At 41.4% G+C, this 288,358-nt stretch overlaps 6 protein-coding genes and 2 long non-coding RNA genes across 12 annotated transcripts; 5 read left to right on the forward strand and 3 right to left on the reverse strand.

Moving 5' to 3' along the window:
• The first annotated feature begins 19,309 nt into the window (after positions 1 to 19,309).
• nucks1a (nuclear casein kinase and cyclin-dependent kinase substrate 1a) lies at positions 19,310 to 44,352 on the forward strand. The gene is made up of 8 exons (XM_085455675.1): positions 19,310 to 19,635; positions 31,339 to 31,388; positions 32,854 to 32,938; positions 34,092 to 34,138; positions 34,236 to 34,385; positions 38,330 to 38,479; positions 39,748 to 39,897; positions 41,681 to 44,352. Exons 1-8 carry the CDS (start codon positions 19,619 to 19,621, stop codon positions 41,932 to 41,934), a joined length of 903 nt encoding a protein of 300 aa, XP_085311801.1. The 5' UTR covers positions 19,310 to 19,618; the 3' UTR covers positions 41,935 to 44,352.
• Positions 44,353 to 58,935: 14,583 nt separating this feature from the next.
• slc45a3 (solute carrier family 45 member 3) lies at positions 58,936 to 70,898 on the forward strand. Of its 2 annotated transcripts, XM_085455676.1 has the most exons (7): positions 58,936 to 59,449; positions 60,222 to 60,463; positions 63,220 to 63,332; positions 63,765 to 64,234; positions 64,313 to 64,578; positions 65,846 to 66,115; positions 69,140 to 70,898. In XM_085455676.1, the coding sequence occupies exons 1-7, from the start codon at positions 59,290 to 59,292 to the stop codon at positions 69,281 to 69,283; spliced, it is 1,665 nt and encodes a 554-aa protein (XP_085311802.1). In that variant the 5' UTR covers positions 58,936 to 59,289; the 3' UTR covers positions 69,284 to 70,898. The 2 variants fall into 2 exon arrangements, with proteins under 2 accessions (XP_085311802.1, XP_085311804.1); XM_085455678.1 differs by lacking the exons at positions 58,936 to 59,449; positions 60,222 to 60,463 and adding an exon at positions 61,884 to 62,242.
• Positions 70,899 to 74,358: 3,460 nt separating this feature from the next.
• Positions 74,359 to 82,863, forward strand: LOC146708833 (uncharacterized). The gene is made up of 3 exons (XM_085455679.1): positions 74,359 to 74,522; positions 77,059 to 78,235; positions 80,430 to 82,863. The coding sequence occupies exons 1-3, from the start codon at positions 74,384 to 74,386 to the stop codon at positions 80,596 to 80,598; spliced, it is 1,485 nt and encodes a 494-aa protein (XP_085311805.1). The 5' UTR covers positions 74,359 to 74,383; the 3' UTR covers positions 80,599 to 82,863.
• Positions 82,864 to 92,102: 9,239 nt separating this feature from the next.
• Positions 92,103 to 118,635, forward strand: elk4 (ETS transcription factor ELK4). 2 transcript variants are annotated; one of them, XR_014920379.1, is made up of 7 exons: positions 92,103 to 92,313; positions 106,140 to 106,354; positions 110,514 to 111,287; positions 113,229 to 113,471; positions 114,981 to 115,100; positions 115,181 to 115,461; positions 117,262 to 118,635. XR_014920379.1 is itself a non-coding variant. In XM_085455680.1 (6 exons), the coding sequence occupies exons 2-6, from the start codon at positions 106,148 to 106,150 to the stop codon at positions 115,277 to 115,279; spliced, it is 1,443 nt and encodes a 480-aa protein (XP_085311806.1). In that variant the 5' UTR covers positions 92,103 to 92,313; positions 106,140 to 106,147; the 3' UTR covers positions 115,280 to 118,635. The 2 variants fall into 2 exon arrangements, 1 of the variants encoding a protein (XP_085311806.1); XM_085455680.1 differs by having other exon boundaries at positions 115,181 to 118,635.
• Positions 118,636 to 119,732: 1,097 nt separating this feature from the next.
• Positions 119,733 to 134,635, reverse strand: slc60a1a (solute carrier family 60 member 1a). The gene is made up of 10 exons (XM_085455681.1): positions 134,204 to 134,635; positions 130,036 to 130,234; positions 128,556 to 128,810; positions 125,190 to 125,313; positions 124,992 to 125,107; positions 124,248 to 124,421; positions 123,218 to 123,365; positions 121,737 to 121,807; positions 121,292 to 121,412; positions 119,733 to 120,960 (listed from the first exon to the last, which is right to left on the reverse strand). Exons 1-10 carry the CDS (start codon positions 134,431 to 134,433, stop codon positions 120,908 to 120,910), a joined length of 1,491 nt encoding a protein of 496 aa, XP_085311807.1. The 5' UTR covers positions 134,434 to 134,635; the 3' UTR covers positions 119,733 to 120,907.
• A 2,208-nt stretch (positions 134,636 to 136,843) lies between these two features.
• cdk18 (cyclin dependent kinase 18) lies at positions 136,844 to 206,110 on the reverse strand. 3 transcript variants are annotated; one of them, XM_085455684.1, is made up of 17 exons: positions 205,953 to 206,110; positions 205,715 to 205,866; positions 177,322 to 177,457; positions 165,121 to 165,257; positions 159,908 to 160,039; positions 159,757 to 159,813; positions 155,518 to 155,632; positions 154,442 to 154,536; positions 154,286 to 154,348; positions 152,916 to 153,039; positions 152,408 to 152,528; positions 151,617 to 151,714; positions 147,567 to 147,672; positions 147,088 to 147,130; positions 146,911 to 147,001; positions 143,698 to 143,775; positions 136,844 to 142,233 (listed from the first exon to the last, which is right to left on the reverse strand). In XM_085455684.1, the coding sequence occupies exons 3-17, from the start codon at positions 177,437 to 177,439 to the stop codon at positions 142,199 to 142,201; spliced, it is 1,413 nt and encodes a 470-aa protein (XP_085311810.1). In that variant the 5' UTR covers positions 177,440 to 177,457; positions 205,715 to 205,866; positions 205,953 to 206,110; the 3' UTR covers positions 136,844 to 142,198. The 3 variants fall into 3 exon arrangements, with proteins under 3 accessions (XP_085311810.1, XP_085311809.1, XP_085311808.1); XM_085455683.1 differs by having other exon boundaries at positions 205,715 to 206,110; XM_085455682.1 differs by lacking the exons at positions 205,715 to 205,866; positions 205,953 to 206,110 and adding an exon at positions 177,659 to 177,992.
• LOC146708837 (uncharacterized) lies at positions 177,066 to 179,001 on the forward strand. Its single transcript, XR_014920380.1, has 4 exons — positions 177,066 to 177,182; positions 178,400 to 178,574; positions 178,650 to 178,795; positions 178,879 to 179,001. It is a non-coding gene; the product is annotated as an uncharacterized LOC146708837 (long non-coding RNA).
• Positions 206,111 to 225,997: 19,887 nt separating the features above from the next.
• On the reverse strand, positions 225,998 to 227,185 carry LOC146708838 (uncharacterized). The gene is made up of 2 exons (XR_014920630.1): positions 226,890 to 227,185; positions 225,998 to 226,780 (listed from the first exon to the last, which is right to left on the reverse strand). It is a non-coding gene; the product is annotated as an uncharacterized LOC146708838 (long non-coding RNA).
• Between the last annotated feature and the right edge of the window lie 61,173 nt (positions 227,186 to 288,358).

Consider the following 288,358-nt stretch of genomic DNA (forward strand, 5'->3'; position numbering starts at 1 on the left):
GGGGCGTCTGACACGTTGCTACTGTTCATCCGGTCACTGTATAACTGTTGCAGGAGCTTGGGCCACATTCCCAGTAATAGGTCAGACTCGTTCCTAGTGCGAGTTGGATTCTGGTAGGGTTTCCATTTGTTACCAATTCTGTTTAGAGTTTTAAGGACGTCCCTAACTACATCCCTAACCTCACCTATGGTCACAAGTTCTGTGTAGTGACTAAAAGAATAAGATTGCAGAAACCAACAGCAGAAATGAGCTTTCTCCAAAAGTTGACTGACTTCTCCCTTAGAGATAGGGTAAGGAGTTCAGTGATCTGAGAGTGGCTCAGAGTAGAGCTGCTACTCCCCAACATGAAAAGAAGTCAGTTGAGGTGGTTTGCCTCCCAAGGAGGTGTTTCAAACATGTCCCACCAGAAGGGGGCCCTGAGGCAGACATACCCCTGGAGAGATTACATCTCTCAGCTGGCCTGAGAACGCCTCTGTGTTCCCCCTAGATAAGCCAGAGGAGGTGGCTGGGGCAAGGGGGGTTGGGGCATCTTTGCTTATGCTGCTGCACCCTCAAGCCAGCCGTAGGTAAGTAGAAGAAAATGTATGGATGGATGGGATGAATAAAAATAACCACCCCAAAAAACCACCAAAAAGATACTAGATACACCAGGTTATACACATGATGGCCCTCCTTCCTTTACAGGCCAAAATACAGGCCATTTGTGTAGGCCTGCTGTGTTTTCCCCCTGTTTGGTCCCCCTGTGTTACGTTGCAGGTTAGTAGTAGGTGGAGTTAATCAGTGCTGCTGATGGTGGTCCATGCCTGCAGCATTTAAGAGCTGTCTATCTCAGCTTTCTCTTTCTTTCTATCTCCGTCTCCCTCTCTTACCAGACATCCAACCCACCCAGCACTATGTTTCTTGTTCGGTTGACTTTGGCATTGCTCCTGTACAGCACCACCACTTAACAGACAAACACTCATTCAACTGCTGTCATGCCAGGAACCTTTTAACACATTTCATAACATCAATTATGGTTTCTGGCTTTTCTTTTCTTTTTTTACAACTGACATGTAATTTTTCATGAACAGCTGGACATTTTGCAGTCTGAGCCCTCACAGTTGTGTAGTGGAGGGATCTGCCTTATTATATGTTCTTGTTAAACAGAGAATGTGAAGATGTAGAGCAGCGGTCCCCAACCTTTTTAATGTCAGACAATATTTTCATGGATCAGCCTTTAAGGTGTCGGGGATAAATACAACCAAATAAAATGATACGATCAAAACAAAAACTGTGGTATTTTGTAAATATAATGAAAATAAACGCGAACTGTGTAATTGTGTAACTTTATTAGCAGCGTCCTCCTGAAAATGCACCAACAACATTAGGAGTAAAATCATCCTCTCTGCCCTTTAATGCTCTCTGGTCACTATATGAGTGACCAGCGTAAATATTTCTTTTGAAATAAGACACACAACTACAACACGGGAAAAGACCCAGGGAAACCAAGTTAATGATAAAAACCCTGAAAGCCATAAATTTCACACCTGAGCCTCAACTCTTGCGGCCCAGTACCAAACGACTCACGGACCGGTACCGGTCTATGGCCCAGGGGTTGGGGACTGCTGATGTAGTTGTTGTTGTTGTTGTTAATTTATTTCAAACATGTAAACAATATACAGGTACATTTAGTAAAGAAAATAAGAGAGAGAGAAAAAAATACTATACAAAAGTCAATACATTTCAACATAGCTACCGTCCTGATTCATTTACATGTTGAAAGGGAGTGGGAAGAATTACACACTTATTTAATCCCACCCCTTTGCCAGAAGTTATCAGTTAATGTTTAGTCAGCTTCATTACTGATATAATCTGTAATAAAAATAGTGAACAGATTTCTGATATAATATATACTATATACTATGAAATCACATCATGAAATCTTTTAAATAGAGACATTCACTTAACTTCAATATTTTCCCTTTCTTTATAGTTCGAGAAGATCATATTTTTTAACTCTTTTTGAACTGTTTTATGTTTGGAAGTTGCTTTAATTCCGTATTCAAACTGTTCCACAGTTTCACTCCATGCACAGAAACACAAAAGCTTTTTCTTGTAGTTCGTACCTTATAACTTCCTTCTTGCAAGAAAAACATACTCTGAATATTACCTGGCAGTTTTGCTTTGAATAGAATTTGTGCTGTTTGGAATTTCACTAGTTCGGCACTTTTCAATATTTCAGACTGCAAAAATAGTGAGTTTGTATGTTCCTGTAACCTGCATTGTGGATGATTCGAACTGCTTTTTTTTTTTTTTTTTTGAAGAGTAAAAAGTGAATGTAGTGTCGTTTTATAGTTATTGCCCCAGACCTCTGCACAATAGCTTAAGTATGGTGAAACCAGTGAACAGTAGAGAATATGAAGTGATGTTCTGTCGAATACCTGTTTTGCCTTGTTTAGTTTGCAATGCTACGTGATACTTTGGAATGAACATATCTTACGTGAGCTCTCCAGTTAAGTTTTTCATCTGTTATTACCCCCAGAAATTTATTTTCACTGCCTCTTTCAATATCAACACCATTTATTTTTATCTTAGCATTTGTATTTAAACTACTACGTAGAGGACAGTTAGCTACTTGACTTTTAAAGTTTAGCAACATTTTGAGTGCTGTTATTCCCTCATTTTTTTTTTTTTTTTTTTTTTTTTTTGGGGGGGGGCTAAAAATGTTTAATGTTTTGATAGACACACACCTAACCTGATCTAACCTCTGTTTCAGTGTCTAACTGCTGGTCACTCATTTGCACCACCCGCTACATCAGTCACTGGCTTTAACACAGACATCCAGGCCTGACTGGCATGTCGTCAAAACTGACACAGTGAGCATCTTATCAGACACAAATATTGTGCTGTCGGCTGGTATTAGTTTATTTTCTCAGTCTGAAAAGTCACTTCTTTCTGTCATGTGAACTTTTTAAATAAGGTTATGAATAACCTTATTTATAAGAAAAAACAGCCAAAAAAAAGCCCAGCCATGACTCATCTGTGACACACAGCAAGCATAGATGGTTTGTGTTTCCAAGACTTTGCTTTTTAAATAGCAGTCGCTGCTGGTGTGTGTGTTCTTTTTTTCTTACAGTGTAATTAGGTGACTGAGTTCTCAGCAACACTCACATTCACCTTATCTTCTCCAGCTAAGTTAGCGCATCATGTTGGACGGGTCTTAAAGTGGTCTGAAAAAAAACGTTCTTGAAATGAATACGGTGTGTATAAATAAATAAATATATATATATATACATATATATATATATATATATATATATATATATATATATATATATATTTGCATTATTTTAAGATGAAAGTGAGAAAAGGATTAGTTGTTTCCACTGAATTCCAGCTTGATGTTTTACTGTGCAGAAGTGGGCATCTAAGATCATTTCCCGCTCATGCCTGTGCTTTACATAAATCAGCCAGTTAAGAATTAAGTTAAGCAGCACAGGCTCCTCTCCATCTATCTCTCTCACGCTCTCTGTATTTCTTTTTCCACTTATCCACAGCTTTGCCTGCAGCTACTCATCTGAGAACAGAGCAGAGAAAATGAGGGAATCAACTCCAAAGTGGTGCAGGATGATATGTAAGAACAATCATTGTGCCAGGAGGCACGATAAGCCTTTGAAAAGGAGGCTCATTTATGGAAGTTCTTTACCCTGTTGCTTTTTCTGTTTCCCTCTCAGAGCATCAGTGGGTTGTTTGCAGACTGTCAGACAATGAGTTCATCAACTGAGGGTGTCACAGTCAGGTCAAGAGACATTTTAATCAGACGTTCACACACACACAGGCAGAGGTATTAAGTCAAACATTTGGCCAGCAGGCATCCACCAGTAGTGGCTGACTTGAATTTGTAATATGTTCCCTGTGCCGACGGGCTGTAATCCAGCCCAACTACAGTCCTGCACTGCCCTCTTTAGGTCAACATGGGAAGTGACGAGGACAGAGGCAAAAATGTAAAAAGGTCATTTTGGTCCCGTATTCAATAAATGTCCAAATTGTCAGGAGTAAGACTATTTAGTTCAAGCATGAATTTAGCGCTAACCTTATTTACATATAACCTCTGAAATTTAAAGTGCAGTGAGAGCTGTTATTGTAAAGTCTAGATGAGTTATGTTATGTTGAATATTGACACCAAAGCTGTAATGGTGGAAAGTAACTGAACGACTTAAACTAAACTAGCAAAACTTGAATTCAGTTGAACTTTTTGTCAATTTTACTGTACGTATTTAATTTCATTTATTGCTTTAAAAATGATTGAAGTCTTCTTAAATCATTTCAATTGAAGATTAATCTTCTGCCTGTACCTCAAACATTTTTACACCACACTCTCGCTGAACTCAATCCTCCTGTGCAAGTGTGCTGCAGCTGTTCATTACACTGAATTATATTACATACTCATTTTTAATATCAATTGTGAATATGCCCCATGAAAAGCAGTCAGAAACACTGAATAACTCTGTGTTATGCAGTAGCTCCACGTTTTTGAAGCTTATATGATGATGACTTTATAGATGGGCTATTTAACAATGAGCTGCTAACATATTTATAGTTTGAGTTGGACAACTAAAGTCTTAAATGCATTTTTTTTATAAGAAGCAAATCTTGCTGTTGATGCAGAGTAGGTGACAAACCACTGTGCCGTGCTCACCAGACACCAGATTACCGGGAAAGAAAATCATATCTGGAGATTTTTTTTCTTCTGATAACAGACAGGCAGCCATGCATGATGTCTCTATGGACAGATGAGGTGTACAGGTTCTAAACCATGCTTTCTGGTGTTTCATGTGACAGTAGCGGATATTTTCTAAATCATTTGCCTATTTTCTAAAGATTTATTCACTATAAACAGGGAACAATTGGTAAAATACATAGCTATAGGTGCATGTGAAATCGTGTCATGCTCTGCCACTTTGAATTGTCCAGTTGTTCACTCACTCATTCACTGTATAATATTTGCTAGAAGGTACAGTAATAGGGAACAAGTGCAGACAGGTACTAATACATTTCAGACACCACATGGATGTTGTGCTACTATGCCGTGATATCCCTGATTATTTTTTATTTTAAAATGGTATCAGAATATCTGGGGCCATGGACAAGTCAGGAGTTCTGTTTTTGACTGCAAACACTTGCATTTCACATTTTAATTAGTCCGGCCACAGAACATTTTCTACTTTGCCTCAGACCATTAGAAATTAGCTTTAGCCCCCAGAACAAGGTGGTGGTCTGGATCATGTTCATTTATGGGGTTTTTTGCATGATAGAGCTTTAACCTGCATTTGTTGATGACACTGTGAACTGTGTTCAGAGGCAATGATTTCTGGAAGCTTTCACGAGCCCACACAGTGATTTCCATGACAAAATCGTGCCTTTTTTAAATATATTGCCACCAGAGGGCACGAAGATCAAAGGAATGCAGCGTTTTGGGTTTTTTGTCCTTGTCGCTTGTACACAGAAATGTCACAATTTTTTTTGATATTATGTATTGTAGATGTCATGTTTCGGCTGTGTGCAGGCAGGAATTGGACCCAAACACAAACTCACTAGAAACGGGATCGAACTCAAAATGGCAGCTTTTATTGCTGAACAAAGAACTCTACAAATCCTAAACTGAAAAGAATCTAACTCTCACTCTCTCTCTCACACACACACACACACACACACACACACACACACACACACACACACACACACACACACACACACACACACACACACACACACACACACACACACAAGGAGAAACACATAGCATGAGGGCAATCACAACACTGACACAGAAACACAGGGCTTAAATACACTGGGAAATAACGAGGGGAATGAGACACAGAAGGAGAGCACAGCTGGGAGAAATCGGACATAACGACACCCAAGGGAAGCGAAACTCAATACATTCACGTAGGACACAGACCTTCAAAGTAAAACAGGAAATGTAACATAGACGCAGACTTGACTAGGGGAGACAGAACAACTAAGAAACACAGAGAACAATAACAAGGAGACAGAGGGCAGCTAAATACTCAGAAAACTAAAGAGAATACAAGAAAGCCAAACTAAGACACTAGACTAAAGAATAAACTGGGGCAACAAAGAGAACTAAGATCATAATACAAAAACTCAGAGACACAAGAAACTCAAAACACTGGGTCACCGACCCAGGACCGTGACAGTAGAAGATGAAATATTTACAGTCTTCACAATTTTATGTTGAAGGAGATCATTCTGAAATTGTTCCCCAACTTGTTGATGCAGATTTTTGCATATTGGTTAACCTCTACCCGTCTTTACCTAAAAATCCATCCTCTCAGCGTCAGCAACATCCAACCTTTAGGAGTGGTCAAATCAACAACCTGGTTCATTTTTAAAACGAACGAATCCTCGGGGCACACACACAAATATAAACACAGTGGTATGAAAAAGTGTTTGCCATCCTGTTTGCCACACTTAAATCTTTCAGATCATCAAACAAAATTTAATATTTGACAAAGATAACACAAGCAAACACAAAATGCAGTTTTCAAATGAAGGTGTTTATTATTTAGCGGAAAAAATCCAAACCTATGTGACCCTGTGTGAACGAGTGATGGCCCCCCTTTGTTTTAACATAAATTAGCTGTGGTGTATCACATCTTTGGAAAGTTGAGTTCAGTTTCTCAGCCTGATTATTATTATAAGACCTGCCTGACAAAGTGGAGTAGACCAACTGATCCTCAAAAGCCAAATATCATGCCCTGATCCCCAAAAAATCAGTAAGATCCAAAGAACTGTAGGCCTCACTTGCCTGAGTTAATGTCAGAGTTCATGACTCCACCATAAGAAAGAGATTGGACAGAAATGAGTTCCAAAGACAAAACCACTGCTCAGCAAATGGAACATAAAGGCTCGTCTCAGTTATGCTAGAAAACATCTTGATAATCCCCATGACCTTTGGGAAAACACTTTCTGGACTGACAAGACTAAAGTTTAAATTTTTGGAAGGTGTGTGTCTCATAACATCTGCGTAAAAGTAACACAGAATTTCAGAAAAGGAACAACATACCAACAGTAAAATATGGTGGTGCTAGTACAGTTCCAATCAAAAGTTTAAGACTGTTGAATACAACCATGCAAAAAAGTCATGTTTTGCAGGTTCCAAGTAGAGCTTCAACGTGCAACAAGAAGAAATTGGAGTGAGACAAAACATTTTTTGAGCATCCAATTTATTGAAAACAACGATTAAACTGAAACAGGCTGTTTTACAGCTGATCGATAGTTCAGGACAACTGTGTTTTCTACATGCCACACAGGAGGGGCGCCGAAATGGTCTGGGGTGCTTTTTCCTTCAGTGGAACAATGGAGCTTCAGGAGGTGCATCAGGGTGTCAAACAGCCGCTGGCTATGTCCAGATGTTGCAGAGAGCATCCCTCATGAGGGCCCTTGTTCTCAAGGTTCTTTATTATTTGTCACATGCATAGTTATACAAGTATAACACACAGTGAAATGTAGCCGAAATGTAGGGGGGGGGTGTAGAGGAAGAACATTATATATATATATATATATATATATATATATATATATATATATATATATATATATACACACACATATAGTATGTACACTGGGTGAATGTGCAGTAGTGGCAGCAAGCAGGTGAATTCTGTACATTAATATGAATAGACATCTGACTATTTTACAGGATAGACAATATAAATATATTTAAAATTAAAGGAATTGAAATGTACATTGTGCCTTGGTTTAGTGTCTGGAAGAGTCCTGTCTCAGTCAATTATAGATGATGTGAGAGGGCGGGTGTGTGTGTTTAGGGCACGGATGGCTTGGGGATAGAAGCTCCTCTTGAGTCTCTCTGTCCTTGCCCGGAAGATGCGGAACCTTCTACCAGATTGCAGAAGTTGGAACAGTTTGTTGCCAGGATGGGATGGGTCCTTCAGTATCTGCGCTGCTCTAGTCCGGCATCTCCTGGTGTAGGTGTCCTGAAGCGAGGGGAGAGCAATCCTGCAGCAGCGTTCTGCTGTACGGATCACTCTCTGGAGAGCTTTTTGGTCCTTCACACAGCTGTTCCCAAACCACGATGTCATGTTCTGTGTGAGGATGCTCTCCACAGCGCCTGTATAGAAAATCCTGAGGATCTTTGGAGAGACCCTGAACTTCCTCAGTTGTCGTAGGTGATACAGGCGCTGCCTAGCCTTTTTGGTCTGGATCTGAATGTGGGCAGCCCATGTCCGGTCTGAGGAGATGTGGACACCAAGATACTTGAAGGACTGCACCCTCTCCACTGGAGCTCCATTGATGATAATGGGCTTGTAGTCTCTGTGCTGACCCCTTCTGAAGTCCACCACCAGCTCCTTGGTCTTGCTGACGTTCAGCTGGAGGTGGTTGTCCTGGCACCACGATGCCAGATTCTTCACTTCATCCATGTAGGCCGCCTCATCGTTGTTGGAGATGGCACCCAACACCACTGTGTCGTCAGCAAACTTCACAATGGTGTTGGAGCCATGGGTGGCCACACAGTCTGAAGTGTAGAGGGAGTAGAGCAGTGGCGAGAGGACACATCCCTGAGGTGCTCCTGTGTTGATGGTGATGCTGTTGGAGAAGCACCTGCCCACCCTCACCACCTGAGTTCTGCCAGTGAGGAAGTCCAACACCCATGCACACAGACGGCTGTTAAGTCCCAGATCCCTCAGCTTTGTGAACAGTCTGCAGGGCACTATTGTGTTAAACGCTGAACTGTAATCAACAAACAGCATTCGCACATAGTTACCCTGTTTCTTGTCCACGTGGCTGAGAGTGGTGTGTAGGACGTGGGCGATGGCATCCTCTGTGGATCTGTTGCATCTGTAGGCGAACTGCAGCGGATCTGTGGTGTCTGGGATGGCGGAGGAGATGATGTTCTTCAGCAGCCTCTCAAACACCTTCATTACTACCGAGGTCAGTGCAACTGGCCGGTAATCGTTCAGGGATGAGGGTTTGCTGTTCTTGGGCACAGGGATGATGGTGGATCTTTTGAAGCATGTGGGGACCACAGACTTCGCCAGGGACTCGTTGAAGATGTAAGTGAACACACCTGCTAGCTGGTCAGCACAGCAGCGCAGCAGACGGCCGGTGATGCCGTCTGGCCCCGCCGCTTTCCTTGTGTTCACTCTCCTCAGTGCCGCTCGGACGTCATGCTCCGCGATGCTGGTCACCGGTCTCTCGCTGATGACGTCACTGTCCTCGGTAGTCAGGCGGTAGATAGCATTAGCCGCCTGGCTAACCTCGAAACGGGCGTAGAACCGATTCAGCTCGTTGGTGAATGCAGAGTCGGCGTTGATCGGCGCAGTGTCCCTGGCTTTGTAGTCCGTAATGGTGCGTAGTCCGTGCCACATACTCCGTGTGTCGCCCTGGTGGAAGCGGCACTCCACACGTTCCCGGTACCTGCGTTTGGCATCTCTCACCGCGCGCCGCACGCCATATGAGGCCGCTTTGTAGGCGCTCATATCGCCAGTGGCGAGACCCGCGTTGTAGGAGGCGGTCCTGGCGTTTACTGCAGTGCGGATCGATCTGTCCATCCACGGTTTCTGGTTTCGGAATGTGGTGACTCTCGCAGTGGGGATAATCTCCTCCGCTAGCATACTGACGAAGCATACTGCTACTTCCGTAAACTCGTTGATGTCGACTGCGCATGCTCTGAACATGTCCCAGTCTACGTCGTTGAGTGCGTCCTGTAGCGTAGCTTCTGATTGGGCAGTCCACCGTTTTACTTCCTTCGTGGTCACGTCTTCCCTCCGTATGCTTTGTTTATACTGGGGAATGAGGAAGATGGCGTTGTGGTCAGACTTCCCAAAAGCCGGGTGTGAGACAGCTTTGTAGCCCTGCTTGTATGGCGTGTAGCAGTGATCCAAAATCCGATCACCTCTCGTTGGACACGAGACATGCTGGTAAAAGTTTGGCATGACTTGTCTGAGGTTCGCTTTGTTAAAGTCTCCTGCTACAATGAGGGCTGCGCCCGGGTCCTTGTTTTGAAGCGAGCTCAGCACATCATGTAATTCGGACAAAGCCATACCTGTGTCCGCTTGGGGTGGGATGTAGACAACCGTGGCAATGACTGAGGTGAACTCACGGGGCAGATAGAAAGGGCGGCACTTAATGCTCAGGAACTCCAGATGTGGCGAGCAGCCGCTGGAGAGAGTAGAAATGCTCCTGGCATCACACCACTTTCTGTTTACCATGAAACACACTCCTCCACCTTTGGTTTTGTTCGACTCTGCCGTTCTGTCCGCGCGGAGCACAAAGAATGAATCCGACGGAGTTACGGCCTGGTCCGGCACGGTGGGGGTCAGCCATGTCTCCGTGAAGCACAGAATGTTGCAGTCCCTCATGTCACGTTGGAAGGTGACCCTTGCTCTTAGGTCATCGAGCTTGTTCTCCATGGATTGTACATTGGCCAGTAGGATACTGGGCAGTGGTGCGCGATGCACCTGCTGTCTCAGTCTGTTCCTAATACCAGCGCGTTTTCCCCGGCGCTTCTTTGTTCTGCGCCTCGGATGAGCGGCCCGTCCTTTGTTGTTCTCCGCGCCGCGTAGAATCTCTGGCGGCCAGGAAGGGTCAGGTTTAAAAGTGTCCAAGATTAGATGTGCAACCTTGGCACCGATGTTTACAAGTGATCCGCTGTCGTATACTATAAGACTAGAGGATTTTGGGATGTAAACCAGAGCAAAAAATAAGTAAAAAACAAGAAAAGTGGATAGTCGGAGCGGAGCGGTCAGGAAGGCGTCTGGACGTGGCCGCGCCATCTTGGATATCTTGTCTGTGTGGTAACGACTGGGTTTTTCAACAGGACAACGCTACAGCACACAATCCCCGCAGGACAAAGGACTCCTTCCAGGAGAATAACATCACTCTTTTGGACCATCCTGCATGTTCCCCTCGTCTAAATCCAATTGAGAACCTTTGGGGATGGATGGCAAGGGAAGTTTACAAAAATGGACAAACAGTTCCAGACAGTAGATGCCCTTCGTGCGGCCGTCTTCACCACTTGGAGAAATGTTCCCACTCACCTCATGGAAACACTTGCATCAAGCATGCCGCAACAAATTTTTTGGAACTTTGACTTCTGTTTTGACACTTTGACACTTCACCTGTTGCCTACTGGTGGTGGTCAGGGGGCCCGGTGGCGCCAGTGTCCGGCAGCCTTGCCTCTGTCAGTGCGCCCCAGGGCAGCTGTGGCTACAATGTAGCTTGCCATCACCAGTGTGTGAATGTGTGTGTGAATGGGTGGATGACTGAATGTAGTGTAAAGCGCTTTGGGGTCCTTAGGGACTGAGTAAAGTGTTATACAAATACAGGACATTTACCATTTGAGGGGCTTACGGGGGTTTTTGGAGGTGAGCTGAGCTTTTCATCAGCTGCAAAACAGCCTGTTTCATTTTAAGCACTGTTTTCAATAAATTGCATGCTCAAAAAATGTTTTGTCTCACTCCTATTTCTTCTTGTTGCATGTTGAAGCTCTACTTGGAACCTTGTTAAGATGCAAAATACGATTATTATTTTTTTTGCCAAGTGGTCTTAAACTTTTGATCGGGACTGTATGATGGTCTGGGGCTGTTTTGCTGCCTATCCTGGAAGACTTGCTGTAGTAAATGGAACCAAATTCTGCTGTCTACCAAAACATCCTGAAGGAGAATGTCAGGCCGTATGTTCTTGACCTGAAGCTGATGTGCACTTGGGTTCTGCAACAGGACAATAATCCAAAACACCAGTCAGTCTGGTGTGCTTTGCTGGTGTGTTTACTTGGTGCTAATTCTGTGTAAATGAGAGGGAGACAGATGTAAGAGATTGAAGACACAAGGTGGAGAGTTAGTGAAAATGAGTGAGTCTAAATACCTGGGGTCAACTATCCAAAGCAACAGACAGAGCACAAGAGAGGTGAAGCCTCTAGCTTGCCTAAGAGAACTCAAGCTGTTTTGCAGTTTTGTGGATTAGAGAAAATTAAAATAAATTCAAACTTGTGCGCCTAATCCTTTTTCTTGTTAAGTCATTAAGATGTCTGCTGTACAATCACTCCATCCAAAGAATAGTTCAAAGAAATCATTAAAATCTCAAAATTTCTCTGACATTCATTCATCCATTCTCCCTCACTATCATCAAAACACCACATGATATGTTTCATCAACCTGACTGTTTCAAACACAGTAAGAACCCCTGAAAGGTTTCCTATCTTTAAATATTACCTCTCAAAAACTGGGTGGTAGTATTTGAGGTATTTGAACCTCTGACAGGGTCCTTGATGACCAGGGGGAATCTGGTTGTATTTACAGGTTGTGTTTTTGCTGCATTGCAGTTGGCTAAACGGGCCACCTGGTGTCAGTGTTACACAGATGAGGACACAGAATAACAAGCTCCCAACTCCTTGTTTCTGACTTGCACTTAACATTTTAGTGTGATTGGCGCTTAAACATAGAGCACTAGATGGTTTAATCCACAAACACTGTTTGGAATTTTTAGCTGGAGGTCAGTGCTGTTATGATGCACAAATGACGTTCATCATCAAACTTTGAAGAGGTTTATTACCAAGGCTGAAAGGTTCAAAGGCTTCTGCTGTAGTTCCATAGTGATGGTTACAGCGCTCAGACTTGAGCATGAGCCACTGGCCAATGTGAAGCCACCAAAAGAGAGGGAGATGGAGGTATAGAGAGAGCGAGAGGGGGGCTGGAGTTTCTTCCCTGGTTGCTATGGAAACATACCTGCTCCTCACTCACAGCATCATCCCTGAACACAGAGACAGAAGTCTGTCTGATGTGCAAGAAACAGAAGACACAAGGCATGCATTCTAACAGTGTTTCATCACGATACACAAAACTCCTAAAACACTGATCAGAATTCAACAGCCTGTCTCCTAAAATCCAGGGTAGCATCATCACCGACACACACGCACACACAGTATAATGGGAATAACTCACATTCCAAACAAACCCTCAACACAGCCTACAATTTGACAGAACCTACTCAAACTCACTGCACGCGTGGGTGGACCTGAAATTCAATGAGCCTAGAAAACAAATGTTACTTCCATTCAGTGTCAGAAAACTCAACTGCAATTCTTAACAAAAGACTATATTTCTGTGACAGTCTTAATTTTATATACTCTCAGTAACTGATTAGTTAGTGTGTAAATACCGAACAATTAAACTGCTGTACCTGACAGTTTACCTCTCACATGGCCCGATCAGGTCCAGCCCTTATCCTTTGGACACCAAAGCATAAGGGCTCAAGTTCAGACTGTTTCATAAAAGACCACAAAAAACTCACCATTAAAACTCTGGTTTAAATGGAAAAAGACTATCTCTGAACTGAGGAAATGGAGCCTTAGAGTACATCTTTCAGCATCTTACCATGCTAGGATTGCAACCTTTCCTTGACTCTGTGAATAATACTCATTTCAAAGAACAGAAATGACACTGATCAATGGCAGTGACAGTCTGCATACTAACAATGAGGTCATGGCCCATGATTGGTCAGTGCTTCTAGTTTTCAGTCATTATGCATCTTTGCTATTTATAAGGTTGTGGATACCTGCAACCACCTGAGACTGAAGAAGTCCCTTGGATGAGTGACAATACGTTTCTCCTGCTGAAAATGCTGTGTCCACATGAATAGAATTAGCTTTCTGGGAGTTCCTTACCTGGAAGATTGAGCGTTCATGATGTATCAACCATGCATCCATTTACTTTTGCCCCATTTCACCCACCACTTCCCTACTGTTTTTGTGATTTTGTGGGAAATCACATTGCTTTTAATTTGAAGGTAACTGCTATTTTATCTATTTTTTGGTTTCGTTATGTATCTGCAGGTTTGGAAGCAAATACAGCTTTATTTCAAATATGCTGGAACAGACTTTGCTACTGAGTTTGCTTCTCCTAAAGATGTTAGCTCACATAAACTGTAGAGGCTTTTTTGGTTTCCTACGTATTTGTTTACTAAAACCAGAGGTAACGCCATGTGTATTGTTGTGTTCAGCTGAAAAAGCACAGAAGACTGGACAGGAGCTGTGATATCTGGGACAAGGCCCAGCTACTCATCTTTGTACCTGGAATGATGAAAGAGTTTTAAATGACAGTAGAGCTAGGAGCAATGCACTCAATGAAAAGGACTTACAGGGAGTGAATTGTTCATGGAGGTAACTGATAGGCTTGGGCAGAAACAGGACAAACTGGCAGGTGTTACAACCAATGACTGTTCAAATAAGGACAGTGGATGCAAGGATGTGGGATCTGAGAGCAGAAATTCAAGAATGAGAAGAGAGGTAAGGATATTTCAGAGCTCTCAGATGCAGAGGCATTTCTTGCTTTTGCTGAATTATGTGATTTCACGAATTACTTAACTAAATAATTAACTAAATACCAAACTGCAAGGCCTATTTGCATGCAAAATATACAGTCTGGTTTTCATGAGAAAGTTACCATTTCTTTTAAGCCAGGTTGAAAGCATCATTCTTACTGGCATACCAATGGAGAAGATGTTGGTTCTCATCTGCCTTCATACGCAAACAAACATTCTTAGTGATGATATTTAACAACTCTAAATTATTTCAGTTACAATCGGCTTGTAGATCCACTGCCCTTCGCATTTCCAATTTAGAAACTGAATGTGAGTTTAATTCACTTGTTCAGCAGAAAAATTAAACTCACTGAACAAGATTAAACAGCTAAAAAAATTTGCAAAAGAGCAATTAAACTTTGTATAATTAAGAGACTGAAAGTTCACAAAAACATGTACATTTTGTTTGTGACTGCTTTTTGGGAATGTTGAAAAAAATGGTGAATAATTAAAATTTTATTATGCCTCTCACATTTTTCTAATGGTAATATCTAGTCTTACTAATAGCAGTTTATAAATAGACAAATTTAATATTGCACAAAATTGAGTTCGGCTTATTGGTGCAGCCCACCACAACAGTGTCAATTTCTCATAAAAAATAATTGCCCACTCCTGGTTTGAAAAAATACAACATAGACCTCTGGGGGCTTAAACCACATCATAAACTGGTTTATATAATTACATAATTGCTCATAGATAAATATAGCCACAATTACAAAATTGCATAAAATACATTTTTCAGGTAGAAAAGTTAAGTTAAGAGAGATGCTTTCGTAAATACACCTTGAGACGTTGCCACAGATGTGTATGTGTCACTGTCCTGTGAGTGCAGACTTTCTGCATTACATTTGTTCTGTAATTTTCAACAGAAAGCATCCTTTAAAGCTAGCTTCACAAGCTGATGAATGTATTTTGTTTCAAAGAGACATTTTTCAGAGTCTTGCTGGACTGACTGACTGCAGCTCAGGAGGTATTGGGTCATCTATTAATTGGAAGGTTGGTGGTTCAATCTCTGGCTGTAAGAGTCTGCAAGCAAAGTATCCTTGGGCAAAATACTAAACCGCAAGTTGTTCTCTGATGTGTCAGTGTTACACAGAAAGCATTTAGGTGTTTGTCTGAATGAGGCACAATGTGTAAAAGTGCATTTAGTCCTACAGTAGTAGTGACAAAAGTCAATTATGAGTTATGAATTTCTATTTAAAATGGACTGTAGACAGATGAAACTGTTTCCAAGTGAACCCTGTAGCAAAGATATTTGTTATAGATCATCTCAGTCAAGACTGTTATCTGCAGATGTCAGGTGAGCCACAATCATACACTAAAACGTTAAGTAAAAACCCAGCCACAGGCCAGTGTATTCCTAGTGCCAGTCCCAAGCCCGGGTGAATGGGGAGAACTGCTTCATGAATAGTGTCCAACGTATAATCCAAATCAAATCAAATCAAATCACTTTTATTGTCACATCACATGTGCAGGTACATTGGTACAGCACATGTGAGTGAAATTCTTGTGTGCGAGCTTCACAAGCAACAGAGTTGTGCAAAATACAATAATGTAAACAAGCAAAATACAAGAATGGCTACATCTGAAACTAATAAATATATGTACAATATATAATAGTATATGCATATTTTACAAATTAAATAGAGTAAACAATGAATAGAATATATAAAACAAATAAAATAACATATACAGAGTGAGACATGTGCAAAACAGTGGCATTACTGTACAGTAATCCTGGCCAAATCAAACATGCAGATCATAAAGAATGAGATTTCTATATTGGATTGGTCAGGGCCTGGGTTAACAACAACTGTCTCGGCTGTTTGTTAGACAACAGAGACAAATGAAGATGAATGAGGGAAGGCATGTTGAGAGGTAGTGAGAGAGAAACAAAAGCTGGAGTATGGAGATGAGAGTAGCGACTCTAAATGTTGGTACTATGACTGGCAAAGGGAGAGAGCTAGCTGATATGATGGAGAGAAAGAAGGTAGATAAACTATATTGCCTGAAGTATTCACTCACATATCCAAATCACTGAATTCAGGTGCTTCTCCATCTGGCAAGCCAACGGACAAGTCTGGGTTTGGCAGCTGCCAGGAGAACAGTACTTATCTGACTCCATTATGGCAAGTATAAGGTTTGGTGAAGGGAGGATAATGATGTAGGGTTGTTCTTCAGGAGTTGGGCTCAGCCCCTTAGTTTCAGTGAAAGGAACTCTTTCACTATAGACAATTTCATGCTCCAAACTTTGTAGCAGCTTGGGGATGGCCCCTTCCTGTCCAACATCCCTGCCCACCAGTGCACAAAGTAAGGTCCATGTATCATGTCTTTAGTCTGGAAGAACTTGACAACTAAAGGGAACACCTTTGGAATGAATTACAGTTAGAGCGCAAGACAGGCCTTCCTATTCCTACTAACACGCTCCTAAACCTTGTGGAAAGCCTTACCAGAAGAGCTGAAGACATTATAGCTGTAAAGGGTGGGGAGACATCATATTAAACGGTATTGATGAAAAATGGGATGTCACTCAAGTTAATATGCAGACAAGCAAATACTTTTTGCAATATAGTGTCTCAGCTGTTTCTGGATGATTGCATTTGCCAGTTTAGCACAGTTAGCAGAGCTTTTAAAAATCATGACTACGACCAGTATGTTGATGCAACCTAAAATGTGACTTTGTTACCTTTCAGTGTCTTCACGTACCTATATGGCTCAAGTACATTGGGTATATTCAGAGAAAGTACCTGAATTTTTAGATCACTCAGATCAATGAAAAAGAGAAAGTGTGGTTCATTTGGCAATATTACATTGTTGTAATCATTCAATTACATATTCTGTCAATAGAGTTGGTCATTAGAGGTTTGCTTACTCTGCCTGACCAAAATGTGTGTTTAATAGCAATAAGCAGATCCACCATCACTTAAGGAACTACATTGAATTTGATATCTATATTTTATAGACTTTTTACATCAACAACTGACTAATTCTGGTAATTTGACCCATGAATAAGAGAATGTAAAGATCAGCAAATATCTGAAAAAAAAACAAAACATTACAATACAGACAAGAAAACAGAAACAGAAATTCATCATAGCTTTTGTATGTACATGGGCTGTCACTGTATTGCATGTGTGCCCTTCATTCAAATGTGTGTTAATGAAGAGGACAATCCCTAATTAGATAACACTAGTTGGCTTCTGATTTTATTTCAAATCATATACATGGTGGGTATTTCAGGTTGTTAAAAGCCTTTTTTGGTTCTGTTTTGTTGTTTTGTAGATTTGATACCAGTGAAGAATATCAATGAGAACTAGAAGGGACATTCTGAATTATGTGCCCCTCCACTGTCCCCCAGACTCTAGGACAGGGGTGTCCAACTCCAGGCCTCGAGGGCCGGTGTCCTGCAGGTTTTAGATGTGTCCTTGAACCAAGACAGCTGATTTAAATGGCTAAATTACCTCCTCTACATGTCCTGAAGTTTTCCAGAGGCCTGGTAATGAACTAATCATGTGATTCAGGTGTGTTGACCCAGGGTGATATCTAAAACCTGCAGGACACCGGCCCTCGAGGCCTGGAGTTAGAAACCCCTGCTCTAGGATGTTGATTTCCAAATGAAATGCAGCATTTACTTTCATCTGAAAAAAAGGACTTTGGACCACTAAGCAACAGGCAAGATACCTTTAAAGTCTCTGGTTCAGGAGCAGCTTGATGTTACGAATGCTTCCTGAAGATGTCTGTGTACGGTGGATCTCAGTCCACTCCTTGTGATGTTCCCCCAACTTTTTGAATATATTTTTCTTGTCAGAGCTCTCAAGGCTCCGGTCATCTGTCTTGTTTTTGTATCACACGTTTCCCTTCCAGACAACTTTCCATTAATGTACTTGGATACAGCACATTGTGAACAGCAATGCTTTTCAGCAAAGATCCGTAAAATAACCGATTGTATTCTGGACAACTTGGTCAAGGCATCAGTCTTCCCCATGACTGTGGTTGTATGTACATAACTAGACCGAGAGATACACACTATTTTAACTTTTTGAACAGTAATTTAGTCAAATCAAATGAAATATTCTAATAGTTTGAGGTAATTTCAATTTTGTTTGTTTGTTTGTTGTTGTTGTTTTGGGGGGGGGGGGGGTGTTAACTGGTGAGGCTAAACAAGAATAGAATAACATTACTTTTGGTTTTTGAATAGCAGGAAAAAAAAATATTTCTAATCATAATTTTAACCAAAATGGAGCAGTCAGCAACAAGTATAAACCCAGGTCAGAAACACGGCTATTAAACGTAGCCTGAACAGCCCAGTCCAGTCACAAGAACCTAAAAGAAAGGCTTATCAGGGCTCAGTCTGCATTATAAAAGTGGATTTTATTTAGTAGTTTGGAGAAGAAATCTGTTTTCACATCCAGGAGGCTACTAGATTCTCACAGCAGTCTTGAGAATGAAACATATGCACAGCAGTATAAATTCTTTTACTGAGACAGGGATAACATGTTAACTGACATGTGGGCTAAAAATGTATAAATGCAACCGCTACCTGCGCTTCATGCTGCAGCGGTCTGCCAGGTGAAACAGAGGAGAGAAAGGCTTGTCTTAGTAACAGCCACATCAAAGAGATTAGTGAAATACGATATATGTTCATATGAACATACATGCACATTATAACCTATTGATGCAACGTTGCTTTATGGTCTTGTGGGACCCACACTGAATTGAATGTATGTATCCAACCTGAGGGCCTCTTTTTGTTTTCTTAACAGTGTCATTTCAACCGAGCCTGTTAACGGAGGCGGGGAACTATATGCTAAAAATGCTCTGATGAGCAGCTAAAATGTCCAAGAAGAAGAAAAGTCGTCGTTTAAATCAGCCAATGGCAGCAGCGGAGCACCGCGCTGCGCCTCTCATGGTTCATTGGGGGGCGGGCCTTGCCGGGGAGGCCCCACCCCTCAAGGCCGCGTAGTTTGGTTGAGCACAGGCTGCAGTTTCAGTTTGTTTTATTCACCATTTTGAAGGTAGCTGGAGGTAAAAAAAATATATATATAAGAATTTTTGCGTTAGGAGGACTACTGGCTGCCGTACTTTTATTTTCACGCGCTAGCTCGGACGGTGGAGTTGTGCGTCAACCTCACTCCCCTCGGTGTTTTGCAGAGCGGGAATCTATATTCCTTCCCCCCCCTGTGCTTTTTCTTCTCCCCCTTTCTCACATCCTTAACCTCCACAGTATTCCTGCAAAATGTCAAGACCAGTGAGGTAGGTGTGCTAAATATGTCTTCTGCTCTCTCCGAGTTAATAACGACCCCGTGCTGGCGCCTGGCGTAGCCGATAACGTGCACGTCTCCACCATGTTGTGTTTTATGAACTGGGAATTTGTTTATTTCATGAAAAAATAATGGGAATGTGTGCATGCGTGTGTGTATGTGCGCTTCTCTTCTCGCGTGTGCACCCTCATTTTTTCTAATATGGATCCCAGCGCTGTGGACTGTTCGCCATGTCTTGTGTGGAGATACCCGCCGCCGTGTCGTGTCTATCATGCTTTTAAACGGATCCATGATGTGCATTGTTGGCTGCTATGTAGGCCAAGCGGAAAATTAGTCGGTGTGATTTAACCAGCTACGTTTTACGGCTTACTTAAGCCAGGCCAGATAACGTTTTCCCCATTTTGTTTGAGAATGAGAATATGGCTACCCATTCATCCAGGGTAGGCTCCAGAAACGCCAATACACCCCCACACGAAAAAAAAAAAATCTCCGGAGGAGGTGGTGGTCGGCCTCGGGATTTGATCTTGTTACCGCGCAGACTGTGCGTGTCGTGTTGTAGTCGCCATTACATCGCATTTCGGGGGGGGGGTTCGTACTTTGAGAACATTTTTAAAAATGGTGTCAGCCAACGAAAATGTCGTTGTTGTTGGGGGAGGAGGAAAAAAGAGCACTGAGAGCGGGTCTACATTTACAGAGCTGGCAGTAAATTAACACTGCTGGCTGATGTCAGAGGAAGGCGGAGAACTACAAGAAGTCACCACACCCCCTCCAACCCCCATCCCCATTGCAAGATCCCCGCTGTGATTATAACGCACGAGGTGCATTCAGACCTTTTATTCAGATTAAAATGCATTTTTACTGTAAATCACATTAATGCTAATCTAATGTAAATTCAGTTCTCGAAATTTTGTGGCGACAACATGGAATCTTTTACTGGGTCATTCTCGCAGAGACAATTGGGTGAATATTTAGGGACTGTATGAAAATTACTCATTATTTAAAAAAAAAAAGCTGTGAAGTTAAAAGAAATCCGACATTAACTAATGTTCTTCTTAATCTTATATTCGGGTTGAGAAAACAGGGTTTCTGCCTTTCAGAGTTTATAAGCTTTTAAAGGCATTGCATTAAAATAAATTGTAAAAATAAGGGCTTAGTTGGATTTAAAATGTCTTGAGGTATTTTTTTTGTTGCGTTCAAGACACGCCTAGACTAAGAACGTAACAATGTTAAAATATGCTTTGTAGGATTTTAATATTTACTTTTTCTTTTTTTACATGCTAAACACAAAGTCTGTACGTGAGCCCTCAACAGGTATAAAACAAAACTAAACATGTCGATTAAGACAGGTGAAGTCAATGAACTTTGGACAAAATAACACTGCCTTACTCTTTTTGTCAACACTCAGAGCACAGCAATCACATTTGAATAAACTTTATTGGAATTGTTACTTAACAAAGCTTGAACATGTGCGCCATCCAAATGTTGCATGCCATATAGTCATTGTCTGGCAGTAAGTGATGGATTGCAGGGCTGCCTCATATAACTGAATCAGAATCAGAAAGGGGTTTATTGCCAAATGTTGAGCAGGTTTACAACATTAGGAAATTGCTGCGGTGCTACAGTGCAAACATACTGTCATAAATTGCGATTAAATAGACATGAAAAAATAAAAGTAGGAATAAGAATTAAAAAGTGCTACGTAGAAAGATATGTGCATGAGATATACATGAGATATATACATGAGATAAGAATTAAGAGTGCTGCACTGTGAAAGATTTGGGACAATGTGCGCCAACATAAAACCTGAAAAGGATGAAAGACTAGTGCTCTCAAAACGATTAAAAAAAGCAAAACTCAAAAATGTTTAAGCATTGAGTTATAATTTTAAAGTCACGAGGACGACCAGTAGAACAGGACAAAATGTCTTTAGGAACATAAATACTTTCATGCTGAAAAAAAGCAAAACAAATAATTAGCATGCGTTACATAGAAAGGGCATTTGATACCTTGGGCAAGCTCTGCTGGGAATAGCATATTTTTTCTGTTTGTTTGTTTTTTTTCTACACATAAAATAAAAAAAAAAAATAAAATCAACTCGATTAGACACTTCCACAGATCCATTGATGAAGTCATTGCAGTTAAGATTTTTGCATTTTGTTCTTTATTGAGGTTGCCAGAAAGTCAATACTAAAAATGACTGTTGGACTAGATACTCATTTACAAAAGTGTTGTCCCTCAACCGAGACAGCTTCACACAGCACTGTTGCAGATACTCAGGCACACAGCCCCTCCCCTCACTAGCAGCTAAACACATGAACAATAGTTGACATTTAAAAAAACTTTGAGGAATTTTGTAAAGCTCCATTTTCACCAACATTGACGCATTACAGAGTTATAATAAATGCTAACCTGCCACTGTACATTTTAATGTTAGCTATTAGCCGCCATCCAATAGCTACATTAGCTGCCTGTTAAATCCTCATTAACGTGGTGGCTAGCGACAGTGGCTAATAGGGCTGCAACGATTAGTCGACTAGTCACGATTACGTCGACTATCAAAATCGTCGACAACTGATTTAATAGTCGACGCATCGTTTGAAGCTTTGTAAGATCCCAAAAGACGCAGGAATAAGTAGTAGGATTTAAGAGTGTAATAACGGACTGAAACAGAAGATGGCAGCACTGCATGTACAAGGATGCCAGCTGCCGTTAAACCCCGAAGAAGAAGCAGCTGTGTCCCAGAATTCATAGCGCGGCCCAGCTCAGTTTCCAACGATGGCGGCAGCTAGTTAGTTTTAATGTTACTCTTATTATTCTTTCTGGGTCACAAAAAAAAACGTTTAACATATGTTCAGGCGAGAATGTAGCTGTGTAAACCTCAAATATCTGCTCAGTTTATCAAGACGCCACATATTTTCAAAAGCGCTCCGACGTTTTCGGAGACGTCTGTTACCCACTAGCTCGATAGCTAGCTGGGGGCTAGGCTCACTAGAGCTGTGAGAACACCGGACTCCCGGCAAATCGTTTTCAAACCCACCGCCGTCTTTCGCTACTCAGGTTAAACATGATATATAAGTCACTTAGATAACTTAAAAATGTTATTGTTTGGCTTTTTTCAGTGTTTTATTTGTTCCTGAGTAAATCGGTTTGGCTGAGATTAAAGTTATAGTTTTTACACAGCTGAATAAACGTCAAGCAGACAGCTGATTATCAGAAGTGTGAGATGCTCGAGAATATACTCCAGTGTCCTGTTATATTTTAGATAGCAAGGAGTTTATTAAACTTCACCGAAACAAACTATCATCTTGTCTTTATTTTTAGTTAGCACCTTAAACACTTACAGCTGTAAGCTAATGATAGTCATATAAGAGCAGATGCTGCTGGTGCAATAAGCTGTACGTTTTACGTCCAATGGATGATGATCTGATTAGTCGACTAATCGCAAAAATAATCGGTGACTAGTCGACTATCAAAATAATCGTTTGTGGCAGCCCTAGTGGCTAATAGTAAAATAATACATTAATATGGGAGCTATGCTGCAGGCGCTGTCAGTTCTGCCCATCTGTAACATTCATAGACAGTGTTACTTTAACATAATGCAATTATTTGTGCCTATAGTGTGTTACATTACATTACATTACAGTCTGCCAGAAATGATAGCAGCCTACTTTACCAACTCTGTTTGAATAGAAATGAAATTAGAAGCCATGTCAGCAGAAGCACAGCTATACCTCAGACACCTTAAAAATATTCTTTTTGTTGCGTAGCACCACCCAAAAAAAATCTTGAACACATTCTTTACAGGTATGTTGCTTGTGTTACTCATGCTATTGTTTTTAATGCTCAAATCTCCTGATCAATAATTTACTAGTAGTTTAAACTAGTAGTAACAAGGAATAATTGCATGAGACTATAACATTCCTTGATAATCAAATGTTTTAAATATTAGTGAGAAGCGTGGTACCTTGCGCTGTGTCTACAACTGCAGTATATGGTGATGCATTGCTTTGGTAGCGAGGCTTTATCAGTTAACTCTAATATAGCCAACTTCATGTATCTTTTTTTTGGAGGGGAGGCAAGAGCTCCACCTAGACCTCGGCAGCATAGCTTTACATTTTCACGACCTACTGGGCTACAGAATTTAACCATAGAAAATGGTTCGATTGGAAATACACTACACTTTGACCTACGCCGTAACCTGAACTGGAATATCATTAAAATGGTGTTTTTACAAGAAAAAAAAAAAGATGCAATTGTACACTTGTGTGTTCAACCCAGCTGTGACGACAATGGCACAATGTGCCAGATTCTAAAAATTAAGAGGCGCACAGCAAGTCAGATGGCCACAAAAGCAGTGGTGCATGCTACATGATGTGACGTCAGAAGTCGTCCCGGGCCACCCACGGTGGGTCACGTGGCGAGAATAAAAACACCATAAGAAAACGAAAGCTGTCAGTAAAGTCAGGAGAGCTATTCTGTGTAATTAAGAGCTGTTTACAACTGTTAATTTGGTTGTTTAATAAACAAAATCTAACGTTGTGCATAACATTGCGCACACAGTGTCAGATTAATTTGGAAATATTGCTAATGTCAGCATTGCTAGCACCAGCAGCCAGGGTTGTCAGCCTGTGTACAGGGTGTTTGACTGTTATTATTATCGTGATTTGTCCCCCCCGAGCCTGATTCTACTGGAGGTTTCTTCCTGTTACAAGGGAGTTTTTCTTTCTTACTATCACCAAGTGCTTGCTTACAGGAGTAGTCTATTTTAGGGTCTTTACCTTTACGATATAAAACACTTCAAGATGAATGTTGTTGTCATTTGGCGTCATATGAATTGAATTAAATATGCCAATTCAGTCAGATCAAATGACCAGTTCTGTAGCAGCTTTGTCAAATTACTTAGCCTAATAAACTGTGTGGTTATCTATATCTTAACACTGCTTGTTTATGAGCACATTATTTTATCACTGAAATTATAATTGGTTCTGTTGTAGATTAGTGGAGGTAGCAATTATTCTTTGTCTACCATCTGTGCTTGTATGCTAACATGAGATTGAGTCTGATATTCATTATACTTATGCCACATTATGCTACACTGGAGCTCAGTTTGCCTTAATTCTTGTATGAACTGCTAGCTGCACTCCTTTTTTTATTTTTTTATTTTTTTTAATGCAGCTGGTAGTTTTACTCATAGGCAGTATAAAAGCTGCATTCTTTTAAATGGCCACCGGGGGAGATACAGTTGCTGCAAAAAGACTGCCAACCCTTTATAGTAAGCATGTGTTGATCTTTTTGATGTTACATCACGTTGCGTGCACCACTGTATTTGAGGTGCTTCAGTCAGTCGTGCCCCGCTTCATTTTTGTAACCTGGCGTATTGTACCACGACCGTCACAGCTGGATTGAAGACAGTACGATTGTGTCAGTGTTCATCATGTTAATGATGGTCCAGTACAGAAGCTCAGTGATACAGGTGACTGTGTGATGATGACGTGGCAGCGAGCTAAGTGACCAATGCACAGGGTATACTGGCGCCCTGTCTGTTTGAAAACGGCTTTCTGATTTGACTTCTATAAGTAGTTTCCTGTTAAGTTTGTGGTCTGTTACTATTTTCAGGCTGTGTTGAATAAAATATCAAGCCCGCTTTGTAATACTTAGTCATACCGTGTTTCAGGGTAATACTGTGTATCAACGGTATACTCATTAGTTAGAAACTTCTGATTGACAAGGCACTGGCCAATTATCATTCACATCTGGTTTCAAAACACCAAGATGGCATTGTTAAAATCTTCAGAGAGTTCAAAACAAGATTTCTAATATCAGTTGGTGACATTGTTTTGCTGTATCCATATTTTGTACCGTTTTAGGTTTCACCAAAGTAACATTACCGGTTTAATAAAAGGCAAAATCCCACTGCTGATCTTATTCAGGACAGACCTGCTGTTTTGCTCTGGGAAAGTTGCCGTAGTCAACTCCGTCCGTTTCAGGTCCCAAAGTCAAACGAACACTACGGTATCACTGAGAGTTAAAAACTGTCTAATTTCTTTCATCTGTAATAAAATGATCAGCGTTGCTGCTTTACCAGGTGTAACAATTAAGTTTAACATCCAGGCATCCATGAAAACAGAATTTATTAAATTCAGTTAGAAGTTAGCGGGAAGTTAGCTCGCTAGCTTCCACCTAAACATGATATAGCATGTTCTGACTGAGTGATTTCTGAAACAAATTAAAACGTACAGCTCTGCTGTCACTTCAAACATAAATGAAGACAGAAAACTAAACAGCAGTGACATTTGTAGGGTTACTGAAGTTGGGCTAGCTGCAGAGGTGGGACCAAGTCATTGTTTTGCAAGTCTCAAGTAAGTCTCAAGTCTTTATCCTCAAGTCACAAGTCAAGTCTCAAGTAATGTCAGGCAAGTCAGAGTCGAGTTTCAAGTCACTGGTGTAAAAGTCCGAGTAAAGTCACAAGTCTGAAATTTTGAATTTCAAGTCCTTTCGAGTCTTTAAAAAAAAAAAAACGAAAAAAGAATGTTGCAGTTATGCTAAATGTAAATATTAGACCATGTAATTTTTAAATCTGTGTTTTTCTCAACACATGACAAAATAGTGAACTTAGAAAATATACACAAATTGTGAAATTGCACCTCTTTAAAATGCAGCTCAATTAAACCTAGCTCCAAGAATAATTTTCACCGACAGTTCTGAGATAAGCTGCATGTTATTCTTGGATGCGGTTGTAGGACCAGCTTTAAAATCGCATGACAAAAATATCATACACATTAAAAAAAACTGTATCACCAACGTAGCCTGGACAACATTTGCTAGTTAGATGAAGTCATGATCTCATCGTAGCATATTTATATGCATATTTATAATCATACGGTTCTTGGAGTGAGTGCACACACTCATGAAGTTTAGTAACTTCAGGTCACTGCAACAAGTCCAGGTACAGTTTACCGACGAATGGGTGCAGGACCTTGAAATGCACCGTGTAGAACGAAAGACCATCGTACGTATCATAAGTTTACCAGTCTCACAAATCGTCTTCATAAATACACATTCCTTAACCGTTTATTAATAGGACCTTTGAGCTCAACGGTAATTAATTAGCAGTGGAAATAATTTCTGGTAGCATCACAGAAATGTAGCAGTGACAATAATATTGTATGCTGTAATCGTACTGGGCAATTAGTGATACAAAAAACCTGTTTTATCCTGTGAATAAAAGTATATGTTTTTGTCAATGTACCATAATAACAGAAGCGAAACGCAATATTGTGTCAGGACAATTCACTATTTATGCACAATAAACAAAGGAGCATAGCGCGACAATTTCTGTTCAGCGCCAGACTTGCTTGTAACCTATATCACCAATTATGTTAAGAAAAATGACGCATTAACTACTAAAAAACACTGACCTTCGTGTAAATGCTTGGAGCAGACTAACCTGTGAGCTGGAGTGTTCTGGGACGTTATATTTGATCTTTGAATGGCTGCAATCCAGTCGCCTCTTTGTTACTTCGGAAACATGGCTCGAACAATTTCTCTTCAACGACGTAATCCGATAACAACCGATCTCTTTACCCGTCGGCTTCCCGTGGCTGTCATGCGACCGGCTATTGCAGTTAATAATACAACAGCTTCTTGACATTTTTGTGTTTCTTTTTATCGCTGTGTGACTGATTTCAATTGAAAGCCTGCGTGGGCTAGTACCTCTTGCCACGAGTTCCCAGAATCCTTTGCGGTTCTACCCGTGAATGACGTCACATTTTCAATCTCTATATAATATGCGTGTTAAATTTTATATTTGGGGTAAAATATCAAGTCTTTTCAAGTAAACCGGTTCAAGTCCAATTCAAGTCCCAAGTCATTGGTGTAAAAGTCCAAGTCAAGTCACAAGTCTTAGAACATTTTTTCAAGTCAAGTCTAAAGTCATAAAATTAATGACTCGAGTCTGACTCGAGTCCAAGTCATGTGACTCGAGTCCACACCTCTGGCTAGCTGGTATATAATGATGTGCTACGTGATTGCTAGCGACACAGCAATGTTAGCATAATATAAACACAGTGAAGCTGGAGGATGAACGCTAACTTTTTTCCACTCGATAAAAGTTAAGTGAGGGTTTCTGGTGGTTAGGGACAAATGCAATTGCATGGCAGGATGCTATAAACGGATCAAACTTCAGTCAGGAGAACAACTGAAATAATCCATCCACAATACGAGGTTAGTCATTAATATACTGCAACAACATGGGAATAGAGCAGCTGCCAGAGAATTCAACATTAATGAATCAATGATAGGGAAGTGGAGGGAGCGCAGGTTTCCTCATATTCCAAAATTGCTTCGTCTCTTTGCTTTTACTGTTGCCCGGCATAATTAGCAGATGATGTTGTTTGCAGCCGCTGCAATGCTTTTGACCAAAACAGGCACAGCTTGATGACCCCATCAACATGCGCTATCGCGGTAGAGCGGTATAGTCAAAATCTCTACCGTTGGCCAGATTTATATCGTTTCTACCGTATACCGTTTATACTGCCCCCTAGGGCTGGGCTATATCATACCGTTCAGGGTAATACCGGTGTAATTTTGGGTAACAATAGGAAAATAAAATATTGCGATAGAATATGGGTAAAACGCGCATGCGCAGTGCCTATGTTTACATACGCACATGGCGGCGACGTAGAATGAGAAGAGCGAAAGCGGATTGTTAAATGAAACGGATGAACCAGAATTGGTTTGTAAAAATGCTGCAACTTCAGTGGTGTGGAACTGGTTTAGCTTTCGTCCGTCAGATACACAACAAAGCACTGTTTTTGGTAGAGCTTGCTAGCGGGCCGTCGTTATTACCATGTTGTTTGGAAAATACGGCACACTTAAAATCAACCCTTTGATTTTTCTGAAAATTGACAGAGCCCCTTATAATCCCGTGTGCCTTATGTATGAATTCTGGTTGTGTTTACTGACCTCGAAACAATTTTCTGTGGTACACGGCGCTCGAAAATCTGTCAAATGTTTTAGTACGACTTTGCTAAGCTACGAACCCGCACCGCTTGATGGATTGTCGGAGCATTACGGCTATCGTAGGCAGGCGCCTCGCGGAGTGATACGTACTGTGCTTCAACATAATATTACCGTATTGTGTGTGTATAACCTCTTTTTAAGTTTTGTGGATATTATACATGTTTATGCTGAGGATATGTCAGCCAGTTTCCACTGGAAATGCCTTTTGGTTAAACTGTCAGCAAGGAATTTGCACTGTTACGTTTTTATATAACTTTAATGCACATAAAAAACAGCTGCTTGTTTAAGTGAAAATACATTGATGGTTTTTTTGCACTAATAAAGTTGTGGAGTTGTAAAGTATTTTGTCTAGTGTCAGTTATATCGTTATCGCAAATTTTCAAATGTATATCGTGATAAATATTTTTGGTCATATCGCCCTGCTCTACTGCCCACCCCTAATTCAGGGGTAAATTTTTTCCCAATGATTTTAACCTGAACTGTCTGTTTGTCTTGGTCAGTGCTGCTCTTCAGTTTTCCAAAGGGCGTGTTACCTGAAGTGCAGTCAAATACTGTCACTGAGACTTCCCCCATACACTTGGCCCAATTAGCCTTTGTAACTGTAGAAGGTAGACCAGTGTCCAGTTCAGGGCCCCCTGGCTGGAAGGCGTTTTATGTCTCGTACCAAATAATACGATCGAGACATTCATACACAGCCAGCACGTTGCCACTTGCACCACCTGAACTGCTGGACATTACATATGATAGCTTTGTTGCACTCTAGTCTACACTGTCTAATATCGGGTTATGGCAGTTAGGGCTGCCACGATTAGTCGACTAGTCAGAATCAGAATCAGAATACTTTATTGATCCCTGGGGGAAATTATTTTTTGTTACAGTGCTCCATTTTACACCAACATTAAGACAAGACAGACAATACACTAACTAAGAATAGTACAATATATACATATATATACATACATACATACATAAGTCACTTATAAATAAATATTTGGAAAAGAAACGTGTAGTTGTAGCAGCAAACAGTGTGTTAAGTGGATGCGTTGTACAGGGAGATGGCCACAGGCAGGAATGATTTCCTGTGTCGTTCAGTGGTGCTTTTCGGTAATCTCAGTCTCTCACTGAACGAGCTCCTGTGACTGACCAACATGTCATGGAGTGGGTGGGAGGTGTTATCCAACATTGTCTTTATCTTGGACAGCATCCGCCTCTCCGACACCACCTTGAGGGAGTCCAGCTCCATCCCCACAACATTGCTGGCCTTACGGATCAGTTTATTAAGTCTGTTGGCATCTGCGACCCTCAGCCTGCTCCCCCAGCATGCAACAGCATAGAGGATCGCACTGGCCACCACAGACTCATAGAAAATCCTCAGCATTTTCTGGCAGATGTTGAAGGACCTCAGTCGCCTCAAAAAATAGAGACGACTCTGGCCCTTCCTGTAAAGTGCTGTGGTGTTTTTAGCCCAGTCCAGTTTATTGTCAATGTGTACTCCAAGGTATTTATAGTCCTCCACAATGTCAACACTGACCCCCTGGATTGAAACAGGGGTCAAGTGTTTCCTGGTCTTCCTGAAGTCCACGATCAGTTCCTTGGTCTTTGCCACGTTGAGCTGCAGATGATTCTGCTCACACCACGTGACAAAGGAGTCACGATTATGTCGACTATTAAAATCGTCGACGACTAATTTAATAGTCGACGCATCGTTTGAAGCTTTGTAAGATCACAAAGGACGCAGGAATGAGTACCGGTAGTAGGATTTAAGAGTGTAATAACGGACTGAAACAGAAGATGGCAGCACTGCATGTACAAGGATGCCAGCTGCCGTTAAACCCCGAAGAAGAAGAAGCTGTGTCCCAGAATTCATAGCGCAGCTGTCAACAATGGCGGCAGCTAGTTAGTTTTAACTTTACTCTTATTATTCTTTCTGGGTCACAAAATAAACGTTTAACATATTTTCAGGCTTGAATGTAGCTGTGTAAACCTCAAATATCTGCTCAGTTTATCAAGACACCACGTATTTTCAAAAGCGCTCCGACGTTTTCGGAGACGTCTGTTACCCACTAGCTCGTTAGCTAGGCGGGGGCAAGGCTAACTAGAGCCGTGAGAACACCGGACTCCCGGCAAATCGTTTTCAAACCCACCGCCGTCTTTCGCTAGTCAGGTTAAACATATATATAAGTCACTTAGATAACTTAAAAATGTTATTGTTTGGCTTTCTTTAGTATTTTATTTGTTCCTGAGTAAATCGGTTTGGCTGAGATTAAAGTTATAGTTTTTGCACAGCTAAAACTGTCAAGCAGACAGCTGATTATCAGAAGTGTGAGACGCTGGAGAATATACTCCGGTGTCCTGTTATATTTTAGAAAGCAAGGAGTTTATTAAACTTCACCGAAACAATCTGCAAATTTCATTAAAAATTAATAAACTACCATCTTGTCTTTATTTTTAGTTAGCACCTTAAACACTTACAGCTGTAAGCTAATGATAGTTATATAAGACCAGATGCTGCTGGTGCAATAAGCTGTACGCTGTACGTCCAATGGATGATGATCTGATTAGTCGACTAATCGCAAAAATAATCGGTGACTAGTCGACTATCAAAATAATCGTTTGTGGCAGCCCTAATGGCAGTAACTTAATGTAATCTAATGCAGTGTGTTCTTCTTCACAGGAACAGGAAGGTGGTGAACTACTCACAATTCAACGAGTCTGATGACGCAGGTAAGTGAGGCTTCAGATGTGTTTCATTACAAATGGAGTGACACAAGGGCAATGTACAGATTAGTCTCTGCTATAGATATTTAGCATCAGTGCACAGTAATGACACAATTTAAGGTAAAAAGTATGAGGTAAAAAAAAAAAAACCTGTCCTGTGAGGCGATACTGTGTTTTGGTACATTTATATGCGCACAGTTTCTCTTTACTTTGTGTCGACCAGTAAATAAATACCTCTGCAGAACAAATGTTTGACAAATCTGTTCCAGTTTTGTGTCTGAAAGTAAACAGAATTTTAGCTGAGATATCAGATTTTAAATCCCCAAATATCAACGTTGGTTTTTAAAATGCTTCATCAGTTGGAATCTAAAAGATATTCAGTCTCCTGAGAAAATCATGGTCCAAGTTTCCAAGTTGAGGCAAAGTGTAACTTCAGGTGCTGGTTTGGCTCATGGGGCGAGAAGGTGGCTGGGTACGGCTGCCTTCCTGACCAATCGTTACTGCGATATCCAGCCAAAGCAACAAGGATGAACAAAGTTCATTTGCCCATTTTTGTCCATCCTATAAGTACAAAACTAATGGTCTTCTGTTAGTTTTAAGTATAAGCAAGCTAGCAATAACTGAGCCTAACAGCTGGTTTTATTCTGGTAGTGTTTTTCTTTTAATACAAAGAAGCAGTTTGTTGCTGCAACATTTTTGCCTCTTCTGGATTATGGAGATATTCTATATATGAATGCTTCTGCTCAGTGTCTCTGGATGGTTGATACTGTGTCTCATGCTTCTCTGAGGTTCAGCACGAACCGTAAATTTCAGACTCACCACCGTGAGTTATACCCTCTGGTATGATGGCCTGCTTTGGCCAGTCAGTCTCATTTATACGGTTTTATATATTAGGCAATACTCGGATTGCTGCCTTCCTATATACGTTCCCTGGTTGCAGTGAAACATGCTGGTCATTATTCTCTTCGTCCGCATGGTTACTTGTTGCTTTTGTTCCATTTGCCTGAACTGAACTTGGCAAAAGAGCTTTAGTCCATTTAGCAACTCTCTGTTTGGAACGAGCTGCAGAACAACGAAAAAAATAACAGAATTCATTTATTAAGTGATTTTAAATCAGAACTAAGAATCTTTGAGGCCAGTTCCATAACATGCAACTGTTTCAATTAGATTGCTCGTCATTTTAATTGAATTTTATTTTATTTATTAACCACCCCCCCCCCAAAGAATATTTTACATTTATTTGTGTGTGTGTGTGTTGTTGCCTTTGTTTAATTGTGTAATTTGTGTAAAATCTCAGTGGGATCTTCCTGGTTAAATAAAATAAAAAAAATGAAGTCATTGAGAGTAATTTAGGGTGGTGACTTTAGCATTTAACTCAAAGCACTGTGATGTCTTAACTGGTATCTTGTAGAGCTGCTAGCATGATATTGAGTTGTGTGTCTTAAAGGTTAAAAGTGCGCTTTCTCCTTAGATGAGGAGTATGGTGACGACAAGCCGAAGAAGGTGCGACCAGCCCCTCGTGAGCACAAGCGCTCAAAGAACTCGCAAGATGACAGGTGAGCCCTAAGTGGAGATTTGGTAGGATTGTTGTGTCTGGTTACAGTTTCTAATGCAGCGTCAGACACTGTGATCAATTTTACACTTTATCACTTGGATGTAGGGCTGGGCCATATTATACCGTTCACGGTAATACCGGTATAATGTTAGGCAACGATAGGAAAATGAAATATCGCGATAGAATGGGAGTAAAACGCGCATGCGCAGTTCCTTTGTTTTCAAATAAATTGTTGATTTAATATATGTTTGAAAAGGAGAGATCCAGGTGACAGTTATCAGTTTTTCATACAGGGCTGGAAGAAGGGAGGACAAAGTACATCACATGTTGTGTGTATCATGTAGTTGACACATAGGAAAAATCAGGATATCAGAATATGCATATTTTTGTTAGTGAAAGAGCTCAGTGGCAGGATATTAACTGTGCCAGAGACAAACACTGGCACCGTTTATGAATTTGTTTAATAGTTCTTGGATATCAAAGCAAGTGCCAGTTATAGTGCTGATTGCTCAGTCTCTTACTGCTGCTGCCACCTGTGGCCCAGCCCACCACAGGTGGCCTTTATTCTCTCTATCATGTGTGATTATCGCGCTGTTTAATCGGCATGTTGGTGTGTTATTTGGCAGATAAAATCACAGTTATGTGAATAAATTAGTCAAGTCTGAGAGACTGAATAGAGGAGAAAATGGTTGTTTTGTATTTTTACATTTTTTACTCAGTAATGCAACAGTAGGCAAAATGAAACATGCTTCCCACTGAATGAATAATGTTGAATCAGTGAGAGTAACACTGGCTGGAGCTCATCAGGACATCTTTCAGACCAGTCCTCAGCACATTACGTCCATATTATTTCATCCATGCCAGTCCATTGCAGTCTGTCTTGTTGAAGAGTTAAATGGTAAATGGTAAATGGCCTGTATTTATATAGCGCTTTTCTAGTCCCTAAGGACCCCAAAGCGCTTTACATATCCAGTCATCCACCCATTCACACACTGGTGATGGTAAGCTACATTGTAGCCACAGCCACCCTGGGGCGCACTGTCAGAGGCGAGGCTGCCGGACACTGGCGCCACCAGGCCCTCTGACCATTCCTGGCTGCCTTTCCTCGACTTACTGAAGACACTGTTTTGTTTATTTCTTGTTCTGCTCCCCAGTGAGGACTCTGATGACAAGCTCTCCAAACCCAAAAATGATTCAGCAGGTAAGTCAGTCTGAGCTACATGAAAAAGGTTGACTCTCTCTGAAAACAGCTGGAGTTTGATTAACGCTCACTGACTTCCTCTGTGTCGATACTAAAGATGACTTTGGCAGCGATGATGAAGACAATGACTTTGGAGAGGAGGATGAAGATGGAGGAAGTGACTATGAAGAAAAAAGAGGGAAAAAGGGAAAGAAAGCCAAGGTGGAGAAGCCCAGCAAGCGGGGGCCGAAGAGAAAACGGGCTGCAGGTAACGCAAGTTTGTTTGAAGGCTACTTCTAATTCTCTGCTACAACTCTGGCAGCATGAAACACTGAAGACGTATGCAGCTTTTAATGTTGATCAGCTTTGTTTGTTGTATATGGAATTTTACTTTGGACAGTGTTATCCACACACACGGTCAGATTGACTAAGAGGGGCAAATGATGATGCGCTCGCAATCTCAGGAATGCGGTGATGGAGAATGGGAAGATCTGGGAATGCTCTCAGGGCTTCAACTGGCATTATGCTAATTTATAAACAAAAGAATGCAACAAATCAAATAATGACCAGCAAACCTTTGCAAGAGTGGTCGGAAAACAAGCAATCAATCATATCAAAAAATCATACGGTAAATGTGTAGGTTTTCCTCATTTTCTGCATAAAATTCAGATCACTTAATGACAGCTGAGGAAGAAACAACGTTCTGATGTGAATGTGTTTGTGGTCTAACTGATCCAACAAGCTCTGATCCAGACTGTGGCATCGAGGTAGGTCTGGATCAGAGTTTAGGTGGAGATATTGAGGTGTTATTTATCTGTTAAATGCCAGGTCTCTCTTGGAAATGAGACTTTTACCTGGATAAATAAAGGACTAATAAAAAAAAGTTTGAGTGATCGAGCACATGATTTTGATTTGCTCAGCTCTCGTCGACCCTCTGAGTAAAAAAGGTTCAACCTCTGAGAGCGGCACATGTGTTTAACATTTCCACAAAGTGTTTTCTTGAGAAAACAAAACCACTCAAGGAATAAGTCATAGTTTTGAGATTGATATTAGTCATGGACTGTTTACTGGTCGCCTGGTAACTGGTCTAAAGGAAAAACTAACCAAGAGCCTCATTCTTGGTAAAAAGCTCTACCTTTATGTAGAGCTGGGCGATATGAGATTTTTTTCATATCACGATATGTTTTTTTCATTTCAGGCGATAACGATATCTATCACGATATAAGCCAAATAACTATATTTGTAAGATTTAAATGTGCCGTTGCTCACAAGTAAAATGTGAAATAATCAGCAGCTTGTTTTTATTTAAATATTTATTTCCCATAATAAGTTCAACAGGGTAGATGTACTTAAGGAACATGAGACTTTTTCAGATAAATAAAGGCAAATATTGCAAACTACACAAAAGGCAGCCGCTAAAGCGTTTAAGTTTCAAAATAGAACAAATGAAACAGACTAAATTGTCAATTCCACTTAGAAATAAAGTATTAATTCTAAAAATAAATCTTAGTTTGTTTTACAGAAGAACAGACAAAACTGACTAACTTTTGTCAGTATCAAATAAACTGAGAACTAAAAGGAAATTCTCAATCTCTCCTTGTTGTATAGCTTAGCTTTTCAAACAGTTTTAACAGTTACTTTAGTCTGACAAAAGCCGAATGACGAATTAGCGCTTCCAGTCAGAGACTGAGGCTACGTCCACACGTACACGGGTATTTTTGAAAACGGAGATTTTCCGTTTTCGTTTTAAAAATAATCCCGTCCACACATAAAGGCAGAAATGAAGGAAAACGCTGCTATGAACATGCCAAAGCAGCAGGTGGCGCTAGATTCCTAACCATGCAGAAATGTTGGCCAATCAGAAGTCTAGAAGCCTCGGTGGGAAAAAGTAAACAAAGCTGGGGCATAGAAGCAGAACCGAGTCATATGTGTGGAGGGACAGTAACTGTGTGTATATGTAAGCATTTAAACACTGCAGAGAGTAGAATTAACAGTATTGTAGAAATTCATTTCACCGAAACAATAACGTGGCGCACAGTGACGCATGCACCAGTTTATTGTATTTCCAGACTTGCTTTCGGCACATTTACAGTGCGCGCTACTCTGTTTTTTGTCAGACTTGAAATAGCCGAAATACCTTCACACTACGGAACTTCTATGGCTCTTCCGTTCGACAATCTCTCCGGCGTTGGAACCGTCATCTGTTTTCTCTTCGGTCACGCTCGGTTGATTTTTCTAGTCGGCACACTCATTTCCTCCATTACGCGCTGGCTCCATTACCCGCTGGCTGCTTCCCAAACAAACACACGTGCGGCTTGGCACTTGTGCTGTACGTAACAAGTCACGCGACGTGACGCTGCGGCTGTGATTGGTTCGGCTCTGCGCTACTGAATTTGGATTGGCTGACTTTTTTTTTTTATTTTTTAAGAGGACAAGAGCGGCGAGGTCTATCGCGATAGCTTAATTTCTCTATCGAGTAAAAGTTATATCGCGATACATATCGTTATCGTTCTATCGCCCAGCTCTACCTTTATGTTTAGTTTTTTAAACTCTCAGAAACGGGCTGTAGTCTGAGCTTCAGATGTGGCGCTATACATTTTAGCCGCATCAAAGAAACAAAGGAGTTGGCAGCTAAAATGTCAAAACTGTCTAAAGTTTGATCGGTTGTGCTCTGTCTGTATTCTTAGATGTGACCAAACGAGGCGGATGTCAGTTTATCAGCTTTGTTCTGTGTAGCCATGGCGGTGTGTTATAGCTTCAGGAGACTCCACAATGTTATCCTCGTGGTTTTATCTTAAACGATAAAGAGATCATTGACATCGATCGCTTGACATTACACATCCAGCTGGAGGATATCTCACTCAGCCCACCACAGCTCGAGAGCACTGGATGTGCTCTCCTGGACATTTATTCCTCCCACAATTTCAACTGATTGAAGCGTTTGCTGTCCTACAACGGTCCCCGACACTGTGATTTATTATTACTGTGAATGGAAGCTACGGTGGACGAGGCTGATCAGTCACTGTCATCTGCTGAGCTGCGATTATAAATACTGACAACATATCGGTATTTGTAATTAATATATTAATTAATTAATTGATGGTCCGGACAATATCCTGTTCGTATCTGCTGCCCACTTTTTAGTTATAGCGGAGCAACTTTATGCTGCTGATTTAAATCAGCCTTTATATTTCTGCCTCATCAACAAACAAGTGAGTAGTTACACACAGAGAGCTCTGTGTGTGTGCGTGTGCAGTGGAGCCAGCAATGTGGGCCTTCAGATGTCCTACATGGCATAAATGGCTTACCTGCAATGCTCCACTGTGACTTTTCATTACACATCAGGGTTGTACATGTTGTGTTTGTGTTGTATTGCTTTGCTGCTAAGCTGTTTAGGCAGTATCCCCTCACGTATGTTCATTAGTTACAGTATGGATGTGAACCGTGCGCTCATGCTGGTAGCCTGCGTTTGTGGTATTCATACTGGAAGTGACTCCTCAACAGCAGCAGTAATAAGTTTTCTGTGTTTGGGGCACTCGGTATACATCATGGAGGGTGGATGGCACCGCCTAAAGGCCACGATATACCTGCTGTAATGGTCGTTTAACTCACCGCAGCAACCACAGGAAGCCTCTGCAGTAATTACCTGGACAATAGGTGTCGCCAATCAGACAGTCAATACCAAAGCTAAGACTTTGGAGAGGGGGCACAAACGCTGAAGTTTTCAAACTGTTCCAAGCGGTCTCTGAGCTCCTGAGCTGGAATATCATTAAAATGGCGGGAATAGCCGGCATGATTATGCACTCGTGTCCTCAACCCGGCGGCGGCGGCCACAGCGCAATGAGCCCAATTGCAAGAATCTGAGCACGCGACAAGTCGAGCACAATGGCAGTGTTAATGGGTGCATGCTAACCACCAGCCTGCACTGGCATGGCTGCAGCTGTTTTGGTTTTTGCTGATCTCGCAGAGGAATGATGGGATGGGGCAGTAGAACTGTCCTTTTTTTGTTTTTTACGACCAGTTGATGTGGAGGATTTGTTGTGGAATTAGTGGAAAGATCTACGTCTGAATAGAAATAAAGTTGCATGATACCGGAGATCAAATAAAAGCACTATACAGAGCAGCATTAAGGCACTGTTTCCGTTTGTCTTGTTTGTTTTACCCATCATCCTCTGAGTCGTTGTGTAACTGTCTGTGTGTGTTCTTGTGTAGATGACAGCGATGACGACAGGGAAGTGAGTCGAAAGCGTACAGTGCGTCAGGCGGCCTCAAAGGCCGTGTCCAAACAGAGAGAGATCCTGCTGGGAGATGGAGGCAGCGAGGATGAGGAACATGAAGATCAAGAGGAGCCCTACATGGACCGTATGTAGAACACAGCACACTTTGATACAGCAGCTCATGTCTTCACTAAAAACAATGTACCTGTATCTTCATTTGCTAGGACACAGGCAACAGTGAGCTGTTTTTGTAGTATGAATTTTTATCACAGCTTAAATGGTATTTTAACTAGTAATTGTTTTCAGACTTTAGGTCTGGTTTTTAGTTTGATCTATAGCCTCCATTCTTCGTGGCAATAGTACTCATACTGTGAGCATGCATGCACCTTTTCTGGCCTCTTTAAACCATAGATAAACCATCGTGTTAGTGATGCTTTTGTTTGAAGCCTGGAACGATTTGGTTCTTTTGAAACTGTACAGGAAGCCATGCAGTTCAAAAGCTTGACAAAAACAAGACACCATTCATCTAGCTGTTCATCCAGCACATAAGCCACTGTACATACCTCACTCTATCCAGGTATTCACACTGGAAATAGCCGGGTGTTTACTTTAATTCACTGTGTTCTCCACAACATATACACATGATGGGAAAATGGAGGCATTAGAAAACACCCAGATACAATATTTGGTCCCTTTCTGCTAACATAAACAGTGCATTTGATTATAACTCCTGTGTCCTGGAGGTTAATGTTCAACAGCGTGTTTATCTCCACAATTTACAAACTGAACTTCAAGTTGTTTTCACTCACCAGAGTTTGTCAGCTAAGCTAAGCTCAGTAAGCTTTTTTCTCATAACTTAATTGGTTCTATTACTAGTTTTAGTAGTCTTTAGTCTTGTGTTTTTGCTCCCTGTATGTTTCTAGTAGAACGATAAAGCAGGTTGAGTTTGGGGGCAGAGCTACATTGGGATCGACAAGTCTTTAGATCATGAACATGCAGACCTACCCCTCAGTTTCAAAATGCCTGGTTTGCTTCTTGGTGGGACGCTGCTAATCAATAGGTGACGCTGAGGTCACTACTCCCATCTTTTATGTATAGTCTGTGGTATCACTTGTCTGTGATATCAGTAGACTCCCAAGTCTTGCAAATTGGATGTGACCCAGAGAGCCACAACAGTCAAACTGGAAATGGAATCATCCTCTAAAGCCGCAGTGCTATCATGGTATTAACTGGAACTGGAAATGGATGAAAACATTAAAGTACCTCAGTGTTTGAAATGGTTTTTGTTTTAAACTGAAGCTGGGGAGGCTTTAATATTCCAGGCATGCTGTGTATGTATGTAAACAGTGACTCTTGTTCAGTTGGATACCCTCTGTGCTCGCTCTCTGAGATTCTTCTGTGTCCTGTTTGCAGCTGACGAGTCTGGCAGCGATGAGGACTTCATGGTGGAGGATGACGATGACAGCGACTACGGTCACTCCAAGAAGAGAGGCAAGAAGGTGATTCGACGGCGACGGACAGACAAGGAGAAGAAAAGCCCCAAGCCACGGCTAAAGGCCACAGGTGAGGCAGCCAATCAGAATACAGGTGCAGGAAGATGGGTCCCAGTATGCCTGTGACGTGGCTTCCTTGCTCACCGTAACTTCATTGTGCAGTCACAGGAGGTCACTGCAGTATTCTCCTGAACGATAGGTGCCGCCATTCAGACAGTACAACCACAAAAATGCTGATGTAGGAAGAGAAGTAGTCAAAACCGGAAACAACGACTTTCCAAGTGTTTTTTTTCCCCCCACAAAGTTTTCAAACAGCTGCAACATTTCCCTCTGTATATCTGTGTATCTCTGAGCACACAAAACCTTCAGTTTTTACACCCAAGTTGTTTATTTTAGAAACTGTCAGAATATTAAATGAATATGTTAAGTAAGTTGACATGCTGGCTGTGAATCCTGTTCAAAAGTTACAATCTTAAATGCTTATACGAGGCTGGGTTGCAGGCAGAGAAGCCCAAGCCTTCCCCTCAGTCATGTCCAGCTTATCTGGGGAAACACGGAGGCATCCCCGGGCCAGCCAAGCAATATAATCCTTTCATTGAGTCCTGGGTGAGGTGTTCTAGGCATGTCCCATTAGGATTTGACCCAGGGGGTGACCATCTCCAAGTAGCAGTGCTATTTTGAACCCCTCTTGAATGACTCAACTCAGAACCCTATCGGTGAGAGAGAGGACAGTCACCCTTCTAAGAAACCTAATTTCCACTGTTTGTGTCTTATTTTTTGCCTTCAAAATAATGAACGATAATAAGCTGCAGCTCCATCTGGTGGCAGATGGCTACATAACATTTAGGACGCGGCGATTTGTAGCATTTTCAATGGAAATGTTAACAAATAGATTAAATAACGAGTGCGTCGAGTACTAGTGACAATAGCGGCGATCAGTCGACTAGTCATTACCCTGCCCTCCCTTCTCTCACCCCAACCGGTCGCAGCAGATGGCCCCGCCCCTCCCTGAGTCTGGTTCTGCCGGAGGTTTCTTCCTGTTAAAAGGGAGTTTTTCCTTCCCACTGTCGCCAAAGTGCTTGCTCATAGGGAGTCATATGATTGCTAAGTTTTTCTCTGTATGTATTATTGTAGGGTTTACAATATAAAGTGCCTTGAGGCGACTGTTGTTGTGATTTGGCGCTGTATAAATAAAATTGAATTGAATAGTCGTGCACATCGTGTTTTGTGTGCTCTAAAACGAGAGCTGAACAAAATTTTCCTGACAAATGCAGGAGAAAAAAAAACACACTCCGTTCCTCATACTGTCAGAAAAACTTTCCTGTCAGGATCAAGTTTGTGCAACCCGGCACATTCAGAATAATCCACCTTGATGAAACTACAGCACATCACCACTTTACTGCTCACTCAGTGAGCATCACATCCCTCTGTGTTTATCTGAATCTTTGTCTTGTGAAAGGGAAAAAGTGCTCATTTCTTCCAAAAGTACAAATATGAATGTGGATAATGACATTAAGTCATAAATAAAAGTAAGTCGCTGCTTGCTGACAGAAATACTGCAGCAGGCTATTACAGGACTACACATATGCAATGTACATTAACAAGTACTTGTTAAGGTTGATGGTGCAAAAATGTGTCACTGAGTGGATCCTGATCAGAAATGGAAACAGAAAATATGAATTGGTTTGCCTTTGCTTTGCACCTTTGCTTCAGGTGTGTGCCAGTGCAGAGCAGTGGGTACCGACCAGTGTTAAATATATTCCTCATTGTGAGTCAGAGTTACATGGCAGCCCGCCTGTGTGCATTTACCTGTGCGATTAGTCACTGACTGATTTGTGTCCTTCTCTCTGAAGTGACCCCCAGCCCAATGAAAGGAAAGGGGAAGGGGCGCCCCAGCACCAAGGCGATGGAGAAGAGCTCACCCAAAGAGGAAGAAGAGGAGGAGGACCCAGAGAGTCCCCTGGAGGAGGAAGAGGAGGAGCCCGAGAAGAAGGAGAGTTCCCCAGCTCCCAAGAAGACAAAGGAGGCCGCAGGAGGAGAAGAGGAAGAGGAGGACGAGGAGGAGGAGGATGGCTCAGAAGAGGAGGCACCCTCTGGAGAAGACTAGAAGATGGTACCCATTTGAAGCCCATCCTCCACATCTCTCTCTGTCTGTTCTCAGTGGGTTTTTTCTGTTCTTCTTTTTGTTGTTTTGTTTTTTTTTCTTTTTGTTTTGCTCTGCGTTTAGACTTTTTGTTTTTTTTTTTGGTTCTTTTGGTTTGTGCCGGTGGCCTGGCTCAGTGGTTTGGACTTGGTGTGCTTCTTTAACCTCCCCCCTCCTTCTCGCTGCCTCCAGCTTGGACATAGTGCTCCTGTGGCTGTACAGCATATGTAAGGACTTAGCATTTTCTCTTCATCCTTTCTGGATTTTCGTGTGAAAACTGTCAGCGCTAGCAGGCATCCGTCCCGAGTGTGAACACACCCCTTCACTGCTGTGTATCTTTGTTTCCTCCTCGCGGTTATCAGGCATGACTGGCCACACTCTTTACTATTTTTTTTTTTTTTTTTTTTTTTTACTGATATGTGTCGGTAAGTTGAGCACTGTATTTGCAACATGACGTTGAGTGAGCACGTGCAGGCAGCGGTCAAGCCTTCACCCTCTCTGGTTTGCTTTTTTGGCACCAGGTGGTTGTTTTAGACGGTTCTTTGAGTTTGAGCAGCGTCTTTTAAATTCTTTTTAAAGCTAGCTCCGCTTCCTTCAGACACTTTGATCTACATAGTTTGCGGCTGCTGTGTTCGCTACATGTCAGACTGCCACCGTTGCACATTTCAAGAAGACGCGCGTGTGTGTGCCTTTGCATACACGCTTAAATTTTCATTGGGGTACTTTTTGTATTTTTCCTCTAAGCCCATCAGCTGCCTTTGTGAAATGGTTTCTGTTGTTGTACATCAGGCTTTCTAATAACCTCCTTTTAAAAAACTCACGCAATTTCTATTCCCTGCATGGCTACAGCATCTTCTGAACACTCAAGCCCTTGTGCCAGGCATCCTGAAACCGTTTTATTTTAAGAAAGAGGTGTTTTTGTTTTCTTTTCTTTTGTCTTTATGTTTTCTTTTCAGAGTTAAAAAATGAATGTTTTTCTCCTGTTGGTTATTGTTCTAATTCTCTATTCAGATTTTTTTTGTAATGTTTGTTTTTTAAGAAAAAGAAATAAAATGTATCTTGATTTTAAAGAAAAAAATGTCGACCCTATCCAATCTGTTCTTGCCTGATGGTTTGATCAGCCATCCCTTCTTTGACTTATTCTGTCCTTTTCATCCCCCTCCCACCCCCAAACACATCAGCTTTAGCGAGGTCCATGTTTCCTGGAGGCTTTTTTTTTTTTTTTTTTTTTTGCCCACATTACTGTTTCCACAAGTGGACACCTTTTTGACTCCAGATTTCCACAGTCCTGCGACTCGGGAGTAGATTAAAAGCGGGCAGCTCGGTATATATCCGGCATTTGTTTCTCTGTCAATGCCTTAATTTTCATTGAGTTTCGGTCGTGGCTCTGATTATATCGTCACTGGAGGCCCGAGAATGTAATCTGTCCTCAAGTTTTAGGTCTTTGCTACAAACGGCAAATTAGGCTTAAAACGAGTCAACAATCTGTACGATCAGCAATCCAAAGCCATAAAACGATCTCAAAACTAGTGACTCGGAGATCAGGTGCAGCACTTGTGAGATTAAACGTTTTTTGTTGTTTCTTTTTTTTTTTTTTTTGCAACAAATAGTGTTTGATGTCAAAGCGAAAAAACAAAGAAAAAAAGCAAAACAAAAAAAACAAAAAAAAAAAACAAGTGTATTGCGGTCTTGGGAGTGTGTTTTCACATCAAGTCTGAGGCTGCAGTAAACGTCAGTCCTGGATGTGTACAGGACCCACTCGAACCTAGTCCCTGGTTCAGAAGCACATTCGATTGTTTTCCGACTGTCCTCATTCGCAGGTTAAAGTGTTCTTTCTACGTTCAGGTCCTGAATTGGCACCCATCTGTAGCTACTGTCATTTTCTGATTGGAACTTAAAAAAAAACAAACCTCTCTTTATATCAACCTAACGCTGTTAGCGGTAGGGTCAGATAGCGGCTCGTAGTTCACAGCACTGAGGGCTTGAATGACGTTCCTATCATCTTCCCGCAGGAGCCACATGGCATAAGGCTATGAATTTCTCCTCACTCATTCATTCTACAACTTCTGTTCTCTTTCTGATGTCTTTTTTTTTTGTTTGTTTTTCTTTCAATCTACCTTCAGTTGTACTGGCAATGTAAATGTAAGCCAAGTTGTGATTCCTACAGGAGACCAAGTGGAGAAGATTTTGTCAGTAGTATGGAAAAGGAACACTGAACTCTTGAATCTTTTTGCATGTTGTGGAAAAGTGCGAAGCGGTGATGATGATGATGGTGGTAATGGCAATATTGTGGTCTTACAAAAAAAAAAAGTATTAACAACGATGTTGATAATGTTTTTGGTTTCCCAGCTTCTAATAAAGGCAACCTACTTTTTATACAGATTAACTACTTGTTTTGTGCCGTTGAGCTCTGTGTGGGTGGTGACTGGAGAGATGAGCAAGAAGGGTTTGATGGGTAATAAACTGCAGTGCTCCCTGACTACCACTCGGGGGCGGCGTGTTCAACAGCACCACTATGTTTTCAGATGTTGATCAGGTCTGGTCACCAGATGCTATATTTAGATGGGCTTAGTGACAGTGCTGCTGAGGCACTCCTAACCCAGAGGGGGTAGGAAGAACATTTGATGTGTGTGTGTGTGTGTGTGTGTGTGTGTGTGTGTGCGCATATATTCCCTCAATTTTACACTAAATGTGGGACCTTTCTATCTAAATAGATTTTACACAAAACACAGTACAGTTTATTTTTTTTAGCTGGTCCACAATAAATTATAATTGCCCCAGCCACAAACCATCAGTCTAATGCCACCTGAGCTCTTTAGAGCTTTACACAACAAAAACTTTAGTAAGGCCTCGAAAGCCAATAAAACAGGATATAATAAAAGTGAACACTGATAATATAAAGTGAAAGGTCAGAGGCTGACTAAAACTACAGCGATTGGAAATAAGGATTAAAATAAAGTGCAGAGGTAGTTTGGTGTAAATCAGGGGTCCCCAATCCCAGTCCACAAGGGCCGGTGTCCCTGCAGGTTTTAGATCTCACCCTGGGTCAACACACCTGAATCACATGATTAGTTCATTACCAGGCCTCTGGAGCACTTCAAGACATGTTGAGAAGGTAATTTATCCATTTAAATCAGCTGTGATAGATCAAGGACACATCTAAAACCTGCAGGGACACCGGCCCTCGTGAACTGGGATTGGGGACCCCTGGTGTAAGTGTTGCACCTTGTTGCAATCAGTGTTATAGTTGAGAAAAACTGAACCATATCTAGATGTGGTAAAATGTTTAGTAACTGAAATACAAACCAAAATGGAAGTAATGTTGTGTACTCGAGTACACTTCAAAAAATGGGGAAAAAAGGAACACTTTTTAATCAGTGTGGCATAAAGTCATTAAACGTTTTGTGATATTGATCTGGTCAGTGAAGTAGCTGAGGGGTGTTAATGAGATTAACAGATGGTGCACAAGAGAGGCAGCAATGAGACAACCCACAAAACAGGAATGGGTTTAAAGGTGGAGGCCAAGAAACATTTTTTCTCATCTTTTCTGGCTGTTGTCTAGTTTTCCAGTCGGCAAGGGTCAGTGTCACTACTGGCAGCATGAGGCGGTATCTGAACCCTGCAGAGGTCGCGTACGTCCAACTCCTCCAGGATGGCACATCAATACACGCCATTGGCAGAAGGTTTGCTGTGTCTCACTGTGCATTCTCAAGGAGATTCCAGGAGACAGATAGTCATTCTAAAAGAGCTGGACGGGGCCGGAGAGCGTCCTTAACCCATCAGCCGGACCAGTATCTACACCCTAGTGCGAGGGGGAACAGGATGAGCACTGCCAGAGCTATGAAATTACCTTGAGGAGGACACTGATGGGAATGTTTCTGACCAAACAGTCAGAAAACAGCTTCATGAGGGTGGGCTCACAGTCAGGCACTCTGGAGCCCAAATGATATTTGCCATAGAATATCAGAATTAACAGGTCCATTGCTGGCCCCCTGTTCTTTTCACAGATGAGAGCAGGTTCATTCTTAGCATATCTGACAGACTTGAAAGGGTCAGGAGAAGCCGTGGAGAACATTATGCTGACTGTAACATGGTTCAGCATGACCAATTTGGTACTGGCTCAGTGATGGTCTCGTGATGCGTATCCACAGAAGGACTCTTTGAGTTCAGCTGTCTTAAGGTTAATCGTTTTCATTTCTCTAAAATGATGTGGCATCGTTTCATTCCTAACACATTACCCAGACCTTAATGTGTTTTCTTTGTGTTGCTTTAAATTTTTTAAATAGTATATAAATGACATTTCTTTAGTTATTGTCAGTGACTTTATCTGAGACTCACTGAATTTTGGTATAGTTCTGCAAAATGATGCCCCTGTTGAACAATTTGTGAAATTTAGCTTCTCCTAGATATTCCACTATCATGTGTGAGTGATATTGGAAAGTGGAGGAATCACAGCAACCTAACCACCGTAAAGAACGTAGGTACAAACAGGGGTCGTTGAAGTCCATAGTGCATCTCCAAAGCTCCCCTGGCATTAACATCAGCACAAAAACTGTGCTGGGAGCTTCATGGCGTGGGACCTTACGATTTCCTTTCTTCATGTATGGACAAAAGTGTGTCCTGCTCTCCAAAATCATAGAAAGCCTTCCCAGAAAAGTGGAAGCTGTAATATCTACAAAGGAATAGGAGCAATCCAACGGATGTAGAATGAGATGTCATAAAAGCTGCTGGAGCTGAAATGTGTAGATGGCCCAATACTTGTCTATGTAGTCTTGTCTATGTGTTCTTTCTTTTAACTCTCTGGTATGTCATTTATGGAATCACCAGCAATCAGCTGCGTTGATTGTATAACAGCATGTCTCAAATTAAAGCTCATCTTCAATATTTTTTAATACAGACAGTGGAACAAGCAGCTGTAGTGTCGGTGCCCCATATTGTTGTCTGCACTGCAGAGCTAACCTCGCCTTTGTGGCAGGTTTTTAAAACTTTTCAAGAGTTGTGTTTTGGTTTACATATTTAGTTGAAGCAGGTTTTTGTCCAGAAATGTCTAAAGGAGTGTAGAGAAATCAAAAACCCCAAAATGTCACGTGTCTACAAAAACAACTCAAAGAGGAAGGCTATCCTGCTTGGTGTCTGTTTGATGCTTAATAGTTAGTTACATTAGTAACATATTAGCCATCAACTTTAGAGAAGATATTTGGTTAATGTAATGTATCTCTTCCATACAACCACAAAATATTTTAATGTAATTTTTTGAAGGTAGTAGTCTAAAGTAATCAATAAAAAATTACTTATCCTAAATTTTCATTTCTGTTTGATCACGCTTGGCATGTTTTAAATGTTTCTGGTAGAATTTGTTCATTATCTACAAAGAAGATGAAACTTTAAGGAAGAAATGGTGAAGTGTCAGGGTATCAACTAATGCTTGCAAGCTTGGCTCGCAAGCTGCATCCATAAACTGCAAAAATCCAACACACAGCCATGTGTAGCATCCAATTAGAGCCAATTAGTAGAATAGTGAGGTAACAGAATTTGACTGTTCACTGTAACTGAAATACAAATTCGGATGAATGGCAGGCTATATTGTTTGTGAGAAAATGTCATTAAAATGCTAGAAAAGACACCAACTGCATAAACACAGTGAAGAGGTTCAACTATCAAGGCCTTCCAGACAGCTATCAGCAATACTGTCCATGGTCCTAATTCCTAACAGCCACCTCATAGTTGGGTGAAAGGGTGAAACTGTCCAAAGAGACCAAAACAATGGTCTCTACCAGGCTGTAAACATGCTTTTTAATGCTGTAAAGTTGGTCAATTCAACATGGGAGCCAATAGGGATTTACTCTGTTTGGAACTAGCCTCAAGGTCCCATTAGTAAGAGTGCAGTTTTTACCATGCCCTGGCTTCATTTTTATGCTGTGTGGCTCGCCTCTCTTGGCCTGTTAAGTGGCAATGCAAACACACATGTATGTATCAATAAAGACAAATTCTTTGGTCATCTTTCTGCTGATTCCTGATGAAAATGTTTATATACCTGTGCTATTGCGCAGGTCAACTTACCGTTACTATTAACAGCAATTCATCTGGCAATGCAGCCTGACTGTATCTATGATTCTGACAGCATCTATGCATGTATAGCTATGAGTTCTCAACCTTGCAACACTAAATCTCCCCATGTTTGCTCTGACACAACAGTGGCACCAATACCCTCTCTACTATCTGTGGTTGTGATTCTTTGTGTGAAGGCGTAAGCACATGTTCTCTCTCAGCTTCCCTTTTTACAACTTGTGTACATCTCGGCTCCTCAGCACTTTTTAGTGCTGCATTGTTAACACTATGAGTTGAACACACAAAACACACAAACCAAGTCGTATTTAAGGTCACAGCGGTAGAAGCCAGTGACTGCTAACCAGATGGCAACATGCTCGTTTTACTTGGAATAACAAAGTGAGTAATATTGATTTTATTCTTACTGTCTGCTGTTTTATTGTCTCCAACGCACCAACACTGTGTTTCTTACACAGCTTTCTTTCCCTCTATTGTCACTTCAGAAAGCAGCATGCTCTGTAGCTTTGGGGCTCTAGGACTTCTTTTCTAATGTGTAGAATAAAAAGTAAATAGACTACAGAGCTTGAAAAGCTTCTTCAGAACTGTAGAAGCTTCTCAGATGAGAGGTGAAAATCTTCAATAAACTTAAAGAAGTCCAGTCGCTTTTCTTTCCAAGCTCCTTAGATGACCTGGATGACAGAACCGACACAGACAGTACACAATAGAGTTTTTTACTTCCACATATCCATGCTGTTACACTGGTATAAAGTTCAAACAGATATAAAGGTCATAAAGCTATCATTAAAAATGGCAGTTAAAGAAAACAGCATTTTATTCACTCCTGAAAACTGAAGTTCTGCCTATCAACGTCAGGAAAAAACAAAAAAATAAGTAGTCAACTGGTTTTTCAGTTTTTTGCTAAGCTGTAATAAGCTGACACCTCTGCTGCAGTCACTGACTTTAAATGCTAAAAACGTGGGGAATTATCAAAAAGGTTTAAAAGCTGCATTGACCAGCGAATCAAAAGCTTATGAATTTTACATTTGTAATTGTGTACAGTTGTGTTTATTACAGGGTTTATGTGTGGGATAGGGAGAGTTTTTAGTAACTGTCAGCCAAGCGGAAATCTGAAGAATGAAGCCGACATTAAAAACACAAAAACAGAAAACCAACAGTTAGAGTTCCTCTAATGCCCACTTGAGGCTGACTACAAAAGTGAGTCAATTCCCTTAAACTTGGACCTGACCTCCCCACTGCGTTTGGGGTGTTGCTGCTTTATGGCTGAAGCTTGCTAGCATTAGTAGATATCATAAGCCCCTCCTGCACATTTTGGGGGTTTTTTTTCAATTACAATTCAGTACTACCTAATGTGCGTCATTGTCGTCATAGCAACCCATCTGTGGGTCCCGCAACGTAATTAATATGGCACACGAACGCTACAACGCTACAACAAAGATGGACGTCGAAGCAGAAATGTACCTGCTGCTCGGTCTGTGGCTTTTCGTCAGACTCTAGGACCATGATATCGTTTTTTGCAGCCATTGCTGGATTTCAAAAGTGACAGGTTTGAGTTTTGTGAATGAGAGGCTCTTGTGACTCATCGAGTGATGCTACTGACCAGCCAACCTGTGGCATGCAGTCTGCCAATGTCACATTTTAGTACCTGCTTGAATCACTTGGGACCCTGGCCGAGCAGGTACTAGAAAAGTACCTGGTACCAGGTACTATGACCTAATGGAAAACCCTTAAAACCGTAGCGACCCGTGCCGAATCGATCTGAGTAGGTACTAATGGAAAAGGGGCTTTAGTGTTTGGAAACAGGAATGTGGCAGGCAGAGGGTGGATCAAAACTGACTCGAGGCTAACGGGAGGTGACTGTACATTAATTTCAGTTCGGTTTCTACCTACCCTTTATTTGCAGTTGGCCATATTTTGATTGGGCATTCAAGTGCAGCACTGGGAAATCATGGGACAAAGTCCAGATGTTGTGCAGCAATAAGGTGACCATTTTTCCAGAATCTCTCTTGTATCTGCACAACCACAGTGTTACCTGTCTCCTTCATTAAAGCAGCAGCATTGTTTTTGTCATTTAGACACGATGCTCTTCCTCTTCCATGCTACTGTGTCTTCTCTTTCCCCTTCTTTCTCTCAGTTGTCTTCTGTTGTTGAAGTAGTACTGCACTGCACAGATGATGGTCTGCATCAGCTTGTAGAAAAACTTCAAAAACTGTAGAAACACGTCCTCCTCCAGATGTAAAGACATGTCATAGACTTCACTGTCCCATCCTGGATCAGTCTCCTTCCTTTTATGTCTGAGTAATGAGCGAATTTGAAAGTCAAGTCAGAGTCTTCCTGAGCATACAAGCTGCCGCATGAGGTTTAAGCAGTGCCGATCACAATGAACAAATTGTGTATTGTATCATCCGCTTGAATGGCAACGAAAGGGGCTGGTAATACCTGTTTGGCAACCTCCTCTCGATACGTTGAACATGTTCTCCAAATGTTTATTTTGAATTGTTTCGAAGCCTTTGAAATAGGGCTGTGAGGCCCTCTGAGCCCACGATCATCTGCATATATTGTTCCAAAAAATTATCTTATAAATGTACGGGTTTAATAAAGCTGCGGATTCATCGTGGTCAATTTCACATTTCCCACAAAGTTTTAGCTGCATGTGTCCCAATCCAGTGAACTTGAACTTTGTGTCAAAGATTCAAGTTGCTGTTATTTATATTTCCTATCACCTTAAATTATCACTCAAAGACAAGCATCTATGACAGTGTATATATAGATGTATCATATATAAGAGACAAATATTGTTTGTTTAATTTGTTGGCATTATTTAATTTGGCTCAATGCTTACATATATGTGTAAAAAGAAAACGTACGAGCTGTGATAACTGTGTCTGATAGAATGAAGAGTAGACCGATATATGAAATATTCCTTTATTGGGTGAGAAAATCAGACCATGTCATAACTGCTTTAAGTCATACAGAATAGATATCAGAGCCTTAAACAGGCTGACTTCTGCTAAATGGGTCAAACTGGGCAGAAAGTCTACAAACACATAACATCCTTATAGAATATGATGTTACACTATTGATCAACTTACCTCAGAATATATAAAGCATATAAACAATTACAGCAATATGATGCAACAAACACAGCAGTGCTACTAATCCAAAATACTCAAAGCTTCATAGAACTGGAACAAACATTTATTTTTAGCTCCATTCTGCTGCTGATACATACTTTAGGTTTCTGAACATTAAACTTGTTTCTGCCTTTCATAGTGTGTAACTTGAAGGCCCTGAGTACTTTCTCCCACACTGAAAACACTGGGATGATAAAATTATTTAAACATTACCTAATAAGACTGATTCAGCTGATGTGCAGCAGTGGGTCCCTCAGTCTGTCCTCACTCTGGACACTTGCAGTTGTCACACATGGAAATCAAATGTGTAATAAGCTGCAGGATTCAAACACAAGTGTAACTTATAAACACATGTTCATACTTTTATTACACAATCAGAGAGAAAGAAACAGAGAGTGCAGGACAGACAGACAGGTGACAGTCTCAGGTGTAGACACTTCTACAAAACAGCTCAAGAGAAGGAGGATTTAGTGTTTGTGTTATTACGAGTGCTAAACAAGAAGAGTTCCCAGATGGTGCAGTGGACACATGTGTGACTCCTGTGATTAAAGCATCTTTCTTTCAGCTTAACGAGTGAACCGTCAGCTCGTTCAAACACACGTTAAAGTCCGTTTGGCTCGACACCACCGAACAGAGGCAGCAATGTAACATAGCTAACATTAACAGTGCAGTGAATCCTGCTTGTGCCGCGATATTCAGGACTGCAAACCGAGCAGCATCACTGACTTTCAGCTTGTTGTGTTTGTGGATATATGACTGACTTTAATTATCCATAGAATCATCACATTCTCTGTAAGATTAAGGTCGACTATCGAACGGCGTATATTTTAAAGTGAAGGCTTTAAAACCAAGTTAGTTCAAATATCACTAATGTCACATAACTTTGCCGACATGTGGCCAACAGTCATGTTTTAATGTTGTTCATTATTAAACATTTGCACATAAATAAGTGACATAATATTCAGTACTTACTTTTAAAAGTTTACTCTTTGGCCGCTCCGCTTCAACCGTTTGCCGTATTTTTTGGCAAAATTATCCACACCCACCGCCGCGCTATGAATTGTGGGATATATGGGACCACGAAGTGTACACCGGACCACACTTCAAATTTAGGGAAATCGATTTGGAAACCCGGACTGACCCCCCGGCTGCCAAGACTGGCAATAGGGACATGGAATGTCACCTCTCTGGTGGGGAAGGAGCCTGAGTTAGTGCGTGAGGTTGAGAGGTACCGGCTAGATATAGTCGGGCTCACCTCTACACATAGCTTGGGCTCTGGAACCAGTCTCCTGGAGAGGACTCTGTCTCAGTCTGGAGTTGCCCCTGTTAAGAGGCGGCGGGCTGGGGAGGGTATTCTAATATCCCCTCGGCTTGCTGCCGGTACGTTGGGGTTTTTCCCGGTGGATGAGAGGGTTTGTTCCCTGCGCCTTAGGGTTGGGGAACGGGTCCTGACTGTCATCTGCGCTTATGCCCCGAGTGGCAGTTCGGAGTACCCAGCCTTCTTAGAGTCCCTGGGGGGGGGGGGGGGGGTGCTGGAAGGTGCTCCACCTGGAGACTCTGTTGTCCTGCTGGGAGACTTCAATGCTCACGTGGGTAATGACAGCGAGACCTGGAGGGGCATGATTGGGAGAAACGGCCTCCCTGATCTGAACCCGAGCGGTGCTTTGTTATTGGACTTCTGTGCTAATCACAGTTTGGCCATAACGAACACCCTGTTCGAACATAAGTGTCCATAAGTGCACGTGGCACCAGGACGCTCTAGGCCGTAGGTCGATGATCGATTTTGTAATCGTATCACCAGACCTGCGACCATATGTTCTGGACACTCGGGTAAAGAGAGGGGCTGAGCTGTCAACTGATCACCACCTGGTGGTGAGTTGGATCAGGTGGCGGGGGAGGACGCTGGACAGACCTGGAGCACCTAAACGCGTAGTGAGGGTGTGCTGGGAACGTCTAGCAGACGCCCCAGTCCGCGAGATCTTCAACGCATTCCGAGGGAGACTGGGGACATTGAGTCCGAATGGACCATGTTCAGCGTCTCCATTGCCGAAGCTGCTGCATTGAGCTGCGGCCGCAAGGTGGTTGGTGCCTGCCGTGGTGGTAATCCCCGAACCAAATGGTGGACACCAGAGGTGAAGGGAGCCACCAGGCTGAAGAAGGAGTCCTATTGGGCTTGGTTAGCCCGTGGGACTCCGGAGGCAGCCGACAGGTATCGACAGGCCAAGCGGAATGCGGCTCGGGCAGTGGCTGAAGCAAAAACTCGGGTGTGGGAGGAGTTCGGAGAGGCCATGGAAAAAGACTTTCGGACTGCCTCGAAGAGATTCTGGCAAACCGTCAGGTGTCTCGGGAGGGGAAAGCGGTGCTCTACCTGCACTGTGTATAGTGCTGGCGGAGCGCTGCTGACGTCGACTGAGAAAATTGTCAGGCGGTGGAAGGAATACTTCGAGGACCTCCTTAATCCCACTGACACGTCTTCCGAGGAGGAAGCAGAGTCTGGGGATGAGGGGAATGACCCGCCAATTTCCGGGGGCGAGGTCACTGAGGCAGTTAAACAACTCCTTGGTGGCAGAGCCCCTGGTGTTGATGAGGTCCGCCCCGAGTTCCTGAAGGCTCTGGACGTTGTAGGGCTGTCCTGGTTGACACGCCTCTGCAATGTTGCGTGGAGATCAGGGGCAGTACCCGTGGACTGGCAGACCGGGGTGGTGGTCCCCATCTTTAAGAAGGGGGACCGGAGGGTGTGTTCCAACTACAGGGGGATCACACTCCTCAGCCTCCCTGGGAAAGTCTATGCCAGGGTGCTGAAAAGGAGAGTTCGTCCGCTAGTCGAACCTCGGATACAGGAGGAACAATGTTGTTTTCGTCCTGGTCGCGCAACACTGGACCAGCTCTTTATCCTCTCGAGGATATTTGAGGGTGCATGGGAGTTTGCCCAACCAGTCTACATGTGTTTTGTGGACTTGGAGAAGGCATTCGACCGTGTCCCTCGGGGTGTCCTGTGGGAGGTGTTGCGGGAGTATGGGGTGTCTGGCCCATTGCTACGGGCCATTCGATCCCTATACAACCATTGCAAGAGCTTGGTTCGCATTGCCGGCAATAAGTCGGACTCGTTCCCGGTGGGTGATGGGCTCCGCCAGGGCTGCCCTTTGTCTCCGGTTCTGTTCATAATTTTTATGGACAGGATTTCTAGGCGCAGCCAAGTGGCGGAGGGCTTTCGCTTTGGTGGCCTCAGAATCTCATCTCTGATTTTTGCAGATGATGTGGTTCTGTTGGCTTCATCGGGTGAGGGCCTCCAGCTCGCACTGGAACGGTTCGCAGCCGAGTGTGAAGCAGCGGGAATGAGGATCAGCACCTCCAAATCTGAGGCCATGGTTCTCAGCCGGAAAAGGGTGGAGTGCCCCCTCCGGGTCGGGGATGAGTTCCTGCCCCAAGTGGAGGAGTTCAAGTATCTCGGGGTCTTGTTCGCGAGTGATGGGAGAAGGGAGCCGGAGATCGACAGACGGATTGGGGCTGCAGCTGCAGTAATGCGGACGCTGCACCGGTCCGTCGTGGTGAAGAGGGAGCTGAGTGTAAAAGCGAAGCTCTCAATTTACCGGTCGATCTACGTCCCTACCCTCACCTATGGCCACGAGCTGTGGGTAGTGACCGAAAGAACGAGATCGCGGATACAAGTGGCAGAAATGAGCTTCCTCCGAAGAGTGGCTGGCCTCTCCCTTAGAGATAGGGTGAGAAGTTTGGCCATCCGGGAGGGACTCAGAGTAGAGCCGCTGCTGCTCCACATCAAAAGGAGCCAGCTGAGGTGGTTCGGGCATCTGACAAGGGTGCCCCCTGGGCTCCTCCTGGGTGAGGTGTTCCAGGCATGTCCCACTGGGAGGAGGCCTTGGGGCAGACCCAGGACACGCTGGAGAGATTATATCTCTCGGCTGGCCTGGGAACGCCTTGGTGTTCCCCGGGATAAGCTGGAGGAGGTGGCTGGGGAGAGGGAGGTCTGGGCCTCTTTGCTTAGGCTGCTGCCCGCGCGAGCTGGCCTCGGATAAAGCGGATGAAGATGGATGGATGGATGGATTTGGAGACCGCATTTGGAGACCGCATTTGGAGACCGCATTTGGAGACCGCATTTGGAGTACACTTCAGATTGGGACAGATCGTTGCGTCGCTGTGACGTAATAGGTCTCAAAATGCGTACTCTGAAGCGTGCGTTCACTGAATTGAACCACAGTTTCCTTTTTTTCTTTCCCTCATTTCAACTTCAACTTTATTTGAATAGTGTGGCGACCCACTAGAGGGCTCCACTCACACCCAAGCTGGGAGGAAGGGTTCTGCTGTGTTTGGGCGCAATATGCTCAGTTCATGTTTGGAGGTGAATAAAGTTGGAGTGTAAAACTAGAGCCCCTTATTTCATGTGTCACATGCCTCCATAATAGCACATTTAAAAACTATAAATGACCAAAGTGCTTTACAGGCTCAGCTAGCAAAAACAATAATAAGGGACACTAGAAATAATAGAGTAATCTAAAATAAAATAAATTTTTTTTTACTAAGCACATTACTCCTCCTCCTCACTGAGTCTCGTCTTGTTGTGCCGGTTCTCCTATGTTGTGCCGTGGGTTTGTGGAGTGACTGTTTCCTATGTATAGGTTCGAGCATTTCTCAGTGCACAAATGGATCCTGTCAGTGCTCAAAGGGTGGGTGCGCAGTGGCCCTTCGATCATTCCATCCACTCCATAGTACGTCGACCCACTGGGAAAATCCCCCACATGCCGCATAACCAGTCCAGGCCTGTCCTCTTGTAATAGCAACAAGACACTAATGTGACAAGTTAGCCATAGTTATTTCAGACTAAAATAATCCATCCATCCATCCATTCGCGTCCGCTTATCCTTTTTAGGGTCGCGGGGGGCGCTGGAGCCTATCCCAGCTGTCATAGGGCGAGAGGCGGGGTACACCCTGGACAGGTCGCCAGTCTGTCGCAGGGTGTACCCCGCTAAAATAATATTTTGTTATATTGAACAAGTATAGCACAATTACCTCCAACATTTCCACCTCTGCAGTATACCAATGGCACTTCTGTAGAGCAGCCATTATTAGCATTTTCCTGTTCAGCTGTATGACATCATTTCACGACTAGCATGAAGAACTGTTGCTAGCCCAAAGGTACTGCTCATTTTCCTAAGAATCAAGAAACTGTTGCTAAGGTGTGTACCAACGTAAAGAAGGGCTATGCCATTTACGCAAAAATAATTACTACTACTAATAATAATACATTCTATTTATAGGCACCTTTAAAGAACTTCACGGTCAACTTACATTAGTACAACAAAATAAAAACATAAGATAAGCAAATAAAAAACAACTATAAAAGTTAATCGAGGTAAAAAACACAATAAGACCAAGTCATAATAAAGGGTATGCAATTCTGAATAGATCGGTTTTAAGATGTAATTTTAAACCAGAGAGTTTGTAGTTGGCAGATCTGGTGGAAGTGCATTCCAAGGACTCGACGCTCAAGCTAAAGGCTCTGAGCCCCATGGTAGTGAGGCAAGCAGTTGTAACAGACAGAAGGGAAGCTGAAGAAGAGCAGGGAGGGTACGCATGGAGAAGATCAGATAAATATGGAGGAGCGAGGTTATGAAGCACTTTGAAAGTAAGAAGTAGGAAATTCACTCTTAGGTGAGCTGGAAGCCGATGGAGCTGTTTAAGAGCAGGTGTTATTTGTTCAGTGGATCCAATTCTGGATATAATATCAATATTTTGAACTAACTGCAGTTTATGGATGATTTACCATAGAGAAGAGAATTACAGCAATCCAAAACAAGATGTGACAAGAGCAGCGACAGGTATGGTGGTACTGTTTGGAGTGAGTGAAGGGCGAAGGCGGTTAAAATTACTAAGATTAAAATAAGAAGACCCTGTGATATTATTTCTGTGTGCCTTTAAGGAGAGAGTGCTGTCGAGGATGAAACCGAAACTCTTAACCCAAGAGGAAGATGTGATGACAGAGAAATAAATACAAAAAGAAAAGACATAAAAATAAGGAGTTTGGATTGATTGGCTAGCACGAAAAACAATGACCGTTTTATTTATTCATATTTACTGTTGAACCAGTCAGAGCATAATGCAATAATTTGCATCGGGCTTACGCTACAGTTACAGGAAGTGACAAAAGAAAATGCACTATAGATTACTGAGTGCTGAGTTTCAAAGTAAGTTAGTAATAGTTTAAAAAATAATTCAATGAACACATTTTTCAGTTGTTCCAAATGTAGCCCCAACAAGTGTCAGCCTTTACAAATCAACAGTAGCTGAGCAAATCATATGAACACATATGTAAAAACAAACCCAACATAGGAATGTCAGCACTACCTGTAATCCCGCCCACATCCTTAACAGAAAGCGTGACGTGAGTAATAATCTCACCTTTGTTGTCATTTGCGGCACATACACAGCTGTATACACCACAGGCTACTGAACTTTAAAGGAAGAAAACCAGTAGCCACTGCTGACTTTTCAAACAACTTTTGCTGCTCGAAGAGAGATCAAAGGACTTTGATGAGGCAAGTGGAAATAAAAATGCTAGTGGTTTATTGCTTAATGTTTTAGAGTGTGTCTCAGAGAAAGAGGAGCTTCTGGTTTAACAAGTGAGTGAATAACACACATGCACGCACACAGTGTGCCAGATGAAATCATTAGGAAATGAATGAATTATGTGCAATAGCTTACAGTAAGCAGGAGGCATACATACCACAAAGAAACAGACTGTTACATATTAACAAATTATGCAGTTTTCTTTGTCGTTCATTCTCAGGATTTTTAACATTGTGAGAATTCAAAGAGCCATAAGGTGTACTTATAGCAACACTTAAAACCATAATAATCATCTATATCCCTGACACACCTTACATTCTATACCTCTCTACGTCTAACGCCTAAAGGTACTATTCATTTTCCTAAGAAACAACAAAGCGCTTCTAAGGTGTGTGGGAAGGGACATGTCACTTATGGATAGGACGAGCTCAGACTATAGCCTCAAAAGTCCTCAAAACCAGATGATTTTACAGTCATGTTTACACCTTCACTGAAATCTATAGACAATAGTGTAAATGACACTAGACAGCAAGAAACACACTGAAACCACATTTATGGCAATGTTTATAGATTTCTAAGCAGTGATGATACTTCCTAAAAAATGAAAGGAAGTCAGAAAGATCTATCAGGAATAAATACTGAACCAGTTAAAATGATTTTAATTGCCACTAAGCACAAGATTTCTCATTAAAATGACAAATATCCTTTATTAATGTGCGTGACAGAAAAAAACAAGTTGTATTACATTTTTTAACATACAGATACATACAGGTAGTAAAACTAAGCATGTCACCTCCATGTTTTTATTTTACTCCGTTTTCGAAATTCACGAAATTGTTCCTATTAGTTTTTAGAGTTAGAGGTTTTTTTAAGTCTATTTTTTTTATTTTAGTTAACTAAAAAGTTTTTCACGTGTAGTTTTAGTTTTTAGTTATCTATAAATACCTTGATGCACAGTATTGTTTCAGTCAGTTTCCATCTTGTTCAAAAGTCTAGTTTTTATGTACTTTTTCTTCAGTGTTTCTTTAATTCTAAGTTTAGTTTTAGTTCACAGTGATGGTCTGCCCAACAGAAAATGACTCAGTAGATTGATGTGAGTTGGTGAATGGCTAAAATGGGAGTTGAGGTTTTGCTAATAGATTGAACAAAATGACTTTTCCCCATTTCACATTTAGATATAGAAGGTAATCTTTTTCCAGATTTTACAACGATTTTTTCAGGCTTTGCTGTGCTTTCTTTGAATTATGCAGGAAGACACCACACTGGCAGGTGAAGATGCCGGCCTCTGCTGGGGCGCTAATGGAACCTCAAATAAAAAGGAAACTTAAGAAAGTTGTCTTTGCTGTTCTCTGATGACCGCTTCATTCACAAAGCACATCATGACAAGGAAGCTGTCCAAAACTGATGACCAGCCAAAACCCCTCTGGGAAACCCTTTTGTTTAATAGTTGTCTTTACATTAACTTAATATTTCATATCAGGACTAAAGACATTTGTACATTCAAATAAGTCTCTAAATAAAAAATTGAAGAGCCAAGATGGTTGTGAAAAAGTGGTTTCAGTGTCAGATGTGGAAGTTGTTGCTGGTGAACACTTTATCATGTGGCCTGGAGGTGTGCATGGCTGCCGGGACTGTCTACATCCCACCTCTACTGCTACAGGCTGGCATGGAGGAACGCTACATGACTATGATGCTTGGTAAGTGGAGGGGAAAAAAAATCACATGAGCATTACAATTTTATAGATGTTCCGTTTGTGTGTTTGAAACATCTGTTTGTAGTTTGAAGCACCAGTGCTGACAGTGCATGTCTACAACTACTAACTAGGAAATGTATTCAAATAGCTTCATTTAGATTTGTCATTATATAATGATTTTTCATTATCAATAGTTTTCATATGTTTTTAAAACTAGCGGATCTTAGGTAGCTTAGTTTCAATAACGACTTTGATCCATGGACAGAATCAAAGATGGGCGTAGCAACTGTGACATCACTTGTTGCTTTGTCAAGTCTTGTTTTTAAGCCTTACATTGAGGTTTTTCACAGCTGCCATATTGGTTGCCTGATAATAATGGTCGTCTCTGGTTTTAAAACTGACAGAATGCAGTTTGATCAAAAACAAGAAAAGCAATAACACTGGAGAACCCCGAGTACTGTGGCTATTCATTAGCAAGATAGCAGAAAGCTAATATTTATTAAGCTAACAAATGGATACACCTAAGTCCTAAGTTAAGCGGAAAAATGTAAATAATGTCTTTCTTGCTAGCTAACTGTCACTGGGTGGGCTGTAAACCTTTCCCAGACTGTTGGTAACTGTAATGTCGTCAGTGCAGATAAAGTACGACTACAACAGAAGTTTAAGTGCATTATACCATAAAAAATAATGACTAGATCCCATCTGATACTTCCCTGGTAAATGATTGAGCTTTAAAGACCACTAAGAAGGTTAACAGGGTCTTTCTTTTTACCAGCTGTGACTCCAGTTTTGGGCTTGATCTTTATACCCATGATCGGCTCAGCTAGTGATTCTTGGAGAGGGCGCTTCGGTCGACGCACGCCCTTTATCTGGATCCTGAGCCTGGGAGTTTTGCTAGGCCTGCAAATAATTCCCCAAGCCAGGCGGCTGACTCTACTGATTTCACCACAGCACCCTCACTGGGTGCAAGCCGGCATGCAGGCTGCAGCTGTGTGCCTTGTCGAGTTCTGCGCACAGGTGAGTAAACTTTACAAGTAAAGTTGTACAAAAATAAAAATTATATACTCAGTTATACTATTAATTCTTATTCTCGTGCTTCTTGGGAACTAGATGAGGGATTAACAGGGATCTCTTCCAGGGGTCCAGTGGTAACCAACATGGATAGAGCACAGTCTCGTGTCCTTTTTTTAAAAATCCTTGACATCAGTTCTTTGCTTTGATGCTTCGTGGATCTGGAGTCTGTTTACACACTCACCCCACGAAGAGCAAAGAGGTGGAGCCATTAGCAAGTCAGTGAGCTAAGGGGTAGAGAAAGAAAATGTTTTTATATTGTTTAAAGCAGCAGTGCTTGTTCCTGTAATCACCATTAAAACCTTTACTGGGAAAAAGCTAGCGGCAGTCCTTCAGAACCTGTTTAACAAGCACTGACGTGAAGAAAAGTAAACTTTGTAGCTGCTCAATCCACCGCTGTTTGTTTTACACTGAAAAGGGAAGCTACAGCTGTTGTAATAAAATATGTAGATGGACTGTTAACCTCTTAAGCCCCAAGCCTACCTGATCTCCTGCCTTTTGCCTCAGTATCAGGGGGCGTTGGGGCTTAAGAGGTTAACTTAAACCATGTTTAAATCAGGCAGCATGCTGAAGGTTGGCAGCAGCCATCCTTTGATACCTGCAGCAAGCAGGGGCGAATCTAAAGTGGGGCATGGGTACTAGATCATACACTATTTCAGTGCGCCCCAGGGTGGCTGTGGCTACAATGTAGCTTGCCATCACCAGTGCGTGAATGGGTGGATGGATGACTGGATATGTAAAGCGCTTTGGGGTCCTTAGGGACTAGTAAAGCGCTATATAAATACAGGCCATTTACCATTTACCATTTATTTCAACACTTTCATAACATTGTTTTTCAGATTTAAAGTGAAATAACATGAAATATATTCATAAAATTATATTAGTATTTTTTAAAAAAAGAAAATACTAGCTTTTTCCCACAGGCCAATAAAAATGCTCATGGAGCAGTAAAACTCTGAGCCACTAACCTGGGGCTGTTAGGCTGGACATTATTAATATCTGCACCCTGAGGCTACGTCCACACGTACACGGGTATTTTTGAAAACGGAGATTTTCTGTTTTCGTTTTAAAAAATAATCCTGTCCACACGTAAACATAGAAATGAAGGAAAACGCTGCTATGCCAAAGCAGCAGGTGGCGCTAGATTCCTAACCGTGCACAGTGTTGGGGAGTAACGGAATACATGTACCGCCGTTACGTATTTAAAATACAAAACATGAGTAACTGTATTCCGTTACAGTTACCGTTTAAAAAGGTGGTATTCAGAATACAGTTACTTTGTTGAAATAAATGGATTGCACTGCGGTACTTTCCTGTTTCACTTTGTCGCGGGTCAGGACTGTTTGGGTTTTGTTTGACAGCTACGTTCTGTTGTTCCAGGCGCCAGCGTTACGGTTGCCATGGTTACAAGGCGACGCTCTCTCTCTCTCTCTGCGACTGTGTGTTTCCTGGGTGAGAGAGCGCCTTTTCGTTGTTGTTGTTGTTGTGCTAAGCTAACAGGCAGAATGCTACAAGCATAGCTCTAAAGAATGTAGCATCATGGGCAGTGTAGTCCGTGCTGCAGGGAGAATGGACTGCCATACACGTTATGTGTCTGTGAGCGCGAGGAGGGAGAAAAAGGGGAGTGGAAAGGTACGAGTTGTCATCGAGGAGAAACGGGAGCTGGAAGCATGTAAATATAATAATAACCACTGCAGCCAAGAAGAGTGCCTGATGAGCCCAGTTGTAAGTAAGCTATTAAGACTTGACTGTATGCTGTGTTCCTGTTTTCCTCCGAAATTAACAAGTTCCGTTGGAGCAGTCTTTCAACGCCTCTCTCTGTCTCTGGCAAGCAGAGTTGACCCACACAACAAAGTAAAGCTATTTTTCGGCTACGAGCCGACAGGGACCCCGCCGTATTAGTCAGAGGTCCCTTTACTACAGTTCGGAGTCGCGGACCTTCAGTAATAGTAATAAATCACACAGCAATAGCACATTCACGTTGTTGTAAAAAGCATGATAATATATTAAGTAATCCAAAGTATGCAGAATACGTTACTGTCATTGAGTAACGTAACGGAATACGTTACAGAATACATTTTGGGGCATGTATTCTGTATTCTGTAATGGAATACATTTTAAAAGTAACCTTCCCAACACTGACCGTGCAGAAATGTTGGCCAATCAGAAGTCTAGAAGCCTCGGTGGGAAATAGTAAACAAGGCTGGGGCATAGAAGCAGAACCGAGTCTTATGTGTGGAGGGACAGTAACTGTGTGTATATGTAAGCATTTAAACACTGCAGAGAGTACAGTTAACAGTAACAGTATTGTAGAAATTCATTTCACCGAAACAATAACGTGGCGCACAGTGTGACGTCAAAAAAGGCGCACACCTTTGACGCTGCGTTTTCTCCGTTTTTCTCGTCCACACGTAAATGCAAAAACGGAGTTTTCAGAAATATCCACCCTGGCCGGAGTTTTTAAAAATCTCCGTTTTCAGTGACCGAAAACGCCGTTTACGTGTGGACGGAAGGTGCAAACGCATAGAAAAATTGCGTTTTCAAAGTTTTTGTACCCCTAAAATCAAATCTAGACCTTCCTGGTTCACTTAATAACTTTGGCAATTAAACACTTGTATTATTATTTTTTATTTCTGAAAGAATAAGTCTTTGGTTGAGTATCATAATTACATGTATCAGCTAACTCTCAGGTTTCTCCTCAGGCCTGTCTCACCCTACTGCTTGCCCTGCTGTCAGATCTGTTTCCCGGGGAGGAAGAAAACCGAAAAGCATTCTCAGTTAATTCCCTGATGACAAGCCTGGGGGGATGCTTGGGGTAAGCCACTTATTATCTTTTCTTCCTAACTGGTTGTGTCTCATACTTCATTTCAGTTCAGTTATATTTATACAGTGCCAAGTTACCTCAAGGTGCTTTATATTGTAAGGTAAGACCCTACCATAATACAGAGAAAACCCTAAAATTCAGATGAACCCGATAAGTGAGCACTTTGGCGAGAAAGTGGAAAGGAAAAACTCCCTTTTAACAGGAAGAAACCTCCAGCAGAAGCAGATTCAGGGACGGGCAGCCATCTGGACAAAGACAGGACAAAGACACATCATTATATTAGCTGTTGTACCTATGGTACAGCTGTATTAATAGTAAGATTTAAAAAAATTCTCCAACAGGCACAATACAGTCACAGCATCCAAGTAAGTGAACAGGCCTAAAAGACCTAATATTTCAACATTTAAAATGTATTTTTTCCAGGTTTTTGCTTCCTTCCGTGGACTGGAGCCAGGTGCCCATAGCACTATATTTGGGAGGGCAAGAGGCCTTTGTTTACACCCTGCTCACCCTCCTATTTTTTGGCTGCCTCCTCTCCACAACCTGCATCAAGGAGGAAGCAGGAGTCAGAGGAGAGAGGAAGATTCTTGTTCATCCCCCTTTAAAAAGTTTGGGGAGCAGATGCTGCCCGTTCCCCTTCCTACTTCGGCCTCGTTGTTTACGTGATGTGCTGTGTCGACGTGCATCAGAGGGTCTTTCAATGCTGCATCATTTGTATGCGGTGTGCACACATGTGCCACAGGTCATATGGAGACTTTTTGTGGCAGAGGTGTGTAGTTGGATGGCACTGATGAGTGTCATGCTCTTCTTCGCTGACTTTATGGGGGAGGGATTGTACCAGGGAGTGCCGGGTGCAGATCCAGAATCACAGGAAAGGAAACACTATGATGAAGGTAGGGTAAGTTCTTCCAACCGTTGAAGTCAGTCAGTGAGATTATGTTTTGCATTAAAACCACTTGATTCTTGTCCAGGTGTGCGCATGGCCAGTCTGGCTCTCTTCCTGCAGTGTGCAGTGTCGGTGCTGTGCTCTACGCTAATGGACCGCTGGGTGGCTCTGCTGGGAGCCAAAGTGGTATACACTAGTGGGGTGGCTCTTCTGCTGTTGGCCACCACCGTCATGAGTGTCACAGACAGTGTGATGATGGTCACTGTCATGGCTGCTGTGACGGGGTACACGCTCTGTGTCCTGCAGGTGCTGCCATACACACTGCTGTGTCTCTATCACTCAGACAGAAAGGTTAGTTCTTACTTACACAGTGTGCAGCCTTGTGTTTGATATAGTGGGAAATCTGCAAGAATGAAGAATGAATATTCAGGAAGTCCAGTGTTTGTGAGGAAAAGGATACAAAAAATCTATTAATATTTATCTGTTGGAAATAAGAAGCAACAAAATCAAAAGAAAGAATATGAATATCTGCTCTCAGTCAGGTTGTTCTTTTTAACATCAGCACTGATCCAGAATTTTACATTCGGTGCTTGGCTGCCATTTATAATTAAAGCTTACATTTAGCTCGTAACAGCTCTGTTAAATTTACCATTGCATGCATTTTCCTTTGAGAATTAAACCACTTACAGTCATGGTGAAAAGAAAATGCATCCTTTTAAATCTTAAACGGTAGAACTGACAGAGGGTGTATTGTCTTTTTACTGTATAGCATGGCATCACAGGAACTTGTTGTGGATGCTGCTTCAGCACTTGATGGGTGTATATGCCTGACCTTTTTGGGGTCAGGCATCTTTGGGGCATAATTACCATTGTTACAACAACTAAGAAACCACAAGGCAAGTCAAGTTAGCAGCTAACAGTTAGCATGAGACAAGCTACCTGCCTGCTGTTAACGATTCCTCACCACCAACTTTCTGTTACTACTGGATGTAAATCACAACTGGCTAATCACCATAATTTATATTATTTATTTAATTGCAATTAATATACAATTATAAATAATTGTTTTCCAAATTATTACAAAGGAAGAGACACATCAAAAACTATTTTAAAGCATTTTCTTTTTTATAGCTTCAAATTGGAGCCAGCAATCGGTCCTCAGCAACCCACCTTCAGCTGTTGATTGGTTTTCGCAGCCTTTAATCACACTGTTCAGTCTGGTCAATTATTCAGTCATTAAATCTAGCAGGCTGGACATTGCTAGAATGGTAAATGGACTAGTATTTATATAGTGGTTTTCTACTCAAAGTGCTGTCTTACTACTAGCCCCATTCACCCATTTTCACATGCATTCATACAAGCACCATTTCCTGTGCCTAAGTGCTGGTAATCTAACGGTCACACACACACTACTCTGATGGATGCATCAGGGGCAACCCAGGCTTTAGTATCTTGCTCAAGTTTACTTTGATATTCAGACTATTAAATGACTTATGCTCTGATTAGTAGACACATACATATACCAAGTAAAATCACGAAACATAGCAAGTCCCCCTTACATCAGATGATATTGTTTAGTGATGACAGTGAATGTAATTGGTAACTTTTTCTCTTTAAGATTTTCTTCAAGTCATCCAGACCCAGACCTCTTGAGCGGACTGAAAGTAATGACCCAACACTTGCTAAGCCTGTTCCCTCATGTGGTCCACCTGCTAAGCACCAAGCTGTGGGGCTGATACCTCCTGTGGCAGAGCCCTCTGTTGAGTCGCCACATCTATCACTTTTGGTGGCTGGAGGTGATAGAGCTGAAGCAGACTCCACACAAGTCTCAAACAGAGGGATGGGCTTTGACATGGCAATACTGGAAGGCGCGTACCTTCTCTCCCAGGTATGGGTGGGCAATTGGAGCCGAATTAATTGGTGGTGTACCTGATCTCATTTCATGTGATATAAAGTATATTCAGATCTTCTTTGAACAGCTAATTGCATTTATTGATCAGTTAAGTTAATCAGTTGGAGTTAATCAAGTTAAATTATACCAAATCTCGCCGCTTGGTTGGCTTCTTGAAATACTCCTGGTGTCACTGCCGGACAGTGTTGGGCAAGTTACTTTGAAAAAGTAATTAATTATAGTTACTAGTTATTTCTTCAAAAAAGTAACTGAGCTAGTAACTGAGTTACAAGATTCTAAAAGTAATTAATTACTTGAAAAGTAACTATTGTGTTTCTTAAAAAAATGTTTAACCCTCTGGGGTCCAGGGTATAATTGGCCATTTTTAACTACTTTTGATGTTTCCTCTACATTTCACCTTTAAAAACTCTTTACTTTGCTTGTTTGGTATCATTGTTTTCAGCACAACCTCACGTGTGTGAATTTACAGTTATGTTTTCATTTTGACTGTATTACCACAATTGATCTAAAATCAGACAAAAAACATAAAGTCAGAGTAGAAAAAGTGATTTTTTTACTGTTACAACCACAAACATGTTTATTGAATCATATTTCATAACTTTAAATGCAAATATAAATTGTCAATTTTAAAATCATATGCACAAGTTTTGTAAACAACAAAGTTATTTGAAGCCTTTTACCCTTTTTTAATAACCATTTCAAACTATTTACAGAACAATCAGCTGTTCTGCATTCAATAAGATGCCACACAAATTATTTGTGCCACTCCAAATATTTCTGTCCACTATAAAGGAGAACATCACAGCCTGATACCTGCAGGCCTGACAGCAGGTGCTCCTCTCACTCCTCCTGTTTTTCACCTGGAGACAGCAGTCGCCTCATTGTTCTGACACACAACACAAAACTATCCACAACACTCACACACTAACTACACAAGACAACACATTAACTACACACTCCAAACACGTTAAACGTCACAAATCCCTCACATCTTAAAACTCGCTCTCTCTCTTTTTCTGCTGTCTCTCTCTCTCTCTCCATCACTCTTAAAACTTCCCCCTCTTCCTAAACATCCAAATGTCATGTTGCCATATTATTTTTTGATTGGTCAACATGGTGCATTTTTCCACCAACACGAACGGGCTGTTTTTTGTTTTGTTTTTTTATTTTTTGCTCATAAGCAGAGAGTGCTCGCTGCGCTGTCCTTAGAAAGTAAACGTGACGAAACTATTGAGGAAAAAATGCAGTGTATATATTGTTTATCATGTCTCTGGTTTTACGTGGCCTATCAACACAATTTAAAAACTGGTATATATCACCTTGTTGCTTTGTCATCTTGAAGTGGTCATGTGATTGGCTTACCACGACTACTTTATTCTTCCTCAGTCAAACAGCAGCACTCATGCAATTGTTTTGCCCCCTTTGCTTCTGGTGTTGTGCCAAAAAGTGATCGTCTACAAGAAAGTGATTGCCGTCCACGGTAGCGCGCAGATTGCTTACATAGACAAAAAGAAACGCCGTTAGTAACGCCGCTACTTGTAACGCTGTTATTCTCATCACTGCTGCCGGATGGCTGGTGTGTTTGAGGAGTGGACCCGAAAGTAGATACACAAGGGACAGGACTAAAGTTTAACAAAAAGCGAGCCGTTCATTTAGGCTGATAACTACCACAAAACAAAAGCGCAGGGGTGAGAAACTAAATGATAAACTGAGAAAACTGGGAAAAACTAACGCAGGACATGGAATTCTAACGATAATCATAAATCTAACATGAACATGACCAGAACCTGAGATAACTAAGACTAGAGAAACATCCATGTAGCATGAGGTTAGATGAACAGACAACCCAGCAATGAACAAAGGGAGACAGAGGACTCAAATACACAGAAGCATAATGAGGGAAGTGGAAACGCCTGGGGAACACAGCTGACACAAATGAATACGACGCCACAGGGGAAGCAAAACCAAACACACTGAACACGGAACAAGAGACTGTCAAAATAAAACAGGAAGCATGATGAGACGTAGACTGTGACAACACGAGCTTGACAATAGGACATGGAACATGCAGACATGAAACACAAGGGCATACGAGGGCACGGACATAACTAAAAGTTTTACAATGGGGGTGTCCAAATTCATGGGCTGCATCCTCCTGAGGCCGCATTTGTAGGCTGATTACGTCACAGCGATGCGATGAAGGCTGTCCAAATTCGCAGACTCCTCCGAATGCAGCCGACAAATGCGTCCTCCTTTTTCCCGAATTTGAAGGATGGGTCGGGTGTGTCCTTCGTGGCCCAACCTATCCCAGGATTCATTGCGCAGCCCAGCCAGCCCCCGCAGTCTTTCCATAGTTTATTAAACTCCACCGAGACAGCGGTGACGCAAAACTGAAGGCTAGACCGTCCAATTTCACTACCGGTCTACCCGCCCTTCATAGGAAGGAACAGGAAATGACACCTAAAAAAGGAAGCATGGGTGATAACATTAACTAGACTAAAACCTAACTACTTTATAAACACTAGAACTTAACATTTCTCTAATACCTCATAAGAAGTCAAAAATACAAAACAAACTCAAAATGCTGGATCACAGAGCCCTGACACCTGGGCACTTATTTTGGAAGTCATGCTGAAAGATTATCTTAACTTTCATTTCAATGCTTCAATGCTCCACGGGACGTAAAACCTGATTTTAAAAAGTGAAAAGGTTTTTGTTTTTTTTTTAACTTTCTTTCCCCCTGGAAGTTAAACTTTTACCATCATCTTTGCTGCTGCAGAATCCTCCCATAGATTTGAATTCAGGATTCTCTGAATACCGTACCTCTCTTTGATAATGTCTCTGCAAATACTTTTAGACAGTTTAATCAGGTCAAGCAATTAAGACAATTTTGCGGTTAACAGAGAGATGAAGATGGGCTATTTTACAACTCAAGAGGACTGCTTTTTAAATTGTGGTCATGCATTTAAAATGCTGCTCTTATCATCTGCTTACCTGCAGTTGCTGCCAGCCATGTGTCTCGGTTCCATAGTGCAGCTGACTAACAGCGTGAGGGCGTACATGGCCTGCGCCTGCTGCTTCAGCCTGCTGGCTTTGCTCTTTGCCAGAAGAGTTGTCTACAGCCACGCTGACCTCCAGTGTTGATCGAGTCTCCATCAGGAACATCAGCCGACGCAAGAGTCATGTGCTGGAAACAGTGGATCCTGAGTGTTCTCGTGTGGGGGAACACAGAGCATTCTTTAGGTTTTTATAGATATTCAAGGATATAAAGCAGTCACAGAAGAATCATGCTGCCACTTTAAGATCATACCACATGCCAAATGTAGTGTCTTTTTAATACAATAAGGTCCATGAATGCTGTGTTTCCGTCACTCTTATTGTGAGTGAAATGACACAGCACACAGAATAGACTGTATCAAATAACTTTGTTTTTTGTATTCTTGGATAAGGAACGACAGGGAATGATATCCTGCCGTGTGCTGTTGCTAAGAAACAACACTGGAGCCTTGACACTCCTTGTGTGGTGCATTCTGCTGCAGTCTCCTCATCCATATGCTCAGCTTGGCTGCTATGGAGATTCATTTACAGCTAGCATGTAACCTAATTACCCAGTGATTAGAAAGCATGTTTAAAATACCTTCCTTCTGAGCCGTGTGTTCCAGCCGTTTGCGGCCGTAGTGGTTGTAGTCTTACGCATGATGGGCTGAGATATTATGGTAAAATGAACTCTCCACTCCCTGTCCTTCTGTTGTAGAAGAGGGTGTGGACAGATCAATATTGACTTGAGCTTGAGTTTACAATACATCTGTGCAGTCTTATCTACTCTGAGTCCACGTGTGCATCCAGTATAACCAGGGAGGCTGAAATATTGCACTGATGTCATCTTTCTCATCAAAGTTGTCTGGAAATTGTGCAGCTGAAGGATTCCTTTAAAAGGGACAATGAGCCAGTACCTTGTATTTATTCATGTCATTATCTTGTATTCAGCCATAAGGCCCTAATTTATTGAAGTAGACATGACATGTAATTTGTTGTCAATTAATCAGGAGGCAGCCCAGATTCCCCAGTTCACCACGTGTTTGACTGGCGTGCTGGAAAAGCTGTACTAATCACCATATATATATATAAATTCTTCACCATTGGAGGTTATAGTTTTGAAAATGACACAACTGCGTGTAAAAATGCTCAGCTGGAAATGTTATTGACGCAAAACATGTTTTGTATGTGTCATACTTCTGGGATATATTTAGAGATGGGGTCTTCTGACTGAGATTTTTCTTTTCTTTTTATATTTACATGTGTTTGAGTTGTTTGAGATACTTAATTGCACTAAGTTTATAGGTTATTTGGGAATTCGCTTGGGGGATTTTGTTTTTAAGTTGTCCTAATTGTTTTCTGAATCTTATAGGTTTAAAGAATGGTAGAAGGTTTAAAAAGTCTTACTTTGAAATGTAGCCATGACATGTGAATAAATGTGTTGTTTTACTGGCTTTAATATTTTCCCATTTTAGTCACGTTTAGTGGAAAGATTCATCTTCTGTCTGAGTTCCGTAGCCCTTCCAAACCACCAGAGGGCCCCTTTGCACAACAGAAAAGCTGCACAGCATGAAGTGTAAATGCATGAAGGTATTCTTGCAGGTCAACTTTTATATGTTCATTCTTCTAACAGTGTACATGCATTAACAAATGTGATCTTGATATGTTGAGAGTTTTTTTTAAATAAAAGTTTTATGTCCTCAAAATAATGTGGAATATTACAGCTTTCATGTTGTATTCTAATTTTTGCCTCATAACTTTTGCACTGTCCACTTCCTGCTGTGACAAAACAAATTTCCCACGTGTGGGACTAATAAAGGTTATCTTATCTTATCTTATCTTATCTTTCATGTTGATGGAGTATAAATCAAGGTGTGAAGTTTGGTTTTGCCTAGCAGTGAGAAGGATGCGTTTCATCAGTTCCTCCAAACCATGAAGATCATTCTCAGCACGTCAACACTTTGTGCCGAGATTCTCTCACATCTCCACAAGGAGATGCTTGAACTGCTCAAACACATTTGACTTTAAAATTCTTTTAAAACGTGAACTATGATGTTATTATTAATCTCTTCCTCCCCTCACTCCCAACCAGTCGCAGTAGACGACTGACTCTGGTTCTGCTGGAGGTTTCTTGCTGTTAAAAAGGAGATTTTCCTTCCCACCGTTGCCAAGTGCTTGTTCAAAGGGGGCCATCTGATTGTTGTGCTTTTCTGTGTTATTGTAGGGTCTTTACCTTACAATATAAAGCACCTTGAGCTGTGATTTGGCTCCATATAAATAAAATTGAATTGATAATGTTTATTGTATTATATATTACTAATAACTGTCAGTGTTTCAAAATGCGTATGTGTATTTGGTCTTCAGATTATTTTCTGATAATTAAAGACTTCATCAATGAATAATTTTGTTAAAGAAAACAGAAAATAGTATCTTATGATATATTTATCTTTAAAGTGTTGATTGCAGTCTTACAGCAGACAAATGAACTCAATATAAAAGAAAACTAAGGCCACTTGGGAAGTGATCCAGATCCTCATTATAACTGGAGAAGTTCCACCAAGTTTCATGAAACTGTAGGTCTTGTAGTTTTTGCATGATGGCCATAAGACACACAAACTTAAATACTGAAAACATACCAGAATATAAATCTATGTTTGACACACAGTCCCAGTTCAACACAGGCCTGTCATAGTGTACTTCTGCTGTGAATATTTTAACAGACTTGAATATTAAGAAGTAATGGGTCACCTGAGTGATCAGTGGACACTGGTAGTGGATGGAAATCCCTCTTCTCTAATATCCTTTATATCAACACCCCAGTAATGAAACTGTTTTTGAGCCACAGAAAGTGATGTAGTGCTGCTGAGCCAAAAATGCAAGTCAGTTTTTGGTGTCTGGAAGAGGCCTGAGCAAGGTTGCAAAATGAAAACGCATTCCTCTTTCGCTGCATCATTACTGACCTCTGGCAAGCCATTGCTTTTCTGCAGCCACATGAGCTCAGCCACAGCTTTCCCGTCTATGAAATCTTCTGACTTCTCACACTGGAAATGTGTTCTGGAAAACCTGTGTTTGTACCAGCAGAGTTAATCTGACTAACAGCTCGGCCCTTACTTCTCTAATGATGCTTATTGGACAGACTTAGTCATTCAGAGTGCTGTGATCATTATTGGCAAGTTAACGAGACCTGGACTAAGAATGGTCCCAGAAAACAACAGCAACAGAAATTAATTTTAAAAATCAGGGAAGTTCTCCACAGAAAAAGTTTGCATTCTAGAAGAAGGGTTAATCCACATCTGTGTCAGTTTCTTCCTCTTCTGATGCTTTTAATTAACCAGATTCATGGATGACACAAAACTAACTACTCAGGTACATCTTCATCAGCAGCACTGTTGTAATCAAAAGTCTCCGGTATCAGACAAAATGCTGTTGAGAACTAATCCTGTAAGCACACTTCTGTATCGTTGTGTATTTCTTCAGCAGCATAACAGCGCCCCGGTGTGGTCGGCGTGACAATTACAACTTTGCCCTCTCGAATTTTCAATGCACAACACGAAAACATTAATTCATTAACCAGATACATGCTTTGGATCACTAGAGATCCTGCATATAACAACATTGTTTTTTAAATCACCTGTAATCATAAATAATCTATTGTGTAATGAGTTAATTGCTTATTCCTTAATGAAACAATAACTAATCTATGTAAATTTGAGGAAAAAAATAGATAAGGTGGTAATAAAATGTTATTTCCGTGTAAACGAAGGTGCAGTAACTTCTGCCAAAGCAGAATTTCTGAAAACTGAAGTCCAAGTTTAGCCAGTTTCATGTCTGCACTCGTAGCTTCATGGCAAATTCGACTGAGTTCAAAAAAACATCCTGACAGGGGAAAAATAAATGTGCAGACTTTGTGTTAGACTTAAAAAACATGGAGAATGAAAATGAAAAGGATGCGACTGTGAAGGCGTGAATGATGGATAATGGAAGTCCTACCTCAGGAGATTTAGATCATCAGGGGCTTCATTTCCTACATTGTGAATTTTTGTGCAGCACTTTGAACCTTTTGCATATCTGTTTATGCCAAATGCCTCTGGCCAGCAGACCTTCTGTGGGGATTTTAAGTTCTTATTCTTTCGCATTTAAGATGATAACTTGCTGAGCCAACGGCGCACATAGGCACAATTTACTCTTCTGTCCTCTTTTGAATGAGACAGTGTGACAGTTCTGCCTGATTTCAGGTAAATTTGGAGCTGCTCGAATGTGCACATATGTCACACGTATCCTGTCATTACATTCATGATGAATTCGTGCACTTTTTACTCATAAACACCTGGACTTCAAGAGCTCAGATGTGAAAGCATCACACATGTCTGTGATTTTAAGGAATCATAGCGAGTTGCTATTAGCGACTATGTTATTCAGGTTGGCTGGAAATCAGAAGCACAGGCAACATTTCCACTGGATTAGTTACCAAACTGGTAACAACCCTTCTAAATCTTCTAAATAGTGTTTTATTTTTAACACTGAAAAATTAAAAAGAAACTTCTAATATCGGGCTCTTTCTTCCTTTTGCTCTGGACCAACGTGTGTGAAGGGGATAGTCAAGTTTACCTAAAAAGATTCATAGGTGGAGTAAATCACGGTCACGTGATTCAGAGCACTGTTGCCCCACAACTGGAAGATTTGAATCTTCTGGTAGGCTGGAGCCTCTGAGTGTTGAGTCTGCAGGTTCTTCTGGTTCCTGCACAGGTTTCATCCAGCTGTCCACATGCATGTTTGTTCCATCCATCTATCCATGTTATGGGTGGATGTTGTGCTATTTGATATAAACAGATGCTCTGTGTGCCTCCCTGATTTTCTCGCTTCACGGAACTTAGACAACTGGGTAGCAGTGCTTCCACGGCAGCTTTATCTCTAGCAGTAACTGCAGGTTGTTCTGATGGCCCAGGTTAATCTTGACCTCTTATCAGTGTGTCCGTCACCCCCACTTCCACCTCCTTCCCCGCACATCTGCTGGCTACGGTGCATCCTGTTAAAACAGCATAGCTTCCCCTCTAACAACACATGGTAGTCAGAATTTATTGAGCGGCAGCCAATCAGCGCGTTCCTTTTTGGGCGAGCCTCCGCGGCGCTGGTCCAATCAAAGGCGCGGAAAGGGACCCGTGCCTCCGAGTTGTGCAGCGATGCCGTCACGTGACGCTGGGAAAAGAAATGCCAACATGGACCCGTGGCAAAGACGGGACGCGAGTGCGCGACGACAATAACACGACGGAGACGAGAAATAAAGGCGAAACACGGAGAGTCGTGGACTGCGCCACCTCCGCGAACACTCTCCCCGCTCTGAAGCACGGTAGGTCGAAGCAGCCGCCGGGATCGCGCCGCTCGACTCCTCCGGAAAGACCGAGGAGTATAAATAGAGCAGTTTTTATGACCCAGGCGAACTTGAGGCTCGTGGATGTCTGAGTGGGCACAGTTGTACTGCCATGCTGTCGGAGGAGCGCTCGCTCGTTTCTCAGGCAGTCGCGCCGTGGATTTTCCATCTTTTCTCTCTCGGTGATCCGACGCTCGCGCTCTCTGGCGTGTTTGTGGGCGCGTCTGTGCGGCCCTTGTTTACCCTGCGCAAGCGGCCGTGCTCTGCGCGAGCAGCGAGGCCCTGCTGCCACATGTGCCCTCTGACAGCACCCACAAACAGCCTTTACATAAGCACACGGGGTTATTGTGATCAGGACGCTGGCTTTAAACATAAGGGCTGCGGACATGTGAGGGGATGTAAACGCACTCCCGGGGACCCTCCATCGGATTAAATCTGAGTCCCGATGCGTTTTGGGGTCCCAGCACTTGTTGCATAACTCTAGACAGGGTTGCTGTTTCTTACACTGTTTAGCGTTCACATCAGGCTTTTTCTGTGTTTCAGCACCAACACTGCGATGGACGTGAGAGGTCAAATGCACTGCAGCTTAGGAAATGACTTTAAAAAATAAAAGCTGCAAAAGCACACAAAATAAAAGCCAGCCTGTGGTTACAGGGCACCTGTGGTGTAGCGTTAAAGAAGAGGCCTCAGTCCATGTGAACCCTGGTTTGACAGCAGACACACTGCCAGAATTCTTTCATAGGGGTCACCATAAAAATATTGGGGTGGCACACCAAAAATATGATTTCCAATTTTATTATGCTGTTGTCAAACATAGGTTACTTGAAAAATATGGGGAAAAAAGAGAAGAATTCTATGCCTAGTTAGAAAATAGGTACATATGAAAATCAAATAAGAGGGTGGCGTCCTCTCTCTTGTGCTCACGTTTATTAGAATTACCAACATAGGACAGTCTTGTAATGGGAAGCCACTACCAGCAAAATTTGAGGGGGTGGCCAGTGCCCCCCCAGCACCCCCATTGGTGGCACCCCTGGTAGCCCGCCCTTTTGCTTCTAGCTGTTGGATCTCCAGACATGTGCATCTCCAAGGCGACAGAGTGGAGCCACAGGTTTATTGTGGTTTATTATTGGCATGCTTGTAAACAAATAAATATAACTAAAATGCAACATGTAGCCTTACATGGATTATTCTAAGCAGTATAAACAGACATGTTTGTTAGTCACTAAAATAACTGGGCAGGAAATAGCCCGGTGACAATAAAAATGTTTTAGTTGTATCATAAGCTGCTGTGGTTAGATGAGTTATCCTCACACAGGAACAGGATTTCCAGTGTGTGGCATTCATTGAGTAAATAAAACGCTTTTATGAGCAATCAACTGTCTGAAAATTTGGTATTGATACTTAGTAATACTGTAAATGTACAGCAGCGCCTCTATTTAAAGGGCCGCCTCAACCCAAATGACTAACACCCCCCACCCCCACCCCTCACCCCCTGGGGTTCCCACGTTCTCACTCGAGTGGATAGTTGAAAGGTGGTAACCTTGCTGAAGTACAATGACAGTCAGATTTGTTGTGCCCTGATGCTGTAGCAGCGTGCTGCACGGGCCCTTTGTCAGAGTCCACGTTTAGTACCTGACTTGTTTAACGTTATATTAGAGCTCAAAGTATTTATTTATCCAAGTGAGGACCAGAGACTTACACTAACTGGGAGTAGACTCTGCATTGCACCACCAAGGAATTCTCACACTCCTGCTCATACATTCTTACTTTTCTCTTCACAGAAGCAGGAAATAAACTGCCCAGAAAGTATGCATTTACCAGCGGGAGAGCACCCAATCATGTTTAACCTTGTTTGCGTGCAGCAGCAAATCATTCAGCTCATCCCCAGGACATTTGTTAAAAAAGTATAAAGTCATAAAATATCACCACAGAGATTTTTCAAGACTCTTATATGTTTAAAAACTGCTAATAAGATAGATCGGTAAACTCCAACAGTGTATTGGTTCGGGGGGGGGGCTTAGACCCAGCTGTCCGCAGGGGTCCTAATATGCTGCTATGCATGAAAAGTTTTGCAACAGTGTGACTGAGAGGATGCCATGCACTCATCTGCCAAAACTTGTTATATGTATGGACATCCAGTATTAAAAGAGAAATTTTAAATGATGCCATTACCCCAACTACCCTGCATATGTTTTTCTAGATATTATCGATATTGGACCACCTGGTACGTTTATACAGATATGTGTGTGATTCAGCGCATCATTAGAGTATTTGCTCATTTCTTTTTCTCTGTTCCAGTATTAGTTTTAACCCTCTGACATAATCAGAGTTTACAATATAACTTTGACTTGAATCATTAAGGAGAAAAACTGAAGGAGAAAAATGTTTTTTGTTGCCAAATGCATCGACTATATTTATTTTGAAGTCAATAATCGAGTCATTGAGGTCCTCAGGCCCTCCTGCCTTTTTACTTTCTGCTGGGTAATAAAATCTGGTCTCACTGCTGCCTTTGCAGGTCTTTGTGTCTCCTCTTCTGGATCGAGTTTCCTCTACATCCCCTACATCTGCAGCGTTCGGACAGGATCAATGGTGTCTCTCAGCAGCAGAATGCTGAGTTTGGAAAATGACCTGTTCAGGGACAGCAGCAGCCTCTTCTCCCTTGACCTCGGGGACGGAGACCGCAGCCAGGGGGGCAGTTCGGCCTCCTGCAACAGCCCAGAAGCCAGGGAAGTGGAGGTTCTGCACAGCTCCAGCCCAGGAGAGGATGAGGAAGATGAAGAAGAGGAGGAGGAGGAGGATGGAGAAAAGCGTCTCCATATTTTCTTGGGAGAATTGGGAGAAGGGGAAGCTGCCAGTCAGGAGCCTAAGCTGCCTGAATTCTCGTTCCACCCCTGTTCCCCGTTTTCCCCAACCTTGGAGGACATCGAAGAGTTTTTGAGGGAAAAGATGGAAATAGTCAAAGATGGGATGGTTGTTCCAAAGGAGGAGTCCTCCCCTCAACCATGCAGCTCCGCTGACCCTCCACCTGCCTCTGCTCTCCCGGTTGCTTCCTCAGAGACTATCAATGATCCAAAGACTGATGCCTCCCAATGCACGTCTAGCTCAGATGCCACTCAAGGCGGGAAAAATAGCCCCATTCCAGCTGACCCTTCTTCTTGTGCCCAAGTTAACCCCTCACCACCCACCTTGTCCCCACCGGTGCTCCTGGGTGCTCCTTTGGTGCTCCAACTCCAGCCTCTTCCGTTGGCCCAGGCCCAGAATCCAGCAGGCTCTCCTGCAGGGGCCCAAAGTGGGATTTTGCTCACCCATGTGGTCATGGGGCTTCAAGGTGCTACAGGACAAAATGTAACCCTGCTGGCTCCCCAGGTGCCCTCCACCCACACCACTCTGTTATCACTAAACAGTGGTGATAACAAGCCAACTGACCAGAAGTATGTAAAGATCGCCCCTCTGCCAATCACTATGAGGACTCTGGAGATCACAGGCTTGACTGGGGTCGGGGGCCATGGAGGCGGTGTGCTAAAAGCAATGGCTCCTCGGATGACGAGGGTGCCACCTACTGAAAGGGTCCACAAGTGCTCCCACCCAGGCTGTGGGAAGATGTACACCAAAAGCAGCCACCTGAAAGCTCACTTCCGCCGTCACACAGGAGAGAAACCCTACACGTGTAGCTGGCCCGAGTGTGGGTGGAGGTATGGAACATGATGCAGACTGTAGCAGGTTTAACAGTTAAGATGAGGTTTTAGGGGTTTTTCCCCATGATTGATTGTTGGCACTGATTAAGCAGATGGCCTGATCCAGCAAGACTAGTTAGAGCAACAGACCTTGCACAAACACGCCACGGTACGTTTATTACAATATGAGGAAACGGAAGAAGAATAAACAATTTCAGCTGCTCCTTTATTCACAAGGGTTTGTTATGCATCCACAGAATACTTTCATAGCAACAAAGAATTTCAGTTTCCATCTCGGTTATACTTTACGAGTTTAACAAAGCATCTTCCTGGTTAACAGCCCATTAAGCTTTGTGTCTAGAAGTGCTTTTTGTCTAGTGTTTTTTTCCCTTTGGCTCCAAAGGTTTGATGGTAATCAGCAGTCAATTGTCAAAGCTATTTTGTCAATTGACAATATTATGCACATAAATTAGCATAACTTTATATGAATACCTTCATGTAAAAACAGTTTACTTAAAAGATGTGTGAAGCTTCCAGTTCTGGGAAGTGAAGCCAGTATAGAGGTGGCTAAAACCTGCATTCCTTCTAACAGTCAGTAGGGGGCAGCACCTCTGGCTGCAAAATGAAGTCCGATTATATCGAAGCCCACAGTAAAATGACTCTTGATCTGTGGCCTTAGTAAATGTTTAGCTCATGAGTTTATGAGATTCAAGTATTCTTCAAAACAGCATGATGTTAGATTCTTTATATTATGTTCATCTTGACGTCTTGACGAAAAAATCTAAAAGGCTAGCAAAGACCTGCATGTAGTTTAGTAAAAATATAACAAATTTACTATGAACAATGAAACTATTTGAAATTTGGAATGCATCAAAATAATATGAATAACATAAATAATCAAATAGATATTGAGTATTTAATACCCAGCAGGTTGCTTCAGAAAGTGTCTCATGATATGATTATGCTCACCCAGCCTTCGGGATCTTATCTTCATGCTGATGTCGCCTGCTCTGCTGCACTTTTAAGCAGTTTTACACTGGCTTATTTTGTCGAAGATAAAAACCGTTAACAAATATAGAACATCAACAAAATAGATGAACGTACCAAATGTGCATGAAACGTCAACAAGCATGCGCATGGTGAACGCAGGTGTAAGGTCACCATTCGGCGTTCAGTTAACTGTAAGATAGGGATCATACATACATTATTATGATATTGTGTGTTTTAGGGCAGGGCAAAGGTGGTTGAAAAGTACCTGTGAGGTGAGCTGAGATGTGATGGTGATCACCGATGAGACTGAGATGGTAGTTATTAAACATGAAACGTTGGTCTCCCCGGGTGGTCTCACTGATATGAAGAGAGAGGGGTGTTTGAGCCTGTGCTACAGTGTCTGCACAAGGCCTTCCTCAGCTGCTGAAGTGGTGCCTTAAATGATTGTTGAGGTAAAAAAATCTGATTTTTCCAGGGCTGTTAACGCACTGGAGTGCTTCATATTAATAAAGAATCATTTGTAACTGAGCGTGCGGAAACTGTTTCATATGATCATTTTCTCATTTTTATCTGCTAAATATTGATTTCAGCCTCTCAGTCTCCTGTTACCCATTGCCAGCTTATTCAGTCTTAATAAGGAACGGTGATTACGTTTGTGTCATTAAAGACTTTTAATGCCTTTTAGCTTTGAGGATTGATGTCAGGGACTTCCAAAGGGACTGAGACTTGTTTTAACTCCTTATCTAAGTTTGAAGCTCAGTGAAGATAATAGTCACTTCTTAGCTGTTCTACTCTCTCTGTTACAGGACTAAATGACAGACTGTGAGCAATTACAAGATAAATCCTTCTCTTTATGCCACAGTTCCCACTTTTATTCTGTGAATGCTAAACATGACCTGCAGGTTTTTTTTTAAAAAAACTTACAAAAGCACAAAAACATTTGACCAATCAGCACGCTCGGCCCCAGAAGTTCCTGAACCTTTACTGTACCTCCCACACAGGAGATCTGCTGGCAGAAGTTCTACAAATATTTCATCTTTAACTGCAAAACATGAGAATGGATTTGATTCATATAATAAATCCAATATTAATTTGTGTAATCTTATCCATCATTGGGAGGAAGGGATTTGGTATGTCCCGATTAATGGATATGTTAGCTGGTGTGTCTCTAAACCTCCTTCAAGCTGTGGATAACACCACCCCTCTGTTCTTGTGTCTCCAGGTTCTCCCGCTCCGACGAACTGTCTCGTCACCGCCGCTCTCACTCGGGCGTCAAGCCTTACGAGTGCTCACTGTGTGAGAAGAAGTTTGCCCGCAGCGACCACCTCTCCAAACACACAAAGGTCCACCGCAGCTCCAGGCCCAGCAGGATTATCAGAGCCACCGTGTGATACCCTCAGCTGACCTGACCCCTGCCCAGCATCCACCCACCCACACCTGCCGTGCCTCCCTTGCCCAGCTTCGATTTGGGCAGCGCGGTGAGGGTCCGGGCCTCCTCAGGACTTTTGGTGCTTTACGAGCTGGACTTTCAGAAGAATCTCGGGAGTTGGCTGCCGTTTCACTTCAAAGTTTCTGTCCCGTCTCTTCCTCCCCTCTGTTTTACCTTCAGTGCTCCTTGTGAGCTGCTCATATTGTACCGAGCTAGCAGCCACCTCAGGAAAAAGTCAGCTCAAAGTGGATTTCCTGGCCTTTGCGCACTCATGCGTGGCAGAATGCAGAGCAGCAGACATTCTTATAAGGGCTCCTCTTGTAACCGCTGCGTGCCCCACTGCTCCAGTTACCAAGCTGCCAGGTGCTGTGGGAAGTAGAGTGCTAACCAGTAATGGGAACATCTGTAATTATAGAATTTTTTTTTTCTACTTTTGCAATCGATTTGCTTCCTCAAAGGTAAACTTCAGGGTTCAAATGGTTCAGATGAAGCTTCCGTTGTTGCACTTATGTGTTCTAATCGTTAACGCGATACGCGCGAGAGAGTTCGGAAACCCGCTCCCAATTTCTGAATTCTTCTGAAAGTACTTTCAGAGGGATGCCGAGGCTCCTCACAGCAGAGATAGTTTAGTCGTATTGAACTGCTGGTGTCCCTGATAATTTGGCCAAGTTGAGCAAAACTCACTGTTTTCTGGACCACACCTCTGGCCTTGATCGCATTCATCCAGTCGTGATCCAAAATGCTTTGGACCTGTATGCCTTTTCTCAGTCCCAGTATGTCCTAATCTCTTTATCGATGCCTTTGTCCATTTCACAAAACCTCTGTTGAGCCTGCTGTTATCATATGACTGCTCTTATTTAACTGTGACTCTGAACACGGGGTTGCCAAACCTGAAATCCCTGTTCTGGCCCTCTGTGGGAGGATGAAAAGGACACCTTCGTTTATACGGTTTATAAGCTCTTTGTTCTCTGGAAATCATTGTGCAGCCCATTGATGTGGCTTAAAAAACATACACGCGCACACACACACACACACACACACACACACACACACACACACACACACACACACACACACACAAAGTAGTTATGGGCCTATAAGGTGCAACAGTGATGTGAAACTTTGCTCTTTTTTTAAATTTACAGTAGCACTTACTGTAAACGTTTATTTTTTTGGTTATAGCAGCAAGAAAAGCTAATAGTATGAATAGCTGGAAAGGCAGCTAACATCTATCCAATCATTTGTATTAGCATATTCAATATAATGTGTACTGAATATTAAGGACACAGATGACGTGTACAGCTTGTAGCCTTTATATAGATGTTTGTTTGTTTTGAAATCCAAGGATTTTCAATCAGCGCATTAAGCTATTCAGTGGTGTTCCTGGAGAGGTTTTCAGTCTGTTATGTGAGTTTGATTGTAGCGCGATCAGTCTGTGGAATGTCGGACTGATTATGCTCTGGGATTTGGAGTCCCGCTCTACCCGTTCACATAAACCATTAAGCTGAGTCTGCTGGTCTCAAGTGCACTTGTGCTAGTGAAAAGTGAGAAACAGTCAGAAAACACTCCTGCTCTTATGGCAGTTCCATAAAATGCTCTGGAACAGCAAAATGCGAAAAAAAAATAGTGAAGCAATTTTTGTAAGGAAGGTTCAACTGCCCGTGGCGGTCGGTATTACCGTGTGTTATTAGATCTCAACATTGTGGTGCTTGTTAACCTACCGGTGCTTCACAAAATAGGCTGTAATTACAAGCGTAACACCTCACATAGCTGGATTATCTCTGTTGAACAGGCACTTATAACTACCGGCAGTCTTAACTTTAGCTGGAGCAACACTGGTGCTTATGGATAAGCGCAAAAATAGAGCACTTATTTACACAGCAATCGTTCTTATATCTGTGATTCTTAGCATTCTGGAAACCCTAGGTTTCATTCTTTCCAAGCAGCCATGCTCTGTAGCGTAGAAACAGACGGGCAGACGTGTTTATCTGTCTGAACCAGTGCTGTCTTTGTGTCTGAGCCTCCCCAGGCTGCTTCTACTGACCTACATCCAGACCTGTATTCCCTAATCATCATCATCCAATTCTCTCTCTCTCTGTGATGCCTGAGCACAGGCGATATTTTCTTTTTGTTTTGTTTTTGTTTGTTTGTTTTTTTTGAATACCAGAAATGCTATTTTCCTATTTGCAGAAATAAAATTAAAAAAAAGAAAAAAGAAAAACACTAATCCTTTTGCTATGTTGTTATTCTAGTAATGCTTGTTAGGCAGACATACAGTTGTGGTCAAAAGTTTACATACACTTGTAAAGAATATAATATAATGGCTCTACCGAGTGTCCCGTTATTTCTAAAACTCTGATTTTTCTCTGATAGAGTGATTGGAACAGATACTTCTTTGTCACAAAAAACATTCATGAAGTTTGGTTCTTTAATGACTTTATTATGGGTTAACAGAAAAAAGTGATCACATTTACTGGGTCAAAAATATACATACAGCAACATGAATTAGCAATTTTGGTGACTTACAAAGTTGTCAGTGAACTGAGCTTCATAGCATGGCCTCTTAACTTGTGAGTGATTATGAGTGACTACAGCTGCTGACTTCTCTTAGACAGGTTAAATAGGGCTCATTGGATACAAACGCCCACAAACGCTACAATGGGAAAGTCAAAGGAGCTCAGCATGGATCTGAAAAAGCAAATTATTAACTTGAACAAGTCAGGAAAGTCACTTGGGGCCATTTCAAAGCAGCTGCATGTCCCAAGAGCAACAGTGCAAACAATTGTTTGTAAGTATAAAGTGCATGGCACTGTTTCGTCACTGCCAAGATCAGGAAGAAAACACAAGCTATCACCTGCTGCTGAGAGAAAATTGGTCAGGAGGGTGAAGAGTCAACCAAGAATCACCAAAAAGCAGATCTGCCAAGAATTAGAAGCTGCTGGAACACAGGTGTCATTGTCCACAGTTAAACGTGTTTTGCATCTCCATGGACTGAGAGGCTGCCGTGCAAGAAGGAAGCCCTTGCTCCAAAAGCAGCACCTTAAGGTTCGACTGAAGTTTGCTGCTGATCACATGGACAAAGATAAGACCTTCTGGTGGAAAGTTCTGTGGTCAGACAAAACAAAAATTGAGCTTTTTGGTCACAATGCCCAGCGATATGTTTGGAGGAGAAAAGGTGAGGCCTTTGACCCCAAGAACACCATGCCTACAGCCAAGCATGGTGGTGGGAGTATTATGCTGTGGGGCTGTTTTGCTGCCAATGGAACTGGTGATTTACAGAGAGTAAATGGGATAATGAAGAAGGAGGATTACCTTCACATTCTTCAACATAACCTAAAATCATCAGCACGAAGGTTGGGTCTTGGGCACAGTTGGGTGTTCCAACAGGACAATGATCCCAAACACACATCAAAAGTGGTAAAGGAATGGCTAAGTCAGGCTAGAATAAGGGTTTTAGAATGGCCTTCCCAAAGTCCTGACTTAAACCCCATTGAAAACATGTGGACAATGCTGTTCTTCAGCATTGTCCACATGTTTTCAAGTCCATGTCAGAAAGCTATCAAATTTAACTGAACTGCACCAATTCTGTGAAGAGGAGTGGTCAAAGATTCAACCAGAAGCTTGTGGATGGCTACCAAAAGCGCCTAATTGAAGTGAAAATGGCTAAGGGACATGTAACCAAATATTAGCACTGCTGTATGTATATTTTTGACCCAGCAGATGTGATCACTTTTTTCTGTTAACCCATAATAAAGTCATAAAAGAACCAAACTTCATGAATGTTTTTTGTGACAAAGAAGTATCTGTTCCAATCACTCTATCAGAGGAAAATCAGAGTTTTAGAAATAACGGGACACTCGGTAGAGCCATTATATTATATTCTTTACAAGTGTATGTAAACTTTTGACCACAACTGTAGATCAACATTTGCTACGAGGTTTACAGTGACAATGTACCAGCATGTGAGAAAATAACAAGTATAGAAATGGTGTGAAAGTATTTTTATTCACACTCAGTCTTTTTATAACAAGCTTATAGTGTGAAATATCTGTGTACAGTGTACAGTACAGAAACCAGAAATCTTGAGTACTGTTCTTAGTGATAGTTTCGAATGCACTGTGGGAAACAAAGGTATCTTAAAAAAGCTAAGGGGCTATTTGGAGCTGTCTTCTTGGGGTTTTTGTTTTTGGGTCCCAGCTTACATGAATAGTCTGATATATCTATTTACTGGCACTAAATGAGACTTTTTATGTTCTTGTTGAAGACAAATAAGTAAATAGGAAACAAGTTTGACTTTAATTCACCATTTGGCCAGAATCACATGTCAAATTGAATGCTAATTTCCCTTTGTGTCCGGTGTCCATGCAAAGGTCTGTTATGAGTAGACTCCATTTGACTCGTCTAACATTCATTGATTCACATCAAAAGAAACAACAAGAAACACAGCAAAAAATTGTCAAGTCCAAGGAAACATTAGCATCGATATAAAAATACACATGCAGAAACAGTGATTGAAAAAGGATAGTAACAGATGCACAACATTCCCCAACAAATCTTGGAAGAAAGAAACATGAATCTTCAAATATCGACAGTTTTGCGGTACTGGCAGGCAAATTTACCAGCTTCTCTCCTTTCATTTCTCTGTAGTCACCTGCTCTCTGATAATACCAGAGATTGTCTCATAGAAGTGACACCAATCTGAATTTCCTGCAGTGCTAAATGACAGCAGGGATTACAGCACAGCAAATCTGGCTTTAAAAAAAAGCAGCAGGCAGGTTTCAATCCTGTAATTACTTTCCAGTACTCTGAATCCTGCTGCATGCTGCACCACCTCTCACTTCGGTAATCTACAAAGCTAAGAGGAAGCTACAGCTCTCTACACATATCATGTTTTGGCTGTCAGTGTTTTCTAGCTGTGCTTGACTGCATGGGGAATGGGAGGGGAACACCTGGAAGGAACTGGGACCAGCTTCAAAGCAAAAAAACAGTTTCCTCCTTTCCTGCTCTGCTCTTGGACACTTTTGCTAATGTGGCCTGAATACGCAGTCATAAAAATGCTGATCGTCTGAGTCCTGTTTTGATTCCTAAACTGTAGGCAGGCATCTGGCAAGAACGTAGGGCTGAAGAGGAGGAGAGAAGCAAGGAGGGAGTTTCCTGTTAGAAATGAAATGTGCCCACAAGCTGTAATGTAATAAGAGTAGTCGACAACAGTCATGACCAGAGGTTACTGTAGGACAAAGCGCTGCGCTGCTCTTTAAAACAGAACAGTTTGGCCTTTAAAAAGCTATAGATTTATTATGATCAGTAAATGGGACCAGAACATGAAGCTGAAGAACACAGAAGAAGGCTTTCTGTTTATCTCAATAGATGCCTGCAGCAATTCTTTGTGACTGTTAACAAGAAACTTTGTTGAAGACTACTCCTTTTATTCCTTCTTACCTTCTTTCATTCATCACCCAGCCTAGGTGGAAACTAAATAGAATCCATGCTGGGATAAAAACACAGCTTAAGGAAAGATTAGTGTTTAACAACTGTGTAATTTAAGAGGATGTGTGAAAAATAGACAACACAAGTGAAAGTCAGTGATCTGAATACTACAAACAATATGCAGCTAACTAATCAAACCTAGATAATAAGGATAATTTCAACTGTGATATTAATAATACGTTTTGCAGATTCTGAAATCATACAGAGGCGTTACATACAGAGGACGTCATGCGCACGTCACTCAAGACCTGTCTGCCATGTTGGACGTAATCATCACTAATCCGTTGTTTACGTAGAAATTATCACTACTTTTCCCTCACAACGCCTACATGCTGCGGGGTTAGGTGCAGTAATCATCAAGGACAATCAAGGACAGAGGGAAAATCTTTTTCTAATCGTGTTTTTTAGATAGAAGAATACGAGAAAAAAAAATTAATGAATAAAGGCATCAGATAAATAGTATAACAGTATAACAATTATGGGTTAGTTGAATTTTTTAAATAACCAGTATCTGTTTCAAACAATATGTACCATTTAAAATTTTTACGTTGATATTTTCATTATTTCTTCTTCGTCTGCCTCCTCCAGCACAATTCTCGCCTTCTCATCTCCATTTCATCCTCTTCCTCCTAAACTAACGTTAGGGTTCTAACATAAGAAGTCTCATATGAACATAATTATTTAATCTTGATATTACTGCAATGAGTTATTGTCAGCAGATGTGACCCTCCCGTCTCTGGACAGGTAACAAGAGATGGCTAAGCGACAACGTAACAAGCTAACCATGCAAGCTAGTCATGCAAGCTAACATTAGCCTCTAGCATCCTAAAACTTAATTTCCCTCTGATTAACAGTTTGATTTCACTTTCACATCACAAGAGTTTATTTGCTAAGTACGAGTCTGCCAACGTCAAATCCATTTCAAAAAAAGTTTCAGTAACAGCCGTGAATACCGGTGAACAGGAGCTAACAGCAGAACACACTGATGGAAAATTATGGCTATCCATATGCCTTGCCGAGTTTTTCCAAATAACAAGCAAGATGCTTGTCAAGAAAATGTACTTCCTCCAAGAGAGTATATGTTTACTATGTTTAGTAAACCGTATTTCAGGATTATTACACATCCAAAATGGACCAAACGGCACCTTATTTTTATGAATCACACATCTGGTGCACATCCTCACATCTGGTGTGCATGATGGGCCATCACTGATGGCTGTGACTGGACACAAGCACGCCCCGGCTAAAACGGGAACCCTTGTCATGTGGTAAGCGGTCATGTTTCTGCAAAAACCCTATAGCCTCCCAGTTTGGGTGATGAAATGTTCTTTACAGTGACACATTTCTCATCATTGTATCCCTTGAGCTCTGCAGCTTGTTTTAGTGTCTTTAAGCACATTGTTTTTTATTTTACAGCCTGCTTTTCAGCATTGCTGTTTTGATTCTCTAACAGCTCATATCTACTTACTTTTAGCAGCAGGCAGCTGCTCTGAACATATACAAATACTCACCAGCACCCCATCTAGGGGCTTGTGATTGGACTATTCCAACACAGTGGTGTGCAATTACTTTTATTACAGTGAGATAAACAGAGATGACAGACCACCTGACTGTGGCTCAGGTGGTAGAGCGGGTTGTCTGCCAAGTTCGGTGGTTCAATCCCTGGCTCCCCAAGTCTACATTTCAAAGTATCTTTGGACAAGATTCTGAAAAATAAGTGCCCCCCCCCCTTCTCCCATGTATTCATTGAAATGTAACTGTTTGTGTGAACAGTATGTCTTTTGTCCTGAGCCTGGTTCTGCCAGAGGTTTCTTCCTGTTAAAAGGGAGATTTTCCTTCCCACTGTCGCCAGGTGAATTCTCATAGGGGTCATCTGATTATTGGGGTATTATTGCAGGGTTTTTACCTTACAATATAAAGCACCTTGAGGTAACTGTTCTTGTAATTTGTAAATATATAAATTAAACTGAATTAGATCAAAGTGCTTAAAAGCACGAAGGTGTGTGATTGGGTGAATGAAGCTTGTAGCAAAAAGTTCTGAGTGTTCAGTTGGGGGTAGAAAAGCACAAGACCATTTACCACAACTGTAGACCTTTGCCTTTTCCACTGCCCTCTAGTGACAAAAATATATTTAATAATAAAAGCTGGGTTTGCTTCAGTGCCAAATGTTAAAAGAATGTAAGGCTTCTGTGGAATTCAGCAGTCTTACTCCTGAAATCTAGATGTTCACACTGACTAATGTGACAGGGACCAAAAATAAAACACAAAACTCATTACAACTGATTTTGTCATGCCTTCAAAGCCCTTAGACTCTCACTGACAGACAAGCCTTTTTCTGGCATCCAGAAATATGAGGTTATTGAAATCCTACACAAGATATTAATTAGGGCAATTCATATAGAGCAGATTTCTACTTCAACTGCGAATGAGTCACTCATCCGCCAAGTCAATCCAGCTCCACCACTCTATAAATAATCACCCTCTGGTCTTCGACTGCTTTGCATTTATGTCTGAATAATGCTGGTATTTGTTTTAGCTAAATGTGCCAGTCGGGTCTGATTCTGTACTCTCACTCTCCAGCCTGAGGTGTATACAACAGCTCAGACTTTTTTTTCGTGTAGTAACATAATGCTGTTTTGTTTTTTAAATTGTTATTAATTTATTTTTTTTAAATAATACATAACCTAACCTGTTTTTTCTCAGTTTTTTTTAATGCAGTTAGGCTACATTTAGCAGTATGTTTGCTTTCTGACAACATCAGATAATAACAGATGAATGTCCACAATAACAAGACTAGAATCTGCACAGGGCTCACTGATGCTACTGTGACTGTTAGCATACGCTGCCACTTGGTGGTTAATCTGACAACATGCAGCTTCTGGACGTGGAGGTTAGATTGTTTTTTGTTGCTAATGATGTTCTGTGTTGATGGAAAATCCAAAATGACGTTTAACATGGTTCTTTTTTACAAATTGCTTTTTGTATAATTTGTATACACACAAAATATATTTCAATTGTAATATTGTGAATCAATCAACTCTTTTTTTGGTACACCTTGCTAGAACTGGGCTGGATCTGCTTATACCTATAATTGGCTTAGTTCTTCATGGCACAGTTTCAATAAGAGGTTGAAAGTTTTCCTCAGAGATTTTGGTGCATAATAATCACACGTGTGCTATTGCTCACATGTGTGATTCTCACATGTCCTCACATCCCAAAGGGCTATTTGAGTACATTAAATTCAGTGTTATGTTCAAGAAACCAGTTTAAGATAATCTAAGGTTTGTGACATGATGTCTGCATCCACCCTGCAGCCACCAAAAGATTGATACACTGTGGTCATAAATGGATGGCCAGCAACAATACTCAGGTAGGCTGTGGTACTTAAATGATGCTCAGTTGGTACTAAGAGGCCCAGAGTGTGTCATGAAAATATCCTGCACATCATTACACCACCAGCTGCCTGAATTGTTGATACAAGGCTGGATGAATTGAGTACTTTATGTTGTGTCTGCCAAAATCAAGATTCTTTAGCCCTGGCTGCAATTTAATGTTGATTGAGAGTTCGTATGAATTACTGTCTCAGTTTCTAGATCTTAGCTGACAGGAGTGACAGTGGCCTGGTGTTCTTCACTGTGGCCTATCTTCTTCAAGATTGCAGATGTCGTGGGTTCAGAGATGTTTTGCATATCTTGGTTGTAATGAGGATTTATTTCACTTCCTGTCGGCTGAAAATAAGCCATTCTCTTCTGACCTCAATGGATAATTTCTCTTTTTCAGACCACTCTTAAAGAGATGGCTGGAGTAGATCAGCAGGACTTATGTTCAGACTGCCATGGATATTTATTTGAGTGTTAAAAACAGGAAAAACTGCCCACAGCAGCAACGTTTTGTGCTTCTTTTTTTTAATCTTTTCTATTATATAATCTATTTTTCAACTTCCTCTTCTTGGTAAATTCTGCTGTCACTTCCTTTGCTGCTCATGTCCACTTTTCAGCTGATCAGTATTCTTTCTGTTGCCTAACATCATATGCATGTGGCTCAGTTGAAGGCCCGCACACATGGACTGTGAATAGCCAGTCCATGTGTCAAATACATGCAGTGCTGCGAAAAAGTATTTGCCCCCTCGTACCAGGGTGAACAGCCTCTAGCGGGGTCGACTTCCCGTTGCCTCCGGTCCTCTGGGACTCTTTGGCACTGGGCACCCCATCTAGGGCCTCCCTCCTTCTGCTGTTGTCCTGGTTCCTGTTTGCATCTCTGTATATATAACGACACACACTCTCTCTCTCTCTCTCTCTGAAGATTTCATAGACCACGGAATATAGGCCATTAAAATTTCCCAACACCAGTGTCTGGATGTCACTGTAAAGTTCTTCCTCCCCACTGTTGCCAAGTACTCGCTCTCTCTTATATTGTAGTCTTTAATTGAAATTCCATTTGAATAAAGAGACCATTTAAATGGTACACTTTATTACGCAATATGTGTTAAACAGATGATAAAGTACCCACTCCACAAATAAGAATTTATTTGTTTTTTTAAAACAGTCCCACAAACATAAATCAGAGACACATTGTAACTATTCTGAGAGTTTTCATTTTGAATTTGAATGCAATTACAGTTGTGACAGACTCAAGCAGATTATTCCAGTGGCACAGGGTTTTTAAATCTTTGAAGTTATTCTCAGCTTGTGAAATAAATAATATTTTTATATAGATTTTAGTGAAAAGTCCTTAACTTATATCTTTGTAAAATAGCTTGAAATTAAGATTAGAGCCTCAAATAGCTTAAATGTCCCCAAATGGGATTATTTATTTTGTAGTAGCACAAAACAAACAAATGACCAAGTATTAAACAGAAAGTATGTAAGAGAGAGAGTGAAAAAACCCACTTTGGTACCCTGCAGGTAATAAGGGGAACACTGCGTAGGGGTTAAGTCTGCAGTTGTGAACAGTATGACTCTGCTTCCACATTCTCACTTTTTTTTGCTATTAGATTTAATTACTTGGCAGTGCATTAGCTAAAGGAACTACAATGTAAAGCAGTACAATTCCATAAGAAACTAGGGAATATACAGTGATATGAAAAAGTGTTTGCTCCTGTCTGGATTTCTGATTTCTTTTTTTTTTTTTTTTTTATGTCTGTCACACATAAATGTTTCAGATCACCAAACAAATGTAAATATTAGACAAAGATAAGACAAGATAACACTTCTACATGAAGCTGTTTATTAAGAGGAAAAAATCCAAACCTACATGGCGCTGTGTGAAAAAAGTCTGTATTACAGACTCAATGTTACGAGACTTTTGTTTTCATTTCTTATCAAATTTGATTTGGACTTATGTTATTATCTGTAAGAGCAATACTACACAGAAGAAGCCCACTGCTATTTGGAACTTTTAGGTAAAACAATAACGTGACACCAACGGTCAAAACGAGCTGGTGAAGGCTACAAGTATGTGTAAAAACTGAGTGGACACAATCCCTTTTTTCATGTAATTGCCTTGCGATTTCTGCTGTGGGGATACCAGTAGTACTGCGAACTGTGAGTAGAAACGTGTCATTTCCACTGCTGAAGTTGTTTAAATCACAAGTAAAGTACTATTGTTGTTTAGCTACAGAATATATAAATTAACTACAATGACTTTGACACACCTGCAATAAACAAATAACGACAAAGGAAGTGAGCTCAGCGTGAGTTTAATGACGCATTAACGTGCTTTTGGTAGAGCAGGATTTTTTGCAACCAAAAGCAGGTGCAAACACTGAAGATTGCACGGTATAACTTTTAAGCCGATTTAATAATAACACTGCTAACATTAAACGCATATCCAGCAAGAAAAGCGACTATTCTTACACTAGTTTCGTAACTCGAATGCGTTTGATGTTCAGGTTTTACCAATAAAAAAAAAATCTAGTGCCGCCAGCACACTGAAGCAGTTGAAGGCGGATAATTCACTGAACTGGAAGTGTACGAGGAACGTTGAACGCGACATTATTTCCTGTTCAGAGGATATCTCGTCAGTGGGAGCCAAATACAGTTTAATGTGTTTGATGTTCAGGCATTTGCTTGACGTTCTGTTTGAAACTTGTTTCCTGAGCTATGGTCGCATAGAAAGCCCTCCGGAAATGTTTGGGGAATATTTCGATGCGGCTCGACGACTCGGAAATTCAGCGGGCTCCGCGAGCGAGGTAATGTTAGCAGGCAAAGCTAACGCCAGGTTAGCTAAGTGCTAACTTAGAGTTAGCAAAATAACAGACTGCTTTGATTTGTTGGTGTACGCGGATGTTTGCGCTCGCGCTAAACGTAGCTTCGAAGCTATAGCTCAAGACTTGCAAGTCTCGAGGGGGAAAAGACGTCCAGCCTGTGTTGACGGTGACGAAACTAGCAAACGTTACCTATCAACAAGTGGTCTTTTATTTTGAACTGTGTGGGTGCTTTGCTGTGACAGGGGAGAAAACCAGCAACTCTGGTCCTAGCGTTCGCACCACACGAATAACACACCTCATTTGACTGATTTGACCTAGCTGACGTTATCTGCATAGATAACATTTGCAGCTAATGTCAGGAGTTGCATAACATTCAGTGGTAATCTTCTTCCCTGGCACCAGTTTTGACACTGTCCTATTTTTGCCCTGATATCACCGGTTTAACACGACAGTTTGGGACAGATTGTGTGAGTGTGTGGGTTTGGGTATCTCCATCCCAGCAGGTTTCGATGAGTCAGGACAGATTTATTATTCCCTGGCCCATAAGAAGCTTATATGCACACATGTTGACAGATACTGACGAGAGCATAAGTCATATTGAACCTGTTACTTGGACAAAATAACAAGAATCGCAGATGAAAAAGCCAGCAACACACAGCAGCAGCAGCGATCACCTCAGTAATAAGTTGTTGTGCGCAAGAGGAGTGGAGCTGTGACTTACAGGTACATAAAACCTGCAATAGGAGATGTTATTAAAACTGAAGAGTAAGCATGAGGAAAAAACGAGCTTCTTACAAAATAAGGCAGCCACGACCTTTTCCAAAACTACATCACTTGTAGATTACTGAGACTGGGCTCCAAGCATGATCCATTAGACTTTTTAAATAAAGCTATCATGCGCATATATATATATATATATATATATATATATATATATATATATATATATATATATATATATATATCATCTGAACACAGCACTCCAAAATATAGACGGGGGTGATGTTGGGTGGCTTTTATCAATGCTTTTATTACTTTCATTTGATAAATGCGTAAAAAAATCTTTCTCACATACACACATTCGATTCTATGTACTAATGTCCTAATTAGGGCTGCCACAAACGATTATTTTGATTGTTGACTAGTCACCGATTATTTTTGCGATTAGTCGACTAATCAGATCATGTAAAACGTACGGCTTATTGCACCAGCATGTGTCTGCTCTTATATAACTATCATTAGCTTACAGCTTGATGTGTTTAAGGTATGTCCTAACTAAAAGTAAAGACAAGATGATAGTTTATTAAACTTTTGGTGAAATTTGCAGATTGTCTCAGTGGAGTTTAATAAACTCAGCTCCTTGCTATCTAAAATATAACAGGACACTGGAGTAAATTCTCGACCATCTCACACTTCTGTTTAATCAGTTCTTTTTGACATTTATTCAGCTGTGTAAAAACTATAACTTTAATCTCAGCCAAACCGATTTTCCGAGGAACAAATAAAATACTGAAAAAAGCCAAACAACAACATTTTTAAGTTATCTAAGTGACTTATATATATGAGTAGCAAAAGTCCGCGGGGGGTTTGAAAATTATGTGCTGAGAGTTCGATGTTCTGGCCGCTCTAGTGAGCCTTGAACTGAAAAACGAGCTATTGAGCTGGTGGGTAACAGACGTCTCCAAAAACGTCGGAGCACTTTTGCAAATATGTGATGTCTTGATAAACCAAGCAGATATTTGAAGTTTACACAGCTACATTCTCGCCTGAAAATATGCTAAAAGTTTATTTTGTGACCCAGAAATAGTAATAAGAGTAATATTAAAACTAGAGCTGGGCGATATGAGATTTTTTCATATCACGATATGTTTTTTTTATTTCAGGCGATAACGATATCTATCAAGATATAAGCCAAATAACTATATTTGTAAGATTTAAATGTGCCGTTGCTCACAAGTAAAATGTGAAATAATCAGCAGCTTGTTTTTATTTAAATATTTATTTCCCATAATAAGTTCAACAGGGTAGATGTACTTAAGGAACATGAGACTTTTTCAGATAAATAAAGGCAAATATTGCAAACTACACAAAAGGCAGCCGCTAAAGCGTTTAAGTTTCAAAACAGAACAAATGAAACAGACTAAATTGTCAATTCCACTTAGAAATAAAGTATTAATTCTAAAAATAAATCTTAGTTTGTTTTACAGAAGAACAGACAAAACTGACTAACTTTTGTCAATATCAAATAAACTGAGAACTAAAAGGAAATTCTCAATCTCTCCTTGTTGTATAGCTGAGCTTTTCAAACAGTTTTAACAGTTACTTTAGTCTGACAAAAGCCGAATGACGAATTAGCGCTTCCAGTCAGAGACTGAGGCTACGTCCACACGTACACGGGTATTTTTGAAAACGGAGATTTTCCGTTTTCGTTTTAAAAAATAATCCCGTCCACACATAAAGGGAGAAATGAAAGAAAACGCTGCTATGAACATGCCAAAGCAGGAGGTGGCGATAGATTCCTAACCGTGCAGAAATATTGGCCAATCAGAAGTCTAGAAGCCTCGGTGGGAAAAAGTAAACAAAGCTGGGGCATAGAAGCAGAACAGAGTCGTAAGTGTGGAGGGACAGTAACTGTGTGTATATGTAAGCATTTAAACACTGCAGAGAGTAGAATTAACAGTATTGTAGAAATTCATTTCACCGAAACAATAATGTGGCGCACAGTGTGACGCATGCACCAGTTTATTGTATTTCCAGACTTGCTTTCGGCACAATTTACAGTGCATGCTACTCTGTTTTTTGTCAGACTTGAAATAGCCGAAATACCTTCACACTACGGAACTTCTATGGCTCTTCCGTTCGACAATCTCTCCGGCATTGGAACCATCATCTGTTTTCTCTTCGGTCACGCTCGGTTGATTTTTCTAGTCGGCACACTCATTTCCTCCATTACGCGCTGGCTCCATTACGCGCTGGCTGCTTCCCAAACAAACACATGTGCGGCTTGGCACTTGTGCTGTACGTAACAAGTCACGCGACGTGACGCTGCGGCTGTGATTGGTTCGGCTCTGCGCTACTGAATTTGGATCGGCTGACCTTTTTTTTTTTTTTTTAAAAGAGGACAAGAGCGGCGAGGTCTATCGCGATAGCTTAATTTCTCTATCGAGTAAAAGTTATATCGCGATACATATCGTTATCGTTCTATCGCCCAGCTCTAATTAAAACTAAGTAGCTGCCGCCATTGTTGGAAACAGGAATTGGCTGGGCCGCACTATGAATCCTGGGATAGGTTGGGCCACGAAGGATACACCCGACCCATCCTTCACATCTGGGGAAATGAAGGACTCATTTTTCGGCCGTGTTTGGGGGAGTCTTCAAATTTGGACAGGCTTCGCCGTGTCGCTGTAATGTAATTGGCCTACAAATGCGGCCACCGAAATGTGGATACAGCTACAATACCAGGCACTGCTTCTTCTTCTTTGGGGTTTAACGGCAGCTGGACTCCTTGTACATTCCGTGCTGCCATCTTCTGTTTCAGTCAGTTATTGCACTCTTAAATCCTACTGCTTATTCCTGCGTCTTTCAAGATCTTAAAAGGCTTTAAACAACTCGTCGCCTATTAAATTAGTCATCGACGATCTTGAAAGTCGACGTAATCGTGACTAGTCGACTAATTGTGGCAGCCCTAGTCCTAATGAGGGAAAATGGTCAATAGATAAGTTTTTTTTGTTGTTTTAAAAAAAATTTTAAAGAACAGCCCTTCTTCCATTTATATCAGTGTGCATTGATATATTAGTCAACAAAACACAAACCTTCTAAGCAAAGTATTAAAAATTATTCCTATTCAACAATGATTAAGTCTCTCTAGTCTCTCATCACAAGTTCTCGGTAGCAGGGTTTTCCCTGGCTCGAAACTGGCCTTTATAGAGTTCGGAAAAAGTGTCAGCTATGTACCATCAGTGTATCAGCTAAGAAGAAACTTTACTCACATTTATAATGTTGTTTTGGCAGCATTGCTGTTGGAAATAAGTTAAGCACAGGGTTCTCAGTTCCTCACATATATGGACCTGTGCTGGTGCTGAATGATGGGGCTTGACTCAAAATGCTGGGAATTCTATGATATACTACCATTAAAGCCAGTAGGAGAGTGTGTGTGGCACAGTATTTGGACAATGAACTGTACAAAAATGGAACCCAGTCAAAACCAAAACATTGCAGCTTAGCTAGTCGATCCAGTGCCTTTTGGAAAATACAGCCAGTATGGATGGAGACAAAGATGTTGTATTTATGTGCTGTTTGTGCATTTGATTCATTGCATTCACAGAGCGCATGCATTGCATTCAGTCTTGAGAAAACTCAAGAACTCAAGACAACTGAAAGACGTTGATGACCACCACAATAGCAACCTAACCAACCAGTGCATAGCTAGCTGATTAGCATTGACTTAATTTTCAAAGAAGGGTGAGTAAATTGTGAAAAGTAAAGCAATTGTGTTCTGTGAATGAAATAATTAAATTAACGCTGGCATACAGTCAGCATAGAGCTGTAGACTGATACCATTAGTACTAGGGCTGGGCGATATGAGGAAAATCTAATCACAACATGTTTTGGCTAGAGATGGACCGATCCGATATTACGTATCGGTATCGGTCCGATACTGACCTAAATTACTGGATCGGATATCGGAGAAAAATAAAAAATGTAATCCGATCCATTAAATATCACGAAAGCACCTCACAAAACTTGCAACACCCCGTAACTCACCTCAGAACGTTAGCACGTTGGAGCAGTATGCATCACGTGATAGAGCGGCTGTGGCATGCGGGACCTGTCGGTGGTCTGGATAGCATGTGGAGCTTCGCTAGCAACCCGGCATTTCATCTCCGATAAAGTTATCCCGAGAGAAGTAAAGCAAGTGTGTAAGTCCATCTCTGAATGTTTGTAAAGCATTCCTGCGTTAAGCTTAACAAACGACTGCCTCTTCTTGCTGCTACTTCAATCATGAAACTGCTTAACGATCAGCTGATCGGCTTTTCTGTCGCGAGTCCGTGACTCTAGTTTGCTTTTGGCCCACTTTGCACCAGAAAGAGGAAACCAGCGGCTGAACAACAGCAGCACGTTTAAGCTTGATCAGCTATTGTTAGAATGTATTTAATATTACTTTCTACTCCAGGATCTTTTTCTACGTAGCTGACGCTGGTAACTGTGCAGGGGCGGATCTAGCAAAGTTTAGCCAGGGGGGCCGATAGGGCATGAACAGGGAAAAGGGGGCACAAAGACATACTTTTCTTTCTTATTCTCATTTAAAATGTCTAGCTTTTAATAAATAATTATCTGACACCCAAAGTTTTAATTTGATGTAAAATGAATAGAAGTCAATTACTGTATATAGTAACTATTAAGTCTAATATATATACCCTAGTAAGCTATAGTACTTTTTCCTTTGGGAAGGTACCATCTGTGCAGTCTGCAATTTTGTTGAAGAAAGATGTTGAATCTATTTAATATTTCTTGAAAAATAATTTATTTCTGTGCATTTTTTTCACACTGCATCAAATTAAGGTTGATTACGTCGATTAAGCATCATGAGGTGGAGCGTGAGGGGTGGTTCCCTATTTTTTATTTATTTATTTTTGTTGTTGCTGGGAGTTGGAACCCTATTAGTTAGGTTGCTTAATATTTACGCTAAGTACTCTTTAAAATACCAGAATAGGGAGGATGGTGTAGGTTTAAGTTTATTAGATTGATCAGTATTGCTGAACTATGAAATATTTTTTTTTGCATACAGGTATAACAGAATAGCTTTAGTGTAGTTGTTGTTTTAAACTTGAGTATGAACTTATACAAAATGCAGCAAGATATTTAAAAAACAGTTTTGTTGATTAAAAAACACTATATCGGATTCATATCGGTATCGGCAGATATCCAAATTTATGATATCGGTATCGGTATCGGACATAAAAAAGTGGTATCGTGCCATCTCTAGTTTTGGCTATATCATGATACACTGTATACTAATGTTGTTTTTAACTACATAGTGCCGTAGAATTCAGGAGACAAAATAAAACAATTGAAATTAAAAAGGTGTTCTTTTTGCTTATATAAAAATTGTAAAATAAAAAATGTGATGACCTCAAATTACAGATCTATACAGTGAGTGACTATAAAAACACCTGACCAAGAACAGTCACAAGTATCACAGCTGATTTATTTAACATTTTCTTTGGCGTGTAGGGAGACGTTGACATGCCGAGTTTAAAACAGTCTTCATTTTGCAGTGGATGACTTTTCAGCTGGTGGAATAAATTCGTGGTACAGCTACCTTTTGCAGCAATAGTTTTATGGAAAGCTTTGCAAATGATTGCATTTTGTTTGGCATACTCCGTATGAAATCCGAACGACAGCGAGTATTCCCTCGCATGTCTGAAACTCCCGCAGTCTCCATATTTTTCCCTATCTGGTAGTATATAAGCACGCATGCTCAGCGTAGTGTGCTAGGTAGAAAATGTCCTGGTTCGGAGGGGGAATTAATGATGCATTCACAGCATGTGGTAGAAAAAACCCCAAAGCTGATACACTGCAGACAGCTTAATATTTCCAATTTATACGTGATGATTACAATAAAGCCATTTTAACCATTGTACGTGGAAAAACTTGCAAATATGCATGAAGTATATTCAGTATATTGCCCACCCATAATTAGTACTACATGATTAATACCAGCTTACTGTTGGAAACCAACAAGCAAAAGATCCTGTTAGGGTTAGGCGCTAGAGCTGGGCGATATATCGAGTTTTTAAAAAATATCGATATATTTTTATACGAGATATAAGATGTGACAATATCTTTTATATCGATATAGTCTATGTTACGTTATAATTATACTTGTGGAGCCGCAAGTTTGCCTCTCTTTCATCCACTTTCGTCTTTACGCAACGTTACTCGGCCTCACCTCTCCTTCACTGAACACAACTCCCCTTCCTCCCCCATCGCTTCACCTGCAGGAAGAGACAAGATGGACACGGCAAATCTCCGTTAACGAGTTACTGCGCATCGCCCCGTGCGTGGGGCTGGACGGCGTCAACGTGTTAGCTAGCTAACCATGCTAACGAGCTAACCACGCTAACGCCATGCAGCCCAGAGGTGCTGCACGGACTAAAATCCTTTCATTTTCTCAAAAGTTGACAGCGCGCCTTATGTATGAATTCTGGTTGTGCTTGATGGCCGCAAACCGATTTTATGTGGAACACGGCGCTCAGCAATCTGTCAAAAATGTTTTAGTACGACTTTGGTAAGCTACGGAGCTGCACCGCTTGATGGATTGTCGGAGCATTATGGCTGAGCCTCGCGGAGTGATACGTACTGTGCTTCAACGTAATATTACCCTACTGTGTATAAGGACCATAAATGGCACCTGTTAAGAGACGTGGTTGCGAAGCGGATTTCAAACTCCAGGCTGTCAGTCACGCAGTACAAGTTGGGAACAGAGCAGCTGTGAAATCTGTCTTTGTTATTGTGCTCAGCGTCTTTTAGTTTACATTTTGACTGCACAATTGTGAGCTTTTTGTTATGCACAAAAACAACATTGTTTTCTTTTATTTATGGAGCATGATTATTTAATAAATGCTCATAATTTATTTTTGAGTAAATTTTATGTACATCTGCTCTATGTTAATAAAAGTGCCTGTGTGACATCTGGGACACAGCTTTGACTAAGAACTCTCTTTTTGTTCTTACTTTATGGCTTTAAAAAAATATATCGAGATATATAGCTTATATCGCCATCCAGCTAAAAAATATCGAGATATGAATTTTGGGTCATATCGCCCAGCCCTATTAGGCGCTTTTGCTTGTTGCTCCACTGCCTTAAATTTGATGTCATTGTTTTGGAATGAGAAACTGTCGCACGCATTCCAGTGGTGATTAAAATAATTGATAAGGCTGCAGGCATTTAATAATTCTATTTTTTTTATTCTATTGGAAACAGTTGTCCATTCCCCTTGCTTGTCACCAGACAATCGCAAATTACTGTTGAACCTTTCTTTTAACAGTAAACTAATACCAGAAAACCAAAATATACTGAACATGTTACAAGGAAGCTCATCATTCTATTGCCCTATCTTTGATAAATGCTGCGATTAGCCTGACCCAGGCTGCAAATGTGCTGTAAAACCGTGCATTCTAACATGGGTGTCTATGGAGATTGGCTACGTTTTGGAGCAGGAGGGCCACATTTAATGTGCCTGATGGTCTTAGTTGTGCAGCTCTGTTGTTAACGAATCTTGCTACAATTAGATACAAGTTGTAGAGCAGCTTGCTTGCTTATCACATACATTTTCCGCCCTCCATTTCAGATTTGTTTAGCTACATTTACTCTACACTTGCACGGTCTTTTGCTCTTAATATGCAGTGAAAAAATTGAAAGCATTTAGCTTTAGACTGTTGCTTTCCACAGCACAGCAACTGCACGAAAATTGTTGTCATAGCATTAAAGTGTGAGAAAGGACCAGAGATTCCAGGTTATTGTTTTCATAATTCTAAACAGGTTGAAAAAAGGTTACATGAAAAGTAGGATGTTGTTATAATGAAACGGTCACCTGCCCCCAGCTAAATAGAAAGAGATTGTCCACTCTTTTTTTTTTTATGTCCAAAAACTGCACGAGTCCAGAGAGTTGGCAGGATAAGGAGCACCGGAGACAAAGGGCAGCTATACTCTTGTGTACTTTTAGGGTTATGTGTAGTATCCGCTCACTCAGTATACATTTGTTCCTCTCCTGTCTTCACTATAGGACTTGCAGCAGTGTCACTCACAACATGAACTCAGCTGATTTTTTTTTCTAATTCCATAGAAGCCTTTTCCCTGCTGAGAAAAGGAAGTTCTCATTTTTCTTTTTGAAACCATATAATTAGGTGACCCTTGAGAGATGCACCCAGCTGAGGTAACAAGCAGGAAGAACTATAGTTAGGCTGTCTTGGCTGGTTTGAAGTAAGATGTACCAGTTGCCTGTGCTCTTGATTTCAAGACCACAAAGCATGGAACAAAAAGAAAATAAAAGTTGGTGCTTACAAATATGTGAGTTGCAATGTGGAGAGAGATGGCAGTCAACAACATTCTGTACACTCCTACATAGTCCTAATTAGTTATAGTGAGGACACCTGTGTTTGTGGGCTGGAATCAGAGCGCACTGTCATATCAGTAAAGTCAATCACAAGTATGAAAGAAAATCACACCGAGGACATGATCTGAAAATTACAAAACAATACAGGAAACCAAAGTGTTATCAAAAGTCAGCCTTTTGATTGTTACTCAGTTGTTTGCAGTGTTGTTGAAACCGCGATTTATCTGCAAATAACAGGACTCTTTTCTGCTAAATTAGCATAATAAGCATATTCACTTGGTGTTTTTTCCCACCATGACTCAAAGACAGTCAGAAACACATGGGCCTCAGCAGGCCTGCATATATCTAATATGTAAATGTGGCAAAAATGGAGTTTGTGCAATTCTACTGAGCTTGAAAGTCAATATTTGGTATGACAAAATCAGATTGCTCTTTTCTGTGTTCATTATTCCTTCATCTTTGACAAGATCCCCAAATGCAGTTCCAAACCATGACAGAGGCTCCACCATGTTGTACAGATGCCTGGAAACACACACTGTTGTACCTGTCTCATGACCTCTGGGTATTTGGTGATGATTTAAACCTAAGATTTGAATCCATCACTTCAAAGGTCCAGCTGCTTTTCAGTCCAGTTCCTGTGTCATTTGGCATACCTCATTCTTTTCTCCCCGTTTCTCTTCCTTAAGCATGTCTTCTTAAAAAGGACACGCTACGCACCAAAAGATCATATAAGTTATCAGTTTTTGGCTAATAACGCTTTTACTAATTGGTGCAACAGTACTATTTTGTGTTTGTCAGTGATGGCAAATTCTGTGTGTCTGAAGATAGAATTATATATTGGTTCTTTGCTAAATTCTCTTACGCTGGTTCAACCTTTGAGTTAGGTGCCTTTTGTACTTGAATGATTCATAAGTCATAATAATAAATCCTAACCCATTCCTCTGAAAATGGTCAGGTAGAAGGACTGGACTGAAAACAAGTGAGTGAAGTAAAAATTTGAAAGACATTCAGAAATCCTGGAGAACTATTGCTCAAGATTACTGGCTTTTTGGAGGCCAAATCTAAAGAAATGAGAGCTGGCTTGAGGCTTTTGAACAGTACTGTACGCCACGGTATGAGGCTATAGTGAAACTGATCGCTTCATCACACAGCCGGTAAGGATTGGACAGAGTCAAATCGTTAAGGCTGCATGGTTACACTTTTACGGGTGGCAGTCGTATTAATGCTGCTACCACTGTCATTGCTACAGTTATTGTGTTATTTGGGGGATGCACACTTCTTATGGTGACCACCTCAGACATTACCCTTCTTTAAAATTGCTGTCTACTTAAAAACCGGAGTGCAGTTATTTGTGGCTGATTTGTGAAGTGATGTAACCACCGTTCCTATGATGGCAGTTCTACATATAACACTTATATGTAACTGAGTAGACAGTTCTTAAAGTCATTTGACTGTGCCAGGGCCTCTGACTCACCGTCTTTATCAGACAGTCCATGTATGTTCTGGTAACAAAATAATGATCAAATTCACTGTTGTTCCAAGGCAGCTGGCAACTGTTAAGGTGGAATGTTTTCCTACATATAATTTAGTGCATGAGTTGGCAGCTTGAGTTGTTCTGGCTGTTTGAATGCTCAAACATCTTTGTCTTTTAGCTTTAAAAAAAGATACACACTTAAAAAACAAAACAGGGAATCAATGAAAAATAACGACAGTAAGAAGAAAATGAGACAAGAAGAGAACTATCACTGTTGCCTCATAAATGGACACTGGTCAAAATGGTCAAAAATGAAAGGGTGCCAGATCTTTTCTCATTCCTTCTGTTTCATTTTAAGAAAAAATCCACTTGCTCCAAGTCTTAGCTCAACTAGCCAACAGTGACCATTAGGGATGGGTACCGGTGTCCGGTGCCATGATGGCACCGGTTCTGACATAAACGGTAGTAACCAGACCGAAAAGCAGCGCACATTTCGGTGCTTTATTACGGTGCTTTTTTTTCCTGAGCTGTGATACACTTCTAGCCAATCATTTTACGTTTCCGAGGATAGTAGGCGGGGCCTGGTACGTACGTTCTGTTAGAGCAGAGCTACAGATTAAAAATGCCCAAGGCGAAGCGGTTAAAAGTCTGGCTGTACTTCACAGCAAAATATGCAAACTCAGCAGCCTGCAACAAGTGCTTTAAGCTGATACTGTGATACTGTCAAAGGAGGTAACACCTCAAATCCGATGAAACACCTGGCGACGCATAGCGTTTTTTTTAAAAGCCGAGAAATGCGCCGTATTTGATAGCTTGCTGCGAGACCTCACACCGAGCACATCTACTGCGGGTGGGTTGCCTGTTATGCAACATCCCCCAAAAACACGAAGAGGAGAGTCCTGGCCCCTAGCCCTGCCAGTGTAGCCGAAATGATGAGGATGATGATGGCAGCAGCAGCCGTTCTTCTCTGCGTGAGTAGCTAATTTACGTTGAGTAGGCTAACCACGTTATTAATTTATTGCATGTAAGGTGAACTAGCAAACATCATCATAGCTACATGCGGCTGTCTTCTTGTTTGATGGCAGATACTCCCTTCACCCTGGCCAAAAAGGCTAAAATGACCAAAGAAAAAGAGGGAAACGGCTAAACATGAGAGGTTTTTGGACAAAGTTTGTGTTTTTTCCATTGTTTAAGCACTGCTTCCAGCCATGAGTGATACCATATATGCTCTATAGCTGCAGAAAAGGCTAACATTGTTATCTTTTTACAAAAAAAACAGCTGAACATGAGAGGTTTTTGGACCAATTTTGTGTTCTCCATTCTTTAAGCACCGGTTTGAGCACCGTTTGAGCACCGGCACCGTTTCAAAAGTACCGATTTGGCACCGGTATCGGATAAAACCTAAACGATACCCATCCCTAGTGACCATTTATTTTGGTTTTGTCGGCCCTCTCTCAACATACTCTTGAGTGGTGATTGCATCTTCTAGCATTTGAAAAGATGTGCATTAATTAACCAAGCTGTAAATATTCTTATAGCAATCTTTGTCCGAGTTCTGTCACAGTTATCCAGAATTGCACATCAATGATTCTCATCCTCAGCTCCTCCCCTCGTGTCTTAATCACTCCCACTAGAAATGTGAGCAGAGGAGGCAAGAAAACAGCCTTCTAACTTCTAACAAAAACGAGTCACCTTTGACTTGGATCCATCACTTTAAAGCAGTGCCAATTAAATGTGACCTTTGACATACTGTTCTGTTATAGTGTAACTACTGTTGTGCCTGTGATAACGAGGTGTGTTATTTTTGGTTCAGAATAACTGGTATTTAGTTTCAAAGTGTAAATGCGCCTGGAAGAACTTGTTACTTTTACATGATTTGTGTGTGTGATTCTGTCTTTGCCTTCCAGGCACTCGAGCAGCTGTTTGGTGTATGGCAGAATGAGTCTGTTAGATAAAGAGACAATTTTAGCCACATGAAATCAAATGTAATTGATTACTGTGTGGGTAAATGTGTGTTGAATCTGTTATGAATAAGGGTGCTAATTTTAGTGTGAAGTGGAGGCAGTCACTTATCACTTATACTTATTATACTTAGGACTCACCCGTTTTTATTCTTTGTACTTTTTGAGGGTGTTCAGGCGACTGTATCCCCAGAGAATGGAAAACAGTCTCAAGTTTCTGGGAAAGACCAAGAATGGAATTGTGTGTGGGATCCTTTTTTTTTTAAATTTTAGATCCTTTTAGGTATTTTTTTTTTATTTATTTTTTTTATTAAATTGTTTAATGTAAATCCAGTATTTGTGTTAGTGACCGTTTCTATTGTAGTTTATAATACGGAAAATTGTTTTGCTTGTCGTAATTGCCTTTTGTAAAATTTGGAAACAGCCCTGTCTAGCAAAGCGTGGGCCATTAGCAGCAGGGTAGAAATAGCTGCCTGCTACCCAGTCGGGGGTTGCTGCTTGTGGATGTCACAAGTGCTTCATAGTCCCGCAATGTTGAACACTACATTAAAGGCATGGTACATTAAAAATAACAAACGCTGGTCTGCACCAAGTTCTTCCTCTCTGGTCAGTGATCGAAGCTTAGCTGCTGTCAATTCAATTCACAACACGGTGCAGTGCAACAACATATCAGACACTTTTTTTAAATCACACACAGAGAAACAGTGAAAGGCATGAAGTTTGATCATCTTTATAAAAAAACAAACCCATAAAAGTTCTTTTAAAGAGTCCTGGGGTGAGAGAAGGAAGACAGGACAAAAGACATGCTGTGGAAGAGAGACAGAGGTTAATAACAGATGATTCAATGCAGAGAGGTCTATTAACTCATATACAATATATACATAAACACCTCTGCAGATGACACACCTGTGCATATCTTGGGCCCCTTCAGCAAGTGATTTTCCATTTAGTATGAGTGTGTCATGGTCGTAAACAACCGCAGTCGTTCAGAATGCTCCTGCTCACCAAGATATGAAGACGAACCAAAGTGACTGTGTTCTCTGCGTATTAGAAATTTCCATCGAAGATTTTTGACTCAGTCCAGCTGGTAAAGAAACAAGTCTTCCGTTTATTCAGCAGAGTGTGTGGCTGCATTATTATCTAGCAATTCAGTTCAATTTTAGTTATACAGCGCCAAATCACATGATTTAATACTGACCCAAAGCATCATTTTTTTATTTATTTATTTGTCCCTGCCTTGTTTTTTTTTTTCAGTGACAGACATGGACAACTCCGTCACCCTGTGGCAGTTCCTGCTTCAGCTTCTGTTGGATTCCAACAATGAGCAGCTCATCTGCTGGACCAATGACGAAGGGGAGTTCAAACTGCTGCAGGCTGAGGAGGTGGCCCGGCTGTGGGGAGCCCGCAAGAACAAGCCCAATATGAACTATGACAAACTGAGCAGGGCACTCAGATACTACTATGACAAGGTAAGCACGTCTATAGTCTTCTATCAGGTGAGATACATCGCAGCTGAAAGCTCAGGGTTTTTTTGTTCTTCAAGTAACAGTTATTACACTTTCAGTTCATTAAGACTGAACATAAACCATTCATTGTTCTTCAGTATTCTTAAACATTCAACCAATTGCAGGCTGGTGTTCATGTAGGCCAGATGATGTCAGGATATGTTTTTTCCTGTGGCTGATAGGGTGGGTACTGTGTGGTTGGTGGGCTACCAGCTGCTGTGAGCCTTAACTGCCTTGAAAAGTTGTTCTTTTGTTTTGTTTTATTATTATTTGGGTGTTTTAAAAATCCCCCTCACCCAGCTGAACATGGCTATTTTAAAGAAGCTAGCAGAGGCAAAAGGGCTAAAGCTACTCATAGCCAGTCACAAGCTAGCAGGCTAAGTACAGGCAAAGGATCAAAGTGGTTATGAGGAGAATTATAGAGACAGGTGAAAAAGAGAGTAGCGTAAAAGTCTCTTTATCGAAGGAGTTTATAAACATACTGCAACGTGATACGAGTTACTGCCATTTGTTTTGCTGTACGAAACTGTTGCACCTGCTTCTGTGTTGTAAGCTAAAATATGTCAGGTCACTTGTTTTCAGAGTTTGTACCTCTTACAGCAGGAGAGCAGTTTATTTTCAGTTGTTTAAGTGAGAACTTGTGAAAACTGTAAAGTTGAATCATTTCTGTTATTGTGAAAATAAAACTTTTTATTGAAGAAAAGTTGTTTTTTATTTTATTATAGGTTTTAGAAAGAAAATCGGGTATAAAAAGAAGATCTGTATCGGCGGGATGCAGTTACAACAAATCAGAATCAGCCAAGAAAGTTGCAGTGATTGCAACTGTAATAATCTGAATCTGAGACTGGTCTGTTACTGGTAACTAGAGCTGGGCGATAGAACGATAACGATATGTATCGCGATATAACTTTTTCTCGATAGAAAAATTAAACTATCGCGATAGACCTCGCCGCTCTTGTCCTCTTTAAAAAAAAAAAAAAAAAAAAAAAAAAAAAAAGAACAGCCAATCCAAATTACGTAGCGCAGAGCTGAACCAATCACAGCCGCAGCGTCACGTCACGTGACTTGTTACGTACAGCACAAGTGCCAAGTCGCACATGTGTATTTGTTTGGGAAGCAGCCAGCCACCGTACCGCCCGGGTAATGGAGGAAATGAGTGTGCCGACTAGAAAAATCAACCGAGCGTGACCGAAGAGAAAACAGATGATGGTTCCAATGCCGGAGAGATTGTCGAACGGAAGAGCCATAGAAGTTCCGTAGTGTGAAGGTATTTCGGCTATTTCAAGTCTGACAAAAAACAGAGTAGCGTGCACTATAAATTGTGCCGAAAGCAAGTCTGGAAATACAATGAACTGGTGCATGCGCTACGTCCACACGTACCCGGGTATTTTTGAAAACGCAGATTTTTCTATGCGTTTGCACCTTTTGTCCACACGTAAACGGCGTTTTTGGTCACTGAAAACGAAGATTTTTGAAAACTCAGTTTTTGCATTTACGTGTGGACTAGAAAAACGGAGAAAACGCAGCGTCAAAGGTGTGCGCATTTTTTGACGTCACACTGTGCGCCACGTTATTGTTTCGGTGAAATGAATTTCTACAATACTGTTAATTCTACTCTCTGCAGTGTTTAAATGCTTACACACAGTTACTGTCCCTCCACACATACGACTCGGTTCTGCTTCTATGCCCCAGCTTTGTTTACTTTTTCCCACCGAGGCTTCTAGACTTCTGATTGGACAACATTTCTGCACGGTTAGGAATCTAGCTCCACCTGCTGCTTTGGCATGTTCATAGCAGCGTTTTCCTTCATTTCTGCCTTTATGTGTGGACGGGATTATTTTTTAAAACGAAAACGGAAAATCTCCGTTTTCAAAAATACCCGTGTACGTGTGGACGTCGCCTCAGTCTCTGACTGGAAGCGCTAATTCGTCATTCGGCTTTTGTCAGACTAAAGTAACTGTTAAAACTGTTTGAAAAGCTCAGCTATACAACAAGGAGAGATTGAGAATTTCCTTTTAGTTCTCAGTTTATTTGATATTGACAAAAGTTAGTCAGTTTTGTCTGTTCTTCTGTAAAACAAACTAAGATTTATTTTTAGAATTAATATTTTATTTCTAAGTGGAATTGACAATTTAGTCTGTTTCATTTGTTCTATTTTGAAACTTAAACGCTTTAGCGGCTGCCTTTTGTGTAGTTTGCAATATTTGCCTTTATTTATCTGAAAAAGTCTCATGTTCCTTAAGTACATCTACCCTGTTGAACTTATTATGGGAAATAAATATTTAAATAAAAACAAGCTGCTGATTATTTCACATTTTACTTGTGAGCAACGGCACATTTAAATCTTACAAATATAGTTATTTGGCTGATATCGTGATAGATATCGTTATCGCCTGAAATGAAAAAAACATATCGTGATATGAAAAAATCTTATATCGCCCAGCTCTACTGGTAACACCACTTAAGTAACACAAAGAGTGACTAGTGAAACAGACTTAGCTTTCAAAGGTAACGGAGGCAGAGGGTAAAGAGCCAAAAGCACACAGTTGTGACAATTTCTCAATTTTTTTTCCTTAGTCTGAAAAGATATATACCCTCTATGGTTTTTGGACTCCTCATTTTGAAACGTGCACTTTGGAGCCAAAGCTGACCATATTTATAAACTGTACAATGCAGAGAACTACAGCGGTAAGTAACAGACTAATAAAATGACTGAATTTCACTGAAATTGAAGCACAGACTTATTGAATGGGTTTTGTCTCCCAGCGGGACGTTATTTATCAAATTAGGCCATTAACATACTCAAACCCTCAAATGTGGTCAAGCGATCGAGTTCTTTGACTCCAATTAGCAGAGCTAAGGCCTAACCATAACCGCATCTGTCAATCCAAGCTGACATGCTCCTTACTGTAAACCTCAGTAAAATCCAAACAGGAGAAGTAAAAACAAAAACCCCTCAGCTACCATGCATTTGTTGTGAAGGAGTAAAATAGCCATTAGTTGGAAAACCATTTTTAAACTGGGATGTAAATATGCTTTTTCACGATGTCAAGTTAAGGCTTTTAAACTGGGAGTCTGTGGTGATCACTTTGCTTTTGCAGCCAGGTTCAAGTGACCTTTAGAGGACCTGCAGTTTACTCATGGTAGCGTCATTCAGCTTCAGAGATGGCACCTTGGGCTGAGGGCCATACAGGTTCAGATCATCTCTGATTTCTCTAGTAGAGATCAGCAATAGTTTTCCCACTAAATGTGCAGCACAGTCTCCTGGCCTTGTTTTCTAGATACTGATGATTGTTTTCAAAATAAGATAACGCTGGAGTATATGACATTAGCACAGTTAATCTATGATGAATCACTTGTTCTATTCTTGTCCTATTTCTCGAATTTCAAAAAGCCCCTGAGGTCAGATGAAGCAGAAGGGAATTTTAAATTTGAATATTTAAAAATGCTCCCCGGCATGTTGTCCGGGAGGCAGAATGTTAACTACATAAAGACTCACATTCCAAAACGTGTACTGTAAGTTTGATCACATTCTGATGTGTGTGAAATCAGGTGTGCAGCTGTTGTGTGTTTTGAAGCAGCAGCTGGAGACTCGGAGGTCGTTTCTTCCAGGCAGCTGCATCAAAGAGCAACCATTCCAGAGTATATACAGACGTATAGAAAAACAGTTTTCAGTAGTAATCTGTGACACATGTGGCACCATGATTGGCTTCAAAGCAGTAGTAATGTCACCGAATCATTCCCACTTCCTCTTTAAGTACCACACTTGGTTGTCTACAATAAGAGTCAAATGCATTTTTGAGTGTGGGGAGGGGCCTTTCAAACCTACTGCTCTGTGACATGTTGAAGAGAAGGAGAGAGCTGTCTGTCTCCCACTCTGCTCGCGGTTTGGCTGAGTCTCAGGCTGACCCTGTGGGCGTGCAGGGCAGGGCTGGTCTGGTATGTTTGGCTGCAGCATTCGTGGTTTAGTAGATTCGTACAGACAGGAAAGACGGATCTGTCCCACGCACAAAGCCTTTCTGTGGTTTGACTCTATATTTTTTCTTAGAAACATACTACCACAGTCTCACACTGCACTAGCTGTGTGCGTGCATAATTATCACGCTGTGTTTCTGTTTTGTAGAACATCATAAAGAAGGTGAACGGTCAGAAGTTTGTCTATCGCTTCGTGTCCTATCCTGACATCCTCAAAGGAGACGTCGCTCGAGCAGAGGGCGTGGATGCGGGCGCAGGGGGTACCACTCCACTATCGAAGAGGGCAGACGACATTGTGCAGGAGGCCGAGTCTGGCGACAGAGCCAGGGTGGGAGTTAGCGCAGCATCTCTGGCCTCCAGCACCAAGCAGTCGAACCGCAATGACTACATTCACTCTGGCATGTACACGTCCTTCACGCTCAACTCGCTGCAAAATGGGCGGCAGCTCTTCAAGTCCATCAAAATAGAGAATCCAGCAGAGAAGATGGCTGAGAAGAGGGCTGTCACTGCCGCTTCACAGGGCCAGGAGACGCTGCCTCAAACGCAGCAACCCACTGCTTTGCCCTCGGTCATCAAGTTCGGAAACACCCCTCAAAAACCAGCACCAGCACTGCCTCCTCAGGTTGCTATAGAGCCCGGCCTCATGCCCAGCCCCTTGGATTCTCTTCAAACTCCTCCCCGCAGGGCTGAAGACATCAGCACACACTCCTCCCTGCCACCACAGACCATTTACTCATTCGATAACATCCGCCCATCAGAACCAACGTTCAGCCTCCCAGATCTGACCTCAACCAGCCCCTCGCCCAATCTAGTGCCAGACTCTTCCCAGGAGCTGGTGATTGACAGCGACATTGAGTCTGGATCTTCTCAACCCACAGACGCTCAGGCACCGGAGCCCACAAATTCTCAGGCACAGGAGAAGGCAAGTATACATTCAAACGCAGAGAGACAGTCACTCTGCTCAGTGGAACAATCACACATCATCATAGTACAGTACTGTGCAAGAGCCTTGAATCATGCCTCAATTTTAGTTATAATTAAAACTGAAATTATTAAAATTTTTCTTGGAGGTGCAACGATTTATTGAAACATGTGCAAACAGACGTGGAAATACAGTACACATGAGATTGTACAATTTTAAAGAGCTTGAAACTCCATATTTGGTATGACCACCTTTATTCGTCAGCGGTACTTTAAGTAGTCTTTAGGAAAAGTTCTCCAGACTTCTTGAAGGACATTGAAAGCCCTTGTTTGGATGTTGACTACATTTTGTTCTGTTTCTGTTAAAATGTTCCCACGCTGCTTCAGTGCTGGCTCTGGGTGGGTCACTGACTGATAGTAGGGCTGTGCGATATGACCAAAATCTCATATCCCGATATATCGTCCCGACAACGCTATAAATCACAGAAATGTAACATTTTCTGTAAATTCTGTGAATCTCGGGCAGCTCGACCTGCGTGAAGTGTTCTCAGCTGCGCGTCATGTAGCTGGAGTCGAGTGTTTTAACTGATGCATGAAACGATACATTTTTAGACATAGTTTTGGGTGCCTTGAAAAGCGCTATATAAATCCAATCCATTATTATTATTATAGTTGTAACGGCCGCCGTTTTCTTTGTATTTATTACACGGCGTGCTGCGGGGAAAAGCCTGTTCTAACGTTTGAGTCTAAGGTTTATTTTGAGCACCTGACGGCTCTTTTTTACTTCTCATCCATAAACTGTCTCCATACTCTTGCATAGGTGGTAGAGGTTTGCCGGGTTTCAGTCTGAGGTGGGAACCGGTTTCCTGTATAATTTGCATAGTACAGTTTTCTGGTCCATGGCAGACTTTTCATAACCAAACCATGTACATGCTACAGAGGGACACGACCTCTGCTGTGTTTAACAGACTTTGGATGCTCACTGTTGGCAGTTTTGCCAGCCTTTCCTTCCCAGAACATGACCTTTAGATACTGTTCATCTGCTATAAGTAATTTTTTTGCCCCTTCTTTTTGATATGCCAAGTTTGCAGCTAATAGCTCTTTCTGAGTCACCTTGCAAAAAGTGCAAAAAGAAATAGGATTGCCAAGTTTTCTGTTACATGTATATACAACACTGTTTATTTATGTGCCTTTCTTTTTTGCTTGAATGATTCATAGGTCAGTGTTAAGCGACTAAAGAAACAAAACCAAAAAAAGGACTTGGGGAAAAGGCAGCCAATGTCTGCAGAAAAATCTTTGACAGGCCTTCAGAAAGTCTGGAGAACTCTTGTTCAAGATTACAGAAAACCACACAAGTCTGGAGTTTTACACAGTACTGGATATCATACATATTTTGAGTTTTCAAGCAGTTCATTTTCTTTAAAAATGGTAGAACTTTTTTAATAATACAGGATATTTGATTTAGTTTATTATGTGTGTTTTTATATTGATAGTAATAAAAAGAACGTCAAAGTGTATTTTAGAATTCTGCAGCTGCTTTTTTGTGATGCCTTAAATACTGGTGATAAAACAACTGACTGGATTACTCCATAAATTTTACAGTCCTGTCAACGTTTGACTTTAATCTCCTCTCAGCGCTACACTCGATGCACCTTTACCAAGGTTATTATAGTTAAGTAGAACTCAGCTAAAACTTTGACTTGTCTGTTAGAATATATCTTTTTGACGTGGTACACCTGACAAATACCCCTCCATATAATGAAAAGTAGAACTAATTGAAAACAATAAACACCAATTTAAACTAGATATTTTATAAATAAAGTTAAATGGAATGAGCATGCCCACTAAAGTCACTATGGACTCCTGTTCTAGTTCTCTTTGGCGGGGTTGTGTTGTAGTTTGAATATGTCAGAGAAAAAACAGAGAACCTGTCTTTGAGCAGCAGATGGAGAGCAGCGTTGTCCTGTCTGGAGATGAGACCAGCATGTTGGACACTGAAACCAGTTCCTCCTCAGTGAGCAGCAGCACCACAGTCAGCACCCAGAGCTCAGGAAAGGCACGCAAGCCCCCCAAAATCCTGCACCTCAGCCCACCAGCTCTGCTCGTCACTGCCTCTGACTTCTCCCCCATGAATCTCTGCAGCCCCTCACTGCCTACTGCCTCGCTCACACCAGCAATGCTTCAGGTGAGTTCACAGAAACGGCTCAAACAGGTAGTGATCATGTCCAGCAGGGGGCAGCAGTGCTTCAGGATTAACTGATGCTCCCTTGCTTTGTTGTGTGTTTGAGTCTTCCTGGTCATGCTATTTACAGATCACATGCCTGCGTGCGCTGCTGTATAAAATGTCACAGTCTGTTAGATGTAATTGTGTTGTTGATTCACTATTTGTCCCCCAGCAGGCCAGCCAGGTCTGATCATGAGATCCAGCTCAGACTGAGTTCATGTTTTCTCTGTTCGCAGCCTGTGATGGAGTCAGAGCTGCACTGGTGGCATCAGAGGTTTTAGCTGTAGTTTATTTTTAATGCATGGTGATCCATCCTGTTATTTCCTGTCTTTCTATAAAACTAGATCAAAATCCTATCCAGATATTTTTAGACTGAATGGGGATCTTTTCAACTAAAGCAATGTGTGAGAGGTCTCGATCACTTTTAATAACAATGAAAGAGTAATTTCCAAGGTGTCATGTAAAAGCAGTTTGCTTCTGTTTGAATGTCTCTTTATGTTTTCAGGAAACTATTGTTCTTTTTTCTGATGTCTAACATAATGTCTGTGTTGTTGGGTAAAGAAGTTTTGCCACTGGGGAAAAAGTCTCCTACGTCACACAGCCTGGGACTTGTTTGTCTCAATTTGGTCACTTGGTATTTATTATTCTGTGTATTGTCTTTGAATGTGTCAGTGTGTGTCCTGCCTTAGACATCGTCATTATATGCCACATATAGTGTAATAACTGAAATAACACAAATAGAAATGAGTAATGTTAAAAGAGTCATGTGAGCAAGACGAGCCTGTAGAGATTCTCTAGAGCTGTTCTTGCAAAAGCAAAGTGTGTTTGGCACCACAAAGGATTCAGATCACAATTCTGATTGCAAAAACTGCCAGACAATAAACAAAAAAGAAAACCAAGTGAAAGTGCTTTGGCACTAACTCGGTGGTAGTTGTTCCTTTGGTTTGTGATTCTCTCTCCGTGCCATATCAGATCATATATCACATGCATATTTATTCATTCAAGTAGCTGTGGATGTGCAGATTCTCTATGATCCCCTTGGGTATCCTGCAGCATCCTAAGCATCCTACTTCCCGGACCTTGATAAGGTCTATTAGTGCGTTGTAATTGCATTCTCAGGGTTCCTCCGAGAAATACATGCTGCTGCTGCTAATGGGCAACACTGGAGTCGAACAAAAGCATCGTGATCCTAACAGTTAGACTAGAAATAAACTCCAAAAATGCAACGTGACACCTCTGTGCAGCACAATGACTAGAAAGTCATGACTCTGTGTTTTTGCATATTTGGATAGTGAAACAGTGAAGATGGAGAGGGAAGACATGCAGCAGGCCGCTGCTCTCTCACTGAGCCAAACTGACACCCAATGTGTATTTATTTATTTTAAAAAATCTGCTATAAAAACATCTTTATCATTTATGCACATTAATCTCAGTCTAGTTTAAGTGTGGGCCTTGTTTTGTCCTCCTTAGACTCCAACGCTTCTGCTGACTCCAAGCCCGCTTCTCTCCAACATCCACTTCTGGAGCACGCTCAGTCCGGTCGCTCCACTCAGCCCAGCCACGCGACGCCAGGGAGGCCACCTGTTCCAAGTCAGTGCCGCTCTCTGCTCTCAGTCAGTCTTTCTGTATCTATCGGTGCATCTAACTCACCCCTTGATAATCTCTTTCAGTTTCCATCAGTCGTCACCCCCCAGTTCCAGATCCCAGTGCACAGCATGGACGGGACCAACACACCTGGCCCCATTTCACCGGACCCTCAGAAAACATAGGAGTAGCCCGTCTCCTTCTCCCCTCAGTACCAACACATTTGGACCCAGAAAGCCAGACACCTACTCTTCTCCCGCTCCTACTCCACCTTCTCCACCCACATCCAGGACGATGAGCTGAGTGTTTATTTCACATCACTCTGGTGCTTTGAAGTTCTCTGCCACAGGATTCACACTACGCTCAGGTGTGTGGAGAAGTGTCGGCAGGCCTGCTGTGTGACTGCTTTGCTGTGCTCGTTTATTTTCATCTTCACTATTATCTTAATAATATCAACACACTTAAACAGAGTCTGGCTTTTTTGGGGCTCCTTGTGTCACAAAAGTTGAAAGAAAGTTGTTTTTTGAAACCCCTTTTTTATGGAAGCAGATGTGCATGTGGACTGAACCCTCAGCAGCTGCAGTCTTCATACCTGGACACACGGAGCAGCTGAATCTTTCCTTTTATAGACTCAGACCTTCTTTTCTCGTGCTAAAGTGTTCTTGCCAAACACGACACCGGGCCTGCTCACGGTGATTCTGTTTGGTTTTGTGCTCAGTCCTTAACTTTTCCTCTAGTTTAAAGGATTTATTTCAACCTGCATGTTTACCTGCAGCTCCTCTATCTTTCAGCCAGGTCTCAACACAAATTTAAATGTTAAGCCTAGCCTCAGCTGCTCTGTCTTATCGTAACATGTGGCCATAATCCAAGCTGAACCATGAACCTTGCCTCGGTGTATCAGCTCTAGTGAATTGTGCGTCTCTAGTAGAATAGGGCTGAAATCCAGCATGAGCTGGTCTGCCTCCGGTTGGTAAAGCTTTCACGTGGGAATGAAAGAAAGCGAAGCCATAACTCTTTCTCCAAGCAACGACAAATCCTTCATTTGTAATTCAGGCATCATGTTAACGGCTCTTACCATAAGTGTCTCAAACAAACCATGTAAGAGAAAAGCCGAGAGAAAATAGCATAGCAGCCACTCTACTGCCACTCCAGCAGAAGCCGCTAAAGCTCAGTGATTAATATGCATAACATTAGTTCAGTATGGATGAAAGCTCACCTGTGCCAACACCAGTTTATCATTATCTGATGTAGTTATGCAAAAGACAGGTGATGTGGAGAAGTCTCCAGTACAGCATTAAAATGTATGTTTACAGCCTCTTGTTTCCTAACACTGAGGCTTCAAAATGTTTAAACCAAAACCAATTGGCAATGTCGTGGAGACTGTGTCCATCTTCTCTGTACAATTTGTTTAACATGCAGTAAAAATGGCAGACATCATATATACTGGGTTATTCTGTCAGCTGAGCTGGTGTTTTTAAAGACGTAATATCTTTGAGCTGATGTATTAGTTGATCTTTGGTGGGAGCTGAAACCAGAAGGATTCTTCTCCCAGGAAACATTCCCAGCATCTTTTACAGCCTCACTGATATCTGACGTGTTGCTTGGCGTGTCAGTGCTGTTGTTGGTTCCCAGCACTGGCTGTTAGTCATCTGAACATGCAGTGACGAGCCAAAGCATTTATGGTCACCTCTCATCATATGCTAATGAACCTTCATGTGCCACAGTGCACACCTGCTGTGTTGGGGATTATATCAGACAGTTGAAGGTGGTTTGTTGGTTACTACCCCACACGCCAGCCTTGGTGTTCCATATGTGTTGTCGCTGGCCATTGTAAGAGCTATCTGCTTGCTTCTCCGAGATTTACTAGTTCGCAGTTCGCTCACAGTACCTTTAAACACACCCCAGATTATTCTCTCTTCATGAGAGCAGCCATCATGTTGTGGCTCATCTGCAGAAAAGCTCCTTCCCCCTTAGGACCCTCTATTCGCTGATCAGCCATGAGAGGTTTGCACCTTCTTTGCCACTGATTTTAAAGCCATACGTCTGAGTGACAGACTGAAATCCCAAAGGTGGTAAATCCCACCTTTCTATGCTAAACATGCAAATTGTACATGACATGTTTACACAATACTTGGATAAAACACACTGAATTTTGTGTGTTTACCAGACTTTGCACCCCAGGGATGGATGTTGGGGAGTGGGGGAACTTACTGCTCATTTCTGCTCAACTAACTGACCCCACTGTCCATCAGAGTGATATATGGTGCCTTACCACAGCCGCGCCCACGTCTCTCCCGATACTGGATGGAGGTAAAGCGATGGAACAGTATACCACAGCTCTCCTCTTCGCTTTTATGCCATATCTTAGACCAAACCCCGGAAGTTTGGAGTAAAACTTCACCAGGGATGTTTTGTGCACAAGCACACTGCAGCTCAAATGTGCCGCAGTGACCTTCTGGATGCTTTACTGTACATACGGACAGCAACATGCACAGCATGTAAAATGTAATCAGGCAGTGTATTAAAGTTGGCAGCCATGTCTGTTTCCAGCCTGCTTCTCAATGTTCTACTCAGAAAGTATATGAATATATATAGAAGACCTGTTTAAGCTTTTGTTTGTGTGTAATCTTCTTTATTTTCCTGTAACACAAATAGAATTTTAAGATTAATTTCTATTTTTGTAATGGCCAAGTAGTTAGATGTCTCCTATGTTGGGTTTTCTGATTTAATGTTCTCTCTGTGCATGTGTTTCCTCTTGTGGATTTAGGAGGAGGTGGCAACGACGGCCCCGTGGCGATGTTGGCCATTTTTGTTTTGTTTTGTAGGGAATCAAAGCCTTATGGGATAAATCTAAATCTGCATTTTCTATGTTATGTGTTTTGATAATAGTGCTGATATTGTAAATGCAGATGTTGTGATGAAACGTTTGCACTTAAATCTTCGGGGTTCCTGTAGTATTGGATTCTGTCACTTTTCTATGCCTCAGAGTTGCTCTTTGAAATGTTGTTTGCTTACTGAGAAATGTCTATTTTCCCAAAGGGAGGAAACAATTATGCACTTGGTATTTTATATGGCAAACAAGAGTTTAATCTTTTACCGTGTATCAAATAAATTTACAATAATTTGTAATCAGGCACTGCCACTTAATATTTATTTGTATGACTTTATACCCAATAGAATTGGTAAGCTATATTGCATATTTTTGCAGTAACTTTAATGAAAAAAAACTATGAAATAGCTGGAATGTGACCTCAACCTCAACTCCATTTAAAATTTCCTCTTGGCCTTTTATTCATCGACATATTTGTTTTTGTATTCTGATTTTATTTTATTTTTTCCCCCCTTGACTTTTCCTTCAAATGTAAAATCTTGTTTTGGACAAATTGAGCCCCTTCTTGCTTTGTATTGTCCAGTTCTCCAACTGTTTGATGCTTTTTTCAAATGTTTACAAGCTGCTTGTCTTAAGTGGCGTATTGATGTGCGAGGAAGTGTTTATATCAAAAGAGTTAGGTGAGACCAATAATAAAAGATCTCTAACTGACTGCTTCTTTAATGTCCGCCAGGAAACAAACACGCGCATACACTCACACAAATCAGTTTCACTTTTAAATGAATTTCACTTTCTAAACGTATTCAGACTCAGAAAAAGTGAATTTAATTTTATTGACTGTAAATGATCAGGAATAGCCTCTAAATACATCGATTCTCTGTTGTAATTCCAGTAGTGCTGTAGTCCAGCAGCATCAGCATCAAGCTTGAAAACATTGCTACATTGTCTACATCACCACTTTGAATACAAGTTGTTCCAGACTAGGTTATGTGCTTAAGTTACCACATTGATCTGTCCAGTTCAAACAGTGAAAGCGTCTTGACTGAAAACTCTTGAAAGACTTTAAGAATGAACCTTAATAAACTCTCACATATTAAGAATTTAATGTGCCCAAAGGTGTTTTGGCATGCAGACTGAAACAGCCAGGGATCAAACCACCAACCTTCTAATTAACAGATGACCTGCGCTGTCTCCTGAGCTACAGCCACCTCAGGTCGCTCCTGAATGAAGTGTGAGAAGCTTCTGAGCTGTGCTAAGGACGCAACAAACTGGACTTTTGTTCTGTGATCCGGTCCTCTTTTCAGATTAAAGCAAATTTTGTACTTCATTCGAAAATCCTGGAGGAAGAGTGGAGAGGCAGTAAGTCCAAGGTGTTTGAAGTCTAGTGTAAAGCCTGTGATGACTCTTGCACCATGTCCTTTGCTGGTATTTGTGGTGGTCGGTCCACTATTATAAAGTCAAAAGCCAAACTTTGCCATGTCATTTCAGAACACTTCATGCTTTAATCTGTTGACAAGCTATATGGAGATGGACTTTAGCTTTTCAGAAGAACTTTACCAAATGGTTTTCTGGCCATCTTCCCACTGGCCAGCCAACTCGCTCACACATGAACTCCACATGTTGAAAAAAAAGACAAGAACCACCCAACCTCAAACTACAGATGAGCTGAAGACCGCTATCAAAGCAACCTAGGCTTTAATAACACCTCAGCAGTCCCACAAGCTAATGAACTCCATCAATACAGTCAGTATTTAAATGAGCATACTTTTCAGATATTTCTGTAAATACTTTTCTGCTTGACCAATAATCTGAGATAATGGATTACCGATTTTTATGAGCCGCACGCTATGAAAGAGGTGTAACTATGGAAGGTGTTGGGATACTGAGTCGTTTTACCACAGGTAACCATTTTAATATAAATGGTATGTTGAACATGGTACACTTGAGCTCCCCAGCCTCCCTCAGGATTCTTTTGAAGGCCTACCAGACGTGGGAATCGTCTTTACAGCACCACTTAGTACCCTTTCAAATGACATATGGCAAAACCAAATTTAAACTTTAGAATAAAAGAACCGTTAAGTCGAATATGCATAACATATAGTCTATATAAGACACTTGAATTGAAAGATAAGATCTTTTGGTATCTGACACTTTGCTTGTTGTCTGGTGTGGCTGTAGCTCAAGAGGTCATCTACTAAACAGAAGCTTGCATCAATCAGTGTGTAAATGTTGGATATACTACTTATAAGTACTTAAGCATAGGGAAGAAAAGCACTTAGGTGAATGAGACATGATGTATAAAGTGCTTGGATTGTTCAGGTAGAATAGCAAAGCACTATATAAGAACTTGATTACCATCTATTTTATTGTAGGATCTTTACCTTATGAAGTGCTTGAGGTGACTGTTGTTGTGATTTGATTCTATATAAGTGAAAGTGAATTGAAACTCTTTGCTCGTAACATCTACCAGTTCAAAAGTGAAACACTTCAGAGAAAGGCCTGCAGTCTGGCCCCATCCAAAACCACTTTTGATGACTGATAATCTCCATTAGTGACTCACTTTACATGCACACACAGGATTGACTGTATTGCGTATTGATGTGTGAGGAAGAGTTGATATAAGAAGAATTGCAGTAGGAGAAACCAATAATAAAAGATCTCTAACCGACCGCATCTTATCTTTATTTTCCACCACCGAACGAGTCCTATTATAAGAGTCCATTCACATTCATACTGAAGAGGTCGAATTTAATCAACGCACAGTTTAATGTGCTCAAAGAGATGATTGTGTACACTCTAATCATCCATTGAGCCGTTTGTTGATCATCAGGCTGTGAAAGTAGGGTGCAAATAATTATTCAGCATGTGATTTCCATGACGCAGGAGTGTGATTGTGAACCCTCCACCCCGGGGGAAGAAGTGTCAGCTTCTCCTGAAGTATTTCTCCCTTTGCTGTATCCTCTGTTCTCTGGGTTCCAGTGTGTCACGAGTCTCCGGTCTTTGGCTTCTCTTTCATGTCTGTGCATTGAGACAAATCTGAGAGGTAAAAGAGTTGGTTACTAAAGGAAAACAGGAGAAAAAAAAAAGACATCCACAGGCTGACACGTCACATCGGATGCGATATTGTCAAGGTGAAAAAAATCTATGAAAAAGGAGGTTTGATTGTTGGTTTGCTACCTGTGAGCGCAGATAGAACCAGAATGAAACGTCAGAATTAGTCCAAACAAGTCCAGGCAGCAACCTCCAGGGCAGAAAATGTGACTGAAGCACAAGTGCCAAAATTGCAGTTCCTCTAATGGCCACATGAGGCTGCCTTTTGCATCACCAGTGTTTTGGCAAATCATTTAGTCTTTCTGCATGTATTTACCTGTGTGCTGGCTTCTGTGGATATTCTGGATATAGAGGAGCAGCAGGAACAGGCAGAAGCCGATAAAGGATGCTACTGTACCGCACAGCAGGAAGGAGTAGCTGCCCTGACTGTGGATCACCTGCAGGACACATAAACACACATTGAGTTCCAAATCGCAAAGATCTCAGTGGTCAACCCTGGGAAGCCACTAAGCAACGTTATTGAGGCACTTTAGCCTAATTCATGCAGACACAGCAGGCTACAGTCACTGCACAAATGCTCAGTAGTGACCTGAAAGCCTGTTCCCCAGTGAGGGGACATGCACTATTATATTACACTTATTTAAATGTTTCAGAAAGAAACGAGAAATTCATATAAAACACTGAATGTAAAAGCATTTTGTGAAAGCGAATGCTTTATAAAAATGTTCAGGAAGACAGAAGAGTCTCGAATCCTTTCTTACCGATCCAACAAGCAGCTGAAGCAGCATCTCCCCCGTGCTGGCACTCGTTACCAGCACTGTTGTGGCACAGCCTGTAACACACAATAAGCACACAGGAATAATCTACAGCTATGGGACAAAAGTTGCACGCTGTAAAAGTGTACATGAGGCAATTAATTAACAAAAAAAAATCAATGCTTATTATTAAGTTATAATAATTAATAATCAAACAAATGAACAAATGTGTTAGATTATGATCATATGTGTGTGTTACATGGAGAGCAGGGTTTCTGTTTATATTAAACACTTGATGTAAAATATATCGAGAAATTTTAATTAATTTGAATATTATAATAAAAACTGGATGACATAAAAATTGTAAAAACTAATGAAAGTATAAATTAATCAGTAAGGTCTGATCATTAAGAACTAATAATAAATCATACTTGAAGACAAACATGTATATTTAAACAATCTTTGTCTGTTTTGGGGGAAATTATTACACTCAAGTGCAGGAATGTGGGGAAAAACCCTCAACAGAACTGTAGAAACACAGTTATTTATGATGCGAATTATAAACAGAACATCAATATTTTATTTTTACATGTAAAAATGCTACATTTTTATGTGATAGTTTTAATTTCATGTATTATAAATCTCTCCTTCTGCTGCCTTTGTGGCATGAAATTCAAAGTGAGCACATATTTCCATGCCCACAGTTTGATCTGCTCTTCATCCAATATTGTATTTATATGTTTTGCAAACAAGTTATTCTGTTTTACACTTTCACTGTTAACTTTTCTGTAACTGAGTGTCATCAGGAATGATTTTACTCATTTCCTACTGGTTTACAATATATAAGGTTACTTATGCAGCAAATGCAGTATGCACGCTGGTGCAGTGAAAAAGTATTTGTCCTCTTTCTGACCGTTGTTTTCTTTTTCTACAAATCCTAACAAAGACAGAAATATTACAAATGAAAATACTTCAGTGAGCAAACTGTATGAACGCTGACCTTAACTGTTCTTTACGTGTTTGTCTGCGTTCCTTTGTGACCTGAATAAGCCACGAGTGCGCTCTTATTTTGATAGGAGTTATTTTTTCCTCCTGTGAAGGTTCACCACTGTTCAACATTATATCCATTTTTGGAAATTAGCTCTCTCAAAGTCATAGAAAAGACCTTTCTAGACTGATTTTGTTTCTCTTCTTGAGATTCTTTACATTTTGGCATGAAGTGTTGCTCTATGAGAACTTCACTTGGTCAGATTCTATTTTTTGATTCAACAGGTCTGGCAGTAATCAGGCCAGACTATGGCAAAACAAACTGAATTTAATTTCATAAGCCACTCTCTGTTGGGGAGGTTACTTTTTTATACCGGGCCAGGTAGGGTTGGGAAGCCTTTTCCCTTTAATAAATGAAATCGTCGGGTTATCTTAGCCTAATATTAACAATGACTGTTTGATGGCTGTACTCCTGTGAGGCACTGACGATGCGTGTGTACCTTTGTATTCTAATATGTCCTCTGTGAAGGCTAACACAGAGGGGAACACACTGCTGATGCACAGGCCCAACACACAGGTGCCAAAGAACAGAAACACAGAGCTGGTGTAGAAGATTAACAGCAGGCACTGAACCAGTATGACTCCCACCTGAGAAACACACACCCACACACACACACACACACACACACACATGCACACACACACACTAAATATAAAATATACATAAACAGAAAGAACAACAGAGAGGTGATGCACAGACGTTGATGGAAATGTACACATACTGTTGTAAAGTGGAAATAACAGATGACTGGATTTGAAAGCTTAGACTAACACTGGAAAGTCCTGCTAAAGGTTAAAAGGGAACTAAGTGCTGCCAAAACCCAGCAAAGAACCAAAGTCGGCTTCAGTCTAACACTTGACCAGCTGAGATATTCAACACATAACAGAGAGCCTGTTGTGACGAACAAAACTAGAAACCATTACAGGTTAAAACCTGTAAACACGATCATTTAAAATCACATCGGGCTCCAGGAAACTGTAGAAAATTTGTTTTTTTGCATTTCATACAATTTTGTTGTTGTTAAACAAAATTAATAAAGACAAAAAAACACCAGTAACACTGTTTGCATGAGAAAGGCAAACTTTATGTTCAGGCTAACACTGCAGAAAACTGATAATAACAATCCTTACTTATGAGAGCAAGCAGGAAGGCATTTATACGTTTGTAATGGACTGCTTGTCCACAGAGACACTACAATGCCGAAACTGAGTGGAATGAATGAGACTGATGTGGTAAAGTGAGACTGAACCAGGTTAGCTCAGACACACTGTGTGTACCCACTCAGACAACAATCCTCTTCTCGGTGGCTGCATTCCCACCCTGTTCAAATATTTGGTTTGAACTGTCGTAAGACAAACGTCTTATAGCTTTAAGAGGAATAAAGCCTGACCCCTGATGGTCACTTCTGCTTTTCCTGCCCTGTGATATCTCTGTTCATGCAGGTTTGTCCTTCAGACACGTGTCCATACCAGACTGACGGTGAGCAGCTTGGGTGCCGTGTATCTGTAGGACAAGTACATTGAAGCCAGTCTTCCCACGGTGATCGCGGCCCAGAATATGCTGTCCAGACAGCCTGCCATCTTATGGCCCATCAGCAGAGGAGGGGAGACGGCGTAGGTGTAGACGAAGCCAGCATAAGAGCCCTGCAGGACAAGAAACCCGGCCGGAGGTCAGTTAGATCAGGCCCAGGAACAAACTTTGTCGCTCACTTTTTTCCCTGTTCTCATTGGTAACATATAATCAGATCAAATAAGGCACCATAATATCTGAGCCTTGTTCTTAAAGCTTTATATTGCCTGTTTACACTGGATTCACAGACAGCCTTCAGCCGGTCACTCTAATAATGACGTGTAAAGGTGCTCTTTTTGTATGATTTCTTACCACATTTATAGAAGCAATATCCCTTCCCAGGATATTGCTTCTATAAATATAACACGGGTGCAATATAATATATAACACAGTGTAATAAACAGTCATGATGTCACAAGTGCAAACTTTCTATTTTAACGGTGACGGCACATCGATGTACTGCTCTGTGTTGCTCCTAAGCAGAGTCTTAGTCGATTAGATGATGTTTTAATACAGCAAAGCCAAAAGCACTGAAGCTCTCACATATCACGATCCTGTTTTGTGTGTAAAAGGTTATTCTTGGATTGTTCCCATTTTACTTGGGTTCATGTGTAATTGTGTGTGGTGTTAGCTGGAAGCCTTACTATAATCCCATCTGTGATAAAGAGGATAGCTCCTCCTAGAGCGTGGATGATGAAGAAAGTAGCAGAGCGATCCCGGAGTTTGGCAGGGTTACAGCAGCTAAAAACACTCCCATGTCCTGGGGAGACAGTCACACTCAGAGGTCTGCACTTTCATCTCAGCAAAGTTGTCACACAGACACACAAACACGTGTGCACTACCTTGGTCCGTGTCCCCCGTGGGGCTCCTGTTGGAGTCTGCATCAAGCAGACGTGGACTGCTTCTGGAGCAAGGCAGCAATCGCTCATGGGACATCAATGCGAGCACTGCCGCTGGGACAGGGAGCTGTCAAAACACACACAAACACACAGACACACAATGAGAACGTTGTTCACCAAATGAAGAGATAACACTTCCTGTTTGTATGTTTGTGAGAAGAGGTTCTCACAAACATACAATCTTCTTTTCTTGTCGTCAGCTTGAAACTGATCCAGCACACTCTGAAAATGCTGCACGCAGTGATGGGGAAGTCTGTTTACTTCATCTGAACTTCTGTTACTTCTAACCCAGATAAACTGTAAACAAGAGGTTTAGGCAACTCTGAGGAGCAGCAGTGCTATCTGGAAATGTCATTATATCATTAACTTCCATTTGAGCCATTTTCATGTGAAATTGTTCAGCACTACTCGGGAAATCTAGTCATGGGATACATCAGTGATTTCATTATGGGGAAGAAAACTACGCTAAAAATCCGTGCAGATTGTTTTGTTTCTTCGCCGCCAGCACCCCGAGCTAATTACTCGACCAAGCTAAACATTTAACTTAGGTACAAACTTACACACAAATTCAGTGTTTAAGAGAAAGCTGATTATATTTCTTACACTGTTCTAGTAGCATGTTTGACTACTCTACTAACAATGAGGCAAACATGTCAAACAGGGGCTCTTTGTTCATTCAGAACCACACCTGACCAGTGTTCTATTCATAAGAGGATCCTATTCACAACACACAACAGACAGCTTAGGTTAACTTTCAAGATCATGTATTATGTAACTATGTGTTTGCATTATTCACATCATGTCCTGTACCATGGGAAAGTATGTGCCGCTTCATGACTTTTTTTTTTGCATATTCATCACATGTACACTAGTCTGGACACGCCTTCTCATTTAATGGTTATTCTTTATTTTTACTACTTTCTACATTGTGATACAAAATGAAGACATCAAATATATGAAGCAAGATACATGGAATTATCTAGCAAAGAAAAAAACTGATCAGTAACACTATGTATTATGGTTTAAGATTGTTGAAGATTGCTTTGTTGACAGTGCTCCAAACCGATGGCCTTCTCTCAGTGACATCATGATATAGTCACCTGAAATGGTTATCACGACAGGTGTGCCTTGTCACGGTTCATTTCTGGAATTTCAAGCTTTCTTAATGGGGTTGGGAGCATCAGTTCTATTATCTAGAAGTCAGGTTGGTACACAGCTGACAGCTCTATTTGACAACTGTTATCAATCAATCAAAGCTTTATTCGTCACATGCAGGTTGCCCTGCAGTGAAATGGGACCCCCCCCCCCGACCTTAGAATTCATATTATGGCAAGAACCAATCAGCTACCGTGGCTCAAGGGGCGACCGTGGCTCAGGGGGTTGGGAAGCGTATCTGTAACCGGAAGGTCGCCGGTTCGATCCCCGGGCTCTCTGTCCTGGTCGTTGTGTCCTTGGGCAAGACACTTTACCCTACTGGTGTTGGCCAGAGGGGCCGATGGCGCGATATGGCAGCCTGGCTTCTGTCAGTCTGCCCCAGGGCAGCTGTGGCTACAACCGTAGCTGCCTCCACCAGTGTGTGAATGCGAGAGTGAATGAATAGTGGCATTGTAAAGCGCTTTGGGTGCCTTGAAAAGCGCTATATAAATCCAATCCATTATTATTATTACTGTCAGGTCAGTCTGGAAATGTTCTAAAACTGAATGCGTCCCCAAGTGCAGTCGCAAAAACCATCAAGTGCTACGAGGAAACTGGCTCACATGAGGACCGCCCCAGGAAAGGAAGACCAAGAGTCAGCTCTGCTGCTGGATAAATTCATCCAAGTCACCAGCCTCAAAAAGTTCAGAGGAGACTGTGAATCAGACCTTTATGGTCAAATAGCTGCTAAGAAACCACTACTAAGGAAAAGCAACAAGCAGAAGAGATTTGTTTGGGCCAAGAAACACAAAGAGTGGACATTAGACCAGTGGAAATCTGTGCTTTGGTCTGATGAGTCCAAATTTGAGATCTTTGGTTCCACCTGCCGTGTCTTTGTGCGACGCAGAAAAGGTAAACGGATGGTCTCCACGTGCATGGATCCCACGGTGAAGCATGGTGAAGGAGGTGTGATGGTGTGGGGTGCTTCACTGGTGACACTGTTGGGGATTTATTCAAAACTGAAGGCACACTGAACCAGCATGGCTACCACAGCATCCTGCAGCGACATGCCATTCTATCCAGTTTGCATTTAGTTGGACCATCATTTATTTTTCAACAGGACAATGATCCCAGATCAGACCAGATGGCCTGGCCTCCACAGTCACCTGACCTAAACCCAATTGAGATGGTTTGGGATGAGATGGACCACAGAGTGAAGGCAAACAGGCCAACAAGTGCTCAGCATCTCTGGGAACTCCTTCAAGACTGTTGGAAAATCATTTCAGGCAGTGGCGGTCCTAGCCTGTTTGGCGCCCTGGGCGAACACTCCCTCTGGCGCCCCCCCCCCCCAATCATCAAATTTTAAATTGTTATTGATCCCTTTATCCTTAATCCTAAAGTGTATATTTATTTTCTTACTCTTCTTATATACATTGTTTACTTGCACTGCTGTAACTGGAGCCTCGCCGTCTCGTCTCTCTATATACTGGACTGTAGCGGAGATGACAATAAAGTTTACTTTGACTTCAGCAGCGAGCAGGCGCACCGAGGGCTCTCGCGCTCACTTTTCGTTTACAGAATTTCGAAAAAACATCGGTGCAAATTATAAGTCTGTATTATAATGTCTGGTGTTTTCGTGTTTGTTAGTTTGTTTTTATTTTGTTTTATTTTGCGAGTTGGTTATTAGATGCCGCTCCAGCCGGTCAGAGACTCCCTCGCCGCCCCGCCCTCTCCTCTCTGTGCCGTTAAGCAGCAGGCGCACCTCGCAAACGAAGGGCAGAATTCATGGTTCCACCAATTACAGCAAGTCATCCATGTTCTGAAGCAGCAAAGCAGGCCTAGACCAGCACCATGTTTGACTGCTGGTATGATGTTCTTTTTATGAAATGCTGTGTTAGTTTTAGGGACTCAAAGCTTCCAGAAAGTTCAGCTTTTATCTCATCAGTCCAGAGGGGGATTTTTTTGATTCAGTGGGTCTGGAAGTAATTAAGCCTGGTTACTGTAAGAGAAATTGACCTTCTTTCCAAAAAATGTATTTAATCATCACTTAAAAACTCTGTTGTATTTTCTCGGGTTATCATTGCCTAATATTTACATTGGTTTGATAATCTGAAACATTTAAGTGTGAAAAATATACAAAAATTAAGAAATCAAGGATCATCACATTGAACTCACATTGATAAGAGCCATGATCCAGAAAGCATACGACACCCTGGTGACGACAACCCCGTCAGTATACAGACGAAAGTGAGAGATGGTGTGCAGTGCTGCTCCATGGCCAGCGAGGGTGCTGCGGAGATGCTGTAGGTTCCTGGGAGAGGATGAGTTGGTGGTCAAGTTAGCTCCCAGCACACAGCTGTCCTCAGCCAGGAAGGGATCGGCCACCAGGGGACTGACCAGTGCCCCAAGGCCTGTGAAGAAATGCAAGGCCTAGCAAGAGACACGAACAGCAGCCTCCGTTATTCAAATTAAGAGGATCTAGCAGTCTAGGAGTCAGAACTTTCAAGATTAAAAAAAAGTTTTGTTTTTACTTTTTAAAATATTGCACCCTCCTCCAGCCCTGCATGTACTTATTCATTTATTTTAGCTGGCATTGTACTAAACTGCATTTCGTTGCCCTGTACCTGTGCATGTGCAATCACAATAAAGTTGAATTCTATTCTATCAGCCAGATCTGTACAATTAATACAATTTTAAACTCAATCACAATTTTGGTTTCCAACAATCATATGAGCACGATCAAGCGATATTTAAAAAGCATGCTCTGTTGACCAAATCAGCCGCTGACCAATTATCACAGCTGTTCCCTGAACCACACAGCTTGAAGTTTCTTGGAATAGTCTGAACAAATACACGGCATCAGAGACAGGATGGAATTACAGACTTTATATTATTTGTCTGCAAAGACTAATTTATTAGCATAATGTAGCACAACGTAAAGGTGAAATGAAGTGAAAGTGTCCTTCTGAATTAATTTTGTGCTACATTTTGGTGTGTTCTGTTTTTCTTACATGTATTTTCTACTTTTATTCTAAGAGATGCTCAGCTCAATAATGAAGAGATGTTATATTTGTGCTAAGATTTATACAGACGTTGAGATGTGAAAGCAGTATTCAATTTATATGACAGTGCAATAAAAAGACACTTTGTCTCTAAAGACTGTTAATAATCACTACAAATAAAAGTAATTTCAAGACTGAACAAAATAATTGTGATAATCATTCTTGCCATAATCGTGCAGGCTTAGTGTGGTGTGTCAAGGGCAGCGTGATAAGGGGTCATTTGCAATGACAAGCAAACAGGATTTTCACCTGACTGTGCAGGCGCCTGGTTTCTGTTGGCACGATGAATGTAAGTCACACATTCACTCTCCTTTTAACCTAGTTTGGCCTCCTAATGAGCCCAATGAAAGGAATCCAAACAGTAAACAAATGAGTAACCTATAAAATCCACGAAAATCCAGACACAAAACCATGTGACTGTTTGACTAAATAAAAATGCTCATTAAGGCACCATTATTCTCAGTTACTCCCCTTACTTTTTTCAACAAGGCTATGTCAAAGAGTGATTTTCTTTTTTTTTTCCCCAAATTGACCGACAGCAGCTTTTTAACTGCACCGACACAAACACACAGACACATCAACATCTTAGTGACCTGCAGGAAGATGGCAGAGTCCTTCTGGTACAGCTTCACTAGCTGCAGGTTGGCGATGGTGTCGATCACGCCCATGGCTTTGCCAGCCAGCGCCATGGCGATGGACAGCAGTATGACGTGGTGACATAGTGGTATGACGGCAAACACCAGCGAGATGATGAGGGTGCAGATGAAGAGGGCTAAGAGCGAGGACTTAAGGCTAAAAAAAAAAAAAAAGAGGATAGAATACACATCCTGTGTGCACATGATAGAGTTTTGTTTGAATAAATAAACTTCCTATGCTCTACTAACCTAAAACTAAAGGAAAATACCAACAATAATCCTCCGCCTACATTCACACCTACTTACTGCTGCAGTAAAGTCACCTTGATGGTCTGTCGCTTAAAACTTATTTACCTAGCCAAAATTATCACAGCCACCCCCCCCCCCCCCAAACACACACACACACACACACACACACACACACACACACACACTCAGCAAACCTACATCTTATCTTCACCTTACATTCCCCTTCTTCTCTTTCAGCTTGTCCCAGATAATCCTCTGTTAGCTACAGGGACATTCACAAAAACCACCGGAGGGTGAAAAGCCAGCAGCAAAAATAATGAATCACACCTGCTGAGTTTGTAAAGGCTTCCACTTTAAATGATATAAATGTACTGTTTAAGGCTTCCAAAGTGCACACAAACACATCCAGGATTAGCTTTTGGGAAATGAATTCACCTACGCAGGTGTGCAAGGTGAGCAGCAGACACGATAAAGATAAAGGAGCTTTCTCAACAGTGATAATGAAAAAACAGTGTAGGTGCACTAAAAGATAATGGTTAAAAAAACAAATGTCCAAGAAACATGGTTGGCTGTTTAACCTCTTAACAGCCACTTGACTTTGCTTTAGCCACATGCCAAACAGGCCCGTTTTCAGAAGCTGAAGCTGGATCACAGCTGAACATTTCAAACTCACTGTTCCTGAATCATTTTGTCTTTGTGGCAGGGTGCATTATTCTGCTGAAAGAGGCCACAGCCATCAGGGAAAACCCCATGAATACACCCATGAATCGTGGTGGGCGTGGTCCTCGACAATGCTTAGCTAGGTGGTACAAGTAAACTCCACATGGATGGCAGGACCCAAGGTTTCCCAGCAGAACATTGACATTACCTTTTTAGCGGCTTGACTTCTTTCTACAGTGCATCCTGGTGCCTGGGTTAGGGTTATGTAAGCATTCGGCAGTGGACAGGGATCAGCGCTTCTCTTGTATCTGACCACATAGGCCAACCACTAACATGCATCACTGAGACTTGGCCAACCATGACTCAGTCTCTGGTTCACCACTGTTCCTTCCGTGGACTCCCTTTCATAGAGACTGGGAAAACCCCACAAGAGTTACAGTTTTGGAGATGCTCTGACCCAGTCATTTAGGCATAACAATTTGACCTTATGCGTGCCTATTTTTCCAACTGCTTTTTGCAATGTGCCAAAATTCTTATGGATTATTTAAACATACAGTACTGTAGGTCATTAACTAAGCACCAAAGCTTTTGTAAAGTGCTTCAAGTTTGTTAAATCTATAAGTGAACTATACACTTCAAACTGATGAAAGTTCAACACCTAACAGCATATTGGCAAGTAACAGTAACAGGGGAGAACACAGCAATGTACATAATGACCAAAGTCACTTATTAATTATGTTGTTTGTTTGTATGAATGCGGCAGCATTATGTCCTCTCTGTTCGTAATGGACGGTCCAGCGTGTCTTTGGTAAAGGAGTGAAGAAAAAAAAGCACCTTTCCTCAGTATTTAGAGAATTCCACATGCCCATATGATAGGTACCAGGCTGAAACTGCGCTGTGAAAAAGTATTTACCCACTTCCTAGTTTCTGTTTTTCCTCTTTTTCCTCACACGTTTCAGATCACGAAACAAATTTAATTATCTTAAAAATAACCCAAGTAAATAGAAAATCAGTTTTTTAAATGATGATTTATTTTAGTAAATATTATTTTATATTAATAGTTCCCTCCTTATTCAATCATAAATTAACTGTGATTAACTACATTTTTTGGAAAGCTAATCTCTGGTTCAACAGCCACACAATCCTGAGTACTGCCAGACCTGCTCACTGAAGTAGAAAATGTATGCATGTATTAAGTGAAGTAAGCTGAAAGATCTCTAAAAGCAACACATCATTGCACAAAGAAACATCAAGAACAACTCAGCCAGGATGTCTCAAAAGTCTCACTTGTCTCAGTTAAGGTCAGTTTTGATGATTTAACAATAAGAAAGAGACTGGGCTTCCATGGGAACGTTCCAAGGTTCCAAAGGCTTTTCCCCATTAACCAAAAAACCCAACATTCAGTGAAAGGAACTCCTAATGCTTCAGCATACCAAGACATTTTGGACAATTTTTGGACAATTATATACTCCCAAGTTTGTGGGAACGGTTTGGAGATGGCTCCTCCCTGTTCAAACATGACTGTGCACCACTGCACAAAGCAAGGTCCATAAAGACACGGACGAGTTAGTTTGATGTGGAAGAACTTAACTGGCCTCAAATCAACCTGACAGAACACGTTTGGGATGAGTTAGAGAATCAGTGTCTGGCCCCACAAGTGTGATTCTGGAAAAATGGTCAGAAATTCCCGCAAAAACTAAACCTTGGTGAAGCTGTTATAGCTGCAAACAGCGGCCGACATCATATTAAGCTCTATGGATTAAGAATGGGATGTCACAGACGAGTGAATGTGTTTGGCATCATACTGTATGTTCATTGTGTCCCAACACATGTAGATTTCCATTTCACACAATCTGTCATTCCTGCTCAGTGGCTGGAAATTTCAAACAGAGATGTGAACCAAAACTCTGTCATTTGCATGCCACAGATCTGCCAGTCAAATACAATATTCAGTCCAACTGTCACAGGTGAAAGTCTAGCTGCAAAATTATTTCAACACTATTGTTAATCAGGAACAAAACATTTCATACTGAGCCGTCCATCAAGACCACAATATTTTGCAAACTCTCAACTTCAGTCACTAAAAAGAAAAAAAGAAAAGAAAAAAAAATCCCATTTGGTGTAATAATTCATCTGCTCAGTTATTTTATCTGTGCATTCATAAACCTGAACTCTCGTTTGAATGTGTTTATTTACAATGTAACTTTATTCTGTTTTAGGGCCAAAAAGCAAGCTTTAAAGGTAGCAGAGATATCAGCAAAGGCACGTCTTTGTTACCCACAGGGTTAGTTACTGTATTTGGCTCTGTACTCTGTGAAACTAAACCACTGTCCTGCTCAAATGTGAGAACCAGTTATTCTGCCAGAACAAGAACGCTGATATCACTGCAGGTAAGTCCTGTAATTAGAAGACGCAGGTGAATTAGAGGACATAAGTGACATAACTGACTTAAACTTAACAGGTAAACTCGTCCTCTTTTCCTTATTTAAAAAGTTTTAACTTTTTTTTAGCTGCTTTCATGGTTAAGTGGCTCCCTAAAACTTAACAAGCTGAAGATCCAAACATGCCACGCCACCCACTGTGGCACCCCCTTGTGAATAAGTGTATTTTCAACATGTAACAGAAGGCTAATAAGACATATTAACTAGTTTAACAATTGTGGTTTTGGTATCTAGAAAGGCTCCTGCAGGCAGTTGTGCTTGTAGTCACAGAAACCCTGATAACAGACCCACCTGAGAGAGTAGCCTCTCCTATAACCACTGACGTCAGTGGCTTCAGCTTTGCAGCCAGCAGTTTATTCATATCATGCTTTTAGTACAAACCAGGTTCTTTTAGGAAATGTGTGGAACAGATTGAAAACAGTTCATAGTAACTCCCTTTGCCGCACAGCTGGGACCTGTAAAGGTGAAGTATATGATCCTTTGTTTATTATAAAGTTCATCACTGACATGTAAACTATGTTATCCTACACACTCCTTGGGTGTGGGTTCACATGGACCCTGTTAGAAACCGTCCCAGTGGGCTTGTGTCTAACCCATCACACATGCAGAGTGAGAGAGGATTCACAGCTTTCACAGCTGAGCTCTGATAACAAACACAAGTCAAAGCATCGATGACTGGCAGAGGACGCACTGGATGAAACACAGTGAGCGGTGAGGTGTTTTACATGTGAAGCTAGACCTCGTGAAAACACCCTGTGTTCACTAACCAGACTCACGTTTTCTTAAACAGTCCTCCCACGCTGCTGCCCACCAGCAGAAAGAACTGCTGAGAGACAAACACCCAGGTGATCTGCTGCAGGGTCGACTGGGTCTGACACCTCAGGTCCAGGATAGTGGGTCCCAGGAAGGCGATGCACAGGCCGAAGCTGAAGAACACGCTCCAGTAGGTGAGAGTCTGTGGCCAGTGGCGCTTAAACAGCAACCAGATCCGCTCGTCCAGCAGCATCGTTAACACGTCTGAGCAGACGGAAGTCCTGAGAGGCCTCACAGCTGCCAGCTGCTCATATCTACAGAGCCGGCCCCTTCACACTGAACTGAACACACTGCCAGCCGACAAAGTAAACAGAGTGCGAGCACTCAGCCGAGGCGTCCTCCACTGCTGTGCCAGCGAGCTTGTAGTGAAAATCACGTTGATTGGCTGTCGAAAGCACCGCCCTCATGATAATCACAGATCTGATCCGTTTTCTGTGAGGACAGAAACGTCTAAAAGTTGTTGTGGTTCTTCCTGGAGGGTCGACGGAATTCTCATGTGACTGTCGTTACAGGAGGCTGTGCAGGCATGCCTGTAGGATTCAAAGCAACATTCCTCAAAAACAACCCATACATGATGCAGATGATGACATTAAATGGCGTATAGAACTGGAAGAAGAAACAAATCATAGTTAATCCATTTGAGCCCAGATGCTTTTTATTAAGAATTAAGAACTAATTACAGGTTTAACATAGTTATTTTTTATTAAAGTAAGTTACAGCTGCTGCGGCGTGTTCTCGCCTCTACAACACAGATACGATATCCGATGTATGATCAATTTCAGAGTTGTGCAGGTCGTCCAATATCTTGTCTCAACTGTTTAGTTGTATCTTCCTTCTCTTCTGTAGTCCTACACAGACTACATAATGTCAAATATGACTTAAAAGGTTAAGCTAGAGCTTTCTCTAGTGCTGTGGTGTCAAACAGTCCGCAAAGACTCCAATCTGGCCCGCTGGATGACTTTGGAAAATCTGAAGGAGAACAGTAATTGGTGAAATATAATTATAATATTTTTGTTTATTTATTATTATATGTGGACTTCTTACACTCATATTTCTTCCAACAAAAAATCTGAGCCATAGGTCCCCAGAGTGAAACAGTTCCCTCAGTTTCCGGTGGAAATGCATTGTTTCCTTTACTGAGAGACATGCGTAGCAGTAACATGTTCAGGGTTAGCTTTAGGGTTTGTGAGTGGGAGGGTGTAACTATAAAAGATGTGTCTTTCAAATGAAGCATCATACGTTCATTTTGGCCTCGAAGGTTTACCATTTTTCAAACGGGTGAAGATTTTGTAAAAAGAGGGGATATTAACCTCCCCTAAACCCTAACCCTGATTCTTCAAGGGTTGCCACTGACCTTGTGGACGCTGAAAGGTAAACTGTTAAACTCCTTAAATAATAGCTCATTTACGATGCTTTCCATGGCATACAGGGCACAGTCGGATGTTTCTACATTAAGAAACACATTCATTCTCCCCGCTCTCTTCAGTCTCTCTCTGCTTTCCCCTCGCTGAGCAGGAAGAAGCTTCTGCCTGAGGCTTCTTCCTGCTAAAAGAGAGTTTTTCCTTCCCACTGTTGCCAAGTAATTGCTCATAGGGAGTTATCTGATTATCTCTATCATTTTAGGCTTTTACCTTACAATATAATGTCTCTGTTGGTGTGAATTGGTGATATATAGATAAAGTTGAATTGAATTGCAGGACTGGTTTGTACTGCATGGAGGACAAAAAGGAGCAGAGATCTTCATAACTCTATACATGTAAATGCATATAAATTGTTATTTCATACAAACAGTAATGATGATCTTGACTCTGCTAACAGATGAATCTCATGGCAAACAAAAGTGAAACAACTCTATCGCACAGGCTGTCGATACAATGATGCCATTAAATCTGTGACTACTGACAGAACTAAACATCTGCTTTAGAAAAGCTTTCTTCCCGGGGCGTTTCTTTATTGTTGTTACAACACCCCTGACTGATTTAACCATTCTAACACTTCCTGTTTTATACTGGAATAAAAACTGTGGTTGGTGGGTGTTTTCAGATCATCGTCTGGCTGTGGGATAAAAGTGAGAATTAAGGAATTACTTTCTGTCTGCACACTTCTGCATGCGTCTCTCTGCTGCCACCATCTGTGCCAGTTACAGAAGCTGCAAACATATCCAGAGCGTCATATGACTTCTATGTTTCACTGACACTCTGGAATGACTTGGATTGTGGCCACATCCTGCGTCTCTGCACAACATCTGTCTGGTCTTTGTTTCTTTTAAATCAACTCTTTGAATTCCTGCCGCAGTTTACAGGTCTACAAACTCATTATGCCTGTGACACTGACACTCTCTGGACCTGTTTATCTGTCACAGTCAGTTCTCTGGTCCTCCAATATTTACCTTAACTGATAATAACAACTGAGTTTAATTGTTGTTAACTGAAATTACTGGAGCTGTCACTGTCCTTGTATTCTCTTCATTCATCCAGCAAAAACAGCCTGTAGTTGTCCAGTAGCACCACCTTGTGTTCATCTGAGTTACTACTTCTTCTCCTTGGTATCGTGTCCACCAAGAGCAGCATTATGGTAAACGTACACAAAAAGACTGGAACCAGTTTTCTCCACAATTTCGGCAGTTTATTGATTCATTAAGTGAGCAATTATTCAATCAGTTTTATGCCTATGGCGGTCACAGTACATTCAATTTCTCGTTGTATAACAGTGTAGACAAATCCCACAAAATATCACATCTTATACAAAATCTAAACTCATCGTTTATAAAACATTTAGACGTCATCTACAGTTTTTTTCTTTATTTTTATTTTAAGAGCTCCGCTTTTTTTAACATCATAAAACTCACTGAGAAAAATGAGAACATCTGTTAAAATACATATATTATTTATTTTTTCTTTATTACAATATTTAAAATAGCTTCATTTACCACAACTAAACACACAGTAATACTTCTGCCATTGAGGGAGGAGGAGGGGAAGGTTGGAAGTGTAACGTCTACAGCGATACATCCATCTGAAGTCCCTGCAGGTGGGCCCTGAATTCCTCTCCTCGGTGTCTATCTTTGCTCTAACACGCTGACAGGTGAACAGAGGTTGGGATGGTTGTACCATTATTCTATTCACCCACTTGTAGAGGTAGAAAAAAATTTGAATGGCGTCTGTCTCTTCACTCATATACAAGCGTAACCCCATTGACGGTGCTCAGCAAGCACCTGCTTGACTTAAGGACACTTGGACCCAGCTCTCTGCTTCTCTACTGCTGTCCTCTATGAGCACTTTAAAGTGACATTTGTTTGTTTGCACTTGGATAGAGAGCACACATAGCCAGTAAATCTGTGGATTGACTTATCTATTCAAGCTAAGTAAAATACAACTGGAGTGGCAGTAGATTTCATTAGGACATATCTACACTCACCCAAAAAGGCTTTTACAGCCTCTTGGAATTGCCATCCCCACTCAACGCCTCATTTGGCATGTTAAAACTACTGCAGCCTGTGAGACTGTTCACATTAGATGTGCAGCAATACCCAATACTGCAACATAAAAATCAAGGGTTGGTCTTTTTTAGCAGCCAGGATGACCTCAAACTGTCCTTGACATCAATAAAACAGCACACAGCCATCCACCATTAGCAACCTATACCACATGGTGTGACATCAGTTACTCTGCATTAAAATTATATTAAAACTAGACTCACATGTACACCAGAATGCCAGTGACATAGTAGCCCATCCACTTCACAGTCCATCATAATCCTCAGGTTATTGTAATGCGTGAAGCTTATACAATAGCAACACATCAGTCACAGCCTTACAGCATTCCCAGCTTTGCTCTTCCTTTTCACTTTAGCAGGGACCATCATTTAGAACATGAACTAGCATAGGCTGATGGGGACAGTGTTTACTGAGATCACAGGCTTAAACAACAGACTTCTACTGGACTTCTTTTTGCAACTAGAGGACTTGCTCACAGCTGGCCTTAGGAAAGAATGCAAGTTTAAAGCACGACCACATGGGTTGTCTGGAATACACAGCAGTGATTTAGAGCCATTCTGCTCAAAATGCAATGACTGGTCTCCCAACCAAAAGCCTTACAAAGGCTGCTGGGTTGCCTTCCTGTATCTATTTACTGTATGGAGAGCGCTTACCAATTTTTTAGACCACCTTTCATAAAAACTAGAAAACAGATATTTTAGATATCTGTTAAAAACACGTTTAAAACTAAAAATGTGATTGTTATTTATTACTGAATTCATGTTTTTATACTCAAATTTGAGCCGACACTGGACTTTAATCAGACATCAATCAGGTGTAGCATTCAACCACCAAAACTAATTTTGTACTTGAATATCAGCAAAAAATTATAACAATTTAGTTTATTTATCTTAATACAAAAATAATAATGATGTGCTTTTTATTTTATTTTTTTGGATTTATGTATAATAGTAAATTTGAAAGTTCATAGATAATGACAATTACTACACTGTAGTATTAAAAATATGATTTTGATTAAATATGTTGCACAAACTGGTGGATTAAGCATTAAAGAAACAACTGTAATTATTGATACTGTTAGCAAGCTGTGACATAAACCTTACATTGGGTTTGGATCAGTCTTTGTCTAATATTAAAATATTATATTAATATTTTAATATTAAAACTTGTTTGGTGATCTGAAACCTGTAAGTGTGACAGATATGCAAAAGGATTAAAAAAAACAGGAAGGAGGGACTTTTTCATGTCTCTCTCATACATACAGAGCTGAATTCTTACAAAGGCAGCCGGGCTGGTAACTACAGACAAAACAAACTAATATATCTGCAAGGTTCAGCGGTGTAAGCACCACCCTGAAAGTTTCAAAACCAGTGCTTACTCAGTACCGCTTTAGCTCAGAGGTGACCACATACCGCGAGGCAGGAGAGCAGTGGTCCCAGTACAGTGGTCTTTGAGATTTTCACATATTTTATGGACCTTTTTACTACAGATCACATACTTAGACTTTGAACGTGTCACAAAATAATGCCTATCTTCTTTTTCAATGGAGAGACCCGAAACCCCCCATGACCTCAGGTTACATCACTGATGATGTGTCCAAGGGCACCAAACGGTGTATCTAAAACTATTAATAATACCTCAGTTGCCTCAACACCTCAGAGGTGTTAATGAGGATACCTCAGCAGCACTGAACAAGAAGGAAGAGGACAGGCAAGATGTTAGAGCAAATTAAGGACAGAGGAGAGTATCAATATCCAAAAGCCATTATCACTTTTGTCTCCAGATAATATTCATTGAACAGGACATACACATAAGCTCTTGGCTCAAATGATCACATGGGAACTATTAAAAACACAGTTGTGAAATTCTCACCTGTCTATTAACAGATGAGTGTACTTCTCACTGTATGTGCTTTTGTTTAGTGAATCTACTGTGAAAAGCTGCTCTCTAACAACAGGCTGTGCAAATTATTTAGGGTAGTGGTGACCCCTATTAAACTGATACTAGAAAGTACCTACAGGGCATATTTTCTCCATTCACTGGTTTAGGAATGGGGGGTTTGGTAAAATATGGGGTCATACTTTGGAACCGTGTAAGGAAAGACACAAAGGGAGGGGAACAGGCTTCAGAGGACACTTCCGGCTTGTGCAAATAGGAAACTACAAAAATACATACACCCATAGTGAGTTATTTACATACACAAAATAAATGCCTCCTAGCACATTGGATACACTGAAGCAAATATAATTTCTTCACAAGCTAAAATATCATGCACAGTTTACTAAGGCAACTTCAACAAACTGGTGTGAAAGTCAGCTGTTAACACTGTAAGGAATGTTACCCCCACAACGAGGAGACACGGGCACTGTAGCGAGGCGAGTCTATCCAGTTTCCAGGTTTATATTCACAACGGAGTCAGATTTTATGGTAGCTTCAGTGGTTGTTACGTGACGGCAGAGGTACTGCAAATGAGCAGTGTGACGCTATGCCTACAACTTCAAGACTGTTATATGATAACAGTAACCCATAGCTGCCACACTGGGGCCTAAGAAAGTCGGAGGTAATATCACAATACATCCGATTCCATTCTGTTCAATAACAACAGTTGAGATAAGGTATATACATGTAGATGCTGCAATGCTTGGTTCATTGGACCATTGTGTCAACACGGTTGCCATATTGTTCATGAAGAACTGAACCTCCAGTTGTAACTATGGGACAGAGGCTCATACTCAATTAAAAATGACCATGAGTGAATTTTAAAATGATTTTGGATCTGTGGGTTTCCCTATAAGAATATTTTAATAACAAAATATCTTAAGTTGTTGTTAGCAACCCTAATACTTCGATAATATAACACTTAAAGTTAACTTTCCAATTCTACAGGTGCTTTTCATAAACTTGAGCGGTAAAAATCCACCGTCAAATGCAACTCACACCATTTAAACCCATTTACTGTGCTGTCAAAGTGTAAGTAAATTGCGACTGCATTTCAGATTAGTGCCGTGCTGAATCCTTGGTCAGGTGAGCAGGTGCAGAGAAGCACCTCACAAGACTGAAAGCAGCACCTACAAGTATATATTCATTACAAAGCCAAGAGAGCATCAACGCCTTCTGCAACACACAGTAAACACAGAAACTGAACATGGTTTGACCACTACATGCTAAAACTTCCATGCAACCCTGCACTGTTAAACAGACTGATTATTGAGCAATAATATTATATCAGTCTTCAAATATCTAATTTAATATCTGTGTGCCTATAACGTGCCATTTTAAAAGATGCCCTTCCAGAATAAACTTTTAGCTATTAGCATAATTTCAAATGTCAGTGGGATTTGGAATAAGTTTTTAGCTAGCTGGGATAGCTAACCGTCACTAGTGAATGCACATTATGCATAGCTTGTCACATTATGCAAAGTAATGAATGACCATGAAGCCTTACTGAGTGTTTTTCTGTCAGCCACATAATGTTTTTGCCTCATCAGTTCGCCAAAACACTTTGCAAATGCATACGATTCCGTTATTGAGCAAGTGCCTAGCAGCACCCAGAGTTTTATCTAACATTACAGTTTTTTAAATTTCAGATTAGCAAAGCAAAGGGGCTTAAAAACATGATATGAACATCTTGTGTGACAATAAAATATTAACTATATATTTACACAATGTTTAAACAAATTACATCACAAAATCGATAATCCAAGTAACAGAAAAAAATGTGACTATTCTCTTTGGTTTCTGGTCAGCCTTTTCTGTGGGTAGTGGTGGTGTATAAGTTTTAACCCTGTCCTCAAACTACAAATCCCTGGTGAATCACTGTTGAGCTGAGAGAAGAATTAGGATTCATAAGGGTCCTTGGTTGCCAAACTGTGTCTTTAAGCTACATATCAGTGTTAGACCATAAGTTTTGTAAGATAAAACCAGAAAATAATTTAGAAACCAACTGACCTGGAACAAACTCAACACATAATGCAATACTTGCATTTCTGTTAGGGCAAAGACACGCACACCTGCAACTGTATCCATTGTTCCAGTTGTGATAGCAGCTACTTTGAATGGCTAGAACCCTGGGTGTGCTCTGAACACTATGTAAAGCAGGCCTGTGTAAGTATAGCATAGCAGAGCGTTTCATTTAGTGCTCCGTTTCTTCTTAGGCTGAAATGCATGTGCGTGTCGGGAGGATGAATCTCTCGTGTGTCCAGTTACATCACGGCAGCATGTTCAGTGTAGCTGATTGTGCAAATGTGTGCAAATATGTATGAATAGAGAAGGTATTTCAAGTGCAATACAAGTTTGTCTCCAGAAACTCTGTGTGCCTCCACGGTCAGCTGCCATGGAAATGAGTGCGTGTTTGTCCGTGCAGGTGAACATGCTGTGAATGTGCTGAGCTGCGATGGCCTTGGTGTTGTGATCTGAAAAGGCAGTTCCTCGCCGTCTTCTCTCTTCATCCTCTCCACGACCTCTAGAAGATGCTTTGTCTTCGGTTCTTTCCTCGACCTGTAATTGAAGTTGACACTTGTAGTTGGCATTGACTAATAGGGCTGTGCAATATGACCAAAATCTCATATCCCGATATAAGACATCTATCGTCCGATAACGATATAAATCACAAAAATGTAACATTTTCTGTAAATTCTGTGAATCTCGGGCAGCTCAACTTGCGTGAAGTGTTTCCAGCTGCGCGTCATGTAGCTGGAGTCGAGTGTTTTAACCGATGCATGAAACGATACATTTTTAGAGATAAGTTGTAACGGCCGCCGTTTTCATTGTGAGTATTTATTACACGGCGTGCTGCGGGGAAAAAGCCTGTTCTAAGGTTTGAGTCTAAGGTTTATTTTTTAGCACCTGTCGGCTCTTTTTTGCTTCTCATCCGTAAATAATCTGCTCTTTCACGTGATTCAGTTTATTTTGAAAAGTCTCAACAGGATCTTGAGCTTTATTGTGAAAGGTCTATGTGGAACATACAAGCGGACTCGCGATGGTGTTACCGTTGCTGTTGCTAACGACAACGCATAAAAACAGGCGCTTGTCCGTCTGTAGTGTGGTTATATTAAATATAAGAGAAAGAGAGAACTTTAAGAAATTAATTTAGCCACTACAGTGACCATCAAAACGATGAAAAAAATATTGCTGTAAACAGTTTCGACACCACGAAACAAACGATAGCGTAAAATCAAAGGAGCTTGCAAAGAAAAGCGTCTGGACTTCTTTAAGTTGCTTGAAGACGTTTCACCTCTCATCCGAGAAGCTTCTTCAGTTCTAAGGTCAAATGGTGGAGAGTCCCAGATATAAACCTAGTGGGAGTGACCCCCCACAGAGGGACAAAAGGGACAACTTAAAGAAGTCCAGACGCTTTTCTTTGCAAGCTCCTTTGACTACGATGACCTGGATGACTGAGAACCTTCACAGACAGATAACGTAAAATGAAATGATAGATGTTTTTATATTGTCATCCGACATATATCGTTATATCGAACAGCCCTATTGACTAATTCAAACAAATTAAAGCAATTTTTAAAAGAAAGAATGACTCATGTTTTTTTCCTCAAAGGAATCTCTCAACCTAACATTAATTAGTTTGATTAAAGAGTAGTAGAAATCTCACAATAGCTGAGCCTACTTTCCAATAAAAGAAAAGGAAATGAAAAAGTAGAGAGGGCTTTATTACTTTTACTTGTCTTTCAGTTCCCCTGAGAGTTTTTGGAGTGGCAATTTTACTGCATTAGAATAAACAAACAAGGCACGCTGGCCTCTCAGAGTGCTTTGCTAATTGACAAAGTACATGTGCAGACACCTCAGCATTTCAAGAACAAAGTTGTTTTTTTAGAATCAGATAAATTAACAATGAAGGAAATTTTTCTCTTGTGACCAATATGAAGAAAACACAAAGACTGAATGTTATAAATGTTACTTATGTGAACAACAAGTGGCCAGATTTTGCACTGAGGTCAGATCCCTTACCTAAAGGCTGGAATACTGAGCTGCGGTGTCCTGGGTCCTTCTGGAGCTGCACCTCTCTGAGAGAAAACACTGAAGCAGCTGTAACGCAGGTGGAGAACAAACGTAGCAAAGCAAGTAAGGACACTTTTGTTTGGTCAGTTATTCCTTTGCTCTATAGTAATAGTTCTTCACAATAAATCGTAAACAACTGGAGAGACTTTGTTGCCCTTGAAATGGTGCCACATTTGTAAGGAGTGAGTAGAGCACTGAATGTGGGCTGCTCCCATGAAAACCTTGCTAAAGCTTCTCTGTCAGTACCAAACAGTTATTCTGCTGTTGAGTGCTGTTTGTTGGTGTTTACTGTATTGACAATTTAATGTATTCATTTAACAATAAAGGCCTTCAGTAGCATGTGGAGGAACCATACACAGCTGACACAGCCTGCAACCTCCTCATGCTGATCACCAGCTTGGTCACACATTTTTGTGGGACGGCGTCCCATTTTCATCCAGTATTTGTCACATGTCACACCTAAACTGTCCAGATCACACACCAACTGACCTCGAAGCACTCAGCAAGAGGCAAAGTACAAAGGAAAGAGTATCAGTGGAAAAAGAAAAACATCCTGACTTTGAGATGTTGAATTTGTGGAATGTGTTGAGGACGACTCAGACGACAGACTTGTCTGAGCACCATACATGCATCTTGTAAATTCTGTGAATACGAAATGCTATAAGAAACAACAACAACAGAACAAATAAACATGTGTAGTGTGTGGAAAGAAGAAAGTCATTAAACAAAATTCCTAAGGAAACTGAGCAAATTCTGGGTATGTATATGCACATGGGATAAGTACAGCTGCCCAGTGTACGAGTCTGTTGGGAGATGAAGGCAAAGCGCTTTGCTGTTTGTGAAGTGATGTGTTGAGACAGATTCCTGAAAGTCCTGATGCTGATTCACTTAAAAAACATTTAACATGCCAGCAAAGCTTCAACAATGGATTTTCAAGATGCGGAGACGTACAGGACAAAGTATTTGTGTTTTTTTACATTGATTTGTTGTTACAAGGGGCAGAAAATCCAGAACAAATACAGGGAGTGCAGAATTATTAGGCAAATGAGTATTTTGTCCACATCATCCTCTTCGTGCATGTTGTCTTACTCCAAGCTGTATAGGCTCGAAAGCCTACTACCAATTAAGCATATTAGGTGATGTGCATCTCTGTAATGAGAAGGGGTGTGGTCTAATGACATCAACACCCTATATCAGGTGTGCATAATTATTAGGCAACGTCCTTTCCTTTGGCAAAACGGGTCAAAAGAAGGACTTGACAGACTCAGAAAAGTCAAAAATAGTGAGATATCTTGCAGAGGGATGCAGCAGTCTCAAAATTGCAAAGCTTCTGAAGCGTGATCATCGAACAATCAAGCGTTTCATTCAAAATAGTCAACAGGGTCGCAAGAAGCGTGTGGAAAAACCAAGGCGCAAAATAACGGCCCACGAACTGAGAAAAGTCAAGCGTGCAGCTGCCAAGATGCCACTTGCCACCAGTTTGGCCATATTTCAGAGCTGCAACATCACTGGAGTGCCCAAAAGCACAAGGTGTGCAATACTCAGAGACATGGCCAAGGTAAGAAAGGCTGAAAGACGACCACCACTGAACAAGACACACTGTGGTTGCTGCTGCACGCAATGTTGATGGTGAACAGATCAAAACACTGACAGAATCCATGGATGGCAGGCTTTTGAGTGTCCTTGCAAAGAAAGGTGGCTATATTGGTCGCTGATTTGTTTTTGTTTTGTTTTTGAATGTCAGAAATGTATATTTGTGAATGTGGAGATGTTATATTGGTTTCACTGGTAAAAATAAATAATTGAAATGGGTATATATTTGTTTTTTGTTAAGTTGCCTAATAATTATGCACAGTAATAGTCACCTGCACACACAGATATCCCCCTAAAATAGCTACAACTAAAAACAAACTAAAAACTACTTCCAAAAACATTCAGCTTTGATATTAATGAGTTTTATGGGTTCATTGAGAACATGGTTGCAGTTCAATAATAAAATTATTCTTCAAAAATACAACTTGCCTAATAATTCTGCACTCCCTGTAAATCTGGAGATGCTGTGTAAAAATGGCCTCAGCTCTTCCAGCAGGAAAAATAAAATCACAAGGTTTTTGCAGAAAACTACTTTCTTCCCTTTTACACGTGGAACACTCGAAAAAAAGAGGAATCCAAAACATAACATGAAAAGTTTGAATGAGCAGAGTAAAAGACTGCAACACAATGGATGAGAAAGATTTGAAGAAAAAGGGAAGAGGCTCTTTAGACATCAGAGAAAAGCAGGACGACATCATTGTGAGATGGTATGACAAAGCTGTGAACCTGCACTCTTCTTGTGTTTAAGGAAGGAGTTCACCTTCTTCATATACTACCTGCACTTTCAGGTTCAGATCCCAGCGATGGTACATGCATATCTGGTGGCACACCGTTACAGTGGCAATAATCTCTACAGAAGACCAGAAGAAATTAAAGCCCAGCCAGAAACCCACGCCCCTGTGAAGGTTTCAGGCTGCAGCTGGCACCTCTCTCAGCCCAGCAAAGGGCAAAGTCACTTATCCTCTTGAGTAACAGGAGAATTTATTTTTAGGTCCTCCCTTGTCACAAAGGGGTTGCCAGTGCGGGCAGCTTCACATGCTTCATTTGGAGGAGTTTCATACTGGATACTTCTGATTCTGATTCGACCCCAAAGGGGATTTCTGTCTCTGGCTGGAACTGAACAACTGACCTTTTGCTTGACAAGGAAATGTTAATCACTATGCTATAAGACAAAGTTGGTCCAAATATATACAAATCTGTTCTCTGTCAAGATGACCCCACACTGCTTCAACAATGTTGAAGAGCAGGCTGTGGAGAGGTTCATCTACGGGTGTCCCCCCAATTGGAACAGGGTCATAATTAACTAAATTAGCTACACACTGGTCATACGCTGCTATGAAAAGACAAACTGACATGCAGGAAAAGACATTTGTTTCTGAAGAGTGATAATACAGCAGCAGGAAAATACTATCCACACACAGAGTAAAAACATTCCTGCCTACAGTAATTAGAACAAATATTGAGTTTAGTACTTTAACTTAGTACAAAGCACCATCAGCATTCATGCTTTGTTAGATATTGATATACTCTGTGTGTGTGTGTGTGTATGTGTGTGTGTGTGTGTCTTACTGTCTGCCAAATTATGAATGTTGTCTCCCAAACTCAGGAAGTAGGGGTGACGTAGAGCGGTTTCAGAGGAGAGTCTGCTCCGGGTGTCATACTGCAATCATGAGATAAAAACAGCTCATCGGTGAGTCTGAATATTTAGGTCCTCATAACCAGGAGTGTGGATGTGTGGTCCGTTACCAGCAACAGAGCAGACAGCAGGTCAATCCCTTCTGGGTCCAACCTTAGGGACACAAAGCAACAGTTCAGACTGTATAATGAGTTTAGCTGCAAGAAATAGTTTCTGTAAAGGACACTAATTGTGCCTTTAAATACATATTACTACTATAAACAATGAATAACATTTTTATACTGTATTGTATTTTGTGTTTAGAATTGACATAATTAACTTTGAGTTCAGTTAACTATGTAAGACCTGAAACATGACAACAACATGAGCATATTGGGGACAAATAAAGTTACCATTATCAATGTGATGGCTCAAAAACTAGTTACTTTCTTCAAAAATGTTTTGCATCCTTTAAAAAACAACAACAAAAAACAAGCAAGCAAACTGATACCAGCATCAGCAATTATTCTGCATGTGATGCTAATCAGCAAATGTTAGCTTGTTTTTTGTGCCAGTGAATAGGCAGTGAAGAGAAGATTGTGAGTTTTACCGGGGCACATGGTTGATGAGAGCTTGAGGTCTGTACTGAGGAAAGAGGTAGGACATAAATTCCTCATTACTGCTGATACCAGGCCAGGTCTCCTCTGCCGGAGTGCCTGTTGGGCAAAGAAACAAAAGAAATACTTGATCAGAGGACACTGCCACCTAACATTTTCATACAAATGTTGAGCTGATCTATATCTAAATCAGGAGCAAGACAAGCATTAAGCTCACTGAATCGTTACTGAATAGACACCAATAAAATAATGGTGCAATGCAAACTACAGTAGAAGATGGAAGGGAATTAAAGGGCACACTTTTGGGGTTCAAGCACAGTTGGGCAAGAAAAAAAATTTATTAAAAATTTGCAGGAACTAACAAATGGATCAACAATCTCTGGAAACAAGGCTAAATATTATTGCTAATGATGGCTTGCTCAAAGAAATTGTCAGGCGCTGGGTCTGTGACCGAGCGTTTTGAGTTTATTTTGCATTTTTGATTCCTCGTGTTATATTAGAAATATGTTTAGTTCTTTGGTTGTTATTATTAGTTAGAATTTAATTGAGTTTCATTCTAGTTTTTGTTTCATCTATAACTCCTGAAGTCTTTTGTTGTCCTCTTTGTAGTCTGTCTTGTCCTCAGTGTTTTTACTTTTCAGTTATGCCTGTGTGTCCGTCTCTCAGCGTGTTCCATGTTCTAATTGTCAGGCTTGTGTTGTCATGTCTACGTCTCTCCATGGTTCCTGTTTTATTTTGAAGAGTTTAGTGTTTTCTTGTTTAATGTGTTTAGTTTTACTTTGCCCTGTGGCGTCATGTTTATTTGTGTCTCCCCAGGTCTTTGAGGATTGAATGTTACTTATGGAATCATTATTATGGAAAGAATTGTCTTCTCTGTGAGACTTCAGGAGAGTAAATTTGAGAAAATGTAAATTTGAAAGTTATTATTCAATTTTTACATTTTTTTCTCGATTACCTTTGATGGGAATAACGGTGTTACAAGTAACGGCGTTACTTTTTTAAGTAACGAGTAATCTAACTAATTACTATTCCTACTAATTACTATTCCTATCATTACAACGCCGTTACAGTTACTAATAAGAAAATGCGGTCCGTTACTATTTTTCAACAAACAGACGGTTGAAGCTGTGTTCATCTTACCGCATCTTATATCAGCTGCACGGAAGCAGCTGTAAGTAATCTGGGCATTACAGCTTTAAGCAGCTGCGCGCTCCCGCGGACGGTAATCATGATCACTGCACAACACCTGGAGCTCAGGGAGCAAAACAATCACATGAGTGCTGCTGTTTGACTGAGGAAGTCGTGGTAAGCCAATCACATGACCACTTAAAGACAAAGCAACAATGTGATATATACCAGTTTATAAATTGTGTTGATAGTCCACGTAAAACCAGAGTCATGATAAATAATATACACGTGTGTTTTTTCCTCAATAGTTTCGTCACATTTACTGTCTAATGACAGCACAGCGAGCACTCTCTGCTTATGAGCAAAAAAAAAACAAAAAATGGGAAGTTTTAGGAGTGACGGCGAGAGAGAGAGCAGAAAAAGAGAGAGAAAGAGTGAGTTTTGAGATGTGAGGGATTTGTGACGTTTAGCATGTTTGTAGTTTGTAGTTAATGTGTTGTCTTGTGTAGTTAGTGTGTAGTGTTGTGGATAGTTTTGTGTTGTGTGTCAGAACAATGAGGCGACTGCTGTCTCCAGGTAGAAACAGGAGTGACACACCTGCTGCTGTCAGGCCTGCAGGTATCAGGCTGTGATGTTCTCCTTTATAGTGGACAGAAATATTTGGAGTGGCACAAATAGGATTTTAAAATTGACAATTTATATTTGCATTTAAAGTTATGAAATATGATTCAATAAACATGTTTGTGGTTGTTACAGTAAAAATATAACTCTTTCTACTCTGATTTTATGTTTTTTGTCTGATTTTAGATCAATTGTGGTAATACAGTCAAAATGAAAACATAACTGTAAATTCAGACACGTGAGGTTGTGCTGAAAACAATGAGACCAAACAAGCAAATAAATAGTTTTTAAAGGTGAAATGTGGAGGAAACATCAAAAGTAGTTAAAAATGGCCAATTATACCCTGGAGCCCAGAGGGTTAAACATTTTTTTTAAGTAATGCAATAGTTACTTTTCAAGTAATTAATTACTTTTAGAATATTGTAACACAGTTACTAACTCAGTTACTTTTTTGAAGAAGTAACTAGTAACTATAATTAAGTAACTTGCCCAACACTGCCTTTGGTGGGGTTTTTGTGTGTTTTCACAGGTGGTTCTTTTCTGCACTCATGTTAACATCAGCTCTTCTTCTCAGTTACGTTGAACTTGAAACAAAGTGGATGGAAACCTTTGCTGCCTATGAACACGATAAACTAGAAAAAAGCATGGAGCTGCATTTTATTATTTCATTAGAGCATTTTAAAAGGTTACATTTATGTGTGAACATGTATCTTTGTATTACATAAGTGTGCCTGTCCATATTGTTACATGTGCTTTGTACAAAGGCCTCTCCTAAAAATGAGCTCATGATCTCAAGGATTAAATAAATGTTTTTAAAATAACAACATGCACAAATGATATTCAGGTCTATACTAACTTACTCTTGGGAGATGTGCTTGTACCCGGCCTTATAAAATGTTGGTTGGCAGCTTTGTGTATGGCACACACAGTACTGTGCAAAAGTTTTAGGCAGGTGTGAAAAAATGGTGTAAACAAAGAATGCTTTCAGAAATATAAATGATTGTTTATTGGCCCCAAATGTATTCTGCAGCAGGACGATGACCGCAAACACACAGCAAAGTCATTAAGAACTATCTTCAGTGTAAAGAAGAACTGGAAGTACTGGAAGTGATGGTACGGCAACAATCATCGAGTGTGTCTGAGATTACACGAAGAGACAGAAGGATGTGAGGAAGCTTACATCCACAGAAGATCTGTGCTTAGTTCTCCAAGATGTTTGGAATAACCTACCACCAGAGTTCCTTCAAAAACTGTGCAAGTGCACCTAGAAGAAGGCAAAGGGAGGTCACACCAAATCCTGATTGGATTTAGATGTCTCTTTTGTTCATTCACTGCATTTTTTTGATTGATGAAAATAAATGATTAACACTTCGATTTGTGAAAGAATTCCTTCTTTACAGCATTTTTTCTCACCTGCCTGAAACCTTTGCACAGTACTGTATAAAGACGCAGCAGTTTGTATATGCATAAGGAAGTCAATTTATTTATTAAGTTCAACTTTACGAATCGGATGATTTTGTATTTGTGGATCTGGGTGGTTTTGTGGAATTTGTGGCCTCAAAACCCCACGTCGGCACGTGATGCGACCTGTAAATATCAGGCGATTGGTGCACAAGCATGCAAAGTTTTGTGAGCGGGAGAGAGGTTAGACGTAGTCTTAGACAAAGCTTTAAAAAGCTCTTTGAAAGAGAAATTTATCCAATTCATGAAACTGAACTTGTGTGTAAATTGTGCATAAATAATGACTATTTATTCAGGTTTGGATGTAAAATAGTTTCATGTGTGCTTCACATTTGTGTGGACTGAATCACACTGGGTAAATTCCCAGATGATTAAATATGCAACTATTTTGCTGGTAATAACTGAAACGAGTAAAGAAAATCAACAGCCTATTTATGCAAGATAATCCATAATTTTATTGGGTGGGGGGGGTGGGATTGCCTGGGTCTGATTATTGGGGGGGTCATAACCCCCCCAACCCCCCTGGAAATTACGCCCTTGGTGGATCATACCGTACGCATTTGGAACCCTTTTGAGGCAAATTTCTCTCCATAAAAATGCTTCAGAATAACAATTCAGAGCAGAATATGCTGAATGTAGAACATACATGAGCTGCATCAAACTCTGAATATGCAATATTTGGAATAGAAATGAAATATTAAATGTAGTGGCCAAGTCCTCTAAGACTTTTAAACTTGGTCGAGGATAAAGACGATTTAAAGCTTTACTTATTGTCTCTCGCTGCTGTAATATACTTTAGTATGGCCTTTACATTTGAATAATGTTTTTCTTACCCATGAGCCTAAAAATTAGATGTAGCTCTTCCTTCACAGTGGCACCAGGAAACATAGGACGACCTGTTGCCATCTCATACAGGATGCAGCCTACGCCCCTGTGAGAAGGAGGCGGAGATAAGGAGGCACAGAGGAGGACGAGCTGTTAGGTATAAAAATTCTGAGTGAGGTTGAGTTCAACACACACACACACACACACACACACACACACACACACACACACACACACACACTTCAAAGACTGTTAATTGTAAGTGCAAACTAGTATGCAGTGAGTGGGCACAGTCCAGCCTTTTGTTCCACACAGGATGGCGTGGTGAAGAGGCATCCTGCAGTCTGATGAGAGTGTATGTAGCTCTATGTGCTCATAAAAGGCTGCTGTGTTGCTAGAGAGCCACATTTATATTTCTGATTTAGCAGAGCTGTGGGGGTGTTCTCACCACAGCAAACCGTGTGCAAAAACACGTAAGGAAAGTGAATGCACGCCCCCTTTGTATGACTAGTGACTCACCTCACTGCTAACAACCTGTGACATTTTAATAGACAGAACTGAGTCATGGAAATCCTGGATGGCCCTCGAGAATATTTGAGTGTTTCACCAAGTAACAGGATTTTACTGTAACCAGGGTCGGCACCAATTCCTTTCCTGACCAGCTCAGTGGTTTAAAGTACACTTCTAGCTGTGTTTCAAGCATTTAGTTTCCAGCCAAGCAGGTCAGTGTGCACCGTGACTGATGTGGAAAAATGTAAGGACGGCCCTTCAACAGAAACGTCTATTGTCCCCTGCTTACCACATGTCGATGGGTGTGGAATATTCTGTAGAGCCTAGCAGCACGTCAGGAGGTCGATACCAAAGCGTTACCACCTCATTGGAATAGGTCTTAGTGGGGACGGACTTGGCCCTGGCCAGACCTGGACATTACACAAGTCACAGGACCTCAGTAACAGCACAGTGAAATATCATAAGTCCATCATCTACACACTGTGAGCAGGTAAAGAGAAGCTTCCGCTATCCGCACATTACCCGTGTTTATTTAAAACTTTTGAAAAGCAGTCAGAAAGTACTGGTGGATTTAATTCCCATTTCCAGCAGAAAACTGTGAAAACTCAGAGTGAGGGGCACAGTTGCTAGGATACAGGAAGTAAAGGTGCTAAAGTAATTAGGACAGGCGATCTCTTGAGTGGCAGTAAAATAGAACTGGGGAGTGATCATGCCCAGAAACGTGTCGTTTCCTTCACAAAAGTTCACTTGTTAATGTGTGCATGTTGTTGTGTGTTTGTTATTGTTCTCCTTCCTACCAAAATCAGCTAATTTCAATTCGCCCTTATCATTGATAAGCAGGTTCTGAGGCTTTAGGTCTCTGTGGAGGATTTTTCTCTTGTGACAATAGGACAGACCACGCAGCAGCTGGAACATGAAGATCTGCAGACAGAAACATGAAAGGAGGATGTAATTACCAGAACAACAATACAGGACCAATCTGAGGAGAAAAAGAGTTGCAGTAGTTGTGTAATAGTTAAGATTTAAAACAAAAGAAAAGATAAAAACAAAACAATCTTTAATAAAAATGACACTAAGGGACGCTTCCACAAATCACCCTCTGTGAACACAGTTCACCGTGCCGTTCACAAAGCAAGGTCAAAGGTCTGTGAACATGTGCACAGCATCTAGAAACAGCATCCTCTTCTCTCCGTTATGCTAATTTAAACTGGACTGTGGTGAAGTGTCAAACTGTCCTGTAGTCAGATGAATCGAAATTTGAAGTTCTTTTTAGAAAACATGGATGCGCATCTGCACTCTGCATTTCTGAGAGTGTGGGAATGGATCTGGAAAGGCAGCATTAATTCTGAGAGGCAAGTACAGACCTTATTTACATCTTAAAATGGTACATTCCCTTAATTTAAACATTTGATATGTTTTCTATGTTCAGTGTATTGCATAACTATCATCTATTATCAGAGTCCTTAAACAATGTAGTTGTCATGCTGGAGGGAATATATCTCTCAGCTGGGCTGGGAATGCTTTGGTTTTTCCATGGACACACTAGAGGAGGTGGCTGGGGAGAGGGTGGTCAACTTAGGCTGCTGCCGTGACTAGGGCCCAAATAAGCAGAAAAAAATTGATCAACGTTTAAGGAAACTCGTATAGTAACTCTAAAATAAAATTAAAAAACTGTTTACGTTTAACTAAATCAAAACATACATCATACAAGATGGACAAAGCACATTTCTGTCAATCATTTAAATACTCTCCTTCCAAAGTTTTTCAAGCTTAAAGGGAAGCTCCCATAAATACATATGCAGTAAGGCCAGCTTTCCACTGCACAATTTACACTGGACCTAGTTATGAATATGGAGAGCAACTCTTAGTATCAAAAAACTAAACAGTTTTGTCCTGATACAGACCGTAGATCTGCCCAAAGGTTTTCAGATTTGCAAACAAATAGTTCGTTTTGGCTGCTCTCTTATTCACGTGGGTCACTGTAGCAGGTGGCTCCACAGTGGCAGAATTTTTTGTTGGTTCCCCCTGATTGTAATTTGGTTTGGTGAGGTTCGGTGACCTCCCGACCTTTGTTAAAGAAATGTTGAACGCATTTTTCAGGAAACTTACTTAGTGCAACTCTCTACAATGTGCAGTATGTAGATGATGATTCATGCATATGACTCACCTTGACATTATGCATGCTCATGAGGTTCCCACAGTTGTCCAAGTACTGTTTAAGATCACTGTCCTGAAACACACAGTCAAATTGATCCATTTTGCTTTTTGGTATTTGAGATCAACATCTTCAGAAAACCTAATAAAGATGAAGTGATATACTCACAAGATACTCAAACACCAGAGTAAGGCAGCGGTCGGTGTGGATGATGTCATGCAGGGTGACAATGTTAGCGTGCTTCAGGTTCTTTAGCAGAGACACTGGTTGGGCAAGGGAAGGAGACATGAAGTGAGCTATTTTATTCAACAAAACCTGACAACACTACACCCGAGGTGTGAAACTAAATGCTCTGGCTTCACTTATTTGTCCACCTTTATATACAGTCTGTGGTCTAAAGCTAGCAGCTGTGTGTTGCTTTAAAGTTTGCATAGCCACTGTACAACAAAAAGAGAGCTCTTTGATCCTTCTCATCAAATTTAACACACATGCATGTACTGATTTTTTTTCATGCTACTTTATACTCCTACTTCACTGTTTCCACACAAAGATTTTGTGTTTTGAGTTTCTGATATATTATGTTCATTTAAGTTTCACTCACTGTTACTATTTAATGAGTTCCCTTTTACTTATTTTCTTTGGCTTGCATTCCCTTTGGATTCTTTGGACATTGTAAATTGTTCAGATTAAATTTGCACTTAATGTCTGTTTTGAGTTTGATTTTGCATCTTCTGCGTCTTGCATTTGGGTCTGCAAGATCTTTCCACATCTCAGCCTAAGAGACAGAATAAAATAACTAGAACAACTAGACTAGAATAAGAACAAAAATAAAAAATTAATGATGATCAAAATTCCATAACACTGTAAAATCCTGAGACCGTGACATGACTCACATGAGGAACATTTAAATGACCATTTAAGATAATTCAGCTTCTAAAAAGGATCATACATAAGCAAATTCTTTAGCAACATCGACCTGATATATTGAACTGTATCAACAGTTCTGTAGTATTAATTCAAGTTGCTCTGTTACTAATGCTGCAGGTGAATGAAAGGACACGGTGTTATTATTAGACCTACCTGTTCGGTGTGATTACCAAAACTGCAAGTAGAAGTGCTACACAAACACAGCAGCACTGGACTGTAAAGTGTGTGTGTGTGTGTGTGTGTGTGTGTGTGTGTGTGTGTGTGTGTGTGTGTGTGTGTGTGTGTGTGTGTGTGTGTGTGTGTGCGTGTGTACATACCTTCTCTGATAGCAGTGCAAGGTGCCCCCTCATCGTGCTCCAGCCGGATCTCCTTCAGTGCAACCAGGTTCTCAGTGAGTTTGCTCCGCCCTTTAAAGACTGTAGCGTATGTCCCCTGCACAGAGAAACACCCCGAAGAGCTTACTGATATTCTGATGTTGCTGTACTACAACAAAATATACTAATAAAAAGTACATGTTCACATAGAGACTATGGGTGTGGCACCATCCACACACACATCCACATCACTTATGCACAAATAACCCTTTAATATATTTTCAATCGTTAGCTGTATCCTTGGCTCTTATTGGTATTCCATCAAAAGGAAAGAGCTGAAGTGGTTCAAACATCTGCATGCTAATGGAGTCATAACGGGAATACTGGGAAGTGCAGTGGAACCATCCATAGCAGGATGAAACAATGAAGTCTATAGTTTATGAAAATCCATAACAACAATAACAATTTTTCTTTTAAAGGAACAATTTGATGTCACAATAGGTTATAATGTTATATTAATATCATTTGTTAAAAGATTCCCAATAAAACTTTTCCGTTCTTTTACAAACTGAATTAAGATTTCACATATCGTGTGTGAAAGCATCAACTTCACATCTCGAACAGCCTTTGTCACATTCAATAATTAAATATATATATATATATATATATATATATATGTAAATATTGTTTTAGGATCTGATTATTAAAGTTTGATGATTTGTCATCTAGAATAACCTTCCACTGCTGGTTTTGTGTAAAGCTAACCATGCTTTTGTGGACCTCCTATCACTATAATTGACAATAAAAGCAGCTCTTCTTGATCTCCTGCCACCCCTGTTATCAGCTGCTGAGCCTTGTGACTCAGATTGATGCAGGCTGCTTCTGCCACTAAACATTCCTCAGCCCTTAAGGCAATAAATGTTCTCACATGAATAGCATGGTATTTAGGTGCTTTCAGCCCATGAGCCCTCTTCATCTTAGGCAAGTCCATGAAATGTAATCCACTTAGCAATTTGTCATGAAGCCATGCCAGAAATCTGGACACATGGGTACACTAGTTTGGCTTGGTATATAAGCAAAGAAGGCACATACTGCATGTGGTACTCATTTTGATACGATGAGCATGGCTGATCACCAGTGTTGGTCAAGTTACTTGAAAAAAGTAATCAGTAACTAATTACTGATTACTCCCCCCAAAAAGTAATCCCGTTACTTTACTGATTACTTATTTTCAAAAGTAATTAATTACTTAGTTACTTAGTTACTTAGTTACTTTTTAAAAACACGATTTACAACCTGAAGAGGTGATAAAGTGATAGATCTTTCAGCCCAATTCTACTTTTTCTACATAATCCATCATACAAAATGTAATCAAATGGAAAAGTCTCTTTTTTTTAACTTGTTTTATCAGTTTTAATCTTTTAACTTTATGCATCAAGCAAAACATTTAATTATATGCAACATTTTCTACACATTCCAGCACATAAAATAAAATATTTTTTGTGTTTTCACTCACTCTTTCAAACAGATGCAAGTAAAACACAGCAGAAAATAAATAAAGTCAAAGACTCAGCGGTCCTTTTGCTCTATTTTCACCTGTAAAGCAGGAGCAGGGTAGGCGGAGGGTTACCCTGGTGTAGGTGTGCTGCGGTCAGTTGAAGAATCCGCGCGAGTGTCTCTGTGAGTTTCCCATCACGTCGTAGCTACTCGGTGCTTGCTCGGAAATTTAGGGGTTTTTTTCGCTGTAAAAATAAGTTTTCTTCCCACGCACGATGGACGCTAATGTTTTTGTCAGTTTTTATGGAATCAAACTCAAAGTAAGGTCAGTACTTCCACACTTTAAACGCTGCACGCTCATACTCTCTCCCGCACTCGATATATTATCCATTGTTGATCTGCACACAGCTGCTGTCACCAACGTCGCACTTGCTTGTCATGAGACATTCTCGCAAAAGAAATCACGGTTTTAGTAACGCAGTAACGCAGCGTTCCTACGGGAAAGTAACGGTAATCTAATTACCGATTTTGCAATAGTAATCCCTTACTTTACTCGTTACTTGAAAAAAGTAATCAGATTACAGTAACGCGTTACAAGTAACGCGTTACTGCCCATCTCTGCTGATCACAGACAACGTTATCCTCTGGAGACGTTTATCTGTGGACTTGTTGTGTACACTCATATCTCACTGGACTATGATGTGGGTGAAAATCTATTTCTTGCAAAGCAGCAGTTATAGTGACTGAGGAGAACAGAACCACTGTGTATCTGACTGCTCTGACACGTGATAATGTGACAGCAGTATGTTGCTGATGTCAGTCTGCTGAGTTGATATCATGTCCCAGAGATGGACTACAAAACTCACATCTTTTATACTTTGCCCTGTGCATTGTTTCTGTGTTTTATGAATGGCTGTGTCAACGTGGACAAACCAGTAGCAAAAATCACTTCATTACAAGATTAATTCCCAACCTCTGTAAAGTCTAGTGTGCATTCACAGGAAACATGAAGTGTCATGACACTATGTTAGGTTAACTGAGATTACGTCACTCCAGGCAAAACTGAATAGAGAGTAATCTGTGTTAGAATATTCAAGCTTTGCAAAAACACGTCAGTTCAGATTCTTGTGTTTCTAGAAATGGACGAGAGGCAAATTAACACCATGTGAAATGGAAAAAAGCAGAGTGCTTGGAGCGAGGTTTTTACAGTTAACTTAAACTAAAAACGTAGTTAACTAAAATGAAAATAAAAATGAGACTTTAAAAATATGAAAACCTATTGAAATCATTCTGCGAACTTGGCAAACTAATTAAAATACAACTATGTCCAAAATGATGAAGACTACAAACTCCACTTCATCATTTTAATACAGCTCAAAATCATGGCAAGAAACTTCCTGATTTACATTTCCTGGTTGACTGGGGCCTTTCCTGCATGGTCTCTCTATAATCCAGTTACTTTACTCATTACTTGAAAAAAGTAAGGGATTACTATTGCAAAAAGGTAATTAAATACAGTTACTTTCCCGTAAGCACGCTGCGTTACTAAACCGTGATTTTGTTTGTGAGTGTCTCATTAATGACGTACGAGCATGCGACATCCATGGTAACAGACATGTGCAGATCAACAATGGATAATATGGAGTGCAGGAGAGAACACGACCATGCAGCGTTTAAAGTGTGGAAGTACTCATATCACTTTGAGTTTTAGTCCGTAAAAAGTGACAAAAACATTAGCGTTTAAAATTATTTAATTTTATATGCAGGAATATGCAGAAAATAGGTTTCAATGTTAAACAGATTTCTTCAAGTCAAACAGTGTTGCATATAACTGCATTTAACGCAATGAATTTTTGCTTGATGCAATGTGCATAACGTTAAAAGATGAAAAGTAATAAAACAAGTTTTAAAAAGATACTTTTTTTCATTTGATTCAGTTTCATATGATGGATTATACAGAAAAAAATGGCTGAAAGGTCTGTTGCTTTATTACATATTCAGGTTGTGTATCGTGCTTTTAAAAAGTAACAAAGTAACAAAGTAAATAATTACTTTTGAAAATAAGTAATCAGTAAAGTAACGGGATTACTTTCTTTGAGAAGTGATCAGTAATTAGGAACTAATTACTATATTCAAGTAACTTGACCAACCGTGAGTACTCTGACCCCTACTCGGAGACATGCATATTAGGTTAACTGGTGATTCCACACTGGTCATGGATGTGAGGTAGATAAAGTGGAGTGGACAGAAGTGCATGAACGTGGCATAACCTTTCTGATTGGTCAGTAAGGTTGAAAAGCACTATACAAATTCCAAAGTACTTGAAACAACAACTACGTAACACGACGGCAAAGTGTTTAAAGTTCACCGGTGGGTTTAACAAATTGTACAGAGTACAAAACGTGTATTAACATCACATTGTAACCTGTAAGATAAGAAACGGAGCAGCAGCTTACATGATAACCTTCTGTTGATGGTTTGTTTTTGTAGTGTGTCACTATGAAATATTGGACGGCACTATCTCCTTTCCTTTCACAAAGGGTTGCCCTCTGATAAAGGAGGTAATACAGGAAGCAATGATGCCATTTCAGGTGTTTAGAGAATTCACCCAGCTCTTATTATGGCTGCTATGCAGATGTGTCCACGTCATTTCACTCGTTTCAAAGCCTTTATAAGCAAAACTGAGTGTTTAACCTATGTGTATGTTCTTAATGAAACATGAAAACTGTTACTGTTACAACTTACCTCACCCAGTTTGCCAAGCTTAACGTATGTTTCCAGTTTCCCAAATCCTATGTCAGACTAGGAGCAAGAAGAAAAGCCAATAAAGTCACTAAAATGAGAAAGTTCTATTAAAAAGGCAGACAAACATGGCAAAAACAGACACATCACTAACCAGTGAGGCGCGTCGAGACATGCGACTGAGAGGTTTGCAGAGCGGTGAGTTTTCATTCTCCATCTGCAACTTCTTCAGAAACTCTGGAGGCAGGCGGATGTCCATTGGCAGGGACATGCGCTTACTAACGTCCTGCAAGAATAAAAGTGATTCATAAAAACTGTACGTTCTCATTTCCAAGTGCTTCGAGGGACTGATCCTGGCACAAAAACCGTTCATGCAACAACACCATCATACAATTTGCAGTTGACACAACAGTCATCGGTTTAATCGCCAGCAATGAGGAGACTGCATACAGGGAGGAACTGCTAACCCTGTCAGCTTGGTGCTCCACCAGCAGTCTCATCCTCAACACACGGGTCCATCTAACAAGAGAACTGACCTGACCTCAATAAGTAGGCTGGATATTTCTTGGAGTGAATATCCTTTAGGCCTTCTCTTGGTCTCCACACACCTCAGCTGTCATCTGTAATCCACAATAATGGCTTTACTGTTCCCGAAGGCTGCGGAGAATCTGTACTTTTTGAGCCATTGTCATTAATACTGTTAATTCTTTTACCATTTATAACTATTATTATTTTTAAATTACGTCATTGCTTAACACTTTTTGTCTGTTTATTTTCACTCAGTCCAATTCACTTGTTAGTCATGTCTGCCTTCAAAATACAAAGTCCACACAATGCTACACAACCGACATCACACAACCTTATTAAATCATGCCAAAGTCAGACTGGGTAAAAATAGTGGTTGGAAACTGCGGCACTACCACAATTATTTTGACCGTGTGCAAAGAACATGCAGTCTTGTTGCCTTTCAAATGGCTGCTTCAAAGATGGGGACCAGATCTGCGATGACTCTCCAGTCAGTTGCCACCTTCCGAGTGTCTTTAGAGCATCAGGACTGTGATGAAGCAGCAATAAGACAATCAGTCTGCTATCATTCTGTGACAGAATGGGATCAAACTGGCAATGTGTTTGTGATAATACAGGGATTGAGTCTAGTTACTTGGCATGTAGTTGTCTACATTCATAGAAATTCATATTAAACAGAAATTAATTACTTGCAGCCAAAACCTCAAAGATCTAGTAAAAGATGGAAATCTCCCCACAAATAGGCAAAGCGGAGCTATGGGGAAAAACTAGAGTCACAGCTACGACAGTGTGACTCTAGTCGGACTATAAACGGACTATAAACGACCGGTTGATCTGATATCCTCGTGTTGGTGTTGTTCCCAGATCATCATACTAAATGTTGTTCCAGGATCAACATTGCAAGTGACCAATCAGAATGTTGTGACGTCATACTTTTGCGACTTCGGGAAAAACTGGCGTAAAACAAAAAACTGTACTAAAGCTGCGCGAATCGTGGACCTCACTACAAAGCAGGCGAGGAATTACAAACCCCTCATCATCAGTGGCACGCCAGTTGAGAGAGTGGACAGTTTCCGATACCTGGGTGTCCACATCACTCAGGACCTGTCATGGTCCTGCCACATCAACTCCCTGGTTAAGAAAGCCCGTCAGCGTCTCTTCTTCCTCAGAAGACTTAGAGACTTCCATCTGCCACTGAAGGTGCTCAAGAACTTTTACTCCTGCACCATCGAGAGCATCCTGACGGCAAACATCTGCACCTGGTTTGGGAACAGCACCAAGCAGGACAGACGAGATCTGCAAAGAGTGGTGCGCTCAGCCGAACGCATCATTCAATCAGAGCTCCCTGACATGCTGTCCATCTACACCAAGCGGTGCAAGTCCAAAGCTAGGAAGATTATGATGGACCTCTCCCATCCCAACAATGGACTCTTCTCACTGTTGAGGTCTGGGAAGCGCTTCCACTCCCTTAAGGCCAAAACAGAAAGAATGAGGAGGAGCTTCTTCCCCCAGGCTATTCGGGCCCTGAACCAGGTGTAGGACTGGACTCTCCCACACACATCACTATAAGACTGGACTCTCACACACATCACCACACGCACCACCACACATTTCCTATAATCCTATAATTCCTATAATTTATAATCCTTATCTTTATAATCTTTTCTGCTATTTGCACATTCTTTAGTGTAAATTCCTAAGTTAATTTGTAAATTTTGTAGTAAACTGTAAATTGTAAATATTGTAAAACTTTTCTTCTGTCATGTAATGGTCGGGCATTGTACAGCTACATGCATTTCACCCCCATGTCATACTGTGTATGGTTGTGTGTGTGTGTGACAAATAAAATTTGAATTTGAATTTGAAATAGTTATATAGTTACTACAGGATGATTTCAATTCAATTCAAGTCAGTGTTGTATAAAGCACCAATTCACAACAGTCATCTTAAAGCACTTTACTGTACGGTAAAAACCTAAACATTAGAAAGAAACCCTAACAATCAAACAACCCCCGTATAAGCTCCTCCCTCCAGGCTCAGGGAGGAGCTTAAGTGAGACGTTGGGGAGCGGGGGGTTAAAATACATATCAGATTTAATATGTCCTACATACACACTTAAATAAGGCAGTGCGCATTTATTATAGGTTAAATTCCATTTTGCTCTTTTGCATGTTAAAATGAAAGAAATGACACTTTAATGAAAGCATAAAGTGAAGTAACTGCGCTGCTATTAAACAGTCATTAATGACTGCCCTTGAGCAATTTACTCAGTCGTTTTTAGTAACTGCAACATGACGTGTAATTAAAGAGTGTGTGGTCAAAAAGTGTTACTTGATAAGACAGCACCCACACAGGGGCTATTTGGATTTACTGCAACTCTGCTCAGACTGAAGGTGAGCAGAGGAGTGCCGAATCCATGAAACGATCTCTTATTAAAGCACATTAATTAGTTACAGTATTTAAAGCCTTTTATTAGAAAGAGCTGCACACAAAAGCTGTCCAAGTCTGTGTAAGCTCGCAGGCTGCAACCTATTTCTGTCTTCTCACTGAGCACTCATTTCTCTCGTGGCTTCGCTCGACTGTCTGTGCTGTGTGGCGTGAACGACTTTTGCTCCACGGGGACTTTTTCTGCAAAGGTAGAACTGTGAACTCTCACATTTTCAATAAAAATGTCTGCTGCAGCGCGCAGGGTTAAAAGCTTCTGACTCATCTCACTGAGCCCACGAAGGTGGAAATGGAGAAATAACTCGTGGGGAGGAGGACATCTCCTCGTGTAACTGGTGATATCTGCGTCTGGCTGATGTTTCATGTTTTTAATATGCACTCCAACCTAGACAGTTTCCTTTCAGTCAGTTGGCAAAACACAAATTAGTGTGAAAGCAGCGTGTGAGATGGAAGGCATTACAGGAATCCAAACCCTACCATCTATTATATTACAGTTTTTCTGTAGTGCTGTGACACGACATGTTTTAGCGCCTCACCTCTGAAAATGGTTTTCACGAAAGAACTCATACACACAGCAAAGTATTGATTTTACATCAAAATCAAATCGTTGCATGAATAATTCACTGCCATCAAAATGTCGTCTTCCTTTGAGATTCTTTAAACCAGGTATTTCAGTGACACTGAATACTCTACAACAGCGGTCCCCAACCCCTGGGCCTCGGACCGGTACTGGTCCGTGAGTCGTTTGGTACCGGGCCACGAGAGTTGAGGCTCAGGTGTGAAATGTATGGTTTTCAGGGTTTTTAATTGGTTTTCAGCGTTATTTTGTTATCGTTTTTATCGTTACCTCGGTTTTCCTGGGTTTTTCACGTGTGTTATGAATAAATCTTATTTTTTTCGGTACCAGTACTAGTTTTATTTTGTTGTATTTATCCGCGACACCTTAAAGGCCGGCCCGTGAAAATAATGTCCGCATAAACTGGTCCGTGGCGCAAAAAAGGTTGGAGACCGCTGCTCTACAACACTTAGATATCCTCAAATACTCTAAGTATTAAGAGTTTTCTCAGTTTCTTTTGTTCAGTTCTCAAATGACAGATGAAGGTTTTAAAAGAAGCTGTAAAATCCTTCAGAACAATTCATTACCTCTGCACATAAGAAGGAACATTTGCCATTCTGTTATCATCCAGATTTCTTTTTCTAGACATGATGGATTTCAGTTCACATGAGTTTCTTTGTTATTCTAGCGATCAGTTTCCATTCGTCCCTTGTCTGGGTTAAGTTCGTGGAGGCAACAGTCTGAGCAGAGAAGCCCAGACTTCCAACATCCCGGCCACCTTAACCAGCTCATAGTGTCGACAGATACGATCTCTCCAGCTTGTAATGGGTCTTCCCTGGGGCTTCCTCCTGGTTGTTGTCAGATACCCAAACTACCTCTGCTGGGTCCTTCTGATGACGAAGTTATCAGTTTTAATCTTTATAGTTTCACCTTTCAGTAAAACTTCCTGATGGAATTAATGTGATTCACTCCATGGTCCCTGCTTTGACTGCATTGTTATTAGTGCTTCCCTTTCATCTCCTTCCGTCTTGTCTCTCCTTCAGTGCCTTCGTCCTTTCTGTCTCTTTGTCTGACATCTTTTTTAGTGTCAGTCTTCACATCTCATCTTCATGTTGCTGTGTTTTGGACCTTTGATAATTTTACTTTCTGTTTTTGTCTCCTTCTGTTGTGATTGTCTGCCCTGCTCTCATCTCCTTTTCTATGACTTCCTCTTCTTCCTGTCTTCTGTGACTCAATGTATATATTGTCTCTGCCAGATCATCTGGTTGTCCACTCTACAGTCACGTGGCAGCACATTTTTCCAGCTAATGTCCAAGCACTGTGTGGTTTATGATTGATTAACAGTTTCTTGTAACCCTGGTCGAGTTTTTATTGGACGTTTAATCATTTACAAACATGCTGTAAGTGATGATTTCTAGATTACTATTTATGCATCATTGCTAAACCACAATAATTCACAGAACAGACACAGTGTAACACGTTTAAGCAACAAATTCATAGAAAATTAAACCAATCTGTTTTTGCATGTTAATCCACAGGCTTTGAAGTTTTATGATTCATTAAAAAAATTAAAAATTCAATTTTGGACTGTAGCATGGTTTTTGCATGCTGTGACACATATAGGCAAATGGTACAATGATTTGTATCAGTGTAGTAAGGAGAAAACAACAGATAATACAAACATGCAGGAGATTGATGTGGCGCGCGCACACACACACACACACACACACACACACACACACACACACACACACACACACACACACGCACGCACGTCTTATAATTCCACTGCACTGGTTTATTTACTGTACTGTAATACTGCAATTTGAGTTTTTACTTACCTCCATGGAGAAGCGTCTGTGCTGGGCCTTGCTGTGGAAGTGGAGGTGGGATGGAGACTGAGCTCCTGGAGTGGTTGGTTCAGGGCTCACTGGGCTGACATCATGAGATGGAGGACCCAGTCTGTCTGGAGTCAGGCCTGACAGAGGGGAAATATAATCAACGGTGGTGGGCCACCGAAAACTCTGAGAACAGCTTAAGATCTCAGTGGGATACGTTGACAGAACAGTCAGCGACTGGCACCTTAGCTCCTGTAAAGCGTCGGCATTCATTGAGTTTAAGCAGTAATTCAGTTTGGGTTTCTCTGCAGTCGTGGTCCTTTAATCACACAACTACAGCTGACTTTCAATATCAAGGGAAAACATCCATCCCCAACCCATGTAATTAAGTCCCACTTCAAAGCTGTACATCTGACCCTGATATCCATGTGTGCACAAATCTGTGTTTTTCCCAAGAAAACTGCCTTCTCCTTTTATGTTTAAAACTCTGCTTATGTACTTTAAATGCATAAGCATTTAAACTTTAAATGAAATAAGGACTTTTTTTTAAATGCCCAACTAAACGGCATGTTTACAGGATGGAACAAAAGAGTATTCGATTTTATGGATATTTCGTCTTCCATTTGTGTGTGTGACTTTATTTTTAAGATAAGATAAGATAAGATAAGATAAGATAGAACTTTATTAATCCCTCGGGTGGGTTCCTCTGGGAAATTCGATTTCCAAAAAAAGCACAGCACCGACAGAAGTTACAGAGTTATACACACACACATATATATAAATACAGAGACAATATAAATAAAATATACGAAGGGGATAAATAGAATAAATAGGAATAAAAATAAAAATACAAGTGAATTGCACATTTAAAGTATTGAGTCTATTGCACCGTTGACTATTTACAAAAGTATTGCACAAAAGGTATTGCACAGTGAGGTGAAGAGGCACTACAGCTTAGTTGTTCCCTCCTCCTTTGTCCTCCTGTTTCCCCTCCCTCTCCCCTCCAGAGAGGAGTTAAACAGTCTGATGGCGTGTGGGACAAAGGAGTTTTTAAGTCTGTTAGTTCTTGTCTTTTTTACAACCATTTTGATGAGACTTAAAGTTTGAATGTTGACCTGATTTGACTGACAGCTGTGCCAGCACAGGGGTAGTAGCTCCTCACTGTCCATAAGCTTCATCTCATCTGCAGCCTCCAGGCATGTGTATGTGCATTAAAATACAAAGCGCCCCTGTTTCCATGGGGATACTGCTTAACAAGGGAAGCAGGTCTCGTGTTAAGGAGGAGGTCTCAGACAGTAGGTTTCTTCCTAGCTTCCGCACAGCACACACTCACATTTATATGCATACATGCTAAACATTTACTGTGTAACTATGGCCTTTCTCAACCTGCCTACACACACCCAGCTCATTCATATATGCATACACATATAAAAAGATAACGCAAAACTAGAGGCAGGTGCTCAGATTTGAGCATGCCTGGTTGGGTTTGATGCAACGTTTTAACAGCACCGCAGAGAGGCTTTTAACAAGCCATGCTATGCGTTGTATTCAGTGACTGTCTAAATGGGCCGGGGGGATGAAATGACAACCTGTTTGCTGGTCATTTGAATATCACAGCTACAGCACTCCTTTGATCTCTTGATGCTAATTAGGGTCGGTGAAGGTGACACTGATATGAACACGCGCTAACAAAGTGTCACATTGCTGTGAAATATGGATGGATGCCTGCTAGAAATCTTGTTAGAAAAAGGACAATCCAATATGGTACGCAGCATGATGTTTTTGTAGCATTTCCATCTCAAACTGTGCTCATAGTGAGAGGCTGAAATAGGAACAAATGAGCGGGGAAAGAAATACCTTCAGTACTGACTTGGACATGTTAGATTATTTGCTTTTCATCAGTGTTGCACGTCGTCTGCACAGACAATTGACTGAGATGAATTTCTGATCTGGTATAGCTCCTTAAGGGAAAACACTTGACATTTAAATATCACACTTATACAAAAGCATATTCAGCAAAGCGGCTTTAAATTATCCATTAAAACAAAATCACTCTCACGTAGTTTCATGCAAACAAAAAAATATTCCTGCAATGTAATATAATAATTTTATAATGACAGAAAACAGCACTGAAAGTGTGTGTTTTTGTTCATGTGTGCATGAATCTATAGGTTACGCTGATGAGCTGATTGTACTCCGTGATCAGGGATTGTAATCGTCTCTGTTTGATGCTGCAATGTTTTTTTAAAAAAAAAACATGTAATAGAAACCAATGATTTGACAGGATACACTACATTAAAACTATTATAGTATGGATAGTGGGATCTTATAAGTTGAGCCTTTATTGACATCTTTATGACAAAGTACCATCGTATTACTACAATGATAGAGACAATTTACCAAAACAACATATATTATGCAACATATACTACACTGTCCTGCACTATTGTGTTTCACTATTACAGCGCTGTAGTATAGGTCTATATGTATAAGTAATTTTTCATCAGGTGTTTTCAGTCCTGTTGCCACACGTCTGTAAAATCATTCAGTTATTCATGTAATTGATTGTATTTTAAAAATAGACACGCCAGCTCATGTTTGCATGAATTATTTGACCACTTATACACTGCCAGTCAAAAGTTTGGACACACCTTTTCATTTAATGGGTTTTCTTTATAGATACAGTCATCAAATATATGAAGCAAGATATATGTGGCAAAGAAAAAAATGATCAATAACTCTAAATATGTATTATATTTTAGATTCCTGAAAGTAGCCACCCTTTGCTTCGTTGACAGTGCTCCAAACCGTTGGCCTTCTCTCGATGAGCTTCATGATGTAGTCACCTGAAATGGTTCTCCCTTCACAGGTGTGCATTGTCAACTGTTACAATTTATATTATGGAAAGAACCAATCAGAGAAATGAATAAAGAGAAATGACAGTCCGTCATTACTGCCAGGTCAGTCTGGAAATTTTCTAAAACTTTGAATGCGTCCCCAAGTGCTACGAGGAAACGGGGTCACATGAGGACCGCCCCAGGAAAGGAAGACCAAGAGTCAGCTCTGCTGCTGAGGATAAATTCATCCAAGTCACCAGCCTCAAAAAGTTAACACAAGTTAACAGCAGCTCAGGTTAGAGCCCAGAAAAATGCCACACCGATTTCCAGTAGCAGACACATCTCTACATCAACTGTTCAAAAGGAGACTGTGAATCAGGCCTTTATAGTCAAATAGCTGCTAAGAAACCACTACTAAGGAAAAGCAACAAGGAGAAGAGATTTGTTTGGGCCAAGAAACACAAGGAGTGGGCATTAGACCAGTGGAAATCTGTGCTTTGGTCTGAAGAATGCATGTGTGTGGCGCTGTCACTTGGTGTTTGCTCGCTCTGCGGTAGAGTATCACTTCCTGTTCCTGCTCAAACACAGTGGTGTTTCTGAGTAGCTTATTTGCTTAGCAATTTAATTAACAACTTTTAAATACATTCTTTTTCATAGTATAATCTTCACGTGCTTCATCCGAAGCACACTTTCTGTGTACTCACTACCTACAGTGGGGCAAAAAAGTATTTAGTCAGCCATCGATTGTGCAAGTTCCCCCACCTAAAATGATGACAGAGGTCAGTAATTTGCACCAGAGGTACACTTCAACTGTGAGAGACAGAATGTGGAAAAAAAATCCATGAATCCACATGGTAGGATTTGTAAAGAATTTATTCATAAATTAGGGTGGAAAATAAGTATTTGGTCAATAACAAAAATACAACTCAATACTTTGTAACATAACCTTTGTTGGCAATAACAGAGGTCAAACGTTTACTATAGGTCTTTACCAGGTTTGCACACACAGTAGCTGGTATTTTGGCCCATTCCTTCATGCAGATCTTCTCGAGAGCAGTGATGTTTTGGGGCTGTCGCCGAGCAACACGGACTTTCAACTCCCGCCACAGATTTTCTATGGGGTTGAGGTCTGGAGACTGGCTAGGCCACTCCAGGACTTTCAAATGCTTCTTACGGAGCCACTCCTTTGTTGCCCGGGCGGTGTGTTTTGGATCATTGTCATGTTGGAAGACCCAGCCTCGTTTCATCTTCAAAGTTCTCACTGATGGAAGGAGGTTTTGGCTCAAAATCTCACGATACATGGCCCCATTCATTCTGTCCTTAACACGGATCAGTCGTCCTGTCCCCTTGGCAGAAAAACAGCCCCATAGCATGATGTTTCCACCCCCATGCTTCACAGTAGGTATGGTGTTCTTGGGATGCAACTCAGTATTCTTCTTCCTCCAAACACGACGAGTTGAGTTTATACCAAAAAGTTCTACTTTGGTTTCATCTGACCACATGACATTCTCCCAATCCTCTGCTGTATCATCCATGTGCTCTCTGGCAAACTTCAGACGGGCCTGGACATGCACTGGCTTCAGCAGCGGAACAGTTCTGGCACTGCGGGATTTGATTCCCTGCCGTTGTAGTGTGTTACTGATGGTGACCTTTGTTACTTTGGTCCCAGCTCTCTGCAGGTCATTCACCAGGTCCCCCCGTGTGGTTCTGGGATCTTTGCTCACCGTTCTCATGATCATTTTGACCCCACGGGATGAGATCTTGCGTGGAGCCCCAGATCGAGGGAGATTATCAGTGGTCTTGTATGTCTTCCATTTTCTGATGATTGCTCCCACAGTTGATTTTTTCACACCAAGCTGCTTGCCCATTGTAGATTCATTCTTCCCAGTCTGGTACACGTCTACAATACTTTTCCTGGTGTCCTTCGAAAGCTCTTTGGTCTTGGCCATGGCGGAGTTTGGAGTCTGACTGTTTGAGGCTGTGGACAGGTGTCTTTTATACAGATGATGAGTTCAAACAGGTGCCATTCATACAGGTAACGAGTGGGGGACAGAAAAGCTTCTTACAGAAGACGTTACAGGTCTGTGAGAGCCAGAGATTTTCCTTGTTTGAGGTGACCAAATACTTATTTTCCACCCTGATTTACGAATAAATTCTTTACAAATCCTACCATGTGAATTCATGGATTTTTTTTTCACATTCTGTCTCTCACAGTTGAAGTGTACCTCTGGTGCAAATTACTGACCTCTGTCATCATTTTAAGTGGGGGAACTTGCACAATCGGTGGCTGACTAAATACTTTTTTGCCCCACTGTAAGTTATAGCCAAAGTATTCACTCACTGTCTCTGTACTGTTTCGCTAGCTTAGCTTAGCTCGTAGCCGACTCGTTAGCACCATGGCTACTTCACCTGTCCATCCTGCACTTTCTTGCTCATTGTGTCAGATGTTTAGTTACTCCTCGGCCTCCTTTAGCAGTAATGATATCTGTAACAAATGTAGCATATTTGCAGCTCTGGAGGCCAGGATTACTGAATTGGAGACTCGGCTTCGCACCCTTCATTCACCCATAGCTAGCCAGCCCCCTGTAGCTGGTGCAGCCGAAGATAGCGTAGGCCCCGCTAGCTGTTCCCCGGCAGACCCCAAGCAGCTGGGGAAAGAGGGCGGCTGGGTCACGGTGAGGAGGAAGCATAGTCCTAAACAGAAGCCCCAGGTACACCACCAACCCGTTCATGTGTCTAACCGTTTTTCCCCACTCGGCGACACACCCGCCAGGGGTCAAACTCTGGTAATTGGTGATTCTGTTCTCAGACATGTGAAGCTAGAGACACCGGCAACCATAGTCAATTGTCTTCCAGGGGCCAGAGCAGGCGACATTGAAGGAAATTTAAAACTGCTGGCTAAGGGTAAACGTAAATTCAGTAAAATCATAATTCTCGTCGGCAGTAATGACACCCGGTTACGCCGATCGGAGGTCACTAAAATCAATATTGAATCGGTGTGCAACTTTGCCAAAACAATGTCGGACTCTGTAGTTTTCTCTGGTCCCCTCCCCAATCAGACCAGGAGTGACATGTTTAGCCGCATGTTCTCCTTAAATTGCTGGCTGTCTGAGTGGTGTCCCAGAAACGATGTGGGCTTCATAGATAATTGGCAAACCTTCTGGAGGAAACCTGGTCTTGTTAGGAGAGACGGCATCCATCCCACTTTGGATGGAGCAGCTCTCATTTCTAGAAATATGGACAAATTTATTAAACCCCCCAAAATATGACTATCCAGAGTTGGGACCAGGAAGCAGAGTTGCAGTCTTACACGCCTCTCTGCAGCTTCTCTCCTCCTGCTACCCCCCAAAAACCCATCTCCACAGAGACTGTGTCAACTCCCAAACAGACAAAAAACAAACTAAAAACCAGCAACAAACAACTTAAACATAAACAATTACAAAGAAAGAACAATAAAGTATCCACATCTGAACCAAAGAGTAAAACAGTGAAATGTGGATTATTAAATATTAGGTCTCTCTCCTCCAAGTCTCTGTTAGTACATGACTTAATAATTGATCAACAAATTGATTTACTCTGCCTTACAGAAACCTGGTTGCAGCAGGATGATTATGTTAGTTTAAATGAATCAACACCCCCGAGTCATTCTAACTACCAGACATCTCGAAGCACAGGCCGAGGGGGAGGTGTGGCAGCAATTTTTCACACCAGCCTATTAATTAATGAAAGACCAAGACAGACTTTTAATTCATTTGAAAGCCTGATGCTTAACATTGTCCACCCCAGCTGTAAAACTCAGAAACCAGTCTTACTTGTTATCATCTATCGTCCACCCGGGCCTTACACAGAGTTTCTCTCTGATTTCTCAGACTTTTTATCTAATTTAGTTCTGAGCTCAGATAAAATAATTATTGTGGGTGATTTTAACATCCATGTAGATGCTAAAAATGACAGCCTCAACATGGCATTTAATCTGTTATTAGACTCAATTGGTTTCTCTCAAAATGTAAAAGAACCCACCCACCACTTTAATCACACTCTAGATCTTGTTTTAACATATGGCATAGAAACTGAACATTTAACAGTGTTTCCTGAAAACCCTCTCCTGTCTGATCATTTCCTGATAACATTTACAATAATTGATTACACAGCGGTGGAGAGTAGACTTTATCACAGTAGATGTCTTTCTGAAAGCGCTGTAACTAAGTTTAAGAATATAATCCACCCACTGTTATCATCTTCAATGCTCCGTACCAACATAGAGCAGAGCAGCTATCTGAACGCTACCCCAACAGAGGTCGATTATCTTGTTAATAATTTCACCTCCTCACTACGTACGACTCTGGATACTGTAGCTCCTGTGAAAACTAAGGTCTCTAATCAGAAATACCTGACTCCGTGGTATAATTCTCAAACGCGTACCCTAAAGCAGATGACTCGTAATCTGGAGAGGAAATGGCGTGTCACAAATTTAGAGGATCATCATTTAGCCTGGAGAAATAGTTTGCTGCTTTATAAGAAAGCCCTCCGCAAAGCAAGAACATCTTACTATTCATCACTGATTGAAGAAAATAAGAACAACCCCAGGTTTCTCTTCAGCACTGTAGCCAGGCTGACAAACAGTCAGAGCTCTTTTGAGCCAACCATCCCTTTAACGTTAACTAGTAATGACTTCATGAACTTCTTCCTTCACAAATAAAATTTTTATCATTAGAGAAAAAATTACCAGTAATCATCCCACAGATGTAATATTATCTACAGCTACTCTTAGTACCATTGATGTTAGACTCTTTTTCTCTAATTGATCTTGCTGAGTTAACTTCAATAATTACTTCCTCCAAGCCATCAACGTGTCTTTTAGACCCCATTCCTACAAAACTGCTCAAAGAAGTCCTGCCATTAATTAATTCTTCGATCTTAAATATGATCAACCTATCTCTAATGATCGGCTATGTACCACAGGCCTTCAAGCTAGCTGTAGTTAAACCTTTACTCAAAAAGCCATCTCTAGACCCAGCAGTCTTAGCTAATTATAGGCCAATCTCCAACCTTCCTTTCATATCAAAAATCCTTGAAAGAGTAGTTGTCAAACAGCTAACAGATCATCTGCAGAGGAATGGTTTATTTGAAGAGTTTCAGTCAGGTTTCAGAGCTCAGCACAGCACAGAAACAGCTTTAGTGAAGGTTACAAATGATCTTCTTATGGCCTCTGACAGTGGACTCATCTCTGTGCTTGTCCTGCTAGACCTTAATGCAGCATTCGATACTGTCGACCATAATATCCTATTAGAGCGATTAGAACATGCTGTAGGTGTTACAGGTACTGCACTGCAGTGGTTTGTATCATATCTATCTAATAGACTCCAATTTGTTCATGTAAATGGAGAGTCTTCTTCACACACTGAGGTTAATTATGGAGTTCCACAGGGTTCAGTGCTAGGACCAATTCTGTTTACATTATACATGCTTCCCTTAGGCAGCATCATTAGAAGACATAGCATACATTTTCACTGCTATGCCGATGACACCCAGCTCTATCTGTCCATGAAGCCAGATAACACACACCAATTAGTTAAACTGCAGGAATGTCTTAAAGACATAAAGACCTGGATGGCCGCTAACTTTCTGCTTCTTAATTCAGATAAAACTGAGGTTATTGTACTCGGCCCTGGAAAGCTTAGAAATATGGTATCTAACCAGATTCTTACTCTGGATGGCATTACCTTGGCCTCCAGTAACACTGTGAGGAACCTTGGAGTCATTTTTGACCAGGACATGTCCTTCAATGCACATATTAAACAAATATGTAAGACTGCGTTCTTCCATTTGCGCAACATCTCTAAAGTTAGAAATATCCTGTCTCAGAGTGACGCTGAAAAACTAGTTCATGCATTTATTACTTCCAGGCTGGACTACTGTAATTCATTATTATCAGGATGTCCAAAAAACTCACTGAAAAGCCTTCAGCTAATCCAAAATGCTGCAGCAAGAGTCCTGACAGGGACTAGAAAGAGAGAGCGTATTTCTCCTGTTTTGGCTTCCCTTCATTGGCTTCCTGTTAAGTCCAGAATTGAATTCAAAATCCTGCTCCTCACATACAAGGTCTTAAATAATCAGGTCCCATCTTATCTTAATGAGCTTGTAGTACCATATCACCCTATTAGAGCACTTCGCTCTCGCTCTGCAGGCCTACTTGTTGTTCCTAGAGTATTTAAAAGTAGAATGGGAGGCAGAGCCTTCAGTTTTCAGGCCCCTCTTCTGTGGAACCAGCTTCCAGTTTGGATTCTGGAGACAGACACTATCTCTACTTTCAAGATTAGGCTTAAAACTTTCCTTTTTGCTAAAGCATATAGTTAGGGCTGGATCAGGTGACCCTGAATCCTCCCTTAGTTATGCTGCAATAGACATAGGCTGCCGGGGGATTCCCATGATGCATTGAGTTTTTCCTTTCCAGTCACCTTTCTCACTCACTATGTATTAACAGACCTCTCTGCATTGAAGCATATCTGTTATTAACCTCTGTCTCTCTTCCACAGCACGTCTTTTATCCTGTCTTCCTTCTCTCACCCCAACCGGTCGCAGCAGATGGCCCCGCCCCTCCCTGAGCCTGGTTCTGCCGGAGGTTTCTTCCTGTTAAAAGGGAGTTTTTCCTTCCCACTCTTGTCAAAGTGCTTGCTCATAGGGGGTCATATGATTGTTGGGTTTTTCTCTGTATCTATGAAGCGCCTTGAGGCGACTTATGTTGTGATTTGGCGCTATATAAATAAAATTGAATTGAATTGAATTGAATGAGTCCAAAGTTGAGATCTTTGTTTCCACCCACTGTGTCTTTGTGCGACGCAGAATAGGTGAACGGATGGTCTCCACATGCATGGATCCCAGAAGCATGGTGGAGGAGGTGTGATGGTGTGGAGTGCTTTGCTGCTGACACTGTTGGGGATTTATTCAAAACTGAAGGCACACTGAATGGAAGACTAAGAAGGAGAGCGATGGAGTGCTGCACCAGATGGCCTGTCCTCCACAGTCACCTGACATATGGAGGCTGACCTCCAATCAAGATGGTTTGGGATGAGATGGACCACAGAGTGAAGGCTAAAGGACCAACAAGTGCTCAGCATCTCTGGGAACTCCTTCAAGACTGTTGGAAACCATTTCAGGTGACGACCTCATGAAGTTCATCGAGAGAATGCCGAGAGTGTCCAAAGCAGGAATCAAAGCTAAGGGTGGCTGTTTTAAAGAATCTAAAATCTAAAACATGTTTTGAGTTATTTCACACTTTGTTTACTACATAATTCTGTATCTTTTCATTCATAGTTTCACTTCAGTGAGAATCTACAATGTAAATAGTAATGAAAATAAAGAAGAAACAGAAGAAAAATGTGAAGGTGTGTCCAAACCTTTGACGTAGTATGGTAGTCTACTTATTTTGCTGCACGAGAAACAATTCTGGGTTGAATTTAAAAAACCCCAAAAACCATGTTTGCTGATGCCGACCAAACTTTTTCCATCACCACACAAATTATGAAGTTGGCATACAGCAACAATAAAATGTTAAGGCATCACATGATTTTTCCATGTGATGCTTATATCCGAGATGTTTTTTATTCAAGTCTGCTACACTATGGGACATGATAAAATCCTACATGCTTCAGATGGAACAGAGCAAAACAAAAAAGAGAAATGATCAGTAAGAGCTACGAGTGGACTGTAAATATCAGGAGGTAGCTGGGTTTGTCTGCTTACCTCTCTCCTGACCTTCAGTAGCAGACAGTAATGCAGACTGATGGACTCTGGGGGGGTAAGACTACATAGCCAGCTGCTACTCCGTTAGACAGCTGAATAACATCCTCATTCAAATGTAATATTTTCATAGGAAGCAAGCACTTTAGATGCCTCATTTTGATTACTTATGTGGTAGTACACACAGACGCCTAAGGTATCTTATAATAACACGTCATAATAATACTGAATCGTCAAAATAGCACCGTAGCAGTAGGTGCTGTGCAAATAAAATTGAATTGAACCCGGGAACAAATGGTTGGAAATTGTGATGAAAGTTTAAATCAGATGCATTTTATAGACTCTGCACTGTTATTCCATCTCTCAGTATCAGACGTGGTTTACATAATCAAGCACAGGCACTCAAGGATCTACTTGTGAGTGTATTCAGCTTCCTGGTATTATCTACCCCAATTTATCCCACTATAACCCTTATTCCCCTTTGAAGCCTGCTGATCCTCTGGCTCCAACTTGGTGGTGGTACCAGTCATAGCCGGAAAACCCCCAGTTAATCTGTGAGGGTCTGCTACAGACACGGAAGGAAGGAAGGCTTTTGTATTAAAACCCAGAGCGGTGTTGCAGTTTGTGCTCTATTATTAGACACAAGCCATTCATGCTCACATGGAGACCAAAGATGCAAAGAGGTAGAAGAGCTCATGGGTTGGGAATGTGAATGGATTTGAATGCTTTTAATTACCCAGTGCTTTATTGTTTTTAAAAGCTCGTTCGGCCTCTGAATACTCTGAGAAATCAAACATTCAACAGTTAAAGAACAACATCTTCCATTTAAAGCTCGTGCTCACCTTACAACCTTAAGTCAGATATGCACTATTTTTTCTTTAAATCTAGAACGGCAGAAATATCTGGCTTTTCAAGCTCCTAAATGTTCCACCAGCTACCTGTTCTAACAGTAAAGTGATCAATTCCACCAACTCTGCTCTGGTCTTCTCTCTAGCTGCAGATGCTAAATGCTCCACTGCATTCAGCACCTAGTTGTTGACGTGTGGATTTTTGTTTGTTGTTTTGGTGCCAAAGGTTGTTGACGAGAGTGGACATCTTTGAATTGGCTGTTAAATCGAAAAAATGCATAGAAAGTTGTTTAGTGAAGCAACTAAATGATGTTTGTATATTTAAGTTTACTTCCCTTGTCTTTTTCTTAATTATTGGTTATTTGCATCTGTGTTTCGTCACTCTCCCTGATTGCCTACTGTATATTTATACCCTCGGTCTCCCCTCAGTTCTCTGTTGATTATCAGTCCTTCCTCTCTTGGTTTGGACTTACGGACTTTGCTTATCAGTTGCCATTTGGACTTCTCTGGTACACCTGAATAAATGTTTGTCTTTTTCTTTATGAACTCTGTCCCACAACTCGTCCTTTGGGTGCTCAATTCCACATCATATGACACTATGTGGCTTAGCAGTGGATGTTACGACAAATCGACCATCGTAGTGAGTTTTGAAGAGTTATTTGCTGTTAAAATGTTTGCAACCGCAATGGTTTTCATAATCTGTGAAATTTCAAAATTGAACAGATAATTGTAGTAATCTCAGACAATGCTGGTGATTTGAGGGGGAAAGGTGTTCTTACCCTGAGTGTGCCGTATGTTGAGCTGGTTGATCTGCTCAGTGAACTCATTTTCTTCAATCGTCTCAGTCCGAGGAACCGACAAAGAGAAACGTCTCTTAAAGTTCTTCATCTTGTTCATGATGCTGAGTAGTTGACTCTAGGAGAAGACAAGCAGAGAGAGATTTCACAAAAACTTTCAAGGTGTAATAAAGCCATGCACACTACACTCGGTAGTCAGTCATTTTGAATGCAAACTATTTAGAATGAGTGCACTGGGTGAGATTTTTTCCTTTGTTCTTTTTGTGTTAGGGGGCTTTTGCATGACCTTGCTAACTAAAAATTGGCAGTAAACACATACCTCCATCCAGGCAAAGAGAATGATCGATGTAAAGAGGACAGCATCAATACAAGTAACTAAGTGTTAATCCTCCTTGGTACACCGTCTACATGGCACAGGCTGCAGGGCATGTTGTACAGCTCTGATCTTCATGTGCAGCTTGACCAAATAAAGTCATGTGTGTTGTCTGATAATGAGGCAGAAAGCAGCGGGAAAGCAGCTGATCAATATACTCCCTCTCTCAGTAGGTTACACAGCCAAATCCTGCCCTAGCAGTTAGTTTTTACTTTGTTGGTCTTGTTTTTTTGATCCTCCTCCTTTCCTGTGGTCTGTGTGTTGCACAGACTGGTATCGTAGGGTCGCCACCATTTCTTTACTATCTAAGATTTCCACATATAGCATATGTGTATATGTGTTTTTGCTCATTACTGCAAAAAGCTAAGAGATGTGTGTGGTGGGTTCAAATACAACCAGTACTGAGCCTTCGCTCATAAGAGTATTGCTATCTCAGAGAAATCTTCGTAGGTACTAAGAGAACGTGCGTCTGTACACAGTGCAGGTCAGACGGCCGCCTAGCCCAGTCAGGAAAATGTGAAAAAATGTATGAATGCACCAAGTAAAATACTGTGCTTGTCCATTATATATCCCTGTAAGGCATATATAATGTAAGGGATAATGTAAAGGAAGTTGTCATCTGTGATTACGTTAACCGTGTGTGAATATATAACTGAAACATTTCAAAAACTATTTACATTTTCCTAGAAAATGTCATGGTCCGTGGTCCTGTGTCTGTGGAATGCGTGATGCTCGGGTAGCCACACCCCCGGGCTGGGCCATCACCAGCACACCTGCTCTCCATCACGGTGACTACACGGAGATCTGCTTAACCCGGCGCTGACGGATGCTCCACGCCAGTCCGTTAGTCACCCCCACAGTGGTAACCAGACTTCCACGAAAAGCGTGCATTCTCTTCTGGATTGGAACTGTGTTTAACCTGCCTACTTTTGTCCAGGTTTCTACTCGGCATCTGCTACCTGCCTGTCCTCCGGCTCAACTGGATCTCGCGGTGCTCACCTGGCCCATTCGCCATTCCCACGGACTTCCTGCCCCCACGGACTGCCACACTTCCCTCCCGAGCTCCCACGGTCCCGTTCTATCGTAAGCCCCCTACTCTAACTCAGTCCAGATGTGTTTTCCCCACTTCCCGGCTCCCTAGTAATCATCTCCCCTTTCTATTGCAGCCTCCCACCGTCCCGATCCCGGCTTCCTCGTGTCATTGTTTCCCCGGGTTTTTAGTTTCTTGTTTTGCTCCCTAGTTTCCCCGGGTCGCCTTTCGTTGTTACAATAAAGTGTTTTTTCTGTTAGCGCGGAGTCTGCGCCTGGATCTTTTCGTGCCCGCGCACCACGGCCCATGACAGAAAAGGGTCAAGGTTAGGGTTTGGAGCCAGGTTTGAGGTTGTTGGTGATGCAGAAGTCTTAAGAGGGTTAGGAGACAGTATATGGGCTCAAAATGTGGTCATAAATATTTTGTACTTGTAAATCGGTTTTGTACTTGTAAAAAAGATTTGTGCGTGCGTAAAAAAGATTTGTGTGTGTGTGTGTAAAAAAGATTTGTGTGTGTGTAAAAAAGATTTGTGTGTGGACTTAGCCAAAAAAACCCTGCAAGTTACAACTACGAATTTTGACCCTATTTTTCTTCCTTTCATCTGATTGGTCAATGTCATGTCAATCACAAATGTAACAATCCAACCAGAGAACAGATGGGTTTGGCTGTCGGAGGGGCGCTTTTTTTGAACTGCAGGTCTTTGAAGGGAATAAATGCCCTTTTACATGCCAACCCAGCGTTTTCCTTCATCACCACGAAGGAAAACAGTCTGTGGTCGTCCGAGTTTGGTGATTTTTGTGTCACAGGACTACGTGTTTAATACAGGGACTTCCACAGCCTTTTCAACAGCGCTGTGGACGTGGGGGGGGGGGCAGTGTTTTGGAAATGACAGTCTTCATTACAAAGCTTTCTTCGTTATGAACTAGCATACATGTTTTTATTGAACATTTGAAGAACTAGCAAGAGAACCCACAAACTCTTGTAGTTCACATAAAGTCAGAGATAAAAACGACAAGGAGCAGGTGCATCTAGTACAGGTAGAGCTGCTGCAAAAACCCACAGAGCCCAGCAGCCAGCAACAAATTCTGGATCCTTTGCTTTTAGTTAGCAATTAGCATTAGCAGCACATCCTGCGTCCGATGTGAAAGGACTTTTATGCTGCGCACTGTGACTCACAGCAATGGTCCTGGGTCAGCCCTGACTTTGTGTTACACTAATCCTAAAGTAATAATGGTATTTCTAACCACTGACATACCACAACTTTATCCTTTCAACAGCTACTGAAAGTTAGGGGACCTAGCTGCTATCGGATATTTATATAGAGATTACCCTTCAAGGACCTGCAGTTCAAAAAAGCGCCCCTCCGACAGCCAAACCCATCTGTTCTCTGATTGGATTGTTACATTTGTGATTGACATGACATCGACCAATCAGATGAAAGGAAGAAAAATAGGGTCAAAATTCTTAGTTGTAACTTGCAGGGGTTTTTGGCTAAGTCCACACACAAATTTTTTTACACACACACAAATCTTTTTTACACATACAAATCTTTTTTACAAGTACAAAACCGATTTACAAGTACAAAATATTTATGACCACATTTTGAGCCCATAACAGTATTCTCTATTTTTAAGAACTCTGCCAGTAGCAAGTGCAATCTTCCAGCCCACTACCAAATATTTGAATATACGGATTTTAATGTACAGTGCAACCTGTTCTCACTCCTGAGTCTTAACCCCCGAGGTTTATGTCATCATCTTTGACAGCTCTGTCCCCCTTAGTGAATCAGAATATGTCCCTTTTTGCTTTTATTCAATTGCTCTACAAGTCTCTGGTAATTAAGGAACATATTAAACGATCACACTATCTAAAAGAAAAGAAAAATATTCCCAAAAACTTAGTTTTGCCTCAGATGGTTAGCACAATGATGTGGTCAGGATCCATCCCTGGCACAATATAGCCTGCTGTACATGTTTTTAGCATCATTTCTCAGTGCACAGTATTGTATTGCTCTACAATACAATCCTGTAATCACTTTTATTTACAGAGTAGCGTTAGTGTATAGACATAACCGTTATACCCGGGCCCAACAACACATCCAGGGAAAAGGTGCAGAACAAAAGTAAAAGGAAAGCCTACTGCACTCAAAATCCTTCATTTGAAGGTTTTGCGATGGAGTCATCGCCACTTCATCTGCATCTGGTGACTTTTGCAGTGGCAACGTACAAACATTTTGACAAACTCTGGAAAAAGTTGAAGTAGAAGATTAACTTGCATTGAAAAAGTGCAGGTTGTAAAAAGCACATTGTTGGAGGAAACTGTACAACATATATTAATATATAACAAAATAAATCACTTTGTACAGGGGAGTACAAACTTTATTTCAAGTTAAATTCAAATTCTTCTGAATGTGCTCAATTTGAACATCTATTTAGTAGAAGAAAAGCAGGAAACAGGGAATTAAAACATCCAGCTGTATTTAGAATAGAATAGCCTTTATTGTCATTGTACAGAGTACAACGAAATTGGAGTGCCACTCCCTTGGTAAAAGTTTCAATAATAAATATAAATGTAAAATATAAAAAGTACAAAAAAAAAACAATCGTAAGTACTCAAACAATAGTATGTACAATATATACAGGATAGCAGCATTAATATAATGACAGTATGAATAGCAGCATAATATAATGACAGTGACGGTATGGAATAGGTTCAATTGTTTTTGTGCTTATTTACTACGGTGATAGCTCTGGGAAAGAAGCTATCCCTGAATCTGTTTGTCCTGGTTTTATGTGACCTGTACCGTCAGCCTGACGGTAATAGTTCAAACACTTGGTTGCTGGGGTGAGAGTGGTCCTTGATGATATTGCCAGCTCTGCTGAGGTACCGAGAGTTTGCAGTGACCTCCAGGCTGGGCAGAGAGCAGCCAGTGATCTTCTGGGCTGTGTTGATGACCCTCTGCAGTACTTTCCTGTCTGCAGCTGAGCACCCTGCATACCATGTTGTTATGCCGTACATTAGGATGCTCTCTATGGTGGCTCTGTAAAATGTCACCAGCAGCCTTTCCTCCAGGTTGTTCCTCCTGAGCACTCTCAGAAAGTGGAGACGCTGCTGGGCCTTTTTAACCACCGCTGTAGTATTTGCAGTCCAGGAGAGGTCATCAGATATCTGCACGCCCAGAAACCTCATGGAGTGTACCCTCTCCACACAGCTCCCGTGAATGTAAAGTGGGGCCGGGTCTGCTCTGCCCTTCCTGAAGTCCAAGATAAGTTCTTTAGTTTTCGTGGTGTTCAGTTGGAGGTTGTTAACTGAACACCACTCAGTCAGTCTGTTGACCTCATCTCTGTAGTCCGACTCATCCCCCCTTGAGATGAGTCCAACCACTGTGGTGTCATCCGCGAACTTTATGATGGTGTTTGAGAGATGGGTAGGGGAGCAGTCGGATGTGTAGAGCGTAAACAGGAGGGGACTCAAAACACATCCTTGTGGAGACCCGGTGCTGAGTGTGATGGTGCTGGACCGGTGGGGGCCAAGTCTGACAGACTGTGGTCTATTTGTCAGGAAGTCCTTGATCCAGAGGCAGATGGGGGTGGAGAGTCCCAGGTGAGACAGTTTCTGGACCAGGATCTCCGGGATGATATGATTGAATGCTGAGCTGAAGTCCAGAAAGAGCATTCTCACATAGCTTCCTCGGTGCTCCAGGTGACTCAGCGCAGTGTGGAGCGCTATGGTGATAGCGTCCTCGGTGGAACGATTTGTCCTGTAGGCAAATTGGTGGGGGTCCAGAGTGGGAGGCAGACCGGCCCTGATGTGCTGACAGACCAGTCTCTCAAAGCACTTCATCACTACAGGCGTAAGTGCAACAGGCCTGTAGTCATTTGGGCTGGCCACAGCTGTCTTCTTGGCGATGGGGATGATGGTGGAGGTTTTGAGGCAGGGCGGGACGGTGTTTGATGACAAGGAAAGGTTGAAGATTTTAGTGAAGACTCCGGTCAGTTCGTCAGCACATGCTCTGAGAACCTTTCCATGTATTCCATCAGGACCTGCCGCCTTCCTGGGATTCACTGACCTTAGAACACACCTCACTTGGTGCTCCCTAAGTGTTAGTGTGCCAGTGCTGGGGGCGGGTGGAAGTGGTGTGGCAGCTGAGGGCTTGGTCGTCTCAAAGCGGGCGAAGAAACGGTTTAGATCCTCAGCCAGTGAGGCATCAGTCCTAGATGTTGCCTGGTTATTGCTTCTGTAGTTGGTAATGTGATTGATCCCCTGCCACATTTTTCTGGGGTTGTTGTCAGCAAAGTGATCTTCAATCCTCCTCCTATAGGCAGCCTTAGCTTTCCTGATGCCTCTACTCAGGTCTGCCCTGGCCGCCCTATACGCAGCCCTGTCCCCTGACTTGAAGGCAGTGTTGCGGCTTTTTAGGAGGGATTGCACTTCGCTATTCATCCAGGGTTTTTGATTTGGAAACACCCTGACCCTTTTGTTGACGGTGACATTGTCAACACAGTTCCTGATGTACGAGAGTACAGTGTCCGTGTACTCCTGGAGGTTGAAATTTGCCGTTTCTTACATTGTAGATGGTTGTCTTTACCCCCTCACCTTAACAGAAAAAGTGAAGTCCAGTTGAGTCCCTTAAAAATAGGCTAAGATTTATGTGTATAGACTGGGATGAGAAGTTGTGATCTCTTATCTGAGATTCACTGCTCTTTATGGATTTAGCCAAAAGAATTTAACAAGATATACACAGATGTTGTTGCATCTGCGATGATTGATTTTCAACCTCTAGACAATATAAACCCAGTATAAAGCTCAATGAGTTCTGCAGATCGACAACAGCTTAAATTCAGCTTGATTTGATTAACATGAAACTGCTTAATATTTTCATTCTCAAGTTAGTATACTTCTTGGTTTTTTTTTACAATTTGTTTTGGAAGATATTTTAAAAAGAAAAAAGAAAGAAAAAACATATCAGCACCAAATCATCTGGCTCTGTTAAACTCTAACAAAGGACATCACATGTAGGCTTTAAATGTCCAGTTTATCAAATGTCATGGAGCAGTCCTTACATTCAAAAATAATTCCTGCATTCATGACATCTTTCTCCATCATAAAATGATCAAATATTTTTCTCTCTCTCTGGGAAATACAGCAGCTGCACCTTTACCTCACTAAACATCTGCACCAAAAATGCAGGATGAATATCCGGAGTTATTTTGGTGCCAAGCAGCACAATTCACATGTAATCAGTGGGAAATTGTTTAATTTTCCAGGAAGCGAACATTTTAGGTATTCATGATTAGTGAGCCTGGTTTCACAAAGGTCTTTTGTAACTGCAGAAAATGTCAAACTCCTGATATGAATCTGTTACCCAGAATTTTCCCTCCTTAACAATCACTAAAGTTTTTTAATAGATAAAAGCATGATTGAGAAACCTAATCAAACTACTCATCTCCCTTTACCCTGACATTAGATATAGATCAGGAGGGAGGTATAATGAACAAAGGTCTGACGCAGGACCACAAACATATGCAATTCCAGGAAAAGCAAAAAGACTAGAAAAAGCACGGGGATGTGTTTGTGGAGGGAGAACTGTTCATCTGCAAACTGGAGGTTGGATGGTTCAAGATACTGAGCTTTTAATTTCCAGTGTGGGCAAAACAGAAAAAGTATTTGAAAATAATGTTTTATAAATGTGGCTCATGGTCATAACAGCTAGAAAAGTGCTATGTAAAGACCAGTCTATTTGCCATATACAGTGAAAACACCAAGGCTGGAGACACAGGAAGAGACAGAACAAAGGAACAGGAAAGACAAGGTGGCAGAGAAAGAAAGACTCAAAGCAAAAACAACAAAGACGCACACAGAAAATAGCAGCAATCTAAAAGTCATGACACACTCCAGCAGCACTCTGTCTGGGAAGATTTATTTTATGTTATCTTGTTTTATTCTTCCAAAAAACTAGAAAATCTGATATTTTGAGTCATGATATCTTATGTTTAGCATTTTGCTATTAATGACATTGTTGAGCAGATTTCACTCTTTGGTAAGATTGAATATTTTTAGTTAGTCTCTGGTTAAGGTGGGTAACATTTTAGGTTTAAATTAAAGCATGCCCATACAGTGTCTTTCAATAGCTGACAATCAGGAGGCAGTGTACAAACTGCATTCAGATCCCTCTAACGTGAGAGCACTTTCAGTTAAAACTTCTGCAGCTTTCAGAAAGGAGGTCTTTTCTGAAAAGGACAAGAACATGATGGTAAAGTACAGACTGTGCCCGATCCTACACAACAGCTCACTGCTGCAAACGGACATCAAATCACTCTTAGCATTTCCAACATGTTAACACAAAGCTGGCCCCAAAACCTTGAGGAGAAAAATCTAGACTTGTATGTGGAGATCTGGGAATGGAATTAAAATTTTGAAATTTTCACTCACAGAAATGATTCATACACAAATTTCCTGTAAGTGAATTTAGATGAATTATTCACAAATATGCACACAGAGCTAAAAACAACATTTTTAATTTCAGTTATTTTCTCGATCCTTTCCCAGTAAAGGTAAAGACAGTAGTACGACAATGGTCATTTCCAGAATTTTCCACAACATTCCAAGGAATTCTAAAGCAGGCAGGCACCGGAGCAGTCAGTATGACAAAGTCTGTGCACCTTCTGAGTTCTAAATGGTCTCTGAGGGAAGCGTGTCATTGCTGGACTCGGTGATGTCGCCACTACAAACCACCTCCCCCTTCCAAACTGGTCAATCCAGGGGAAACACTGAAGGTGGTGAATAACCTTTAAAATCCAGCTTCAAGGTAAGACAACACAGGCTGCTTAGTCAATATTGGAACTGATACTTTTGATAACAGTGGGACTGCAGACTAATGAGATTAGCATGAATAATGTTAGCCTTGTGATGACTCAGAGAAACATCATTAGAAACAGGTGTGCACACACTCGTTCATAATCTTGGTTTTTGTAGCTGATTAAATATTATTAAATGGAAAAGTTTGATATGAGACTAATTTCAACATTAATAGCATTAATCTAATATTAGATTTTGTGTATGTGGCAGATATCCATAATCTCTTAAAACTTAAAGTTAAGTGGAAGAAGTTTAATTCATGCTGAAAGTATCAATGTAACTGTCAAACAAATTTTGATACATACATAAAAGTTTTGTAGCGTACTCATGATAACCCAAAGCACACAGGGCTATTAAGAATGTGACGGATATTTGGTGATTTAAAAGTCTGACACTGCAATACAGAAGCCAATAGTTTTTTCTTCTTTTAAACAGGAAATATAAGCAGATTTATAAGTGCAATGGCTGAGGTCTGATTCTCATTTTAGTAACAGGAATCTGGATCTTCATACAAAAGGAGACTGGAGAAAATCAAAAACTGATTTATTAAAGTTTGCTTTAACTGTTTTGGTTTGATTATTTAAGATTCCTTTGATGGCTTTGGCCAGACAGCAATAGTTATGAGACAGTATCCTCAGCCCTGCCAGTAAGCTTGTGTTCAGCTGATTGTCATTTCAACAACCAGGGAACAGTTACCACATACTGTGTATATGTGTATGTATTTAGTTATTTTTCAGCTCTACAGATGACAGTGCATAACTAGTTTGGTGCTTTAATCTGCTAAAAAAATCATTTAAAGGTGTGAAAAATGAATACAGACCGGGGGGTTGGGGGAAGATAATGAATGCATTCTCAGAACCAAAGACGTGTAGGTGGCAGCCATAAATTGAACAGTGAATGAGAGGAGAGGAAGCCGCTCACAAGAAGATGGTGGAAGCAAATAATCCCCAGATCAGTGCAGAGAAAGAGAGGATTTCTCATTTTCTAAAAGGGGAAGCCTTTAGAAATCAAATTCAGCTCACGTGAAGCCTCGTTGTGGAGGGAATCTCACTCTCGGAGGCATAAATCACAACAGCACTGTCATAGCAGAGCTACAAGAACTAAAGATCACCTTTTTTTAAAGACCTGATAGTATCAAGTCAAATGAGCAGCTGACATTTCACATTTTATATATGCATTAGATTAAGTTAAATGTATCAGCAAAATTGCAGTTGTTCTCACTACCAGTAAATATCTTTGCTGCAGTTATTTAAAGCAATGTCCATAATATGCCAATAATAATCCCATAAGCCCAGAGACTAGAATAAACAATGAACCCTGACGACTGAGGCATTTATTGTGAATTGTTGGAATGCACAATAGTTCTAAATTTGGGAAGCTGGAATAGTAAAAGCCATCAGATAGAAAGCAGATTAACGAGTTGAGAATGGAGGCGGAAAGAGGCTTACTGAGAAGACAGAAATCAATACCAGCAGGCTGACTGAAGTGTTGCTTTGTTTGCAGTTGTGGCAAATGTTTTTCCCCATGAGGATTTGTGGGGCTGCCTGTGTGAAGGCTGAATTCCCCAGTGTATCAGCAGGGTATGGAAGCCTGCTGCACAGACAAGGAGTACCGCCGATGCACTTTACCAGGAGCTGAGATACACAAAGGAACATTGTAGCTCAGTCTGTGGTCTAAAACTGAAGTCAAGGAAATTGATCTAAAACAAAGCAAAAAAAACAGCAATACAAACACTTCCTCGTGTTACATCAGCACTGGCCTACTGGCTGAGCTATTCTTTCTAAGGAGATTGAGGAGGTGGTTTTTTTTTTAATCTTTATCAGCATCATTGAAGAAAATAGTTTCCAGTTTTTATTTTTAGATAAACCTCCTAACCCCTAACTCTGCCCCCGACACTGGGCCTTAAACCCTAAGTAAATATTGTTTTTACATACCAGTCTTTGCAGATTATTTCAGTGTGTCGAGACAACCAGATGCCGTACAGCACAGCTGTCAAACTCCAGTCCTCGAGGGACGGTGTCCCTGCTGCAACACACCTGAATAAAATTAGTAGGTCATTAGCAAGACTATAGAACTTGACTGCATGCTGAGGTGGGGACTCTAACCCTACTCAAGTAAATCTAAGTAAATTTAAGTGAAAATGTAGTTCTAAATTGCACCTCATTGCACCATGTTCATTCACTCATGAGCTGCTGTTACATGAATGAAGTGGCTGAATTGTCACCTCAGCATTCAGTCTGGTTCTATAGAGTCTCGCTAATGACTGTATTCAGGTGTGTTGCAGCAGGGACACACGGAAAAGTTTCAGGACACCGGCCCTCGAGGACTCGAGTTTGACACCTGGGCCATAGGGCAAGGTACAGCCTGGATAGTTTGCCAGTCCATCACAGGGGCAGGATTATGACTTAGACCCAAAGGGTTCAAATCCACCAGATCAGCCAGTGAACTACTTAGAACTGGGGTTAGAGTTGCATTTCAGCAACACACTAAACAAGCTTAGTTTCAGAAGCTTCTAACCCTTCAAACTAATTCTCTGACATGTGTTTTGGCATTACTTCATTCACTTCATGCTATAGAGGGAAAATTCAATATTTAGGGTTAAATGTACAGATGTAGAAAGTCATGTACAAAGTTTCCATTAAAAACATTCCTTTTCCACTGAAATAATAAAAACTAAGTTTTGGAAGTGATTGTTTCCTCCATAGCAGAAACAAACCAGGTGCTGCTCCTTCACGGAGTGAGGTTAGTAAGTATGCATTAGGGTTGGAGGACTTTAAAATCCACTTAACACTACTTGATTTGACACAGCACTTAATATGCTGGGCACTCCGAGCTAATGTACACATAGCGTGTGCAGGTCAGAGAGACAGACAACCACACACTGACACTCACAAAAACCACAAAAATACAGGGAAAACATGCAAACCCCACACAGAAAGGCCCCAGATGACCAAGAAGTGTGAATCCAGAACCCTGCAGATTCAACACTGCCCAGAGTATTAAAATGACATTTGTAAACTTTATTGCTCTTCAGTGATTTCTCCAAATTAATTTGTCTAAATTTCATTAAGATCTAATGGCAACTTTAGGCCAGCACAATTGAAACCCCATGTACAGTATTATGCATATGTGAAATGACTTAATTTCCAAAGTTTAGACAGAGAGCAAAGTGGAAATAGTTTCTGAAACCTCAGATTTTAACCACAGATCTGTTCATCTGTAGTTCCCCTCCAACTCTATTCACACAGAGTGCCAATCAGCCACATGTTTTCTGTTTGCAGTGTCCACACAAAGATAATATCAGTTGATCTTGCCCCTTTGCTCTCCAAAAGAAAATCAAAAGTTTCATTTTCCACACAGGACTTTGAAAAACATCTGATTGAAAGCTTCTATTCTCTTTGCTCCCTCATTTGCCCTCTTGAACAACGTAATTGCATAGGTCGTGACGGAGAAAGTTCCTGATTGCAGTGGACAGTGTTTGTGTGTTTTTCTGTGAGACCAGCGGTGTGTTGTATTTATCTTCCAGACAACAGACTCCTCTGTTTGGAGAAGAGTGCAGATTTAGGTCCTGGATGGTTGCATCCAATCAGCAGAATCTGGCATCACACTCAGAGTTACTCCATCAAAGGGAGGAAGCTGGTCTTTGTGGTTGTAGTTGTGTGATACTGTCTGACCACACACTAACACACACAGACACAGACACACACACACAGACACACACACACACACACACGCTTGATCTCATAAGTGCATCTGCTCAAAGCAAGGTGCCAGCATATCTCAGTTTTCCCCTCACTGTGATCCTGCCTGGACACTTCACGTTGCTACAGCACCCACTCTCCTCTTTGATCTCTCTTTGTCTTCCTCCATCAACCCTCCCACCTCTCATGCATCTGGATGAGGGCTTCTTTCACACACGTCACTCACGTAACCTTAATTTGTTCTATCAGAAATGTTGTAAATCAGCATTGCACCCTCGGTTCCACTGCAGACAGAAACATGCCAGTGACTTTATTTTTAACCTCTAAACACTAACAACAGTTAAGGTTAGGCTACTAGATTCTATTTTTTATTGTATTTTTTAATGAAAAATCTGGCACACCCGAGTTGTGCTCGTTCAGCACAACAAAATCCAAATCTTCACCCTGAATAAACTACCAGAGATCTGGTAGTTTAAAAAATAAACATTGTCACTGTAAATACATACGATGAACTTAAGATGATATTCTATAGCACAACATTAAAAACAGGATCTTGACTAAAACATTGGATGATAGGTAAGAGAACAGAATCAAGAAAAAAAATGAAGGTATAAAAGGATAAGCAGAAGGGAATGGATGGAAACCTGTATGAACATCATGTTCTTCCATAAGGAAGTCTAGCTGATTATAGTCTGCTTATGTGTGAACGTAGACAAAGCCCTAACCCATAGAGCTTATAGAGCCACTGCACCTGCTGCACCACCAGCTTTTCTTTAAAACATGCTGTTTTTACTGTGAATAATTTAGATTTGAGCTGGTTAACAGAATGATACATATGTAAAAGAAATTAAAATACTAAATGATTGTAACTGTCAGAGGCAGACTGGTCACTATTCCAGGGGACACTGGATATTTCCTGGTGGATCCTGCTATACATATTCATGTGTGTTGTCTTAGTGTTATTATCAATTAGTTTTCAGCTCTGAAAATTCAGAATTTCTTTTCATGCATAAATAATGTGTTTTTCTCTTTTTAGATGTTTTTATGGATTTGAGTTATATTAAAATACATTTCTGTTAGCATTAGGAATCCCACAACACCATGAGCCACCTTACTGCGATTCCACTTGATCAGCAAACAGTTTATGTGCCAGGTGCCAGAGTCTCAGCCACAGACTGCATGCTCTCTAATGGCTAATTACACACGTAAATGGACACAGGGAGCCAATGTTAGACACATCAATCAGGAAAAAGGAAAGAAAGCAAAGTAGAGAGGAAGAGAATAAAGAAGAGATGCAGCTGTGAAACCTGTGAGTCTGGAACCAAGTCAATGTAAACAATCACTAATGATCAGTTTTTAGTCAATGTGTGTTTATGTTTGGGTTTTTTTTTTTTTTTTTTTTATCCTTTTGCTTATTAAGCTTCAGATTAAAATCATTGGGCAGTTTGAGCTTACTATGACTCAGTGTCTGTTTAAAAAAAATCTAGTTTAATTATTTTGCCTGACCTTCTACATCCAGGCAAACCACAGCTTTGAAAACTTTGAAAATTACATTTTGATATCATGTTGTTAACAAACATATTATGCGAATAACAGCCAATCAGAAAGCGCTTGGACACATATGGCTCTACTCTCTACACCAGTATTTATTTGGCAATTAAAAATGAATTGGGCATTAGTACATTAATGTTATTTTATTAACAGGATGGAATATTGTTTATTCTTCAAAATATCTCTAGGTATTAGGATAACATTAGAGTAAATTATTATGATGATTTGGCCATGGATACAGAGAATTTTATATTGTGATTGCAAAATAAGCAGTGTGATGACTTACATACACAGAGTGACCTGGGAATATGTCCCAGCCGACCTCTGATTAAGTCGTTACAGTTAGAGGAGACTGGAAGAGTTGCAACATTCCAAAACAAGTTAAAGTAATGTCACCAGTACCGCCAAAATGGTTACTCTTCTAACTGATAAACTAAATAATTGGGGGAAACAAAATTTGAAAAATATTGATGTATGCCACCCCCCTTTGTTTTGCCAAAATATATGATTAGGGGTTGGCACTTATGGTGAATTGGACTGCAGAGGGTTAGTTACACTATCACCACAACCAAGCAGATAGAAGACACTTGTCACTGATGCCTGTCCTTTTCTGTGCTGGGGGGTCTTGCTGCTGCTCTCCCTGCCTCTGGCTTTCCACGTATGCACATGAAAGGACGGGGAGGTCCAGTGCAGGCTTAGCTAAATATAAAGTACTGTGGGTGGAAATAACAATCTGCTTTTCACTATTGTGGTTTAGATCATCGCAAAAGCTGACAGTAGCCCTGTTAGTTACGTACTTATAAATGCATCAAGTAACTTGGCTCAGCTGCTGAGTGCTAACAAAATATTGCACTTTTGGGTTAGAATCAGATCTACTGGAGTAGTTCAGTGGATGTTGTGTTTGATTCAGCAAAAAGCCATATACCCATGGCCCAGTGAACCGTGGCGTACACAACTCCCCTTGTGTGCGCTTGTTTAGAATGGGGCCAGCTGATGGGTTGTTTAGATGGGCTTCATGGTCAGTAAGCACAGACCTCAGAAAATATGACACATTTAACAGAACAGGCATGACTATATACCACTGTGACTCAAACCACAGTTCACATGTGCACTCATTCAGATATAGAGCCTTGGGCAAACATATATTTTTATCTCTCCATTCAGTTTGTTGAAAGTGAGTGAATGAATGACCCTGAGAGGCTGGTAAAAAGCAGCTCTGGCGTAGCGTCAGAGCAGGCCATAAGCCTGCTATCACTCAGACTGCTGCATCATCTGACTGCTGTGTTTGTCCAGTGAAACCTGGCATGGCCGTTTCTTGTTTCTGACAGCACAAGCTGTGATCTGATCCACACTAGGATCTACAAAAAAGGTTTGAAAGACTTTTTCCTTTAGAAATAAATCACTTTAATTCTCAAAGTTTCACAATATTAAAGCTGTATTAATAACTCACTGTGTGATCAAAGGCTCACATTACATCATAGATACTAAGACAAAAAAAATAAAAAGTACCCTTATGTAAATCTTTACTTTGGTAACGAATAAGAGAGTCTACCACAAATCTAAATCTCTGCCATGCACCGATGTCAGTGGAACAGCTAATATATTTCAGCTGCTAATTAGCTCTCGAGGGGCAGAGGTAACCACCATTTTTTGAAGTCTCCCACAGATTTCTGTTCAGGATTCTTTGAGTATCATGACTCCTCCTGCAAGAACGTCTCCAGCTGCACACCAACAGCACATGTGGCGGAAAGGTAAACAGTTTGTTGTACTGTATATGTGCACAAGGTTGGTCTTGTTATCACACACCACTTTTTTATTTTCTATGTAGTTCATGCCATGTTCTCGCATGTTGTTCATGTGTGAAAATCATCGTCATACATGCTTTTCTCTGCTTTATGTTCAACGTGTGTGAGAAACAGAGGGAGTAGAGTTCAGCACGTGAACATGTCTGTCAGTGTCTTCTGTGTATTCGTTTGATGGCTCATGCGCTCTTGACTGACCTTGAGCCTGGGGTTAAATTACTGTGTGCTCCACTGCTTCATATAGACTGAAAAAAAACCCTTTGCTTGCACAACACCCACCATCACACGTGCACAAATGCACGCGCATTTTCCCTAAAAGAAGATGAATGGGAGTGACAGTGCTGCTCACAGAGTGGTGAAAGACAATCACTATGAAATAGCTGCTGTACAGTCTGTAATGCAGCCAATCAAGTTTTAGCTGCCATTATCCAGCCATACTGCAACAATACACATATATAATCAAATACACGTCTCTGTATGAGCAAAGTGTTATATAATCTAAGACATTACATAAATAAACCCTGAATATAGAACGATCACAATGGCAATGAACTCCTTATATGAATATTATTAAAATTAATCAAATGAGCACTTTATTTAGATGTACGTGAGCTGTCTTCTTTCTACTGTAGCCCAGAACAGTCATCAAAAGCTAGTTGGAGTTGAAAACTGGTAATTCTCTAATACAGAGTAAATTTCATCCACCCTGGAACCAACGCCATCACCCTATGAATGAATTCTTCCTGTGCACAGTCCCACTGAGTTCTTTGAGAGCACAAAAACCGTGCTATGATCCACTAGGCACCCCCCACCCACCCATCAATCAACTCAACTTGGTTCCATTACAATCAAGTAGCACCTAATGTGCGTAGGGTTGCTATAGCAACGTGCCTGAAAGTCCTTTGATGTCATTTATATGCAACACAAACAACACAATGGGGGACGTCGAGGTGATGATATACCTGCTGCTCTGAGAAATGGCGGTTTTGATTTTAGAAGAAGACTCATGATTCATCCTGTGACGCCACTGACCAGCCAATTGCTTGAAACCCTGCGAAGTAGGAACTAAAGGGCAGGTACTACCACCTAATCAAAAAGCCTAAAAACCAAGTCGAGTCATGCTGAGCTGACCCAAGCAGGCACTAGTGGAAAGAGTCTATAGCAGTTATTTCACCCGTTTTTGCTGCAAGTTGCCGAATTTCTTTGGCAATTCATGATCGCTGGTCTCCATGTTGCTGCTAGTCTCTTCTGTCCGGTGTGGACTAAAGTTAAGGTGTGATAGAAGGGTACGCACTGATTTCAGTCTTCAACTTCTCACCACAAGAAGACTAAATGCTAAATACTGGTCATTTAAATGTTAAAACAGGTCAAGTCTTGAACTTGACCCATCCAGAATATAGAAGATAGAATAACCAAGAGGAACCAAAGCAATTTGCTAAAGCTGCTAAAAGCTCTTTGGAGCAGAGCAAAGCTGAGGGATTGTAACACGGTTAATGTTGTCACCACCAGAAGTGCGATTACATGTAGTCATTTGTTATCTGATGCTTTAAAAACATTTATAATTTGAGCTTTAAAAGCAAGCTGTAACTTTTGTGCCTTTTTAAAAATTAGACCTTGAGGCCTGAGCTTTCTGTGTTTAGTCCATGACAGTGTGAGCTTCCTGTAGCTGGCTGACATAACAATACAAATAACAATCGTACATCTCAGAAACTTCAAACCAAACTTAAAGAAGAGCTCTCAGCAGTCTAACATGTCCTTTAACATATTTAACTAAATCTGAAGTTACTGTGGACAAAGCAGCACCGTGAATGCTTACTCTTTACTTTTCACAGGCTTCAGCACAGTTTTAAGAAGAGTTTAGAGTTAAAGCACACTTGATAGGGACTTGACTTAAGTTGTGTCAGGAACAAGTGGGATTAGCTTAAGAGGTAGCAACCCAGACATTCCCCCTGCCTCCATGTCCCACAGTGATAATCAATTCTGCCAGACGTCTCTGTGCAGTGTTGTGTTAAGCAAAGTCGAGCCTGAATGACTTGACACAGGCTTGTTTATGAGTCGGTGTCCCCCTTTTATCAATGATGAAAAATCAAGCATTGTTGTGCTTAACATTTGTGTGACATATTACACAATACTTGTAATTAGAAATATGATGTCACATTCTCGCCGCCTCTTTGTCTCCAGGCTGAAGCCTTAATAAAGATGGCATTTTGTTTGCTTCCATCCCATCTATTCTTGTTTTTTCAATCAAGGCTGACTAGACTACAGTCGCAGCCTTCTGTTCTCTGCTACACATTTCCATCACTTTGTTCATCTCCCATCGCTCTTAAATTCTCAGTTCACATCTTCGATGATGAAGATAAATGCTAATAAATGAGATAAAACTGACAAGACGTGTGACAGAAACAATAAATCTCTTTGTACTCTGCTGTTTTCTGTTACATGTCACCCCATGTCCCCGTGTCAACAGTAGCCCCACTGTATTCATGAGTGAATAGCAAAAGTACTGAGGTCAAACAGGTCAGACTGGCCTATTGTAACCCAGGCCGACATGGTTTGTGCTGCACGTGTTAAATGTCATAGAGGTTGTTCTGTTTCCTTGTTTATCATATCCTCTAATTCATTTAGAGTTTTGCTTATTTTTTAATCAGTCAGAAGTTTTAATAAAACAGCAAATGTGTTTGTAAGAGCTTTAGTATTTATTTTAAAATTAATTCTTCTCTAGGCAGTCAGCTGATGGACATTCCCAGAACCTGCATCTGACTTCCTAACAGATGAATGTGCTTGGAAAACCTTAACAACCGAGCACATGAATTGCTTTGGCCTCTTTGGCTAGTTTCCCCTTTCATAATAACTCTATAGTGGGGAAAGTTTGTAAAACTTTATAATAGTTAATAATAAATATAATAAGATAAGATAAGATGACCTTTATACGGAGCCCCGCAGGGGACATGGGAGAAAAAAAAAATTAAGACGGACTTTTGCGAGATCTCGCAAAACTAACTCGGGATCTCGCAAAAGTTTTGCGAGATGTCGCAAAACTTTTAGCCGCATTCTTCGGATGCTGGCTCGAAGCCGACCGGGAGGTTGAGGCACGATGTGCCGGGAAAGTGGTGTTCCTCCCGGCTGTAGTAGGTCTCGACCTCCCGTTAGCTCCGAGCTAACGGGAGGTCGGCTAAAACTTTTGCGAGATCTCGCAAAAGTTTTGCGAGATCCCGAGTTTGTTTTGCGAGATCCCGAGTTTGTTTTGTGAGATCTCGCAAAAGTTTTGCGAGATCCCGAGATAGTTTTGCGAGATCTCGCAAAAGTCCGTCTTAATTTTTTTTTCTCCCATTTCCCCTGCTGGGCTCCGTACCTTTATTAGTCCCACAGGTGGGAAATTTGTCTTGTTACAGCAAAAGTGCAAAGTTATGTAGCAGAAATTAGAAAACACTGGAATGCAATAAAATAAAATACTATATACAATAGAATAAAATAGAATAGAATAATATATACAATAGAATAAAATAGAAATACAAATGCTATATACAACTGAGTAAGAAATATTGGTGAGACTTACAGTGAGGGGCATGACTACTCTGACTTATGTGGAAACAAGGAGCTGTAGCCACTTGCTTCAAGGCTTAATTCAAGTATCACTTGGACTGTCCAACTGTGTTTGTGGTCCTTTCTGATTAGTAGCTACAGCCACCCCACAGAAAACTCCTGATTATGATTATGTAACGGACTAAAAAAAATACCAGTCACCAAAACTAAGGCCTTACCACAGGTGACAACATTTGTCACACAGTTCGATTAAAAAGACAAACTTGGTGGTACTGTCAAGGACCCTGGGTCTGTGGACCCAGGGTTCATGAGTAGCTTGTGGAATTGTGTATATTTGCTGGTCCGTGGTGCTTGTGTCCCTCGTTTCCGGGTTTGTGTGTATAGGTGTTTGTGTGTGGGTGTGTGCGTGTTCCGGAGGACCGGTTTACAGTAACCGCCAGGCCTGTCAACCCTGTGTCCCGGGTGTGTCCCATTGGGAGGCTGGCCACACCTGACGAGGATGATCTCACACACCTGCAGCTCATCAGGATCTTCGGGGGAGCTACTTAGCAGTGTGGCTGCGTTTCTCAGCAACTGTTTGTAGTGAGTGTGAGTCTGCCGCATTGTTAAGGTACTTATGCATTCATTCATTCCTCTACAAATGAGGGTAAAAATTTAGCATCAGCAACCTAAAATGAATGAAGGGATTTCCTTTTTGCTGCATCTATTTAGACTGTCTACACCTGTATAGCGGCTAACAGGGCACGCAACATGTTAAGTTAATATCCTTACAACAGAGGTGTGGACTCGAGTCACATGACTTGGACTCGAGTCAGACTCGAGTCATTAATTTTATGACTTTAGACTTGACTTGAAAAAATGTTGTAAGACTTGTGACTTGACTTGGACTTTTACACCAATGACTTGGGACTTGAATTGGACTTGAACCGGTTTACTTGAAAAGACTTGATATTTTACCCCAAATATAAAATTTAACATGCATATTATATGGAGATTGAAAATGTGACGTCATTCACGGGTAGAACCGCAAAGGATTCTGGGAACTCGTGGCAAGAGGTACTAGCGCACGCAGGCTTTCAATTAAAATCAGTCACACAGCGATAAAAAGAAACACAAAAATGTCAAGAAGCTGTTGTATTATTAACTGCAATAGCCGGTCGCATGACAGCCACGGGAAGCCGACGGGTAAAGAGATCGGTTGTTATCGGATTACGTCGTTGAAGAGAAATTGTTCGAGCCATGTTTCCGAAGTAACAAAGAGGCGACTGGATTGCAGCCATTCAAAGATCAAATATAACGTCCCAGAACCCTCCAGCTCACAGGTTAGTCTGCTCCAAGCATTTACACAAAGGTCAGTCTGCTGTTGTAGTTAATGCGTCATTTTTCTTAACATAATTAGTGATATAGGTTACAAGCAAGTCTGTCGCTGAACAGAAATTGTCGCGCTATGCTCCTTTATTTATTGTGCATAAATAGTGAATTGTCCTGACACAATATTGCGTTTCGCTTCTGTTATTATGGTACATTGACAAAAACATATGCTTTTATTCACAGGGTAAAACAGGTTTTTTGTATCACTAATTGCCCAGTACGATTACAGCATACAATATTATTGTCACTGCTACATTTCTGTGATGCTACCAGAAATTATTTCCACTACTAATTAATTACCATTGAGCTCAAAGGTCCTATTAATAAACGGTTAACGAATGTGTATTTATGACGACAATTTGTGAGACCGGTAAACTTATGATACGTACGATGGTCTTTCGTTCTACACGGTGCATTTCAAGGTCCTGCACCCATCCGTCGGTAAACTGTACCTGGGCTTGTTGCAGTGACCGGAAGTTACTAAACTTCATGAGTGTGTGCACTCACTCCAAGAACCGTATAATTATAAATATGCATATAAATATGCTACAATGAGATAGCTGACTTCATCTAACTAGCAAATGTTGTCCAGGCTACGTTGGTGATACAGTTTTTTTTAATGTGTATGATATTTTTTTCATGCGATTTTAAAGCTGGTCCTACAACCGCATCCAAGAATAACATGCAGCTTATCTCAGAACTGTCGGTGAAAATTATTCTTGGAGCTAGGTTTAATTGAGCTGCATTTTAAAGAGGTGCAATTTCACAATTTGTGTATATTTTCTAAGTTCACTATTTTGTCATGTGTTGAGAAAAACACAGATTTTAAAATTACATGGTCTAATATTTACATTTAGCATAACTGCAACATTATTTTTTCGTTTGTTTTTTTTAAAGACTCGAAAGGACTTGAAATTCAAAGTTTCAGACTTGTGACTTGACTCGGACTTTTACACCAGTGACTTGAGACTCGACTCTGACTTGCCTGACATTACTTGAGACTTGACTTGAGACTTGAGGATAAAGACTTGAGACTTACTTGAGACTTGCAAAACAATGACTTGGTCCCACCTCTGCCTTACAAAGAACAGGGAACGAGTGTCTGCACTCCACCACGAACAACAATAAAGACATAGATCCAACATAAACCATCCTGCTAGCTCAGGTTTGCTGTTAACTTAAAGATATGGAGATTTCACATTGACTCAGGATTCAGACTGAAATGTGGTATCATGTGATGCAAAGTGCAGCATAAATAAAATGTCTCTCCAAATAATTTAGCTGCCAAACAGAAAAACAAAGGGTATAAGAACAAAGAAGAAAAACTAATCCCAGACTATAAAGAATAAAGGAGCAGCGTCACTGAAAGGCTATCATGCTCAAACAAGCTCAGCTCAGCCTAATGGACATTTGTTGTGACTGAAAGCATGAGAGATATTAACTTTCAGATTAGAGCTGCTGGATGTGATTTTTAGCTTTATGGATCTTCTGTTTCTTTCAGTTTGTATAAGCGGAAAAACAAACTTTGGTTGTGAAATTAACACATTTTAAAGGCAGAAACAGGGATCGTGTTTCAGACATTCACACCTGTCAGACCGCCTCACATCACCTGGTGTGTGTGATTATTCTGGTGTTTTTGAGACTCTTCCCTCAGGTTTTAGCTTCTGGTCAGGTTTCTGACAGGAGCAGCTTGGTGACTCACAGCTTACTTTACACCACAGAGGTGTCTTCTACATGTCTGTGTGTGAGCGGGCACCTAATAAGCCAACGCAGCTGCAGCACTGTAGCAACTTCTGAGAAAAAGCCCTGCAATTATCCAGAGTGTTCAAATACAAAACTGAGCTCACAGTTTAAAGTGTTTATCCTCCTGAACAGAGAAGGAAGCAGATCCTGGATGTCCGTTTTCCCATGCCATCACCGAACCCCCCCCCTCGAGAAGGAGCCTGTCACAACAATTGCTTTTGTCCAACATTCCTGAAAACAACAATTATTCTTTAAAAAGCACTGGCTGCCTGAGATAGGATGGATCATTTAAATGAGCTGGACTGCTAGGCTGCGAAAGCGCTGCCCACACACCTGTGACAACTATTTGAAGCGTGATGGGTGTGAGTGAGGTAAGAATGCCCAGCAACACTTTACGTCCTTTAGGGCTTTAAAAAGAAAAAATTAGTGTGACCTTGGCAGCAGCAGCAGCAGCCAGAGCTGCACATGCTGCAGTACGTGGTTACTGCCTGTGCACATGACAGAATCTGACTGTCTGCGAATGCTAGTGAAATTTGACCATTTCATATATTGACTGTGTGTTATAATGCTCACAAATGCAGTCATGCAGTGCTTTTATCTAACATCCACACTCTCTCTCTCTCTCACACACACACACACACACACACTGATAGATGCATCAGGGGCAACTTGGGGGTCCAGTATCTTGCCTAAGGTTACTTTGACACATGGACTATAAAAGCCAGGGTTTGATTCACCGACCTGATTGACTTGACCGTGCACTCTACCACCTAAGCAGTATTGAAAATGGCTGCTTCACCAATAGAACAAAACAAAACCAATCATCGTGTATTGTGCACCTTGAAGTTTCCTGTACTAGTCTGGAAGAGTAACACTATGTTAAACAAAAATCAAACGGCAGACGGTGAAGAGTTTGTCCCTCGAAGAGGACCATCATCTGTTGTTTGGAAATAATTTGGACTGAGCACAAGTGATCAAGAACAAATCATATGCAGAGCGGTCTAGAGCAACACAACTGATTTATTCAGCTGCCTGGAAAGCCACCACAGGCTGCAGTATAATTACTGCATGAAAGCAAAGAAAAACAATGTAAGGTAACTAATGTGAATGTTACAACATCAGCTCAGGCTTATATAAAGATGAGCCTGTGCAGCTGGTTTTACAATCCATCCAGCTCACTAAGACACAATGAAATCACCAAGCAGTCAGATTTGTTTTGGCCAAAGACATCTGTCCATTAAACACAGTGAGGAACACGCTTCAGGAAAATGGTCAACGTACAGCAGTCATACAGCTGTTGAGTGCTTTGATATGGGTTTTAGTCACATCCATAATGCAGGCACAGTCAACAGAGTGAAAGACTTTACATTGAGCTTCTAATAGATGCACGTAGGTCAGGTGAAGACATACCTTGTTTGCCTACATAGATGTTTAAAATAATTCAATGTGGTGCCATTTCACAACAACATTTGCGTCGAGGCAGCTTTTACTGAAAGGCAAAGGGCCAACAATAATATAGAGAACGCTCCAACCATCAGATGGCACTCTGCATTTGGCGACTGTGGGAAGGAAAAGCTCCTTTTTAACAGGAAGTAACCTCTGGAAGGACCAGGCTCAGAGAGGGCCAGCTTTCCAATGCGACCAACAGGAATGGAACAGAATCTAAAAGTGAAAACAATTCCCTGTTTTTGATGCAGTTCTTCTAATTATATTTTTACACTTTTCTTCTAAAAGATAAAACTGAATTTAGGTGAATCAGTGTCATCAGTTTTATGTGATGCAACAATGTATACATTACCATGAATGACACCCAAACATGGATGTGAAACCAGTGTTATGTGGAATAAAAACGTTTTTGTCACTGAACCCATTGCATAATCTTGACAAATGTTTATCATCTTAATATTAATAAAAAATAATTAAGATAATCATTTTGGCAATAATCGTGCAGCACTAGTTCAGCCCTTTTAACCAGTAACATATGGCTCTGCACAGTGACAGTGCAAAATATGAAGACATATCCATTTTTCACCTAATTTCTCATTCCTTGGAGTCTGTTATCACTTAAATGAAAGCTATGAGTTAATTTAATTTAATGTTTTTGATTGCTGTAGGACAAGTATGCTTTAGTCAGCCAGCTGAGGCCACCATAGCTTGGATTATGCATAATAAGAAAACAGAATTCAGTTGACTGCTACATGCAATTTACTGACAGTTTTCAGTTTGTCCACATATTGGAACATTATAACACTTTATAAAATGTGAACATGATTTATAGAAGATTGTATTTAAAGGTCCCACCAGCAGCCCAGCATTCATGCGAAGCCACTTGCAATATGATGCACATTTGTGGTAAGGATGTCAGGCAGTTCTGCTAGTTTATGATTACAAATGTACTATTAAAGACTGACAAATGATTTATGAGAACAGCGAGTAAACATAACTTTTTGTACGTCTCATGGAAAACAAAGAAACAAAGTGGTGAAGTGCCACGTCCTGTTTAAACAGGTTACACGAATGAAATACAGCCTTTGTAATAATGCAGACACAGTAAAGACAAATGGAGTCTCAGGTGACGGACACGGTGGAAATATTTGCACAAAAGATTCTGGCTTGCTGGAGCATTTAATCTTTTAATGTTTCATCACATTAGTTGCGAGAGAGGCCTGGTGCTGTGTGACAGGCAAGCCATCTTCCATTTGGTGTGTTTGACCAAATGTTTGCGTGTGTTTGTTCATCTCAGAGCTGGTGCCATGGCTATTGTTGAATACGATAAGGTCTATCTTCACATTATCATGGCTGAGTGGGCCTAGAGCTCTGTAATTAGGAACTCAATAATAAGCTGCTTATGTAAATATTACTATTGTGCCTCAGCTGCACACATGATGATGATTTCCAAATTATACAAACCTCTCTGTGTGGCAAAGTGTTACTTTAAAAAAACCCACAACCACATGACGCATGTGATAATGTCATCTGAAACGGGAAGCTGTCATGAGGCTGACAAAGACTAACAGAATACAAAAAAGCAGGAGCAAATCTTGTGTTTGGTCTGTTGGATTAATCCTGGAGCGATGGGACAAATTCAGTGTTAAACACTTGAAAACTAGAAAGAAAGTGACTGTTTATGCAACGTCACTTTATTCACATCCAAGCTGCTGTCTTGCATGCAGACAGGTGAGCCTTCACATCCCGTTCAGACCCCTCTGAGCCACTGCTGCTACTCTTGCAATTCATTTTTGCTTGACACATATGCAGTTAACAAATACAAAAATAAGCATGTTTGCCAGGTAAGCTGGAAACTGCTAATGGGAGTTTTAGAACTACTAGCTAGCCAGATAGCCAGTTAACATTCAAATTGTAACCTGATAATCTATTTTACACTAAAGAACCCTGCAAAAAGCTGTCTATGGCCAATGTTCCCTCTAATTTTTCATGTGTCTGAGCGAACACACAAACTCGCTGAACAATCCCGTGGACCACTGTGAGCAACAGCAGACGTGTGCACTGTGGTCACGCCAGCATCGAATCCATCCAAGTTACATGTTTATTAAAATCATCAAATTACAGCATTTACATTTCTGTTAGACTACTTTTAATTAACTGCCTTAGCCCACTTACAATGAAAATGTTAAAAAATCTTGTTCATGACGTGTATAGTATGTTAACACTATTGGAAGTAAAAATAACTTGAACTCCAATTTTGAAAACACAACTTTATTATTATTATTATTATTATTTGCTCTGACTTGTATTATGAGTCTGAGTCTGTGGTCTGGGAGAGAGTCCTGTAACTCTGTCTACAAAATACAGAATATAATGACCAATGTTGGGCAATTAATTATTTAGTTACTTCTTTAAAAAAGTAACTGAGTTATGCAAACAACAAAGTTTCTTGCAGCTATTTTTTAAATGCAGCCAAGGTGTTTTTAAATAAACATTTCAAACTATTTACAGAACAATCAGCTGTTCTGCATCAAATTTGATGCCACACAGATTATTTGTGCCAAAAAATAATTTCTGTCCACTATGAGATGAAGGAGAACAACAGCCTGATACCTGCAGGCCTGACAGCAGCAGATGTATCACTGCTGTAACACCTGTAACACTCAGCAGTCGCCTCATTGTTCTGACACACACAACAAAACTATTGACTACACTACACACTAACTACACAAGATTTGTGCTAAACGTCGCAAATCTCTCACATCTCAAAACACTGCCGTCACTCCTAAAACTTCCCCCCTTCCTAAACAACTAAGTGGGATGTTGCCATATCATTTTTTGATTGGTCCACATAGTACATTTTTCCACCAATAGGAAAGGGTGGAGTTTTTTGGTTTGGTTTTTGCTCACAGGTGGAGAGAGCTTTTGAACGTTTTCCTTATAAAACGCAGTTTTTACCGTTTCTTCCCGCAGTAAATATAAACAACGACAATATTCAGGAAGAAAAACAAACATTGCAAATATTTTTATCATAACTCTGGTTTTACGTGGCCAATCAACACAATTTAAAAACTGGTATAAAGTCCACACTTTTTCTGTCAATTGTTCCGTCTGTCCTGCTCACATCTCCAATGGTTGTACACGTTGTCATTAACGTGGCTTCACTCCACATCAGCCACGCCGCTTTGCTAGCTAAAACACCGGTGTCGGCACATAAGGACGCTGTCATAGCCTGTCAACGACGTTGATTAGCTGCGTATATACGAATGTGAATCGCATTATTGGCAGGACTATGGGATAAGGTGGCATCATTCTGATCCCATACTGGAGCAGCCAGTCACTTACTGACTAACACTGCAAAACAGAATTGTTAAAGTTTTAATTTTCATTTCAATTCAGGTTGGATTTTTTTTTTTTTTGTGCGGATTTTTTTTTTGTGCGCAACACAGATTTTCTGTGCGCAGAGACCGTGCCAGCAGTGCGCAATTGCGCACGCGCGCAGCTTGGAGGGAACATTGTCTATGGCTACATATTTATGTTCACCAGTCACTTTATTAAGCACCCCTGGCTACCTCTTGCTCAAAAGCTAAGGTCATCTGCTAATCGGAAGGTTAGTGGTTCCATCCCTGGTTGCTCCAGTCTGCATGCCAAATATATTTTGGCAAGAGGAAAAAGTGTTTGTGTAAATGGGGGAATGAGGCAAGTTGTGTAACCAAAATGTCTCAAAGAGATGAAATATCTTCATGCACCTAAAAAGGAGTCCCGTTGCCTTTAACTCAACCACTTAGGATTATAATGACCTGGATGGCTTAGCAACAAGTTCAAAGATTCACTTTTGGTTGTGTTTTCACACTTGCTTGCAGCTCTGTGTTCAGTATATTTTGGTCCTGAGTGGCTTTTTAAGGTTACCCATAATGGCAGCTAATATCCACACAGCACTAAGGTACCACAGTAGGCAGCAAGCTAATGGTAACGTTGGAGTAACTTTAAGTCCTGCAGACACTACTTTGCTATTTTGATATAATCAAAGCCTGTCAAACATGCCAGGCCAGCTTATAGTTGCTGTCCAGAATAAGGGGAGATCAGTTATTGCCAAACTAAACATTTGCCAACTGTATGTCACTAAATGCAGTTGCAGAAAAATGAAACTGAATTAAAGTCGAAGCTATTTGATGCCTGCGAAGACTTTAAACTATTTAATAATGACTTCACATTCTTAGCGTGCTCAGTATGCAACACTTAAGCAGATGTAAAACTTCTCACTAAAATGTTACAGTCAGTTATTTTCGTGATGCCATAGCAGCAACGCTGCAGACTTAACTCTGCATGATTCAACAACGTGTGACAATGAAGTGGAAAAGAGAAGCTGGTCTGCACACACATACACACACATCAGACGCACAATTACACCTGCAGGCCCTTATGGGCAAACAGTGCAGTGTGTACAGTGTTTGTAGATGGATCTCTGTAAATTGGGGTGAGGGGTCCTTATTACATCACAGCTATCACTGTGTCAGGTTACATGTGAGTACTAATGCATGAAGCTGATCACAGAGAAAAGACCTTGAGGGGAGAGGTGGGAGTAGGCAGGGATTTCAGATGTTATTTTTGTAGCAGCTACAGTTATTGTGCAGACGTACAACTTTAAGAAAAATGCTTCCTCATATCAGTACCTGTTGTACTTAGAGCATGTTATGTAATAGCAGCTTTTATTATGTGTAAACAGTCTCTAAGTCTGACCTTGTATTTGCACCAGACAAAGCGTCAAACCGAAACTGGCAACTTATGTGGCAAATTACAGCTACTGAATGAGATATTCAGTGAGGTAAGGAGGATTTCTAAAGAAAAAAGAAAAGAAATGTAAGTATGCTTTCCCTGAACCCCTGATCGGTGCTATGAAGTCTGTTCGCCTTTAATAAACATTGTGAGTGGATGTTGCTGCAGCAGAGCTACTTACTTACAGAAGAGCAGAGGTCATCTACACACACACAGAGGATGAATGGATGGATAGATGGAGGGAGTGAGAGGCGAGGTGAGGAGGGGATTTGAGCAGCCTCCTGCCTCCTGTCTCTCAGGTTTCTTCTCGCCTTCCCAGGTGTCACTCACAGTCTTAAACAGAGATAAATCCACAGGATGTAGGCAGCTCTGCCACAGTGATGGACAGATGACTTGGCAGGGTAAAGAAACTGACCAACCTGTCCACCAGTCCTTCTGACAGCTCACCCTTCCACCCTCCCTTCCGTCCTCCACGCAAAGCGTCGCTTCACTGGCCAGATAACAGGAAGGACTAAATAAAGACACAGAAATACAGTGGAGACAGCTTAGGAGAGGAGAAACTGCTGCTGAGGAGGGCTTTTTAATCAGCCTGCAACTCCTCCCCCACCAATCTCTGACTTTGGCCCTCCCTCGTTGGTATGGCGACTGCCAATTACCACTCGGGAAAACACGAGCCTCTGCCTCTCAGCCCTCCCCCTCCTCCCCCAGAGCCAGCCTGTGGTGTTGACAGGGCGCACACACTAGCGTGGCGACATCTATGAAAGCATGTGTATGTGTTTCTGTGTGTGAAAGAATGCATATAACAGTGCATATTTGTGTGTAAATCTGAACATGCACAGTATCCTTGTTTCTATGTACTGCACATAAAGTGTCTGTGTGCGTGACTCCAACTCTTTAAGGAACAAAATGAAACACTGACCACCACAGTGAGGGGATTTAGTCAATCTGTCATGCTGTGGGGAAGTTTTGCTTTGGGTCTACTTGTTCCCTTGGAGGAAAGTTTCAGGATGTTCCTCTAAATGCTCACCTGTAATCGAACATTTCTATAATAATTGGTAATAAAACACAAGATCTCACAGAATGGCTGATGAGCATAAAAAGTTATGTGTGCAGGGCACAGATTTTACTTTTTTGTTTGCCTCATGTCTTCATTTTTTAAATGCTGCTTAGTGGTTAATTAGCGAGCGTGGCAAACAAGTCAGCATCTTCCATGCAAACTATGGGCAAATGAAGCAATTAGCTAGGGCCCAAAGAGTTCTAATTTCACCTAGCAACAGTCTTTGCCTCAATCTCAGGTCCTCTACCAGAGGCCTGAGACTGCGCTCTTCTGGACAGAGATCTCAGATGTTGTTCCTGGGATCTGCTGGAGCCACTCGCCCAGTTTAGGGGTCAAAGAGCTCATGTCTTCCTCTGCTTAAAACAACTTCTTCCTAGAGTTCTGTCCTTTTAGAATTACAGGCCTACTTCCAAACTGCCGTTTATTTCAAACTGCCATCGCTCATTGAGTCCACTTTACTGAAAATTACTAATATTTTTATGCACTTAGACAAAGGTGAATTTTCCATTGCAGTTTTTCAGCAACCTTTTTCTTATTAATGGATTATAGAACTGTTTTCGCATCACTGGCACAGTGATGTTCTCAAATGGGTTTCATCATAATTATTTTAAATTTTTCTGTTAAGCCCAGCAGCCTCAAAACAACCTCAAAAGCCTCTCCATTTCTATTAAGAATTGGATGTCCCCATATTTCCTCCATCTCAACCCTGGGATAACTCGGGTTCTTGTGTTTGACCCTGACAGCTTCTCTAAGGAGGCCGGTCATTATATCGGCCCCCTTTAAAGCAAAACCACGGTATCATCTTTGACCATGATGTCTTTTATCCTGTCTTTCTTCTCTCTCCCCAACCGGTCGCGCCCCTCCCCGAGCCTGGTTCTGCTGGAGGTTTTTTCCTGTTTTTCCTGTTTTTCCTTCCCACTGTCGCCAAAGTGCTTGCTCATAGGGGGTCATATGATTGTTGGGTTTTTATGTATTATTGTAGGGTCTACCTTACAATATAAAATGCCTTGAGATGACTGTTGTTGTGATTTGGCGCTGTACAAATAAAATTGAATTGAATCGATCTGAAGTTTGAATCTAAGTTTATCCAGTCTTGCAGAAGTATTGCAAAAATTAAACATTTACTGTCATTCAATAATTTGGAACTTTCAGTGTGCACTTGGATTCTCTCCTGCTGTGATTATTGTAACTATTGCGTTACGTGCATCTCTGTCTTCCTTAGCCTGACTTCACTTGGTTGAGAATGCAGCAGGTAGGCTGCTAACAGGAGCTAGAAGGCAGGCGCACAACACTCACATTCTTTCTTCACTTTACTGGCTTCCAGTGAAATTCAGCATCCACTTTAAAATTATATCATCAATTCACAAAGCTCTACATAGCCAGGCTCCAGCTACCATGGAAGAGCTACTGAGACATTATCATACTATGTTTTCTTGACTAGAGGTGCAGGTTGGACTCGGGAGAAGAGTTCAGCATGTTTATTTACAGTAATTAAAGATTCAAGGTTAGCTTAGCCTGGGCTCCCACAAACACATGCACAGAATAAACCTCTCTCAGGAATCTCTCTCTTGGTAACTCACTCAGTTTCCACTTCCAGGTTTTCTGCACAGAGGAGAACAGAAGGTTAGACAAAGTCACAGAGCAAAATTAAAGCAACAGGCAGGTAAGGAGGCACCATCACTAACTTGGTCCCAAAAAATGATCAGGCATCAGCTGAAGGTCTTCCTTCCTATTAAGTAGAAGACTCAGGTAATAACCAACAGGTGAATTTGTTAGTTCCAGGTGCGCAGATTCTGAGGGTGGGAAACCAGAGTAGGACCCACCCCTGAAACACAGCGTGTGGCTAGCACACACACTGACACCAACATTCAGATAGACAGGGAGAACGAGAGATCGTGCAATAAAGAGAAGAGAAAAGATAGAAAAGAGTGAGGCAGCTTAGGAGGACTTGAAGACCATGACACATCCGGTAGGTCTGGTCCATGTTATAAAACTTAATCAAAGACTGTGAATAGAAGAAACTATTAAATGACCCCAGAAACTCATCGAGAAAGTGTTTACTGCAGTCAAAGATAAAGGAAGCAGAACATTTTGCAAACAGAGGAGTCGCTCCCTGCTGGCCATTAGAAATAATACAATTAAAAGCCACACAACCACGCCCATCCTTTCTATACAGAAGTTATATTACTCAGGCTAAATCAAACAAATGTTCATTCATAATCCAACTGTGGCTACACTGATTTTAATTCAGTTTGACACTATCACAGTGATTCAGAAGACAACCCTTTTCCCAGTGGGGATCTAACCCTAACCCTACGATTCTTCTCCTCTTTTTTCTTCTGATCTCTCATTCTCTGTTGTCCCTCTAGGCAACACTGAAGTCATTCTGGCAGTGGTGACTCGACTGCTATCACATTCCATTTGTAGACATTTCAGATAGATCGTGTTATGTAAAGAGCAGCTGTGGCTGGTCACTGTGTTGTGTGTTTAACACCGTGGTGATTAATGAGAGCAGTAACATTAAAATATAACCTGTTGTGCAGGAGTAGTTATTGAGGGTTTTACGCAACAATGAGTTTACGTACAGAAGAGTTGTTTCTTTCCATGCTGTCTGATCATAGACTGTGTTTAAAAGATGGGAAAAAACTGCTACATTTTAATTAGGCCATTTTTGATGACGCTTCATTGAACAGTAGATTCATCTCTCAGGTTCTTCCTCCTGAATGTTTCACAGGTCAGATTTAAGTGGCTTAACAAAAAAGTAAGGAAAAACACATTCCGAAAAGGAGGATAAAACAGATCTACATCATTGCTGAGACGTTGTTGGCTCATGAGTAAGTAACCACTTGCTCATCATGAACCCTCGCTAACCACTGGGTGGCGTCATGGTGCTCACATCCATCTTTTATACACAGTTTCAGACAGTGACATTTTAGGATGATTAAGATCATTTTTGCCACAGTGAATATTTAAGGACTCAATTGGATAACTACACAGGTAATGAAACTAAGATTTCACAAAGAAGTCAGTCCATTCAAGTTTATGTAGAACTTTTGCATTAGTCACCTCTTATCTTGTACAGTGGTCCCTTGTTTATCGCGTCAGTTACGTTCCAAAAATAACCCACGATATTTTTTTACAATTATTATAGATGTCTTAAGGCTGTAAAACCCCTCACTATACAATTTATGCACTTTTCTCAGACAGGCACGAACATTTTCACACTTTTCTCTCTTGTTTAAATGCTCTCAAATTTCAAACCTTCGTAGAAAAATAAGTCCAGTATCATAGAATGAAACCAAAGGCACCCGCGGTTTCGTTGACATTGTTTTGTTTGTTGGGGAGAAAACTTACAAACATACAGTACAGCACTTCAGAGTCACACTGCTAGCGATTGAAGATTTACGTAAATTTGACAATCTGAATGCATTCTGTACTGCACAGGAGACATAGCACAAGATTGATTGACAATGGTCTACAGCCAATCAGGACACAGAACACAATGCGCTGTACGAAATAAAAGGCATGCAAAATTGCACCCAAAAAAATCTGCGAAACAGCGAGGCCGCGAAAGGTGAACCGCGTTATAGCGAGGGACCACTGTACCCTTCAGATTCCAGCAATTGAGTTACCTAATCCCCTTTGATTGTTCACCAACTCCTTTTTTAACACTTCATGGAAATATTGTGCTGTTAATGCTTTTTTAGATTTCATTTTTAGAGTTTGTTAGTTTGAGTACTTTTTGTGTTTAAGTGTACATCTACCACTGCTTTGATGTACATTTAACAGACTTAAATTCTAATGTTAATGCAAAGATTGCTTCTGTTGGTCCCTATTTACCTTGATGCAAAACTTGACAAATAAAGGTGGAAATGACATACCTAGCTCAAAATCTCTCATATTCTCTGCAAGACAGCAAGCTGATGAAGAAAAAGTCTCTGAGTGACTGTAAGGTCATATTTTGCGACTCTCCATAGTCCAGACTCTACAGTTTACTGGTTTATTGCAAAGCTGCAATCTTGGCAGTAAACCAGTTTAAACACGTCTTGTTACATCTTTAAACACAATTAGTAGGTTGTAAAAAGGGAATTATTATCACCATTGATGTAATTACCTGTTGATTTTAAATGTATATCTCCAGTATCTTGGATTAGAGTAATTTGAGGTAAAGTATTGCCACATTATGCTAGTATATTTTGAGCGGCTCCCATTGGTAAAGAAGTGCAGCTGAGGTCAAGCATGATGAGGACTGTCTGCGTCAGTGATGGGTATTCACATGCTGACAGCCTCAGAGCCTTGCACATGTACAAACTATATTGAGTAAGGTCAGACTTTCCAAAAGGAGGCTTGTCAGATGTTGCGGGACCAGCTGGAGAGTCTTTTAAAAGAACTTTGTAGCACATGGTGAAAAAGATGTTAGAGGTGAAAGTTCAGCTGCGTTTTTCTGGAATGAACCCTGAGGGTGGAAAAGAAAAAAACAATGAACTACTGAACTCTCCGCAGCAGATTAATTACCCTGTTACAGAATTAAAATAAATCCCTTTAGAGTTCTTTGCTGCTGCCTTGCACTGAGTTTTCACTGTTTGTTCTCTTTGTTTAATCTGTCTTTATTGCAATAATACACTGATGCCCAGTCACATATTTATGTATTGTGCACTTTAAATTCATATAATGTAGATTTTTTTTTGTTTATTTCTTATTGTTTTACAATTTGGACAGAAAAAATGAGAAACAGAAAAAAATCTATGATGAGGACACAGACTTCATTTCTTATTTGTCCAATAATTTTATGGTTTTGATCTATTTGACAGATGTTTGCACTAGTTCATTTTTTGTTGTGTGAATAACTTCGGCGGGGTGTGGCTTGTGGCTCAGCTGCAGGGGAGGTGTGGAGCAGTGTGTTCAGGGTGTGGTGTCAGGGGAGGCTGACTCACACACCTGACCTCCATCATCGAATGTGTCTCCCCTTTAAAGGATGTTGCCGGCACTGGAGGGGAGAGCGGTGTAGCAGCTGGAAAGCTGCTCAGAAAGAAAGTGCCTAATCGTATACACAATAAAGCACATAGCAATGTGCAATGCTGTGTGTGTGTCCTCATTTGTCTCACAGTGACATTTTTGTGATCTTTGCATGTAACCTGCCAAGGGACTGCACATGCCAATTAGCTTTAAGCTAACTCTGGTATAATTCATCAAATGGCAAGATTTCTGTTTATATTGTAGATCATCCCTTTTCAAATAAAACCGATTAAATGAAATTAAACTAGTAGGCCTCACTTTAGTATCTGACTACACTTCTCTAATCCGAATGACATTCCAATGTCATTGCTGTATATTCTGGTAGTGTGGATCAGTGAATCAATGTCTTGTTCACTCTTGGCAAACAGCTTGATGTCATCCATGTAGAGGAGGTGGCTGACGATTGCTCTGCTCTTAGTTTGTATCCGTCTTGTCTTGTCAATGAGCTGACTGAGGAGGTTGAGGCCTATGCAGATCATCATTGGGGACAGAGCATCTGCTTGGTACATCCCGCACTTGATATTGACTTGTGCTGCGGCCTTTAAGTTGGCCTCTAGTGTTGTATGCCACATCCCCATTGAATTCCTGATGAAGACTCTTAAGGTCCAGTTGATCTTGTACAATTATAGGCATTCTAGGATCCAGTTGTGGGGCACTGACTCATAGGCCTTCTTGTAATCAATCCAGGCAGTGCACAGGTTGGTCGGCCTGGTCTTGCAGTCTCAGGCGACTGCTCTGTCTACCAGTAGCTGGTGTTTCGCTCCTCTGGTTTTCTTGCCATTTCCTTTCTGTGCCCCGCTCATGCATTGAGCCATGTGGTTATTCATCTTAGCCAGAGGATGTACTTCCTGAGGCAGCTGAAGAAATTCAACCTGCCAACACGGACGATGATCCAATTCTACACTGCAATCATCGAGTCCATCCTCACCTCCTCCATCACCGTGTGGTACGCTGGAGCCACTACCAGGGACAAACAGAGACTGCAGCGTGTTGTGCGCTCTGCTGAGAAGGTGATTGGCTGCAGACTCCCATCTCTGCAGGACCTGTACACCTCCAGGACACTGGGGCGTGCAGCTCGGATCACAGCTGACCCTTCTCACCCTGGACACAGTCTGTTTGACCTGCTCCCCTCAGGCAGGAGGCTCCGGTCCATTCGCACCAGAACCTCTCGCCATAAGAACAGTTTCTTCCCCTCTGCTGTTGGACTCATGAACAATAACCATGTGACTGTTCCCACCACTAACACATGACCCTACACTGTGTTCACTGCATCATTCCATGTTTGCACTGATCACCACCTGCACTCATGCATATATCTATCTACTTAGCACTTAATTTTTTATTTTTATGTTTATTTAAGCATTGTCTGACAGTATGTTTGCACTAAGTACCGCAGCAATTTCCTAATGTTGTAAACCTGCTCAACATTTGGCAATAAAACCCTTTCTGATTCTGATTCTTCTGATGCCTGTGGTACTGAGGCAGGATATCGGCTGGTAGTTGAATGGAACCAGTCCCTCCTCTGCTACAGGTTTCTCCAGAAGCCTTCCAGGCTGTCCTCACATAATCCCCTGACCCGTTGTCCTGGCTCCCCCTTGCCATAGCATTTGTGTTGTACCTCGTCAGTCTCTAGCCGTGATAGCAGTTCCTTCTTCCCAAATTTGGAACACTGAGCAACCATTGTTTCGCCATCAATCTGGATGCTGGGTATCGGAGATTTCATAAGTCTCTCATTCTATTCATATAACCCCTTCCGCTGAGGTTACTTGCGTAGTAGCATTCCAACAGCGCCCTATTTTCATCTCTTGCCCACTTATGCCTTCTTGTTCCAGTTGCCCACTTTTCAGTGTGTCCTGGTTCCTCAACACCTGACGTGGACCTTGTTAATCCGGGTGATCTCTGAGCTGGTATCGCTTCATTTTTCTGTCTCTTGCTCATGTCTGAGGTAGGCTTGGTTGGCATGGAAGTCTAGCCTAGGGACCTTTACTGGACACAGATGCACCAGTTGGGAGTGTATATCTAGTATATCTATATATAGTCCAGTCCATTTGGTGGACATTGTTTATAATCGGTCATTCTGCATTATCGCACACATACCCACAAGGGAAATCTGAAAAATCCACTTTTGAATCAAATGATTAACACGACGCAGCATGCAGCCCTTCTCAAAACATCAAGGTTTATTAACTTATATTAAGAGGAAAAAAAAGAAAAAAAAGTGAAGCTGATAATGACGCTGAAGTCTGATGTAATCATGACACTCACGTTTGTCCTCTGCAGTGACAAAAAACGAATCAATGCAGGCGAGTGTTTCATTTTGCAGAATAAGGTAGAAAACATTCATTATATTATTCCCACGAAATTAAAAATTACATAATGTTGGTTTTAATTCATCTGAACTGCCATAAAGACAAATACACGTGTAAAAACAGATGGAAACACACGCTTGCCCTCGTCCTTCGGCAGCAGGCAAGTTTCTCTTTCTTTCCTACTCACTCATTAACACACACACACAGGGAGATGGTGTACGAGCACACAGCATTACAGAAATCTATCCTGGGGAGCTGCTGCCACCAAGGAGGCTGTTTCATATTTGATGAGCAAACACAGAGATCTCGCTTTCTGTTTCTATCCTTTCATTCAAGCCTGGCTGAATGCACAGTTACAGACATAGAGATAACAAACATTCATCTATACGGTTTTTCTGAAGACAAACTAAATTTTCAAAGGGAAATATTGATGATAGAGACCACACTCTTGTATAGCTGTGGAAATGCGGATGTTTGGAAAATCTGCTTACAAAATCACAACAAAATGTGCTAGCACAATCTGTTTTCTCTTTGCAACAGACCCAACTAATTAGCATGTATTGCAAAATGAAGCATTTGGACAAAATATGTCCTCTGGGAAATTCTTTGTGGGGTACAGGGGCTTTGTTGCCAGTACAACAGCAAAACTGCTTAGAGAGATTGGGATCAGAAGACAGGCGCAACGTCAGGCTATAAGAGAACTAGCTAACACTGATGAGAGGACCAGCCACTGGCTGTGGCTAAAGAGGACTGACAACACTTGGGCAGCTAAGGCAGTCAGCTAAACCGTGAGACACACGCCCAGGATTGATTAACCTGTGGTGGGCCTGCCTTAGTAGAGGGTGTAGAAAACACTAGAAATTTTGCTGGTTGACTGATACAGCTGTCTCAGGGCCTCCTGGGGGCTGTGCAGTCAACCGCATGGTAGTGAAACTAAATGAAAGAGAAATAAAGAAAAGGAAAATGTTCTGCTTTTCTCCCCTCTGCTCTTCTTCCCTTTTCTGGGAGGCAGTGGGGAGGTGTCTCCTCTCTGCTCTCTCCTATCTTGTCTCTTTTGTCTTACTGCTCTCTATCACCTTTTCTGTCCCTTTGAAGAAGTGAGGCTCCATAAATATTAAAGGCTAGGTATTACTATTGTAGAAAACTAAACAGAAGAAAGCAGTAGAAATAACAATTTAACATAAACCAGTGACACACTCCGGGGCCTGATCAACCATGGAAGGCTCCTTGGATGAGAGTGTCTAGTAATAATGGCTGAAACACCCGATGAATCCAAGGTCCACTACTGACGATGTGTCCCAAAATTTTAATATGATAATCTAGATCAGATCTCTAATTCCTAAACCCTAACCAAGGAAGGGAAAAAAGGGCAGATTAGCCTGGGATACAAGACTGAAACACCCTGTGAAGTTGAGGCACACATAGATGTGTCCCGCTGGTAAAGTCTCTGGACTGCCTTTCCTAATAACCCCTCAAGACTTACTCCATTTGAAGCAATGCATTATCAGGGATTGTAACATCTAGTCCTTTACTGAATCATTTGAGAGACATTGATGACGTAATTCTATATTTAATCATTTAAATTTACTATAAAAAGCCAAATTATAAGTAAATATTTCTAAATGAACTATTAATGCATTAATAAATACCCAAATAAATGGAAAGTGGAATTAGAATAAGAAACCTTCATTAAATTCTTAATTAAAACGTCATTTAAAAAAAAATGTCACATTTAGGATTAAAAAAATCCATCCATTTTCTAAGGAATGAAGCCGAGACCTCTCTTTTCCCAGCCACCGTCTCCATGCCAGCCGAGGCTAACTGAGAGATGTAATCTCGAGGAGACATCCTGGTCATATGCCCGAAGGTGAACGCACGCAAAGCTACTGGTCCGGACGGGATTCCCGGCCGCGTCCTCAAGTCATGCGCGGCTCAGCTGGCTGGAGTGTTCACGCACATCTTCAACCTTTCCCTCTCTCTGTCTGTAGTCCCAGCCTGCTTCAAAATGGCCACCATCGTCCCTGTACCCAAATCCTCCATCATCTCCTCATTGAACGACTGGCGACCTGTAGCCCTGACCCCCATCGTAAGCAAATGCTTCGAGAAGCTGGTCAGGGACTTCATCTGCTCTGAACGGATAATTGGAGGTGAGCTTCCCTCCCCGTCACACTGAACACTGGTGCTCCACAGGGGTGTGTACTGAGCCCTCTCCTGTACTCACTCTACACCTACGACTGCACGGCCACTAACAGCTCCAACATCATTGTGAAGTTTGCGGACAACACTACAGTCTTATCACCAACAGTGATGAGACGGCTTACAGGGAGGAGGTCAGCGCCCTGACCCACTGGTGTCAAGACAACCATCTCACCCTCAACGTCGCAAAGACAAAGGAGTTGATAGTGGACTTCCGGAGGTGCAGAGAAGTACACACCCCCATCACCATCAACGGCGCTGCTGTGGAGAGAGTGAGCAGCTTCCGGTTCCTTGGAGTACATCTGGCTGAGGATCTTACGTGGTCAGTACACACAAACAAAACAGTGAAGAAGGCGCAGCAGCGCCTCTTCTTTCTCAGGAGACTGAAAAGATTCGGCATGAGCCCCCGCATCCTCAGGACCTTCTATCACTGTGCCATCACCACCTGGTATGGCAACAGCACCGCCTACAACTGCAAAGCTCTCCAGCGAGTAGTGCGGTGCTCTGAACGGATAATTGGAGGTGAGCTTCCCTCCCTCCAAGACATCTACAGGAAGCGGTGCCTGAGGAAAGCGGGGAGGATCATCAAGGACTCCAGTCACCCCAGCCATAAACTGTTCAGACTACTTCCATCAGGAAGGAGGTTCTGCAGCATCCGGTCCCGTACCAGCAGACTGAGAGACAGCTTCTTCCATCAGGCCATCAGACTGCTGAACACGTCATAGACACCTCAGCTTCACTACTGGAACTTCAACATTATGCACTCCATACTGTACAGTAATGCCACTGTTTTGCACATGTCTCACTCTGTATATTTTATTTTATTTATTTTATATATTCTATTCATTGTTTACTCTATTTAATTTGTAAAATATGTGTACACACACACACACACACACACACACACACACGTAGAAAAATATTTAGTATACACATCCAGAAATGCATATACTATTATATATTGTACATATATTTATTAGTTTCAGATGTAGCCATTCTTGTATTTTGCTTGTTTACATTATTGTATTTTGCACAACTCTGTTGCTTGTGAAGCTTGCACACAAGAATTTCACTCACATGTGCTGTACCAATGTACCTGCACATGTGATGTGACAATAAAAGTGATTTGATTTGATCCAGCTTACCTGCCTCCTTTAAATATGGAAGAGTAGCAACTGAGCCACAGATTAAGGAATTCTGTCTTATTATTCCAGCATTATTCGTGTTTCTCATTTTAACTTTCTCCTCTGCTGATGTTTTTATGAGCCCAGTGGTTAGTGGTTAGATGTTTCGAAGTTTATTGATTGCGCCATTTTGTAAACATGATGTGTGACGATGAAAAAATGATAGAAAATGTAAAGATTCACTCGTTGTGTGTGTTAAGATGACCTGGCTGAACAGGAGGTTCCAAAGCATCATTTATATAATCTTTGAATACAAGATACAGTCGACTATGAATGCCATTTGTTTTGCATGGAATGTCCGTATTGTATGCTGTGACCATAGCAGGGAGATAACTTGTTTCTATAAATGATTTGGTTTTTCTTATTATTCTTTCTGAAAAGCCACACAGAGTGCTGTTGTGCTCTGTATTGTTGTTTGACCCCTTTGCAAAAGGGAATTAAAATTTCACAAAACAACCTATTTGTGTGAAAATCGATTTATGTCAGCTTTCCATAATAACCCATCTAATATTATGTAATGATAAAACTACTTAAGTGTGTGTAGAAGGTGCTTCTGGACAGTGTAATTTCTGCTGAGTCTACTGGCTTCTATGGAAGCTTGAGGATGGAAGGTCATGCTACAGAAGTTGGCCGTGGTAACTGTGAAGGCACCTGGAAACAGAAAACAAAAACAGCATTGACAAGAGTTTCCAGTGAGCCAACGAACAAAATTCATCATGTTAAGCACACAAACATGCTTCAATAATCATAAAAATTTAAACTCACAGGGTACTGTCAGTCAACCCAGCAAAAAACATTTTGATGATGTGATTAAGTAACATATTCTCACGATACCTTTTTCCCACTACGAAAACCCCCCCATCCAAAGCGGTCATGGATACGTTTATTTTTAGTCGCCTTGCTCCAGACTTTGCTTCCTCTACAGACGACATCTCAGTGGGATTAAAGAAGTCCTCAAATTTCAGTTTCATATTTACGCTCAGCTTTCTCATCAGCATCAGTACAGCATGCACATCATTGAAGACACAATAGCTGACAAAAGGAAGCCTTGGTGAAGTCCAATACCCTACCAGAAATAAGTCTGACTCATTGCTGACAATGACCAAGCTTTTGTGTGGGGATCAAATACCTCATACGTAAAAATGAGCCACATACCCAGGCCATACTCAGGCTGCTCCAAACATATAGGTTTTCTATAGATCCATATGTTAATCCCAGGAACTCAGCTGTAAGGTAAACTTTCAATAATTCAAAGTAAAGAACCCGTTTTCCTTGTTCCTTTTTCTGTTAGTGTAGCACTTCATGTACAGTTTTCCTATTTTCAACTGCAACCCATTACACAATCATCTCCAAATAACTGAAGAGACAGTACGCACATGGACAGACACACGTTACCCACCATCAGTGGCTATAATCGTGGAAGCTGTCTCAGTCAGCCAAATAACATTTTCCCTGCAGGGAAACAGATGGGGGAGTTTCCCCTTCAGGCTGAACAGTGCAATGAGAGATGAGACGCTGCAGTGTACCTCTCTTCTCAGCAGAAGGATAAATACACCTCCTCCTGTCTCTTAAACCTGCTGAGATCTCTATTCTCTCTAAACAGTTGCAGCACCTCCGATAATTATAGCAGGGGTATTTTCAGCAGCAGGCTCTTATCTATATCAATGCCAATTCATTTGGCTCAGGTAGAAGGTGAGGAGGCAATAATGTCCTTCCAGAAAAACCTTCTATTCACAGTAAAATCAAATTCGTAGCATCTGTGGGATGGGTTTTTGAGACAACAAATGAACATAAGCATGGGAGTTTCATGGCAAACCTTTATAAATTTGCTGTCACCAAAAGGAGGCGCATCATTCACCTCACCTGAGTTAGAGAAGAATACACTTAATGCCGGAGGCAACAATTGCACATAATACCAGGAGCAAAGGTCCTGAACGCCATTTAAACCATCACATCCTGTTTAACCCTCTCAAGGCAGGCGTTACCGATTTGCAACAGTTAAAAACTAACAACCTGATTACCCCACAAAAGAACATGTGTTTTGTTCAGCCTGCTATCACACAGCTTCCCATCCAGTGTGCGAGGGAATGAGACACAGGAGGAGAGCACAGGTGGGAGTAATCACACACAAGGCTGGGAGGGAAGCAAAACTGAACACGCTACACACCAGACAAGGAACTAGCAAAATAAAACAGGAAACATGAGACACAGACTGAGACGTGGACTTGACACTGGAACTGGGGAAGACATGAAAAGATGACGTGACACGAGGAACACCGGGGAGGCACAGAGACAGAACCCAAGAGACTAGAAACTATAAATAACAATGAAGTCAAAGACTATTAGTAATTCAAAAACACCGGGTCACAGACCCAGGCCCATGACACAGACACCAAACCCCCCACCACCTACAATAAAATAGCTAAAATAGGTCAGTAAGATAAATACCATATCACAGGATGAAATCACTCACTAAGGTAAGAAAAGTGCAGAAATGATCACAACTAAATAGAATTAACAAAAGTGTGTAGTTGATCTAAACTCAAGGTTAGCAGAATAAAAACTGCATAGAGTATTTAATATTTTAAGTCATCATAATATGGAACAGAGAGTCTTTCCACTACAAGGGTGCACATTGCTGTCACATGATTTGTAGACAGTACACGTTTCGTGAGCAACTTTTATTGTTACTGGGACGATCTTAGAAAATATCCCACTTCTATAACTTTCGTTAATTGATTTTTTTAGGATTGAGATTTTTTAGAATAGCATTAATATCAAGCTTTGTGAATAAATGGCCCAAGTATTTCTGTCAGTAGTTAGTACAGACCAAAACTTTAACTTAAACGACTGGAAAATGTTCCAACATTTAAAACTCATTCCAAAACAATTGAATTGTTCCCTTATACATTCTAGATCTGTAAATTGGCAATTCTACAGTTTGTAAATGTTGTTTTTTAAGCCTTCAATGTAATAGAAACCCCCCCCCAAAAATGAACAACTTGTTTTTCTTGCTCTTATTAGAATCAAAGTGTAATGCATCTATGCATTTTGTATTCCACTGAAGAATTAAGCAGGAACATTTATAGATGGTTGAAACCCACTTACTAGGAATTTTAAAAGTCATAAATGTGTTTTTTATTTTAAATGATTGTAAATTAGAGGCATGTATATAATGAGGTCGGTTTTCATAATGAATTATGCAGTCCAGCCTTTTCAGACACAGATGAAAGGAAAATGAATGCTGAGGGTTGGACCTCAGACAGATGGTTACAAAGGGAGAATGAACAAACAGCAATGAATACATAGTTATAAGAAGCCCACTGTGATTTGGATTTACTGTTGTACATTGTTTTGATTTAACACTTCCATTAAACTAATAACGAGCAGATGACAAAGAACAAGTGGAGCTGTTTGACTGCAGCACTGTCTGCTCCTGTGAATTCAGAACAGACTGACAATGAACAAAAAGAGAATAACAGATGGATTAACAGAAGCAAGAATTCAACTGTAGAGCATTCATGCTGTAGAGCAAAGATATTTTTTTTCCAACTGAATATCATGTACTTTTGTATTTTACTCACTCGGGTAAAAAAAACAAAAACAAACTGCTATATTGGGGGAAAAAAATAAGGGAAATAGAAAATCTTTTCTTTTTTATGTCTGCTCCATGAGGTGGAAAAAACACATCTTGGTGGGAAACCAAGTGGAAAGCTTGACAGATGGACAGGCAAAAAGACAAGCTGATGGGTCCTGGTACACTAGTTAACCAGGGAGAGAGCGAGCGAGGCAAAAAGGACTAGGGCAGTCAGGCAGGACAGAAGTTTTCTTCCTCAGTGTAACTTATGTAATTAGGGTTTGTGAGCACATTGAGTTTATTACAGAAGTTTTTCCTTTGTGGTGATAGCCAGCACACGTGTATTCATAATATATGAAACAAACAATACTCCTTAATTATCGGTTGTACTGAACTTAGTTAAAACGTACAATCGATTATTTTTTTAGGTTATTTAATTAAAAAAATAATGTTGTACTCACAAATACATATATTGACTAGTGTGTAACTGCATCTCTCAACAAACCGATGCAGTCTCATAAACTGACAATTTATCCATTAAACAACATAGAAGTGCTGGTTTGCGGAAGCTGCCGTGCTGACCCACATCTCAATAAAATATCATCCTATTCCTCCTTAGCTCAAGCCACATCTCCTGAACTGAAGTCAGGCCTCTAACACAGGAAAATGTGCACGAACAGAATGCTCTTTGAAACGTTTTAATAGATTTGTGTTTTGAAAAGACAAGCAATGCTTGTCACTCTCTTATGTTGCGTTATGGATTTCAAGGGAACTATGGAGATATTTCATACGTTCCTTTTCTTGACAACTAAAGTAAAATCTTAGCAATTCACCAATTCAATTCCTTACTGAGTTTTATATCTAAAGATAAAGATCCTACAATAATACAGAGAAAATCCCAACAATCAGACAACCGTTATGAGCAAACACTTGTTGACAGGGAGAAGGAAAAACTCCCTTTTAACAGGAAGAAACCTCCAGCAGAACAAGGCTCAGGGAGGGACGGCCATCAGCCGACAGGTTAGTATTGAGGGCAGAGAGGCAAGACATAAGATGCCGTGGAGGAGAGCAAGAGTAATAACAACTAATGATTAAATGCAGAATAGCATATAAAACAGAGGGAAAAGAGGTGAGTAAAGAAGGAAAAGTATCATGGGAATCCCCCCCCCAGCACCCTTGATCTCTTGCAAAATAACATAAGGGATTGCTAGGGTCACTCAGGCTAGCCTTAACTACAAGTTTTATCAAGCAAAGTTCACAGATCATTAAATGGAAAACTGCTATTAATGGGTCTGGCTGGTTATGGTACCGGACTAGTGGGGCACTGTGATAAAGGCATGTCTCCCCACCAGGAATTGAAATAGATAAGAATTTAGCAATTCTGACTTCATATATCACTTATCAATTCGATTCCTTATCAATTCTCACTGGCTCCAACTTGAGAGTCACCATCATCTCTAAGCAGCATGTCAAAGACATTACATTCATGCAAATTCATTTCATGCTGGGTGATCAAATGTTTTGTGCATATTGGAGGTGTGATCAGCATCAAAGTTGTGATCAGTGTTGGGGTCATTACTCAAAAAAGTTAAGTAAAAACATTATTACGCATATTATTGAGAACGTTTTTCTTAAAAGTAGTGCAGTATTGTTACTTAATTACTCCCAGGAGAAAGACAGTCGTTATACTACTCGTTACGTTACTTTCATGTTACTCTGTAAAATGAAACGCACTGTCACATAATTACCATTTAACAATATAAATCTACAGGCTACAGCACCACACACCATCATGTCGTCTTTGCAGTGCTCATTTTGAAGAAAATATCATCATCGCGGACTCAAAGGTTAATAAAATCTATAACTATACAATATGTAATATTATAAAAAACAACATTAAATATAAAGTTCCTCATTCTTATTTTGTGCTGCTTTAGGAAATCTGTTGCCTAAGTAGCACAGCAGTTCCAACTATTTTCAGTTTTCCATGTATTCAGCTGAAGTCAACTGTGAGAGGAGCAAGACGTAAGATTTTGGTAGGTACTGGCACAGAGGTAAGTGGCTCCCCAGGTTTATCAAGCAAGGTGTCAGGGAACAGTAATGTTGGTCAAATACATGCAAAATTCAACCACAACATGACATCTGCTGCCAATTACAGCACCTTGATTGAAAATGACACTGCCGTAACAGTGGATATTAACCATCAGGACCATAGTTACGCATTATTAACAACTACATTAGCAAAACCGAGCGGTATTCAAGAAGATCACTGCTACAACATTGAGTCTCCAAAGTCTTTAAAGCGTAAAAATCAGGCTTCAGAAGAGATGCAAATAAAGTACAGGAAAAACCTGAGACTGAAATGCCAAAAGTCTAGGAGTTTAAAGACAAAAGTTTGTACCTTAAAGAATGTCACCAAAGAACTCAAGAAAAAGCTCTTGATCTCAAATCAGTGTGCATCTTTGCTTGAGTCAATCAGTGAAGTTCTAAAACACATCTTGCATAAAATACAAGAGGGGAAAAAGTCAGCTAAATATTCTGAGGAGCTGAAACAGTTTGCCACCACACTTCCTTTTTACTGCCCAAAGGCATATGAGTATGTACGGGAGAATTTTAATAAAGCGTTGTCACACAGTCACACCATTCACACTTGGTACAGTAGTGTCTCAGCTGATCCTGGATTACTGTAGCAACTTTTAGAGCACTAACAAATCATGTGGAGGCAAACAGAGAACAGGGAAAGGAAACAGTGTGTGCTCTAATGATGGATGAAATGTACATCCAAAAGATGATTGAGTTTGCAGAGGACTAGTTCCATGGCTATGTAGATATAGGCACTGGTGAAATTGACAACACACTCGCCACCCAGGCCTTGGTCCTTATGGTTGTGGCTGTCAACGAGTCATGGAAAATTCCCATGACTCGTTGTATACGTCCTCATCGATGGTATGGATGGATCAGAGAAGGCCAATGTTATTCGGGAAAGCCTTAGCAGGCTTCATGAGGTCATTGTTAAAGTTGTCTACCTTACGTGTGATGCTCCTACAAGTAACCTCGGCATGATAAGGGAACTTGGCACAGAATTAAATATCGACAACATGAAGCCCTACTTCTTTCATCCAGGGAATCCCACACAAAAAGTGCATGTGATCCTGGATGCATGCCATATGCTAAAGCTTCTTCGTAATGCCTTTGCATCTTCGATGGAATTTGAGACAGAAGATGGGAGGAAGATTAAGTGGAAGTACTTTGAAGCCCTTAATAAACTCCAAGACATGGCTCATTTACAGTTGAAAAAACAAAAACTGAAAGTCCACCTAGCAGCACAGCTCTTCAGCAGAAGTGCAGCGGATACAATGGATTTCTGTGAAGTTGGAGGAGTTGTGCTGCAACTGTGGAGTTGGTGCACACTGTAGATGCAGCTTTTGATGTGCTCAACAGCTGTAATCCTCTTGGAAAAGGTTACAAAGCTCTAATTAAGCCAACAACTAAACACAGGGCTGAGACAATCTTGGAGGATACAGAAACCTTGCTTCGTGGGTTGAAGGTCAAGCACTATGACAAGATGGTGCCACTTCAAACAACAAAAAAGAAGACTGCCATATATGGCTTCATTGCTAATAGCATAAGTGCACTTAACATCTATAATAAACTTGTTGAGAGGACCCATGCAGGTATCTTCTGACCTACAAACTGAGTCAGGACCACTTGGAGCTCTTCTTCACTGCCATAAGAGCAAGAGGTGGGCACAATGACAATCCTAATGCCAGACAGTTCAGGGGAGCCTACAAACGTTTACTTGTTAGGCACCAAATTAAAACAGGCACAGACAATTGTTTACTTCGAGACAACACATACATTCTCGATTCAACATCTGCAGCTGTAAATGTTGTTGCAGAATGGAAGTGCACTTTGTGGAAGTAAATGACACTGAAGATCACTCGATTCCTGACCTCCCAGATGTATGCAACCTCTCTGAATACATGGAGGCAGTGATCAGCTACATCACAGGATTTGCACTTGTGAAAATGGCCCCCACGTGGTACTGCAAAGTCAGATTTAGTGACAGATGACCAAACTGATCCATTTTTATGGAGAGTAATGTGTGATACCTGATGCCTTTGAGGGCTGAATGATTTATTGAAATTGTTTCAGATTTTTCTAACATATATTGTATTTTAGATTAGAGTTGAAATATCCATCCATCCATTCGTTTCCGCTTATCCTTTTCAGGGTCGCGGGGGGCGCTGGAGCCTATCCCAGCTGTCATAGGGCGAAAGGCGGGGTACACCCTGGACAGGTCGCCAGTCTGTCGCAGGGCTAACACATAGGGACAGACAACCATTCACACTCACATTCACACCTAGTGGCAATTTGGATTATCCAATTAACCTATCCCCACAAGCTGCATGTCTTTGGACGGTGGGAGGAAGCCGGAGTACCCGGAGAGAACCCACGCAAACACGGGGAGAACATGCAAACTCCACACAGAAAGACCCCGGCCTGATGGTGGAATTGGACTACAGACCTTCTTGCTGTGAGGCAACAGTGCTAACCACTGTGCCACCGTGCTGAAATATATCAAAGTAAACATATTTGGTCAAAGAATATAACTAAAGTTTGATTTTAATCACAATAAATGACTAATTGTTCAGCCCTAGTTATTGTTATCATTTACTGCCAGTTTTTCCTAAGCTGCCCATGGTTTACAGGACTGAATCATCAGCAGAAGAAACATGGACTCCACTGATCTTCATTATGTTCTGTTGCTGCTGCCTATGGATTACAATCCGCATTAGCATGTTGTGCAGGTGCTTGCTAAGAGCTGAAGTTGGTTAACAGTATGATGGAGCTATTTCTGTCCTGGAGCAGTCTCCAGTTTAGCATCACGCTCTCATCCTTTTGTGTAATAACAATAAAATTAATGTCCATATCCACGCTGGAGACTGCTCCACTATTTTTCTCCTCAGACACACAAACTGAAATCAGCTGATCGTAAAGAGTGTGCAAGAACTGATAAGCGGGATCTATGGGCAGGCAGACTAACAATTCCAAGGAATAGTTGGGTTGCGGTCATGTGGTTCTGATGACGTGCGGAGGCAGCGCGATTTTTGAGTGGAGGGCGGAAGTAAACATGGAGGACACTGTGGAGAGTCAGGAGAGCAGCTATTGTGCAACTTTAGACCCCGTTTCTCGGGAGAGATATAAACAGATAGTTAAAAAATATATCGGACGTGATCCGTATTCTTTGAAAATGTCCGAATACACCACAGAAGTAAAGGATTTGCCTACTATCGAGGCTGTGGATATCACCAACTACTTGGTCCTCCAGACTTCTTACTACACTAGGCAGCAAATGAAAGCTTTCAAGAGTCTGGAGGCGTACAATTTTTTTGTCAGCGGGTGGGTCCACAACCTTGGAACAAAACGTCTCCGTGATGGATACAGTTTGGTGTTTGCAAGGGTGAGTGTTTGTTCTTATATTGCTTTATCTTAAACACGCTAACAGTTAGCGGTAGCGGCTTTAACGTCAACAAACATGCCACATCCTTAGGACTTCGTTAGAGTGACAGTTGTTTGTTTCAAGGTAAACCATTCTCAGCGGTCTAACGAGACACCTCTGAAGACTTGGGTAATTGCAAAGGAGGATGGAGAAGTGATTGCAGCTCATTGCAATTGTATGGCAGGGTTAGTAGCCTGTTCTCCACTGTCACTAGGCTCAAATCCGGGCTCTCAGCCGTCTGTTGCATATCCAAAATCGCCTCTGCACATCGATGCTGTTCTGCCTTAAGCTTCATTCTTTTCTCTCGTTTGAGAACTGATTCCGATCTGGGTTTTCGTTCGTAGCCGAGATTGACCGTCGGAGCCCAGTCCTCCGACTCTTCGTCATCCAAAGCACTTGGGCAGCCTATAGTCCCAATCAAGTCAATATTAGACTACTAACTTAAAAGCACTAAGTAAACAAGAATTTAACGACAACCTAATGCTAATAAGTTCGTTTGCAAACATAACATTACCTCTGACGAAGTGGTCGCTGCAGACACGGGCATTGGCAGACTCTGCTCCTCCCGACTGTAAACGTAAATTTAAAATCCATTTTTTCCTACGTTTTTCGGTTAGAATTTTCCATTTTTCTCCTCTTCGTTGGGCTATTTTTGGTACCCTAAAATACCGTTTATCAGTTTCTCTGGTCGACCTACTGGAGCATCCGTAAACACAACAGGACATAGGCATTTTGCGTACTGTCTGTCTGTGATTTTGCGCTTATCTTTTTCACTTCCGACCGCCAGTCAAATTTCGCGCTTTACGTCGACGTCACGTCGACGTCAAATGAAACCTAGCTATTGGACTACTGGGAACTGGGTCTCTAGAAGAACCGGTTCTTGATTGCCATCCCTACTCCCCACCATTGGCTTCAACAAGTTTCTGGCAATTTCTACTAGGGTAACACCCTTTGGGACCAGAAACTCAGACCCTTAGGTAGCTCGATCCAGACCACACTGGGGTAACTTGGATCTAACAGGTAGATTACTGTTACCTAAAATACTGAAAATAAAAATGTGATAAATTCTCTTATTACTAAAAAAATAGCCATAGCAGGAATTCTGCTTCAACACAAATCCAGACAGGGAATTCAGAACAATCAGTAGTATTTATATTTTCACTGTGCACACACTTCTACAAAATCACAAAGTGTGTGCTGTACTGAAACCCGACACAGCTGGGTGCTCTCTAAACAAAAAATCAGGTTACACTCATCTCAGGTTGCTGTACAGATTAGTGATGTGTCGGTCGCGAACGAAATGGCTCTTACAGCCGGATCTTTGGCGTGAACGACGCGAGCCGGCTCCTTATCGCGAGCTGTGGGGGTTTTTTTTTTCTTTCTCTCACCCTCTCTCTCGCACTTTTTTCCCCGCTTCACTCAGCATGCGAGCCTTGTGCTTTACGGTGGGAAGAGGGGGGAGGGGGCGGTACTTACACTCGCAGTAGCACAGGAACAGAGCGGGAGGGAGAGACAGAGAAAGAGCCAGGGACAACAACGTCACATTAGAAAGGTATAGTAATCATCCACAACTATTTTCAGTTGCAGATGATAAAGGAGTCAGAAAGTTTATTCATGCAGGTCCATATGACAGAGAATGTGCATGTTTTTTTTGTTTTCATATTATAATTTATATTTAATTGTGTTGTGGTTTGCAGTGTTTTGTGTTGTTTCACTTTAAAATTGTTTAAAAGGAAAAAGCTGAAAATTTAAATAGTTTAAAGTTGAAATGTGAATAGTTGATTTTTGTATTATATGATTTATTTATTATATTTTATGTGAGGTGAATAAATAAAAGTATATTTACGGTGGCCCCTACAGACAAAGCACATACAAACTTCAAATCACGTACGAACTCTGAAGCACGTAAAAATTCCAAAACACGTAAAAACTCCAAAACACGTACAAACTCCATAGCATGTATAAACTCCAAAACACGTAAAAACTCAGAAGCACATAAAAACTCAAAACGCGTACAAAAGACAACAGAAGTACTCCAAGATGCTAGGGGCAGTGTTGAGCTCTTGTTACCTAGTGGCTACACAAGCCAGCAGGTACCAACGACCGGATTTGGTGTGTGGTAAAAACAGGTAAATGAACTTTTAAAAAAAAAAAAATTATTTGACTATATATGAATGCTTGTGTATAAATACACAAACAATACACATATGCTTTCATGCTTTCAATTGTGTAATTTAAGTGATCTAGGTAGCTCCGTTTTGGAAGTTCAGATCATGCTAGAGATGTGTTTTGGAGTTTGTATGTGTTTTTGTCTCTAGGGGCCACCGTTTCTATTTATATATAAATATGTATAAATAAAACTACTTTTTTTTTACATTAGTAATTCCTTTTGTGCATAATTTTATATTATTGTTAATAATAAATTAATTAAAGCAACAAAACAACCTGAAGAGCCGGTTGGGAGCCGAAAGAGCCGGTTCTCTAAAAAGAGCCGGAAATCCCATCACTAATCCACAACTATATTCAGTTGTGGATTATAAAGGATTCAGAAAGTTTATTCAAGCAGGGCCTATATGACAGAGAATATGCATGTTCTTTTTGTTTTCATATTTAAATTTATATTTAATTGCAGCGTTTGCAGCGTTTTGTGTTGTTTAACTTTAAAATTGTTTAAAAGGAAAAAGCTGAAAATGTAATTACTTAAAAGTTGAAATGTAAGTAGTTGGTTTTTGTATTGTACAAAACGCAACAGAAGTGCTCCAGGATGCTAGGCGCAGTGTTGAGCTTGTGTTACCTTTTTTTTTTTTTTTTTTTCCAAAATCTTTATTTAAACATCAGTACAATACAAAATGGAATTAAGCAGTATTACAATAATGGTGATGTACTTACAGAAGAATTGTATGCATAGATAAACAAATACAAGAACAGCATTCAAAAACAACAATAGTAACATGCTAGGGGGAAAGTAACTAATCAAGCCAAAGAACAAAGTGATTGAAAGATCTTGATTTTTTCACAAACACCAATAGTTTTTATAGCTTTTGGGTTAGTGGAGTTCTTAATAGAGTTAAGATACTGTACAAGTTCAAAGGAGAATACATAGAAAGAGGGATGTCTTCCTAAATATTTGGACTTGTGAATATGAAATTTAGCCATTAAAAGTAACAAGTTAATCATATATCTGTTATCAAAATTGAATTGTTTTTGATTTTTGTGCAGACCAAACAAAACATATTTCCAAAACAGTACAAATCCTTTAAATATATTTTCTGAAATAAAAACACATAAGCTCTGCCAAAAATCTTGTACAAGGTTACAAAACCAAAAAAGATGTGTAGTAGATTCCTTGGAAGTTTTACAAAAGCTACAGCTTGTATCAATGTCTAATTTGAATTTGCTTTGAAGATAATCTTTAGAAGGATAAATTCTGTGTATTAATTTATAAGAAATATCTTTAATTTTGTTGGTAATTAAAAACTGATTAGGGAGTTTCCAAACTTCGTTCCACATAATACCATCTGACAGCCGGTTCCAGAAAAAAATAACATATGGTAGCGTGGTTATGGTACTCTGAAATAAAGCTCTGATCGATTTATTGTTGTTTTTAGATTGCTTAGAAAAGCAAATCTTGCCAACAAAAGTTTGTATGGGAGATGTCAACGGCCTGTGGAATGAAGTGATATTAGGTTGATTCTTAAACAGCATACAAACCCCTGATGGTATTGAGCCAAATACTTTGGTATAATCATGACGATTTATAGCTAAATTGAAGTGTAAACAAAATTCTTCATAGGAGAAAAGCATACCATTTGAGTCAAATAATTGGTTGACTAAAACAATGTCATTCCTAAACCAACTATCTAAGAAGAGAGATTTTCTTTTAAATAAAACATCCTTATTATTCCAGATATAATAACTGTGTGGACTAAAGTTATGCTTGTAAATAAGGGTCCAAGCTAAAAAAGCTTGACGATGAAAAGCAGAGATCTTTAACGGGATTTTATCAATATCAAAATTACAAGTAAGGAAAAATTCAGTGCCACCTAACTTAGAAAACATGAACACAGGTATAGCATTCCAAATGGAAGTAGGATTAGTAATTAGATTCTTCAACCAATTTATTTTGAATGTGTTATTTAAAGTGTTAAAATCTAACACATTAAGTCCTCCGTTGACATAGGAGTTCATAAGAACTGTTTTTTTAATGTAGCGTGTCCTATTTTTCCAGATAAAGTTGAAAATTAACTTATCAACCTCTTTTATAAGCTTTTTATCAAGGTGCAATGCCAATGCAGCGTATGTAAGACGAGAGATGCCTTCTGCTTTAGTTATTAATACTCTGCCTTTTAACGACAAATCTCTTAAGAGCCACTGATTAAATCTGTGTTTGAGTTTCTCTAGAATAGGATAAAAATTTTGAGTTATTCTACTTTCCTGGTTCTTGGTTATTATGACACCTAAATAACGAACTTCTTGTTTAAGTGGAATGTTACACAAAGCTGTTTTCGAGCAGTCTTTTATCGCCATAAGTTCACATTTAGGAATATTCAAGTATAATCCAGAAGCTTTGGAAAATATGGAGATTGAGTCAATAGCAATAGAGATTTGATGTTCATCTTTTAGGAATAATGTAGTGTCATCCGCTAACTGTGTTATGAGTAAATCTTTGCCAATTAGCGATATACCTTTTACATTGCTTGATTTCATATGGTTAGACAATAGTTGGGCAATTAACAAAAACAGGTATGGAGAAATGGGACAGCCTTGTCTTATCCCTCTTTGTATGTTAAATCTGGGTGAAGTACCGTTTGTTAATTTAATACTGCTGTTACTGTTATGGTATAATGTTTTAATCGCTGTAGAGAAGTAAGAGCCAAAACCATACTTATCCAGAGCTTGAAATATAAATTCATGCTCCACCGTATCGAAATTTAATCTGTAGTTCTAAATAAATTCTAAATACATTTAGGACGTTTTTAGCTCACTTTGTCTCTTCCACGATGTTATTTTTCTCTCCTACAATGTAGGTTACAATTATATTAGCATAACCAGTTATGCAAATTAGGCGATGACATCATTTAGCGACTTCTAACGACTTTTAAGACAGCAAATAGCGATTTTCCTTACTGAGGAGTTGGCAACACTGCATACCATAACAGGCAGAGGACAAGGAGCAGCTGATTAGTGATGGGTCGTTCGCGAACGAAATGGCTCTTAGAGCCGGCTCTTTGACGTGAACGACGCGAGCCGGCTCCTTATCGCGAGCCGTCACGTGGGGTTTTTTTTTTTTTTTTTCTTTCTCTCACCCTCTCTCTCGCACTTTTTTCCCGCTTCACTCTGCACGCGGGCCTTGTGCTTTACGCTGGGCAGAGGGGGGAGGGGCGGTAGTTACACTCAGTAGCACAGGAACAGAGCCAGAGAGAGAGAAAGAGAGGCAGGGACAACAACATTAGAAAGGTATAGTAATCATCCACAACTATTTTCGGTTGCAGATGATAAAGGATTGAGAAAGTTTATTCATGCAGGTCCATATGACAGAGAATATGCATGTTCTTTTAGTTTTCATATTATAATTTATATTTAATTGTGTTGTGGTTTGCAGTGTTTTGTGTTCTTTTCACTTTAAATTTGTGAAAGGAAAAAGCTGAAAATTTAAATAGTTAAAACTTGAAATGTGAATAGTTGATTTTTCTATTATATGATTTATTTATTACATTTTATGTGGAGTGAATAAATAAAAGTATATTTACGGTGGCCCCTAGAGACAAAGCACATACAAACTTCAAATCACGTACGAACTCTGAAGCATGTACAAACTCCAAAACACGTAAAAACTCCAAAACATGTAAAAACACGTACAAACTCCGAAGCACGTAAAAACTCAGAAGCATATAAAAACTCAGAAGCACATAAAAACTCAAAACACGTACAAAAGAGAACAGAAGTGCTCCAGGATGCTGGGCGCAGTGTTGAGCCTTTGTTATCTTGTGGCTACACAAGCCAGCAAGTACCAACGACCGGATTTGGCGTGTGGTAATAACAGGTAAATGAACTTTTTTTTTAAATTATTTGAATATATATATGAGTGCCTGTGTATAAATACACAAACAATACACACATGCTTTCAATTGTGTAATTTAAGTGATCTAGTAGCTCTGCTTTGGAAGTTCAGTTCATGCTAGAAATGCGTTTTGGAGTTTGTACGTGTTTTGTCTCTAGGGGCCACCGCATATATTTATATATAAACATATATAAATAAAACCACTTGTTTTTACGTTAGTAATTCCTTTTGTGCATAATTTTATATTATTGTTAATAATAAATTAATTAAAGCAACAAAACAACCTGAAGAGCCGGTTCGGAGCCGAAAGAGCCGGCTCTTTTTAGTGAGCCGAACCGAAAGAGCCGGATCTCTAAAAAGAGCCGGAAATCCCATCACTACAGCTGATCTCTTGGTCCAAACTGAGAAACTGGCTGCAGTGGGGACATATTCTCATTCACATCTGTGGGACAGTGCCAATAAGACAATATGTAATGATATCCAACAACAACGGTAAAAGTCAGTTCTAAATAATCATATGGTAAGATAATGGATATTTGAATGTTTAAACGTTAGAACCCACACATTTTAATTTAGTATTTTTTTTCCCTTCATGCAGTTTAATTTTTGATAATTTAATTACAATTCCGAGAATTTGACTTTGTGTAATATTAACTTCATTATTTTTGGTGATGGACAGCTTAATGATTAAAAATTCTTATTTTCTTCGTACACATGGTCATAGGCACTTATAAATTTGTAGTTAAATATTCATGCGTTATCAATTAGTGCATGAAACATTCATATACATGATTTGTATATAAGCAGTGTTTGTAATTTAGCCCCATTGACTGCAAAGAATTTAAACCAATCCTCACAACCAGAATACTTTTTAATCCCTAAAGAAATTATATGTCAAATTATGTTCTATTATCCCGGGACTTTTGAGCCTTTTGCTAAACCCTTTAAATTAAAGCTTAAAGTACACTTCAATCACATTTTGGGGAATGTATAAACAAATACAGAACAAATAGGAAAAATGGATTTTTAAGTTTTAATTTTCTTTTGAGTTCAAGTATACAAGAATTTATTCCTCGTTTCTTTTGAATATGTAGTTCTTTTAAAGTTCTGGTTTTCTGTGCCATGTTTCACTTGGATATAGTTTCTGCTTTAATTCTGTTCTTCATATGAAGAGATTTTAAAATATATTTTGTATGGATTTTTTATATTTCATTTTCTAAAGTTTTTCCGTTTACTCCTGCCTCCCCTGTGCTCCTCGAGATCTGTGGTCAGGTCTCCTTCGCTGTGTTTAATGTGTTCATGTTTTTTTACCTCCTTTTCATTATTTCAGTAGTCCTCAATCTCTTGTGCTGTTGTCTTGTTATCTTGATTCTGTTCACCTGTGCCTTGTGTCCCCAGCTATGCTTCGTCTTCCTGATTACCTCACATGTCTATTTAAACCCCCAGTGTTTCTCATGTCTCTTTCCTTGTCTCTTCCCCTGTGTCTTCACATTTTGCCATCTGTGGGGTTGTTATGCTGTTGGTCACATGTTAAGAGTTTTTTCACCTTAAAGATTTGTTTGCCTTTTGTTTTTCCATCCAATCCTGCTTAGGTAACTGCATTCTAGGTCCTCATCTCCTCATGACTAGATTTAAATCTACCAGCTGTGCCATAATTTAAACATGAAGGTCAAATTTCAACAGCACAAAGTTTTGTCAAAATAATTTTTAAATAAATAATGCAAACATATGCGTGTGATATGCTATGATGGTCACATTAAGGTTAATCTTTTTGCACAACAGATACGCCTTTATGCAAAGCCAACAAACCGTGCACGTGATTTTTGGCAGGATGTCACAGACAGCAGCCTTGGCATTAAGCTGCTGTTTAGCAAGATTTAAGAACAAGCTGCTCAGCTCACCTCTGTAGGAAAATTTGTTTTTATGGGTCAGGCAAATGGCTGACCATGGTGTGTGTGTGTGTGTGTGTGTGTGTTTTCTCCCCTCCTGAGTCTTCCAATGCTCTGAATCTGAATATTTTCTATTTTATTTAGTTATACCTCCTGCTCTGAAACAGAGCGCATTTTAGCTTTAATAAAAAAAGCCAGGAATGGCACTGACCCTGATCATCCTAACCCACACAATGTAATCTCATCACACTGTAACATTCAGAACATGATTGCCTAAAGTGATAGATGTGATGACATAACAAGGATATTATGCCACGTTACAGCAAAGATTGTTAGGTGAGGCATTTCGGAGTCTAAAGACTAAATTTAAATATTATGGGACATTGACTGTATAGTGACTTGTTTCTTACAACTGCCACTTGTATAAACTCTGATAGTGGATTTTTATTTATAATTTTGGTACCACAGGATCTGCTACCTGCAGCTTCCATCAGAAGGCTCAAACAGTTTGTGTGCTGGTCGACAGAGCAGCAGTAACAGGCTTGTCTGGTTTCCTCTGGGTCTACCTTCTCAGAGATTTGACATTAATTAGGCTAGCTGATACTAATTGCCATCATCTGTTGTCTGCTAAAGAAGATCTCTTGATGTTTGCCAGGCTACTCTGGCCTTTTAAGAACTACAGTCTGCTGTCGCTGTTGGTGGGAGTAAGCGACAAGTGAAAGAATCACTGGGGGGGAGGTTTGCCTATATCATAAAATGAATGAGGGGATACTGTAAGGTTGGAAAAATTAGTCTTACTCTGTTACTGTCAGTCTTTGTATCAGTGTGCTGCTCATTTATATGTTGTGGATCAGAAACTGCTCAAACTTCTTTTTTTTTTTTCTTTTTTTTTTTAAATTTTAATTTATTTTTAGTTTTGCATGTTATAAGCAGACAGTGAAGTTAAGATGACAAACACTGGACATGCTAAAAAGTCTGTTCCTCATTGCATCAATGCTTGGCTGTTTGTGTGTAGCCAGGAGCCTTACGATGAAGCATATCTTGCCTTTGGCTTCAGCTGCACAATGGTGGTGCCAAGGTAGGTATCCCTGACAGAATTCATTTCCCCTGCACTCTGGGCTATCCAAATCACGGACAAACAGTATCTCTTGATTTTTAGTTCACAAAAACATATAAAGACTAACCGCTCCGGAAATTCTGGAGATGTTTGCTCTTTATACAGTAAAGTTACAGTGGGATACAAATAATATCTGGCTGATGCTGGCACAATCTGTTCCCCCGTCCAGATTACAGACAAACCGTATCCCACAGTCGTCTGTTTTTAAACCCATTTTGCACAGAGGCATTTTTATTCATATATTTATTTTTAAAGTTAATGATAGCAACGTTGAGTATTGTTAAATAGGGGGGGCAAAACAACTACACGTAAAATAATTGCACCATAAAGATTGTTTTTCTGTTATTGGCTTTGTCAAGGCTACATACACGGGTATGAAAATGGAGATTTTCCGTTTGGGGGGACCCTCTCTGAAAAGTTTGCTTTTCTGGAAAGCCAGCTAATTTTGTGTTGCTTTTCAAGTGCCTTCATCTCAAATGTTAATAACTAAAGACGGTATTTTGGATTTTGTCTCACTGACTCTCTTGGTTAGAGTTGGTCAAAAAGGAGACTGAAAATTTGACATTAGTCTGAGTGATTCATAAGTCACAGCGCTGTGAAATATGGCTGGTGTAGACTCACAACTTAAGAATGGACAAAATGCATACAGTGTACATAAATTTAATTTAAAAAAAAATGAATTTGGTCGGGATTTGGATTTTGAAAGTGTTTGTGTTGAATGTAGAAGTTCACTGTGAGGCCTGTTTTTCTAAATGGAGGAACAGTAACTGTGTGTCTATCTACGTGGTTTTAAAAAAACAAAAAACAAACAAAACTGCTGAGCAAGATTAACAGCAAGAGAATTTTGTCCATATGCGCCATTGTAGAAATTAATCTCATGTAAACAATAAGGTGGCGCCCAGTGTGACATCAAAAAAGGCACAAACTTTTGATGTTGCGTGACTAAATCTCTATATCCCTTGTCCACAGGTAAACGCAAAAACAGAGTCCTCAAATCTCCACCCTGGCACGAGTTTTTAAAAATCTGTTTTCGATTGTCCGAAATGCTGTTTACGTGTGGACGAAAAGCCCTAAATGCATAGAAAAGCTGCGTTTTCAAAAATGCCCGTGTAGATGTAGCATAAGTTTATTTTATTGCTACCTGTAATTTATTGCAATTTACTTCAATCGTTTAAATAAAAGGTGAAGTGTGAAATAAAACAAATGGGTGTGTGTGTGGTTGGAGGATGTGTTTGTGCCGGGGAGGGTGGGGGTGAACAAAGGGGGGCCTAGCAAAAAAAGTTTGGGAACCACTGCATTAACCAGCACTGTAAAAACTGTCTATCACCCTCACTATCAACATCCAATCAACACTGTCTTTTGTCTGTCTAGTTAAATATGTACCTTTTACTCTCCATGGCCAGTCAGAGTCTCCATAGTTGCACGTTATGTCTTCCCCCGGCTTGATGTCTGTTACTGCAAATAAACAGAGATGAGGCTGTCCATTCATAGTAATGGTCTTTATTTTGCTGTTTGGACTCACATGATCATCATTAACAAGTCTGCCCAAGGAGTCATCCTCTCTGGCTGTATAAGTGCTGAAACAAAAAAAATTGCAAGACATAAAATGACAAACTTTATGAACAGGCAGAATAAATTCGATTACATTTTTAATTATATGGATTTTCAACAAACTAGCAGTTTGTCTTAATGTGGTCGTCATAACATTTGCAAAAAGTATGCTTTGCATAAATTACTCTAATTTACATACCATAATTGTTTTCCATTTTATTGAAATTCGAACAGAAAGACCTTCAAGGCATCATGGTACAATCTTACGGTGCATACACACCGAACGCGATAGAAGCGACCAGAGCTTCACGTTTACATGTAAAGTCAATGGAGGAGCGCGATGAAGCGCGAACTGGGGTCTCGCGAAACTTCAGAAGCAGATTGGCGTCGTGAAAACGCTTTTTTGCCTGATTCACGCGAACAATTAGCGGGACGAAAATACGCACTGCAGTTTGTGTGGTGCATTTTGTGCATTCACGTCTACTGCTCGAGTTGGAAAAATCTGAACTCCAGCTTTAAGTCACGCCGCAACAACCAAATTGGTCGCACTCTAGAGCCCTGTACTATATAGGAACATAGTGAAGACCAATTATTTAAGAGAATAAAGAGAGGTTAGTTTATTTTGGAGGCAAGCTGCATTTATTAACCCTCTGAATCTGTTCAAAAACACCACCCTTTCAGCTTGTTCGTGGCCACCTACAGATTAGGTCTGTAATTTTTTATTAATTTTGTTTTGTTGCCATTTTTTTTTGCATAAAGCTTTTAAGTAACTTCAGTTTTTTTTACATGATTTTTTAGACTAGCATCAGGGCTGTTCATCAAAATCAAAATTTCATTAAAATTCTGAAATTTAACCCTTTAAATACCAGTTAGAGCACATAATCATAACAACTCATAAATAGAGAAAATCATAAAATCCCAGTTTTTTTTTCTAAATAATACATGCCATCTGATTTATTTGCTAACCACGATGAAGGTTAGATGCATAGCAATAATTAACACCATCAATGACATTTATGCAACATTGTTTTTTTCTGCAGTGGCAGAAAAACATAAAAAAAACCTTTCAGACTGTTCGTGGCCAAAAGTGGCCACCCCTTGTTTACATTTACAAAATGCTATAAATGTCCAGTTTTTTTTACATGATTTTTTAGATTAGCATCAGGGCTGTTCATGAAAATCAAAATTTCAATCAAATTCATAATTTTAACCCTTTAAATACCAGTTAAATCACATAATTGTAATGATTTACATAGGGATAAAAGCATAAAATCCCCATTTTTTTCTAAATAATACATGCAAACTGATTTATTTTCTAACCATGATGGAGGTTAGATGCATAGCAATAATTAAAAGTATCAATGAGTTTTATGCATCTTTATTTTTTTGTGCAGTGAGAGAAAAACAAAAAAAAAATCCCTCTCAGCTTGTTCGTGGCCAAAAATGGCCACCCCCTGTTTACATTTACAAAATGCTATAAAATTCATATATATTAAAACATTTTTCTACTTTCATTGACTTGATTTTTTAAATTAGCACCGCTTCTAGTCATAAAAACCAAAATATAATTCAAATTCTGATATTATACCCTTTGAATACCAGTCAGGTTATGTATTATTATAGTAAAAATAGTAATAAAGTTCACATCTTTTAGCATATAAATGGTGAAACCTAATATGTTTTTTTATCATCATTGCAGGTCAGTAACAGTAACTGTTACAATGATTTATTTTTACTTTATTTATTTATGTATTTATTCTTTCTTTTGTTTGGGGGGGGGAGGAGATGATGAATGGCCAAAAGCAATGTCACACATGGTGTGTTAGTGGCCAGTGAGGCAATTTAGTGACCAAATAAAAGAGCTCAATATTGAGCCGGAGAACGCAATTTCATTGTTCTTTGACAATGACAATAAAAATAAATACTTGAATACGATCCGTGTCCTCAGCCAGGGAGCGATAATCCTTCGTGCCCGGAAGCGGAGAGTTGGCGAGGCCGGCTCTCACGAATGCCGGCAGCTGTCTGAGGAAAATGTGGGCGAAGAGAAATCCCCCGTCGTCCGGTCCGAGAAAGGACAGCATGTGCGCCATCAGTTCGAGAGCCGTACCACCACCCAGGCCTGAGAGGGAGAGGAGCTTCTCGGCTCGCTCTGCGTCGGTGAGGGCATAGCACCGAAGAAGAAGCTCCTTAGGAGTGGCGTACTCGGGTGGGTGGGTCCCGGAGGAGCGTCAACGCACGACGGGTTGCTAGCGGGTCGAAAAAAGCCACCACGTGGTGATATTTCGTGTCGTCAGCCGAGATGTCACGAAGGGAGAACTGGGCCTCCACGTGCACGAACCATGACGGGGGATCGTGAAGCCAAAAGTCCGGTGTTCTGACAAGGTAGGACGTTTGCGCCACAGCAAACGTAGCTGCAGCCGGAGGCAGAGGGCTGGCGCTGCTAATGCATCCAGAGCGGAGTCTGCGCCACCATCGGACTGCAGCATGTTCGAGTCAGGGGTCACCAATGTGGAGGTAAACGCAGACGACACGAGAGCTCTCAATAAACACTGCTCGTTTATTGCTCATCACCACAGAACTCAACACTTTCACTCCAAAACACAACAACAACACTTCCTGAGAACTGGGTGTGAGTGGAGCCCTCCAGTGGTCTGGAGTGGAGTGGAGTGAGTGGAGCCCTCCAATCATTGGGGGGGGGGGGCTCCACCTCCATGCCCCCCAACCCCAATCCTCCCCCAAAGAAGAGGATTCGGGCACTGGCTAGAACTCATCAGTGGTGATGCAGTCAGCCTCTTTGAAGATTGTCCCCTCATCTTCTGGAGAGGAGGTTTCTTCATCTTGGGCAGATGTATTTTCTTCAAGGACAGATGACTGCTGCTGTCCTTGCTCTCTGACCAGATCATATAGGCAGTGCTTGAAGCAGTGATGACCTTCTTGCCATATTGCCAGAATAAATGATCTGGAAGCTGTTAGGCTTACTTACAGCAGTAGCTCTGTCTGCACCTGCAGAAACTCCAGGACACGTTTACAAACAGTGTTTGTTGTTTGCGCTCCAGCTGCAGCTACAGGTTTGAACTCTGCAAAATGTCCTGTGATTGGGTTTTTTTTTTGTTTTTGTTTTTATTTCTAGAGTTAATATTTTGGGTATGGTATCTTTTGATGAAAAATACAAGAGTAAAAGTGCTTTTAGCATGTGCTTCAAAGCTAAGTGACTGGGAACCTCAAAGCTCAATATCCTGCATCCACAGAAATTCACTGCAGCCTATGTAATGTTTGAATTTATTCCAGTCTATCTTGCAAATACATGTTTGTACTGCAATGTCATGCATAAACACAAACTATTAGATCCTTAAGATCAAACCTATGTCAAAATTGTTTCATTATTTTGGTCCATTGGAGTGTGGTAGGCCATCAAAGGCTGCTACTAGAAACTCAGAATATTACATGAAATTGCTTGCTTGGCCAAAAATGGGTAAATGATGTCATTTGGTAAAAAACATTAAAAACTACAATTTTCATGTGTTGACTTTAGAATGAAAGCAATTTTACCTAAATTGCATGATATAGTACTGTCAGTAACAAGGAATCAAAAAAGGTGGTTATAATGGGTTTCAATTGGCCACAAATGGCCACGATAGAACCAAGAGGAACTATTCAGTGTATAGTGAATATTATTGACATTATTAAGGAGCTGATGTTGAAAATTAAAAAATCTGACAAAAATACACACCTTTGGGAAGTTTCATTCCACTGGCATTAACAGAACAAAAATGGGCCATGAACTTCTCCTTCACCGGGACAACCTCTCTGGAGGAGTTGTTGGCTGCTATACGACCCAGGCCTGGCAACGGCTCCACCACAGCAGGTGCCACACCCCTCACAGCAGGTGCCCCTCTCTCGTCCAAACAGCGCAGAATAGTGGAGAACATACGTCGCCTTCACACACTTCTCTGCAACTTCAGGACTGAGCTCCATGGAGTGCCATTACAACCTCCACTGTGAGGAGAGGATACTGAAGACACACTCCACTACCAGCCAGGCCCTGGAGAGGCGCTAGTTGAAGATCCTCTTCTTTAATGGAAGGAGGCGTCCAGGGAAAAGCCTCATGAGCTCCCGCCACAGCGGGAATGCTTCATCAGCCACAAAGACATGGGGCTAGGCCCCACTGTGTGCTCCACCATGTATAGGCTGGTCAGGAGGCAGATGGAGAGTCCCAGCCCGAAGAGCCTGACCAAAGGTGCAGTTGACCAGAATACCATCGTCGCTGGTCCTCCCATACCCCCCAACATCAATGACGCACGCGGAAGCGATACCCTGCATCCACAACCGAAAGGAGAACAATGGAAAAAGTTCCCTTGTAGTTGTGGAACATGGATCCTGAGTTGGGGGTGCCTTCGCCTGGACGTGCTTCCCATCCAGAGCTCCACAGCAGAGAGGGAAGTTCCAGCGCTCCTGGAATCCCTCTGCAATGGATCGCCAGTCTGCAGTTGAAGGCATAGCCATGAAATCATCCACTAGACAGTCCCAGATGGCCGTCGCTACCTGGGGGATGATCTGGCTCACTGTGGACACACCAACTCTGAAACAGGACGCAATGGTCATAAAATAAAAAAAAGGCCTTACCCAGCTAAGGAGGATATTATCACCTATCTCGTGCCCGGAGAGTTAGAGAGAATGCCTTTGGGATCCCTGCTGCACAGTTTCAGGTAAAAAAAAAAAAAAAAAAATCAGGTATTACAAATGAATAGGGGAGACAAAATTAGTGTAGTGTAAATGTAAATGCGTTCATCCCATTTTGTCTGATGAAAATAACTACATATACACGTACTTCTGTTATTCTGGGGGATTATTTGCGATGTGCCCCTCCCCTCACAGCAGGTGCCACACCCCTCACAGCAGGTGCCCCTTTCTACCAAACAGCGCAGAAAATTATGGAGAACACACGTCGCCTTCACACACTTCTCCGCAACTTCAGGACGGAGCTCCATGGAGCGCCGATACAACCTCCACTGTGAGGAGAGGATACTGAAGACACACTCCACTACCAGCCAGACCCTGGAGAGGCGATAGTTGAAGATCCTCTTCTTTAATGGAAGGAGGCGTCCAGGGAAAAGCCTCATGAGCTCCCGCCACAGCGGGAATGCTTCATTAGCCACAAAGACATGGGGCTGGGCTCCACAGTCTTCTCCACCAGGTAGAGGCTGACGCGGGACAGCAGCTCCTCAAACTGGGCGAGGGACAGACGGTGGTACAGCTGAAAGCGTCATCCAGACGCAGCTCCTGGAGCAAGTGGTGAAACTCACCAAACTGCTCACGCTTCTGGAGGACCTGGAGGAGCTGATGGACCCAGGTATGGCGAGGACGTCCTTTACGCCGCTGCTCTGCTCTCCACAGTAAATAGAGAAGGGAGACTCTCTCTTCAAACGCTAGATTGATAGCTGCGATCAAAAATTGCATATTTTAAAGTGCGACCAGTTTGCCTTGGACACGCTTCGAGGTGCGACTGTGCAAGCGACCAGCTAGGGGCGTGTGGCGCTTTTTGGTCGCTTCTATCGCATTCAGTGTGTATGCACCGTTAGTCTTCCATGTTCCTTCTTGCTTATGACATCTCCACAATATTTCACAAGGTAGCCACCTACTAAACACTCCTTGACCTTATAAAAAAATAGGAAATGTCAACATTAATCTACCACAGTGGTTAAACTTATGAGTATACCAAAAATCTTCAAGTATCTTAGTATCTCACCTTTGAATAAATTGATTAATTTGACCTCAAATCCATCTTTGTCCCTACCCAAAAATGAAAAAATGTGCAACTTTGGGTTTAATCTTCACTCTTGGTTGCCTCGTTGCAATACACTGTACAATTTCTGTAATATTTCAGGAACGTAGTTTACAGTGAAAACTGATCTTTTACAGGAGGTGCTTTTAATCCTCTGGAGTCAAGGGTATAATTAGCAGTTTCTGACTACTCTTTGATTTTACCTCTATAATTCTGGTCCCTGAGTGCTGTAATTCTTTTTTTGACATGGAACTTAACTGCTTTCCATGTCCTTTGTCCAAGTTCTTTTGGTGAAGCTTCAATAAACTCAATACAGTCTGACTTGCCAGGAACTCTGCCACCTTCTGTGAATCTTTTTCAAGTGTTTTGGGGGGTTTGTTTGCTTCCCCCCCCCTACAGCACGAGTCTCTTCTGCAGACCAGCTTCTCTTCTATGAAGCTCCTGAGAACAAACAAAAGTATTAATAGATCTGTTATCATTTTAATTGAAGGGGCCTCTATGGCACTCAAGTACTCTGCACAACATTGCAAACAGTAAAATACAGAAACCAGAAACATAACTGGTTAAAATGGGACACTGCTGTTACATTTGTGGATTGAAAGCAAATTTAAACTGATGAGTCTTGAGTGAGGATTTGAAAAGAGAAAGTGAAGTCATATTTCTGATGTTAGTGATTTCCAGAACATAGTAGTGAGATGGGTGTGAGGGACAGACAAGCGAATAGGAAACCAAACAAGTGAAAATACAACATGCGAGCAAGTAAAATAAAAAGTAACAACCATTTATTTTTGCCATTTCAGAGGATATATTGTACTGAATGTTGTAAAAGCCTCAAAAGTGACAAACGTTCCTGTATGGCAGGGGTGTCAAACTCCAGTCCTCGAGGGCCAGCATCCTGCTTGTTTTTGAGTTATCCCTGCCCTACCTGCTGCTGATTACCTGGTTCAGGAGTGCTTTACCAATAAGAAGCTACAAGGGCAGGCTTGTTAAAGCCTGGAGTTCGACACCTGTGCTGTATGGTGTTATACAAATGTTGTAATTATTCAAACACACGTCCAAATGAACCTTCAATATCAAACTTTGGGATTTTGTGATGCATTTGCAGACATTTAGCACAGCTTTCAGTGGCTCGTTTTGGAGTGTTACCCCTTCAGTAGCTTTTCACTCCCGCTTCGTCCGCCATTGTTGTCTCTTTATAATAGAGCATGCCCTGGAATGATGAAAGTTGGAGGCATGGGTACCCTCCATCTGCGGGGATGAAATGCACCGACCCAGGCCAGCCCACGTACGTGTCAATAAAGTGGCCCTGATGGTCACAAACCACCTGCAAAAGATGATAGATAGTAACAGGAAACTGTTTCCATAGCACTGATCACCGCTCCAATCAGATCACCGCTCCATCCTGCTCCTGCCCGCCTACAGGCAGAAGCTGAAACAGGAAGCTCCAACCCGGAGGGCGGTGCACTGTTGGACGGACCAATCGGAGTCTGCGCTGCGGGACTGTTTTGATCACGCGGACTGGGAAATGTTTCACGTGGCTGCTAGGGACATTGACGAGTACACAGACTCAGTCTGCGGATTTATCAGGAAATGCGTGGAAGATGTCGTCCCATCCAGAACAGTTAAATCCTTCCCAAATCAAAAACCCTGGATTAACGGAGATGTTCGCGCGGCACGGCGCACCGCCTTTGCCTCCGCGAACACATTGGACTACAAACACGCACATTACCAACTCCGGAAGACGATCAAAGCAGCCAAACGTGAGTACAGGGACAGGGTGGAGCAACAGTTTGACAACCCTCGGAGTATGTGGCAGGGACTAAACACGATCACAGACTTTAGAGGGAAAACCAGCACACCGCAGACCACGGCCTCTCTGTGTGAGGATCTAAACGTATTCTACGCTAGATTCGACACAGCGAACACCATGAGACCGGACAGTGTGCGCACCGCGGATGACGTCAGTGCGCACACTGTGTCTGAGGAGGATGTGCGGAAGTGCTTCAGGAAGGTGAACGCACGCAAAGCTACTGGTCCGGACGGGATTCCCGGCCGCGTCCTCAAGTCATGCGCGGCTCAGCTGGCTGGAGTGTTCACGCACATCTTCAACCTTTCCCTCTCTCTGTCTGTAGTCCCAGCCTGCTTCAAAATGGCCACCATCGTCCCTGTACCCAAATCCTCCACCATCTCCTCATTGAACGACTGGCGACCTGTAGCCCTGACCCCCATCGTGAGCAAATGCTTTGAGAAGCTGGTCAGGGACTTCATCTGCTCTGCACTACCCGACTCACTGGACCCTCTACAGTTCGCATACCGCCACAACAGGTCCACTGATGATGCCATAGCCCTGACACTACACACTGCCCTGTCACACCTGGAGAAGAGAGACACGTATGTGAGAATGCTGTTTGTAGATTACAGCTCAGCATTCAATACCATTGTTCCCTCGAAGCTGGACAGGAAACTGCAGGATCTAGGACTGAGCAGCTCCCTCTGCAGCTGGATCCTTAGCTTCCTGTCTGACAGACGCCAAGTGGTCAGACTGGGCAGCATCACCTCATCCCCCATCACACTGAACACTGGTGCTCCACAGGGGTGTGTACTGAGCCCTCTCCTGTACTCACTCTACACCTACGACTGCACAGCCACTAACAACTCCAACATCATTGTGAAGTTTGCGGATGACACTACAGTGGTGGGTCTTATCACCAATGGTGATGAGACGGCTTACAGGGAGGAGGTCAGCGCCCTGACCCACTGGTGTCAAGACAACCATCTCACCCTCAACGTCGCAAAGACAAAGGAGTTGATAGTGGACTTCCGGAGGTGCAGAGAAGTACACACCCCCATCACCATCAACGGCGCTGCTGTGGAGAGAGTGAGCAGCTTCCGGTTCCTTGGTGTACATCTGGCTGAGGATCTTACGTGGTCAGTACACACAAACAAAACAGTGAAGAAGGCGCAGCAGCGCCTCTTCTTTCTCAGGAGACTGAAAAGATTCGGCATGAGCCCCCGCATCCTCAGGACCTTCTATCACTGTGCCATTGAGAGCATCCTCACTGGATGCATCACCACCTGGTATGGCAACAGCACCGCCTACAACTGCAAAGCTCTCCAGCGAGTAGTGCGGTGCTCTGAACGGATAATTGGAGGTGAGCTTCCCTCCCTCCAAGACATCTACAGGAAGCGCTGCCTGAGGAAAACGGGGAGGATCATCAAGGACTCCAGTCACCCCAGCCATAAACTGTTCAGACTACTTCCATCAGGAAGGAGGTTCTGCAGCATCCGGTCCCGTACCAGCAGACTGAGAGACAGCTTCTTCCATCAGGCCATCAGACTGCTGAACACGTCATAGACACCTCACCTCCACTACTGGAACTTTAACATTATGCATTCCATACTGTACAGTAATGCCACTGTTTTGCACATGTCTCAACTCTGTATATTTTATATATTTTATTTATTGTTGACTCTATTTAATTTGTAAAATATGTGTACACACACACACACACACACGTAGAAAAATATTTAGTATACACATCCAGAAATGCATATACTATTATATATTGTACATATATTTATTAGTTTCAGATGTAGCCATTCTTGTATTTTGCTTGTTTACATTATTGTATTTTGCACAACTCTGTTCCTTGTGAAGCTTGCACACAAGAATTTCACTCACATGTGCTGTACCAATGTACCTGCACATGTGATGTGACAATAAAAGTGATTTGATTTGATTTGATTTGACCATAAGGGCAGCTTGGAGACTTGATACGGATGTGGCAGCCGTTGATTGCACCCACCGCTTTCAGAAAAGCTTGGTGGCGTGCCAGCACTGCAAACCCACAGGACACTATCTCCATGTCCTTCGGGGTCTTTGGGAGGTGGATGATCTGGTGGTGAATGGCCACCACTTCTTCTGTGACTCGGTGAACAATGTAGTGGACAGTAGAACGAGGCATCCCAAACACTCTTGAGACCACCCTGTAGGATGCTCCACTTGCCAACCAGAAAAGAAACACCAGGGTCTCAATTGTGGCACCCCAACTATGCTGCCGATCCTGTTCAGGAGATTTAGCAACACTGCCAGAGACTCCGTGCTTAGCCAAAAATCAGGCCTCGGATTCTCCTGGTTAAAAAAAAAAAAAGAACTCCAGGACTAGGACACTCATGTTAATCCTGCAGTACTGTGGTCTGGTCTTGTCATTATTATGAATGTTGCTGTTCTTCTTAAAAAAACAAACAATTTAACATGTTAAAACTAGAGATGGACCGATCCGATATTACGTATCGGTATCGGTCCGATACTGACCTAAATTACTGGATCGGATATCGGAGAAAAATAAAAAATGTAATCCGATCCATTAAATATCACGAAAGCACCTCACAAAACTTGCAACACGCCGTAACTCACCTCAGAACGTTAGCACGTCGGAGCAGTATGCATCACGTGATAGAGCGGCTGTGGCATGCGGGACCTGTCGGTGGTCTGGATAGCATGTGGAGCTTCGCTAGCAACCCGGCATTTCATCTCCGACAAAGTTATCCCGAGAGAAGTAAAGCAAGTGTGTAAGTCCATCTCTGAATGTTTGTAAAGCATTCCTGCGTTAAGCTTAACAAGCGACTGCCTCTCCTGCTGCTACTTCAATCATGAAACTGCTTAACGATCAGCTGATCTGCTTTTTTGTCGCGAGTCCGTGTCTCTAGTTTGCTTTTGGCCCACTTTGCACCAGAAAGAGGAAACCAGCGGCTGAACAACAGCAGCACGTTTAAGCTTGATCAGCTGTTGTTAGAATTTATTTAATATTACTTTCTACTCGAGGATCTTTTTCTACGTAGCTGACGCTGGTAACTGTGCAGGGGCGGATCTAGCAAAGTTTAGCCAGGGGGGCCGATAGGGCATTAACAGGGAAAAGGGGGCACAAATACATACTTTTCTTTCTTATTCTCATTTAAAATGTCTAGCTTTTAATAAATAATTATCTGACACCCAAAGTTTTAATTTGATGTAAAATGAATAGAAGTCAATTACTGTATATAGTAACTATTAAGTCTAATATATATACCCTAGTAAGCTATAGTACTTTTTCCTTTGGGAAGGTACCATCTGTGCAGTCTGCAATTTTGTTGAAGAAAGATGTTGAATCTATTTAATATTTCTTGAAAAATAATTGATTTCTGTGCATTTTTTTTCACACTGCATCAAATTAAGGTTGATTACGTCGATTAAGCATCATGAGGTGGAGCGTGAGGGGTGGTTCCCTATTTTTTATTTATTTATTTGTGTTGTTGCTGGGAGTTGGAACCCTATTAGTTAGGTTGCTTAATATTTATGCTAAGTACTCTTTAAAATACCAGAATAGGGAGGATGGTGTAGGTTTAAGTTTATTAGATTGATCAGTATTGCTGGACTATGAATTTTTTTTTTTTTGCATACAGGTATAACAGAATAGCTTTAGTGTAGTTGTTGTTTTAAACTTGAGTATGAACTTATACAAAATGCAGCAAGATATTTAAAAAACAGTTTTGTTGATTAAAAATCACTATATCGGATTCATATCGGTATCGGCAGATATCCAAATTTATGATATCGGTATCGGACATAAAAAAGTGGTATCGTGCCATCTCTAGTTAAAACATTATTTTGATTATTATACTTACGTAAAAGAAGAGAAAATAAGTGAGAGTTTATGAATATCATTTCACCGAGGGGGAGAAGTGGTAAGGGTGGGAACAGCTGGTGATGCAAATCTGAAGGCTAGCCCGTCCCATTTCACAGCCTCGCACTTCTGGCCTTCAAAGGACCTGGCCTTTTTCTAAGGATGTGGCCTAGGACTTGGGACATAAAGTCTGACATCTTTCAGATGAAACTTAATGGAAGCAGGCGTGCAGCATAACTCTGGACTCTTCTTCGTCTGGTTTTTGAGCTGTCTGCCACACATGATTTTTTTACTTTTGCACAACGACTGATGTTTCCATAAGATCTTTTTGCTGAACATTCCAAAGCAATAACAGCAAGGTAAATAGTTTCCAACCAATGCTTTATTAGATGCCAACTCTGCCATCTCCATGTGCTTCCTCTGCAGATGTCTTGAAATGTTTGCTTGAGACTTACCGCAGTAAAGACAGAATGCCTCTTGTCCCATACTCGTTTGTCCTTGCTTTTTGTACAGGTTTTTACAGTCACCTTTGATTTCACATTTATTTATTTTTTCTTGTGATTATTTCTCCTTTTCCCATGTGTTCTGAATTTCTTTTTAACAGTCACATTTCTCATTTCTTGATCATCTCTTGAAGTAGTGCTAGGAACTTTAGGGATCTTACTTGGCAGACTGTGGGTTTCACCAGCACTTGATTTTGAGCTCTGACTGTTGTATTCTGCGTCTGAGCAAATGGATAACTCCAGCTCTGAGGAATCACTCTGGTCCTCCTGAATACCTGACTGTAGGTAAAGAGAATAATTATCATGAGAAGAAGTCAAACATTAAAGACACCTTAAGTGTCATCTGGAAGATGAACTATCAAATGTAATTATAAGGATAGTTTTACGGCTTTATTACATAATTCCAACTCCAAAAAGTTGAGACGCTGTGTAAAATGCAATGATTTTCAAATGCTCCCCCATACCCACATCTGAGGGTATGGGGGAGCATTAGTGCCTATGGAACTGGCAGCTTGCACATGTGGAAACGCATCATCAGCGCTAAAAGATAATACAGGTTATCGAGCAACATATGCGCCCATTCAAACTTCTTTTCAGGGAAGGCCTTGCGTATTTCAGCAAAACGAGGACTGTTGAGCAGCTAGAATCTTACATCAGACAAGAATGGGAAAACATTCCGATCCTTAAAGTCCAGCATCTGGTCTCCTCAATTCCCAGATGTTTACAGTGTTGTAAAAAGAAAGGAACACTACACAGTGGGAAACATGGCCCTGTCCCAACTTTTCTGGGACATGTTACTGTCATCAAGTTCAAACTGATCTATTTTATTTATTTATTTATTTTTAAATAGAAAACATATCAGTTGCTTAAACTGAGAATTTTTTCCATGTTCTACTATGAGTAAAATATGAGTTTAGGAGATTTGAAAAACTGTGTAGAATGTAAATAAAAGCAGAATTCAGTGTCCCAACTTTTTTAAACCTGGGACTGTAAAAGAAAAATGAACTAAAATGAGATGATACAGAATGCTGACACCTTTTATTGCATGGAAAACTTTGTCAGTCACACTAGTGCCATACACCAAAGATGACTTTTTGTTTTCTTTCCACAAACATTCTGTTGTATCAACCCACATGACAACAGTTGGCAATTAAATCAAAAAGTACAACCATACGAAGAAAATCTGGTATAGTTCTGTGGAAAACCTCCAAATTGCTGATCCTCTGCTGCCAGCTTTGTCCATGCTATTTTATCTGTGCTACTGTTGACATAGTAAACATAACAGTAGAAATTACATGAATAGACTGGTTTGTCGTCACCAATATAACTTTTTTTTTTATTCTGAATTACTGTTTTCTGATATCTGGCTTACATAATTTATATTTTAAAAATGCTGAGTTCAAACCATGTGTTGTCTTTGTGCCATTTTCAAGTACAAAGGCAAGATCAATGTCTTATTTGCATTTTATGTAGAACACGGGGCTGACCTCACAGACAGGAGTATCGTGCTGGCAGCAGTTGTTCATAGTAAGTGTCATGGATCGCTGTGTGGCAGGCAGGATGAGGACCCAAAAATGCAAAACTCACAGACTCAGGGGATGAACTCAAAAATCACAGCTTTAATGCTGGAGAGGCAGATCGCAGGAAATACACAACTAAACTGGGAACAACAAACTAAACACTCGCAGAGAGACACAGGGAGATCCACACAGCATGAGGGAGAACGCGACACAGAACTGAGGGAGACGCAGACATAAATACACAGAGGGTTAACGAGGGAAGTGGGAGCACATGGGGAACACAGGTGACACTGATAATCATAACAAGACAGGGCGGGGTGAACATAACATGACGTATACAGGCACGGGAGTCACAAAGTAAAACAGGAAGTACACAGGGGTTCAGACAGGAGGGGAGAGAGAGAGCACAGGAAGAACATAGACATAACGGGCAGGGGAAACATGGAATAAACGCAAAGAGAGACGAGGGCTCATAAATACACAGAGGGGCACACGGGGTAAGAGTCACGAAGGGAAAACACTTAGGGAACAACACAACAGGACAACTCAGGAAACATGGCCTAAATAAGGAACAAAATACAAAAATACAAGAAACTAAGAATACTGGGCCAACATGGCCCAGGACCATGACAGTACCCCCCCCCCCCCCACAAGGGCTGGCTCCTGACAGCCCAAACCCAGGAACCAAAACACAAGCAAAACAGAAAACACCCCACCCAGGGCGGGAGGCGGGGGACCAGGACGGAGGGAACGAAACGAACAAAAAACAAGGAGCATGAGAACAAAACTGAGTCCACAAATACACAAAAAAGTCCAGAACAGGGAGGCGAATGTCCAAAGAGGCCCGAAGGCCAACCCGAGAGGCGACAGCACAAAAGTCCAGTCCAACCGTTTCGGAGGCCGGCCATGGGAAAGGTGGCCACGGCGACAGAACAGATCCGGAGGCCGGTCGCGCAGAAGGCAGCAGTGGTGCAGCTCAGGAGGCCGACCCGGAGCCCGCGGGCACAAGAGTTCAAGGGTCACACGGTCAGGGGGCCGACCAGGCGGGTGACACAGGTGATAGAGCCGGTCAGGAGGCCAGCCGTGCGAAAGGCAATGGCGGTGGCGAAGGAGACGACGGAGCAGTTCAGGGGGCCAGCCGCGCGGAAGGCAGCGGCGGCTCTCCAGTGTCAGGCGTACTGGCCGAGGCCCGGTGGGCACAGGACCAGTCGAGGCAGGACCAGACGAGGCAGGACCAGACGAGGCAGGACCAGACGGTGGCGTGGCAGCCACAGGCGACGGAGCCGGACCAGGCGGTGGCGTGGCAGCCGCAGGCGGAGGCGATGCGGGGGCCGGACCAGGCGAAGCCGAAGCCGAGGCCAACGCTGGACCAGGCAACGTTGAAGGCGAAACCGGAGCTGGACCAGGCGACGGCGTGGTTGGAGACACAAAGGCTGCAGCTGGCGGCGGCGTGGAAGCCGGGGACGGAGACTCCGAGGCTGCAGCTGATGGAGCAGCTGGTGGCTGGACGGGCTCCTCGGGTCCCCCAGTTGACGAGGGAGGTTGCTGAACAGGTCCCTCGGACCCTCCAGCGGAGACGGGAGGCTGAACGGGCCCCTCGGACCCACCAGCGGAGACGGGAGGCTGAACGGGCCCCTCGGACTCTCCAGCGGAGACGGGAGGCTGAACGGGCCCCTCGGACTCTCCAGCGGAGACGGGGAGGTGCTGGCTGGGCTCACTGGAACCCCCAGCGGACGAGGTAGATGGCGGCGCGGGAGCTGCGGAGTGCTGGATGGGCTCGTCCGAGCTTCCAGCAGGAGCTGATGTAGAGCCAGAGAAGATTGGGACCCCTGGCTCAATGGCAAGCTGGCTAGAAAACTGCACTGCCACGGGGAGCTGGGCCAATGGTTCAGGTGCGAGCTAAGCTACTGGACACACGGGTGAGAGTGGGAGCTGAGCTACTGGACACATGGGTGAGAGTGGGAGCTGAGCTACTGGACACACGGGTGAGAGTGGGAGCTGAGCTACTAATGGTGGTGAAGTAGATAACTGCACGGGAGACTGAACCGAGGGCGTCTGCACTGGCACAGGGGACTGAACTGATGTCTGTTGTAACGGTGGTGGTGAGAGTTGAGTAGGCAGTGGAGTTGATGACTTTACAGGAGAATGAACCAGAGGTGAGTGCACAGGAGACTGAGCCAGAGGTGGTAGTGATAGTTGGGGGGAAAGCGGAGCAAGAAACTGAGGTGGTAACAGAGCGGATGACTGAGCGGGTAATGGAGCTGCTAACTGAGCTAATAACTGAGCTACTGACTGCGTTATGGACAGAAATGCCAGTTGTAGTGGTAGTTGCGCTTGTGGTTGAGCAGGTGTCTGACTCTTGGCTGCTCTCCTTCTGGGAACAGGAACAGGTGCTAGGCCTGGCCGAACACCAGCCATCCCCACCCGAGGAACAGATACGGGTGCAAGGGAGAGCTGGGCCCACGCTGCCCTGGGTAGGGGAACTGGAGGTGGAGAGCGAAGCCCAGGAGCAGTAACGGACACTGGGAAGACAGAGTTAGTGGAGCCAAACACAGTGTCAGCAGATAGAGACTTGTGGCTGGCCACTCTTAGCAACTCCGCCGTTCTTAAGCTGTCCATGCTAGAAGTAGCAGTCTTTAAAACAGTCATTATGGGGAGGGGTTCAGACTTAGCACACTCCGGGTCAGTAACCCTCAGCTCAGAATGGGTGATTACAAAAGCAGGTGTAATTTCACTGACTCAGAATGAACCGATTGGTGGGCTGCACAGTCCAGAGGCGTAAACTCAGTGCTAACAGGGACTGGGACACAGGCCTGGCGAGCTGGTTTACATATGAACGACTGCGGAACACTAACCTCGACCTGAGTCAGAAGTTCTGAAGCACTCAGTCCAAACTTTTTAGCTGGTTTAACTCTGTTGCCTTTTACATTTACCAGCTGAGGTGCAGCACCATCCTGGGTTTGGGTGGCAGTCCCATAGGAAATAACACAAAAAGTTGTTTCGTGAGGCGCTTTCTGAACATTCTTAGCCGAGACTAAGCTAGATGCCTGGTGCACAGAGTTCAAATGGTCAGACCGTGGAACACAACATTTAACCGAGCCCATTTGGTTACTGTTATGGATTTCTGGTGACAGAGCAGATGAGCAGGTAAGACAGTCACTCTGAATAGCTACATGGCTAATTGTCTCCATAATACCAGGTTTAGGCAGAACAGAAGAGTCACTTGCTCGCTCATTAGCACTGGGTTTACTCAGAGGACCAACAAGCACAGAAACAGAAGCTACTGAGTTAACTGCCTGGAAATCCTGAAACTCCAACTCTGCTGAGTCACAATCTACGGATTCAGGCTTAACAAAGTCCACGGAGGGAAGCACAGTCTTACTCACAGGGGATGAAATGTCAGGGAGCCTGGGACCTGAACGCTCGAGCGGTATGTGAGGAACACGATTACTCTCACCGAAGGACGAAAGCTGCTCCGCTGCTTGGGAACGCCGGCGACGTGAACACCGTTTTCTCCGGGAAGGGGGAGGAGACGAGCCGGGCCGCGAATCCTCCAGCGGACCGGGCTGAACGTCCTCCGACTCTTCCCACTGGAGAGGCAGCTCCGGGCGGATGCCTACGGTGGAAACGAGGAAGTCCCGGATGTGGGGGAATAACCATGGGAGTAACCATGGTTATTAACCGTGCCGAATAACCATGGGAGTCCGGACACCATCCTCTGTAGACGGATGGCTACGGTCTCCCGGTATTCTTCCCCCGGCAGCGCTACCCACTCCTGACAGTGATATTCCACCGTGTAAATTAGATCCTCACGGAGCTCAGCAGAGGGGTTGTGAGCTGCTGGGTCCATGTCGTGGTCACGTTTTTCTGTCATGGATCGCTGTGTGGCAGGCAGGATGAGGACCCAAAAATGCAAAACTCACAGACTCAGGGGATGAACTCAAAAATCACAGCTTTAATGCTGGAGAGGCAGATCGCAGGAAATACACAACTAAACTGGGAACAACAAACTAAGCACTCGCAGAGAGACACAGGGAGATCCACACAGCATGAGGGAGACGCAGACATAAATACACAGAGGGTTAACGAGGGAAGTGGGAGCACATGGGGAACACAGGCGACACTGATAATCATAACGAGACAGGGCGGGGTGAACATAACATGACGTATACAGGCGCGGGAGTCACAAAGTAAAACAGGAAGTACACGGGGGTTCAGACAGGAGGGGAGAGAGAGAGCACAGGAAGAACATAGACATAACGGGCAGGGGAAACATGGAATAAACACAAAGAGAGACGAGGGCTCATAAATACACAGAGGGGCACACAGGGGGTAAGAGTCACGAAGGGAAAACACTTAGGGAACAACACAACAGGACAACTCAGGAAACATGGCCTAAATAAGGAACGAAATACAAAAATACAAGAAACTAAGAATACTGGGCCAACATGGCCCAGGACCATGACAGTAAGTGCATCAAAGGATCACGTTGTTGAAGACAATCACGTCAGATCTAAGAATCATTCCCACCTTAACTGTCGATTCTTGATGCAGATTCCAGTTTGCATCTGTTGTCATCTTTACCTATTAGACATTAGTAATTGTTACTGAATTGTATGTAGGAATTTTAAAGACTACATTGTTCTTAGTGGAACAATGTTCAAATATTTTATAACAAGGCACATACCTGTGTTTGGCTTGCTGGCATGGCTTCCTTGACCTAATACCGAAGACAAAATTCAAGGTCACTACTTAGTTAAATTTAAGTAATCCAGTTACAGTCATTGACTTGGATGTGATACAGTACAACTGCACCAACAGTTTTCTTAGTGGGTACACTGTTGGAGTGACATTATTTCCTTTTTAACATAGTTTTATTAATAACTCTCTGTACGTAAAACACAATCAGGAAAGGATCTTATCATTTCCTCCAAGGTGTCTTATTATAACACTAAAACAGTGGCCAAGAGACGACATATAAACACACTTTCCATAAATAGTAAAATTTTGGCACTAAACTACCCCACAGCCAAGATTGTTTCAAGGCACAGTTATAAAACACTACACAAAATGTAAGCCTTTGTATAACTATTTACCTTATTTGCTCTAAATAGCCAAATAAATATTGCATGGCAGCCTTGATCTTCCATTAAAAAAAAAACACTTTCTGAAGCCCACTTTAGCAGCGGAATGCCAGGCTAACTGTCCGGTTGTTTGACAGTGGAAAAACACAGACAACAAACATGAAGAATATGACAACAAATATCAGGAATGAGACAAACAAGGCTACACAGAGCACCCTTGCTCAGTTGGGTCATGCTGATGTGCACTACACCAGTAAATATAGTGTACAGATGCCGCTCAATCACTGAAAACACCTACACTATTTAGTCATCACTCATTGGAAAGCTCATGCTACAGGCTGACAGGTGGTTTAATTTTTAATTGGGTCTGAAACTCGGATAACAAGCAACGCCGTATAAAATGCCATGTTGGCGTAAACATGTGTGAACGTTTATATTTCAGATGAGATTTGATGGATAAAGGAGGACGATGATTTCAAGCATTTTGGATTGTATACACGTTAAGACAATGAAATTCAAAGCATTGCTACTCGCACGCGTCACACTTCACTAGTTTCGTTTACATATTTTGAAATGCTAACTTGAATAGCGGAGATGGGCAACCGGGGTAGAGGTGGTGATCTGAAATGGTTTTCCAACAGTCTTGAAGGAAATTCCCAGAGATGCTGAGCACTTGTTGGCCTGTTTGCCTTCCATCTCATCCCAAACCATCTCAGTTGGGTTTAGGTCAGATGACTGTGGAGGCCAGGCCATCTGGTGCAGCACTCCATCACTCTCCTTGGTCACAAAGCCCTTACACAGCCTGGAGGTGTGTTTGGGGTCATTGTCCTTTTGAAAAATAAATGATGGTCCAACTAAACGCAAACTGGATGGGATGGGATGCTGCTGCAGGATGCTGTGGTAGCAATACTGGGTCAGTGTGCCTTTAGTTTTGAATAAATCCCCAATAGTGTCACCAGCGAAGCACCCCCACACCATCATGCCTCCATGCTTCACGGCGGGAACCAAGCATGTAGAGACAATGCTAGAGGGATGGTGGATATATTGGAGAAAGGATGTTGAATATGGAGCTGCCAGGCAGGAGGAAAAGAGGATGACCTCAGGGGAGGTTTATGGATGTAGTGAAGGAGAACATGCAGAGGGTTGATGGGGGGGGTGCCTGCTTACACTGGCACTGTGGACACTGAGCGACATGAATTTGATTAATTTAACAAACATTAAATGATTAAGAACGATCAGCATTGCTGCTTTACCAGGTGTGACTACGAAGTTTAACACCCAGGCATCCATGAAAACAGAATTTATTACATTTAACAGAGTTAGAAGTTAGCAGGAAGTTAGCGGAAGTTAGCTCGCTAGTTTCGCTAGTTACCTATACATGATATAGCATGTTCTGACTGGGAGATTTCTGAAAAAATTCAAACGTACAGCTCTGCTATCACTTCCAACATAAATGAAGACAGAAAACTAAACAGCAGTGACGTTTGTAACTGAAGTTGGGCTAGCTGGTATATCATGATGTGCTACGTGATCGCTAGCGACACAGCTATGTTAGCATAACATAAACAGTGAAACTGGAGGATGAACGCTAACTTTTTTCCACTCGATAAAAGTTAACAGGAGGGCAGTGTTGCCAACTTAGCGACTTTGCCACTATATTTAGCGAGTTTTCAGACCCCTTAAAAAAAGACGTGAAAGCGCGTATCGCTTTTACTCTCAACAAGCAGCGGGTGTTGTAACGCAGTCAGTTCTTCTTTTACTCTTTTACTCTTATGCTGTTTTGTGGATCACAAGGTTTAAAACTACTTATAAACACACACACACAAAGTAACTCCACCAGAGTGCCTATTTCGGGTCACTTTTGCCGGTCCAAGCCCAGGTAAAGGAGCAGGGTTAGAATTGTGACATTAAAAAAAACAATAATTGCTAAAAGAAATTTAATTTGTAGTTCTAAATAAACTCTAAATGCATTTAGGATGTTTTTTACTCACTTTATGTCTCTTCCACGATGTTATTTCTCTCTCCAACAACATAGGTTACAATTAGATTAGCATGACCAATTATGCAAATTAGGCGATGACGTCATTTAGCGACTTCTAGCGACTTTTAGGACAACCAATAGCGATTTTCCTTACTGAGGAGTTGGCAACACTGCATGAGGGTTCCTGATGGTTAGAGACAAATGCAATCGAATGGCAGGATGCTGTAAACGGACCAAACCTAAGTCAGGAGAACAACTGAGATAATCCATCCACAATACAAGGTTAGTCATTAATATACTGCAACAACATGGGAATAGAGCAGCTGCAAGAGAATTCAACATTAATGAATTAATGGTACGGAAGTGGAGGAAGCAAAAAGAATGAGTTGAATAAAGTTTGATTTATCTGACTATTGTTTTGCTTAATGTGTCTTATAATCCCGTGCACCTTATGGTCCGAAAAATACGTATTTGACTTTTTTATTTGGCACACTGCAGTTTAATGTAGCAAAGCACCTCTTTTTAACTTCAGTGGATATTATACATGGTTATGCTCAGGATATGTCAGCCCATTTCTACTGAAAATGTTTTTTGGTTAAACTTTCAGCAAGGAATTTGCATTTGCACTGTTAATTTTTTATATAGCTTTAATGTACATAAAAATAGCTGCTTGTTTAAGTGAAAATAAATGGATGGGAGGGGGGGTTTGGGAGCATTTCAAGTTGCTATACATCAATACAACCATTATAGCCCAAATTTTAATAATATGTATGCATTAAGTGCATAGAAATTACATAAATTGCAAGAAAGTGCAATAAACTACAAAAAAATTGAAAATTGTTTTTGTTTTTTTAACATATATTTCTAGTTAGAGAAATTTAAGAGACTTATCCCTCAAAAGTGTAAATACAAAAAAGTTGCACAAAATAGGTTCCCACCACAGGAAATTTATTTTGAGTGTCTTCATAGTTTTATTTTTGAAATACACCAATTTTTATATATTGCAGGAAAAACGAAAATAAATATTACAGTGCAAATTTGCAAATAAGCAGCATATGCATCAAAATAAACTATTTCCAGCAATGCAATTTGAATTCTAAGCATCCCAGAAACGACACAGAAAGTCATAAAGTCAAACATAACTTTTAAAAAGTATAGGCTCATGAGGCCCTGATGGTAAAAAACTACATCTCCGCGAAAATGACGTCACTTCCAGTTTCGGGCAGGTAATGGCGGACATGCAAAAGTTCGCGCTGACGTCTATTCCAACATAGGAAGTGTTATGAACAACTGATTGGATCGGCAAAGCGTGTTTCTGGAATATTATGTTTTTGTTGCTGCAAGCGCTTTTTATGCAGTTTTTGCAAAGCTATATGTGGAAGGAAACTGTGACCTAGGACAAGCTGATGGCATAAGATGTAAGTACAACTACTCTGGTTTCATATGCAAAAAAAATTATTGCTTGGTTGCAGAGCTACCGGGATTTAAAAATAGTTATGCAAAACAGAGCGTGCCGGCTCCGACCGGCTTTAAAGGGTTAATATTGGATAACAGGGATCCACAATGTGACGAAGAACAATGGAGAGACTAATGAAAATTGTGTAATGTGTTTGAGTTAAAATAGGAGTTTAATGTACACAGCACTGTTTTTGAAATAACCTGTATGTTGGATCTGTGCTTCAGCAGACCTGCTAGTTCAGAGACTCATCACTCATGAAGAAAGCAAGACAATGACGGAACCGGGTTTTACTTGCTAGCAAGGGAGGCTGGTCAGAACCAGGCTCTTGGAGCTGAACGCTCATCACCTGTTTCCTAGCCAACACAAGCACCGCCCATTGTAAAAAAAAAAACCCCTATGGTCTCAAAAGGTTAAAAGGTGTGTGTGTGTGTGTGTGTGTGCGCACACCTGACTTCCTGCCACACAATATATGCTTACAACTGTTTAACCACATTTCCTGGTTATCCAAAGGTCATCTCCCCACACGCGTATATGGCTTAACTTTAATGGTTCACCATATGCAAGCATAGGCGAGCCTCTAAATGGCCGGGGGTGGACATCCCTCAGAAGATAAGGAAACCAGAATCTCACATGGAATGTGCCTGCAGATAAACAGCTACAGCTAATTACCTCCCTCAGCATCATAGATGTGTAGGGGAGGAACAGACGAATATCTAACCATGCAGTTTACTTACAAATTTAAGTACAATGACAACATTTAACAATTTCAACCTAACACTGTATTTTACTCAGTTTTCTCAATAGTACAAATAAATACAGTAAGGATAAAATAGAATTGCATATACGGGCCATTTGTCCATGTTCTAAAGTACAGAACATATAGTATGAATATGAGGAGCAGACAGTCACCTAACCATACCAGCAGCACAGAGGCAGCTAAGATCAGGTCAGCTGCCTGGATATTCAATCTTCTTCTAAGAGTTCAAGGACTAGTAATACATTTTAAAGGCACTGGATAATTTGCAGCCCAAGTGTTTAATGAGTTGTATACCACAATAAGACTGAGTGCTCTGAGATCACATCAAACTGTTTCTATTCATCAGCTACAGTAGTATAAATAAGGTGGTCAAAAACTGATTTTAGCTTTTACACAGGCAGTACCAACAAGGATGTAATTCACTTTATGTAAACCACAAATATGTTTGACTGGCCAGAATGACAGGGCAATCTGGAGAGTAACAGAGAAGTGATGGAGTATATGCACAACACTGGTCATTATATTCTTCATTTCCAGTTAATGCTTGTACAACTGCTGTTATTGTATATATATATTTATATTTCTTCATACATTCTTATATAGTTCTATACTGTGTATTGTGTATTTTGTTGTACAGTTATTTTATTTTTCAACTTTAATTTATATATTTTATCTTATTCTTTCCCAGTTAAATTTACCCTTCATTCTAATTTGTGTTGTACAGTTATTTTATTTTTCAACTTAAATTTTTATATTTTATTTTATTCCTTCCTAGTTAAATTTACCCTTTTTAATTTTCATATTTATTTCCTATCTTATTCATAGCCTTTTCTTTTTTTTCTTTAGGTCACAAGTAGTTGTCTAAGCATTTCACTGCATCGTACTGTGTATGACTGTGTACGTGACAAATAAAATTTGAATTTGAATTTTGAATTTATGTATATACTGGAGGAAGAGATTCGCTGATTGGGAACAAATGGTACAGAAACTGTGCAGATAAAACAAACAATAACTATATTTATTATAATTAAATAAAAGAAAAAAAGAAAACCATGACACGGCATAAAGAAAAATGTCTTGCATAAGGTTAACTTCTCAGCTTTTACACCATATAATCATGTTGTGTAGGTACCCCATATTTTGCCTGTAACCCTGGAGGTTCCTGGTCTGTTTGGAGTGGTGGTTCATGTCACTCATACTACAAGACCCAAGTTTTCTCAGCAGAACAAAGTAATCAGTATTATCCACGTCACCTCTCCAAGGCTGGCTGGCTGTAGGAATGTGGAATTGGATATCCTTGATGGAAATGCAATGTTGGCGTTAAACCACTGGATGGCAGACAAGATACACCTATCAAGAGTGTGTGCTCAGACTCAGTCCAGTTGCACAGCTTCCCATTACTCAGTTTAGTTGAAGCTACGACTTACCTACAGGCATGTCTGGAGCTACTGTGAGGCAGTTTACTGGAAGCAGACAAACTGAGAAGAATGGATCACAGAAACATCTTTATTGGCATCTAGTGATGTCCGGTGAGAAGACTAGGTTTGAGGACTTCTTGGCATTCTGTGTGGGTCTCCAAATCCTGCCACTAATTTGTCATTTGTATGAGGTAACAAAACAAATAAAAGAAGCTCCTCAATGGCAGCAATAAGAGTGGAATGACGGGACAGCTCCTGATGTGCCGAAAGAGCATCAACTAAACAAAGTAATACATTTCAGTCTATTTGCACTGGGTAGTGTTTAAAGTGCTAATTAGCATTGTGTGTTAATGACAGACTTCACAAGATTATACACTTTAACCTAGTTTATACTCGATGGCAAATACAATCATCTATTGTGGATCATATCATAAATATCACAACAGCTGGACTCAAATGCAGATTTATTTACAATTAGAACAGTGACAGGAGCCGGTAACTACAGCTGAGGATATTTTATCAGGCCCAGGGTGAAGAGTCTTCTGTAGTGGATGAGTCTAGAAACTGGTAAGTATAATATAAAGGAACATTTACGAGGGGTCAGTCTGAGGAATAGGAGATGCATATTAATATCACAGGTGGAAATCTGAGTAATACTGATGCACATCCTTGTTATTGAGTGTAAAGAAGGAGTCAACTGGAAATGTTTCAGACATGAATCCAGTAGCAGGTGGAGAATGGCAGTACCACTGACTGAGTGAGGTATCCTCATATTACAGATGAGAACACGTAGAGTGCTTGAAAAAGGTATTGACGCCCTTCCAGATTTTTCTTTTTTTTTTTGAAGAAGAAGAAGAAATTATCCCCCACACCGTTACACACACCGTTACATCTCCACCAGCAGCTTGAACTGTTGATGCAAGGCAGGAGTGATGAGTGCTTTCATGCAAAGCTGTCTGTTGTAAAACCTAGTCAGCATAATGTGTTTAATATAGACATTTAAGGGAGGGACAGTTGGAGCAGTCTTCAATGGACATGTAGATGAAGGGAACAGGGGTGAATAGTGGTGGTGGATTTAATGGAAGAATGGCGTATTGATGGTGAACACTGAACACAGTAGAAGAAGAGGCAGGACCACAGTGCGATGTGTAAGAGTGTCTGAAAGACAGGAGAATTCAAGATAGTGTAAGGGGAGAACAGAGCTAGACAACATCTGGCTCTACCGTTCTTGATTTCCAAAGTCATTCTGCAGACTAGCATCAAAGATTAAGTGGTGGAAATTTTGGAAGGAAGAATGCTGTGCAGAGACAGGCTCTGGGTGGTAGGGAATGTTACCGGGTGACTGAATAATTACAGGTGAAGTAGTGAGGTAAACTGCAAAGGTGTTTGGTGTAACCTCTGGACAGAAGAAAGATGATAAGAAGACTTGGTGGTGGAATGACGAAGTACAGGAAAGAATTCAGAAGGAAAAGTGGGATAGCCAGAGAGGAATACTGGGAGCAAATAGAGAGGTGACAAAAGAAAATGCAAACGGTGAGTTGTATGTGAGGCTGGACACTAAGGAAGGACAAAATAACTTGAATCACTGCGGAGAGATTGAGCTGGAAAGGATGTGCAGCAGGTTAGAGTGATTTTAAAAAAAACTCCTGTGCTAACATGGGAACGGAGAGCTGGGAAGATGGCAGGAGCACTCTGAGGAGCTAGTGTATGAAGAAAATGAGAGACAGAGGATAACAGGAAAGTTAGTGAATCAGGAAGTACAGAGGATTAATGACAAAATGAAGGCAGTTGGTTTAGGTGACATACCTGTGGATATTTTGAGATATGTAGGAGAGATGGCAGTGTTTTTTTAACTGAGATTGTTTGATATAACTCTATGGAGAGGTAGAGGTACGTACTGAGAGCAGAGGAAATGAAGTAAGAAGAAGCGAGTAGAGTAGACTGTGTGTGGACACGAGGTGAAGAAGAGAGTGCATGCAGCGTGAAGAGGGTGGTGAAATATCAGTAAGAGTGAAAGGGAAATTTATAAGATGGTAGTGAGACCTGCTCTGATGTATGGTTCGGAGACAATGGCACTGACATGAAAACAGGAGACCGAACTGGAGGTGCCAGAGTTTAAGATGATGAGATTCTCACTGGAAGGGACCAGGATGGAAGTATATCAGAGGGACGGAGAGGGCACTTTGTTTTTGGTTTTTTGTTTGTTTGTTTTTTGAGAAACCACTTAGCACTGACCTATGACTCATCCAAGCTATATGAGGCACCTGGGGATGAACCAGTCAGTTCAGGCTCTCTTGAAGAATAATGGTGGTCATATCAAATATGCACTTGTACTCTGCCTTTGCCTTATGTACCATTTCCATTTATCTCTTTACATTCCAATAAGTCTCTCCCTCCATTTCCCATTTTCCTAGCAAAATAAATAGCAGATGGCTCAAGATTTTTGCACAGCACTGTCTGATTCTTGTGTTTTTAGCAAGATTTTTGCTGTTGTTTGTTTTAAAATTGCAAAAACAAAACACATTGTGATCATCAGTGTTCTCACTTTGGTACAGCAGTGGAGGAAACAGGACACGTGCGCTTGTTGATTTTGTGACACTGAGTTTTTACACTTCTGACAACTTGGGAACCTGCAGCTTTCTTTCTAACACACCCCTCACAGTGTCTTATGAACACACACACACTACTGAACAGCCCAGAGCAAAAACAATGAGATGCTGAAGAACGCTGCTTTTGTAACTGGAGCACACACAGCTTGCCCGACAGGATTTTCTCCAAAATCCTTCAATTGAATTTTTCTTTCCGTGAGGGGAAGATGCTGCTCTCTTTCCATCCCAATATCCCTGAGCAAACACTTGCGTCAGCTGTTTGTGTTTGCCAATACATTATGACTATGAATATTTTAAAGGCAAAATGGAGTTGTGTATCTGCAGTCACTCTGAGGAGGAACCACTGTTCCGAATTAATTCACATGCATTTCATTTAGCAGTGCAGAATTATACAGCTCGTGTCAGATAATTCAAAGTTACAATGCGCAGCCAAGTAATGGATACATTTTTTCTCTTTCTTCCTTCTCCGTGAGCCTCTGAAATCTCCACATCAGCAGAAATCGGCTAAAACTGAAACAGTTTTTGTGTGTGTAAAACTTTGTGCTGTTACACACTAATGCAAAAAAGAGAAGAAAATACTGTAAAGAATCTCCCAGAAGTCTAATTAAAATGTAAAACGTGCATGTGTTCGATAAGTGTTTTTTCTGTCCAATCTTTGATTCTCTGGGTAAAAATAAATTTCAATTTTAAAGCGCTGCTCATGGCCACGGGCAGGTTTAGTTATGAGACAGCAGCTGCTGCTAGTCGAAGTGACTGCATGTCTAATAGTCTGATCTGAATTTCTTCAGTGCTATTCAGGAGAATGGAGTATACTGTTATCAGCAATGTTTATTTTCTGTGCCCTTTCTTTGTACTTGATGTCTATCAGTGGCGTTATTGATTAGCAGAACAGCAGCAGCTGTTCAGACTGGTGTGAGCGGGGAACGTCCCTCCGTTTCATTCAGCCGTGTTTACTTGAGCTGATATAAATTGAGTGAATGCAATTGATTTTGGGCATCTGCCTTTCAGCAAAGGGGAAGTTAGTGGAAAACGGAAGAGACGACAGCATCTCGGTGCAGCAAAGAGGAGGAGAAAGAAATGTGTGTGAGAGCGATAGAGACAGACAGATGGTGTTGCTGCACGGGAACCTGGCCTAATGTAGTTTCATTCAGCCCTTATCACCGCTGGCAGCGTATTGGCACAATTTAAACAGATAGAGGGAATAGTGAAAATACTCTAAAATATTATATTAGTACGTATTTCACAGCGTGTTTTACAATGCAATGATTTTGCCTCAAATTTTCTTTAGATTACACCTCCGGTTAGCAATGGTAAATACCGTAAATGTGGGCATTTTAAGTGTAAAATCTCAGTTTTTGTAGTTACAGTTATTGTGTAATGTTGGATAAACTGCCAGTGGAAGATATTTATGCTTTCTGAAACTGCTCTGAATCTCGGTGCTGATTGAAATTTCAATTTGCACTTTTTTTTTAAAATTTATTAGGGGCATCACCTTCCTGTAGGAAATTAACGTTTTCTCACTTTGTCTGCATTGGCTTCATCTGGCCAATCCAAACACATTATTATTAGGTTAACTGGCGATTCAAAATCGGCAGTAGGTGTTGAGGTGACCCTGTGTGGTTATCTGTCTGTGCGAGCCCTCTAATAGACCTGTCCATGTTGTATACTGCCTCACACTCAGTGACAGCTGGTGTATGATCCTGGCCCCTTGCGACAAACTGGAACAGCACATACAGGTTTTTAGCAAAACAGCAATGTATCACTGTTTATAGTTGAGTGCTAGCATCTGGCAAAAATAGAAGTGGGCTGGCGTATCATGGCTGATGGAAGCAGTGTGAGCTGACAGGATGGAAATAACAGAAAGCTGGAGCTAGTTCCTTTAAATGGGGAGATTATGTGGTAAGGTAACAGTTAATACCTCAGTCACACTAGAGAAAAAATAGGTAAACTCCTTGTTACCAACTGCTTGTACAGAGGTTGAGCAACCTGTCTCTAAGTCACCATGGTCTGACTCTGCACTGATAGCAGTCAGTCTGAGTCAGCTTAGTGAAGCACTGTAAATAATTGTTGTCTAGTTTATAAATGCATACAACATATTGTCAAAACGTTCCATTCAATCAGGGTCAGTCGGTGCTGAGGAGACCAACTCGTCTGTGATGTGTCTCTTTGCAGCAGGGGGTTCAACTCAGCTGGTTTCCAGCTGCTTGTTTTCTGACTTTATTCTTCTATGGAGGTAAGGTCGCCGAGCACCAGGCCTATACTAGCAATCTGCCTGTTGGGGTGAAGCACCAGGATCAATGTAATTTTTTTCCTGTGTTGATATTATTATGCAGGCTATGGGCCGGCTGGAAAGGTCGCTGCTCAGCAGCCCTTCAAGCACCGAAGTCAGCCCATTCATTATTTTTTGTTACTGACACTGGATTGCCCAATCAAACCTCTTAACACAACCAACCCCTCCCTCACCTTTGCAGTGCTCAGAGCAGACTTTAGTGTTGGTGTTAAAGATGGGTAAACAAAAGCAAAACAGTGGAGCTGAAAGCTAAGAGAGAAATAGAAAAAGCAATGTGTTAAATTAACCAACATGTTAGCTGTCGGTGCAGCTGCTGCACCATCAACAGTAGCACCAGCAACAACTAATTTAAAAACTAGCTCTCACAGTCACAGGAGGCTGCTGTTGATACCACTAACTGTGTAACTGTGGATAAGTTCAGGGACAGCACTCCCAACAACAGACTGGGGGAGAGACCAAGTTAGATATAATTACTGTGGTAAGAAAGTAGATGGAGGGACATAATGAGGAAGAGAGAGATTCAAGTAAAATGAATGGCTACTTTGAGCGTAAGCCACTGCTAAAAGCTAAAGTGTAGCTTTTAATTGTCACATGCTGCACAGTGACACTAACATGTCCAATCATGCTACGCCGCCTGAACCAAAAATGCCAGGGCTGATTTTTATTTTGTCCCAGTTCAGACTATCTAGCACTTGTGTCATTTTGCAGTCAAATCTCCATCCTGCAGCCACTCCATCACTGTTTGAGGTGGAATTTCTTATTTTCTGTTTCAAGCCCGTGAGGTTCCAGCTGGAATGCAAGTCGTTAATGTGAGTTTCTGTGCGCGTAGATGGAAACAGATTTCCAAACAACAGCAACAGATTTGAGATTTTTGTCACGTTATCACAAACAGATTGCATGTAATTACAAACTTGACCCAAATTGATAGCAGACTGACTCTGGTGGAACAAGACTGTACACTTTAAAGATGACACGGGTCACGTGCCTCGTTCAAATGAAGCAGCCGTTTGCACATGGTCGCAATAATTCTGGTAGCGCTACAGTCTCCAACCATGGATTTCCCTAGTGCAACTGTAGCATGATACATTCATGGTTTTCAGTTAAGTGGATGGTGTGGATTTCTGGAGGGCAGAATAATTGGCACTCAACTGAATCACAACACAAGCATGTCAATATTCCATAGGCCCCAAATAAACAGAACACAAGATTTGGGTCCTCGTGATCCATAACAGCAGCCAATGTGCCTTTCAGATAGGCATTTCTATGATGATGTGACATTGGGTGAAAACAATGGACACTGTGTCCAATAATAGGTGTAGAAGACCTCTGATGTTTGGTGAGTTTGAAGATAAACCTGCATTAGTTACCTGAACATCTACAGAAAGCTAAAAAAAAATACTGCAAATATCATATTCTGATAAAATGTGTTTTGTTTTTTTATGGTAATTGATTGGAATGAAATCACACATTCGGCTTTTAAAGTATGTTAGCATGTTTATCATAAAGAAGCAACTGCAATTTCCAAGCTACTAGTACAACTATTGCTGCTTTAGCTATATCTAAAGAACTGACGTTGACATGTGATAAGGATCCAGTAGATGTCACTGCTTGTGCCCCGTTACACAGTTAACCTTTCTTAAATGTATTTCTTCTCAGTCTGATTTATACATTGTCAGCACATCAGTTTTGCACTGGTTACAAAATGTCAAAACATATTGAACAAAACTCTGACGAAGCAAGGTCATCTTTTATCACCCATATTACCAGAGATCATTCCTGCAGGAAAAAAAGAGCTCTGCTGTAACACCTGTGCAGACGGAGTTAGTAAGCAAATATCCACCGCAGGTAGCAAACAATGACTCGAGAAACATACAAGAGTAATTTCCTCACCTTCGATTATCATGGGTGGTAAAATACAGTACAACATATTGGTTTGGCCTCACTATTAAAAATGTTAAACGATAGAAGAATGCATCACAGCATGACACAAAGTCATCAGTAACACAACCGCATCTCTTTGCTTCCAAGGGCCATAAGTTGGATCCCTGCAGTCCACAAATTTGCACTTTTTCTTTTCTTTACACTAAAGAAAAGTCATTAAATATTTACAGGAATCTGAAGCTGTTATCATAAGTGGCAAGGCACCTTTCTAATCATTAAAGTTTATGGGAGCTTATTTCCTGTAAATTGCTTCATGTACCGATGTTACCTTCCAGGGCCTTAAAAATAAGATCATTTCCAACATGCCATATGAAATCAGTTTAAGTGCAACACTAATTGTAAGAACTCTGGCTTTATGATTTCGTCTGGTAAGATAGTTATCTTCTCCCAGACTTTCCACCCAGTTGCACAGGCTTTTGTGTAAATGCTTCAGTTGATGCTAAAAGTTATTTATGGAAGCTTGTACTAACAGAAGAACAAACACATTAACACCCGGTTTAAAGAAAGCACAGGATTACACAGTGAGACAGTGGAACTGAAGAAAACTAAATATCTGCTGCATTACCCATCCATCCATTTTCTTCTTATCCAATTCAGGGTAGCGGGGGGCTGGAGTCTCTCTACTGCATAATTCCAGAGTAAATAAAGATAAAATTAGCATTACATTTCTTGAACTTGACAGAATAATTTTCTAGCGATGTTTTTTGTGCAGTTTCAGTGAGAAGAATCTATTGTGTGCTGGCAGAAGTTTAATCTATCCATCAGTCCATCCATTTTCTACTATTTATCAGGGTCTGGTTCACACTGGCAGACTAAAACAGCAAAGCACCCCACAGCAGCAAATGGCATTCAGTGTCCTTGCTGCTCTTCACCAAGTAGAATGTGTCAGAAACATATAGCCTTTGAGCCAACCAAGGGGCATCCTAGTTAAATGTCTGTACCACCTTAACTAACCCCTTTCGGGGAGCCTTTTCTGAAGGAGTGAACTCCTTAACCCATCTCTAAGGCTGAGCCCAGACACCCTTCACAGGCAGCTTGATTCTGTCTTTCTTTGAATATGACTTTGTGGCCTATGTGAGGGTAATTAGGTAGGTCAACCAGTCAATTCACAGCTTTGCCTTTATTCTCAGCTCTCTCTTTTTACCAAAACACACCAGTCACCAGTCTTTCCAATCACCTGTCCAGTGCTGCTTTGCAATCCCAGCCAGTGTTGCCAACTCCTCAGTAAGGAAAATCGCTATTGGCTGTCCTAAAAGTCGCTAGAAGTCGCTAAATGACGTCATCGCCTAATTTGCATAATTGGTCATGCTAATCTAATTGTAACCTATGTTGTTGGAGAGAGAAATAACATCGTGGAAGAGACATAAAGTGAGTAAAAAACGTCCTAAATGCATTTAGAGTTTATTTAGAACTACAAATTAAATTTCTTTTAGCAATTATTGTTTTTTTTAATGTCACAATTCCAACCCTGCTCCTTTACCCGGGCTTGGACCGGCAAAAGTGACCCGAAATAGGCACTCTGGTGGAGTTACTTTGTGTGTGTGTGTTTATAAGTAGTTTTAAACCTTGTGATCCACAACACAGCATAACAGTAAAAGAAGAACGGACTGCGTTACAGCACCCCCTGCTTGTTGAAAGTAGCGCTTTCACGTCTTTTTTTAACAACTTTTTTTCTTTAAAAAGTCGCTAAGGGGCAACACTGATCCCAGCACACGCCCCAGCACAAACTGGAGGTTACTGTACATTGAGGTGAGCATGGCGACACCATCCCCAAAAAGTAAAGACTTGATCCTGAGAGCACTGAACTGGAAACCTTCAGCCCCTTGGATACGCCTAAACCTACTGATGGCAATGCAAACCAAGCTTTTGCTACATTTGGGATGGTGGTGGGTGGTAGTGGCTGGGTGGGGGAAGGGGATAAGACTGATGCGTTCATATGTCCTCTCTTTGCATTCATGACATATGACCGTGTCAATCACATGTTGACTAACTGTGTAAACTCCCACACACGGAGAGATAGGAACTGCAGTTCTAATACCAAGAAATATGTCCGTTTATGTACATGGTAAGAGTCCATCAACAGCTTACAACAACAACATGTTTGTTTCTTTGCAGCTCATCTGACGGCTGAGCTGGCTCCTCACCTCCTGCTGTCTCTCTGAGGGGAGGAATGGAGAGGAATTATCATCTCTCACGGCACTGAGTAATTGGTTTTATTTATTATATTTAGTGATACATATTCATCTACTAGATGATTTACTTTTTACTTCTGGTAATGCAAAGCGCTGTATGAAAAAATGTGGACTCTGGAAGCTGTTTGAGTGATTATTAGATTTATATCTCACAAGTTGATTTACTGCAGGCAATGCAGTAACTACCAATGACAAACCTGTTAGGGTACATCAATACCAAATTATGCAAAAAAGGCTTTAAACTTATTAGACCAGAAATGTCCTCCTGAGAGAAATGACACAGTGTCAAAGGAATTACTCAAGAATTGACTCTTCGCTTGCAAAGAGCAAAGAAAGTCCACAAAGGTAAGTGACTGGGATGGGCACAAAACACAAATGTTTGCTTTTTGTTTCACTCTCTCTAAACGTTAAGTAGGTGCTTACAAATGTAACCTGTGATGGTCCGACCTGTCCTCCAGTGCTGACCTGTCACTTTTTATCTATTCCTTCTGTGTGTTTGCATATGTGCTGGGCCTTGTTTGTTCCACAGTGTTCCTGCACATCTCTCACCTGGCACACATTGGCAATAACTCATCTAATACAAAAAAAGCTCTGGTCCTTCTTCCCAATTATTCCTAAATTGTTTTGCCAATTTACGTGGAAGAATTACTCAGACTTTCACATGTTGTCCTTGTCTTTTTTCACCAGATTTGCCCTTTTAATTGTATCATGTTCTGGATTTGGGTCCTCTATTCTGGATTGGGTTAGTTTTATATTTTGGGATATACACATTTTTCTTTTCAATTCAATTCAGTTCAATTGTATTTATATAGCGCCAAATCACAACAGTCGCCTCAAGGCGCTTTATATTGTAACATAGAACCTACAATAATACATTCAGAGAATTCCTATCATTCTGGTAAATGCAGAGCTATGGCCAGCAGTTAACTTGTGTAATGATGGAGTGCGAGGAGAAAAGGCAATGGCTGTTAGTTTTTGTTTTTTGATTGCTAACTGTGTTTATTGTATGACTTTATCAGTCACTGCCTCTTCTTTGTAAATGTTACGACCCCTGGTTGGAAGAAGGGAGTAACGCAACAACCACAATAATTTGATAGAATCCTCTTAAGTAAATCTCTTAACATCTTTCATCCAGGGTTTGGAGACTGTTTTCTAATAGAGTCTAATACATTGTGGCAAGATGTTAGGGAACTATTGGATATTAAGAAGTTCTGATAAATCTTCCCCATTTCCCCCCCTTAAGAGTGGTTTTAAGTATCTATTCGAATTACTGAAAACAACAGCTTGCTTCAACTGTACATTATAAATTACCCTTACATTCTGATATCCTGGGCTATCTTTGTTTTAATAAATCATTCTCCCAGATCTAGCCAGAAAGGGAACAAAGAAAATTATTTTTCTGACACACATTAAAACCTATTAAGACTTCTGTCCCAAAGAAGTCTACTTTACCTTTTTCTAAAATCTAGGGTGAGGTCAGGGTTATGGGTTTGCCACCCATGATGGCTTATACCCCAAAGGGTTAAATCTTTATGATGATATGATGCAGTAGGTGAAAATCATAATGGTGTGAGGGACACTGCCTATCATGAGGTTAATGTAACACTTCAAAAACAAGGCTTGAGGTAGTGCCTTTTTCTCATAGATGAGGAGTAACAGATGAAGGACCACATGAATGGGTAGCCTTTGTGCAGAGTACAGCATTACTACTGGAGCAGAATGGAATGGATGCACATCAGCCATTAGGTTTTATTCTCCTTTCATTTGTGCCCAAGCTGATCACCTCTAACCACCATCTCATCCTCAGGGTACTATAGTTGACTCATAAGGATGACGAGTTGGCAGATGTATTGGTGTCCAGAAGAATCGATCAGGTTAACTGCAATGAGATGAAGATGGAACATGTTACCAAGTGCTAAATGGTAAATTAACCACAAACTCAAATTTATGTCGGTTTAAGTAGCCGGAGGTAATTAACATGTAGGTGATTCGCACAAATGAGTGTCATTCAGGCTTTATCGTGTTAGACACAAAGACAAGTCTGTGATTTAATTTCTGATCACTTCCTCTGATATAAGCTGTGTTTGCTGTGGGAAGTAAACACAGCTTCAAACATAAAACACATCATCTCCCACCTGAGGCATAAACCGCAATCATTATCAGGCACTGCTCTCTGACAAGGACACTGTTTGAGTTCAACCCCGTCACGGACAACATGGAGCCTGTCTGATTATGATTAGGAAAGTAATCAGAGGTAATTGCAGTTCTGTCAAACTATTCATGCTGCACATCTCTCTTGGTCATGACTTGCAGGTAGAAAATTTATCTGAAAACCTAAACCATTTGTCTTCGTGACCATGTCAAGATTTAAATATGCTGCGCGTTAGCATTCAGATAAGGCTACTGTGACAGAGTCATGACAGAAATTTGGATTTTATGTCATTTCTCTCATTAAAAGGATCACAATGACAGCAGATGTAAAAAAAAATCATTACCACCAATTTTCAGAGGCCTAAGTGCAACAGTACACATTAAGAATTACAAATATAAGGATATATATAAGGAAGACATGGATGTAAATACTCAAGCATTAAGTCTGGAATTCAGTAAGTAAAAAATGTGTACAGTTGGCTTGAGTTTCATTTTACAGTTCGCTAAAATAAAAAATTTAAAAAAAGGGTGAAACCTACTTTTCATCTCAATAATTTCTCATCATCTACCAACAGTATCAACAAAGTAAAACTGTCGGTGAATTGTCCAACGACTCCTGAGTGCTATTCCCAAAAAAGTACACTTTACATGGAGCTTGTTGTATTGGGAACAAAGGTTGTGTGGTTGGAAAATGTGTGAAGTTATTTGGATGAGCAGGTCTCAAACTCTCATTCAAAGCTGTTTTATGTAATGAATTCATAACAACAGGTTTCAGTGGGCAGTGACACTGTGTTTGCAGCAGTTTTTCTTTACGCCACATTGACTGACGCGCTTTCAGTCTTGTTGCATACTACAAACTCAGTCCCTCTTATTTGCCTCAATTAAACATCATATAAAATGCCACAGTGTGCCATATCTGCAAGAGTCTAACTCTGCGACACGGACAGTCTTTGCCATTGAGCAGTGTGGCTCAATAGGCTGCAACCACCTTAACATAGTTGCATTTAAAATCCACAATTGCCAGGACCCAAGGTTTTACAGGAGAATAATGTAGTCTAAAAGAAGATGATTAATGGTACTTGCTTCACCAGCCAGTAGTTTTCTTCTTATGGCTGCTTGGTGTATGTCTCAATTGTGCTTTCACCTAATCTCACTGGTCTTGTGCTGCCAAAACAGCAAGTGTTGCTTTACTTACAGTAATTGTAGTTCCAAGTCAATCCCTCGCAATTTCCCCTGCTCTGTCTATGAGAGTGCAAGTATGTGCATGTTTGTTAGAAAGTGATTCAAATATAAAATACAGTGAGGTTTGACTGGGTAAATGCAGCTTATAGTAATTAGCACCCTCAGAGTAGAAGATGATATAGTCCATTTAGCAAGTTAGCATCGCAGTGTATTATGAGTGATAATTATTAGAAGTGACCAATTCCTGATGCATTCACATGTAACTTGAATTTTAACCCTCTGAAAAAACGTTAATAGATTTTAAAGCATGACCATTGGGGCAATACCCTTATTGCCAAGACTTGTGAGAACAGGGTTTAAAAGAATAGAAATTGGATATTGTGATGGCATGTGATTAGGGTTAAGGTCATTACTGATGATGACATCCACTTCAGGGGGTTAATATTCTAAAGGGCTCTAAGACGCCTTGTGGCTTGTCTTTTAACTAGTACAAGCCTGGATAGGTTCCAGCCCCACACAGGTTAGGAAGCGAAGTAAAATATATAGATGGATGTGACTTTAATTAAAACCAGGATTACAGTGACATACTTTTTTCACAGGGTAGCAGAATTATTACTTGGAGATAATTCATCTAAATTTCAGGAGCGAGGCCATACCTCCGTATATGCGAGAGGAGTATCTGTACAGATGGTCTGTACACCACATTTTACTTTGCACAAAAGTGTATTTGCTGTCTTGGGCTGAGCTTCTCATAGAAACTAAAGAACTTTGCTTTCAGTCTGTGCCACTTAAAAGACCTGTAATGCACAGGTAGATGCCCATATGGGTGATGGTTCCCAAGATCAATCATGACTACAATCTACAGCTACACTCTACTGAATACAGCTGCGAGGCTAAATACTGTCAGCATGCAAGCATGAGATAAGAGAAGAGAAGATAGAGCTTTATCGTCACTGTTACAAGAACAATGAAAGGCAGTTTGGCATCTCTCCACTAGCAGAATGCAGATTTTTATATTAAAATTACTTTAAATTTAAAGATAAAAGATACACAGATGTATACAGTTGTATACAAGTTATATATGCTATAAGGTGCAATACAAGGAGCAAGTAATAAGTAATAAGTAATAAGTAATAAGCCACATGCTTACAATGTTAACATGCCAGTGTTTTGGTATTTATATCTTACCACAGCCATCTTGTTCTTTAGTTTATCGTGTTAGCATGCTAATATTTGCTAAGTAGTGCTAGACACAGAGTTTGTAGTTATGTGGTTAAAAGCAACAAATAAATGGAGATCAGGTCATATTTCAACCTGATGATGGCACTAGAGGAAAAGATTACAAAAGTACAAAAGTTTATTTATTTTATACTGAGGCTACATGATTTCCTGTAAAGCCTAACTAATATATATATATATATATATATATATATATATATATATATATATATATATATATATATATATATATATATATATATACTCTGAGATATTTAAATCAGGGTCAAAGTGCCAGAACATTTATCAGCATCAGGCAAAAGGCAGAGTACTTCCTGGACCGGTCACCATAACAGCACCACATATCACAGAGGGGAGCACCCACCTTGGCAGTTTTGAACAAACAACCTTGTTTCTGTGAGGCAATATGTTTCCTAGATATTAAAAAGTGTTGTGGTTTTCAGAAAATACATTCAAGGGGACAACTCTTTTAAAAAAAATCAGAATCTTCTTCAATAACAAGGAAATAACAATGCAAATAGGCAAACTAAGTACAAAGGAATGTGCTGAGACAAAATTTCAAAACAAAGGCAAGTTTAAAAACAGGTTAGGGAACAAAAGGGGTTTGTCAAAGAACAGAGCACCGTAGAGAAAAAAACAAAATAACTGGCCAAGAGCATGTGGAAACAACCAGTATGTGCTGTAGAAGAGCAGGTATGAGAAAAAAATACTATGCTGTAAGTATGTTCATATTGCTCTCATATGACAGGATAGCCTGAACGTCATCTAACAAACATTTTTAAGCCTGGCCAAAAAAAGTCTCTTACATTTAAATGTTCTAATTGTTGACTTTCATGTGCCACAGAAGATATGTCAGGGCAGAGGTCAGAACAAACGGCATGTTCAAATCATTTATTCTTGTTAAGAATAAGAAACTTTATTAAACACTTTGTCAGCACTCTCCACAGTTGGTGTGCAGAAATTTGGTACACAAGCAACACATTTAGTTAGATCAATTGAATTAGAAGAAAGGGTAATAGATAATTTACTCCTTTCTTGGAACTCAAGCTCTATCTGATGCATTCTTGCAGTTTGGTCCACTTCATTGTTTCTGATCTTAAGTTGGAACTGGAACCTACTGGTTGTGAGCCTTTTTCTATCAGAGATTATGTGAACTCTCAAACACCAGTAAGGTACTTTACTGTAACTGGTGACCATCAAATTGTTGATACTGCAGGTATGTACCAAATATAAAGCGATCAACCTAAGACACAGCAGGGCACACACCATCATCACTCACAGAACAAGGTGTTTCAATAGTTTCTTCTGAACCAGAGTTGGACTGATGGCAAAGCAAAAACCACTGAACAATGTGCAATAATAACTCCACGCTTGTCATATAAATGACAACTGAGAAATGTGCATATCCTAACTGTGCAAAATCTGCAATATCATTAGACTCGTGTGTGTGTATATAGTACCACCCCTCGTGTAAAGGGGGGAAATTTATAATTAACAATTTGTATTAGCATTGTATTGTCTTGTTTATTGTTGTTGATTTTTCTAACATGCTTACTATGACTGAGAGAGCTCTCCAAAAGTATTCCGATGTGCCTTAACTGCTGGTTTTATGCACAAATGGCAAACATAGAACCTTGAATGATATGTGGCAGACAATGCTTGATTGACGAGGGCAAAACTAAGCTGTATCTACGGCCTAAACCCACTGCTCTAATCTGACATGTATATCTTTCCACGAATGTACAGTGGGGCAAAAAGGTATTTAGTCAGCCACCGATTGTGCAAGTTCCCCCACCTAAAATGATGACAGAGGTCAGTAATTTGCACCAGAGGTACACTTCAACTGTGAGAGACAGAATGTGAAAAAAAAATCCATGAATCCACATGGTAGGATTTGTAAAGAATTTATTTGTAAATCAGGGTGGAAAATAAGTATTTGGTCAATAACAAAAATACAACTCAATACTTTGTAACATAACCTTTGTTGGCAATAACAGAGGTCAAACGTTTACTATAGGTCTTTACCAGGTTTGCACACACAGTAGCTGGTATTTTGGCCCATTCCTCCATGCAGATCTTCTCGAGAGCAGTGATGTTTTGGGGCTGTCGCCGAGCAACACGGACTTTCAACTCCCGCCACAGATTTTCTATGGGGTTGAGGTCTGGAGACTGGCTAGGCCACTCCAGGACTTTCAAATGCTTCTTACGGAGCCACTCCTTTGTTGCCCGGGCGGTGTGTTTAGGATCATTGTCATGTTGGAAGACCCAGCCTCGTTTCATCTTCAAAGTTCTCACTGATGGAAGGAGGTTTTGGCTCAAAATCTCACGAAACATGGCCCCATTCATTCTGTCCTTAACACGGATCAGTCGTCCTGTCCCCTTGGCAGAAAAACAGCCCCATAGCATGATGTTTCCACCCCCATGCTTCACAGTAGGTATGGTGTTCTTGGGATGCAACTCAGTATTCTTCTTCCTCCAAACACGACGAGTTGAGTTTATACCAAAAAGTTCTACTTTGGTTTCATCTGACCACATGACATTCTCCCAATCCTCTGCTGTATCATCCATGTGCTCTCTGGCAAACTTCAGACGGGCCTGGACATGCACTGGCTTCAGCAGCGGAACACGTCTGGCACTGCGGGATTTGATTCCCTGCCGTTGTAGTGTGTTACTGATGGTGACCTTTGTTACTTTGGTCCCAGCTCTCTGCAGGTCATTCACCAGGTCCCCCCGTGTGGTTCTGGGATCTTTGCTCACCGTTCTCATGATCATTTTGACCCCACGGGATGAGATCTTGCGTGGAGCCCCAGATCGAGGGAGATTATCAGTGGTCTTGTATGTCTTCCATTTTCTGATGATTGCTCCCACAGTTGATTTTTTTCACACCAAGCTGCTTGCCTATTGTAGATTCACTCTTCCCAGTCTGGTGCAGGTCTACAATACTTTTCCTGGTGTCCTTCGAAAGCTCTTTGGTCTTGGCCATGGCGGAGTTTGGAGTCTGACTGTTTGAGGCTGTGGACAGGTGTCTTTTATACAGATGATGAGTTCAAACAGGTGCCATTCATACAGGTAACGAGTGGGGGACAGAAAAGCTTCTTACAGAAGACGTTACAGGTCTGTGAGAGCCAGAGATTTTCCTTGTTTGAGGTGACCAAATACTTATTTTCCACCCTAATTTACGAATAAATTCTTTACAAATCCTACCATGTGGATTCATGGATTTTTTTTCCACATTCTGTCTCTCACAGTGGAAGTGTACCTCTGGTGCAAATTACTGACCTCTGTCATCATTTTAAGTGGGGGAACTTGCACAATCGGTGGCTGACTAAATACTTTTTTGCCCCACTGTAACTACTTGTCAACACAGACTTCAGTTCAATTTTCATTTTAATTATATTTATACAGCACCAAATCACAACAGCAGTCGCCTCAAGGTGCTTTATATCGTAAGGTAGACCCTACAATAATACATACAGAGAAAAACCCAACAATCATATGAGTCCCTATGAGCAAGCACTTTGGCAACAGTGGGAAGGAAAAACTCCCTTTTAACAGGAAGAAACCTCCAGCAGAACCAGGCTGAGGAAGGGGCCACCTCTGATTGTCATGGTCCTGGGTCATTTTGACCCAGTGTTCTCAGATTTCCTGTGGTTTTGTATTTTGTTCCTTATGTCCATTGGATTGTTTGGTTTGGTATTTGGATTCCCCCTGTGTCCATGCTTTTATTGTGGTGTTTGTTCTGGTACCGTGTTCCCGTCCTTTGTGTTCTGTGTTCTCCTCATCCCCTCGTATTCATCCTTGTTCTCTGCCTCTCTCTCTCTCTCTGTGCTCATCTCTGTGTACTGTGTTGTGTTTAAGGTCCACATCTTGGTGTCAGTATTTATGTCAGAGTGTCCCTTTGTTCTGTGTTGCGTCGTCCCTCTAGGTTGTGTGCATTTCCCGTGTCTTCCCAGCGCCTCAGCTTTAGTTTCTCCCAGTATAGTTTTGTATGATTTCTTATGTTCCTGTTAATAAAGACCTGCCTTTGAGTTCATCCCCGTGTGTCTAGAGCCGTGCATTTGGGTCCCCTCTTGCCTTCACACAGCCGCCGCATGACAGAACGACGCAACCACGAAATGGACCCAGCAGGCTCCGCCCGTGAGGGAGATATTCTCCGTGTACAGAGTCTGGTGCAATGAATAACCCACGCCTCAGACTCACGGACAATTTCCGTCGGACTTAACGCCATAAAGGCAATAATCGAGGGAAACCCTTTCCTTCACCAGCTCACCTGCTATGAGGGCTTTATTGATGAACTGAGCCGAGCGAAGGAGGCATTACAAGCTCGTGAGCTGGCAGACAGTGTCCGTTCCCGTGATTCCACACCACAGCGACTGCAGACGGAGATCTCCGCCAGTCAGCCGCCACAGCAGCAGCGAACTAAGCTCGCCGCGACGGTATCGCAGTAGCAGACGGGGCTCTCGGTATCGCAACAGCGGCTGCTAAAACGAGAGGGTTTTTCGGTGCCGCTGCCGCGGAGCCCTTCTCCGTCCCCTCTCAGCTCTGACCGTCGCTCTCCCGCTGCTTTCCTAGCAGCGATGTGGTCGGATGATGAAGAGGAGACCGTCACCCCCGCATCATCACCGGTTTCCCCCGTCACCTCCGTTCCCTCATCAAGGAGGAGACGCCGTCCACGCTGTCGCCGGTCCTCTCCTCAGCCGGATTCCGGGACTACTGAGCAGCCGGCTGGGGTGAGTGACAAAGACACTCTTTCTGTTCACTCTGAGGCTAGTTCTCACTACTCTGAATGCAGGAATGCAAACTCTGTGACTCTTGCCGTAGGCTCTGAAGGCTCACGATCTGTAAATGTTGAATCCGAACCCGAACTTCTTATGAACCGTTGTCCTGCCCGGAGGGTCAACTCAGAGACCGTTTCTCCTACGTTTGGACTCATATTTGAGAAAGATTATCCTTCGCTAGTGTTTCCTAGGTCTGAAAACTTGAAGTCAGCATTTCCTGAGTTAGAGACACCTGTTTCTGTGCCCTTTACCTGTGTGTCTGCTGAGGATGATTGTTTTGCAGTTAAGCTCACCACTGGGGCTTTAAAACCTGCCTCCTTAGATGTTAAAGCAGTAAAATCCAAGACTGTAAATGTTCCTGTGATAGCTCGACCCCAGCTCGTTACTTCTGAGCCATCACCCCAGGGGAAAGTCCATTCTTACGTATTTACTGATTTGAATGTTCTTGAGTCAGGGGGCTCTACACCCACCACTGTTTTCCCTAGGTTTACTGCTACCAGCGATCATGAGGTAAAAGACTTTGTTTCATCTGCCTCTCCGGTGCACAGACCTATGTTTACATCGCTATTAACCCCTCCTCTGTCAGTATAAGCATGATTAGCTCCGAAGAAAGAAGCTCTAAGACTGTTGGTGCATCAGCTGATCACATTTCTCTAGAGTCTATAAACACGAAGGTGGTGCTTTAGTGCCTGTAAGCTACAGCTTTAGCACACTTAACGCTACGAAGTCAGAGCGCTGTTCCTCATCCACTCACTCAGGGCAGGGAATTGATCTCTTGCAGACTGTTCTTTCTAGGCCCGCCTCCCAGGCCCCTTGTGCTCTAGGGATAGCTGCGGCCCAGCACTCCCCTGCACCTATCTCAGTTCCCCAGGTGAGGGGGGCTGGCGCCCAGCTGGTCCCTGTTCCGGTTTCCGGGTCGACTGGGGCTCTGCTGGTCCCTGCACCCGTATCAGCTCCTCGGGTGGGGACAGCAGCCGCCCAGTCCCTGCCAAAATCTGTGCCAACCGCTGAGGTGAGGTCCGCCAGGACCCAGCCGATCTCTGCACCTGTACCTACTCCTCAGGTGGGAGCGACTGGTGTCCAGCAGGTGCCTGCACCTTTCATCTGCATTGTAGGCTCAGGGGACCCGACACCACCACCTGTCCTACATCCGCTCCCACAACCATCATTACACTCAGCTGCACAGGATGCTCCTCAGTCAGTCAGTCAGCCTTCTCCTCAGTGTACAGTCCAGCCTTCTCCTCAACCGCCATTACTACCACTAGTTCAGTTTGCTACCCAGTCTCCCTCAGTTCAATCTGTAGCTCTGTCTCCTGTGTCCCCGCTAGCTCTGTCTCCTGTGTCCCCCGCACCTCAGTCAGCTACCCCACCACAAGCTCAATTTTCACCTCTACCACCATCTAGTCATCAGTTCAGTCTGCCACTCAATCGCCCTTAGCGCCATCATCCACACTACCACCTGCTTCTCTTCCACCACAACCATCACGACACTCAGCCATTCAGGCTGCTGCTCAGTCAGTCATTCAACCTGTAGTCCTGCCATTAATGCACTCCTTAGCTGAACCATTAGCACAGTCACCGTGAACTCAGTCGTCCACTCCACCGCCCACTCCACTGTCACCACAACCATTACTACAGCCATCAGTTTGGTCCCCTGTAGCAGTTTGGTCTTCCGGTCAGCTTAACATTCAGTCAGGAGTCCCGATACCCTCTAGCTCTACATCAGCTCCTGCTGGAAGCTCGGATGAGCCCATCCAGCACTCCGCAGCTTCCACGCTGCCACCTGCCTTGTCCGCTGGGGGTTCTGGAGAGCCCGGCCAGCCCTTCCTCATCTCCACTGGGGGTTCTGGTCAGCCCGGCCAGCACCTCCTCGTCTTCGCTGGCGGCTCTGGTCAGCCCGGCCAGCACCTCCTCGTCTCTGCTGGCGGGTCTGAGGGGCCCGGCCAGCACATCATAATGTCTGCTGACGGTTCTGACGAGACCGTTCAGCCATCACTGGCTCCACCGCCTGCAACCTCAACATCCACGCCGCCTGCAGCATCAGCTTCTGCTTCCGCCTCGTCTGGTTCAGCCTCATCCGAGTCTTCATCCTCGTCTGCAGCGTCAGCTTCGGCTTACTCTGGTCCCGCAGCTGCTAAGCTGCCGTCTGGTCCTGCCTCGCCTAGTCCTGTGCCCACCAAGCCTCGGCCAGTACGCCTGACGCTTGGGAGCCGCCGCCGCCTTCCTCGCGGCCGGCCTCCGGTCCCGCTGTGTAGCCGCCGCCTTCCACACGGCCGGCCTCCGGATCTGTTCTGCCACCGCTGCCTTCCGCGCGGCCGGCCCCCTGAACAGCTCCATCGTCTCCTTCGCCGCCGCCGTTGCCTTCCACATGGTCGGCCCCCTGAACTGCACTGTGTTTGAGCTGTTTTCTTGGGCTCCGGTGTTCTGTGCTCATCTCTGTGTACTGTGTTGTGTTTAAGGTCCACATCTTGGTGTCAGTACAGGGAGTGCAGAATTATTAGGCAAGTTGTATTTTTGAGGAATAATTTTATTATTGAACAACAACCATGTTCTCAATGAACCCAAAAAACTCATTAATATCAAAGCTGAATGTTTTTGGAAGTAGTTTTTAGTTTGTTTGTAGTTTTAGCTATTTTAGGGGGATATCTGTGTGTGCAGGTGACTATTACTGTGCATAATTATTAGGCAACTTAACAAAAAACAAATATATACCCATTTCAATTATTTATTTTTACAAGTGAAACCAATATAACATCTCCACATTCACAAATATACATTTCTGACATTCAAAAACAAAACAGAAACAAATCAGCGACCAATATAGCCACCTTTCTTTGCAAGGACACTCAAAAGCCTGCCATCCATGGATTCTGTCAGTGTTTTGATCTGTTCACCATCAACATTGCGTGCAGCAGCAACCACAGCCTCCCAGACACTGTTCAGAGAGGTGTACTGTTTTCCCTCCTTGTAAATCTCACATTTGATGATGGACCACAGGTTCTCAATGGGGTTCAGATCAGGTGAACAAGGTGGCCATGTCATTAGTTTTTCTTCTTTTATACCCTTTCTTGCCAGCCACGCTGTGGAGTACTTGGACGCGTGTGATGGAGCATTGTCCTGCATGAAAATCATGTTTTTCTTGAAGGATGCAGACTTCTTCCTGTACCACTGCTTGAAGAAGGTGTCTTCCAGAAACTGGCAGTAGGACTGGGAGTTGAGCTTGACTCCATCCTCAACCCGAAAAGGCCCCACAAGCTCATCTTTGATGATACCAGCCCAAACCAGTACTCCACCTCCACCTTGCTGGCGTCTGAGTCGGACTGGAGCTCTCTGCCCTTTACCAATCCAGCCACGGGCCCATCCATCTGGCCCATCAAGACTCACTCTCGTTTCATCAGTCCATAAAACCTTAGAAAAACCAGTCTTGAGATATTTCTTGGCCCAGTCTTGACGTTTCAGCTTGTGTGTCTTGTTCAGTGGCGGTCGTCTTTCAGCCTTTCTTACCTTGGCCATGTCTCTGAGTATTGCACACCTTGTGCTTTTGGGCACTCCAGTGATGTTGCAGCTCTGAAATATGGCCAAACTGGTGGCAAGTGGCATCTTGGCAGCTGCACGCTTGACTTTTCTCAGTTCATGGGCAGTTATTTTGCACCTTGGTTTTTCCACACGCTTCTTGCGACCCTGTTGACTATTTTGAATGAAACGCTTGATTGTTCGATGATCACGCTTCAGAAGCTTTGCAATTTTGAGACTGCTGCATCCCTCTGCAAGATATCTCACTATTTTTGACTTTTCTGAGCCTGTCAAGTCCTTCTTTTGACCCATTTTGCCAAAGGAAAGGACGTTGCCTAATAATTATGCACACCTGATATAGGGTGTTGATGTCATTAGCCCACACCCCTTCTCATTACAGAGATGCACATCACCTAATATGCTTAATTGGTAGTAGGCTTTCGAGCCTATACAGCTTGGAGTAAGACAACATGCATGAAGAGGATGCTGTGGACAAAATACTCATTTGCCTAATAATTCTGCACTCCCTGTATTTTCAGTTTCGTGTCCTCCCTGCTCGGTCATGAGTAATTGTCTTCAGCTGTGTTCCTCGTGTGTTCCCACTTCCCTCATTACCTTCTGTGTATTTATGTCAGAGTGTCCCTTTGTTCTGTGTTGCGTCGTCCCTCTAGGTTGTGTGCATTTCCCATGTCTTCCCAGCGCCTCAGCTTTAGTTTCTCCCAGTATAGTTTTGTATGATTTCTTATGCTCCTGTTAATAAAGACCTGCCTTTGAGTTCATCCCCGTGTGTCTAGAGCTGTGCATTTGGGTCCTCTCTTGCCTTCACACAGCCGCCGCATGACACTGATGGGTGGCAGTACCCAGCATGCATTGAGTAATACTGAGTTTATAATGGGGATGTCATTGTACCAGTCCCAGTACAAGATAACATGGCGCTAGCATTAACTACAGTGAGTAGCTAACTAGTTAATAGAGAAGTAACATTACCTATTAGCTGCGTGTAACACGTAGTTACAGCTTTGATATTTTACTGTAAAGTTTTTCTCTCTTTAGACTGACTATATTTTTAAATGGATACATAAAACCAGGTACTTACTGAGTAAAGATAATGTAAAAATATCCAGTCATTTATCAATATGGTTGACATTACCTCTACATTAGGGTGGTTATTTTTCCTTTTAAAAGGAAAAAGGATGATGACAAGATTATTTAAGTTTAAATTTTTGTCAAAATAATTCCAAGTGATTTTCCAACCTATTTCTAACTATATTAGTTTTCTTTATACACATAAATTATTTCTATTTCCAAAGGAGTCCATTTAGACTGGAAAAAGAACTGTTGATCGAAGCAGGAGATGGATACACAAAGTTATCACAGCATTTAAAAGACCCAAGAACAACTGCTAAGACACAAGAGAGCGACGAAGTTGGGAATTGTGGTCTCAAAGAGGACAATCACTAGATCTCTGCACAGGAATGACTGAGGTTTCAGACCAAGAAAAAAAACTCCACTTCTGCAAAAGAACCACATTCGAACCAGACTGAAGTATGTAAAGATGACGTGAAGAAAGATTATTTATACTGGATGAACATCCTTTGGTATGATGAGATACTGCATCTTAGAATTGCATCTCTTTAAAGAGATGCTGCTATTGTTTAAACAAAGTAGGGATACGCGAACAACCCACAGAACAATGTCCACAGAGTGAAACCCACTGGTGAGAGTATTATGCTGTGGGGATGCTTGTGTTCCAGACCCAATGCTTGTGTCTGGAACTGGGAATATTGTCCAGGTAGAAGGAATCATGAAGAAAGAAGGATGTGTGAAGATTGTGAAAGAAAACTTCAAGCAGTCAGCAGCAAAACTGTGACTTTGTCCCCCAGCACAACAACGACCCAAAACATACATGCTCCTGGCAAAGAATGACCTCCAGAAGAAAAGGGGAGCATTAATGACAGGCCTACACAAAGCCCTGACTTGAATCCCACTAAAATTTGTAGGATAAACTGAAGACCAAGGTTCATGCCAAAAGATCATCAAATCCTGACGAGTTTGGGAGATTTTCCAGCAAACGACTGCAGGCTGTTATCTATCAAAAGGGATACACAACTGACTATTAGCTGATAATTCTGACCTAGTTTTTCTTTTTTTGTGAAATAATGTTTCTGTGTGTAAATTAAAATAATGTAAGCATCCAAGATACAATTGGGACATTTGGAAAAGCTGTATTAAAAATCTCTTGCTCTGTTCAACAGAACTTGGAAACTGTTTTTTTTAAATTGTTTTTTAGTTGCGATTTTTACAGGGTGGCTGTAGAAATCAGTTTCTAAGTAACATTTCTATGTTGGACCATCTGTATGTATAACCAATGCATATTTCTCTTCGTAGCCAAAGAACAAGTACAGTTTTAATTCTTGACAGAATTTCAGTTTTTAGTTGAGTTTATCTGATAAAAAGGCTTGAAAACTTTTGAAAGGTTCACTAAGAAAGGCTGTTACATTCATTCAGTGAAATATTTCAGTGCTTTGGCTGCTCGCATTAAACTTTTCCCTCTACTAGATAAATTGTCTTTATGAGCCTGCTGAAAAACAGCAGGGCCTTTGATTAAACATTGTAACTCAGCAGACAAAGTGAAATGGCTCATTGAGAACAATGTGAAGAAAGAAAAACAAGCCTGAAACACTGATTTGCACACAATCACTTTGGATGCTTAGAATCAAAACTGTAACAAGGATAAGCAGGGCTACAATCTGCAGAAATTTATGAAGATGGAACAACAGGGAGGAGGCGTATTTGTTTGTGTGTGGGAACCGTGTTTAAAGTCTCCTAGCTGAGCCGTGGCGTACTGGCTGGGTAGAATCGGCCTCCTGGCAGCAGCCTGCCTGCCTGCCTTGGTGGTGTGAAACTGCAATACAACAAAAAGCCCCTCAGTGGATGATAAACAGTCTGGCTAGTAAGCATTGTGCAAATCAACAGTGAAATCGGTCAACATACTGTGTGAAAATTTTGTGTGTCTTGCTTGGGAGAGGAAACATTTCTGATTTGTATTATCTGATTTAGCCTGACTAGTGAATGAATTTGACAAAGTGAACAAAAGCATTTTAGCTTTCATTAGAATAGGTTTCATTCATTTCATTCATTCATTCATTCATGTCTACATATAGACAAACCTGCTGCTGACTGTTAACAGCATGTCTCCAGGAAATGCTACTCTGTCAGTCTGTCACATCAACAATTATCAGACACATCGGTCAAGACAGAAATAGATTTCCTTTCATTTTTTCTCTTTAATAGCACCAACAAGTTCACACATTCAAATGGCTTAACAACTGTTGTGTGCCATGAACTTTGGTAGACACATCCATGTCATAATACACCCGATGCCATTTTTCAAATGTTTGACTCGTACTCATCTGACTGGACAGACAACGCCCAAGTTGGGCAGTTTTATGTAGAAAGTAGGGCTGTCAAATGATTAAAAATTTTAATCAGATTAATCACAGCCTAAAAATTAATTAATCATGATTAATCGCAACTCGAAATATGACCAAAATGTGTGCAAACATACGGACAGATAGCGGATTTTTACACACTTGTTAGTGTTATTTAATGCTAAGACCACGCTGAGTGGCCTGCGTTCACTCAGCGTGGTCTGACGTAGGCTGGGTGTTGTGCTGGAAGCGAATTAATCACAGCCTAAAAACTGATTAATCGCAACTCGAAATATATGTGTATATATGTGTAAAAATCGGACAGATAGTGGTTTTTAACACACTTGTTTGTTTTATTTATTATTAATTGTGAGTACAAGCAGTACAAGCAGAACAGGGCTTCAAATAATTGTGAGGGATTTTTACTGAATGTTTTCCACCCGTTTAAATCTAGCACATTGTTTTATCCATATACATCTTCTTCTTTCTTTTTTTTTCTTTTTTTTTTTTTCTTTTTTGTGCCTGTCCCGTTTGGCTCTTTTGCCATCAGAATTGTTGTCTAAAGGCAAAGAAAGATGCCCAACGGATTTACTTTACCAAATTGACCATCCCAGCCTTGCCATAATGGTCCATTTGATTCACCTTTTATTGTTTATTTTATTTTCACTTACTGAATATGGGACAGACTTGACTGGGGGAAAGAAGGGGAGAAAGAAAGAGGGAAAGAGAAACAGCTGAGAAGAGGGACGGGGGAGAAGGGCAAAAACCAAAAACCAACAGAATGAGCAGAAAAAGAAAAAAAAGAAGAAAAAAAATGCATATATCGATCACCTGGGTCACCTGCTGAGAAAGAAAAAAGAAAACAAGCAGAAGAGAACAAGAGTAATAGAATAAACAACATCACAATGATATATGGGAATATGACAGTAAATACTAAATGTTAAACATTATTGTGCAGCACATAAGATCAACAGAACACAGTGTGCTTTGAGGTAGGAGCCAAAAAGGGTGTAGTTTGTGGGTGTGATCACCCGTGTGTACACCTGTGAGCATGGACGCGCTTGTTTTTTGTTTTTTAAAAGGTTCCTTCATGTAATGATCTGCTAGAGGGTGTGGGGGGGCCACAGCCCCGTCCTCCAGGGCATGAAGCAGGTATGGAGCTGATCAAAACTCCAGACATCCAGAGGCCCCCAGAACACAACAGACCAAGGAAGACCAACAGAGGGGCAGCCGCGCCACTGTTCCAGTAAGAGCTGAGGAGAGTCCCAGATGAGGGCTCACTCAGCAGCCGCGGAGCAGAAGCCAGGGGGAGTTGCAGTGACGCGCCCGTGAGCTCCGCCAGCAGCCAGCCGTGCCTGAGTGACCGAGCCCCAGGCCGAGAGGCCAAGGGCACCCCACCTCCGAAGTGGCCCGAGCAAGCCCCAGGCTCTAGGCCCCGATAAGCGGCCGCCAAGGAGTGAGCCGGTGTGTACCTGGACGCCCATCCCCGGACACAAAGAACCACCAACGCACCGATGTCTGAGGGAGTCCGCCACTGGCAGGGGAAGTGGTGGTAGGGGGAGATAGGCCTCCATACCTTGGAGGGCCTGAGATGTCCCCAGAGAGGTGGCGCCTGACACCCAACCTGACATATAGACACAGAAATACAGGCACACACATATACAAACATCCATTCCCACCCTCATGCTCTCATATACACTTACTCCACACTCAACCAACGTGGAGACAGACATAAAGAGACGCTGTACACACGATCACACTCCCCAAGCGTACTCTAAGCCCCGGGTCTAGGTACCCTTGCCCCTGGAGGGGGGGAACTGCACCCAGACCCAGGTGGTGTTACCCTTTTCCCTGCGGTGGGGGGAGGCAGAC

Source organism: Copadichromis virginalis, linkage group LG5 (genome assembly GCF_057382275.1).
Source record: "Copadichromis virginalis isolate Kocher_CV1m ecotype Utaka linkage group LG5, C_Virginalis_male_GT1.1, whole genome shotgun sequence".
Taxonomy (NCBI): Eukaryota; Metazoa; Chordata; class Actinopteri; order Cichliformes; family Cichlidae; genus Copadichromis; species Copadichromis virginalis.

Excerpts from the sequence above, each read along its gene's own strand:
- nucks1a (XM_085455675.1), top strand. Across the intron at positions 32,939-34,091 it reads AAGAACTCGCAAGATGACAG|TGAGGACTCTGATGACAAGC; the intron begins GTGAGCCCTAAG and ends TCTGCTCCCCAG. Across the intron at positions 39,898-41,680 it reads GCCACGGCTAAAGGCCACAG|TGACCCCCAGCCCAATGAAA; the intron begins GTGAGGCAGCCA and ends TTCTCTCTGAAG.
- slc45a3 (XM_085455676.1), top strand. The coding sequence starts at position 59,290 with ATGGTTGTGAAAAAGTGGTTTCAGTGTCAGATGTGGAAGTTGTTGCTG. Across the intron at positions 63,333-63,764 it reads AGCCTGGGGGGATGCTTGGG|GTTTTTGCTTCCTTCCGTGG; the intron begins GTAAGCCACTTA and ends TATTTTTTCCAG. Across the intron at positions 66,116-69,139 it reads GCGCGTACCTTCTCTCCCAG|TTGCTGCCAGCCATGTGTCT; the intron begins GTATGGGTGGGC and ends GCTTACCTGCAG.
- elk4 (XM_085455680.1), top strand. The coding sequence starts at position 106,148 with ATGGACAACTCCGTCACCCTGTGGCAGTTCCTGCTTCAGCTTCTGTTG. Across the intron at positions 106,355-110,513 it reads TCAGATACTACTATGACAAG|AACATCATAAAGAAGGTGAA; the intron begins GTAAGCACGTCT and ends TCTGTTTTGTAG. Across the intron at positions 111,288-113,228 it reads ATTCTCAGGCACAGGAGAAG|CAGATGGAGAGCAGCGTTGT; the intron begins GCAAGTATACAT and ends GTCTTTGAGCAG.
- LOC146708833 (XM_085455679.1), top strand. The coding sequence starts at position 74,384 with ATGCCAACATGGACCCGTGGCAAAGACGGGACGCGAGTGCGCGACGAC. Across the intron at positions 74,523-77,058 it reads TCTCCCCGCTCTGAAGCACG|GTCTTTGTGTCTCCTCTTCT; the intron begins GTAGGTCGAAGC and ends CTGCCTTTGCAG. Across the intron at positions 78,236-80,429 it reads TGGCCCGAGTGTGGGTGGAG|GTTCTCCCGCTCCGACGAAC; the intron begins GTATGGAACATG and ends TTGTGTCTCCAG.
- slc60a1a (XM_085455681.1), bottom strand. The coding sequence starts at position 134,433 with ATGCTGCTGGACGAGCGGATCTGGTTGCTGTTTAAGCGCCACTGGCCA. Across the intron at positions 130,235-134,203 it reads GGAGGACTGTTTAAGAAAAC|CCTTAAGTCCTCGCTCTTAG; the intron begins GTGAGTCTGGTT and ends TTTTTTTTTTAG. Across the intron at positions 125,108-125,189 it reads CACGGGGGACACGGACCAAG|GACATGGGAGTGTTTTTAGC; the intron begins GTAGTGCACACG and ends CTGTCTCCCCAG.
- cdk18 (XM_085455682.1), bottom strand. Across the intron at positions 160,040-165,120 it reads ACAGACGCTTCTCCATGGAG|GACGTTAGTAAGCGCATGTC; the intron begins GTAAGTAAAAAC and ends TTATTCTTGCAG. Across the intron at positions 153,040-154,285 it reads TGAGCATGCATAATGTCAAG|ATCTTCATGTTCCAGCTGCT; the intron begins GTGAGTCATATG and ends TTCTGTCTGCAG.